A 240204-nucleotide genomic window follows, 5' to 3' on the forward strand; every position below is an offset into this window, starting at 1 on the left:
CAATCAGAATTGTCTAAGTCAAGGATGCAATGGAGGGGTGCAGCAGACCAATGCTGTCTAAGTGTGGCCACTTAGATGTGTGGAGATGTATGTTGGTTAATTTTATATCAACTTGACACAAGCTAAGAGTCGTTTAAGAAGAGGGACTCAATTGAGAAAATTCTCCCATAAAACTGGCCTGTAGCCAAGTCTATAGTGCATTTTCTTGACTAATGACTGATGTGGGTGAGCTCAGCTCCCTTGGGGTTGTTCCTTCCAAAGGAAGGTAGTCCTTGATGGTATAAGAAACCTGTGCAAGACATGGAGAGAAAGCCAGTAAGCAGCATTCATTCATGGCTTCTACTTAGGTTCCTGCCTCTAGGTTCCTACCTGAGTTCCCTCAGTGATGGAGTGTGAACTGAGAGCTGAAAGCTGAACCCTTTCCTCCACTACTTGTCTTTGGTCACGGTGTTTTATCACAGCAATTGAAACCCCAACAAAGGCAACATATGAATGGACAGCTTCATCAGACAATCCATCAGTGTCCTCAGTGAAGTGGAGAACACAGGCAGGAAGAGCAATTCTTTCAGGCTGCTGATGAGGATGCAGAAAACATCCTAATGAAGTCAACTCTCCAGTTTGCAACAGACCCTGCCCACAGTTGTTCTGAGCATAGGAAAAGGGCTTTTTTTCCATACGCAAAACAGAAGAATGCATCCAAAAAAGGCATGGGGATGAAGTACCCCCTGCTGGCTCCATGTCATACTTGTTTGTCCCAACATCTGGAGGGAATAGGTAGGCAAGGTTATGCCATTCCAAGAAGACTTAGTAGTGCTCAAGAAGTCCAGGAGATGCTAGAGAAGGGAAAAGAATGCTGGAGAGCAACTGAGAGACAAACTGATTCATTGAGCATCTGTTCATGGTATGTACATATCACTCACAACACACACACACACACACACACACACACACACACACACACACACACACACACACACACGTAAATGATACAGATCCCCAGGTATGCAGTAAAGAACTACCCCAAGTAAGATAAGCAAGTGGCCACTGGAAACCTTTATTTTGCAATTCACACAACTGAAACCAGCATGAGGATCTTAAAGGGGTCCAGGCCCTGTCTCAAAAGCAAATTCATACCCTGGAACTCTTCTTCAGCAGTACCTTGTCCATTGAGGGCGCAGACACAAGCCACTGCCAACCCCCTGTGTGACTCCTTTTGGTTCTGGTAGCTTGAAGCACCAAGGATGCTACCCCCAGGGTAGTTCTGAACTCCAGATGTGCACCTTGTGTCCAGAGGTCAATGCATTCGTCCAGGCTGCAAATTCTTCCTCTTTCTGCTTCAAGTCTCTCCTGGGAGGTGGGGTTCCAAACTTACTTTTCCCTGGGCCATCTCTAGGCACACTGAGAAAAGAAGCTCATGGGCTCCAATCCTTTAAAGTTTCCTTTCCAAGAAAGAGGTAAATTCAGCAAGTGTGTGGGCAGGGCTGCATAGCACCGAGGGTTCCTCAGAATTGACTGCCACACTTCTGATACTGCTGACAGGGGAGCTGAGCCAGGAAACCACTTCCTGTCCACAAGGATGCTTCCCCCAGAACCATTAGCATTTGAAATAACAAACAATAACAATAATATTAATAATAATCTGACTGACAGCATCTGTTGGTTTTAATAACTGTGAGGTCTCTGAGGAAGGGAAGAGAGAATTGAGGGTAGGCAGTCAAGGAGGCAAGAGTATGAGGGAGGGAAACAGGATGAAAAGGTGGGAGGAAGAGGGAGGAGAGAAAAAAAAGGATCTGAAATGTTCAAGGCTTCTGGCTTCCCACTGAGCTCCGAGTTCAAGTTTCAGAAATCCATCGTAGTGTTTTGATGTTCTAGAATCTTCTATGGGCCCTTCACATTACTTGGCCGGGCAGCAAGGCTGGCGAAGTATGCACACTGGGAGGGGTCACACTGGCCAGGAGGGCCGGGAGGGCCTGGGGGACCAGGATGTCCAGCTGGTCCTGTCTCTCCTTGAGGGCCAGGGCTTCCTGGGAGTCCATCTTTAGCATAGCCAGGTTCCCCAGGTTGACCTAGACCAAGAAGCAAAACAAACAGAAGGCATTCACATTCGGAAGCAGGTTTATATCCAGGAGTGAAAGATCCTGTGATCTTTGTGACTACATGATATGAAGTAGGATTCAACATGTACTCAGAGAGAATAGCCTCTGCCTGATGCTGTAGGCTGAGAGAGAGAATAGCCCACGTGAGCATCAGGTAGAACAGCAGCGGGGGAGCATCTTCACTGTCTGAGCTGGAGAAGGAATCCAGACACCATGGAGGGGAAGCAGACACTCTTTAGTGGTCTTTCGGGGTGCAAGCTTTCCACTCCAGTCAGATGAGAAAGCAGGGCCCTCTGCTCTTATATGGCACATCTGAATTCTGAGTGGGATGCCAAAATAGTGAGCCTCAGCCCACTGTACCTTACAGGGACACCTGGTGACCCTGTATAATTCAACATTCAAACTGTCTGAGATCTGCTATCTTTTTTCAGTCTTATCTACATGCTAGACTTGAACCAGGTACTTGAACTATATTATTTTATTATACCACATGAATCCAGGATATACATGACTGGTCATTATAGAGTCCAAAATCTCTCTTTAGACTGAGAGAATATTACCTATAAATAAACTTCAATGCCTGCACTTACCGAGTACTATGGTGTCATATGTAATTAATCTAGCTCCCTCTTTTGCCTCAACAAGAAAAAGCTTGGTGCTAGATGTGGTGGCCAACTTGGGTATGTCACATTTTCCTTCACTTCTTAGCACTCTGTCAAAGTATTTTATAATAAAGTAAACAAGCCGCGAACCTTTCCACTGTGAGTGTCTTTAGAATTCAGGAACTCTGCTGATGGTCCAGCAGGAGTTACTTAATGCACAACCCTGCTTGTGAGAAGTCCTTGTTTCCGCAGTGCTAATCATGCCTTCTACTGGGATGCCCTGAGAATGGCCCCTGACTCATCCTCACACTGGTGTAACCTACCGGACATTCCACACACGGCCCCTTCTGTTCCCTTTCCTACAAGTACGCCCATTTCAGCATAGTATTTCTACTACATTCTATCTGAAACTCGGCAGGATATAAACAAGATTTATGTCAAACCATCATCTCTAATAAAAATCAGACCACATGTCCAACTGTAGCAAATCTGGAAAATCACAGAAGAATAAAACTAAAGTTAAATTAAAAATAGGTCAAATGTTCTTAAGTGATTCAGAGTAAGCATAAAAGTTAAGAGTTAAGTTTAAAAAGCAGAATCCTCAGGGCTGGGGTAGGGGGAGAGTTTGATGGTAGAACATGCATGAGGCCTACGTTCAATTTCTAGCACTGCCTCCCAAACACACACACACACACACACACACACACACACACACACACACACACACACAAAATATACACACACATGCACATGACTGCTTGTGAGGTAGAATTTGACAACCTAGAGTTGAGGGTCTTCTATACTCATACCCCCTTTCCAAGGTAACAGCTCCTGTCCCCTCAGGAGCTCTCCCAGGATAGCCAGACATCAGGCATGGTGGTTGACCAGTTGCCATTTTCCCCATTATTTCTAGATTTCAGAAGTCAAAGTCCCAAGACCCCACAACCCCTCAGCCTTAGGAGGCTCACCTTTGGCTGAACCTTTGGTTAAGGATCCCTGGCATATTCTGAGAAAGGCTAATGGGGCATGAATGGATGTGGAGTTTAAGAAGATGAATATCACCTTGACAGTGCAGTCTTAACACTTCAGGTGAGTTGAAGTGTAGAAGTAAATTCCTAAAGAGAGATGTATCCCAACATGCCTAGGCTCATTTAGCATATGCTGATCCCTCTCTCCCCTCAGACCATTTCTCATATTTGGTCATTTATTATTTTTAATTGGAACATACTAATTCTGTATGTTGCATGACTTGTTTTTTGAGGAATACTGATTTATATTTTATGTACATTCTGTTTTTCTTGCATGTATGTATGTGTACCATGTGCTTCCATCCTGGTGGATACCAGGAAACGGCAGTAAATCCCCTGGAACTGGAGTCACAGATATTGTGAGCTGCCCTGTGAGTGCTGGGAATCAAACCCAGTTCCTCCACAAGAGCAGACAGGGCTCCTAATCCCTGAGCCAAATGTTCAGGCCCCCAATGTGATTTCTTTTCAGGACATGGGTACAATATGTAATGAACAAATCCAAAACAAACAAATCCACACACAATTAGCTTCTATACCATCCCAAATATTTGTCATATTTTTATGTTGGAAACACCAGTATCTTTTCTTCTGGTTATTTTGAAACAATAATTAAGTGATTGAGACTTCTGACTTAGGAGGTATACCTTGAGGACTTGAGAAATATTTCATGAAACAATGAGTGCTCATGTTTCTCCTTAGAGTGGCCCAGCTCCTTTTCTTCCCACAAGCAAGGGTACCGCTGTGTGCCCCCTGCCTCTATGGTTGATGTCCACCCAGCCTGAGACCCTGAACCTTCATACCTGGTATTCCAGGGGGACCCATCTCTCCTCGGAGGCCAATTCCAGGTGTGCCAGGGTCACCTTTGACTCCTCTTTCACCTGACGGGAAGAATATGTACACCTTGAGTGGTGCAGACTCATGATGAGAGTGGAGACAGGGAGTTGCAACCCACAGGGCACAGATGCAACCCAGTATCACAGAAGCGTTCCGCTCACACCAGCCTGTCTGCCTGTCTGTCCAATCCACTCTGGTAAAATACCCCAGCTCTCTCATGTACACACACACACACACACACACACACACACACACACACACACACAGACAGACAGGCATATTTTTCAGACTCAAAATATGTACATGCAAACACTAAAGGAAGCAGATACTTTCTCCTGAACACATCCTCAGATACACTTCTTTATACAAACACATTCACTCAAGCACCTATCTATCCAGTTACATACATATTTACACATTCACACAACCTGAGGTAAATCCAAAGTTCACAGATCTACACCGACATATTCACTAAACCACAGGCAACTAAGTTCCCACACCCACAACACACACACACATATCAATCAGTCTTTATGTGTGCCCTTATTATTGGTGTCCTCACTCACACACATCAGTCTGCATGTGTGCTTGTTATTGGTGTCTTCACTCACACACACATCAGTCTGTGTGTGTGCGCATATTATTGGTGTACACACACACACACACACACACACACACACACACACCAGTCTGCATGTGTGCCCTTATTATTGGTGCCCTCACCCACACAAACACCAGTCTGCATGTGTGCCCTTATTATTGGTGTCCTTGCCAGTGTACTCAAAGCTTTTCATCCAAACCTTCATGAAGAAGGAACTGGGTTGATAAACACATGAATTCAACATGTACCACATGTGTGCCTAGTACCTGAGAAGGACAGAGGCTAGCACTGGATACCCCAGAACTTCAGTTGTGAGCAGCCATGTTGTTATTGGGAACTGAACCCATGTCCTCTCCAAGAGCAGCAAAAGCTCCTAACCACTGAGCCATCTTTCCAGCTCCTCGTCTTCACTGTTTTAACTGTTACATTGTCAGTATTCTGCCACGAACCAATGTAGTCTATAAATTATGCATTCTATGGATATTTATTTTGTGCTGTTTGTTGAATGAACTAATATCAATAGTCACGAACACACTATTTGTTGAATGAACTAATATCAATAGTCACGAACACACAAACTTAACAAAAACTCTTTTAAATAGAATAAATACCACAGGGGATGAGTGGCTAAATAATTTTAAGGATATGAGAGATCAAAAGAGAAGATGGTAGTAGGTTCATCCATTTCCCTAGCCTAAGGTCAGTAAAATGAACCCAAAAGTCCACCACCAGGAGGGAGTGGCCCCCAGGCTGGGAAGTTTAGAGCCTTGTTCTTCCTCTCTGATCTTCCTATCTGCAAGGAAAGCATTCTGACCTTCTTGTCACCAGGCAACCTGGGACAGGCTCTTCCACTTGAGGGAGAGCCTCCCATTGTCCAGAGCTCCAGTGTTCAGATAGGTTAGACAGCCAGCCAGACAGTTAGTGCCCATTTTAGCTGTAGCTCAAAGTCATTTGGTTGGATTTTAAAGCTGACATTTAATATCCATTGCCTGAAGATTAAATGTCATATCATTCAGTCACAGTTCCAAACTGGGTGGGGGAAGAGGAAAACATTTGCACCACCCCTGTAACTTGAGCAAGGGAGATGGAGAGAAAGTAAGAGAAAACAGGTTCAATCTTCCTGGCATAATTTCTCGAAACTGTCAAGTATGAAAATCTTGAATGTATAAAAAAAATTACACGATGCCAAAATTCAGTGTTGCTGAGCTGATGGGAAGGAAAACAAGATGAATAATGCAGGCTCTGCTGGGTATGTGCCACATACAAAGTCCCCACTCAGCCCTCAGTTTCTGAAATGCTGTCCACTCACCTTTGGGGCCCATTGGTCCAGAGGGTCCTTCTAGACCCCCTTGGCCAGGCCGGCCTGGCTCACCTATGGGGCCTGTCCTGCCTGGAAGCCCATCTTTTCCAGGGGGTCCTGGGGGCCCAGGTCTGCCTTGAGAGGATTTTATGTGTGCGGGAGGCATCTGGGCCACGAGGTAGGCAAGTTTGGCTGTGGAATAGGAAAATCAGAGATGTTTATGAAGAATGGATTGAGGATGAGGGGCAGAGTGGCAGCTCACTACAAGCTGGAAATAAGGAACAAAACCAACTGGGAGTAAGGACAAGGGACAGCTCCTGTACACACACTTCTGTGGGAGCACTGCAGCATACACGGTAGGAGTGATAATTAATAGCAGTATTAACAATGCAATAGCATTGGCTCTGGTGGTAGCCGCATTATTGATGTTTGTGATGACAGCAGCAGTAATGGTCACTGTGACTGTCAGTTGGGGAAACTGAGGCCTGGGATGTTCAAGTGGCTTACACAAAGCTATTTGTTGACTTTTATCTTTTGGGTGTCAGGTCCCTCATCTATAACTAAAGAGACAAATGAGCTGTTAATTGGAGATGCTTATACATCTGTGATACAAGCAATACAGAATTAATTTAAAACCCAGAGCTCCAACTAGGTGGGCTCATTTTCCTGATGGACAAGTATCCAGTGCTCACCTAGCAGTTGCCAAGAACCACCTTAGTTTGTATAGTCAGGGAGAACTGGATCCAAATGCCAGTCCAATGGGTGGAGTGACTAGGATAACAACTGCCATTTTGGTTGGTAAGTGTGGTGATATGTTATTCGTGCACCCCAATAAAACTTATCTGGGGATCAGAGAACAAAGCCAGCCACCAAATTAGACATAGAGGTCAGGCCTGGTGGCATACACCTTTAATCCTATCACTCGAGAGGCAGAGATCCCTCTGGATCTCTGTGAGTTCAAAGCTACACTGGGAACAGAGCCAGGCGTGATGGCACACTTTTAATCCCAGCACTTGAGATCTCAAGTCTTTGCTTGGGAAGGACACATGCCTTTAATCCCAGGGAAGTGATGGCAGGAAGCAGAAAGGTATATAAGGTATATAAGGCATGAGGACCAGGAACTAGAAGCTTTTTAGCAGCAGTTCAGCTGAGATCCATTCAGGTGAGGACTCAGAGGCTTTCAATCTGAGGAAACAGGATCAGCTGAGGAGTTGGCCAGGTGAGGTTGGTTTTGGCTTGTTCTGTTTCTCCGATCTTTCAGCGTTCACCCCAAAACCTGGCTCCAGATATTTTATTATAAGACCTTTTAAGATTCGTGTTATAGGTAAGAGTAAGGAAGAGGTGGGACTTCTCACTGACTCCCTCTGCCACTGCACCCTTACAAGGCACTAGGGCTCTACGGAGTCCACCTCAGTGATCTTGGCCATTGACTGAAATTCTCAGAGTCTCAATTTTCTTATTTTTAGTGGAAGCTGATGTTTTCTCCTCCAAGGCTGTTTGGAAAAAGGGACTCGTCCCAGCAGATGTTCCCAGATCCACTTAAAACCAGGCACTGGCACTGCACTAGAGCAGAGGCCATCCCATCACTAACAGCTCTAACACTCAAGAGGTAGAACGTGGCACTTTAGCGGTCAGTCCTTGGACCTGCCCTGCCCAGTGGGGCTTACACTCTCTCCAGCCTATCTCCTGCCTTCCCTCATCTCCCTCATCCGTAGCCCATCCATGTTCAGCTAGACTCCAGAGGGGCAAGGGAGAGTCACAGCAGATGGTGATATGTGCTATCATCATTTACTAGGAGTCACCTTCACTAGAGGTGACAAGGCAGAAGCTACAGGCCCATTTGAGGGAGGCTCTGAAGAGTCAGGCCTCAGTTTAAGGAAGGCTGGGCCTTCAAGGAACCTCTCAAGCCTGGGGCTCCACATTAGCCGGCCCCCAGGGTGCTGTCCTGGTACTTAATGAAAGCAGCAGTTGCTTGGGGATCTTACCCTGGGAGCTGCAATGAAGTCCAGCTACTTACCTTCTAGCTGCTTCCCAAGCTCTTCCTGAATGAGGCGCCGCAGGGTGTCAATGGATGGAGACTCGCCCTAGGATGGAGGTGTGGTAGTTGAATGAAAATGGCCCCCTTTAGGCCCATGGGCACTCTTAGTAGGTGTGACCTTGGAGTCAGTGAGGCCTTGTTGGAGGGAAACTGTCACTGGGGGAAGGTTTGGAGGTCTCTGCCCTTCCTGCTGCCTGATGATCCAGATGTACAACTCTCAGCTACCTCTCCAGTGCCATATCTGCCTGTGGACCACCATGCTTCCCGCCATGATTAAACTTCTGAACTATAAGCCACCCCCAATTAAATGTTTTCCTTCTTCACAGTTTCCCTGATCATGGTGTCTATTCACAGCAATAAAACACTAAGACAGGGGAGAAGCTTGTCTTCCCAGGAACTCTCATCAAAGACCCCAGTGTCACCCTCCAAACCAAGAAGCTGGTGAGCAGCACAGATATGGGCAATCATACTCTCTGTCTACCCCATTCCGCATCTGCAGCCCATTCCTTTCCTCTCTGCCATCCAGACCATGCCATACCATCAGCATAGCAGCCTTAGACCTTAGGCTTTCAGATCTATAATGTCCGTCCCTCAAGACCTTCATTTATTCTTCAGGTTATTTCCTCCTAGTACAAACCATTATGCTCATAACACCAGCCCCACATTGGGTCTAGACAATATGGCCTCAAAAGCTTGCCCGCCTCCAGAACATAGCTTATAAGCAGCCTGCTGTACAAGCTCATGTTTAACTCTCCTGATTGGTATCTTGTCCCTATACCCCCCAGGGCCAGATATGTCCTGTTCAAGTCTATACTGGCCACATGTAAATGAATGATCCATGGAAGCTGAGGAATTTATCTACAAGAAAGGCTGAACGCTCACATTATGACAACAGTTCTCAAAAGGGTCTAGGAAAGGATTCTCTATACCCTATTAGGATCCACCCCTTCCTGTGTGACTCCTGTAGGGTAGTGCTCCCCTCAAGAGTGGGGCCCCCTGTGCATCTATCAGGCCAACAAGTTGCATGGAATAGACTCCATTCCCTTGCTCTCTTTCTCTTATCTGGCCAGAAACCTCAGATGTAAAAGCCTCAGATGGTCCATTGCTCCCACGCAGCACAGGACACACAGAGCTTAGCAAGCTTCACAAGGGTTTTGGATGCCAACTGAGACTTTTTGATTTCCCCTGGATTTATCTAAGAGGGCAGACTCTGGGCACCAAGATTCTTAGAGTCACCACAACCAGAAGCAAGTGAAACCATGGAGTGTCAGCTCTGGCAGGGACAGGGAGTGACCATCTGTGCTTAGAGAACATAAAATTTTCCAGATGACTAAGTTTGGTGCTTAGGAGAAGAGGCAGTCACAGGGACTGGACAACAAACCCCATCAAGAGTTCAGCTCTTGTCATCTAGCTGCCAACCCGTGTCTGTGATCCAAGAGAGGCTAAAACAAGAGCTCTGCCACTAGAATGACCTATGTGAGAAGACAGTAACCAGGGTCTCTGCTGACACTCAGTGGCAAGGACAGCACAGAGAAGAAGGTCAAGGCCTGCCACAAATTGATGGTAAGCCATCTACAATGCAGGTTGGACCACTGAGATCCCATCTTCTCAATTACCTCTGCCAAGACCAAAGGGATTTACAGCCTAATAAATGAAGCCTTGCAATTCATCATCCCTGGGGTGGAGGGCACAACAGAGGAGAGAATCTCTTTCTGAGCACCCCTTAAGTTACGTGCATTGCATCACTTCATCCTAACAAGTCTAAAGAGCATTTTCTAAATAGGATAGGCTCAGAGAGAGGGAGTACCCTGGCCCCTGCCATGTAGCCAGTCCCCAGAAGCCTGGTACCCACATGCCGTATACCTTGAAGGTTACAGATTCTGCTTTCCCTCCATTCTCATAGAATCTGTGTCTGAAATGTGATCATCATCCTTACCCGAAGACCTGGAAATCCTGGCTGGCCAGGTGGCCCTGGAGGCCCAGGAGGACCACTTTCCCCTGGTTGTCCTTGGGGACCCATCAGGCCAGTATGACCCTTGTGGCCTGGGATTCCAGGGTCTCCAGGCTGTCCCTTCCCGCCTGGTAATCCTTTGTCACCTTTGGTTCCAGGGTCTCCCTAAATAGGAGAGAAGAATATCAGCAAATGGGTATGTGCTTGAAAATGGCCTGGATACACAAGCTGCAGCTCAAGACACCACCATCTTCCTGCTGGGGCTCTGGCATTGGTAGAGAGCGGGGGATCTCAGTACTGAATGAGTCATGGAACACTCCAGTAAGAAGGGCCCAGAATTACCTCATCCATAGTCCTGATTGTACAAAACAGAGCAAGGGAGCCCAGAGATAGAATCCTATCTTACACAGTATGTGTGCAAGTCAGAAGGAGAACTTTTATTTTCAAACCCACACCAAAGACACTAACAACAGGGCTGACACCATACGAGCAGCAAGGCATACTGGCATTCTCATACCACAGAACACACTACAGTTGTCAGCACTGGGGCTGCTCATCAGGGACTACATGGACCAACCACCAGGTATCATTATTATATGAAAAGTTCAAACTGTAGAACAGTATCCACAGTATGCAAGAGTTGGAGAAGCATAAAAATATCCACAAATTTTCTTTGTGGGCCTAAAACATTGAAAAAGGCTCCATAAGTAGGTAATTGCAAGGATGACAGGGAAGGAACTAAAGAGATAACTCTGTAGTCTGCCTCACAAGTGTGAGACTCTGAATTTGGAACTCAAGTACCCACACAAAAACCAAGTGTGACTGCTTCTATCTGGGGCCATAGATAGACAGGCAGAACTCTGGGGCTGACTAACCAGCCAGCCAAGCAATTTGCTAATATCTGGATTCGATAAGAGAACCTATAATCTCAAACAATGGAGAGTGATTGAGAAAGACAGCCAATGCCAACCCCTGGTCTGAACACACACATGTACACATTCACAAATGCATTCACCTACATACCACATATGCCATATACATATGCCATATATATCATACACCACACATACACACAAGTGTAACAAGGAAAAGGATAGAAACACAGCTGTCATTTTACACAAATTTTAAAAAGGAAGAATTTTCAATGAACTTAGCGGCATAGGCTTGTCATGATAACCACTCAGGAGACCAAGGTGGAAAGATTGCAAGATCAAGGCCAGTGAGGCTGCAATTGTGTTCAAAGCCAGACCGGACAACTTAGTGAGACTATTAAGTCACAAACTACAATGTCAAAGGACATAATTCAGCTATAAAGTACTTCCTTAGCATGCATAAGGCCCTACATTCAATCTGTATTACCACAGCACTTGCGCACGAACACACACACACACACACACACACACACACACACACACACACACACACACTCTCTCTCTCTCTCTCTCTCTCTCTCTCTCTCTCACACACACACACACACACACACACACACACACACACACAAATTTCCTAGTCCCAGGCCAAACTGCAATATGAATCCCTGGAGAAGGCTGCCTAGCTGTGGAAACTGAGACCATGCTGTCATTACACTCCTGAGTGGATTTGGCTTCTGTCAATAGGAGGGAAAGTCTATTAGCTCAGCAGTCTCTCTTTTCCAGCCTTCCCTCAGCTCCAGCGGGTCCATGGAAGATTGGCAGGCTCACAGTATGGTGCACTGCCTGGGCCCCTTTTCCCCACTCAGTGAATCAGATCCTAAAGTTCTGGGTCAGTGATTTGGGGCACAGCAACCTCAGGGCACACAGTCCAGTCATTGCTCTTCTGTACTACTGTGTGTGTGGACAGCAAGCTTCTGTGGCTAGTTAGGTCTGAACACACAGTAGTCTTATTAAGGCCATCAGAGGACAATGGAGCCACAACTACTGTGATATATCACAGAAAGGGAGGGGCAGGAGAAACAAGGAGAATCAAGATGGAACCACACATGTGGTGTTGCCACAGGCAGGTCAGGAGCCTCTGAGAAGTATCAGAGCATGCTCACAGTTCTGAAATGCCATTATTGTGCATGCTAAAACAAGGAATGACAGAAACATGGTATGGAGAAGGTGTGATGTGCTGGAGTCAGGGAGGATAAAGGTGAAGGCACATGTATGTTTGGAACACCCTCATCTGTGTACCCAGACCCCAGAATGAAAGACAGGTATACAGAAAAGAGAGCTTTGAGGCAAGGTGGGAGGGATACCTGAGATACACTGCATTCACTCTTGTAATTTCTGTGTTTTAACCAGGCCCCTGCATGGCTTTCAATTTTTCAACAATAACCAAAGTATCAATGACTTTTTACATTATAATTTAGGCAAACCCAAGGGAGTTGCTCCAGTCTTTCAGGTCTGATGCACTTCATGGGGTCTTGAAATCCACTGGATGATCTTGGATTCAGGGGTCTGGAATACCCTGTTTCTGAGTTACCTGGATGCCAGGTACCATCACACATGTGGCACAGCTTTTCTATCTAACAACCCTTTTATCTCTATCAATTTGCTATGAAAAGATATGATCCTCTATTGTATTTATTTGCATTTTATGTGCCATGGTGTTTTGTCTGTATGCATGTCTGTGTGAGGGTATCAGGGTACCAAATCTTCTGGAGCTGGAGTTACAGACAATTGTGAGCTGCCACATGGTTGCTGGGAATTGAACTCAGGCTGTCTGGAAGAGCAGTCAGTGCTCTTAACTGCTGAGTCATCTCTCCAGGCCCCAATTCCCTATTTTAAACATTCCCAGGATGAAGAACTGAGGAATCTAAGGGCTCGGTGACAAGGTTCCATGGAACCATGTACCAGAGGACGGACAAGATCCCTAGCTATTGATTGTGTATGAAGAACAGCTTCCTGTCTGGGGGGTGAATGCCCTGGCTCTGACCCAGGACTCAGGCTCAAACTCCTTGGCAATCGCTCTCAAGACCCTGGAGTGGCACTCTCAGGAGAAAATCATCTCAGTGCCAGGCAAGTACACGGTTCCAATATTCAAGATCAAACAGCCACAGAACAGGGGCACAAGTCATCAGAAGGAGAGACAGGAGAGGAAGGGAAGAATGCCAGAGACCACTTCCATTTTTCTCTTCCCAAACTGCAGGGAAAAGCCTGCCAGCTCACTACCCATCCAACTTGTGAAGAAAGCTGAGATAAATTCTTTGCAGGACCACGGAAAACAAGCATGGGCGGGCGAGGGGGTAGGGGAAGAGTCGGGTACCATCCATGTAGTACAACATCCTGACAGCTGACCAGACACAGGACTGTGGGCAAACTATCCCTGCAGAGCCCTGAATGGAGCAAGAGCCCGCCGCGAGTGTGAGCATGAACATGAGAACGCTCCCTGCCCCCACCCTAGTACTTCCGCAAGAAAAAAAAAAAAAAAAAAAAAAAAAAATGACTCTTCCCTGTTGGTTTTTGGAGAAATGAAATGTAAAGAAAGGCTTTCAGAGTGTAGCGCCAAGGCGACTCATTATGGGAAAATCTGTTCCCTTGTCACCTCCAGTGACAAATCTGGCTCACAGCAAATCGGCACTCAGGGAGCCAGGCACATCCTGCACGCGCCTTCACACATGGTGAGCATGGAATCTGTCAGAGTCTCCCAACACTTGCCTTGCATTGATAATTACGGTCATGATTTTATTCCTCAAAATAACAACCAAAAAGAAACAAGAGAGAAGACTGACTATGGAACTATTGGGGGAAAAGAGCCCTACTGCTCAAAGGGCTTGAGCTGGTTCATGGAAAGTCACTGCAGGGGATGGCAGTTCAGCTGGGCTGCTTATGAACTGTCCTGAATAAATTCCAGCTTTGCGACTGGAGGAAGGTCACCTTGAGCATGCTCAGATGGCTGCACAACCCCCACTTACCCTCTCTCCTTTCAATCCCGGCTCTCCAGGCTTCCCAGGAGCACCCTGCAATGGGATAACAGGACAGGAGTCACTTCACCGCAGCCTTCTGTGCCTCCATCTTTGCCTTTCTTGGTTTTTCTACACAGCCCTTGTTGGGGGGAAGGGAGACTGGAGAAGAAAAGCCCACCCCACCCTCCCCAGAACTCCTACCAGGTCAGTCTAGATAGGCAACTAAACCTCTTCCTCTTCATTCTATTACTCCTGATCCTGTCCATTCTTGATCTGGGACAACATGAGCCAATGGTGTGGCTTCTTTGATGTCTTCTACTTCTCTTGAGAAAAACCCAACCCACCTTGGAACACCCCTGGCGCCTTCCCCAAACTGGCCTTTGGATGAACTAACATCACCTCTGATGTTCTGGCTCACTCCTCTGCAGCCAAACATAGTAACCTTGGGTTCCCAAAGCAGAGAGCCTGATGGTCTGCAGTTTCACAGCCTCTGCCTACCATCTGCCCTGGACCCTTCATCCTAGATGACCTGGCCTGGCCTCACACTTCCCTATCCAGAAAGCTCTCTCTTCTCACCCAACCTATGAAAAAATCTATTGCTATGTTCTCACAGCCCTCTCGGGGTATGGGGATAGTCACATGAGGAATAAAAGACATCCCCACACTTCTTACTGCTGAGACACTGCTTTCCTTTCAGCCTATGCTACTGCCATCCTCTCCACATGGGATATCATTTCCTTCCCTCCCTCCATTCCTCCTCCTTTCTCTTTCTCCCTTTCTTCCCTTCAATCCCTCCTTCCTTTTCCTCTCCTCCAGACTCTTGGCATCCCTTCTGCAAAGCTTTGGCTGTGATCTCTGACCAACATCTACCCTCAGACAGAGGTCACCTTCCTTCCTGTTGCCTCCTAGCTTTCTTCTTCCCAGATGTGGGAACACAGACATACTTGTTTGCTCATCCATAGACAGCAAAAGTTTGGTAAGCAGGGCCTATGCTTATTTATTAAACGAGGGCATCATATTTCTACCCCAAAACCTACCCTTGTGGTGATATTTTGTTTGTGCTCTAACAAGTAAAGCTTGCCTGAAGATCAGAGGGCAGAGCTAGCCACTAGAGGCCAGACAGTGGTGGCACACACCTTTAATACTAGCACTTGGGAGGAGGAAGCAGGAAGATCAGGAGTTCAAGGCCACCCTGGGCTACACAAAATTTACTCTGCCTAAAAGAGAAACAGAGCCACATGGTGGTGGTGGCTCACACCTTTAATCCCAGAACTAGGGATGTGGAGACAGGAATATAAGGCAGATGGAGACATGATCTCAGTCCATTCAGTCTGGGGATTCACAGAGAGAGAATCTCCCTCCTGCCTTCAGCCTGAGGATTCAGTAGTAGAAAGAAGTCTCTCTAGTGTGGCTCCTTTACTGATCTTTCATCATTTACCCCAATATCTGGCTCCAGGTTTTTATTATTAAAACCAATTAGGATTCACACTGCATACCCTGAACTTGCAGGTGTTCAAAATATGCCAATACCAAGGTTTGCCACTGCAACAATCAGTACAGCCTAGCTTGGCATAGATGATAGACACAGTATACATTCAGAATGCACACATGATCTGGAGAGATGGCTTAAAAGTTAAGGGCATGTACTCAATTTTGCAGAAAATTGAGCTCAGTTCCAAGCATCCTTTCAGAGGGCTCACAGCAACCTGTCACTCCAGCTCTGGGGGATCTGATATCTTCTTCTGGCCTTCAAGGGTACTCACCTGCATATATCCACCCAAAGACACACACAGATAACACATAATTAAAAGTCAAATAAATCTGTGTTTTAAAAAGGGCCCTTTGTGTATAGCCCACCAAAAAGGAGGAAATCGCATTTGAAAGAGAATGTGGATCAGGTTAAAGGAAAATTTGCTAGGCCTGGTTAGCCCAAATTTTATTCTGGGGAACAATGAAAAGGTAGAGAGAATTCACATATGTAGCATCTCAACTGAAACCTCACAGAGTTGAGGCAACCCTGAGAAACGGGAGCTGGGATTATTACCTCCAACTCAAGCCAGTAAGCAAGAGCAGGGACTGGTCAATAAGTGAGGACAAACTATGTCTGGGCCAAAGCACAGGGTACTCTGATTTGGAATATTTTATTCAGCCTCAAAGAAGGCAATCACTTCTAACAGTGGCGCCAAAACACACAGTGACAAAGGTATTCTCTTTCAGGGCAAGAGTGCAGGCTTTGATATACACATGAGCAATTTCCCTGAAAGTCTTTTCTCCATTTCTGTTCATCCACTCCTTCATCGTGGAACACTTAGTGTCTTCTCTGGGACAGAGCAGAGCATGTGACCAGTAGAGCAGGTCAACAAGTGCATCCCTCTGGTGGTCCAGAGAAGTCTACAGAAATCCACAGAAGTTCACAGGAGAAGGAAATGGGATAGTAGAAGAAGGCATTTTGGAAAAAAAAAATGGGGGGGGGGGAGCCTGAAAACTAATTTAGTATTTCAGGAACAGACAAAAGTGGATGGAGCTGATAGGAGGAAGAAAAATGGGAAGGACCAGGGCACCTCAGGGGCCATTTGCACTGCAAGGGGAGAGTACAAGTGTCATTTGAGCTGTAGAGTGACATGAAATATCACTGTCCCACAGATCTCCAGCTGTTGTAGAAGGTCATGGCTGGACAAAGGAAACCATTAGGGAGACAACAGCAATGGTCTCTGTAGAAAAGGACTCGGGATTGGACAGGCTCCACGGACAGAATTGAGAAGCATTCTCACAAAGACAAAGATGGAAGGATTTGTTGACAAGGATACTAAAGGAGGGTGGCTAAGGAGATAGAGTCATCTACCTGGTGTCCCTGGTGGCTGTATAACCTGAGATTTTGTGAAGTTAAAATGTAAGCCCCCGGTCCCCAAGAGTACACTGAAGCTGGTGGAGGGGTTTTGATAAGCTCAGGAATTACTTCTCAGTCTTATCACCTCTCTGTGGTTTCCACAGGAAAGGGCTACCAAGTGGGAGGGTAGGGTTGGGTAATACTTGCCTCCTTGCCTGGAGCTCCTAACTCTCCTGCTTCTCCCTTTAAAAAAAAAAAACACACAAAAAAAAAAAACCATGAGGTCAGGAATGCTCAACAGCATCAGCTTAGTACACGTCAATCTTCATGACAGACATTTCATACATCATGTTCCAGAAAAGAAAACAATCAGTGGTCCAAATAGTCTACCTGACAAGGCCATCCCACATGCAGCCTTCTGGTCAGTTTATGCAGGAGAAGGTAGAGAATTGCCCTAGCATGTGAACAAACTCTGCTTCTGGGCTCTTTGTCAATGGGGTCGATGTATCTGTACTAAGCATATCTTTAAGAAGATAATTTCACCAGTTGTCTAGAGTGAGGGAGGCCACTCTTATCAACAGGGGACAATGTGTTAAATAAGATGGTGGGTTCTGACTTTAAATTGATTCTTCTATTGATTGGCTTTCTAACCTTAGATGACCCCCTTGCTAATCCCTTAAGTTCACTATGCTTCAGTTTACTCATCTATAAAGTAAGAGGAGTCATGTCATCTATGTCATAGGTTACAGTGTTACTTATTTCCATTCTGCAGAAAGTATATAATTGGCTGCTGAGTGGCAGCCAAATTATAAACCAGGACTGGAAAAAGGAACAGTTGAGCAAATGCACGTGACTAGAGAAACCATCCATACACATCTTGGAACAGAAGTAGAAAACAATGGACAGGATACCATGAGGAAAGGATGGATCCAGCTGGCCCTGTGGTCACACAGAAAGGGCAGAATCAAACTGGAGGGTATATGCAGGTCTATGGGAGCATATCCATCTTGAAATGTCACATACAACTTTTATCCATCCATCAGTGCAGGCCAGAGTCTGCAGCACATTCCAATGACTTCAGTGTGGCTATGAATGAGTCCTCAATATCTTTTTAACAGCTTCAATATACACTACAAGGTCAAGTCAGGGGACCCAGAATAAAACTTCAGATAGGTACAGATATGTATACTGTGACCTTGAGTCAATCACCTATACGTTCTGACCCTGTGACCCAAACTTGTTCATCTTCACAATCATTATAGGCATCCTTCAAGTTCCAGGGCCATCATTGCCAGCACTATCTACCACAAGCACCAACAAATACCATCACAATCACCTGCATTTATTGATCACTACAATGGGCTGGACACTGCCACAATCCTTTATGTGGACTATAGCATTTAATGAGTGATTCTGTCATACCACTAGATTAAGGCAATAGCCACATAATGAGATTTTACACCACGTTCCTAAGGTCTCATAATTAGAGCAGTGGATCCCATGGAAATGTCAATTATGAGCCTCAACTGTCTCCTAAATCATGAGGCACTCTGACTCCACACTATCCCATCATGACATGAAAAAATAGTGGCCCTTAACACATGAGTTGGCAGGGACAGTAGTGAAACTCCAGGTCACCTCTAGATCTAGGCACCTTGGCCCCATTAGGTTCTCTGCTTACCGGAGGCCCGCGGGGACCTAGAAAACCTGGAAGTCCTGGGCTGCCATTTTCTCCTTTGTTTCCCTTCTGGCCCTGTGAAGGAAAAACAGGGAATTAATTATTCAAGGTCAAGTAAGAGTCCACCAGATACAGAAACTTGATGATATTCCCAATCTGTGGAACCCTGACACCCCCATTCCTTCCCTGCATTGGAGAAAGGATGGGTCATCAAGAAACTTGTGAAACTTGTCATCATCAAAGAGGGTCAGGGAAGAAAGATGAGATGAGGTGAAATCTCCACAGACAGAGGCTAGCCTTTCCATTCAAGTGGTGTCATCTTATGGAAGGGATTCTTAGAAGCAATGCCTAGATCTAGATGTGTGCAGCCTCTCTAAAGTGGTCACAGCTTTCCGTGATGCTCCCAAGGCTCAAGGTGTGATGGTTGCAACATTTGCAGTCCGATGCTTTAGTTTTTCACCAAGTGCCCACAAATGGGTTGGCTCCTCTGGGGCTAGCTCCTCCCCTGCATGGGCCTATTCCTCAGGATCCACCCCTACCCTATCTACTGTGTCTCAGTAGGACTGACAGATCCTACATAGAAGCTCCTGGTGAAGATGACTGGAATTGTCAGAATGATAGACACTCCCTGTTGTTATCTATCCCTGGACCAGCATGGTGACTACCTGCTGTGACTAGTCATCCTGGGATTTTGTAGGTTTCTGGTCACCATGGTTTCTACAGTCCTAGCAATTATATGGAAAGCATTGTCTAACACACTGTTCTGGCCAATTTTTAAATGACCTTTTATACTTTCAAGTGTCTCCTGAATAGATCTCAATATAAGCAAATAAAAATATAGCAGGCTTGACAAGAAGGAAATTCATACCTACACTTGAACGTATAAATCCATAAAGAACCATCTGCCCTATTATGTCTCCCCACTGACCTGGCATGAACCTCAAAACCAGAATCTAGTCAGTGTCCAGGAGTCTACCTGCCATACTCTTTCCACTACCTACCACTGAACTTACTTGCTCTCCACCCATGACTCCCCTCTCTGTTTCAGGCTGCATAACCCCTGTCACCTGACATGAACAAGGTTGCTTGGTGTGACCCTGCCCTGTATTTTAGTCATTAGACACTCACTGTGAACCTTACTACACAATTTTGACATTGAATATTTGGAGGTATCCATGATTTAGACCATGATTGAGTGAGGTAGTTAAATGTATGGTAATCTTGTCAAGAGCTAAATACTCTGATTCTCTGGCTTCAGGACTATTTGTTCCATTTAAATAAGGACTCACTCTCCAGTGTTTTCAGGGATAGAGAACAAACAACCTGTGACATTAGACCCTTCTTGCCCCAACACCATCAGGAAGCTGGGGAGGAGCACTCACTGGGGCTCCTGGACGGCCAGGGTCTCCTGGGGCTCCAGGTGATCCACTGCTACCCTGGTGGGAGAAACAGAAATGTTTATTCCTGCCAGCAATCTGTGCCAGGGCATCACCAAGCAGGGCACTGGAGCACATGTGGCTGCAGGTAGATGACTTCATTACACAGGCTGTTCTCACTCCGGCTGGTATGGCTCTCTGAAAAACCACTTCATTTTGCAGAGGATGTCTTTCAACATGTAAAAGGAACCTATGATATTTAATTCATAACATTATTATGGAGTGAAATGAGTCCGTGGGCATGGAAAGGCCTAGCTCACTGACTGGAGCCCACTGCACTGCCCAGTAAATAAGGAGGACCAGCTTCATTCAGTCTTCCATTCATCCTTCAACTCACACAGGCTGGGTTATGAACAACAGCCATGTCATACAACCCAACTCAGAAATAGTTGCTTACATTATAAGGCGTGTCAGAAAGCAGCTCTGCCTTCTCTTCCCCTTGCAAACTGCCTCCCCCAGAGCATGATCACAAATGCAGTGACTACATTAAAGCACAGAGGTATCAGGGGACTAGGGTAAACACTGGCTTGTTCTGTCATGCAGCTGGAGATTGAAAGAATTCCAGGTTCTAGGATTGACTGTCTCAAATCTACTATTCTCTAACTTGACAGTCATTTTGAGCATATTTATAATCTTGGCAAATACTTCTCAGTAAGATTTCTCATAGTGGCATTCACTTGTGATGCCAGCCATTCTGAGAGTAGTGGCGGGGGGTCAGGAATTCAAAGTCATCCTCGGCTGCACAGTGAGTTAGAAGTCTGCCTCAGCTATATGAGACCATTTGTCAAAGTTAACACATACAGAAAGATCCATTATAGAGTAAATATCAGGAAGCTGAAGAATTCTCCTAGCTACCCCGTTTTACTCCCAAATAAATCCCTATTGCCTAAAATGCACAGCTCAACTTCCCAAGGCTCAACACTTTCTGCCCACCAGACTTCCTACAGGGATGCTCTCTCTGCTCAGCTCACATCCCTGCCATCAGTCTGTGGCTTGTGGCTCTTATATCTCCACCATCAAGTGAGTGACAGACACTGGAGCTCTCTGTTTATTGAAAAGACCAAGAACATCACAGTGATCTATTCAGTGTTAATCCTGAAAATGCAAGATTTGAATGATGTCTTGCAACTGTAAATTGTGTACTCATGAAGGTGTCAACATCCCCAAAATTTGATAGAGTCAACAACCTTCAGCTGACCCCAGCCAGGACCTCTTATATTACGTACCAGTCCCTCTTATAAATCATTCCCTTCTCACACCAAATGAAAATGTTGTTACCATTTTCCATGTGCAGAAACTGAGGCACAGAAATGCTAAGCCACACACCTGAGAGAGAAGTGGAAAAGCTGAGTTCTGAGCATAATCAGTACTGAGCCCACCCTGTACTGTACTGCCCTCATTACAGATGTGTTTGTAGATCAGTAACCAGAAAGACAGTCTCTGCCTTTTGCCTAAAATGTGCCCATGGGACCACGGGTATTCAAACACCTCATCTCAGCAGATGCACCCAGAAAAATTGCAGCATAGATAACCTTATTTCATAAGCAAGACACAGAGCAAGTCCAAGCTCTGCCTGGGATCTGTGCTAGTAAGTGCAGAATGGAAGCCCTGAGCATTATTTCTGATTGGCAGGCGCACTCAGACCTTCTAGTCAGAGCTGTCTGCTGCCCCTCCCTATACTCCTTCCACCCACCAACCCATCTGTGTCTCTCTAAAAATATGTAATTTGGCTCATCCCTATGGAAATGATATCTCTCCTGCTTCTTGCTCTAGTCCTCTCTCTGCCTCTGCAGAAGGAGGGGGACCACCAGACATTAGTACATTGGAAGGAGGAAGACCACCAGACATTAGCACATGGTGCCAACACTAGTTTTGGTGGTCACCTGTTTTAGTTCCCTGTGAACTTTGGCCTTTTGATGTTAGGACCTGGTCCTCCCTTAGCCACAGAACTACAGTCTGTCTCTCTTCTCTCTGCTCTCTCTCTCCCTCTCTTCCTCCCTTCTTCCCTCCCTCCATATCTATCTATCTATCTATCTATCTATCTATCTATCTATCTATCTATCTATCTACCTGTCTGTCTGTCTATCTATCTATCTATCTATCTATCTATCTATCTATCTATCTATCTATCTATCTATCTATCTACCTGTCTGTCTGTCTATCTATCTGTCTATCTATCTATCTATCTATCTATCTATCTATCTATCTATCTATCTATCTATCTATCTATCTACCTGTCTGTCTATCTATCTGTCTATCTATCTATCTATCTATCTATCTACCTGTCTGTCTATCTATCTATCTATCTATCTATCTATCTATCTATCTATCTACCTGTCTGTCTATCTATCTGTCTATCTATCTATCTATCTATTTATCTATCTACCTGTCTGTCTGTCTATCTATCTATCTATCTATCTATCTATCTATCTATCTATCTATCTACCTGTCTGTCTATCTATCTGTCTGTCTATCTATCTATCTATCTATCTATCTATCTATCTATCTATCTACCTGTCTGTCTATCTATCTGTCTATCTATCTATCTATCTATCTATCTATCTATCTATCTATCTATCATCTACCAACAAGGAGCCTATCTATCTATCTATCTATCTATCAATCTATCATCTACCAACAAGGAGCCCCTCTGGGTACTATGCTGTCCATAGTAGTCACCTTTCCAAACTTCTGGTCTCCAAACTCCTGTTTCAAGCCCTTTCATCCAGGACAACTTTTCCTGCAAGACAATCTAGTCCATAGACATTTAAGGTAGGGTCTTAAACTTCAGACTCTTGGCCCAGACTGTTTGAACCCAAAGGCTGACATCAATTGCTGATGAGCTGTGTGATCTTGGGAAAACTATAAGCATCTCTACACCTTCATCCCTTGCCTTTGCACAGGCAGATTCATAATGTAGTTTCATAACTCAGAAGTCTTAGGAGGAAACCAAATGAATGATATCTGTGCTTTGCACAGTAAACACTCCCATCTTTCTTTGAAGCCAGTGGCTGTGAGGTAGTCATCATATGAGCTTTACCCATGCCTGTGTGAGTGTAGATTTTAAAGAAAGCAAAGTGAAGAATTTGTAGATGTACATATCTACAATGACCACAATGTGAATGAAATGGATCTGCAAATATGATCATGCACAAGAAAGGTACACACACACAACACTGACAGATCATGTGTCCAAAAGTGGCCCCAGAAGCATGCAGCAGAGCTTAAAAGTTCACATTTCTGAGTAACATCATATCCATCCCATTGTCACAGCATAGTACATCACTTAGACATTAGCAACTGCATTGAGCAAACAAGCTATAGCAACAGGTATAAAAATGCTACAAGCTAAAGTGATCCATGAAACACTATACTTGCCAATAACAATAAATCACTGCACTAGTTTGCGTATTTCAAATGATATACCTTTCATCTTTTAGAGTACACTCGTACTTACTAGAAGCAAAGTTTACTGTTCATAGTATGCTAAGTTACATGCACGGCTGCCTCTCATGGGTCTCCAAGGCTTTTCTCTTTATACAATACTGGGCATCCTGATACCTACTTTCTACCTTTGCTCATACTCTATGGATTTGCCTAGGTAAATGAATGGAAATAGGTAAACCCCAAATATTTACCAATATGGAATATGGTGTGTTAAATTCACATGTTGAAATGCTAATACCTAGGCCCTTGGAATTTGAATTTGAATTTGTTAACAGAATCATCAAAAATATAATCAGTTAAGTGAGTTTATGGTATAATAGTTTTAGACCCTTAATTCAATAGGACCAATGCCTGTATGTAAGGGGAATTTGGGATACATATGTACATGTACACACACACACACACACACACACACACACACACACACACACACACACCCCATATATACAGGAGGAATATTCCATGAAGACAGAAGCATAGATGGAGTGAAACCTCTCTAAGCCAAGGGATGTAATTATAGTCAGTCATTTCTAATACTGCTGCTGTGAGGATCAGCCTTCAGCAGCTCAGATATTGAGGGGGATCCATAGAGTCAGCAAACTATTTACTCAACTTGATTTTTCTATCTGAGGGAGTAAAATTAATTCTTTAGGGCCAGCAGAAAAAAAAAAGGAGGGGAAACACTAATGACTACACACACACACACACACACACCTCCAACATGTCAGGACCTCACCTAGGGTGCTGATGAATGGAAAGCCTTCAGCAGGTCAGAGAAACAGAAGAGGAAATGCAGAGCAGGCGAACTACTGGACACACAGACAGACGCACAGGACGTTCCCGAAGGCTAAAGCTTAGTTCTTTATTAGTCTTTCTCTTGCTTGCTCTACACTATTCCTTTTCTGTCCTTCTACCTTGATGTTTCCCTCTGTCTCTTCTTAATTTTTCCCTTATAACTAACTTTATTTTTCCTTTACAGTTTATATGCTCCAGAAAAATCTTTGAAGCTGTATAAAAATTACAATGTGGTTACATTCCGTATTTCAAATGAGTGATTACAATGAATACAAGTTTTTTTTTTTTTTTTTTTAAAAAGCGTGTTTTCCATATCCCTTACATGGTTAAGTATTTTACATATTACAGATGAAAAACAAGTTGCCCCAAGAACCCACATACACTCATACCCAAGTAAATTGTTATAGATTAACAAGTGTAAGCAAGCAAGCTATTTTTCTCAGTTAGTTCTTTTACTGGTAGGCTGCATTTTGCCATTATAAAGAAAGGATCAATCATTTTACTATTCACCTCAAAAGGCAATCTTATAAAAAAAAAACTTAAAAGAATCACATATCTAAACTTTTATACATGAAAAACTGTCAGCTCTACTTTACTCAGGGTGTATACCCACCCATCAACAGACAAAAATATATATATATATATATATGTGAAAACCAAGGGCAGAAATGAGTACAAGAAATTTGATCATCAACCTATCCTAGCAAGAAAAGTACATAAGCCAGCAATAGCCACACTGCCACTGTTCCTGTTTGTGGACCTCAACAAGTCCCCTGTTCAACTATTAAAAGTGTATCTTTATAAACTTTAAACTGTTCCCCCAAGATTTTCCACCTCAAATCTATTAACCAAAACATCTTATCCTAACCTTACTAACAATTTACATGTCTAAATTCTAAGGGTAGTGGTTGCATCATTAATCTGCTCCAGAAGCAATGCTTGGAAAAAGTCAGTCACTGTTATTGTAAGTACCAGTAACACTACCCAGTAAGGTGTTAGAAAACCCTGAGAGTTTTTATACAACCCATAGATAATGATGGATGTGGTGCCCATGAAGGCAACAATCAGAGCTGTGCGCAATAACAGCATGAGATCCTTAGGACACACAATCCTTGGGGCCTTGCCTCTCCAAGGCTCACTCAGGTATGGCTTTGCCAACCACCCAGCCATGTTCCATGAGTGCCAATGTTGCCTGTTGGTCCCTTCACATAGCCCTGAATACCCTAGGAAGCTGAACATGCAGGCATGCTCTCCCTTGTGGCTGGTACCTTCATTGATTATGGCCTCCATAATCAAATGTGAATATTAATGTATAGAAGCTACTAGTTGTGGTATGTACAGGAAACTCATGTGTGGTACATAAAACTAGGTAATGGCCCCAAACTGGAAGTATGGCAGCTCATGGGGTCCCTGTGGGTAGACTGTCAATGGGTTGTCCTAGGGCATATGTAGGAAAGCACTTGGGGCAAAGGGCAGTGGCTGTTTAGCATCCTCTAGGACATAGCATCATTTTAAAATAATGCATGTATCCATGCCAGGGTGAGACACCATGGTAACAGCTCTGCAGAACTATACAGCAAGTTAATGTCAAAAGAAAACTCACCGGTGGGCCCCTTGGTCCTCTGGGACCCTGTGGTCCTACAGGTCCAGTGTCACCCTGGAACAGAGAGGGGTAATAAAATCACTGAGCCACATGAGAAGATGACAAAGCTCTAATTTGGACCAGATTTTTACCAGCAGACCCAGGAAGCCAGCACTGTGTCCAAACACTTCCTTTTGAGTGCCAAGGACTTCAGACATGTACAAGTTTGTTTCCCTCAGATGAGGAGATACTTTTCAGTTCATATTTATAAATGAGTACGTTTATTTCCCGGCATAGGCATAGTTTACCTGTTTCCCCAGTAGTTTAAGGTAGTCAAATCTCGAACCAAGAAAGTCAAAATGATAAATTCCCTGGTCAATAACCTAGAACCATTCCTGCCTGAGTCACCACAGTATGAAACCTACCACGCAACAGTACCACCAGCCCACACTGCGTCTCAAGTAGGCTCAATGGCTAGATTGGTTCCATAAGTATGTCTCAGTTAGGGTTACTATTGCTGTGTGATGAAACACCATAACCAAGAACAACCCAGAGAGGAAAGAGTTTATTTTACTCTTCTTTATCACAGTTCATCATCTATGCTAGGCAGTCAGGGCAGAAACTGATGCAGAGGACATTAAGAAGTCCTGCTTGATAGTGCGCTCCTCATGGCTTCCTCGGCCTGCTTTCTTCTAAAAGCCAGGACCACGAAACCAAGGGTGGTATCACCCACAATGGGCTTGGCCCTCACACACCGGTCACTAATTAAGAAAATGAACAACAGGCTTGTCTACAATCCAATCTTAGGGAGGCATTTTCTCAGTTGGGGTTCCCTCCTCTTTTGGATGATTCCAGCTTGTGTCAAGTTGACATAAAACTAACCAGGACAAACTGCTGGAAGAAAACGGGGAACTAGAATGACTTTCCCATGTGATTCCTTCTAGATCTTTCAAAGCAGATCCACCAAACAGTCAATATGCTACAGCATCAAGAGAAACAATGCTAAGTAGGTCCCCATGGAGGTCATGAAAGATATAAAGGTCTAGAAAGAGACCATTTGGGACCTCAGCACTCTGTCTCCATGCTTCCAACAAGTTTCCTATTACTAGGAGAACAATCTAGATACCCACATTCAGAAGACCTGGCAAAATGTCATGTACAACAGGTAGTTCAGTCATGGAGGGTAAGCTACAAATATTGACTCTAGGGTGGCTTCTTCTACCTGGGTCTCTTCATGACAGTATTCTCATTTGTACCTTCCAGAGGAAACCTCTACTTTCTCTGTCCTGATTTCAAGACCAAATAAAAGTGAGAGACATCTGAGCTGTCGAAAGTGAGATACAGCCCAAGAGGCGATAGCAGCAGCAGCAACAGTTGCTGCTGTTGCTGCTGCTGCTGATGGTGGTCTCTGTGATGGTGGTGATGGTGTCAGTGGTAGTGATAATGAAAGTGCTAGAATTAGTGATGGCTTAATGACGGTCGTGGTGATAATAGTGATGGCATTAGTCACAGCAATGGCAGCAATGATGAGGGATGTGTTGCAGTGATGTTGTTGATAATGGTGGTAACCATAGAGATGGCAATGGTGGTGCTGGTGAAGGCAAACATGTTGATGTCAAATGATAGTAAGGAGTTTGAGGGATTCAGAATTGCTATGAGCACCAAAATGATCAAGAGATGGAGAAACAATTGTGGGGAAAACATGAAATGCCTCCCAACTCGTGTAGGATAGATCCAGTGGGCCCACCATTAGTCACTAGACAAATCAAACGAACCCAGAAAGGCCTCCATAAACTGTGAAATAAATGCTGACCCCAAGAATGGAAGAAGCTCAAGTCTCAATGAAAAGCAATTATGTCAAGTCCTTCACATAACTGCCACCTGCCACTGTGGTAGGGTCCCTAGATGCCCCTCCCTTGTTCTCTCAACCACTGAAGGGCAAGGCAACCCAACTTACATCTTTTCCTGGTGATCCTTCCCTTCCAGGGGGGCCAATAGTCCCAGGTTCTCCCTAGGAACAAAAAAATACTGTTAGGGACAGGGCTGATTTAGATTTAGGCCATCTCAAACACATGGTATCTAAGGGTGTGGGAGAGATCCAAAGCCCCAGAGGGATGTCAGACAGAAGTGTCCCCCACAGAGTATGGCAGCCTCTGCAGCAGAACTGGATCCCAGGAGAGTAAGTGGACCTTTAAGTGCCTCGCAACAGGGAAGGCAGGAAGAAAACAAGATGATGGGTCAGGTAAACCTATTTGAGCCCCCTGTTACCTGCTTCTCACTGGCTTCTCTCTATAGGATAGCTCTGTCCTGGTTATCCACAACACTCAAGGAATCTGACCACTGACCTTACAGTCTCTTCAGTTTGGAGCATTTTGAAAAGACAGGTGTTAGATAATAAAAAAAGGTTCTAGGGGCTACCCACCTGGGATAAGGCCTATGTGTTAACATACATCCTCTATGGCCCGGGAAAGTTACCCATGACCTCTGACCTGAATTTGCTCCTCTGTAAACGAAGCCTAATACCATGGCTTGCTTCACAGGGCTTAGGGGACATGTGAACAGCCCACATAATACAGGCAACCTGAGTTCAGGTTCCTTTGGCTAATTTGGCTGCATGTCACTGTGGGCCCAGAAGAACCATTTATAAGATTCAAATCAAAAGATGGGATGGTGCCACCCATTGTGACACCATGCTAGTATGTCTACTGTTCTTTCCTAAGTAGAACACCAAGATGGTGTCCGGCAAACCCTGGAATCCTCTCCCTGGTGAGTGTCATCTCAGAGTCACCTACTTACCCTCAGACCAGGTGGGCCAGGATCACCTGTGTGTCCCTTGAAGCCCTGGAATAAATATGAGGAAGTTATGACTCTACCAAAGAATAGGCTGGGGGAGCACAAAGGCAGAGCACTGTAAAGATGTCCTGCATCATCCCTTCTTCCTGTCATGTTTACCCTGTTGCCTCTCACTTGCCACCAGTTTCAGGGTGTCATGAGTGGGTAGAAGAAAAGCAGGGAGGGGAGGCAAGAAACAGGGAAGAGAGCAGGTCTTTTCTATAAGGCCCCACTTTGCATGGTGATAGAACCATTAAAAGCACTCATACCATGGTCTTGAAGCCCTGAAACATGGGTTCTGTTTACCCTGTTTGATAAAGAAACCCAAGTTCAGTCCTGTGTATCACTCAGATAGTGAAGAGGTTCTGTGATTCTCACACGGGCCCATCTGATATAGAGGATACCTCTCCATGACCATTCTCAATACAAGAAGGACAGGGAGTCCATGGATTCAAATCACCACCTAGCTGCATCCACCAGGCTCTACTTTGATTTCATCTCCTGACAACACAAGCAAATGAAGACACAACCAGGGAGCAGAAAGCCCTAGGGCGAGGCCTGTGGGAGCCCATTTTCAGGTTCCCAGTGGCTTTACCCAGCAGGTCTGCATAGAGAGGATGATTGGACCACAGGCCTAAGTGCAGATGTCTGAGTTGGTCTCCATTTGGCTGTGCTGGGGAGGGGGGGGGAGGTCTTTTGCTCCACCCCTTGGCATTCCTATAAATACCCTAGGGCAAAGATAGTCAGGGCCCAATGGACTAGGTTCCAGGCCCCCTCGAGGCTATCCTGTATTTTCTATCTTTATCTCCCTTCTCTAATCTTTCTATGTAATACTTCCAGCTGCTCCTACTCAAGAGCACTCTGGGAAAATGTGGGGGTGGGGGTGGGTAGCCCCTCCATAGAGGCCATCCAAGAAGAACTCCATCTTAAAAGGCCCTTCAGGGTATTAAAGTCACAACTGAGAAATGCACTGCACATCTGCACCCACCATGGCTGACCAGAATATACAATCTCCTATCCTCTAGAAGATGAGACAGTAGGATGAGGTAGCAGAATGTGGTCCCTCTAGAACCCAGTAGGGGCAGTAGACAGGAAGCCCCAGTCTAAATATATGAGGATTTCTTCATCCAAATCTTGGCTTATAATAGGGGTTCAATGATGGTCTGTCTAGCAACTACACTGTAAGCTGTTAGAACATTGTGTCCATTGATGGGGAAAGATGAAGTAGGGGAGGCTCTGAGGGGGATGGAGTCACCTGAGAATTAGATTCAGTTTCAACCACTCTATGCCACACCTCAGAAAGGATATCTGTCTCTGGATCCCTAATATCACTATGTGTAAGATAACGGAAATACTGTGATGCCTAGCTCTCTCTTTCCAGCTGCAAATGCCCTCTGTGCCCCTGCATCTGATGCACCAGGGCTAATCATGGGCTGGCAGTAAATCAAGTCTCTGCTCTCCTCTGCCAAAGTGGGACTGAAGTGCTTCACTTCTCTTTGCTAGGGTTCAGTTTCCATGAATGATCATGAGGGTGAGCCCCATTTCTTTAGGGCTGCTGTCCGGGATGAATAAAGCAAAGCTCTTCAATTATTCAGAACTTGGCAAGGTTCTGGAACCATCTTTAAAGGACTGAATCCCACAGCCAGCTAGCTCCAAAGATGGGTCTCTAACTTGCTCTTGTTCCATAAACTCAAGACAAAAGCCCCAAGTAGGGGTGTCCCACACTGCCAGGCACTGAGCTGAGAGCTTTATAGGTATCCTACTCTCCTTTAACATGTGTAGCCACTGCATAGGTGTGACAACTACTATCATCTCCATTACATAGATGAGGAATCAGATCCAGAAGTGCCCTCTTTGATCAATAAATGACAAAGGAAAGGACCCAGGTATATCTTTATCCAAACTCAAAGCCAACCAGAGGAACCTGGTCCTCTTTCACCAGCTTAGGTCTCTACACTGCACCCCTACCTTGAGATTCCCAGTGCAGAAGTGGATCCAACTCCTAAGTCAGAACCCAGCAAATGGGTCCCTCTAGCTAACAGGGAGTGCCTCTTATCCCTTGAATCCAGGAGCCACCTGGTAAAACTGGGCTATTATTCACCAGAATCACTTAGTGAAAGAGAATAGACTGTGAGCCACAGTATGCAACCATCTGCCATATTTAAGATGCTTTAAGAAAGGATTTAATGGGACCATCAACTTAAAGTATGTTTTGGAAAAACAAACAAACAAAAAACAAAAAACAAACAAACAAACAAACAAACAAACAAAACAGCCAGCCACAGATTCATGGTTGTAGTCTGCATAGGCCAAAGCATTCATCTCTCTGCCTGGGTTCCTCCTGCTGCATGCAGGAGAAGCAGGGGCATTGGGGAAAAGGAACAATTGATTTTCATGTTTTGTTTCCTCCTTAATGAATAGTTGCCAGATGATTTATTGATTTTTCAAAAGAAAAATAACACAAAGGAAACAGAGGTGGTGTTCTGATCCGTTACCTCTGGACAGATAATTGGATTTCAGGATTTTCATTAAACATCATTTTTTTAAATAAAAAAATTGTATTAAAAATTCAACAGCATGAAGAGGGAAAGCATTTAAAAACTAAAACCTTAAAAATATTTTTATTATTACAGAAAATAACCTGTGTTTAGTGCAATAATTAGATGCAGATTTAAATATAACCATATAACCATAGATGTTAGGCATAAAGAAAGGGACTAGGGAGAGGGAAGGATCTCCTGAGAAACAGAAAATAGAATAAATACATAGTTATGAATTAATGGAGTGGGGTTGGGGCTACTGGGGTGGAAGTATTGAGGGGAGGGGGGAAGGAAGGAAATATGGGGAGGGACAGAAGAGTCATATGGAAACCACTCCAGTAGATGCTTCTTAAAATACATGTATATGAAAAAAAAATCTAATTGGAATTACCAAATAATGGAGGAGACAAAGCCCCAACTAGATGTCTCTTGCCACCAAATGAAATTTTCAGTGCCAGGAATGGGTTACATCTAATTGAATTCTTGGCCGAAGAGATTTCAAGGACACCCACAATGAACCCAGATTGCCTAAGTTATGGGTTTGTCTCCACAAACTGATGATAAGACCTACTGTTGAAGAGGTCTAGACAACCACACACCTACATAACTCATTCAACATGGAAAAGATGAGTTAGTGCCTACTCTAAGCCCTCACCCCTAGTGTTCATGATACTGGAAGGTGCTGTGTACACTACCAGAGGAAAAGGCATTCTGTCTAAAGTGGTGTCCAGCCTGCATGATAAGCTGGTGCCAAAATGGAACAATAGTTGTGGGAGTAGCCAACCACTATCTGATTGTAGTTAGGTGCACTCCATGAGATCAATCCCATGCATGTGACTGCTCAGGTAGCCAAGAACCTGAGACTAAATAGGCCACAGGACCAGGGGCAAACCAAACCCTATTGCTCTGCTAAAGGGGCATAGCAATACAATGATTCCTAATGACATTCTTCTATACTTGTAGATCAGACGCTTGCTCAGCCACCATCAGAGAAACTTCCTCCTGTAGCAAATGGGAACAAATACAGAGACCCATAGACAGTGAGAGACCTTGAAACATTTCAGTTCTAAATGGGATGTCCTCATTAAATACTTCCCCACATGGGCTCAAGGAACTTAGCAGAAGAGGCAGTGGAAAGATTGTAAGAGCCAGAGGGTACGGAGAACACCATGGAAACAAGGCCTTCTAGACACAACAGGGCTGACGCACATATGAACTCACGGAGACCATGGCAGCATCTACATGGCCTCCAGGGGTCTAAGCCACATGGGGTCCCAGTGCTAAGATGGGAAGTGGACACAAGCTCCATCTCTAACCCAGAAGCTATCTCCAGCTGAAAACCTCTTGCAAAGGAAAAATTAGTTTTCTCCAATGGAATCATAGTGGGCATACACCACATTTCAGGGTACACCCATGCCCAGCAGTAGATAGCCAACACAAAACAACATCAATAATTTTTTTGGAGGGTTTTTTTCCCTCATAATGCTTTCTGGGCATTTTTTTTTAAACCTACAGGTCTTTTGCTTATAGTTTCTGATTTTGTGTTTTTATGGGATTTCTGTGTGTGCAAGTGTGTGTCCCTGCCTTTAAGTGTTTCTGTTGTCTCTCTCTCTCTCTCTACCCCCCTCCCTCCTTCCCTTCCTCCCTCCTGATTGTTTTGTCATATTGTGGTTGGTTGGTTTGTGGCTTTTTAAGTTGCTTGTTTGTTTTCTAGTGAGAGAGAAAAAAAGGATGTGGGTTTGGGTGGATGGAGAGATGGAGGGGATCTGGGAAAGGGGGAACAGTGACCAGAATTTATTATATTAAAATAATCTATTTTCCATTTAAAAAGGAAAAATGAATAGAAAGGCTGTAATTCACTCAAGAAATAATAAATGTGGTAACACAGTACATGCTGACGGTCCTTCCTTCTGTTGGGGAGGCAGAAGCAGGTCACTTTCCTTTGTACACCACGCTCGCCTTTCTTTCTAATGTCGCCATCACAACAGTGTACCGTTAGAATGGATTTCCACAACTGGAAAAGGGTTAGTTAGGGCACTGAAGGAAAGGGCAGGAGATGTTCTTCCAGTGACCAAGTGCAAGCATGCCCAGGGCCCTAGGCCCTCCATCCCCAGCAATGCAAAACTCAGCATAGTGCTGTGTGCCTATAATCCCAGCAAGCAGAAGGGAGAAGCAATATCAGAACTTGAAGGTCATCCTCAGTAACATAATGAGTTCAAGACCAGCCTGGGTTACATGCAACCATGTCTCCAAACACAAGTTAAAAAAAAAAAAAAAACACTAAAGTCAAAACAAACAAAAACCCAGGAACAAACAAAATACCCTGTTTTTTTCTTCAATTATTCAGAGTAGAGAACACTCATGTTGGGAAAATGAGGGAAAGAATGAAGCAACTTTAAAAGGCTAACTAGCCTGAGATGACCTGTGATCTAGGGATAGACAGAAGCTAGAGCAGCCTGCAGAGGAAGCAGAACTGGTTACACAAGCACCGGAGTGTTGGGAGACAAACTTTGGGAACTCAGAAGGCCTGCACACATTCATTCCTGGGGACAGTGGCACAAGACCAGATTGACACTTACCTGTGGACCTCTGGCTCCCTCTGCTCCTGCTAGGCCTGGCTCTCCTGCCTTTCCCTGAATTGAGGAAGAAAAGAAGAAGCTCAGGCTCCCATCTTTAGGATCTTTAGATGTTCGGCTGCCTGTCCTTCATACTATTGCATTCCCACACGTCACTGGCCAAGCAGGCTATCAGCCTTTGTGCCAGCATTCCTAATGTATTTCCTCTAGTCCAGCCTCCACAGCACATTCAGGCCTGGTGTATTCCTAGTTTTCTGCTGTGATGATAGTTCAAGCCTTATCCCCCAGTTAACCATTCATAAGGATGCTTCACTGTCAGAGTGCCCTGCCCAGATGAAAAACTATAAAACCATCTTAGTTATTAATGACTTGATTCGCAAGAGCACTATGAACTACTACATTTTTCCAATGGCCACACTGAATATCAGAGCAGTTTTATTTTTACCAGACTTCTAACGATAAAGCTAAATAATATCTCAGCTTCCTGTCACCCAGGCAGAGGCTCTGCTCAAGCCACCAGGGGCACCACTCATAGGGGCCTGTGATCTGATTTACACAGCCCTTTCCATACCCTATGTTCTCAGATACAAAGGAATACAAGGATACAGTTGCTACACAAAATTGCTGCCTACAGTTTGGTATAACCCCAGACGGAACCAAGCCATGAAGAAAGGCAACTGAGGTCCAGATAAATGTCTCAGAGGTAGGGGAGAGGAAGAGGTGAAAGGTTGCTGTTTGATGGGCAGCTGGGCCAGTTCTGGATCTCTCTTCATTGTACCTTGAGAACATGGCCCTCCTAAAAATAATCTGCACCTCGTTTTACAGAGTGAATTTTTAGGACTTATGTGAAGTGAGTTCACATTACAAGAGAAGGGAGAGAGAATGGAACATTCCTAAATTTAGAGGGAAATTTTGGACAGAAGTTGGGGAGCAAAGGTTGGCTTTCAAGTTATCTTTCTTATGGCTTTCTGGCCCAACTTATCTAAGTCTAGCTGTGTGGTGTTGGGTGTCATTTCATCCAGCATCTGTTTCTGTAGTTTTAACTTTCAGATGGTCCTCCCTTATAGGTCTTGGCCTTGACCCATAATCAAGATGCCTGTCATTACTAGTCCAGTTACTAGCAGACAAACAGCAAGTATCAAAGGAGAGTTATTCCTGCATTAGACATAACTAAAGTGTTTTTGGAATTATGATGCATCCTCACTGAGAACCAATGGAAGATACCCCTTAGGAAAACCACAGGGGCAGAGGAACACACAGTGAGGGTTGTAATTGGAAGGATAACTGAAACTCTGTGCTTCATCCTAAACAACAATTGGATGCTCAACTACATTAAAACACTTAACAATTTGAAATGTTGTCTATCTGTCTATCTACACATTGAAATGTTCATTCATCCACTGAGTTATTATCTACCACTTATCTGTCCATCAGTCTATTTCTCCATGTACTCCCCTCACATGAGAATGGATCAAAGTGGAGAAGAGCCATGTACTAACTGCTGCCATTCGCTACCCTCCTACCCCAGCCTCAGACATAAGGGCACCTGCTGCAGTGGAAAATAGAGATGTTCTCAGTGTGCTCCTTACAGTTTCTCGGGAGACCCAAGGGAGCCTGGATCCTAGCTGTTTCTAGAGGTACCACTCAACAGCCTGTCTTTTATGACCTCCCTTCCCCATGGTCCATTTGTTCCCTCACTCTGTGAGGCTCCACTGGGTAGAATACCCTTCTGGAATCAGAGTCTCTACCTCAAGATCTCAGGGGATCTTAGACTCTGCCCATCCAATGCCAACTTCCTCCTAACACAGCTCAGAGTCATAAACTATCAGAATGACTCTGCAGTGAAATTCCACAGCAAGCCAGGACGACTCTGGGATACATAATTCAAGTTATCAGAGTCCCACTATCTTTGCGGGATCACTGAGTCTGACCTGGTCCATGAGAACCAGCTACCTCCTGTGTGATCCTTGATGGCCTGGAGCAGGACTGGTCTTGTATCTTAATGACAGACCCCAGAGCAGGTATTCAATAAACTGATGGAAGAAAGACTAGTGACCCTACACTATAGGGACAATACTCATTCAGCACAAAGGTAGTTCCTGACTCTGAGATCTGAGCACTGAGCTCTGGGTCAGCCTCAGAGACACGATTCCCAGAGACTTCACTCACCAGCTGGAGAACCTTGGTCCAGCTCTTAGCCTCTGTGTATCCTGTTTCCTCATCTGGGGACAATAAGTGCATACATAACCCTGGGCTTTTCTGAGGTGGAAATGGAGTGAAGGGCTAGCTGCTCCTGGCCCCACATATTCCCAAGAATGCCTCTCTGTCCCTCATGCACCCCCTCCCAATCCCTCCACCATCTGTCTACCCTTTGCCTCTTTGGGCAACTCCACAGAGCACCCCACTTTGTTCTCCCTGGCAAGGCTCTTTCTTTTCCCCTCAGCAGTGAGCTTGGGCTGTTGCAACCGGCAAACAGTATAAAGTGATGAAGAAGGTGCTTCGGGCAAGCTGTGTAAGATTCGGAATGAGTCATAATAGTTTACAGCCGAGCAAATTAAACAGACCATGAACCTTGCTAGAAAAACTTTTATGTAATCCCATTTAGTGGCTGTAAAGGCTCCACAGTTCCAACCTCACCAGCAGTTAAAGTAGGGCAGTTGCAAAGAGGACCTCCGTAAAATAATTAAGAGTTAGATAAACCTGGTGCACTGTGCGTTCCTCACCTCATTTGATCTCCAAATTCTAGCAAGTTAGTACATTACCCTCCATCTAATTGAAGACGACAGAAGCTCAGGGAGGTTATTTGACTCACTCAAGGTCACATAGCTTATGAGGAGGGACGCCAGCCTCCAACACCACTTTGTTACTATTGTTACTGCTGGGGCTGGGCATAAAAAGAATTGCATTTCTTCCATTAAATTTAGTTCTATCAATAAGTAGTACACAGAGATTGCTTTAAAATATTGAAAGAGGGACTGGAGAGATGGCTTAGCTGCTAAAAGTCCTTGCTGTTCTTCTGAAAGATCAGAGTTTTGCTACCACCACCCATATCAGGTGCTAGTTCCTGGGGATCGGATGCCCTTGTATGCCCTGCCCTCTGGCACTGCACAGTCACAGTACACATAAACAAACGCAGAAGATAAACATCCATCCATTAATTAAACTGGCTAATTTAAAAGAGAGAAATCAGCCCAATGAGATGTCTGGCAGGTAAAGGTACTTGCCACTAAGCCTGACAACCTAAATTAGATCTCTGGGACCCATATGTTAGAAGGAGAGAACTAATTTCTGCAAGCTGACTTCTGACCTTTGCCTGTGTGCTTCACAAACATACACAAATCAACAAGCAAATGCAATTTAAAAAACTTTTTAAAGCAAAGTAACTAAAATATCATAGGGCATAAAGTCACCTGCCTATTCCCTTCATGCAGAACAGTCCTTCCATGGGTGGAGCCTTCACTCTTCTCAGAGCTGCCCCATGTTCTAGTAGATGCACTCCTGTTATGTAAGCAGGCAGACATGGGGAGAACCCTGGCCTCTCTCTCCCTATCCCTGCTGCCTTTTATATCTCGCCCCACCATGTGTGTGATTTGCTAGAGTATTGTTCTGATTTATGGTGCATTGCTTCCCTTTGCTGCAGTGGACCCAGGGCCCCACATGACAGGAGAACACTCCACTGAGCCACACCACAGCTCTAGATTTTTGAAGACAAAAGTAATGCCAGAAACTCTGGAGCCATCATCATCATCATCATTTCAAAACCCTGAATTGGGCAAGAGAGTTCCCTGACCCCTGGGAATAGACTTTGAGCTCATAGTTAAGTCATGAAGCTATGGGACCACCAAGATAACCTTAGGAGTACCATGTCTGTCCACCTCACTGGAGGCTCCTAATGAATGTCATTACATAAAAAATAAAAGCAGCAACAAACACCTGCAGCCAGATTTAAAACATGAAGCTGGGAAGCAGCTCGCAAAACCAGGAGCCAGTGAAGCTCACTTTGCCCCCAAATTCTCTTCCATACCCACAGGGCTGAGGCTATGTGGGCAGTAAAGTACAGTGTGGAAGGATGGGAGACCTGAACTCAGAATTTCTGGGCTGTTTATCAGACTATTACATGACTTTAGGCTGGTCAACTTGCAACCTAAATAGTTTCTTATTTCAGTTGCAAAGCAGGGCTGTTTTCCTTGCAGGACTATGAGAAGTAAGGGAAATGATATATGGGTCATGACTGTGTGTCTGGATCAAAGTAGCCCTTCAACATCTCAGAAGAGCTGTTGAGAATGGACAGATCTGACAATGTGGTGACACATTGTGTACCCTAATAAACTTACCTGGGGATTGGAAGATAGAGCCAGCCACTGGATTAGACATAGAGGCCAGACAGTGGTAGCACACACCCTTAATCCTATCACTGGGAGGCAGAGATCCATTTGGATCTCTGGGTTCAAGACCACACTGGAAACAGAGGCAGGCAGTGGTGGCACACACCTTTACTCCCAGTACTGGGAAGCACACACACCTTTAATCCCAGGAAGTGACTGGGAGGGCAGAGAAAGTTATATAAGGTACGAGAAAACAGGAACTAAAGCATTTCAGCTGATCCTTTCAGGTGAGAACTCAGAGGCTTCCAATCTGAGGCTGAGGAGTTAGTGAGGTGAGGTTGGCTGTGGCTTGTTCTACTTCTCTGATCTTTCAGCTTTTACCTTGATATCTGGCTCCGGTTTTTTTTTTATTATTATTATTATAAGACCTTTTAAGATTCATGTTATATTTGACATGAGGGTAAGTGTAGAGTCCCTTACCGGTTCTCCAGGGGGACCCGGCTTTCCATCTCTGCCCTGTTTGCCTTCTTCTCCCTGAAAGATAAACTCAAATTGCTTAGTGAGTCAAGGAAGGTTAGTGAGAAGGAAGGACAACCACAAAGGCAACCATGTGCATCTCTCTGTGCAACAGCAGCAGCAGCAGCAGCAGCAGCAGCAGCTTTGTGTTCTGTTAGCAGTACATGGGCATCTCCCCCAACTCTTGGAGTCTGGATGAGGATTTCTGAGTCAGAACCTGACATCATAGAAAAGCAGACCTTTTGCAATTGCATTGTGAATCTTTTTATTTATCTACAAAGCACCCATTTTGTTCCTCACCCAGAGGGGGGGCTTTTTAATGAGTAAGTTGACTAGGGTATAGGTGATGGGAGAAAGAAGAAATCACACAGAGAAACACTTATCAATAGTCCTGAGGCATTATGGGGTACAGGGAATGAAGGCTGGTGTTGCTTGGCTCTAGAAAGTCCAGTGATGCTTTATACATCTCTCCACAAAACCAAGCTATGAGTCTCTCTCTAGTCCCTGTACCCCAGATTATCTCAGCTTTAGATGAGGATACTGTAACCTTGACATTTGTTTGATAGCTAAGTACACACTCAGGCTCTCAGAAGACAGCAAAGACAAGACAGAAGAGCGTGCAATCCCAGGCCATCTGAATTCAAAAGGAAGTAGCAAAGCTGAGAAAAAAAAGAAGAATTCAGTCAAGTGAGGAGTGAATTTTACTTGCACCCCTGAGGCATAGGTACTTGGCCTCTTGGTGCCTTTTAACCTAAGAATACATACTAAATATGCCCAGCATTGAGTCACAGGCTCCCGCTCCCAATGCTCAGCAAAACACTGGCACTGTCCAGTGAGTCAGCCACTTACAGACAGCTGCCAAGGCAAGTGTGCATTTTCTCCACTAGTGCCCTTAGCCTGTAGTGTCTGGGCATGGAGGATGCTGCTGAAAGCAGTGATCAGAATGTACTGCCTATCTGGATGCTGTCTCATTGCTTGCTTCATTGGCTCCTGTCATTTTTTATGTATGCTGTTCCCAGCATTATTGCGTGAACTTCAAATAAACCAACTTATGGACCCATCTTCTCTGCAGTTAAAAGCTCCAGGAACATCAAGGAAGAACGAGCAGAAAGACAATATCAGCCAGAGAATCAGGAAGTCGGCTGTGAAATTGTACCTCCTAGAAATGACCGGAAAGCCTCACCAATGATACCACAACAATACAGCAGCCTAAACAAGAGCCGGTAACACCAATGCACATACTAATGTAGAAGGAAGAAATCTCAGGCTACCGCTACCAGACAAAAAACTACAGGAAACCCAGGAATGCTGGAAGAGAGAGAATTAGTCATCCCCAGGGATGATGCCCCCAACTGACTATCCATACCAAATGGCCTTAAAATCATATACACACAAGCCAAGCAACACTAAATGTACTCAGAAGGTTGTATTCACATATACATGTAAATATATAATTATTTATACATTTATATATAACATTATATATATATATGTATACATATAGCTATATAATAATTAAATAAAAAGAGGCCATTAATTTGAAAATGAGTTTGTGGAAGACATGTAGAAGGAAGAGAAGGGATGGGGAAATGATGTAATTTATATTTTAATTAAAAATATGCGAAGATTAAAAAGTTCAATTGTTCCTCCCTCCACACAGAGGCTATGGGGAGGGGAGTTCAGAGAGCTGTACAACCAGTTTGATAGAGGCCATGGGAAGGAAGGACACCAGCAAACTCAGGCTAGAGAAGACAATGTCTGAGGACTTCAGATGTGACCCTCTGACCCTGAATGTAGTGACTTGAGAGTGTTCTTGGCCTCCTGTGTAATCTGAGAAATAAACAGGACTTCACAAGACAGGAAAGCTGCCTTTTGGGAGTTGCTTGAATGGGCAATTCCTAACCTTTGCTTCTTCACTTTAAATTAATAGACATGCATTTGAGTCTGTACTGCAGGGTTAAGATTTTATAAAATACCACACATGCAGAGAGTTTTATGCAGCAAGAATGGCAAGGAGATGGCCCTCAATAAATGAAGAGACTCATTGTTTCACTTCCTGGTGTTGGTCCTCAGATATTAGTCAGCTTCCTGATTCTTGTGACCCTCATGGCAACTAACAGAAGCAGAAGTAAATTCTGCCTATCAGTAATACATTCATTCATTCATACATACATACATACATACATACATACATACATACATAGTCATGTCTGTCTGCAGCTGCTTCTACCTGTCACATCTTCTTCCTTACCCCATTAAATCTTCTTTGCATACATACAAGGTTCAGACCTTGACTGAACTCTCCTGTACCCTTCTCAGGAAGCTCCAGGAGTCTCATTGGTCCAGCTTGGGTGCCCATCCCTGAATCCCTATAGTCTTTATGGTCTCAAAGATAACTCAGTACATCTTGTTCTCTATCAATGCTTCTCGCTCTTTGATTTGTCTTTTCATGAAAATTCAGTCTACTGTGGAACTGGGACTTGGCATGTACAGTTCAGAGGCTTTCTGTCATTCATGTGTCACTCACTTGGCTTGTCCCACCATTTAGCCTGGATTGAGAATGTACTAACTTGGGACAGAGAAGGAAGAGACGTCCAAGGCTACATCCTAAATTTTGTGATAGCGCTTTCAAAAGCTGGTATTAAGTTTGGGTTTCATTTTTTAATTTTAATTTCATTTTTATTAATGTGTGTGTGTGCTTACCACATGTGTATGCATGACCACACAGGCCAGGAAAAGGCATTGAATCCCCTAGAACTACAGATGATTGTGAACTTCCCAATGTGAATATTGGCACCTGAACTCATGTTCTCTAGAAGGACAGCAAGCACTCTTAAAGAATTAAGACATCTCTCCAGCCTCTGGTTTTAAGTCTAGTTCAAGTTCATACCTAACTCTGCTTGGAGGTCACAGGAATATCTCAAGAGTACATGATGTCTAACAGTGTGGTTTAGTAATGAGAGGGATACACTCATGTGTGGAAGGTACTGTGTACACAGCACACTATGGGGAACTTGACGCACCTGGAAGTCATAGTGGTTCTTGCTGTCCGGGTACAAAGCAAAGGAGGAGGAACTACTTGAGAGAGGAAGGAAAAGTAGCTGGAATGATTGGGCAACTAGGGAGGGAGGTAAGAGAAATGGATAAGAATGAGCTGGAGAGGAAAGAAGGCTGGGTAACATGGGCTAAGGAGAAACAATAACTTTAATCCGCCCTTTGTACATAATCCACAGGGAGGAGGGCCCACAGCTAAGCACAGATGGAAGCCAATCTTGGTATAATGGTGACAGCAAGCACTAGAAAGACAGTGGTATGATTAGGGCTACACTGAAGGGGAAGAGGGAGAGGGGAGGATAAGTAGAGAAAGCAAGGAAAGTAAGACCTTTAACCTCTGTGTTAAAGGCCAGAAAGGAGAAGAGTGAGACAGAGGACTGGACAGATGGAAGAAAACAGCCTGATTCTAGCTATGGCTTCCTTCCTCTAGTCTCATACTAATGATAAGGGGTGGGTGCAAAACCTGCACTGGAGATTTTCTTTACTTGGCTTTACCACTGATAGAATCAAATCACTACAGGTTCCTTAACTTCTAGGGTTACAATGGCTTACCTGATAGCTGCCTAGGAGAGGGCTCTTCCATTGGGGGTCATGACTGTTATACAGGTGGATAGGAAGGGACCTCAGAGAGCTATTAACCTACTCCCACATTTCTTTTATTACCCTTTGCTGTGTGGGGACCCACGGGTGAACACAAGTAGATGCCCTCATTAGAGGAGCTGAAACCCGTAATATAATTCCCAATTATGCTTCCTTATTATGTTCTCCACTCTAGTGTACAGGAACTTCCTAACTAGAGATACTGAATGATAATAAAAGAGGGAGTATGACCAGAGCCAGAGTAGAGATTCATAAACAAAGAAAAAAGAGACTAGAGACTAAGAGTTGACCCTGGCTGAGAAGGAAGCAGGAATGGATGCCTGAGCTGGGATTAGGATTAAGACCAAAGGCTTCAACCAAGTGGGGGCTGCAACTGCCTAGCCTGTTCAACATACTAGGTCTGATCAGAATCAGTGAATAGTAACAACGTGTGTCTGTGTGTGTACTTGCACACACATGCATGATTTCATATATATAATAAATCCAAAGAGAAGACAAACTGAATTAGAGTATAGAACGTGACTCGGTGGTAGAATATTTGCTTAGTGTATATGAAACCCTAGAATCCATTCCCAGTACCTAGGGGTTGAGGAGTATCACCTAATAAAGAACAGTGATCAGGGGTCATTTTGGGCAGACAAAAATGTATGCAATTGGGGCAGGGGAGTCTATATTGTGTCCTAGGAGACAAAAGAATATCAGTGAGGCTGGAATAAAAGAATGCATGATGGAGAGCAGGATGGGGATGCTGTGGGGGCGTTAATCACAAGAGCTCATTCTCACAAGATAAGATCTTCCCAGACAGACAATTAGTGTAAGCTGGAGATCTCAACCCTACTGAGGTGTATATTAAATTGCAGAGCTGAGAACAAACATTTGTGTGAGGTCATTCCGGCATGTATAAAAAGTCATTGGCTATAACTACAGTATAATAATTAAACTCCACTCTAGGGCATCATCCCAAAGAAACTGGATTACTGCTCCACATGTGAAGCTGCCCACTGTATGTTTCTAAATGAAATAATTGGTTTTATGAGGCAACAGAGGAGCATCACATTTAATGCAGTATCCATTACATATATAACAGCAGTACTGTAAATAAAAAATTATGTTTGTGTATGTATGTATATATATAAAACTATAGGAGGAGAAAGAAAATGAGAATTATTTAAAGCAGTACAAAACCCCAATTTTTAGCCTAAGAGGAGGCTAAGACATTTAAGACATGCTCCACACAAGCTTAGATATCCTTTGTAATAACCAGGTATAAGATTTTTTTCTTATAACCTTCTAAAATACCATAAAATCCACTAATGGCCACATCTTGCTATTATGATGCATTTTTTGAGGGAAGAGGGAAATTTTTTAAGACAGCATCTCATGTACCTTAAGCTAGCCTTCAACCCTGCCTCACCTCCTTAGCACTAGGATTATAGGTATGCACCACCACATCTGGCTGGGATACATTTCAGTTTGCTAACTTTCTGATGAGAAACCAGACCCTTTAAAGTGATACTTACTTGGAGTCCTGGAATGCCTGATGGGCCTTGGGGACCAGGAGGGCCTTCTTTACCCTGAAAGAGCCAAGACATAAAAACATCATGAAATCTTTAGTCAACTTCTCTGGAAAGAAATCTCACAGGGGGCTGTCCTGTGAGCTAGGAGGAGTTGATTAAAAGCTAGGGTGTACCTGCAGCCTCCTTGCTTCACAGGCTATGCCCCATCAAGGACTGTGATAGCGTCAACAAAGCATGCTCACACAGTGCTGGCACAGAGAGACCCACTCTACATTACAGAGACCTGGGGAATCTACCTGGGGCATTGGAGTTCACAAGACTTGGCTCCAGATCCAACTCAGCATTTGTTCCTTCCCACAGAACCATCTAGAACTATGGTCTTCACCTACAGAGCCCGGCACAAGTGAAAGCCTGGTCAGAAGGCCTGTGTGATCTATGGTCTCATTATTTTCATTGTGTATTTTTCCCAGAGATTCCCAAACCTCTAACCAGAAATAGCCACAAGTCAGTATTCCCTCCATGAAAAAAATGTATGGTATTTTGAATGTCTGTATTGCCAAATTGCATCAATTGGTATTTCATTTCCCATTTTATTCATGAAGGCCTATAGCTGCCACCAGGGCTTCAGCCTCTGTTCTAATCACACTGCTCAGCTTCCTAAGACCCCATGTCTCTGCCATGAGTATGTAGGGCTCTTGACAACTTTCCAATCTCTGCCAGTGCCTTTGCAAGACAAGATTCTGATGCCTCTAATCACATAAAATGGGATAGTCTAAAGCAGTGGTTCTCAACCTTCCTAATGCTGCGACCCTTTAATGCAGTTCCTTATGCTGTGGTGACCCCCAACCATAGAATTATTATTGTTGCTACTTCCCAACTGCAATTTTGCTACTGTTATGAATGACAATGTAAATATCTTTGCTTTCTGATGGTCTTAGGCAACTCTTGTGAAAGGGACATTCGACCCCCAAAGGCTTATGACCCACAAGTTGAGAACCTCTGTTCTAAAGGGTTATGATTTTACCATCAAAATATAAGTGAAAACAAGCAAAAGTGTGTATTTATTCTACATTTATATAGATTTTTTTCAATGGCCCCATCAGCAAACTAAAACACGGTTCCTTTATTAAGCACTATTTGTACTGTATGTAAACTGCATGACTGTGTTTTAGTCAAATCTAAACCATGAAGAAGATAGCAACACATGCTTACAATACAGAGGGATTGCTGTAAAGATACTTGAGTTTGGTGCAGGAAGGATCATGCTTTATTTTTATCACTGTTAAAAGCTTCTGCAATGTATTCACATTTTTCATATGCATGGAAAAAAGTTACTAAAATAATATAGAGAAGGTGCCTTTGGGTTGATTTCAATTTGCTGCAAGACATTTAGGACAATCTGGACATACTGCCTCTCAGATCTATGCGGAATAACTGATCCAGTGAAATACAGCATCTCTCCTCCATTACAGAATCTACCACCACATATGCAAATAGTGTAGATATATACTATCAAATATTGCATTAACACTGGGGAACTTTAAATACTGATAATGGAACATTCTGGATACCTCTCTAAATGCTCCTTGTTCCAAGAACTTTCAAATAGAAAAACAGTGATTCCAGAACAGGGTCAACAATTTCTAGTCCTCTGTCTGTTCTTGCAAATAAAGTTTTATTAGCAGAACTTCATACCCTATCAGTATATGTATGGTCTATGGCTCATGCTGCCTTACTGAAGCTCAGTCCAGTAGCTCCAACAGAGAATTGTGTGTCACAAAGTATGAAATGTCTCCTATTTGTTTCTTCATAGATAAAGTTTGCTAAGCTTTGAGCTAAACCATTCACTTGATTTTCAGGTGAGGGAGGCTAGTTCAGGAGAGGACTCTGCCTCTTGACATCCCAGCCATCATAAACACTTCTCTAGTATTTACAAAGCAGTTCACTTGACTGAGAGCAGGAGTCAGACACTCTCTAACTAGCCTCCAGCAACAAATTCCAGCACACAGAGCCAGCTCTGCCAATCTTCCCGAACACCCTGGCCCAGTCTGCACACAGCATCTCCCCAATCTCTCTTAAGAGTTGAATGCTCACAAGGTGACACAGGACTTTCCCCCTTAAGTTTGCTTGTACCAATCACTTGCTGTGGAATTAACACATTTAAATATTTATTAAGCAACTAATTGAAATCAGGCAGAAAATAGAAAATAACGATTTTTTTAAATCAATTCAGCTTTGAAAATTCGAGCTCCTTGCCATGTAAATAAAAGATCAACAAAAACTCTGACAATCTAAAATTCTCCATTTATGTTGCTTCAGAGGAGCTATGTCCTCAAACCACTTTTAGTAACAAGGAGTGGCTATTTAGACATCGGGTTCTATAAGAATAATTATAAGAGGTGCCATTTGGGGACTCAATGTCATACTGTGGCCCTTCATGTCATATCAAAATAATGGTGGATGGTTTGTATGTTTTAATTCAAAACAATGAGAATACTCAGGATTTCATGAACTGTGTGTAACCATATTACCCAGTCAACATCATTTCACCTAAGAAAACTTTGCCCATTCCCGAATTTAATATTTATAGTAATTTATCAGCACTATGGGCAGCTCCAACTGCTCCCATAGCTTACCAAGGGGTCCCATGATAGAATCAAAGTTTTATTTAATAGAGTTTAATTTGTAGCAATGTAATGATTTTACAACTGGGCTCAGTATCTTATTCTCCTCAGGCAAACAGTCCATTAGTTTTATTGGGAAAATCTTTTATGGTCTGAGAATCAATAAAAAGCTGCCTGTGGTGCTTTCTACCCTGGGATTTATGCATGGGTTGCTTCAAACGGATTGACCGCGGGATGATCCTACAAAGGGCTGTGGGGCTGCCAGCTATTCAATCTCAGCGCTCCATGGTGAGCTGGGGTGAAATAGTCGAAAGAACACCAAAGTGATGTCTTCACATTGACTGAAGTCCCAAGCTGAACATTAATTTCCTGTATGCCTTTGTCTGCTGGGCACCACTTTTCCATGCTGGCAAAGAGTGATGTGCTGTTGCTAACTACACCCTCAGGGTCCTTCTGCACAGAAGCTTGCCAGAGACACAAGAGCAGGAGCCCAACCTCATGCTTTGTGACAAAGCTGCTGGGTTTCCTTAACCAGCTGTTGGCTCTGACTCTTCTGTTAAATGTTGACTGCTTTTCCAGTTTCACTTTCCTTATTCATAAAATGGGTAGGACAATTCTAGGCTTCTCTGAATTACAAGGGTGAAATGGCTGGAGAGAAGCCAGAAGGATAAGTGGTGCTTGGATGTATATCTTTAAATGCTATGCATGTATTCAGCCAGCACGATGCCCCACCCTATCCCCAAGCTGTATTTCAGCTTTTGCTTTATGGCGCTGAATCCAGATGTGGTTCTAGCAGCTTGATGAAAATAAAAGAATTCTAAGTTTTGAGATTAAAAAGCACTGAGTTCAACAGCAAACAACAGCAGCTGTGATTTTGGGGATCTTGAGCAATGACCGTCCTTTCCAACTGGTACCTTCCTCTGTTATCAGTTGTGATAAAAGAGCTGTTGCCAGCCTGAAACACAGCTGAGCATACCACAGCACAGGTTGGGCATCTCCATCACCTGTGGTTACTCAGAACCACACTCAGACACTACACTGACAAGGAGAGATGGAATGGACATTTAGAGCTTGTTTTCACTGGGGAATCACAGGTCACCAGACCACTCTATTTCATTTTAATGGTAAAGTAATCAGACACCTAGCAGAAGGCAATTTGCCCTGCATTTTCCCTACAAGAAATCATGGCAGTGAACAAAGACTCAGGAATATGGAGGCTCTCAATATGAGAGGACAGGAACAGAGCTGGCCAACATGGGGCTCTAAAAAGTCCTAATGGTCAGCATAAGGATGATTCTGTCTCCCACAGAACTTACCGGGGGCCCTTGAAGTCCTGGTGGTCCTGCAGGGCCTGCATTTCCATCTGCTCCCTACAAAGACAAGGCAGAAGACCAGTTTCAGAGCAGCTGGAATGAGGCTGGGGGAGCAACCACAGTTCAGGAAGGGGCGAAGCATTGATCAACCCGTCATCCCTAAGACAACAGAAAATCTTCACACTTGCAAAAAAGATAGTAGAAGAGTTCCAGAGAAGTGAGTAGGTAGTGCAGGATGAGCCCCAGACATGAGTCTATACCACTGCTTTGAGGGCTTCTGCCTACAGCCTTGTCCCATGTCCACAGGCTCACCTCGGGCATCAATTTCTAAGAGATATTCTTGATACCTGCAAGATTGAGAAGTTCAAGCACTGGCCCTTCACAAACTGTAGTAATGTCTTTCCCCCTTTTGTAGCTATTTTTTACTGTAGCATGTATCAATATCTGATACCCCAGTGTTCAATAACTTCAAATTCATTTATTGCCTATATTCCTCTTTTCCAACCTGTCCTACATCACAACTTCCACGAGTTCTTCTCTTCCTGGGAACTTAAGAAGCTCCTGCAGTATACTGGATACTTAGTCAATATTTTTGAATAATCAGATGGGCGTAGGGGGCAGAATGAGCTAGGAGATGAAGGGAGCAATTCTTTAGGAGAATTTAGGCATTTGCCTCTTGCTAGCGTTCATAAACTGCGTGTGATCCAAGCTCGGTTTCTGCGTCTCTGAACGTATGGAAACTGCCTCTATCCTAAGGAGATGGGGAATGTTTGAGACGGGCTGGAAGAAGTGCTGGGTACAGGGCAGGGGGGCTGGCTCAGACAGAACCTCAGAATTCTGGGTGTGCATCCTGCCTCTTCACAGAGTAGCTCTGCAACCTAGTGCAAGTGACGTTACCCCTCCACATCCGAGTTCCTTTGTGAAATGCTGACAAAGAGAGCAACCACCACATATGGGTTGTTGAATGGGTTGAAAAGGGCAGCACACATAAAGAACTGGCCATCACCAAAAACACCCCAAGGACGTTCTCTGCACAAAGGGCCATCTAATACCAAATGTCTATCTTCCATCCAAGCCACAGCAGTTATTGACTAACCCATGGAAGCATGCACAAACAAGTTCTCACAGAACTTTATTGAAAACTATTCAGAGGCTTTTGATTGATTTATATGTACCAATTCAATGTTGTTGGTGGGTTTTTCCCCCCTTAGGTGCTAGCCATATTATAGCAACAGAGAAATAACCATATTATAGCCTTGCACTTCAACGAAGCTTGACGCTGTAAATTATGACTGATTTTCTATGGATTGCAAGTTCTTAGAATGCTGTTTGATTTGCCTACATCTCTTAAGCTAGATAAGAAACCAAATAATGTTCATGAACTATAGGGACACCAGTAATAGTTAAAGAAATAGCATGAAGTTCTTGGTGAAATTACACATTTAGTCCAAAGCTAAGTGAAGTTTTGTTTTTTTTTTTAATCTCAAATCTGTTTTGTTTTTCTACAAAAATTTAGCAAAAGTTTCTTTCCCCACACCCTGGACTTCATGAAGTTGGAATCAAAAGCATAATAGGAAAGTGGTAGAAGTTTTATTTGGTGGAGGCACACTGGCTGAGAGTAGAAAGTAAATGCTGGAAGAGCTCTGAGGGCTTGGAGCCCAGACCATGGGATACCCTGGATGGGACCTGCCAAGCAGTAAGCACTTCTGCACAAATGGCCAAGCTGGTTGCTTCTCTGCTCTCCAGTTGCTTCTGTGGGACCAGCCACTGAGCCTATGGGCTGACTCCACCTAAGCTCCAGCACAGCAGCACAAAGCATAAAACAGATGCTCAGTAAGCATTTACATAAGCTGAAAGCATTCCTCAACCGGAAACAGACCCACTGGCTTCTGACTGTGACTGCCTGTGTGTCTCAGACCTTTAGCATGAGCATTCAAAGACAGGACCTGGGCTTTATAGGTATCAAGGAGCTCTAAGTTAGTAGCCATTTCTGGTGGGAAGGTACTAGAACCATGTACCCATTTTGGAACTCTCAGGATGAAGGAAAGAAGGTTTAAGGCTGGGTCCATCCCCTGTGATTCTCAGCTGATGGGGTGCACTTGAAAGTTGAAGCTACCATGACAAGAAATAATTCACCAATGAACTGATTTTTAATAAAGCCACCTGTCTCTCATGTGATCTTTTTTGATTAATGCTAATGGCATTCCTCAATATCCACTAGAGTCCCACCTTTGTCAGGATTTGATCTGCCTGATTTCTGGATCTAACAATAAAATAGGTATGCTGGTTAGGTTGTGGTTTGGGGTGTGTGTGTGTGTGTGTGTGTGTGTGTGTGTGTGTGTGTATGTGTGTGTGTTTCTTTCTCTCTCTCTCTCTCTTTCTTTTCTTGTCAACTTGGCACAGCTAAAGTTTTCTGGGGAAAAAGAGGAACCTCAACTGATAAAATGTCTCCATTAGATGGGACTCTATGCATATCTATGGAACATTTTCTTGATTAATGATTGATATTAGAGGGCCAGCCCACTTATGGCAGTACCATCCCTGGGAAGGTGGTCCTAGGTGCTACAAGGAAGCAGCTTAAGTAAGTTTTAGAGAGTAAGCCAGTAAGCAGAGTTCTTCTATGTCCTCTGCTTCAGTTCCTGCCTTGAGTTCCTGCCCTGACTTCTCTCAGTGATGGGATGCGTGAACCAAATAAATTCTTTATCCCCATGTTGCTTCTCGTCATGGTGTTTTATCACAGCAATAGAAAGCTTACTGGGACAATATGCAAATATAATGCAACATGATTTACTAAGGAAAATTATAAACCTTGAAAGAATTTTAAAATTCTATGCAGTTCAATGACAACAAATGAATCAGTCTCTTATGATTTCCCCCACAAAAGCACATAGCAGAACAAGATCAGGTAGGAATTGAGGCTGGGGAATTTAAAAAAAGCTGTTGACATCAGAGATACTATGAGTGGGGAGATGATATCCAAGATTTAAAGTGAACTTTTCATCTTTGAAATGACTGATTTTATTGTGAACTTGATGTAGAGGTTTACTACGAAAGGCCAATTGCTGTTTCATGCTCTTACATGATTTCATTGAACAAATACTTTTTAAAATTTGATTTTTTTAATCAATTAACACAACTAGAAGTCAGTGAGTTGGTATTTAAAAAGACAAAGCAGGGACAGAAGAGATGGTCCAATGGCTAAGAACATTTTCTGCTCTTGCAGAGGACATGGGTTTGGTTCATCGCACCCACATAGCATCTTATAATTATCTGTCACTCCAGTTTGAGGAGCTCTGATGCCCTCTTCCTGGACTCTGCAGGCATCTCCATGCACATACATGTACACATGCATACACATATACACAAACATACACATACACTCACACACACAGTCTATAAAAAGCAAAAACAAACAAACAAACAAACAAATCAAGCTTAATTTTTAAACTTTAACTTTAAAATCCAAACTGACTCGTTTTTACAAAATTTATTTTAAAATTCTGGTTTCTGTTAGGCCCAGGTTCCTTTTCAGTAGGCTTTGAGTCATGTGAAGTGGCCTTGTTTGCAAAGTCTGAGAGACAGAGTTTTATAAAGAATCCATGAAAATCTCTGGGGTCCTGGGCCCAGCAGGAACAGTAATTGCCACTGCTGGTTGTCATGGCTACCTTCCATGAATCTAAGAGCTGCAACTGCAGTTAGCTCCAAGCAGAGAAACAACATGACTAATTTGTAGGAACAGAAAAATGCCAAGGCCCTGTGTCAATGTCATGGCTACAGTTTCTACAAGAGCAAGGAAATTCTTTGCTTAAGTGGCACAAAAAATTGGATGGTAGGATTAGTAGACATTTATAGTTATCAAAATGCCAGAGAATAACAATAAGTGCTTAAAAAGAATAATAGTGAACAATAATTTATAACTGCTAGTTATTGATTCCAGAAAACTGGGGAGGATCTAGGTTTCTATGGGCATCTTCAAGTTCAATGTAAAGGAGTTCTTTACTCAAGATACTACTTTGTAATACTGGCTTCATCACTGCTTACCAGAGACCCTCAGGCCTAAGATCACCCTGAGTAGCCCATCTTTCAAGGCTACTCAAATCCCTCAATATTCATTCCATTCACTTCTTTCTTACCCCTGGACACTTTAAGGGTAAGCCCATCCCTTCAAATAAGATAGGGCTAGTGTGATGCAATCTCCATGGCGAATGGATACATGCCTTGAATGCCAAAACCAAGAAACAAAGGTCATTAGAGAGTCTACTTACTGGTGGCCCAGGATTCCCTGGTGGGCCCATGAAGCCAGGAACTCCAGGGTGACCCTAGTAAATACACAGAAGATAATTATTCAAAAGTGATTCCTTAAAAAAGCTTTCAACTTGAAACAACAACAGTTTTCAATTGAAACAAGGTAGTTTCCACAACCAATCCAGAGTCTCCCTCTTAAGCTGAGTGACAAGTCTGGTTGAAAGACTCTAAGCACAAAGGGTCTCTTCATCATGTACCTTTAGTGACTTCATAGGTTAAGAAAAGTTAATCATAATATTTATAAAAATGAGTATGTCTTGAAAGAGGATTTGCTTCAAAATAATCTGGGGTGGGGAAAAGGCATATGGAAGTAGCTGAGGATATAGATCAAAACAAAATGGACTATATCTTATATCTACATGGAACCTGAAAAATGATTTATATTATACTCCCAACCTTCCAGATATGCATGCAATGTCCCATTAAAGAATGAATGAACGAATGAATGAATCAATCAATCAATCAATATATAAATAAATAAATGTGGGTATGTACATTTATACAGAGTTGTCACCTTTACAGGGCTTGGTTCTGGGATATCTTCCCAAGGAAACCAGAATTCAGGGGTGCTCAAGTCCTTTATACAGAATGACCTATGAGTCCTACACACCTGTTCACATACTTTTAACTATCTCTGGACAACCTGTACTACTTACTGCAATGAAATACTAAAGGAAGAGCTGTTATCGCATTATTTAATAAGAAGGACAAAAGCCTAAAAACATTTTCAGTCACGGTTGGTTTATTCTATGGCTAGCAAGGCCAAGGATGTAAAGTGGTGTGTGTGTGTGTGTGTGTGTGTGTGTGTGTGTGTGTGTGTGTGTGTGAGAGAGAGAGAGAGAGAGAGAGAGAGAGAGAGAGAGAGAGAGAGAGATGCATGTACAGACCAAAGAACAAGGTCCAGTAATGTCCCTCAGGGGTCAAATAAAAGGGACTGTATCTTATATTTAAATGGAACCTGAAATTTTTTTTAATACTCCCAACTTTGCAGATATGCATACTAACTTTTTTTTGATAGGTAGTTTCTCATTGCCCTGGCATTTGCCAAGCAGGCTAGGCTTACTGGCCAGCAAACCCCAAGGATCACGTGTTTGCACTATCCCAGTGCTGGTATTACAACTGCAGGTCACCACAACAGCTTTCTGTTTGTTTGTTTGTTGTTTGTTTTTAACATGGGCCTTGGGGAATCAAGCTCATCCCTCATGCTTTCAAGATAAGTATTTACTGTTACCCATCAAGCTCTATACCTATAGTGTGTGCTTTCTCTGTTTCTATCTGTGTGTGTGTGTGTGTGTGTGTGTGTGTGTGTGTGTGTATCCATGTGCGTGTATGCGTGTGTTCCTCCTTAACAGAATAAGCTTGGAGTAATTTAGCTATGACAACAACACTATGACAATATTACAGGAATAATCTATTTTCACATCTGGAGTTTCCTATGAGTTATAGAATGAGCCATTCATTTTTTTTTATAATGTAGAATTTAATCTTTCTCTCTCCTATGTCTCCAAACCTGCAATTGGAAAACACAAATAATACTCATTACAATGCACAGAGTATTTGTTGCTGACATGCTGTCCTCGGTATGATAACCCAGATACATTTTGTTTTTCTAAATACAGGGGAGAAAACCTTAAGCACAGCTCTCCTTTGCCTGCTTGAGGATCACTGGCTCGGTGGCTCACCCTCCACCCACTTGTATCAATATGCCCTGAGGTCAGGATGCACTCATTTTGTATCTCAGATTCTGGAGCAGTGCCCGACATGGAATTAGTTACTGTGAGCACTGGAGTGAGATGCAGAGCATGTGAAAGCAGAAAGGGGAGAGCTAGTAGAGACTGGGAAGGAGAAGGAAGGGAAAATGATGGCTGTGGAGACAATACACAGGTCACTTAGTAATCACGAAAGCTGCCCAAGCAAGGCTGTACGGAATCAGCCAGTGCCACCGGTTTGGGGGACAGTGGGGAAGCAGTATTTCAGAATCATATGGGGAAAGAGCACTTCCGTATTGGTGCCAGCCTCCGACACATTAGTAGAAGGGTCCAACAAGTCTGAACTGGCTCAAGAAGTGCCGTGAAGCATTTCAAACAGCACCATGTGTGTAAAAAGAAGTGCTCAAGAAATGGAGGGAGGGATAAAGGGTTGCTTCCTGGAGAATGAAAATACCAGTGAGGAAGAAGCAATCATGGGGAGAGAGGGGAGAAAATGAAAAGGTGAAGGCTCCTCGGACAACTGGGAGATGGATCAGGATGAGAGGAAGCAGAGCAGTCATGATGGAAAGCAGGAAATCAAGACCTCAACATTCCTCTGCAGGCTCAGAAGAGGCAAGGGTGGCATCAGAAGCAGTGGGTGGACGCAGCTGAGAGCAAGGCCTTTCTTACAACCAATGCAAGCTTCTTTACGATAGAAACCGGCTTTACCTGATCGCCTTTCTGCCCCACCTCACCCTCTGCGCCACGCTCTCCTTGGTTTCCCTTGGAAAGAAAACAGAAAAGACAAGTCAGGTCACAAGACATTTCACTAGAGCTTGTATACTGCAAGTATACAAGTACGCCTCGGTGCTTTCGCTCACTCTTCAAATTCTTAGCAGATTATTGCTGCACACCAACCAGGGTGACAGCAGACGTATGCAAGCCCTGATTGAAAGACTGCTGGTGACATTGTTTAGTTGCATTTCCGATCCCTTGGGGAAGCATAAGGAAACAGGGCTGGGAGGAAGGCAGGATTGAGTTCTCTGAGCCTGGTACATCACTCCTGAACCTGAACATAGTGATGGATGGCGGATATCACTAGGAGAGTGGATGATGGTCCTAGATTGTATCTGTAACCACAGTGAGAGGTGGACAAGAAGGTCCAGGCTGAGGGAAAGAGAAAGTATGAGGTCTTCCACAAAGGTGAGACAGAGGAAGAAGGGAGGGTCAGTGGGTCTTGAAGAGCAGGTGTGTGAGGAAGGTAGAGACCAGGGAACACTGCACACTGAACTCTGTGATCACTTTCTCCACATACATGTTCCATAGGCCTCTAGTACTGACTGTGGAACCTGAAAGAACCACTCAAACACTCAGTAGTACTTTTCTTCACAAATTACCAACAATGACAAAAAAAAACTAACAATAACCACCTCAGAGAATGCCCAGATTAAACTGTTGGATGACGCACGGAAGCACTTCACATAGAGAGGGTACTATTATAACCATTTGTTACAATTATCATTTTCTTATTTGGCACTTTGATCCTCACTTTATCTTTTGCTGCCTGTCACTGGGAAGAGGGCTTGGACCCTCCCTAATGTCTACATGAGAATGGTGATAATGATGCATCTGTTAAGGAGCTACAGTGAAAACTATAAGTGACCTAAAAATCCGTGAAGTTCACAGGCCAGTGATAGGCTCAGTGAGAGTACTTAGTGACCATCTGCATCATCCTCACCACTGTCAGGACCATCACCATGGTCAGCAGCATCACTATAATCCTAATCATCACCTCCATCACCATCCCCATCTCACTACAATCATCACTACCATCACTATCACTATGGTTACCATCATCAGCACCACTGTCAACATGATCATCACCATCCCCTTTTCATCACTAGCATCACAACCATCACCATGGTGACCACCAGCACCACCACCAACACCACCACCAGCACCAGTACCTAACAATCATCACCCCATCCCTACCCCCTTCTTATCACCATTATTATCACCATAGTCACCACAACACTTAGAGTATGCAACCTATGGGAAGTATTTTTATAGACTCAAGTTAAAAGTTATGATTCAAATTTTCAAAATTTTAACTGTCACCTCTCCTGGTTCTGTGGGTAGTTTTCAAATTATTTTGAGATTATAATATTTCTCCCTTTCATTCCCCCCACTTCAAACTCTCCTTCTCTCCTTCAAATCCATGGCCTCTTTTATCATTAATAGTTATTACATGTATATATGTAATATATATGCCTAAATATCCCTAAATATTACTTACTCAGTCCATATAATGTTATTTGTATATATGTTTTTCAGGGCTGGCCATTTGGCACTGGACAACTAATTGGTGTGCTCTTCCCAAGGGAAGGCCACCTCTTCTGTTCCTAGCATTTCTTAGCTGTCTATAATTCTTTGTATAGGGTTGAGGCCTTGTCGGCTTTTTCTCATCCACTTTGGCATGTATGTTGGTATCATCCTTGTTCAGCTCATGTTTGGGCAGTCATGTTGGTATTTTTGTTTTGTTTTGTTCCTTGAGACAGAATTGCATAAAGCTCAAACTGACCTCAAACTCACTATGTAGCTGAGGCAAGCCTTGAACTCCTAATTCTCCAGCCTCCACTAATGTTCGGGTTACAGAAATGGCCACTTCATCCAGTTTACTTGTTAAGTCTTTTGATTTGTTTTTTTTTTCTGTGTTTTTTGTCTTAGTTTGATTTTGATATAAGTTCTTGAACTATAGCCCAGGCTATCCTGGCACTATGTAGCTGAAATTGGCCTCAAACTTACAGCAATGCTCCTGCATTTGCCTTATGAGTACTAGAAATACAAGTGTGAGCCACCAGATGTGGCTTTTTTTAATAGGACAGGCTCTGTATCCAAGACAGCCCTGGGACTCATTATGTAGCATAGGCTGGGCTCAAACTTGTACCATTATTCTTGCCTCAGCCTTCCAAGTGCTAAGATCACAGAAGGGAGCCACCACACCAAGTATACTTACTGTATCAACAACTGTATTAAAGTAAACTTTAGTACAGCATCTCTTTGGTTCCTTTAAAATAATCTACTGGGCTATGAAGAGTCCTTGGCAGTGAATCAGTCTAGTACTGGTTTCATTCCTTCCCCCTCATCTCTGCATTTAAGCAGGTCATACCTCTCCCTAGATCTCAATCTGTCCATCCAGAATGACTAGGGATGGGAGCAGGTCAACGTGTGAGAATGGAGAGAGTCTAGAGCCACAGTTTCTCATGAGGTATGAAGTCCAGTCCTCTTCCCATCCAGTCCACTCTAGTACACAGTGGCTCACTGATGTCATGCTAATGACAGTCTTTCTCACAGTCCCCAGGCTGTGCTATGAGAGTTAGATGAATTGACCCTTATAAAGTGCTAGGGGCCATTGTTTAGAGGAAGGCATAGGAAAAACACTCATTCCAATATCTTTGCATGCTATTATATCTAGTGTTGCTTGGTGTCTAAAGTTGGCATTCTGTCTGCAGCCACTGCAAAATCAAAGAAGTGTCCTAGAGCTTGCATGCTGCTTCAGTGACATTCAGGACAACTGGCCGTAAAGGTAAATGGATCTCTTTTAAATCCCAGTCCTCAGCCCAGCTGTAGAGTGGTTTCAACGTGCAGCTGGCAACAATAAAAATGCCAGCATCTCAGAATCCTCACAGTTGTCCCTGACTCTGTGCCCACTACAGCCCAGGAGCTGTGCAAACACAGCCACCTCCAAACATGACTCACTTCCTTGCAGGAAGGGGTCTGACATTTATGGATACCCTGCCTTGCTGGGCACAGTGTCAGAGCTTTCCACAAAAGATCCTGTTCCATGCAGCTTTTTGTCTGTAGGCTGAGCTCATGGCTAAGTGTGTAACATGTCTAAGACACCTGATTTTTTAGCACTGAAACTGCTTTTGACCTTGATCTTTGCAGACTGATAAGAAATCTGGGCTGAGAACTGTGGCACCTGCTATAATTCCCATACTTGGACAAGGAAGGCAGGGGGTTAAGAAGTTACAGATAATTAGCATTTACATAGTGAGTTCCAGACTAGGCTAGGCAACATGAGACCCTACCTCATTAAAAAAAATAAATCAGTCAATAAGCAGGTCCAAGCACCACCTGCGGTCACAGAACACCAGTAAGCTCTGGGATCTTAGCTAGGTCAATCTGTCTGATTATCAAATATCCAAGCAGCAGCCTCTCCCCAACCAAGTTACTCTCCTGACTCTTTTCTGAGGCCATGATGCTTGGTTTAGGTGGTTTCTGGCATCCTAAGATTTGATTGATGGTGGAGAAAGCAGAGCAACCCCATTAACAGCAGATGGAGCACATGGTTGTTCACTGAAAGCACCACATTCTAAAGACAGTTCTAAATCCCATCTTCCCACGGTCTTTCTCCTTACAAAGCTACAGGACCATTTCATCCATCCAGTTCTCTTTAGATATTTATTGAGCAACCTTTCCAAAGGCTTCATTTTTGTTTCTCAATTCAACCCTAAAGAAAGTACTCCAGGCAACTAAGGAGTGAGGAGAGTGGGATAAATAGTCTACCCCAGGGAAGAGCACACCAATTGCTTGTCTATACCAAGTGGTCAGCCCTGAAAACATATATATGAGTAAGATTATACAGACCAAGCAGGTTATACTTAGGAATATATATGTATATACATAGATGCATGCAGAAAAATCAATCACAAAAGAGGAGATGAATTTCAATGACAGTAAGGAGGGACATATGGGGGACTTGAAGGGAGGAAATGGAGGAAGGAAGAAATGTTGTAATTATAATCTCAAATTTAAAAAGAAGATTTAAAAAAATAAGTAGGATTGGGTACATTTTGCCTGATATGTTTTAAAGAGCTAATTACAGAACAGCAATAAACTTGATTCCATAGTAAAAAAATAAATAAATAAATAATAAAATATTATATCACTCCACAATACAGTTTTCTTAAAATACCTGTGTATTGGTTATTTTTGTATAGTTATGAACAAATACCTGAGAGAAAGAGATGAATTATTTATTTTGGCTCACATTTTCAGAGGTATTAGTCATCATGGTAGAAGCAGCATGCAAGAGCAAAAAAGTCTGTATCAGGGAAGTCTTGAAGCAGAGAACAGAGAATGGGGGCACAGGAGGGATCTGGGGCAAGGCATACTCCAAGGGCCTGATGACCCACTTTCCATTGCTGTGTTTTATCTCAGCTATAAAACTAATATACAAATCTTCTATTTATTGCCAGGAACTAATTATGTCTTTCTCAGAACCTAGTAATCATCTCTTTGGAATTTAATAAACATGGGGAAAAAACTCTCCCTTTCCCTGTTCCTGCTGGAAGGCAGGAACTAACATTGGCAGAAGTCTAGACCACAGGCACAAAACTCCCCCCTGTGACAGAGACTGGAGATGCTTGTATGTACCCTTGGTTCTACAACAAGTAAGCCAGGGAGCTTATTGATGACTACCCAAGTACCTAGCACATATGGAATAAATGTGGTTGACAAATGGGGTCACCATATCCTCTATCTTAGCAGCAGTTAGCACTCCCTGAGATATGTATACATGCTGAGGTCAACCATACAGATTGGCTCCCTAAGACTGAAGTTTCTCTAATCCCCAGTCTCCTACTGAGCATGTGGTAAGCACTGCATTCTGGATCAGTGTTTGGGTGCTGATAAGATTGTTTCTTTTTCTACATTTGAGGAGAAGTTTCTTAAGCTGGAAAAAGACTTTGATTTGCTTTTATAAAAATTATGAATTAATATAAGCATTAATTTTCAAACCGTGGTACCATTTTATTTATATTTCCACTATTTACAGTCTGCCTTTGTGCTATCCTTTGTAAGTCAAATCTGCTGGATCAATCTCCTCATGGGATCTGTAAGCTGTGGAGAAGGCATGAACTCCTTAAGCAAATAAGGCTTTGCTCCTCTCGCATGAGGCCCAGCAGTTTCCTACCTAGAATGCCCCCACACACACCATCCCCACCATATGCATGGCAAATCCTGCCTAATCCCTCTGTACAACTAAAATCCACCTCCTCAGGGGGGCATCATGGGTCACCCCTTATCCCATGACACTGGTTTCTTTAAAGTTATCTGCTCTTCTCCAGATTCCTGTTGTGTTTGTTATCAAGTCCAATGACCTAAGAGCCATAAGGACCACCATCAGTCATGTGTATTAAATGCTTCCTACATGCCAGACTTTATAAATGTTCTTTTGTTTGGTTCCTAGACATTCCTTGACACTTACATTTTACAAAGAGAGTTATAATCAGGTTTGGGCTACTGAAACTCATGAGCAAACCATCTGTCCAGGCAGAATCTTTAAATAGCCGACTGAAGAGTAGGAGAAGTTGACTAAATGTCCAATTACTGTAATTAGTGAGTCAATTCATTCAGGTAGCAGAAGGCAGGGGAGTTTGGAGAGGTACCAGCTTCTAAAGCCAAGCCTATAACTGCCAATATAAGGGTCTCCAGCCACACTGCCTTCTCTGTGTGCCCCCACCAGACGGTTGGTTTCTTCCCTGCATCAAAAGAATGGCCTATATCTCATCTCTCCCTGTACCACCTGACTTGGAAGAAAGATGTTAAAGGGAGCATGTGATAGGCCCCAGGACTGAGCACCTGTGGATGGAAGATTTGCCTGCTCATAAAGAAATCATGGAGCGAATGGCCCTGCTGACTTCTGACAGATGGGGTTGCTGGGTACTATCTGTCAATAAGAACAGCAATAAGCATTACCTCTGCCTCCACAAAATTATTTGGAACTTCCCAAAGAGGATGTCTGCTCTCTGGGATATCTCCAGGTCCATTTTAGGGTCCCATTAGACCCATGGACTGGTTGAGAATACGCAATGAGCAGGGAATAAAATGCTTTGCAGAGGCAGCTGTTAAACAATCACCATGACCAATGCCAAGAAGCTCCTGTAGCTGAATGAAGAAACACGTGCTCCCAAGATGTCACCATGACTGCCACCTTACTCCCTGTTCCTCCCCTACAAGGACATGGAGCACAACAGCACCCAGTCTCTGGTCTCTGGCCCAGAGTTTTGAAACTCAGGATGGAACTCTAAAGCTGTCCATGGTGCTGAGCTCTGCATTGCCCTGCCTCAGCTTCTGCAAGACAGCCTAACACAGAGGCAGGCAGGATGAATCACAGGAGGCTGCTGGCCAGATACTGAGTCACAGCAGCAAACCAAGAGCCAGGCAGGCGGTCTTGGCAATGCAGGGAGACCCGTGAACACTCAAGGTCTTCAGTGGCCAAAGGACGCTTAAAGTGGCTATTGCTTCTCTGTCATGGGGAGCATTTTCTGCTGAATAAATTCATCTTTGTGTCCGTAAATCTTGCAAAGCTGTTGTTTGATGGGTGAGAATGAACAGAGAAGAAACAAGTCTGTTTTCTGGAAAGAGGCATGGGGAAACTGAAGTTCAAAAAAAGTAGCTTGATTTCAAAACTAATAACCAAGACACCAACCTGTGGGCTTTCAAAAGAGGCACCAATGCCTCTGTGACTCATTTATTAACACTCCATGGTGACAAGGACAGGCAACCCCAAGGGTCTTACTTTCAGCCTAGAATGAAGGAACACTGGTCTCCACTGGAAGCCGTTCTGGGTGCTGGTGCTGGTGTTGATATTAGTTAGAAATATGATGGCCTGTGTACTTGTAGGTCAACTTCAGCTATACTAGCTGTAGGCTTGGTTCCTCGCGTCTTGTATTGCTAAACTCTAGCTTCCTCATCTCTAAGATGAGAAAAGGTCCCCCTTGCAGGATCATGTTTAGTTCTGCAGGAGGCCACATCATCTAGGCAATAGCCTGGACCTTTAGGACATTGCTACTGTGGGGGCTCTCCTTGAACACCAAAGACTTTTCAAGATCACTAACCAGAAACCAACAGGAGGAGCAAGGGCCTTGGCTTTTAGATGCAGCACCAAGCTTTGTTCTTTTTCTGGGGAGAGCTCTTTCAAAATATTTAAAGAATGTCCTCCCTTACAGTAAGTCATGAGAGAACAAGAATGGAGACTTCCATCCTAAAAGATCAGTGCTTGCTGCCAGGTTGAAATGACAGAGAAATCATCTCTTCTCAATGCAGGAAGTGCACTGGTTTAATTGATTTGCTTTTGTCTCTCTGGATAAAGGCTCCTTCTTGTCAGGAACTAAGGCCATCAGCCAGCATAATGGCAGCAAAGGTCAACTAAGGAAAAGCTGAAGGCGCTGCACAGAATTCTCCAGGGGAATAGCTGAGCCTTCCCTGCAGGATCAGAGAAGGAGATTCACATACAATGGCTAGTGGGACATTCAGTGATGCTACACTTTCTCAGTATTGCTCAATATATAAAAGTGCCCTTGGCAAAATCTCCTGGTCTGTACAATGGGAACTAATAATGGCAGTTTTTGAAACCAAACTCTTAACAGCATCAAAACCATCTAAATCTTGACAAAGTATATGGATCACAAATGCTAGCCATCTCAAGCTGCCAGGCAGGGCCCGGGAGACCTAGATTTTCTCATCATGATCCAACTAAGGTCTGGTTTTGGTCAGAGTGCTTGTTTTTACTTGCTTGATTTATTGCTTTGTGATCGTAGTAAGTATGAAGCTGTTGGGAGTACTGGCTGCTCTTGCAGAGGACCTGGGTTCAGCTTGTAGCAGCTTACAACTATCTGTAACTCTAGGTCCAGAGGATCCAACAACCTCTTCTAGCCTACCCAGGCATTTCACACATGTAGTGTATACACTTACATTCCAACAAAATAAACATGGATAAACCTAAAATAAATCAACACCATGTGAAAGGGATGGGTCTAGATTAAGGCAAGGCAAGCATTCACCTTTGAATATTTTTCACATTTATTTATTTTGAGGGGGTCACACACCACAGTGAATGTTTGCTCGTCAGAGGACAGCTTTCAGAAGTTGGTTCTCTCCTTCTACCAGATGCATTCTGGGGATCAAACCCAGGTTATTAGGTCTGGAAACAAGTGACTTTTACCCAGTGGGCCATCTAAATAGCCCAAACACTTTGCTAAAAAAAATTTTTTTTAGTAACCAAGATTAAAGTGCAACCCAAGAAATATTTTTAAAAATCTAAAATAAATTAAGAGAAACCAAAATGAACAGAATTTCAAAATGTAACCAGGCAGGGGTTCTGACCACCTGGAACTAGCAGAAAGTGGGTGAGGACAGTCAGTGAAGTGGGGTTTAGTCCTGCCTTTGTTTAAATTTTGATTTTTTTTTTGTTACTTTTGAATCTACTATATTCATTTCAAGTTTCCCAAAGGTATTACATGAAAGTATTTTCTTCTACCTTGGTTACTGATATTTCTGGCTAACTCTTAGATTTTCTACCTACCATCTTTTTCGGCCCCTCCACAGGCTGTGACTCCAGGGACTTAAAGAATAATAAACTGGGAGTCTTCAAGCTGCCAGATGCTGATGACAGCATTTTGCCTTTGGCTGTCAAGATGACATTCCCCAGTTTATTAAAACAGCAAGGCAGAAAAGTTAAGAAACTCTAAGATGGCAGGCTGAGAGTCCAAACCCATGTCTCCCTCCTGACCTCAAATCCCTACTCCTACTACCCACACTATTTGAAGAGTGGCACTCCACTCAGGCAGGACACGGGAAGAGACACACAGAACCAATCCTCCTTAACCATTGGCCTTGAGGCCATAGGACACCAGAGAGTACTCACCAGTGAGTACCAAGGGGAATGAGGGTGGAAGGTGAGCCTACCTCTCTGTTCCTATCCCAGCTCTGTGCATTCTCTTCTTATAGCTGAGTACTGACCCTGACAACCCCTGTGATTCCAGGCCAGGAACACCTGTTCTGACAGCCAGAGAGCATTTCCCTGTCTGCTTTTTGGTTGAGACCATACCTTCCTTCTCTGTGGTGGCCTTCCCCACTCTATCTTTGTGGCTTCACACAGCTGACTTTAAATGTGTGTCTCATGTTCCCATGGGGGTAGCAGAGCCCAATCACACCTACGGAGCACTTTCCTCACTGCTTTATCAATGATCACCTTTATCATTGAACACCCATTATTTTATGCATCCTACAACTCAGTGCTGACACTCCTCTGAATGCTGTCTTATTCCATGCAGTGAAGTTGAGGTGGCTGATACCAAATTCATTATTAGAAGTACCACACATTCCAGAGCCCTTCATGGTCATAGTGTGCATACCAGGTATTTGTAAGTGAGAAACTGAGGCTCAGTGAGCTATATTGAGTTTCCCATGTCACTAGAACATCAGATACACAACCTGAGACCTGACTTCCCAGATGTTAAGGCTATTAGGCATTATTTACCTCAAACTTAGATGAAGCAGTGAAGTAAGAAAATATAGGATGTTTACTGGGATTCACTGACCTGTGGTCCAGCTACTCCTGGAGGCCCTGGGAGGCCTTGGGGCCCAGTATCTCCCTGGAACAGAGGCAAAAGGACAAAGAAAACCAAGAAAATAGTAAATCCAAAGAGGTGCTCAAATTGAAGTCATCATCAGGCATCAGCCTTACAATGCAGCCAGGCTTTCTAACACGTGGACAAAGGGTCTAGGCAAGCAATGGGATCAAACGTGGCCATGAAATCACAGGCCTAACCACCACTAATACATCTAGCTAGTGACAGTGTGGTATCCAGGTTCCAAGGTAGCCTGATATCTCCTGCCTCCCATGTTCACATGAATCATAATCGGTCTCTGTGGCCAGCAGAATAGGGTAGGAATTAATAGTGTACTTTTCTGCAATCAGGAAAATGAAAAATATGAGAAGCTCCCACCTTGGGTGTTTTTTATTATTATTAAGAATTTTTTTATTCATTTTACATACTATTCAAAGATCCCCCTCTTCCCTCCTCCCGCTCCTCCAGCCTCTGCCTCCCCCAACTCACCCCCCATTCCCTCCTACAAGAAGGTAAGACCTCCCATGAGGAGTCAGCAGATCCTGGTACATTCAGTTGAGGCAGGTCCAAGCCCTTCCCCCTGCCTCAAAGCTGCAAGAGGCGTCCAAAAAAAAGCTCATGCACCAGGGATGGATCCTGATCCTATTGCCAGGGGGTCCCTTAAGCAGATCAAGCTACACAACTGTCTCGCCTATGCAAAGGGCCCAGTCTGGTTCCATGCAGGCTCCAGCTGTTGATCTAAAGGTCATGAGTTCCCACTAGTTTGGTTTGGTTGTCTCTGTAGGATTCCCCATAATGATCTTGATGCCCCTTGCTCATAGAATCCTCTTCTCTCTCATTGACTAGACTTCTGGGAGCTCCACCTTGTACTGCCTCCTTCATCTTCGCTCCTTGCCAAACCACTCATTCTAGGAAAACCAGCTTCTTAGTCCTGATCTCACTAGACAGCTCTATGGCACATTCATGTGGGAAGAGAGGGATGGACGAGGACAGTGTAGAGACCAGCACTGAGCTGAAAGCAATGGAAAGACCTTGCCTGTCTGTCATACAGAACTTAAATTATAGTTCAGGGATTGAGGACCACCACACAGGAGACCTGATACAGAACTGAACAACATGGCCACATACACCTATTGCTTTGAGCAAAAGTATAATGAAATATCCAGTGTACTCAAGGTGGGTGATGAAGTTGGGATCATGGAGTGCCTCACGGTGTACGTCCATGTGCTTTGTATGTACATATACATACATGACTATACACAGTAGGCACTTTGGGATGGCTGTTCTTGCCTTATAAAACCTAGAACAACAGATGTTCAACTCTGAAGAGGGGCTTCCCAGAGGGCAGGATGGGGATCACAGATATCCACCAGCTCCTCCAGAAGGAACAGAGCAGAGTGGGTCTGAACTTCAGAAGGGCTTGAGTTGTAACTGCTGTTGCTAGTGGTTTTCAACCCCCAGTATGCATATCCCTTTGCTGGCACTATGATGAAGGGGTCTGTTGTGGGAAGTCCTGAAAGGATTTATCTAAAATGTTCCCTCAGTGATTTGGAACAGTCACCCTGAGAGCCACCTGCTGGCAGCACCCCAAAGTGAGGGCTCCTGAGAGTAACCATAACATGCTCAACTTAAACCAGAGGCTGCCTTTTTTTTCTTTCTTCTTCCTTCCTTCCTTCCTTCTTTCTCTCCCTGTCTTCATTTCTTCCTTTATTCATTTGTTTCTTTATTTTGGTTTTAAAACTAATTGTTTGGTATGCAGAGTTACGGACTTTGTTGTGGTATGTTCACATCTTTATGTTGTTATACTTTATTCTTATTTACCCATGTGCTGCCCTTCGCTGCCCTCATATCACTGGTCCCCTGTCTCCTGCAACAACCCTGTTTCCATGTCGCATATATTCTATTACGGTCTCCTATCCCTACCCCATCCCTTTAGAACACTTTCTCTTATCTCCTTTCTTCTTGCAGGCCTACAGACTAAATTGAAAAGTTCCTTGTGTTATTAAAAATAAGCCAGGGGAAGAAAGCTCTGTAAGAATCCAACATGCCCACTTCACAGCCTATAAGATGTTGCATGAGAAATGTCACAAACAAACCCATTTACTTTGATGACTTGATAGCTTGGGGAACTGGATCAAGGGCAAGTATTCTTACTTAAGGTGATTCTAGGATTCGTTTTCTGACCCTAGTTCCAGAGTATCTAAAGAGATGTCTGGGTTCCTGTCATACATGCACAAGCCAAATGCACCTACATGTGTGATCTCTTCAGAGAAACAGACAGTGAGTGTTTAAGGTACAGGAGAGATAATAAAGACTATACCTCAGATCTGTGTTTCTATCTGTCCCATATAAGTATGGAACTTATTATTAATTAGGAACTTGACTCCTTTTTTTTTTTTTTTTTGGTTTTTCAAGACAGGGTTTCTCTGTGTAGCTTTGCGCCTTTCCTGGAACTCACTTGGTAGCCCAGGCTGGCCTTGAACTCACAGAGATCCTCCTGGCTCTGCCTCCTGAGTGCTGGGATTAAAGGCGTGCACCACCACTGCCTGGCATGACTCTTCTTTTTTATAATAAGAAAAGAGATACCACCACCACCCCTGCCGCCCCTGCAAACCCATTTCCTGAGCATGCACTTTGGATAATGTCATTTTGAGTTCTCACATTGAAACATACACAAATGATTTTCAAAGCTAAATGGTTTTTTTTTTTTTTTTTTTTGGTCAGATTTTGACCCCATGAGTGTCTTTATCTCGAGGGTCATCTCTGGAATACAATCAGCAAGGAAGTGACTCTAACATCTGATTTCTGTAGAATGCTAACACAATCCACATTCCCAAGTTTCATAGCTTCCTCCCATCACACAGAGGGAAAACATTCTCTCAACTCCAGATAAAGCCAATCAGCTGACACAGTGTCACAGTTACCAGGTGAATATATGGCAAGTGTGTGTGTGTATATATATATATATATATATATATATATATATATATATATATATATATATATACATGGTATTGTTGAGCACTCTTTTTAAAGGGCTTACTGTGGCTTTTCTTGAGAAAATGCCTACAATATGCCTACAATGGCTTGCTTGGCTATATGAAGTGAGAATTCTCCTTCCTTAGCCATCTCTTAACATATTGCCTGTAGTGTGCCACATATTCTGGTTGGATGCTTATTCAATATCAAAACTGTTTTTTTCCTCTTTTCTGCATTTGTGGAATAGTTTTCACTGCTAGAGTGAGATTTTGCTCTCAATTTTATCCTTCTACTCTAGGAGAAACTACCTATACCCAAGCCAGCCCTTGAACCCCATGAAAACTGACCTCAAGCTTTTGATTTTGGGTCTCTCCAGTGTCTACATATTGACTAACATACAGAATACACATTTTTGTGGAGTAGGGGAGTGATAGATGGCCTCACTATGTGTCTGGGCTGGCCTGTAACTTATACAGTCCAGGATAGCTTCGAACTTGTGATCCTCCTCTTCAACCTCACAAGTACTGAAGTTACAGGTGTGTGCCACTGTGTCTTAGCACACATTTAATGGAGTATCAAAAATAGGTAGTGATGAAGTGAATATATGGATAAAAGGGTGAGAACAGCAGATTACACTCTATATTAGAAGAATACATTTGGACTTTATCCTGAAGAAAGGAATCTTTACGTACACACTACTTATGGGTGGTTTATGCTGGGTTAACCTTAATTCTAGGTGTCACAAGATGTCTTAGGATGTATGTAAAACCCAGTGGGCTTGGTGTGTCTCTGCCCTGCCACTAAAAGATGATAACAGAGAGGAAAATCTCAGAAACTAAACCCAGAAGAACACAACTAAATTTGGATTGATTGATTGCCTCTGATCTGGTTCTCTATAAAAATGCTAAAGAGAAAGAAAATCTGGAAGGCAGAGTTTGCCCCGAGTTCCCAGACTGCTGGCTCTAAAGAAGGCACCATTTCTTCACCTCCTGGGCTTTGTCTATGTGACAGGCAAACATGGGTGTGAAGGTCCACTGTGGCAACTAGACATACTAGATAACTCACTATCAAAAAGATGGAATGGCAAGAGGTAGTGAGAAGACCCATCAAAGGAGCATGGATGTTGAGATATCACCACACACTGGAATGCCACAGGCAGTATTTCCATAAAATGGCAAAGATCTGCAGATATCCAGTTTGCACTCCCCTGTGTTCTAAACAGTCCCCAAGCCTGAATCCTTCTAGAGAAACGAGGGCCATGCTGGGATCTAGTGGAATTCTTCATTGCAGGAATAGAGCCTCGGTTCCCCTTTTCCTTACCTTTTTGCCTTCTGTCCCTTCTCTTCCTGGCTTTCCTGGGAGCCCTTTGTCCCCTTTGAAACCTGGAAGACCTGGGAGGCCTGGGGCACCAGGAGGGCAGTCATTGCACACGTCCTTAGAGAAGAAAAAGAAATTTGGTAAGTAATATAGCTACTTACAAGACAAAGTGGCCCCAGGTCCTACCCCTTTGGGTGATATTTGGTTATAAATGCCAACAAAATGGAAAAACAAATTAATGGATTGTCTTTGTGTCCAAATTTATTTAAGCACAAATGCATCTGGATTGTTACCCAATTTTTCTTGAGTTCTAGCCAGTCACCTGGCTGGAAGTATGGCCCGAGAAAATGATGTCAAAATGCATATAAAGATGCCTGTGGGCATGAACAAAAACATTAAGAGTGCACATTGAAGGCAAACATTTAGTGTTACTGGAAATAGAATGCTATGCCCTGAGGACAGAGTCAAACAAAGCTGGGAAGGACAGTCTCTGTGGTGTGCCTTCCTAAGGAAGGAGAACAAAGTGGGCCACAGGCACCTAGCACAGTGTGTACTGGCGGGGACACAAAGCCTTGCTCTGCCGTGCTTAGCACTGTTCTTTTCCCTGGACAGGCATTTAATAAATGTTCCTAGGAGCTCAGCTTTGTTCTTCAAGACAGGCAAATGCTGTTCCAGGAGTAAATGTAAGCTTTCAGACCCGTCTGTGTCACCTCTAGATCTGAAAAGTTCACAGCATGCTAAGTACCAAGTCAGTAGACTACGCTGGAGTCACCTCCAACACTCCTCTCTTGGATCACCTCCTCCTCCTAAGCTCCTCTATCCATTCTCCCATCTTCCCTACCTCCTCTTATAGTAAAATTAAATAAGAAAGCATGAAGAAACACTAAGAAAATGGTGAGACCAGGTAGACAATGCCCAGGACATTCAGGCATTGTTATTGACCCACTATTCATTCAGAGAAAGCACTCTTGTAAAGATACTTGCAAAGCCTCTGGTCTGCTGCATGCTGTGCTGATCTTTGAGATCACTGCCTGCATGAACTTGAAGATTGGTAGGCATTAACCAATGAATGCAAAGTAAATGCACTAGCTAAGGTCCACTGAGGGCTCTGCATGGAAGGGTGAATAAAAACATGTGGCCACTTGGTGGGTTCATACTCAGTGACCTACAGTCTAAAGGAATTCCACATTCACCTGGGTTGATCTCTAATTTCAGCATGTAGTTTTTCTATTATAAAAGCAAGCTCTCCTTTCTCTTGCTTCTCTCCTATGCAACCTTCAACTATACTTTATGCATCTTCTACTCTAAGCTTCCCTGATGGCATCTGGACAGGGAAAGCTCACCATGATCCCATGGACTTGTCTCCTGGGTAGTCCAACTGTAACTCCATTCTCTCCCCACAAAGTAGAGAGTGGAACAGTCTTGATCCTCACAGGGCCAGTTCATAACACATGGTCTTTCATGGTGTTGACTTTAATAAATGAAACAAAAGACCCAGCCAACTGCCTAACAATGAACCTACTAATCAACCACTTGACTTTTTTGTGTCTTGTTCCATCATCTTTCAGCATGCTGTTTGAGAAACTGACTACATGGAAGGAGTAATTGTTAGAGCATACGCAGCAAGGGTGAGTGGGATAAAATGGGGCACACTACATGTTTCGAAGTTTCAGTCTTTCTTTTAAAATTAGAAGAGCAGAGAAGAACTTTCTATTATAGTACTTTTAAATGAGATGCATCAATGGACCACGGCAACAATGGATGGATATACAGATGGATGGCTATAGGTGTCTGTTGGCAGATGGATATAAGGGTAGGTGGATGACTGGAAGATATAGGTAGGTGGGTGGATAGACGGCTGGTGGATGATACTAAAATGAGTAAGTGTATAGGTGGATGGAGAGAGGGAGGGAGAAAGGGAGGGAGGGAAGTGGGAGGGATATGTAAGTGAGAATGAAACTAGCCTGATGACCACAAGATTTCAAGCCACCAAGACTTTTTCTGGACTTGGAAATAGAAAATCCTTACCACTTTTTGTTCCCAGAAAAGCTTTCAACTCAGGTCTTTCCTAATTGTAGGCTATGCGAGATTGTTCCCTGAAGATCAGAGCTATCTGTAGTCCCAGCTGTTCCAGTATGAAGTCTAGACTCAACCTACTGGACCAGTCTATAATATCAGTCAGCACAAACTGGGGGGAGCACCACCTATAGTCCTGCTGATGCTCTCCTTGGCTGTTGACACCCTGGAATGCCAATTTCTCTAGATTCTACAATCTAGAGGGGTCAAGAACATCAGAAGAACATGGCCCACAGAACCAACTAAGCGGGGCTCATAAGGGCTCAAGACTGAAGCAGCAGTCGTGGAGCCTGCAAGGGTCTGTGCTAGGCCCTCTGTATACAGGATATAATTGTTTAGCTTGGGTTTTTTGTGAGATTCATAACAGTGAGAGTGGGAGATGTCTCTGACTCTTTTGGTTGCTCTTAGGACCCTTTTCCTCCTATTGGGCTGTCTTGTACAGACTTGAGATGAGGTTTTGTGCCTAGTCTTATTGCATCTTGTTATGCCATGTTCAGTTGATATCTCTGGGAGGCCTACTCTTTTCTGAAGGGAAATGGAGGAGCAATGGATCTGAGGGAGGGGAGGGAACTCAAAGGACTGGAGGGAGAGGAGGCTGTGGTTGGGATGTATTGTATGAGAAAAGAATAAGAAAAAAAGAATCCATATATATATATATATATATATATATATATATATATATATATTTTAAACAAATCAAAAAAGAAAGAATGGAAAATGTCCAACACCTCATAAGGCACAGAATGAAAGCACAATATAGTCTAGTCACTATATATTCATGTGCTTTATTATTTTACAGCCTAAATCTGATGTCTATAAATGGAGCAAGATCTCCTATTCTATAAAAAGGAAGTCAGTAATGGAACACTGCCCAAGAATTTAGGGGAAGAGGTAGATAAGTAAGATTTATAAAGAGTCATTTCATGAGGACACCCTGATGTTGGCCCCCCAGAGCACAGATCTCACTATAGAAGTCCATCTCATAGGGCGGATCTCAGATAAACCTACCTAGACAGTGTCCAATCCACCATGATGAGAGATATGGGCTGTTCTAAAATGCTTAGGTGCAGCAGTAATTTTGTAATGAAAGATGACTTCTGAGTCTCCAGTCACCTGGACTAGATTACCAGACATTAACCTATAGCATCACAGTGGCAGTAGGCTCCAAAATCAGAAAGCTAAAGATGGCCAGCTCCAGCCAAATCCAGTAGGGTAGGCTGGAGTCTACAGTTTTCCATCACAGCGCAGCTGCCCTGATCACAAGTGCTCACATTTCTCTGAGTTTTTGGATGCCCAGATGAACACAAGTACATCCTTCAGAGCAGCTGGGGAATCAACACTGGATTAATGTCTGTCTCGGTGCTCTCTCTGGCATTGAGGTGTGAGGTTTGACCCTTAACAGCTGCATCCTCTCCTGTGTCATTGGCATACCCATCAGAATATCTTAAAGTTTAAATCCTGAGAAGTGGGAGCTGATACAAATCCAGGTCCTCACAGAACCTGAAAGCCATGAAGAATTATCTAAGCTAATAAAAGCCTTTATTAAAGAAGAAATCAAATCAACAAACAACTATTTTTTGTAATCTCCTTGATGGTTAAAAAAAATACTGTCAATAAAAATCTATAAAGATTAGTCTGCTCTTCATATTTTAATAAAGTTTGATTTTTCCATTAATACATCTCAATGTATAAGAAGATTAAAAGCCTCAAGCTTATAAGGTTATTTGGGGGGTTTTGTCTTGTTTTTTGTTTTTCCATTTGGGTTCATACATTAACCAGGGACCTTCTGCTATCATCCAGTGGCTTTTAGAATACAGGAAGATGAGGCCTAAGTCATGTGAAATACAGCACTGTGACAAAAGCTTGGAGCAGAGCCAGCCAAGAGGACTCCTCTCCCACCACCATGACCACAGTGTTTCTTTCTGAATAGGAATCCAAAGGTGCTATAGCCCTGAACAACACTTCACCAGTCAAAACTCAAGGCCCTGAAGCAAAGCACCTGGGCACCTCCACGATCCAGCTTCCAGGTGTAACTTAGGCCAGATCCCACTTTATTCTGGTCCACCTATGATAAGCACTTTGTACCTCTCAGAAAAAAGAAAAAAAAAATCCTTCTGGAAAGCAGGTAAGTACCCCATCAAGTTAGGACTGTGAAGGCTGCAGGGCCTAGCATCTGTCCTTACTTCCATGGGCCTGTGCTTCTATTCTTGAACCAGCAGGATCCAGAAACCAACTGTTTGGCTCTGCCTCCTGCCATTTTCCAAACGGAAGACATTCTTATATAAGCCAAGTCCAGTCTTTGACTATGAACATTAGATTCCGTTTCTGAGACAATTTATTCTATCCATTGACCTTAATTATATGTCTAGTTTCATATGTGCAAAGCAGTAACATGAATCATACCTACCTTGTTGAATCAAAAATTGAATAAACAACATTCATCAGGCATTTCAACATTATCCTGTGCAGAACTTTCTGCTCCATGTATGTACTGTCCCATAAGGTATCTCCCAACTGCATGGGGGCACTAGGTACTTGTAAAGTGTCTAGTATGGCCATGGACCTTAATTTTATTGATAGATGCATGTGGGTGCTGGGTGCTGCACTGATTAGTCTTCTAGAGGACTTAGTCAGATTTCCAGCATCTACATGGTGGCTCACAATCATCTATAACTCCAGTTCCAGGGGATCCTCTTCTGTGGGCACTGCATGTACACAGTGCACATTAATATATGCAAGCAAAATACCCATACACATAAAACAAAAATAAGTAAATCTTTGATATATGTGGTTACTTGCTGCCATATTGGATCATATAGATTTAGCAGACACTGGTCACATAACGGTTTCATAACAGATATTGCTGGGGCTGTACTTAACACTATAGGGTATTTATTCAGAGGGGAAGAGAAGAGGGTTTTGAGGTCTATACTCCCCCAGCACAATTTTCAACACACATGCATGTTTACCTTTACTAAGAGATTTATGTCCTCTGGAGACAGCAGTGAAGCAGGGCCCTGTCAAAGCAAAAATAAATAAGTGCAGACATACACACAGACATGCAGTATCTTCCATGCATCTTCAGAGAGTGAATGGCCTTCAAGAGTATAAGCTGTAACTCACAACAGATTTGAGGAGTCATGGGATGCAGGTCTATCAGAGTCCCAAGCCTGGGAATCACCAAAGGAGACTGTGCCAAAGCAGCGGCCACTCAGGCTGCCTAGCTATGAACATATCCAAAGGACTTCAGGTCTTCCTGTCCCCAATCTCATGTTGTTCCCTTCTGTTCTCCCTCCCTCCCCTCATCAAAGCATGATAGGTCATATAGACAGTATGGAAAGCAAAGGGATGGACTGCCTACAATTCACCTGTCACGAATCTCCCAGATGGCCAATAGCTGTTGCTGCTAATCATTAATGGCCTAGTATGAATGTAAACCAGTATCTTCTGCTCTTATTGGTGAAAGAGCATTTTAAAAACCATCCTTTATTCTGGGATGAAAGTCTCTGGTTCTCGAAAGGGAATCTGAGACATGTATGAAGGTACGTGTGCAAGATGCTACCACCAGACTCACAAACGCACTGAGTTGGAATATGCCCTATGATAACAATAGCCAACCTGTGGCACAGGACAGGAGAGCTCAGAATGCACTGGGCACAAGGAACATGGGGTAAATGGAAAGGAAGACAATTCTTCTAGGAAAGAAAGACCCATAAGTATTCACTAGGGATTGGAACTCTGCTACAAGCTGCAGATTATGCAATGGGAAGATGCAGATTGTGCAGTAGGAAGAGGCACATAGGGTCAACTCCCCAAAGATAGGCATGGACTCCATTCCATATCATGGGACACTTGGGCCACCATCATCTATAGCAGTGACTCAAAGAGCGGAAGGCCTAGACAATTTTTCAGGAAATTTCCATTTTTCCCTAGTTCAGATGCTTTGTCTCATCCTATAACTGACAAGCCATCTGACTGTTTTGCAGAATTAACCACTGCAGTATCTACAGGGGGTTGAGGTTGTTTCCTGTGCTGAGAAGTTCAACAATTCAATCAACTCTCTGGGCAACTGTAAGGTTTCTGAGAGACACTGGGTCTAGAATTCCCAGATTTGGGAGAGAGGGGGATAGAGTCACTAGCCTGACAAGCAGAACCTATTTAGCATGCATTTGCTAAAGACACATCAGAGTGAGACACTCCCTTCTCCCCAGTTGTCAGAGTGAGACACTCTGGAGAAAAATCTGACCTTCTAATAGCAATTTATTAACCTTTTAATTTAAAAGGGGAAAGTTTTGGTTTGAGGTCTTAGACTCTAAGAATGTCATGAGTTTTGAGAAGGGAAGTAGGGGGTCTCGTATAGCCCACAGTGAGACATTCTTAGACAGCTGGCATTGTACTGTCTGTGATGTCATCACACTATCATTGGCGCTCCTTTAATATCTGGCATGAGCCCTTTGAGTATGATGGGCATTATTCACAGTGAGACAGAGAGCAAGAGGTGAATACAGTCAGCATCAAGGCTTCTTGATGACTTCACTGGGGTCATGCACATATCACTTTCCTGTTACCCTCAGAAGAGGTCTGAGGAAAGTCATTTGGGCTTTGTATGGTAGTGGTAACCTTATGCCACAGGACACAAGATGCATAGCAGGGTGTCACGGCTGCCTTGCAGAAGTTGATCACATGCCAGAGGTTAGGCCCAATGGCCTTAGGTAACACATAGTGGGATGTGTTAGGACAGAGAAGACACAATCTATACCCACCTAGAGTCTACTTGCTCATGGCCAGCCTCTGCTGCTGGGAATATTGGTTAGAACTTTTGGAGAAGTCATACTGCCAGTGATTGACATGGAGGTGCAGAGGTCAGGCCTTGCCTGCAGGTAAGACAGCTCTATAGGCCTCTCACTATACATTTCCATGCGGGATCTGGACAGTCAGATAAAGATGGAGCTCTCTGTTCTATGGTGACTGTGAGACACAACTGCCTACATTGTCTATTGTATTCTGTCAGTGTATCTTTGCAGGATGGCATCAAGGACTAGTATGTGGCAGATGGGATTTAAACTTTCAATGCCTCTGGCCTGAGACTCTCTCTTTTACCTGCTTCACTGTGGCCTTGCCCTTTGATGATGACACAGCACGCAAACAACTTATTTGGCTGCTATCCAGCTGCATCCATGGAGGAAAAGAGGTATTTCCACAGTTCCCAATGAAACTCATACTCATCCCCCTGGTTATCTTCAGTGAAAAGTGTCACAGCCCCAGAAACAGAACAAGACCCCACTCTTGCTCTCTGCTGTGGCCACCAGCTCTAACAAGGTAAGGAGGATTGTATGGGTCCACAATGTTCTCTGTACGTTAGGTACTTGTCTGAAACCACGCCATGCTTGCAAAGAGGACAATCAACCCTTCAGACCCAACATGAGATGAAGCTTCAGTTCCGGTGAGCAACTTGATTCCAACAGCAGACTGTGGGGTGAGTCTTGAGGTCTGAGATACTTGTCTGATGGCCACTTTCTCTTGGACCCTGATTAGCATCTTCTAATGGTCTGCCTCCCTGGGACCTGTCTCTCCCACCCCCAGACATGCTCAGCCTCAAGAGTCCTTCCCTGGAGGGTCTATAAATGACCTGCTCACCTGGCTAAACCTCTGTGACTTCTTTGTCATTGCCAATTCTGGGGTTGTCCCAGAAGATGAGGGTACTGTATCTCAGAGACACATGTTGCACCTCCAATTGGCTTGTGCTCAAGCTAAGCACCTGTCACCATCTCCTCAAGCTCTTCAGAGAGTCTCCCATTCTCATGTGAAACAAAATAACTGCTCCTGGCTGTCTAAACAGTACCAATAGGCAACCCAGGCAAAAGATAGGAAATGGGCAAGTTTCTACCCTAGTTCCACACTCTATCTTCTGTCTTGTTTCATTACATCTCAGGGCTGGCCTGCTTGCTAACCCATGGCTGAACTCAACCAAAGGGAGGCATTGCCAGGGGCTTGGAAGGTAAGAGGATGTCCACCTGCCTCAGGCAAGCTAGGCTTTCTGGCAGTGGCTTTGAATCCACAGCCCTGATCCCACATTCTAGCCAGCACCTAGCTCTGCACAGTGATGACATGGCTCCCCACCATAGCTTATCCCTCATCACACTGCACCCAGAATCACTTCCCTCTGCCCAGTTTGTCCCCTTGTTAAAGCCTCTTGAACTGCCTCAACTGTGCTTTATTTGACTGACAGTCAGCATTCATCCAGACCCGGCAGGTGACATACTGGTTTCCCAGGAGGCCCTCTTTCTCCTGGATTTCCTGGTGCACCCTAAGAGAGAAAAGAAAGCAAGCCATGACTGTGGTGATAAGGTCATCCCGTCTACTCTACACACCCCTCAATCAACCTCTGTCTCTGCTAACTGTGACTTGGCTGGGAAGGAATTCCCCCAACTCTGAAGATGGGCTCTGGCTGACCTTCCAGGTGACAGTAGTATATAGGGCAAATTAAACCTTCCTCAAAATCCCCTCCAGAACCCCAAACTAAAACCACCTTGTGCACATTGTGCCCGTGCAAACACAATCACATACAATCCAGTCTTAATCTTTTATTCCAAATATGAGGGGTAGGAGTAGCCTGGAGAAGAAAATATTTTCATTGATGACTGGCTATAAGAATGTAAGAATGACAGGGGAGCAGTTAAATATGAATTTTGGAAAACAAGAACTAGAGAGATGCTGTGGGGATGTTTTTCTGTATGCTATGCATGTGTTGCTCTGATTGGTTGATAAATAAAGCTGTATTGGCCTATGGCAAGGCAGCTTAGAGGCAGGCAGGAAATACAAGCAGATAGACAGGAAGAAGAAGGGCAGAAGAGACACCATCCCACCATCCAGGGAGCAGCATGTAATGGCACACAGGTAAAGCCACGGAACATGTGGCAACATATAGATTAATAGAAATGGGCTGAGTTTAGTTATGAGAGCTAGCTAGTAAGAAGCCCAAGCCACAGGCCATATAATTCACAAATAAATATTAAGCCTCTAAATCATTATTTTTGTAAGTGGCTGCAGGACTGAGGGTGAGAGAGATTTGTCTGGACAACACAGGGCTAGGCGGGACACAGAAAACTTCTGACTACTGGAGGGGTTTTCTTTTCAGGAGCAGAACCCAAGGGAAGGGAAGAGGGCTGTATGGTCCCTGCCTAATGGGGACTAAGGAAGCAGAAGCAAGGGAAGGCAGATAAGCAGTGAATACTACTGCTTATTGGAGCCATGCATCTTGGGCCTCTAAAACCTCCTTGCAGCCACTGGTTCATTTTGCCAGTGAGTGTGAATTGAATGCCTCTGGTGCCTGGCATGCTACTGAGTATCCAGGACCTACAGACGCTGAAGACTTGGGAGTTCAAAGATATCGGATCGAAGGCCAAGAGAGGAAGATAAAAGGTGACTGCCGTTGTCATCCTAAAAGGGTTTTGTCCCAAGGGGCCTCAGCTGAGCCTCTGTAATTCCCTTGAGGAGAGAGGGCCAGAAGAGGGCCAGGAGGAAGTGCATGGAAGAATCAGACCTCATTGGAGACCCAGGAGTATACAGGGTTCTGAAAACTTCATAAAAAAAATACTTAAGAAAGAAAATCTGAATAATGCAAAAAGACACAATAGACAGAAAATAAAAAATACATAAACAGACACCCTGGGGCTTCACAGAAATCCCTGACTGAGCAAGGACTTGGTGCTGGGCATGTGGACAAAGGAGGCCAGGAGATGGCAGATGAGCTCACAGGGGTGACTCTACACACTCTCTAAGCCAGTGGCTTTTCTCTTTACTTACATCCTGGCCAGCTGGTCCCTGGGGGCCGGGGAATCCAGGTAAACCTCGAGATCCCTGATGAAAAAGAAGAAAAGACAGGATCCAACTGTGGGAAGACGGAACTCATCTTTGTCTGGTTGTGACTATACAAATGACCTGCTATGGGGAGCCATCCTTGGTGTGAACTATCAACCTAACAGAATGTAAAATCAGCCCAGAGATGGGCCTCTGGACATGCCTGTGGGGATGATCACAATTACACTAAGTGATGAGTGTCCCCTGACTGTGGGAGCAGCTGTTGTCTGCTTCTTGTGCTTTGACTTCCCTGCTAATACAGACTGCACCTTGAACAGAGCTAAAGTCAGACCTTTCTTCCTTAAGGTGCTTCCTTCAAGGTCTGTTACCACAGCAGCATGGACAGAAATTCAACCATAATGCATAGGTCAAAAGCACTCTGCTCCTACCCTACAGAGCAGAACCTGCTCTGAGGACATCTGTGCTCTGTGCACAGATACAATGCTCAGGGAAATGCTCTCTAGGAACCTAACCTGAGCCCCATGCACTGGCCCCTTGTTGGTGTGGATGACACCACTCCTGTGGAGGACCAGGCCTGAGTACCCACCCAGAAGGCACCTCCCATGCGCCTTGATGACAGCCCCCTGAGCTTCTAATTGGTTACACAAGTTTCCTTGCACAAGGCCCAGCAAAATGCTTGGCTCATGCATGACCCTGATCACTTCTTATAAGCTCACTCTCATTATGTTAACATTTTCTTGGTGACATCAGAGAGTGGCACAGGCAACGGATCTCATTTCTTTACATTTACAGGTGGAAATCAGCCCTTCTCAGGGCATTGGCTGAACGCATACCATCTGCTCTGCAGGAGTTGACCTGCCTCCTCTGGAGTCCACAGACCTCTCCTCAAACCTAACCTTCATCCAGAATCCCACCTTCCTCAGTTTTACTTAGCATAATTTACTTTGAAATCTCATGGTCATGAACCTCAGGTGTTCGGAGCCTGTTTCCTCTAGCAAAATGGGCACAAGATTTCCTGCCCGCCTTAATCAGAAATCATGTATGTACATTACTTTAAAATATGTGTCACAGGGCCAAAGGCTAGGCATCAGCCCAGCTCATGAAGTGATTTAAAAGCAGAAGACACCACAACAAACATTCAGTGAATGCTTTAAAATGGCCACCAACAATGGTGGCTGTTCCTGAGAACAATGCACCCTGGGAGCTCTTCTGTTGCATTAGCATACAAATGGGCCCAACAAATTTCCACAATGGCTCACAGGTATTGCTGCCTCCATACTACAAATCAAGAGAAATCCACTCCTGTGTTCTTGGCTCTGTGGCTGTAAAGCCAGAGCTCAAAAAACCTTTCTTCTAGCCATTTATTAAATTCCCTAACCTGAGGCTCCACTTCTGAAGTGGAGATGCTAAGCAGTGAAGCCACTCTCAATGTGCCCAACTATGAAACAGTTGTGCTGGATTAAATGAACCCACCTCTCCCTTTCTCCTCATATGTCCCATAAGCCCATGCACATATTTTGGAGAGTCTGTCTAGTGCAAAGAATTTCTAGTAACTTTTGATTGCCTCTAATTTAGAATTGGGTTGACAGTCCTCCACTTAAAGCATACTATACCGGGGGTCCTTTGTCGCCTGGTTGTCCTGAAGGGCCCTAAGAAAAGAACAAACAGATTAGCAAACAAAATAGGAATGCTCATTTCAACATTTAAACATGCTATGATCACTTAAAACAAAACAAAAAAACAAAACAAAACAAAACAAAACAAAATAAAAAACTAGGGCCTCAGGTAGCCCAGGCTGGCCTCAATACTATGTAACCAAGGATAACCTTTAACTCTTGATCCTTTTGCCTCTACCTCCCAAGTTCTGGGACTAGAGACATGTACCACCAAGCTCTGTTCTGTAAAGTTTATTCCTAAGCCAGATTTCTTCTATCCTTAAACAAGTGCCACCCACCCACCATCCACTGTTATTCCCACATGCTTCCTTAGTCCTGGTCCACCACTTCCCCATACCTCTAGTGTGCCCAAGGTTTACCATATTTCACACCCTTCCTGCTTAGGCTAGATTTTAATTTATCAATGAGCAGCTCTCAGTTTCCCAGGACCAGATCAGCCGGTGCCCTGAGTCTCTGCTAACCAGACTGATGTTTCCATATGGAAGGCTGACAGGTCTTTGTGTCTGGACTCACCCTGTCATAATTGGGAAGGCCTTGCACAGTGGAGTTAGTTATGTCTCTGTCCTCAGCTCAGTATGTCCTGTATCTTGCTGCATGTAGCAACTCCCAGGAGAACATGGTAAGTATTCTCAAGAGGGAGAAGAGCTTTCCCACAAAGGCATTTGCCCCTGCATTGTGATGAAGTAGCCAGATCTCCTATTGTTTATGACCCTGGGCGGCCAGATGGCAGATGAGCATCCTTTCAAGTGCATAGTGGAGCATAAGGGAAGCAGATATCTACAGATAGTAGAGAAGCAGAGCCTTCAGGGCAGTAGATCTGTTGGGGCTGTAGTTTTAGAAGATTTAGGGGGAGGAAATGAGGACAAGGGCTCTTTAGATTAAGATGTTTGACACATACATACACACCAAACAAAAGCAAAACAATAGCAACAATTTGGACATTTAGTAGATCATAACAAAAACCCAAACATTTATGTGATTTTTTTCCCTTTTTTCTGAAGAAAGTATCACAAGCTTTGTATGATAGTGTCTCCACCACAACACTACATACACTCTGCTATTGAGTAGAGCATCAGCAAATGATCCCTAGAGACACAAGCATTTCCATTTTCTACATGCACTGTAAACTGGGATATGATCATTAGTGAGCAAGCAATTCTCTATGCATAAGTAATCCAGCTAATAAAAGCTGTTGGGTTGGGAACAGCATCACTTAGCCATTGATAATTTCTTATTATCCATCTCTCAAACTTTTACAGCAATCAGTAACGACTGAATCCTTATCCACACACAAGGAAGACTAGCTAAAGGCATACAGAGGTGTGTGAAGAAGGGGACCTTCCATTTTTGTTCTTCATGACAGGAGAAGCACCAGATGCTATACACACACACACACACACACACACACACACACACACACACACACACGGGGGGGGGGGGGGGGGGGGGGGGACAAGCTTCACTTTAGCTCCAGGAGGATGCCTGCACACTAGATACCCTCATCATCCCTTTGGCACAGACAAAGAACCTGAAGTTGAAATGCAGTAAGTAACTTGGCTGAAGTCAAACAAACAGGCTCAGAAGTTACCCCTGCTGCATTGGCTCAGAGGCCACTGATTCCTCTATCATAAGGCATCATGAATCTGTACTTTGTTCATCCCGGGTAGTTTCCGATGGGGCTGTAATGTATCACTGAAAGAACTGTAATGAGGGCAGCTTGTCCCTGGCATGAGGAATGTCGCCATTTCGTTTTTAGTGTCACACTTTGTTTTCAAATTAAATTCCAAATTTAAAACATTGAACTTGCTCATGAAGCCAGGTTCCAAATTACTTTCTTATGCTACTTTGATGGATGGACTTTGCAGTCAAAGACGTTCATTTCAAATCTCAGCTTTATCAAGTATCAGCTGTCTGACTTTAAGAAAATTATTTTACCTTTCTGAGTTTGTTTGTTTGTTTGTTTTTTAATTGTAATACAAAGCTAGGTGGTCACTTTTCCTCGTGTTATTAAAAATAAAAGAAAACAGTTGAAAAGCCACCTGATGTCTGTACCATAAAAAGCATGCCCACAGCCATTCTGTATACTTTTCAAGGTGTTTTTGTGCAGCCGATAAAAGTTAATATAGAAACCCACAACGAAGAAAAGTACAAAGAAAAAAGTGGAAGGCTCAACCACTAATGGGACACCCAAGACTCGTGGGCCATCACAGAAGAAGGGACAAAAAGACAGTAAGAGCCAGAGGGAAGACCAGAGGTCAGCAGTGTCTTCTGGATAGGACACGACCACTGTGCTCATGAACCCACAGCAGCCACGGCTGCCCGCATAAGATCAACCCAGTGAACACGCCAATATGGAGGGAGTAGAAGGCCACGACCACCCTGCCCCCAGCTGAAGAACTATGGACAGTCGGTGGCTTCTGAGAGAAGGAAAGTCAGTATTCTTCAAGGGTGTGGCTCATGGGAGATCAATGACACTCCAAGGGAGAGTCCCACACCTGAGTATATGGGTTTCACAACTGGAATTACAAAAAAAAAAAAAAAGTTTAAAAAGAGGACATGGATTGGAGGTTGGCTTAGAGATGTATCTGGCAGGAGTAAGGAGGAGGGATAGGGGATGAATATGATCAAAATACCTTGTATAGATGTATTAAATTTTTTAAACACCAGTTAAAATGTTTTAGGTGTCATGGAAGAGGGTGGCCTTGTCATTTCCTTCCTACTTCTGACGTCTAAGCATCTCCTTGTATGCTATGGTTTGAGTGTGAAACAGTCCCAGGAGGGCACATCTCTCAACAGTTGGTTCTGAGAAGAGGATGCTGTCTGAGCAAGATATGAAACACGAGGGAGGTGAAGCCTACGTGGAGGGAGTGGGTAGTTGCTGTAAGAGTATGCTCTTTTGAGAATAAGCTAAAACAGTTCGAGCACCAAAAAGGTATATTAAAACACCAAATGCATTTAAATCCTCGAGTTCAAGCATTCTTTAAACATATTCAAACAAGTCTCATGAGTATTCTGTATAGAGACATCTAGAGAAAGTATTCAATGAGGAAGACCCAGCATTTCCATTCACAGTAGGTATAGAAGCTGTGTAGACCAGTTAATTGTAGAGGAGGGAGCTTTCCTTTACAAAGAAATAGTCCAGCTAATAAAAACAGATGAACCAACTGACGAAACTACCATAAAACCAATTTTCAGTCCTTGATGTGTTAATTGATTGGACTTTGGACATCAAAGGGTGTGAACATCACAGAAAGAAACCCACCAGACATCCTCGGTATCTCCTGATGTGCAACAGGCCATCTGTGCAGTCTTGCCAAAAACATCAAACCTGAGTCTGATCAAGCTCTCTGGACCTGGATACTGACTAATGAGAACCACAGGGGTGGCGGTTCCTGCTAAACCACCACATTAGCAAATCCTATTAGCAAACCGAAAACAACCCCATGGACCAAAATAAGAATAAGCCCTATTTCCTCTATAAACAAGTAACAAAATGAAAAGGGGGGGTCTACAAATTAGCCAGAGATCTCTTTGAAGATGGAGCAAGTGCTGTTTGTTCACCTGGCTCTTGATTCAGACAGAAGGCAGCTGACCAGGGCACTGGTCAGACAATCAAGAGATGAGCAGCAGGGGCAGCATATTTGGTACTGTGCTTTCCATGTGTGATGATGAAGTTGTACTAACATTTTAAAAGTTCTTATTTGCCATACATACAGTCTAAAAATAAGCAGGGGATAAAAGTATGTATTCCTGGGCATGATTCAAAATAGGAGGATCAAGAGGATGATAAAAGGAAAATAGGGATCACGAACTGAGAGATCCTGGTTGTTTTAGGGTTTATGTTGCTGTGATTAAAAAAACAAACAAACAAACAAAAAAAACAAAAAACTACCAGGCTATCAAGAGTACTGGAAAACATCGAGCTGAACAAGAAGAGCATGTATTCCCATGTGCCTGAGTGCCAGGTCACCACATACTATTATGTGGGCTTTGCGTATTTCATGATGCTTTGCTACCAGGATGCTATCCGGGTCTTTGCCAACATCCTCCTGTACATCCACAGGACCAAGAGTATGTCCCAGAGGACCACGTACAAGTATGAAATGATTAACAAGCAGAATGAGCAGATGCATGCTCTGTTGGCCATTGCTCTCACCATGTACCCCATGTGGATTGATGAGAGCATCCATCTCCAGCTTCGGGAGAAGTAGAGGACAAGATGCTGTGCATGCAGAAGGGTGACCCCCAGGTCTACGGGGAACTGTTTAGCTATGCCTGTCCTAAGTTCCTGTCTCCTGTGGTGCCCAACTATGACAACGTCCATCCTAACTACCACAAAGAGCCCTTCCTGCAGCAGCTGAAGGTGTTTTCTGATGAAGTGCATCAGCAGGCCCAGCTGTCCACCATCTGCAGCTTCCTCAAGCTCTACACCACCATGCCTGTGGCCAAGCTGGCCAGCTTCCTGGACCTCACAGAGCAGGAGTTCCGCATCCAACTGCTTGTCTTTAAGCACAAGATGAAGAACCTGGTGTGGACCAGTGGCATCTCTGCCCTGGATGGGGAATTCCAGTCAGCCTCGGAGGTAGACTTCTATATTGATAAGGACATGATCCATATTGCAGACACCAACGTCGCCAGGTGCTATGGGGATTTCTTTATCTGGCAGATCCACAAATTTGAAGAGCTTAATCGAACCCTGAAGAAGATGGGACAGAGGCCCTGAGGATGCTCACGAGGAGTCAAGAACCTGTTTGGATACAGATGGGAAGCATTCTTGTCACCAAAAAGCCTTACCTAAGTCAGCCATCAGCTGAGTTGAAACTTGTTCAAATCAAGGACTGGATGTTTTAGGGCGCTCTCAGTAAAGGGTGTTTGTTGGGAAAATTTAAAAAAAGATAAAAAAAAAAAAAAAACCACCATAACCAAAAGCAGTATAGGGAGGGGTGTTTCAGCTTACAGTTCCAATTCAAGGCAACAGTCCATTAATGAGAGAAGCCATGAAAGGGACTCAAGGCAGAAACACAGAGGCGGGAGCTGATCCAGAGACCATGAAGGAGTGCTGCTTACTGGCTTGCTCCTCACAATTTTCTCAGCCTGCTTTCATATAGTACCCAGGACCACCAGTCTTGGGGTGGCACCACCCACAGTGAGCTGAGCCTTCCTACATCAATCATCCATCAAGAAAATGTACCACAGGCTTGTCCATGGGCTGATCTAGTAGGGGGACATTTTCTCAAATGAGGTTCCTTCTTCCAAAATAACTTGAGTTTGTGTCAAGTTGACATAAAAACTAGCCAGCACAGTAGCCATATGGCTACATGGAGTGGTGGTGGCGGGATCATTATACTGTTCTGCCTACTGTTGGTACATCTAGCATTCCATATCATTATCAGAGAGAGACAGACAGAGAGGAGGGGATTAGTTCTCTTCTGTGCAAAGCCTGGCACTCTTTCCTTGCAAAGCATCTCCTCTGCAAGGACAGACACCCTGTATCTCTTCTCTGCAAAGCTCCTTGCTCTTAAACTTTCCTCACCTGTATTCCTGAGTAGGGTCCCCAGCTTTTCTGTGGTAGATTTCATTGGGTCTTAGTATCTCTTAACCCTGACGTACTAAGTTCTGATCAGGTGTCACGGGAGTGGCGTGCTTCATACTTTTCCTGTTCCTGTTTCTGTGAATCTGTCCTCAGCATGTAAGACACATCATAGGCATACAGGAACAAAAGTTCTGGAGAATAAAACCTCACTTTACTTCCTCATATGTCTATGGCAAGAGGAAAAAAGCTGATCATCTTTGTGAAGATGGGACAGAGTGCAACACAATAGCAGAGATAAAGGGAAGGTGTGCACCATGTGCCAGACCCTTGGGACTCGATATTGTCAGTTTCCATCAGCCACACCTGTCAACAAACACCAGCATAGCAATGTGTGCATGCATTACCAAGTGCATTAGTATTTGTGCATGTGTGCCTGCATGATATATATCTGTATGTCTGTGGTGTGTATGCAACTTAAAGACAGAGACTATGTTCCAACAGTGCATTGTTAGGCAATTTTGTCATTGTGTATACATCATAAAGTGTCCTTATAAGAACTAAGATGGCTATGGCATCACTAAACAAAATAGTCTTAGGGGACTTTATTATATACATCGTACTTCATTGGTTGGAGTATCCTTATGTAGAGGGGGTACCAGTCAAAGAAAGTTTGTCAGACTTTCTGCACAGAAGAGAACTAGAGCCAGTTTCAAAGGAAACTGAAGTCTGGAGAGCATTGGATGTCTCCCAACACGCAAAAAGTGATTCGGGTCTAGGTTTCAGAAAGACAGCTGTAGGCTTGCATTCTGGGGAGAGTACAGGGAACAGAAGAGAGAGGCAGAGGCCTGGAGCAAGAGAGACCAGCGGACACTCAGGAGCAGAGGGAGATAAAATGAAGACAGAGCCAGCCGCACATGGAAGCAAGGAGTGCCAGGCGGGTCCTTGGCAAGGGTGGGGGCTATTGAAGAAGCAGTGACAACAGGAACAGCAGCCAAGGCCTTTCTCATCAGGACCAAGAGCTCTGCCTTGTGATGACATTAGTGTGTACAACCAGAACTAGCCTGGAGAGCTAAGGTCCCAGAATGTCATGAAGCAAGCAGGTACCCCAGACCAGCAAAACAGCAGAGGCTGAGGACAGTGCCTCCTTCCAGAGGAAAGAGCAACTTCTTTCAAGTGGATCCCATGCCTCTCATGAGTAGTGGCAGGGCCAGGTGTCTCGAGCATCATTTTTCTCATCCTTAGTGTGAGACTGTAACCATGGTCACCTCATAGACTAAAAGTACATCGGAGAAGATATGCCCAGAGCCTGGTCTACTTAACCGTGTCTTAGGAAGCATTGGTGACAACAGATGTTTGTTTCCATTTATAAGGGAGAACTACTGAATTTATGGCAGAAACATCTTTTTTTAAATCATCCCTTCCCCCAAAGAAGGTTCTTGATGTTTACATTATCCCATAGAAACTAAAGGAATACACAAAGCATACTTGTGTGGTGCATTCAAAATGCTTCCTTGCCTGAAATCAGTTGGCTCTGGGCTTCCTGTCACTCTCTTAAGCTATCAAGCCATTGGAGGGCTGTAAGGATGCCTCAGTGCATGTACACATTAAGCATCTTGACTGGTCCAGGCATCCTATAGCTAGTTTCTGGATATTTCAGGCTTTGAAGGCTCAGAAGTACTGAAGAGGAATTCAATGACACCACAGAAGCAAAGGTAGGGTGCTAGACATCATCACCAATAGCATCAGGCCACATTCTCCCAGTTCAGCTGATGGTGTTGCTGAAATTGCTGGCACTTGGTCTACAGGGAAACTGATGATTGGAATAGGAAAGAGTCTAGGATTATGTGGCTGTCAGTGGGAGCCTTGTCCTTACAAAGCTCCTGGTATCAACCCCATGAGCACTTTGATCTCACCAAAGCCTGAAAGAGCTCATGATTTAGCTCTTAAATCTTACCAAAGGAAGATCAGAGACGACTTGAAGATGAAAGGAGGATTTTGTTTGTGAATTCTGGCAACAGAAAATTAAAACCTCAAGCAACTGCACAACCTTACTGCCTCCTATCTGCTGATGGGTTAACCTAGCAGGATCAACATACCAGCCCCTGGCTCCCTTCTAGTGGGTAGCAAAGCCTATGAATGATAAAGGCTTGAGGAACAAGCTCCAGAGGAGGCAGGAGGCAGAGGACAACTCACAACAGAATCTACCCCATGCTCTAGGGGTTCTTTATCCCAAGGTCTGGCTGACAGTTCCTGGGAGCAGCTCACAAGCTATGGTATTGGTACATCAAGTCTCCAGCTCCCTTGTTCTTTTTGCAGGCATCTCTGAGAGTGTTCCATGTAGTCAGGAGTCAAAAGAGCAAGACTCAACTGCCCACAGTGCCCATCTGCTCGATAACAAACTCTGCCTGGGCTCTCTTCCTATCTCTACTCACTTTGTTACCCTCTAAGAGTGAATTTCTGAGATCATCTCTCAGATAAACTCATACCTGGGATACCTACCTTAACTCTAAAGGATAATACATCTCCTCCCCTATGAGTGGGGTGGGGGATACGATCCTTTGCACTCCAATATAAAACAGAGACATTGGGCTGCTGAGCAAAGATTCATATTCCCCAAAAACTTGACATACCCCTTCCTCACCTCTATTGCATGCCTTCTATTCACAAATCCTTGAACCTCCCATGCAGCTCCTCTGGCCATCACCAGCCTAGGCTGCTGGCCAATGAGATTTATGGCAATGCAATAAGGTTTCATCCACCAGGAAGCTTTTAATAAGCCCAAGTGGTAGGAATACACTAAAGAGTTGATTTACAACCTTTTGGCTGCAGCCAGAAAATTATTTTTCCTGTGGAATCAGCTAGGCAGGAAGATATTTCATGGTGAATTCAGCTAGTTAGATTTGGGGTGAATTGTGCCACCTCTGTTGCGGGGCTATCTAAATGAGCTTGATGCAGTATATCCTTGGAGAATAGACAGGACACATGGAGACAATCATATCCTAGGCATTCAGCATGGACTGTCTAAAGATGAGCTTGATGAGGTGGACAGGACACAAGGGACAACCACATCCCAGGCACACAGCCTTAGGTATTTTCTGTTCTAAGGATCAACGCTATCAGGAATCAAACTCCTAACTTTAGGGCAAAGTGCCATTCTGAGAGGAAGCCTCCAGGAATAAGAAGTCTGGGCTACTGTTTATCTGTTGTCCTAGTACCTACACACTAAAATTAAAAAAAGAAATCCAAGAAAAAGAAATAAAATCAATGTAATGGAGAGTGTTGATTGTCAGAAATTCTAGCTGACATTTTCTGTGAGAGAGAACAAACAAGACAGGGATTTCACAGGGGAATTCATTTGTTCCTGCCACAGTGTTTATGGATCTTTAGGAAGACCAAGAGCCCCCCTGTAATTCTGCCACCTTGAAGGAGTCCCCATTGCTGGTAGGAGGGAGAAGTAGATGGTCTTCTCCAGTGGGGGGGGGAGGGCACCCAGGTCTGTTGGAAAGAAGAACAAAGAACCATGTGTGAAGAGAGAGGCCTAAACTGACTCAGATGTGTGAAGACCACAGACGAAAGCAAAGGGGACTTTTATTTTATGCGATATTATAGATAATAAATTAAATCTCTCTTCTTTTTCTTGGGGAGTTATATATGAAGAATTATGTTACTTGGTCTATGAATCACAGCAATGACCAACACAGCAAGACAAGGATGCAACAGTGTCACTTACATCTTAGGGATAAACAAATGCTGTCTAATTGGACTTAAGGGCTGCTCAACAGGAGAGAATTTATGCCTGGTACTATAAATGTAGCCAACTACCCTCAGTGGTAAGGCCATGTGCCCTGGAAAACCTACTACTGCCACTATCCTAAGCCAGTATAATTTTAACTACATTTAAATATTTATTCTTATACCCATAGATAAATGTAACCCTCATCAGAAAATACCTTTTTGCAGCAAAGACCATTCTAGAAATGTACAACTAGTCAAAATGTAGCAAACAACTGGCCATGGGTTGCCCAACCTCAAGTGATATATCAACAACACAACTCTTTTTTTGTTTGATTTTTTGGTTGGTTGGTTGGTTTTTCAAGACAGGGTTTCTCTGTGTAGTTTTGATGCCTGTCCTGGACCTCATTCTGTAGACCAGGCTGGCGTTGAACTCATAGAGATCTGCCTGGGTCTGCCCCTTCCGAGTGCTGGGATTAAAGGCGTGGACCACTACCACCCGGCTTAACAACTCAACTCTTTACACCAAAGGCTCAGAGAACATTATGGAAGATGGGGGAGGAAAGACTGTAAGAGTCTAAGGACCAAGATGTCTGCTGGAAGAGTGTGTCTTCTGTATATGACAGGGAATTTGCATCCAGGAAATCTCAACAACATTGTAGATAGGGGAAATCTTATAAATCCCACCCCTAAATGAAGAGACATAAGTAATTAATAGTTCTCTAATACCAAGTAGACAGCTCTTAGTTAGCCTTAAGCACATAAATACACAAGCAACACTTCATGAATTCAGTAGGCTGTATTTACAAACACATACACACACACACACACACACACACACACACACACCCCAATGGTAAAGAGAAGAGATGGTGATTATGATAAGGAGTTTGAGATGGATACAGGAGTTGGGGGGGGGGGGGATGTGAATACAGAACTCTATATGAAATTCTCCATAAAACTGTGAAAAGAACAGTATTACTTGAGATCTCTGTGGTTGTGGTCTGCATTTCTCAAGTGTGGAAAAAGCAGAGACCAGGCTATGTGCTCTTTTGGTTTCTATCCAGATTATGTTTAGCAGGGGTGAAGTTAGACTAGGCCCATGGCTTTAAATAATAGTTATATGTAAATAGTTTAGCTATTCCAAGGCTTTAGCTGAGTATTTGAGTTTCTCTCAAGTAATAGTAAGACATGGCTGGCTGTCAAGGAAAAAAAATGCAGTTGAGGCTGAATCAATTCTGCCTTTAGCAAAGATGAGAGCAGATGGAAAAATAGAAGGCCTCAGATTGGAAGCTGTCCTTAAGTTCTGAAAGCTATCATTCAGTGACAGGGAGAAGAAAAGACACACTTCTGTGATGGTGAGAAGACACAGAACATGATTCTATTCTCAAGAAAAGAAATTCAGTTCTTCACTGAAAACAATTCTAAACTTCAACACCATGTGTCCTATGCTTTGGACAAAGTGTGTCTTTCCACAGGGGATGTCTCGCTGAGGACAAAGAGAGTGAGCCTCCACTTGGCTGAAGACCTAGATGAGCCTAAATAACTCAGAGATAACACAGCTACAAGCTCTATGGGTTTGAGAAGCCTGTACCTACTACATGATGTAAACTACTCCTTAAAACCAACAATATGAGGACCATTTGTGAATGCTGTTTTGGAGCCATGAGATATGTTCTCACCTTTACCAATTAGAGGAATCAGAATAATTAGCTTATTTTGTTTTTTTGTTGTGTTTTGCTTGGGGCCTAAGAAATACAAAACCACAATGTTTTCCCAGATCACACTCCTTCCCCAGCTTAGTTTTATTAGCTATGATTTTATTACTCATAGTTTGGTCCATGGGTCTGTTTTTTTTTTCTTTAAAATCATTGGGTGAAATCACAGCAGCAGTAACTACCGTACAATGCTGAGCGCATCAACACAGTGTCATGAAAAAGGGCGGGACTAACAAGACCCCACCCAACCCTGAGAAGCTGTAGACACTTGCTGTGGATGGAAGTCAGACTCCTCAGTGGTAGTCACTTGTAGAGTGCCCTTGCTCAAGTAAATAAGCCCACAACTGTGTTCACACAGGCAACCCTAATTGAATTCAGTTGGCAATAAGCCAAGAGACACAAAAATAGGAAGACAACTTGGTGGGAAGAAGGCCTTCAATAGGAGGAGGAAGGAAAAAAAGATAATAGTGGGGAATAAGACCCAAGTGTGTGTGTATATATATATATATATATATATATATATATATATATATATATATGTGTGTGTGTGTGTGTGTGTGTGTGTGTGTGTGTATGTATGTGTGTATATATATATATCATATGTGTGTAATGGAATTATGAAAGAACTAATACAAAATTAGTGAGATTTGTTGTTGTCCTTGTTTTGAATCAGACCCCGTGCATGGGTCCAAAGATTGTATTCTTCTTATTCCCACTAGAAGTACAATAAGTTTTGCACCAACTGCAGCCATGTATACAAACCCTGCATTTAATGGACCCAAGGATTCACAGCCCACTACCATACCAGCTGAAACAGGACTGTCTCTTCAGGAACCTATGCTGTAGACTCCCAAGGGAGCCAGCAGGGATCTGCAGTGTGAATGTGACCTGAAAAGAAGGATGTTAGCTGAATAAGGACTCACGGGTGGACCAGCAACCCCGATGCCTGGGTCACCACGGCTGCCAGGAGAGCCAGGGATGCCAGGTGTTCCTCGGTCACCCTAAGAAGAAAAGCACAATAAATAGGTCAGCAATGGCAAGATCAGGAACAATGTACAGGAATAATTATGCTTCTCACAGAATCCTGACTACTGATCCAGCATCTCCTCTCCCACCTACCCTTCATAGTCCATTCCATGATGTACTAAAGGAGCCCATCCTTCCTCTTTCCAGGATAATGGAAATACCCATCTTCCAGAAATCATAAGGCCTTGGATATCCGGATGTTTACAGCAGAAAGAAAGAATCTATTGATACCAATCTACACAGGCAATCTCTGAAGTCTCCAGAAGGAAGATGGGGCCCCAACAACAACAACAACTCTACCCAATCCAGAATGATGCCATGGTAATCATCATCATACTACACTTCTTGCCAGAATTTCAGACAATCTTACCCATTACTCTAAGAGTTGCTGCAGAATCTACAGTTAATTTAACTGAGATTTAACTATCTGAGCTTTCTCACAATACCCAACAGAGATACCATCGCCCCCTAAACAGCAGGAAGCAATTCTAAGAACACGACGCCCCTTATCCCTTAGGTTTCATATTTCTCAGGGTTATGGATAATGGTTCTAGGGTTGGGGGTGGAAGAAATGGTTAAACTCAGTACTCTCCTTAAGGAAAGACAATATGTCTCAAAAAAAAAAAGGGAAAAGAAGAAATGGAGTGGATACGTATAAGATATTATGGTAGACTATCATATACATTAGTAAACAAATTTAGTAATATAACAGCCTTTGCACTGTTATGAATTCTTATATGTTGATACAAATATGAGCTTTTTATATTCCTATTTAAGATAATTTGTATATTGATACAAATGCAGAACTATGTTTGTTATATTGTACACATATTTTTACTCTTATTTGAAATATTTGTATATTGATACAAATGTGAATTTATGTCTGTCATACTGTATGTATGTTCTACTTCTGTTTAAGATATTCTGTATACTGATATATATTTAGGATTATTATCATATTGCATATTGCACTATACATTCCTACCTCTGTTAAAGATATTTTGTGTATTGTCACAATTGGAAGTCATTGTCCTTTTACTGTACATTTGCTTACAGACTGTTTGCCTTATTTATAGGAAGCCTTAGTCCTTAGGTTGTTTAGGTAGATGAGACTTACAGAGTTATTGTCACCTATGCTCGTCATCTCTATAATTATGTTAGTTAGGTTATCCAGATTTATAAACACATAGGCCAGATGGACAGGTAATCTTCAAACACTTCATGGACCTAGAGAATATGGCATTTAAATAATTTAGAATTCTGTTGACGTGAGACACAATTGCTCCTGGCAGCACCAATTTGATCCCGAGAGAATGTTGGGCTTCTAAGACATTTCCATTTGGAAGTTTGTCTTCTTGGCACAAAATGGCCTACTGGGCAAAGAACTGCCCTTGCCTCAACTGCTGACAGTACAAATGCTGTCCTTTCTGGACAAGCGGGACACAAGGAAAGCGACCACCATACTTTGCCAAGACAGGGTAAGATGGTCTTTCAGAATTCCTGCTTCTGAAAATGGTCTGTCAGATACTCTAGGCCTGTAGCCAATTTGAATACACCAACAATACTGAGAAACATTAGGTGACTGTCCAGGCTGCTAGCTGTCTCTGTCTACTCTTGCAAGACTTCCGAAAGTTGCTTGCATCCTTCTCCCATTTCTCAGGTATTATTATATTCCTTCTCAGGTCTTTGATAAGGTTGGAGATTAACAGTTATAGTTACAACTTAGTATATATACATATATAATATCTTAGATAGAATATATTAAGTATTAGACTCAGGTTCTTTAGGATAGTACACCTTTTGGAATGATCCTTGTAACATGCCACCTACCCATGCCCTAGACTTCCCTGGATTTTACTATGTGTTTTTTGCTTGATATTGTTTGCACTTATTGTAATTCCAACTTATCTAAGTCATTATCCCTCATTACTCCTGGACAATATTTGATAACCATCTCTTTGTATATAGTCTTGTATTAGGTTAGAACTTTCTTATTTAGACAAAAGGGGGAGATGTAGTGGATAGCCATCCCAGCATTGGCCTGGAAGTTCCAACCCCCATTGAGGCTTCAGTAATGATCACACCCACAAGGCGGGCAGAGGAGGGAGCGGAAGACCGAGGATCAAGGGGAGGTCGCTCTCTTGGTTCGGGGACGCTGGACGCAGGAGGCAGACCGAGCAGAGTTCTCCAGAGAACACCAACGGACTATGCTATACCTTTGCCAGACCCTGCAACCTACCCCTTCATTTGTAAGTTACCCTACAAAATAAACCTCCCTTTTAACTACGTGGAGTGGCCTTAATAATTTCACCAATAGTCCAGCACCACATGAACCAGTGCCCTAGGATTGTGATAATGTACCTCTCAAAGTTACCCCAATTTGAACATGATGCTAACTGTGACAAGAACACTAAGTCTACTCCCCATGTTTGGACCACCTAGCTATGGTGTTTCCCCCATGCCGATCATACCTCCATCCCAACCACACACGCACCCACATTTCAACTCAGATCCCACATCATCAGTAAATAAACACATCAATGTTTCAACATTTTCCCAATACCTACACTTCATGAAGAGCCTCAAAGATAACTCAAATAAGACCTTAACTTTAAGCAGTGTGGTTAAAAGTATAGATTGGGGTACTGGAGGGTCAACTTAAAATTGTGGCTTCAGCACTTATGAACTGTTAACTTAAGACCATGACAAGTGCCCCGAGCATGTCTCTTCACCATCCAAGTGGCACACAGGAGGAGCAGCGGAGCCAGCATGGTAGTTCAATGGGTTCAGCACAAAGGGAACATGCTGTGATCCTGCCACTCAGTCCACACAACCCACCTACTGCCTTTGCTGCTATTCTCACCACGTGTCATTCTGGACTTGACAAGATAAATAATAGAGAAGAGGGATGAAAAAGACTTGGCCATTTCCCGTAGAAGGAAGCTGAGGCTCCAGGTTCTGGTTCTGGTGTTTTAATTCCCTCAGTGGCAGACAAAGAACTGTCTCCGACTAAGCCTGACTGGTGCTGACATAGACAATTCCAGTCTTACATCACCACATTTTGTACAAACATTCAGATTTGGGGTGCCTAGTTGCTAATGAGTTTGTTTGCTGTGCCTCCCCAGCCCTACAGGCAATGTTAGGAGATTCAGTTTGCATAGGACTCTTTCTCACAACCCGGATTCAATATACACATTACCAGAGGCTCTGCTGACTCCCCATGGGAGACCTTGCCTTCTTGTGGGAGGGAATGGGGAGTAGAATGGGAAGGGAGGCTGGAGGGGTGGGAGGAGGAAAGATGGGGATCTGTGATTGGTATGTAAAAATGAATAAAAAATTCTTAATAAAAAAAAAACACATTACCACCTTATATAAAAGATTGTCTACCTATCCCTCCAGTCTGAAAATGCAACATCAGGTGTCCTTGCTTGGACCACTTAATATCCCTGGGATGAGTCAACCAGCCCAGAAGCTAGTCACAAAGAGCCAAAGAGATTACTTTCAGAAAGCTGACTCTAGGAAACACTGATTTATTAACATCTACGTTTTTAAGCATCTAAAGTAGACTGTTAATAAACAGGCTATCGTTTTGTCCATGGTGGCTACTGGAAACCCTTATATTTAGGTTTAAGAAAGTAATTCTGGTCCTTGTGCAGGTAATCATCACTGCCAAGAGTTCATGGGTACAACAGTCATGTCATATCCAAACAATATTTCACAGAACTCTTTCTCATGTGCCAAGCCCTGCACTCTTTCCTCCTGCTCCTCTGTGTTTCCTGAGCCTCACGGATGAGAGGATGTTAGAGATGCATCTTCTAGAGCTGATACTCACATTCATCTATTCCCAGCATGTTGAGTCTCTGCACTAACAGCTGCCCATGGCATAAAAAAAAAAAAAAAAAAAAAGCTTCTCTGACCACAGCTGGCAGGTTGCCCGTTCCCTGTGGATAGCCCTACTTACATACAGGAAGCCATAGCTACAGTCAGTTGGTTTTTGTTGTTGTTGTTGTTGTTGTTGTTTTGTTTTGTTTTTTGTTTTCAAAAAAGGAACACATGAAGTTGGGCGTGAGATGTACTAGAGAGCCCAGGGAAATCTGGAGAGGGGGTAAATGGAAGGATGGCTATGGTAGAGATAAATTGGGTACGTGTATGAAATTTTCAAAGAATAAGTAAAAGACATTATTCAAAAATAAAGAAGAAAAGCCATGCTTCTAAGATAATTTGTTTTTCCTGCTCCTGTGATGACTACAGTTAGATTTTCATTCAGCTAACACTCATTGTGTGTCCATGTAAGCCAAGATCTAGGCTCCAACTCCCACCAGCAATTCAGTCACGACACCTGCTTACTGTAAGTACTCAGTGCTAAGTCCTCAAGTGGAGTATCAATCATGAAGCTGAAAGGAAGGAAGCTTACAAAGTCCTTACACAAAAACATAAAAACCCAAACCCAAATCCCTCACTAAGCCCCCTTAATAACCTGCTATTTCTCTTCCTTGTCCTTCCAAGCCCAACGTTGCTATGCCACCCATTGTTAACAATCCCTGAGAAACAGGTCAGCCATTGCCCCACCCTCAACTATTCCACTAGATCTTTCCTAATTTCTCTTCAAATTCCTACTTAGTACATTCCATTTCTCTGGGGTGCTATAATATGGCTAGGCCTGGGAATCGTAACATGCTTTGGATCTAGAAACTCTAAGAAGTATAAGGAAGGGGGTCAAGAAGATAAATACAGAAACAAGTGTGAACCTGCCCCATGACTCATCTGCCAGCAGCTCTTTACAAGAGTGAAGAGGGCCAGGTAGGAATATCTCAGGCATTGCTGAACGACTCTTGGTCTGGCCCCAGCATAATGTCATGCTCCTACCTTGGGAAGGCCTCATGGTGTCTCTACACCTTAAGACCTTCGTCAAAAAAATATTAAGATTCTACCGAGTTCCACTGCAGCTTGTGTATAATCACTTAGATGGAAAGTGACTATGAAGCTGAGAGACATACCAAGTACTGCAGTTATACCGGCACCATTTTATTGAGGGCTAGCAGAGAGAAAAATCAGATGGACACATAAAGGTCATTAAGTCCATCCATTTTGTACCTTGGTTTTGCTGTGAAGTGATGGACACAGACCTCCCTGCTGTTGCTAGCCTCTTGTTCCCCTCCCAAGACCACATTCCATGTTCATTAGTAACCCCAACACTCGATTGGTAAGTTACCCTAGGAATCTATATTCTTCCGCATTGTTGTTTATACCCCCTTTGTTGTGGTTTGGATGAGAAATGCCCTACACTGGCTCATGGATTTAAACATTCGGTCCCCAGTTGGTCGCACTGTTTGGGAAGGTTACAGAAACTTTAGGAATTATAGCATTCCTGGAGGAAGTACCTCACTAGGGTGGGGGTGGGGCTGAGGTTTTATAGATGGTCCCCACTTCCTGTTTTCACTCCTTCCCCACTCCCCCCACCACCTCTGCTTCTGGCTTCATTCATATAGATAAAATCTAATCTCTCTGCTTCCAGCCGGGTTTATCCCCCCCCACCTCTGCTTCCTTGAGCCTATTGTGATGCTTTCTATGTCTGGATAAAGTGTGATCACTCTGCTTCCTGTCAGGCTAACCTCACATTCTGGATGTCATGCCTTCTCCATAATGGACTCAACCCACTCTGGAACTGCAAGTCAAAATAAATTCTATCTTCTGTGGCTTGCTTTTTGTCATACTATTCAGTCACAATCAACAGCAAAGTAACAGACACACCCCTGCCTCATGCACACGTCATTGCCTCTGAGAGCATGCTTAAATTTCCATGCCCCAGGCATGGAACAACACTGATCCAGCCACTGCCTGGGTCCAGTCATTCCTTTGCCACAGAGCTGTCTCAGCCTGTGCTCCCTGTCTGTCTGTCTGTCTGTCTGTCAGATTTCAAGAATTTGCACATACCTTTATTAATCTTCACATTAACCTCCTACTTTTCATGTGTCCATCTCACCTCTGACTTCTCTGTAAACAGCATGAAAATAGACTTCCTATTCATTTGCCTATTCAACAAAATTTACCACCACACATCTCAAATGAGTCAGACCCAATGTAGAGTAGATATCTATGTATCTCTGCACCCAAGTGTCTGGTTTAAGGCCTGATACTGGCTTTAATGCCCTCTGCCTGGATACCAGAACAAGCAATGCACAGCTGCATTGTGTCAGCCACTGAATTCTGCCTCCTCCAAAATAAGCTCCTCTCCTATACCTCAGAAGAAAGAATAAGTTAGCAAGGCCTCTCTGACCCAACTTAGCAGCAGTGAGTCTATGATTGATTTTTCTGCACAGTGGCCAGGTCTGGCCCCATCTGTGTCTATAGCCTATTGTGGATGCTAAAAATTCCCTCAAGAAAGCATTTCCTAGCTTAATGAACAGACACACTTTTAGAAAATGGCCCCCAACGGACAGAAAAATAAACCTAGCTCTCTATCATCAAGCACAAGAGGACCAGTGGGTAGGAAGGGACAGAGACCAAGAGTGAGCATATGGGAGTCACACTCCAAGGGGAATGTGTGAAGAACTTTGGGGTTCTGCAGAGAGATGGAAGTTACAGAACAGTGGCTATGTGCCATAAGATCATTCCTCTCTCAAGGAGCCCGTTAGTGTCAAACATTTGTTACTCCTTCAAACAGAAAAGTAAGAGTCTCAGAAAGCCAAACCCATTTGCTTTCCAATTGTCTATCCTGTAGATAGCTGAGCTGAAATTCAAAATAAGTTCTCTATGAAGCCCAAACATGTTCACTTTGCAGGAAACAAATGTCACTCACTGAGTTGCATGGAACTGAGCACCAACAAGGAGGCATTGAGATGTGCAGAGGGAAACTTCTAGATTGCTTCCTCCCATGATCCAATGAGGCATGTCCTCTCAACACCTGAGACAAGGCTGAAGACTGCTCTCCATTATTTTTCCTCCCCTTCTCCCTTTCGTTGCTTCCTCTACACCCCCCCTCCACAATCCAAAATCCATCCTCCAAATAAAGACATCCTTGAATTTCGACTTACTTCCTAAATTCCTCAACAGTGGGAACCTCTAAACCCCAAACACAGTAACTTACACATCTGTACATCATCCACAGTGTGATGAGTGAATATTCAAGGGAAAAGGTGGGTCCAGGGACAGCATGACTTACCCTGAGCCCCTATGATGTTGAAATTGCTCAGCTGCACTGGGTCAGGAGTCCAAGCCTCCCTTCTACATTCACTGATGTTTTCACTGGTTCCCACATGACTTTTCCCAACAGTGTGTGTATAGATCAGATATAGGCTACCTAGGTGAACCACTTCCTGTTGCAACAGGAAAGTTGAAACTACAGGATAACAGTGTTTTAAGCTCTATACTAGGGAGCTATTTCTTATAGAGATGGGAACATGCCCCTTCCCCCCCCACACACACACTTTTCTTGGAAGAAAGAAAAAAATATATTTTATGGCTCTATTGTTAAGATCCTAAGATACAACTGTGGGATAAAAGGAATTTAAAGTGTCTCCTACTGTTAGATAAAGGTTATATTTAATGATGGTGGAAAATGAGACAAATCAAGCCATTTACTTCTCTGCCACTTCTGACACCCTGTTTTTGCTACTAAAAGGTTACCAGTGTCCTATGAGTCCCAAAGGTCCTTCTCAAGAGAGAAGGGTCAGAATGCTTGGGCACTGAAGGAGAATCTGGACAGGACTCACCAATGACAGACAGACTCCCTTATGCAATCCTGATACTACCCCTACCCCAGAAAATATGCAGTACACATACATTTATTCCTATCATATAGATAATTCCCCCATTTAGGGAAATGTTTGATCATAGGCAATGCAATCAAATTAACATACTACAAACAAATTAGTATACTACAATCTCACTTAATGAAAGTTTAGGATAGTTACAGAGACAGCCTGCTTGAATAGGGAGAAAATTACGAAGCCGAGACCTATGCTTTGCTCCTGTCAACATCTATGGAATCTCAAACTTCCTTATGCTAGGTATTAGTTTGGTGAGCTTTTCACATACAATTTTAAATTCAATTCACTCTGTTGTAATTGGATGTTTCTCTCCCATCTACCTGTTCCCAAATACCTGGCAGCCACTTCCCAAATACCTGGCAGCTGCTTCCCAAATAATTGACTGGGAGGTCATAAATGCTTGGCCAATAGCTCAGGCTTGTTACTAACTAGCTCTTACACTTAAATTAACCCATCATTCTTATCTATGTTTAGCTACATGGCTTGGTACCTTTTCTCAGTACAACATTCTCATCTTGCTTCTCTGTGTTTACTGGTGACTCTCTGAATCTGTCCTTTTCCTTTCCATCATCCTTAGTTTGGTCACCCTGCCTATACTTCCTGCCTGGCTACTGGCCAAAGAGTGTTTTAAACCAGTTAGAGTGACAAATCTTTACAGTGTACAACAGGATTATTCCACAGCACTCTGTAGTTATATAACTGAGATCCCAAAGTAAAATCAAAGGAACAAACAGGGCAATGGTCTCTTGTCAGATGGGTGGACTCAAGGGCTGGGAACAAAACTTCCAGTCACAGTAGCATATATGGAAGCTTAAAATGACATCTGGGATGGGAAGCAGTGTACTTCACACAGTGCTGGCTAGCTCAGGGTGACTTGGAGGACAACAAAAACCATAATGTGGAAGATACATAGGAATATGCTCTCCATGTTTTTTTAGGATGTTTTTGTTCATTGAGAGACACCTTTATTCTATAGCCCAGGCTGGCCTAGACCCAACCTAGTCTAGCCTCAGATCCTAAATTCTCTTAATCCTATCTTTACCTCTTAAACCTTGGGATTACAGGCATGTACCACCACTCCTGGCAAGAAGGACTTTTTAAAGAAATGGTTTTTATAAATAGGTACAAGTGCTAAGAAGTGATTTTATAATAACATCTTTATGTAATTTAAATATGCATGTCCCATTAAAGCCAAATATCCAAGCATCCCATTCTGACATCAATGAGTGACTCCGGCCCACATCTTCTCAAGCCCATGTATCCAAGTTGATGTCATGATTCTCCTTGTGTGTGGGTATGGCTATAGTTAAATTTACTGCATGCCCTGCCTCAGTGTCCCTCCCTGCTCAACCCTGCCAAGGCCTACAGCAGCACTTCTTCCCACACCAGCTGCCACATGCAACTTCAAATGAGGACAAGTATACCTCACTCTCCAAGTAGCCACTCACAAACAAACCAGGTTAAGAGCTTCCCTGAACATGCTTAGAGCTCACACCCCCCACTCCAACATCTGCCTGCCTTTGCAGTTTCCACCTCCATATATCCCTTGAGCCATGAGCCATCAGAGGCCTGGGAATGTACCAGGACCACTATTATGTCCTACAGTCCATCCACTCTATAGATGTGTCACGATGGAAATGATAAAGCTAGTCATCCAGGCAAGATTGAATATATGAATGAGGGATTCAGTGTCGAGAGACCTTGGGGCAATCCCCTGCTAGTTCAGGGGGATACTGCCTTTCAGGCCCATGGTTGCTGATGAATTGAGGTAGAATTGGGCTGGTATTCATCCATTTCCTTCTTCCTCTTTGGTGCCCAACTAGGTGACATTCTCTGGCATTCCTTGTCATGAATGTCACGAGAATTTAGTGGGTGGACATAATAACCAATTTCCAGTGTTGGCTCATAAAATTCTCCCTGCAGGTCCTTCCCTCTCTCCCCCTACCCACCATGCATGCCAAGGTGTGGGGAAATAGAGAAGTGCTGGGATAGTGCTAGACCGTTTAGACCAGGACCACCCCCCCTTAACACCACACACACACACACACACACACACCAGACTCCTAGACTTCCCATTAGAATTACGTTGAAGTTTGGGGATCATCTACTACCAAAATCTCACCAGTAACAAGAGAAGACTTAGAACACAGCCTGGCCAGGTGAAAGGGAGCAGCTCTCCAAAGCTCATTTAACTAGCCTTTACGAGGCACTGCTGTGGACATTACTTCACCACCTCAAGAATCTCAGATGAGAAATGTGGGCGTGGCTGAGGTGACCAGAGATGCATATAATAAAAATGTCCACACTCCCTAAATGTCCATCTCCAATTTACTTGGTCAAGCACTTACCTTGGTTCCCAAGGGACCAGGTAAACCAGGCGGTCCACGAAGTCCCTGTTGAAATGAACAACAGGGGACCATGAGAACTGCATCACTCAATCACTCACCCTGTACCAGGCTGCCTGCCCTCTGCTGGAGCAGAAGCCTGAGGGCAGCTACCGAGGGAACTCTCACTGCAATGTGACTACACTCAGTCAGTCATAGGTCCTGGGTGTTACTTCTGACTCTTCCATTCCCTGCCCCTATCTGGACAAAAGCAAGCCTCTCTACCTCTTAGTGTATTTTTCCTCTTCAGATCTTCATGCTAAGGACTCCCAAAGGAAACAGCAAGATCAAGCTTCAAAGCCATGCTCACCTGAGCCCATGACCCCAAAGCGTAGTCTCTTTCTTCTTATCACACTTACAGAGACCTGGGCCAGCCTATGGGAGGGGCTTCTATTTCCTGCTAGTGAGCTTGGCCCATGTGAATACACTTGAAATCCAGGTCTATTTGTGGCCAGAGGAGCCCCGTGTGGACCAAGAAACCCTAGTGTATGTGTACCATGACCACTGGGTAATTTGAAACTTATTTGCATGACTGGCTTCCCTGGATCCTGAGCATGCAGCCAGAGCTCCATGTGCTCAGGGCTGGCTGAGAGCAATTGCCTATCTGTGGTTTCGCTTCCAAGGATCTAGTTTCCTGCGGTCAACCACAGGCTGAAAGCATTAAGTCAAAGATTTCAGCAATAATTCACAAGTTAGTGAAAACCGTCATGGAAGTACAGTGTTCCACATTTTCTACTTTATTGTTATTATGAAGCATGCTGGTTGGCAGGCCTGTGTCCCTGGGTCAAGGGACACCCCAAGACTTACAGCACCCCTTCCCAGTTCATCCACTATGGCTCACTTTCTAAAATGAGTCTTTGCTTTTGCCCTTTTTAAAAAATTTTCCACTGCTAGCCTGGCTTCCCAAAGCTCAAAGCATGTCAGCCTGCCACTTACCGGCTCCCCGTCCTTCCCTTTACCAGGTGGCCCAGGGAGGCCAGGAGCACCAGGATCGCCCCGTGGACCAGCTGGCCCCGGGCTGCCTTCCTCCCCTGCTGTTCCCTGGGGAGAAAAAGAAGACACTGATGAGCATCTGTAGTATGCAGAACTCAGCTTTCCAAATGGCAAGTGAGCCTGAGCCTTTGTGGAGGCTTTCTGGAGCCTGGATGACTTTAAAATACTTGTCCCGGCCAGGCGGTGATGGCGCACGCATTTAATCCCAGTACTCAGGAGGCAGAGGCAGGTGGATCTCTGTGAGTTCAAGGCCAGCCTGGGCTACAGAGCGAGATCCAGGAAAGGCACCAAAACGTACAAAGAAACCCTCTCAAATAAATAAATACATACATAAATAAAAATATGTGTCCCTCTGTGGCATCAGAAGACAGACTGCTCAGTGACTATCAAAAGTTCAGTTCTGTCCCCCGACATGAAGGCATGCTGAAGTCCTTTGCTGGGCAGAGCCCCCACCAACCTTCACCCTGCCTGTCCCTATCCCTTCTCTGATGGAGAAGTGCAGAAAACCAGGCAAGGTTGCAAGTGGATGATGGAGAGGGTCTCTTCAAGCCTAGAAAGCAGCTTTCTCAGCCCACCCCAGGACAGTCACAGGACATGCTAAAGAGCAGACTGCGATTTCAGGAAATTTTGCCCTTTAGCAGAAATCTGGACCCTTCCAGTCCTGGGCCTGGCTCAAATTTCATGCTGTTTCTTATCAGTGAAGAGGTATTTGGCTCCCCCTAGAGGTCAAATGGGACAACAGAAAATAGGGATTTATCCATCTTTAAGTTAGGTGCTCTCTTGTTTCTGCAACTTAACTTGGTGTTATCTTTTTTTTTTAAGCACCAGCAGTATATTGTAGCATACATTTTTAATTCCAGCACTTGGTAATTAGAAGCAGAGGAACTATTGCAAGTTATACACCAGTCTGGTTGACATAGAAAACTCCAGGCATTCAGGACTACATAGTGAGTTCAAGACGAGCATGAGCCAGAAAGTGAGACCCTATCTAAACTACAAGCCATATTTGAGCAACTGTGTAGACTTCTGCCGATGAGATATCTGAAGAAAGGGCACCTGGCTTATAAAGGGAACAAGACACATCATCATGTCCTTGTCACACATTTTCTTCCAAGGCCATGCCTCTGTCCCCAGTCCTTGGAGTGATGTTCACAAGCCTGGACCCAATGTCTGCCATTGCCATCTTCACTTTACAACTGAGCAAACTCAGGTGCTGCGACGTGAGTGCCCTTTGCTAGGGTGGTTGTTTCCCAGCCTTGGTCCTGCTGACACGGAGGATGGCTGAACTGTGTATGTCGTGGAGTTTGGCTCATGTGTGTTGTGATAGTTCAGGCAGAATCCTGTTCTGTATATGCTATGCCAGTTGCAGCCCCTCCCCCTTGTGGGAGAACAACCAAATGTCAGGAGGAAGTGGGACTGTCCCTACTGATAATCACTGTTGTCACCCTAGTCCAGAGCCACACAACTAGGACATGGAACCAGCCCTTAATGAGTCTGAACCTCTATATCTCCCTTGGGCACCCATGAGCACTGTGGGTTTTCCAAGCGCGGACTCTGCATAGCCAACACATAAGAATGTGCAGCTGGGCTGCAGAGGGTGCCTCGCTCCTCCCCAGACTGTAGGCAATTTCTGATGGTTGAAATTAGGATGTTGTTTCCTTCTTCTAATAAACAAAATACTTTCCCAGGCTTGGGAAGGGTTCCCTGGCAACCATGGTGTTTGGTGAATGATGGGAAGCTACTTCAGGTATTAATTCTGCCCCTTTCCTGTAGATGACTGGATACGATGCTCTCTAAAAGCCCAAGGCAGGGATGGGCAAAGGAAAAAGGGTTGGCTGATGTTGACTATGTACGCATGCGGGAAAGGAAAGACTATACAGGAAAAAGCCATTCCAACTACTTCTCCCATGACTCAGTCTCCTCCTGCCTCCATCTCCTTCTGCATAAAATTGGGTCAAGGATGGTACCCACCCAATAGGCTTGCTATGTGGATGAAATAACGTATTGTGCATTAAGACTCTAAATGGCATGCAACTGTCCTCTGAGTCACAGCTACCTGGGAAGGTTTTAGAGTCCAAAGAGGGACATACAGTGAGATTCAGTTCTGCTGCTCACCAGCAGCAGATATGGGACTATAAAGTCCCTGGGAGCTTCTGTTGGCATCTGTAAAGGGGGCATTACTCTACCCCAGGGTGGGAAGTATGAGATGTCACATTCCCCTATCTCCCTCACACAATCTCTTCTTGTGCCTGGGCCCTAGGCCAGCCCTGAGCAATGTGAGCTCCTCAACTACTGCCCAAGTGAAGCCTTCAACAACAGAATGTCTTTCTGCAGTCTGCATTGATCTTACCTTCTCCCCACGCTCCCCATCTTTCCCAGGGGCACCTCTGACGCCAGGGGGACCCTGAAAAAAAGGAGGGTTGTTCACATGGTCAGTTTTTGAAGGATATTAGCCCCCATGGGTATGTCCCCAGGCTTCCTTTCTCTTCTTCTCACATGTTTCCCATCCTGTCTTAAACTCACTAATGCCCATCTCCTGGCCATGGGGCTTGTACATCAGAACTCTGAGAATAGATATGGTCTGCCCAATGCTTGCCCCTCATACCTTTAGTCTTTGAGTAGACAGACCAGGTGAGGGTAGATACCAAAAAGGTTTCAGTAAATCCCCAAAACCTGACTTGGTGTCAGAGACCTACCCTTCCAGTGTCTGTGAGGTTTTCCCCAACACCTCAAGGATTCTGTGGACACACCAGGGTGGGCATACAGTCATGAGAAAGAAAACAGCCAGCCAGTCACTGAGCAACTGGAGCTGAGTCATGCTGAGGTCTCTGGAGCCCACCTAGAACACCCTGTAGAGCAACCTCACCTTAGGGCAAAGTATGAGGCTACTGGGGGTAGGGAGATGGGTCAGTGGTTAAGAGCTTTGCCTTCTCTACCAGAGGACCTGAGTTCAAATCCCAACACCTAAAAAGTAGCTCACAACTACGCATTCCATTTCCAGGATACCTGAAGCCCTTTTCTGGCCTCCATAACCACCAGCACACAGTGGTACACAGTGTGTTGAAGGCAAACACCTAAACACATACAAAGCATTTTTTTTATATATATTTAAAGAGGTGGCTGTTTCTTCTCCCACCACCCTGAAGCTACTTCAGGTATCAATTCTGCCCCTTTCCTGTAGATGACTGGATACGATGCTCTTCAAAAGCCCAAGGCAGGGATGGGCAAAGGAAAAAGGGTTGGCTGATGTTGACTATGTACGCATGCGGGAAAGGAAAGACTATACAGGAAAGAGCCATTCCAACTACTTCTCCCATGACTCAGTCTCCTCCTCCTCCATCTCCTTCTGCATAAAATTGGGTGAAGGATGGTACCCACCCAACAGGCTTGCTATGTGGATGAAATAACGTATTGTGCATTAAGACTCTAAATGCCATGCAACTGTCCTCTGAGTCACAGCTACCTGGGAAGGTTTTAGAGAGCAAACCTGGCCTAATCTATTGCAGAAGACAAAGCCTCTGTAGCCTGTGACCAGATGCCACTGTGTATTTTACTGAAAATCATGAAAGGCTAAATCAATGCTTATGTTGAATCATAAAACTAGCCCATTAAGAGACATCTTGGAGCTCCATCTGGGAGAGGGAGGGGAGGAATCTCAGAAACTGATGTGGGACCCAAAAGATAAGCTTACCTAACCCTATCTCATTTTTTCAGATGAAAGATTTTAGGAACAGCTGACCAAGGTCTTAGTATCACTTTTGGGAAAAGCTAGGTTAGAACCTGGATCTCTAACAGCCATCGGGACCTCTGACTCCTTTGGGGTCACTTATTTCTTGATGTTGATCCCAACATCAGTGAAATGTCCAACATCAGCCTCTCTGTCATCAGTCCAAGTCCATCTATCACCTATGGAGCTGGAGTGCTACCTAGAACCTTGGGTTGGTAATGTTCTGGGTTGCCCTCCTTAGTACCCTGATGTACCCTCCTGTGGAGCATTCCTGCCCACACCTCTGTGTGGATGGGAAGGAGGGTAAGGTAGTGAAGCATGACAGACACTGAAGGTTCACGACCCACACTGACCCTCTTGCTCTCTTCATAACACTCACCAAACTTCCTGGAGGGCCACTGAGACCGGGAGGTCCTGCAGGTCCTGGAGCACCCTAATCAGAGATGGAGCAATTGAGAAAAGCCAAATGTATTGGCTACAAACAACTGACCCCAGCCAGACTCCCCATACATGTCTCATATGACTCAGTTCACCTTGAACTGCCGGAACAACCTTCAAATTGACACTCATAGATGTTACAACCTACCCCGCACTGAGACTATAGTATCTCCACTCTCCAGACTCAAGTGAATTGGCTTGGTGGTGGAGTGAACAAGAGACAGGAAGACTCTCATAGTTCCTCAAGGCCGGGTTATGATGGGGGAGTTGCTGAGGAGCAGGGTAGGGAAAATGGCAGGAGGAAGGCAGAGAAGAAAGCCACCCAGCATGCTTAAGATGTTTAGGTGACCGTCATCCTTGATCCTATACATAAGGAATTGTTATGAGTTGAGTTATCAAGAAAAGGCACCTGGAACTGAGGTGTTAAAGGACATTGGGCAAATCTTGCAGGACACACAGATAATAAAGGATAGGGTTGAGCAGTGGCTGACCATGAGATGGACAGAAAGGGACTTTTGGAGGGTGGATAGAGAGGGCTTGTGATGAGCTACTGGGTCGCAGGTGATCACGGGTCTCTATGCGTCTAAGAAGGCTGCTATAAGACAGCATCATGCTGAAGATGCTGGCACCATTCCCAGAGCAAGAGCATCTGGGGAGGGAGTGGAGGAGGAAGTGGGAATCCATGTGTGTGAGCCTGTTTGCACATTACATGTGTGTGCTTGACCGGATGACGGGTGACTGGTTTCTGAAGTGGACATCAATTAGACCTTGACGACTGGGTCGTGACTCAGACGGGGTGTGGCTGAGCTCATTTCGGAGGGTCAGTGCCATAGAAGGGGAACTAAGGGATACACAAAGTACTAGACATTGCTTAGGTTCTTGGTGTTATCTACTATCACAGGCCCTGTGTGTCGGTCAGAAATCACAGGGCACACTCCTAGCCTCCTTACCCAAACTGCTTCCATTCTACCCAGGCTGAGCACAGGGCAGGTTGTCTTTGATACAGGAAACACCCACATCTGCACCTTCTGTATCATCCACACATCACTCTTCATGGCTGACCCCATCTCCTCTAAGCCCCAGTCACAGATGACCTGATCATATAATGATGTTCTGGCCAGTACATTTGGTCTCTGTAGCCCTAGGACCAGAATGCACACTGGATGCTCCTTTTGCTAACTGGCCACCACTCCTGGGAGGCCAGTCAGGTACCTGCAGGGAAGTGTGTATCTGTATGATTACTTAGCTACTGCTTTGTGTTTGAGGGTCTCTGTGTGTGTGAGAGAGAGACACACACAGAAACATGGAGACAAGCATAGAGAAAACAGAGGAAGGGTACAGAGACACACAGAAAGAGAGAGAAACAGAGAGAATGTGTGTAACTTGGATTTCTATCCTTAGAGTATGTATATGTGGACCTGAACCCAGACACAATGCTCAGAATGGCAAACATCTGGGAGTGGTCCTCTTGGTGCACTGAAGATTTCTCTTACTGATACAGCATGATATGTATCTGCTACACATATACAGCATGGGCTTGCACTGGGACTGTGTCTGCATAGCATCCTTGTATGTACAGGAGGGAATTTGTCTCAGGGCTGGACATGTGGACAAAGTCCAGGCCTGAGAAGAACACTGTACAGAACAGAACAGCTTCCATTTTGCTTCAAGATCAAATGCTACCTTGAACACGTCTGGACAGCCCCACAAGTGTTCTTTCTTAGTCACATCCCAGTTAGTCCAGAACTATGAGCCAGGGAAAAGATGCTCATCTGCCTCACCCCCTTCTAAGATGTCCTCAGAAGTAAGGCAGGGCAGAAGGACTCACGGGGTTTCCAGCTGCTCCAGGAGCTCCATGTGCACCATCATGTCCCTTGGCGCCCTGTGCAGGAAAAAAAAAAAAAAAAAAAAAAAAAGAGGTAGGTCAGAGGCCTGCCATCTTGTGTATTGCTAGCCTGCTGCCCAAACCTGACTTACCAGAACAAAGACAGAAAAGAAAACAGGTGCAGAAAAGCCACCATTCCCTGGCCCAGCACTTCCCCTAAAATCATCTATCTATCATCCTTGACCTATTATGTAAAAGTAAATGAGGTACAGAGTTAGACAGCCATGACCGCGGGGGTTTTAAACAACTAATAGGTTCTTATAAACCATATAGGGCCCCTTCCCCCATCCCCAAAATAACTAAACAATTGTCAGGAAACATCTTCTCAGCCCAAACCATACTAGAAAAATAAAATATAATTGCTAATATGTCCTGGGCATCTTCTAAACCCACTTGCCCATCAATGGCTGGGGAGGAGAAGCCAGTTCCCTGCGTCTGAAAATGCACTGGTCCTCGAGAGAAACCCTGCTTCCTGGGCAACCTGTCTCCAGAACACTGAGTCTAAGGGAGCTCCCCTCAGCCACAGCTTACTTTTAGTGGAAGGGCAGGGACAACCAGCACCCCAGAGGCTGGTCCAGGTAGTTGCTTTGGGGGGCAACTTTGCAAGATGCTGAGACCCTTTGTTCTGGAGACTGCCACAAACCATGTCTCCAATACCCCCCCCCCCCACACACACACACCCTCGTAAGAATTCACAAAATGTCAAGTCAGAAGACTGGCGCATAAGGCAGGAAGGAATACATGACCAGAGGCAGCATGGGCCAGGAACTAAGAGGTGCACAAAGAGCTCTCTTACCGGAGGTCCAGTGGGTCCGCGAGGGCCCAATTCTCCAGGATGACCCTGGGGTCCCTGCAATGAAAGAAAACCATGCTCTTGAACTAGCTCAGCACTCTTGTTCTGAGCAGATGGGGCTGTGTGTGGGGATGTGCAATAGTTGTAATCTGAAATCCACAGAAGCCCTAACACTGAAGTTCTGAGGACTAAAACAGGATATATTCAGTTCACTAATCCTCCAGTGTGCAATGTGGCCAGTGGGGTTCAGACCTAGAGCCAGCTAGGCCTGGACTCTTGGTCTTCAGGGAACTTGGGGAATGGTAAGCAGTATCTGGGGTATAGATACTCACCAGAGCTCCAGGTTCACCAGGGTCACCCTTTTCTCCTTTCGGCCCTTGCTCTCCCTGTTGGTTAGAAGCACATGGTACAGGTGACTCGAGAATGACCCCATCTAATGCTTCCAGCACATTGCCCCTCCCCTTAGCATTGACACAGGATCCCCCCCCCCCCCGCCATGGTGACTACATCCAAAGCTGTTCCTGTTGGCTGGATCTGGGGCTCTTCTCTCTGTTTCCTGTGCCTCAGAGTGATCCTAACTTACTGTTCAGATCTGAACAGTAAGAGTCTCTTCTTCAGGGAAAGAGAACCCCAAACTGCCCACATCCTCCTATTAGGCATCCTCAGGGTCCAGTGCCTCCTCCATGAAGTCTGTTAAGGTTTCAACTGTAGACTTGAGTGGTCTGACCATTGTCCCCTCCCACTCAGGGCTGAGTGACACAGAAGAGCTCATCCATGAATGCAAGGCAGAGCGAGGTCTTTCAAAGTCAATCTCTTCCTTGAGGGAGATGTGGAGAGAGATTTGCTGAGCAGATTCAGTTCTTGACAAACAGAAAAGGGAGGAAGTCTTTGCCTCAAAATGCAGAAATTTCCTTTAGATGTAATCTCCTTGCTTTGAGTCTAAGAGTGACTACTGACTTCCTCAAAAGTACACATTCTGAAAGAAGGAAGCCCCGCTGAGATTCAAAGTGGGGGACAGGCAGCACACTCACCCCCCTCTCCCCTTAGTTGCTCTTCCAGTGGAATATTCTAGAAATTGTCTCTATGGAGCATCTATTGACTAGCTTTAATCCCCCAGGCTCAGGTGCATCCAACAGGGGGAAATGGGAAGGTTCAGAAGCAGGCATCCAATTAATAGATGGCAGAGGTGTGCAGGGAGGGAGGCAGTGAGGTGGGCAGCCTGCCTGTATATGGGAGATGAGCCTTGAAACACCAAGGCAGATGAAGACATCACTAAAGGCAGCTGCTATGGCTGACAGACATCTCCTGACAACCCCTGAAACTGAGCTGCATGGAGATGGGCCCCCTGCACTTCCTTCCCTGTCTCAAGTTCAAAGCTTAACGTCCTTCCTTATTCTTCAAAAACTTCAGCATCGGACTCAGTGTCCCCCGGTTCCATGCCTTTCTATCATATACAAGATCTTTGTCTTTGAAGTTGCATCAACTTATTGAAGAAAGGGAGACTGTATGTCTTTCTACTCCACCCTCTTAGCTGTCCTGTGTTGTGAAACACAGAACATATCATAATGGGAGAAGAACCACAAAAGGAGAGGAGCCAGACATGGTAGCCTTTCATCCAAGCACTCAGGAGGCAGAGGCAGGAGGATCTCTGCATTTGAAGCTACCCTGGTCTCCACAGTGAGTCACAGATCAACCAAGGTTACAGGGTGAGACTGTATTTAAAAAAAGGAGGATGGTGTGGGGTGGTGGTGGTGGTGGTGGTGGTGTCATCAAAATAACATATCCTGGCCTCAGTATTGTCAGTTGCATAAAGAGATTCTGAAAATAGTTATTTTCCAGAGGACTTCATGGAAGAAGGAGGAAACGGGCCTTTAGTCCGCAGGCTGTGGAGCTGATTTCCACCTTTCTGTTGAGTGTCTCAGTGTCTGCAGGAAGCCACTAAAACTAAAACTCTCCAAGCAGCCTGAATGGAATATTCTGGAAATTGTCTCTATGGAGCAACCAACTTCTGGGGATTGAGGGTTTGAAGTGTTCCCATTGCTGGTCTCTTCACTGTCAACACTGACAGAGAATGTTCTGGCAGCTCAGATATCCTTCCTCTCAAAGCAATCAGCAGCCTTAGCTCTTGACCACTGAGTTATGTTCCTAGAATGTCTACCTGCCATCAGAACCAGGTTCTTGTAATAATTTATCCCTACATCTTCTGGAACAAGTTCTAGAAACCCTGATGTTACCTACCCAGCATGAATGGCTGAGAATCGAATCCAGAAAACTCCAACTGCCATGGTCACCCCTCACCCCCCACCCCACAGCATCAGCAGATGTGCTGAGACACCAGGCTACATCCAGGGCTCACTGGCACTTACTGGCATTCTCGGGTGTGGTGTGAACATTGATGGCTGAAAAGGAAACCACACAGGTTAGAAAGTTCAGAATCTAAGGCGCCTTCCATTTCATTTTTAAGATCCTGCTGCCTCTAAGAGATTTGCTGAGCCAAAGAGCACAGACTTGAAGTGCCTTTTTTTATATCTGCCTTTTCTGGGAGGGGTGTTAGTATTTTTTATACATTCTTCAAAATATGTATGTATGTGTGCCATGTATCTTGATAATATCCATTCCCCACTCCCTCCCTCCAACTATCCCCAAACGCCACCATTGTATGTCCCTCCCTCCCAGCTTCATGTCCTCTTCTTTTAAATGGCATACTGAGTATTAGTGCTGCCCATATGTACATAGTATGGAGTTGTCCACTAGGGTATGGGCAACCTACTAGATGTTTTATGTAAATTACTATATCATCAGCAAATATGGATAATTTGACTGCTTTTCCTATTTGTACACCTTAATCTCCCTCCTCTAGGAACCTATATGTTCTCTATGAGGCCTGAGACCTGCCAGTGGTTGGCCCAGAGCCTAAGCCTGAGAAACAAAATGAGTAGGCCAAGAAAACGAAGATCCACCATAAAAGGTAAAACATAGCTTCCTCTCTTTCCCTTCAAGTCTCCAGTTACAGACTCCTCCCAGCTCAACCAATGTATTTCACACATTAGAGCCCACGTGAATGTTTATGAGCAACTATGAAGATGTGGAAAGACATCATTTTGTGCAAGAAGCAGATGAATAGTAAACCTGAGTACATTATTGGTAGTAGATCACATGTACCAAGGGATGATCACCAGCCGGTGACAGGTGGAGATCTGCCTCCACTGGGCTTTAAGTCAGAGACATGAGCTTCCTGAAGGCATCTGAACAAGAAGACCATGGAGGGTCAGAAACTGACATCCATGCTTTCAATCCTTCAACAGCCAATGATTCACAAACTGGTTTTTCCTGCTTAGCTTGTTCAATTTAGTGTGTTTATCCATAAAATTTCAAGACCACAGAGTATGTGTATGTGTGTATGGGTGAGCATGAGTGTATTTGTATGCATGTGTGTACATGGATGTGTGTGTGTGTGTGTGTGTGTGTGTGTGTGTGTGTGTGTGTTTATATGTCTATGGGGTTGTGCAAATGTGTGTATGCGAGGATATGTGTGCCTATGTGTGTAGTGGATAGCCATCCCAGCATTGGCCTGGAAGTTCCAACCCCCATTGAGGCTTCGGTAATGGTCACACCCACAAGGCAGGGCGGAGGAGGAAGCAGAAGACCAAAGATCAGGAGGAGGTCTCTCGCTTGGTTCCGGGACCCTGACGCTGGAGGTAGACCGAGCAGAGTTCTCCAGAGAACACCGCCAGACTGTGCTATACCTTTGCCAGACCCTGCAACCTACCCCTTCATTTTAACTACATGGAGTGGCCGTAATAATTTCACCAATATCTAACCATCCTCTGCAACCAGCCCAGCAAGCTCAGTCGGTAGAGCATGAGACTGTTAATCTCAGGGTCGTGGGTTCGTGCCCCACGTTGGGCGCCAGATATTGGTGAAATTATTAAGGCCACTCCACATAGTGGCCTTAATAATAGTTAAAAGGGAGGTTTATTTTGTGGGGTAACTTACAAATGAAGGGGTAGATTGCAGGGTCTGGCAAAGGTATAGCGCAGTCTGGCGGTGTTCTCTGGAGAACTCTGCTCGGTCTACCTCTAGCTTCCAGGGTACTGGAACCAAGCAAGAGACCTCCTCCTGATCCTTGGTCTTCAGCTTCCTCCTCTGCCCTGCCTTGTGGGTGTGACCATTACCAAAGCCTCAATGGGGGTTGGAACTTCCAGGCCAATGCTGGGATGGCTATCCACTACATCTGTGTTTGTTGTATAAAATTGGATTTTGTCATATGTATATTCCTACATTATAATCATGTAGATATTTTGTAATTTGTCATCATTATAAGCAATACTACAATATACACAAAGTTTTTAGATAAATGTAGCCATCCTGGCAGGAGAGAACATATTCTAAAGAAAGACAATGGTGCTTGCCCTATGAACAAACCCCTCAAGAAATTTTATTTTCTCCAGGACACTGGTGCTGGTAGAAGGAAAAGGCTAAAACCTGGTTCCAGCCAGAGGGGTATTCTGTCTCCAGGCCTGCCAGGACTTGCGAATGGAGCCACATGCAATGTCTCTGTCAACTGCCCAAACAGAATCACAAAAAGCAAAAGCAATATTGAAATAAAAAATAATTCCAAAACCAGGCCCATTGCAGAATTATTGGGAATCAGGTAACTGATAACTAAAGTGGCCATCTTATATTTATTAATATAAACTAAAGATCCCAGACAAAAGCTACACCTTATGCTAAATATGCTACCAGGTTCTGATCAGAACTTTGTGATCATGGGAAGATGAAATGTTGCCAATACAGAACCATATTATCTTTTGCTATCTTTCCTCCATTCACAGCCATTCATATTCACTGCTGTACCTGACCTAAATCTCTACCCACTATTAGGTAAGAATCTATTGGAATATATTAACAGACCACCAAATGAAAAGCTAAGAATGTCATCAGATAGCCTTGAAAATCCCTAGACAATGAAAATGTCTGTGGAAGATGGGAGAGGAATCTTGGGTTATGAGACTGAGGTCCTACCCTGAGCAAATGGCTTCTCTTCTCCAAATCTCAGCTTCCCTGTATGTATGGATGGATATATACTCTCAGTGTCTATGATATATTCTGATGAACAGTAATTGTGCTTTTGTTGAATAAAGTGAATAAAACAAGGAAGAGCTTCCTAGCTAATGGTGAACTTATCACCATTATCAGAGGATATCAATAACTAAGTGGTGAGGGGTGTGTGTGTTGTATGTGCATGCACACACACACAAGGATGGGTGTAGAGGAAATCTCATTGCCTTGGGAATTCAGAGGAGGGGATAAGATTAGAGTCAGAGTAACTTACACTTCCAGGTAAGCCAGGGGGCCCTGCTGGACCAGCCTCACCCTAGAAGAAATGAAAAAAGCATGATCTTAATCCTGTCAATTCTGCTTATGGCAGGAAAAGGTCTATAATAACACATCCCCCCCAGAAAACAACCATTCTCCCTGCACAGACTTTAGGGCCTGGAGGGATAGGCAGACAGATACACATATACACTCTAAATTATAAAATATCTCAGATATGTATTTTAAAGTATCTAGACTGACCTGTGTATCTGCAGGTTATCTAAGTACTATGTATCATTCTAGAATTTTGAAATATAGTGAGGATACTGAATTTGTTTCCACTGTTACCATTAAAGCCAGTGTTTGACCTGTTATAGCAAATGCTCCCACACATGTGCTTTAGCTCAGAGGCCACACTGAAGTCTAGTTCCCTTGGAGACACCCCAAGAGCTGCCAGAGCCCCTCCAAAGAGGCAGGTTGCTCTCTTATGCATCTATCCCTACATATACCAGGGTTGTTACCATAACAGCACAAGTTTGGGAGATGATTCAGTTGAACTTGAAACCCAATTCTACCATATCCATAAGCACTAAAAAGGTAGGATTCCTTTGTTTGTTCCTTCTGTTACAAAGCACATTCTAACTTATGGATCTCATCTTTGTGAACTGATTAATCTCTGTAGGTAGGTCCACAAAGTATTTATATTTTCAGTTTTTCATGTATACAAAATGATAGGTTTCAGAATGACATTTTCATATATTTATATTATATATATGATGCACTCTGCTCCTGCACCCCATCCTCCTGATAGTCCCCTTCCTTATCCAAATAGCCCTCCTTTACTTTAATGTCATATATATTCACGTTGTCTCATATATCATACACGTACACATTCTATAAAATCTAGATGCCACGTATGAGAGAAAGCATGTGGTATTTGTCTTTCTAAGTCTGATTTATTATTGTTAGTGTGATTTCCTCTGTGTTGTAAAAATAAAGACCCTGAGACCCAAAAGCCTCAGTCCTGCTGCACAAACACAGGCAAGCAGCCAGCCAAGCAGCTGGTTTCACACTCAGAACCCAACTTTTCACTTGGACTGACATGGGAGAAATTCCAGGAGTACCTTTCCCAGAGTCATGGGATGACTGACTTCTCTGCCTCCTTCCTGACAGGGCAAGTCTATGTTCTAGAGCTCTGGAGATGATCATGCCTACCCTATCACCCTGCCATTAGCAAAGCCAGGGCATCTAAACCCAATGTTTCCTTGTGTGGGGTGTGGACAAGCACACAAACTGGTGCAAATGGAGAGAGACACAGGAAGAGGTGTCTAAAGCAGAGGACACAGGATGCCTTGGTAGCAGTCTCCTTGCCCATCCCCAGAGCTGTACAGGAAGAATGATGGCCAGTAGAGTGGGTTGCGGGAGGGAGACTCTCCCACTTTGAGTGAGAGGCTTGACTTCAGAAAAGCCATAGGTTTGAGATGACTTTGACATTGATAGGTCTGGATTCCAATCCTGTTTCTCTGTGTGTTTTCAGCTCTCAGTCGCCCTTGACAAGCAAGAATTACTATCCCCAGTTCCAAGATGCTAAGTATAGGGCAAAAGGACCAGGAAAAGGAATGTATCAATGGAAGGCAAGGCTGAAGCAGGGACTTTCAAAGCCCAGTCAGAGGGGGTGCAGTGTTGCCTTAGTGTCTTAATTTACATTTAGTACCCAAATCTCTAGGGAACATAACATGACCCAGATTCTTTAGCAGCCTACACGCAATTCTGCCAAAACCATTACAGCTCTGTAGTCTCCCTAAGCCTCTGTATTCTGGAAAGAAGTATCTCTAATAGAAATTGCATTTCTGAGAACCCAAGTTTGAACATAAGTTCCTGGAAAGAAGTGGCATCTTCTCTAGAACCTTCCATGGCTGATTGACTGATTAGGACATCAAATTAGGACTCTGTGAAAGTTGGAATGTTGCAGGCGTCATCCCGTTCCCACCGTGTCTGATCTAACAATCCGTGGCTGTCAGGGAAACCTTTTAAAATGTATTAACACAGCACTAGCATCAACTAACCCAAAAGCTAAAAGTGTCATCATGTAACATCTGCAGCCTATAACAGAAGTTTCCTCCACTCTGCTGCAACCTGCTCATCTGGTGCTTCCACTCATGTATCTGGAAAGCATCTTCACATATGACCTCCTTTGTTCTGTTTCTAGGAAACCTTTATGAAATCACTACCTTGTGGGAAACACAGTATTTGGGGTCATGGGTGCTCGTACGTCACACCAGGACAAACTATCTCTCTTTCATTTGAAGTGAGAGCTCTTTCTTGGACATTAAGAAATCAGCAGACTTGGGGAGCCTCACCCAGGGCCATGCTGTCAACATGGCTGGAGTCAAGGAACGGGAAAGGAAGAAGGTAGGCTGAAAATGAAGTGTGGAAAGTGCAATGTCAGAGCAGACACCTTTCAGGGGGAAGGAGACTAGAGGCCTCTGAGCATCACTGACCCCTGGACCCAAGAAATCAGCTCCATACATCATCACTCTGTGAGTCTACTGGGAGGAAGTTGGTCAGATATCAGCGGGATTGGAAGTCAGTGTGGATGAATGAACCTCCTTCTCTCAAGATCAGCAGCCTGTGACACTAGGAACTAAATCTGAAGGACTTTGACAACTGGTCAGAGTGAGCTCTGGGTCCTACTCTGGTCCTGGGTGGAGAAATGACATTCTAAACTGCCCCAAAGATCATAAGATCACTATCTAGCCAGAGGCTTTCTTGGGGGAGGAGAAAGAATGTCAGTGTTGACAGATCCTTAAGACAGAGTAACAATGCTTCTGAGTGTCAGGGTTACTCGGAAACATGCTTTGAAGCAATACAAATACATCCTGTAAAACCCACTCTCTGTCCTCTCTCTCTCTCCCCTCTGGAAATCAGCTGGGAAAGTTTGTGGTGAGGATGAAAGCAGGCAGCTCCTACCTTTTCACCTTGGGCACCTTTCAGCCCAGGAAGTCCCAGTTCACCTTTTTCTCCCTAAAATAAAAAATAGAATTCAAAAGTCTTAGAACCCAAAGTAGTGCTAACCACTGCCTGTCTAGGTAAGGGCACTTTGGCCTTGGGCAATGGGGATGTGCATTCACACCTGTTCCTCATCCCTCATCTCTGTCCTTTCCTCATTGCCACAGTAAAGCCTGACTCCAAGCAGGCTCTTGAAGCAGCTGACTCATGACTTCGGTGTATCACATCCCCCATTTCCTTTGAAGATGCCCCGCTCTTCCCAGAGGTGTCTTCCCAACAGTCCTTTCATCTCTGCTTAAGGGAATCTAGACTCTGATCTCTTTTTATTTCTCCTCCTTCAACACCGAGAATTATTCTATTCTCCCAGTCATAATCACCACATCATCCCAAAGGTCTTAGACTCCAGAAGTGGCCCTCTCTCCTTGGGCACAATCACAGTGCCCAGTAGCCCTGCTGGGAAGAGACAGTCACACTTACCTGGTCTCCTTTCTCCCCACGCACTCCTGGGAAGCCCGGAGAACCTGGAAGGCCAACTTCCCCCTATAAGAACAAAACAGGTAGGTACCAGTGGGAGGTTCTCCCTGTGAAAGAGGCCCTGGGTCACATGCTTTACATCCCCTCATAAATTTCGAGCTTAGGGATGTGGAAAGTAGAGCCTTGCACAAAAGGAAATTCTAGAGAATCTGTTTTAGGGTACCCCAAGCTCCTTCCTGCTTGGGTCATTTCTTCTCTCAGGAACCATCGTCCTACCTCTCTGGGTATCTGACTTCTCCATCCTTTTAGGATTCAGCCACAATGTCAGCCCTTCCTTCACCATCCTTCATGACATCCCTGGCCCCCTCTTTAGGGTGGCATGTCTCCCTCACTACCCTGTTCAACTGTTCTTGTATCTTCTCAGTTCCTACCTGGGCTCTAATGCTCAAGACACCTACTGAGGCATAGGCCACGCTGAAACCTACTAATCAAACAAGTGAAGGCATGAAATAACTGTGGTGAACTTTCAAAAGACAAGATTCTTCTTGAAAGTTGAAAATGTTTATCTAAGATGCAATGTATAATGATGATTCATTAATTAAAAGAATGAGTTGAACAAATAAAAATATGAGCAGACTAACCTTCTCACCGGGTAGACCTGCAAGGCCCCGTTCCCCAACTTCACCCTGTAGACAGAGTAGCAAACTTCCATCATCTTCTATGCACACCTTCAAACATGGTTGTCATTCCTCAGTTAGGCCCACACAACCACAGTACCTGCAAGCCACCACTCTGTGCTCTCTGAAAAGGAACATTAAGTCCCAGAGAACCTGAGGCATGAAGCCAAAGTATTCATTATTTCTACAGAGAGGCATTCCAAGCTCCCTCATCTTGCCTTTTGCTTCCTTTCAAACAAACAACTCCTGGTGTGTCCAGAGCTCATGCACACTGTGTCTGCTCTTCGTGAACCTAAGCACTTGCAATTCAAACCAACAGGGAGCCCATACCTAGGACTCATGGACCCACTCCAACTCCAGGTCTCAGGGACACATCAGGGAGCCTGAGACCCCACTCTTGGCTCACAAATGAAGGAGAAGCTGGGGCAGAATATGTCCCTATGACTCAGAGATCCTGGTTATTGTTCAATCTTTTCATAAAAGCAGGAAGTCCCCTGTGCTCGGAAGCAGGGAAGAGTTGAATTTCTCCCTCTCCCAAATGTCTTACAATGGGGGAGCATCCTGGGAGACTTTGTCTGTTAAGTAACCCAGGCTTCTAGGAGAAAGCATGCCCTGAAGAAGATCACACCAGTTCCTGTCCCTTGTCAACTCTGTTCTCATCCATGACGTTTCTGCTGTGGTCTGAATTCTCTCCCTAAAAAAATGTATGTTAAGTCATACTGTTCAGTGAGTTACTATGGGGTGGGGGGAGCTTTGGAAGGTGATCAGTCATGATGGTAGATTCCTCATGAATGGGATTAGTGCCTTTACAAAAAAAAAAAAAAAAAAAAAAAAAAAGGCTTGGGTGAACCCACTGGTCTCTTCTGAAACAGACTACTATCCTGTAAGAGTCCATTCTATCCTGTACCTCTGGTGCCACCATAGCATCTACAGATATAAGGATCATCTGCAAAGCAGAAAGTGTCTGGCAGCCTCCAAACCTACCCACCCACACCTGGACCTTGAACTTCCCAGCCTCCAGAACTGTGAGCAATAAATTCCTATTGTCATAAGTCACCTAGCCTGAAGTAGTTTGTCACAGCATACCAAAGGGTTGAGACATATCTCCCACTAGCATTGTGCAGGCAGGCTGACATGAGAGAAGTGACCAGAAAGGTCCCATCCCAAGGCTATCTGTCAGCTGCTGTGTCAGCAGGCCCTTGTAAGAACCAGGGGCATGGCAGGTTTGTTTCTAACTATGTGTCTTAAAAATCACCAATTCTTTCAAAGAAAATATATGCTTACTATCTGTCACACTATTTAATAAAAGCCTCAGTATACATATCCATAGGAAATGTGGTTTTCTGATGAGTAGACACATGAATGAAAGATTGAACCAGTTGGTGATGTAGATTTTTCCTGGAGCTGGGCCAAGGCAACTAACTGGTAGTGAAGGCTTCTCGGAGAGGAAGGCAAAGAAAAGATTGTGGAAAAGGAGGAGGGAGATATAGAAGAGAGAAAGGAAGACCAGGAAGGCAGTGGGGATGAGGAAAACCAATGAGTGTTTAGTGTACACATGCATCTCAGCCCGGAGCTCTGGTTCCATGAAATAATCCAACATACGGAGTTAGCACACTCTGGAATCCTCTATGCATCCTCCAGTACCCATCAATACCCCCACATTTACAGCACATCTCGTAAAAACTGCCCTAAACAGAGCTGTGCCAATTGTCCACCACTCAAGTTTTCAGTGGATTCAGCTGGGATGGACTCATCTGCCATGTGAACTGCTTCCTGGGTGGAGCTGAGGAAGAATAAGCGACACAGTGTGGCTGGAAACTCTGAATGCCACTCAAGTGCACACTGAATTCGATCAGTGGCCATCAACAAGGTGACCTGATAGGCTTTCCCCTGGCTCACTCCCTGTCAGTACCAGCTAATTTGTACACTCCAGGCCATTCTGTACTCCACTTGGCTGAATTATTAAACCCCTCCATTCTGTTCCTGACTGTGGGCTGGAAGGGAACACTATAGAGCTGGGAGAGAGCCAGCCACTGTGTTTAAACAGCACACACTGTGGAGCAGATGGAGGGTAGAGGGGCAGTTCTCCTAACACAGTCTGGCTGGCTACAATGTCCCTCAGAACTAAACGTTGGCATTATGTGAAGGTGCACATCAGGGTATAGCTCTCCCCTCTTCTGTGTTAACTATTCTGAGTCCTAACTGGGCTGGGATTTTGAGCTGAGCGCTTTGGGAAGCAAGATCCTGCAGCCCATCAGGAGAGTCCACAGTGAGGAACTCAAGCAAGGATTGAAAGCCATTGCCCCAAGGCACTGGACTGTCTACTTTCACAGCAGTATCCTGCCAATCACCGGCTAAGTAGCCTGCTTCCCTAGCCAAGCCTCATGCTGCCCCATCTGCTGGCAGCCCAGTGGGTGAAGAACTTGCAGACTGCCCCAGCTGGACTTCTCTGCCACTGTGTTTATGGAGGGGCCCAGACACCAGAGGTCATGGGAGGAAAAACTAAGAGAAGACAGACAGAAATACCGCAAGGAAGACAAGGAGGAAGTAACTGTGCCTGTCTCCTTGCTCACTCCTTAGCCAGACAAACCCGTCAGTGGATGTAATGTCTTTTTCCCAGGTCTGCAGCATTGCTTGAGGTCTCCCCCATGCAGCAAGTCTTTCCAGCAGGACCATTCCATCCCCTAGCACCTTTCCCCAGGAGGTGACCTTGGTTCTGCTGTGTCCAGACTGGGGATCACAATGAAGCCCCATGGATCTGCCAAGCCAGCCAACTTGCTCTTTTACAATCATCTTCATACTTCTATTAAGGGCCCCAGTGACACACCCAGATGAGGAAAGTTACCCATACAGTCACACAACCCCAACTGAAGGCACAGATATAACATGAATGGGGAGAGTCATACCCGAGGTCCAGGCATTCCAGGCACGCCGCTCTCCCCAGGGTCCCCTGGTGCTCCCTGTGGAAAGACAGTGCAGAGTCAACACAAAAGGAACCTAATGTGGTTGAAGACACCCACTGCGGGCTGTGGATGGGTCGGGAACAGGCGGTTTTGAACTCTGTTCTTTCTGGCACTCTAAATGGAGGGCACCTTCTGTATCCCATACTCCCCAGCTCTGTGACTTAAAACGTTAAGACTGAATGGCATTCTTTCCCTTCTGAGAAATTTAGACTACAGAAAGAGTGATGATACCCTTTGATTTGAAAATAGGAAGGACTTGGTTAGCCAGGGAGAGGAGTAAATATTTACATAAATGACCTTAAATGGTGGTGTTCCAGGGATTCTAAATCAACATATTACAGAGAAGATACTGTACCATTCACAATAGTTAAATTACGGAATTGTTATGACAAGCCGAGATGCTTGTCACCAGATGAATGGAAACAGGAAAATGTGAAAAGATGTATGTGTGTGTGTGTGTGTGTGTGTGTGTGTGTCAACTTTATTCAGCCATAAAGAAAAATGAAATTATGCCATTGCTGAAAAACAGATGTAACGTCAGACCACCGTATTAAATAAAATAGGCCAGATTAAGAAAGAAAAAGTTGTTTTCTCTCATTTGTGGTTCCTAGATTTTCTAGACACATCAAATCATGGGTGTGGATATGGGAAGAAAGCAGACAGGCTGGAGGAAGGGATGGGAGGAATGAGGAGGAGGGGGGGGACTGACCCTTTGACCAGGTACACCTGAATAAAAATGACTTTCTGAAACCATTACTCTGTCCAACAAAGATAAGCAACTAAATGACAGCAAATGTGTCCATATCCACACTTACTCTACATCTTGTTATGAAAACAAATCTGAGTCTATTTCAATGAACTTCACCAAAAGAGTAAAAATTTTCTTCTACAGCTTCCCCTCAAGGGCAGTGGACAGGCACAACTGACCAGACATACAGTTACAATTTTAAAATAAAGTTTGTTTGTTTGGGGGCCTGGAGGAGCGGCTCTGTGGCAAAGAGCACTTGTTGCTCTGGCAGAGGACCTCCTCGGTAGGTTCCCAGAACCCATGTGGCAGCCCATAGCTCCAGTTCCAGGAGACCAGGGACCAACACCCTCTTCTGACCCATGAGGCACCCCACACACATGGTACATAGGCGCACATGCAGACAAAACACTCATTCACATAGATGTTTATATTCTTTTTAAAAAATGAAAGATCATTCACTTGAAGTGATAAATTTAAAGTATAGATTTGATTTCCTACTTCCTAGAATCTAATCTTGACTCTGCCCGCCAAAGGTCTGTTGGAATGATCCCCACTGAAGACTTGTATAAAAACTGAAGTCTCCCATGACTGATTTCTCTCCAGATTGACTTTAATACTTTCAGATCCTTCCTGGGTTGCCCTGTTACATCTGACCCTGTAAACCCAGCCATTTCAACTCAGCCTTGGTCCAAAGCGCAGGTGAGCAATTCATTTCAGAGCTCAACTACCAGGAATCTCCTTTGCTCTTTGGTTTTTTTATTCTCAAACTCATGCCACCCTGTGAGTACCTACCTTGGAGCCAGGCAGGCCTGGTGGTCCATCCAGCCCATCCTTCCCAGGTGGTCCCTGGAGCAAAGGAGGAAAGAAACCACATGAAAACAAAGGATGGTTTAGGGAAGACTTGTGGGGGATTGCTTAAAACCAGGAGGTGACTCTGCAGCTAGACTGGGGTGCAAGGCCCCACCCACTCTCCAGCTGTCTCTTTTCTCAAGAAGCACCCACATCTGCCAGCTAGGCTTTCCCCATATTTTGCCAGAACTACACAGGTACTACCCTCTGGTCCACACCCTGCCTCATTACTATACATGCAGATAAGTGAGGTGGAAGGAAAAGATTCTATTCCTAATCTTGGTTTCTAAGAGGTCCCCGGGGACAAGGCAGCACCATCCACACTGATCCTGCACTCTGGTCCTGAATTTCTTGGTTTTATGTCTCTTTCTTCCGACCAAGATCTTCCCTCAAAGAAGCCAATCCCAAGCCTCTATCATGGTAGCCTCCATTCTGGCTGGCATTCTAGCTGAGGAGTTTCATGCTGTATCTTCTGATTCAAGGTGTTTACTCCCCCTAACCATAAGATGCTATCCCAGCTGTGGGGGCAGATGAGGAGACAAGGAATCCCAAGGCGCAGTGGCATCTTTGGAGTCACAGAGGCTCCTGGATATAACTGTGAGGTCCCCCCCTCCCCACCCCAAAAGATGTGTTTTCATTTCCAGAGTCTTAGGTCATGCATCTTCAGTACATATACTCCACCATGAGGACAGATGGAAAACGAGTTCCCTCACAGACCACTCCAGGGTTATTTCTTAGTATCTATTAGTACTATTAAGTCAACTTCTTGTTTGTTTTTGATCTTTGGGAAAAGAAAAATCTCACTATGTAGCCCTAGCTTGCCTGGTACTCTTTATGTAGTCCAGCCTAGCCTTGAACTCAGAGTAACCCTGTCTCAGACTACTGCATGCTGGAATTATAAGTATGCACTACATGTCTACCTTAAATTATCATGGCTTTTAAAAAATGGTTCTACTTGCTCTTCTAAATAAAAATTTTCTGCCATCTAATTAAAGAATCCTCTATCTGTGTGTCCCCAGCTTTGGAAGGTGGCAGTTAGCAAAAGAAAAGTACCCCCCCCAGAGTAGGTCTGCAGAGCATCATGGCTACAGGAGAAGGGGTCACTAACAGCAATGGAATCACGACAATGAACCAGAAAGATAAAAGTCCAAAGCCAGAGCTCAGCCACAGCCTCATCTTGATAAAACCATAATATCTTTTCTAAAAATGCTGTCCCCACAGTCCCTTCCCTCTTCTGATGGTCCATGCCCATTTGAACACTTTGTTTTCTGTTCTATTCACGTTAGAGTCTAGCTATATTGCTCAGAATAACTTAGAACTCGGTGACTCTGCTGTCTCAACCGCTCCAGTCCTGGAATTACAAACAAATGCCATCGTGCCCAGACTGATAAGCACACTTTCAAATCAACTCACTGCCCCTTGTATCCTCTCTGGTGACACTGCAGTTGAATGTGCTTAAGTAATGTCTCTTAAGGACCTGTGCATTAACCAGGTGTCCCTGCAGGTCACATTCATTCACCTGAGCATGAAATCACACTCATCCATTCACACTGGCTTGGTGGCTGATGCCTTTGGGAGAGCAGAGTTTCAGTTGCTGGGGTGGCATCCACCTCTGGGCCTATCTCCCTTGTCTTATAGCTATGTCCACAAAGGGCTCTGTGACCCACATAGAATAGAGAGAGCTGCTGTGTGCTGCATATTCTGCAGCATCCAGAGTCTCCCTCCAAGCCCTGGCCTTTTTACCCAGCAACACCACAAGGAGCTTGTGGTAAATAAATCCCTCAGAGTAGGCTCCTCGGGTTTTAGGGCACTGGGTCAGTGCAGTACCTAGATTTGGGGAGAGAGACTGTTCTTAAGCCACTCCACTGGTGGGTCTAAAGTATCTTGCACCCAAGTATCAAGGTATGATTTCGCTGCATAGCTTTCCTGTAACATTAAAGCCAGCTGATTTCCTAGGGCTTAGAAGAAACTAGAAGGCTCTTAAAAATGCCAGGGTCTTTTCCTGTATAAGTGGGAAACATGGTCAGGAAATATAAGGATGGGGTAGTGACCCTTTTGGGTAGCCCTTAAGAACAAGTTGCTACATCTTAGTGGAGGGACTTGTGGATATGTCTTTGGAAACAAGAACAAGGGTAGCCAGGGCTGGTGGGAGGCAGTCCCAGGAGACAGCAGGAGAGACAGGAGAACCAGCCTGTGCTGGTCTCATGCTCCATGCTAAAGGAAGAGGGTGTCACCAGCTCTAGGAGAGAGAGAATCTCAGAGTTAGGGACAAATGTCTGCCTATTCCTGACATGGGACAATGTAAGGGGGCAGGCAGAAGATGAGATAAAACAACTCACCATGTGACCAGAGGGCCCAGGTTTTCCTGGGAAGCCCAGCTCTCCGGGTAAACCCTGAAAGGGAAAATATAAAAAAACTGTTGGTCTATTTGAGACTAGAGTCTTGTCTCGATGTCATCCCTGACACAGGATCGGGCCTCACTGGCCCTAAAGAGAGTACCTCAGGGTGTCTACCACCCTCCCTGCCAGCCACTGTAACCACAGAATTGTCCTATATTCACAATTGGTGAGTGACTTCACAGCTTGTCTGTTCTGCAGCTGAAATTACTGTCCTGTCCACCCATGGCCAAATGCTTGTCAGGACTCAGATCCCTCTGCCCACTGCAGGATCTACTTTGCCCAGTACCTGCTATGGGGACAGTTTCCCAGCTGGTTCTTAAAGGATGAGAGTGAAGGATGTTAACAAATACTTCCCTTGGTATTCTGTTTTCTGAGGTCAGACCACAAACAGCTATGTACACTTGAATAGCGGACCAGCATAAGATACCCCCTATGCCATGTCAAAGGGAAGTATCACATGTTAGGTTGGCTTGTATGTCACTTATCAACACGATCCATAAGCCTGAGAGGCATCTGCGTCCAGGGTCTTCCTGTCTGTGGCTTTATCCTGGACTTGGGCAGAAAAGGGCCTTTCCCTGCCCTTGAAAATGCTATCCAAGGTCTTTTTTGAGAGAAAGTCAAGCCAGGCTTACCGGGGGGCCTCCAGGTCCAGAGAGCCCTGGAACACCGGGTGGTCCAGGTGGGCCCTGTATAGAGAGAGGGTGTGGTTATAAAAGTACAAAGAGAAACTACCTGGGACAAACTGCTGTTTGAGAAAGAAAAGGGTAGGTGGTGTGGCAGTGTGGGAGGACTTCAGTTTCATCAGCCTCGCCAAATGTCAAGCAGAAAGAAAACAATGATAAAGGGGAAAATGTGAAGCAAAATTTGCAAATTACTAATAAATGTCCTATGTGTATGTATGGTGGGACATTAGTTTATTGATGCAAAGATGTGCTGCATTCTTTTACACTGCATTTGTTGCATCTGTGAAGCTGTGTTACTTGGCCTGTCTAAAACACCTTGAATGGCTAAAAGCTCGGCAGGAGAGAGAAATGGGTAGAGCTGCCAGGCAGAGAGAAGAGGGAGGAGCAAGAAATGGAAGAGGAGAGGAGGACACTAAGGGCCGGCCACTCAGCCACACAGCCACGGAGTAAGAAGGGAAGAAAAACACAGGGAATAAAGAAAGGTAAAAAGCCCAGAGGCAAAACATAGAAGAAGTGAAACAGGTTCATTTAAGTTAGAAAACCTAGCTAGAAACAAGCCAAGCTAAGGCCAGGCATTTGTAAGTAAGAATAAGTCTCCATGTATTTATTTGGGAGCTGGGTGGCTGGCCCACAAAAGAGTAAAAAGAACCAACTAAATGTACACTGGTTAGTTTGGGGCAATTTAGCACAAACAAGGGTTATCTGGGAAGAGGGAACATCAACTGAAGAACTGCCTCCCTCAGGCTGGTCTGTGGGGACATTATCTTGATGGCTGATTGATGTGAGGGAGGCCCAACCCACTGTGAGCAATGTCACATATATATAGCAGGTGAGCCTGGGCTATGTATGAAAGATAGCTGAGCAAATCAGTGAAAAACAAGCCAGTAAGCAGCTCCATGGACTTAGCTTCAGTTTCTGCCTTGAGATTCCGCCTCACTGGCTTCGCTCAATGATGGACTATAACACATAAGACAATAAACCCTTTCCTCTACACCTTATTTTTGGACAGTGTATTATCACAACAATAAGAAAACAAACTAGAAGAAACCAGATTTATGACCTAGTACGCTGTACGGTTAAATTATTGGAACATTTAAGGAGACTATATATCTATATATACACATACATAAGACTCTCCCAGAGTACTCTTAAGTCACCAAACACATCCCAGAGCTGATGTCAGTGTCAGCACCACAGAGCAGACTGTAAGTCTTTGGCCATCGTCTGCTGATTTCCTGGGTTCATCTAGACCTCTCCCCTGCACACCCCTACTCCATGAAGACCAGTCTGGCCAGGAGTAGGGATGTGCATTGTAGTTGGCTTTGTACAATGGCCAACAGCTCCATAAGAGGACAGGGTGTTCCCACAGCAGACTTTGAGATGCCAGTGCAAAGAGCTGAGATTTTACCTTAGGAGTAACTGGGGGGGGGGGGGGTGCATCTAAAAAGACATATGTTAGCCACATATATTTTTAGATTTTCAGATGGCATATGGAGGTCACCAAGGGCAGAGACATGTGCTGGGTCACAAGTCAGGGGCTAGTGGTCATTATGGAATGATGGGGCCGTGAGAGGGAGTGGGATCATTATGATTATCTGTAGGTTCATGATAGTCCTGCCAAGGGACTGCTTTCCTCAGAACATTTAGGCACATGGCAGACGAACACTCTGCAGGGGCTCCTGTTCTGGGTTCTGGTGGCAGCATGTCCTTGCTTTTTTGGCCTGGCATTTTGTATTCTTCCAGAAGTATTTACAGCCACGCACGCATGCATGCATGCACGCACTAAGTCATGCACTTGCCTAGGTCACACTCTGGATGAGCCCCTCTCTGGATGTGTCCTCTCCACCTCTCCTCTTCATAAGCCCCTCTCTTCTGAGATAGCTCCTGTTGCCTGGGTCTCCTCTGTGGCCAAGGTCAGGGTAACTTCTAGTCTTAACCTTCGGATCCTCAGGCATCATATATTCTTGTTTCCTCTGCATCTCACAGAGAAACTAACCCAGGTCCTGACAAGGAGCAGGCACTCAGAAAATGAAAATGTCACCTGAAAAGAATACTTTTAAGGGGCCGTTTGCATCCAGAGAACAATAATACAACATGGCCTCTGGAGGGCGACAAAAGCCAAAGAATGGCATATTGGTCAGAGTCACGAACTGTTCCATTTACAGACTCTGGGTGGCTCCCGTGAGTCAAACGAGCGTACACAAAAGCATTGACCAAACAGGGCGTTGGGGCAGCATTTGTGCTGTCTGAGATGTTTGTATTGAGTCAGGGCAACTGGAAAGGTAGCTGTCATTTCCACAGCAAGCTAGGAAGTGCCTTCAGCAGGAACTAAGCTGTCCTGGTAGGACAAGGGCTGGTGAGGGAAAGCATCCAGGGTGGCTGCCCACCGCACCCCATCATCCAGTCCAGAGCACCGTGCCATGAGTTGCTCTTGATCAACTCTGTTCCCCTCTCTGCAAATGAAAGGACCTGCAGAAACTATCAGGCCCATGAACGCACATGCACCATCACTGCGGAGGTTCACACTGGCCTCCCAGCATCCAACAACAGAGCTTAACAGAGGGCTTACTTAGACAGACAGTATTCAGCTGGCCATGGGTACATTTCTTTCTTCCCTCCTTACATATCTGGCCATGCATATGGCTCTGAAATATTTTGTGCCTTCTAAAACACTTCCCTCAGCAATCGGGCCTCCTGGCCAGCCCATGGAGGCTACTCCTCTGCCCTCCTTCCCCTCCCCGGCTCCTTTCTGCAAACATCCCTGCTGCTGTTGGTGGTGCTCTGGCTCCCAGCATTCCAGAGCTGATGATCTCTGGTGACTCCCTAGTCAAAATGAAACCTTTAGTGTTTGACAACAAAGAAATAAGCCCAGAGAGTTAAAGGACCTTGCTACACGTCACACAGCTATCTTCTCCAGGGGGAAGAGAGGTATAAGCCTCCTGAAGGGATTCAGAGCCTCCCGAACTAGAGGTCATACACATAGGCACAAGAGCTCCCCGTTTTGACTCCCATTTAGGATCAGGTGCTGAAGGTCAGGGACAGGTGTGATGCCAAGTGGTCCTGATGCCTCTGGTACAGCATCATTTCACCACACAACCAACTCTATATAGAGCCACCTCCAGTCTAGCCCCATCCCTGTCGCTGTATGCATTAACAGAACAGAGAGGAGGCACAAGATGCATGGTAGACAGAGGAAAGAAGGCAGAAGCCTGCAACCGCCGGAGCGGAGCACCCCATTTGGCATTTACACAGTCCAGATTTTGAACACCTGCTCTACCTTGTTTTAGCCACCACCCTAATCAAGTGAGGCAGACCTTTCCAACCCAAGCTGCAAAGGGGGAGTTAAATCAACTGGAGTCCACAGAACTGGTGTGGGAAGAGAGCAAAGCACTATGGTCCAAAGCACTTCCCAGCGCTATACTCCAGTCTGGCCTGCCAAAGTCCTGCTAAAGAATCCAGCCTCATGCCCTTCTTGTAGCCTCATTCTGTGGCTGAAGGAGAATCTAGGGTAGAAATACATCTTTGGGAACTCTGGGTCCAAACCTTCAGCACCCTGCCATGCACTCTGCCATGCACACAGTAGGGACTTTGCAAAGGTTTGAGGCTGTAAGCACAGAAAAACTAGGGACATCCTTGTGAATTAAACCCACCACTGCAACAGCCGTGCGGAGGAAGAAAGAGGCTGAAAGCAGCTGGAAACAGTTGTTAGAAAGCTTGGAAACTGTTCCCAGGAGGCATCACACAGCCTCCAGCATCCATTTCAATTTACATAGAGCATCTTGCAAGTCTAGTTCGGGGGTGGAGAGGGGTGGTATGAGGCAATGCAAAGCAGCATTCAGCCTGCCCCAGGGACGTGTTCTGCTGGCCTTCACTGTCTTCCGACAGTAGAGATGTTTACAGGTGACAGTAGATTTGCATGAACAGCTGTCTTGCCTCTGGATCCTCTTTCTACTCAGCCTCCCGTTGTATTTCTTTTTTTTTCCCCATGGCTACCTAACTGACATATGGGTTCTCAGAGGGCAAGGAAGCCCCTTATTCTCCCTACTTGCCCTCTCAAAAGAAATACCTTTAGAAACCAGGATGTTCCACCATCTTTTCCCTTTGTTACATTGAAGGTGTGAGTGTCCTGAGAAAGGAATGTGGCTAACAGAAGATGGAGGCTGAGATGCAAGACCCTTCCATGTCTGCAGCTTCCCTAGACGCTGCAGTCAAGAAACTCATCTTCTCTGGGCCAAGAGAAAAAGCAGGCTGGAATTTGTGTGAAAATTTAAAGCTTGAACCTGGGGAGATAGCTTGGTAGTTTAGTGCCTGCTTGACATGCACAGTTCCACATCGCTGCAAAACAAAAAGATAAGATGTCTAGGGCTTTGGATACCCTAGATAAAATACTAGATGGCCTCGTGCTACCTCAATGGACTTCACCTTCAGAACCTTTATCTCCCAAAATACAGCATAAGGGTTATACATCATTATCTGTGGACTCGTGTGTGTGTGTGTGTGTGTGTGTGTGTGTGTGTGTGTGTGTGTGATATTTTTTCTTTTAAACATTAATGAAAACATCCAGCCAAATTAATCAGACTATTAACAAGCAACACATTAGCCAATAGATATAAATGTTGACAAAATGCATGCCTGTTTGTATTATCATTAATGAAAACAACAAAGCAATTACTTTCCATATTAATTAACTAATCAGTTCACTAATTATTAATGAAGCAACATTTAATCCCTATACAGTGACTAAACAGCTATCTGATGTAATTAGTAGATACAATGATGACACATAAATAGCCAATTAATCTAATTATTATTAATAAAGAAATAGCAAATAATTACTTCTACCACAGTAGTTCCAACTGTGGTACACTTAGGAAGTAGGAGAGAATTAGAAGGCACATGAAAATTGCCTGCATGAATTAATACAGCAATCAAGTTAATTCCATCCATGTGCAGCTGGGACACTTTTAAGAGAAAGGTACTTATAATTTGTCTTTTCCCCCATGATGTAACTGTGATCACTGCCCATCACAGGGAGTTTCTGCAGAATCCTACAAACCCACCCAGCTCTCGAACCAGCCTGTCCTCTGGCTGTGTCTCCTCCCATCTAGGGGTTTTCGTTCCTTACACAGTACAAGGTATCATCACCTTTGCACAAGCATATGGATGTGGTCAGGTCCCACACAGACTTCTATTTTCCTTATGGGAGAAGATTCCTGCATGGATGTGTGTGCTGGACTCTTGAGAGTCTGCTGTTTTCTGAGGCATGCCAACATGAGATTGTCCCAGACAGCATGCTACCAACTCACTAAATTCAAGAGCAACTTCGTAGGCACTGCCAACGAACTTGGGTTTACACTGCTTTCTTTCAACATTGGCAATGTTTAATGTTCCCATTCCCTAAAAGCACCTGTGAGGCTATGGGATAATTAAAATGTGGCATACAATTCCATCACTGTAGGTGGTATACAAGGAGATCATGTAGTACTGGGGTGCAGCCCTAACTCAGTGGGTCAATTCTATGCTCCTACTCAGGTTTTTGGTTGAAGACTGTCTGATTAGAAAGCAAAATTCTACCATTCGTTGAAATTTTAAGGTTAATGTTTAAAAAGCTTCACACCTGTTCACAATTTAGGAATGAAAAGACAGACACCACTTTTGGTGTAACAAAAACTGGCTCAAATATTTGTAAATAAAATTAACAAGGGAACTGTTCAAACTCGCACATTTAAAAGTGTAATACAGGACTGCAAGATGGCTCCGTGGTTAAGAGTGCTTTCTGCTCAGAGGACCTGAGTTTGGATCCCAACACTCACAATCACCTGTAACTCCAACTCCAAAGGTTCTGACACCCTCTTCTGGCCTACAGGGGTACACATATGTATACACACACACACACACACACACACACACACACACACACACACACAGAGAGAGAGAGAGAAAGAGAGAGAGAGAGAGAGAGAGAGAGAGAGAGAGAGACTAAAAGTATAGCAGTGTCGTAAATTTATGAATGAAGTAGTTATTTGAGTTGTCTGAGTCAACATGGTTATGCATTCTTTATCTACTTGGGTAGCAATCTGTACCATTATACATAGTTTACAATATATGGAAAACTTTTAGCTATAAACATGTAGTGCAAAGAAAGTAATCAAAAAAACTGAAGAAAAAATTCCAGCAAATGAAATAAAGTCCCAAAGAGTTTCTTGGAAGATAACAACTTCCCTGGGGTTTCTCACATTTTCACACCACATGGTGGACTCTGCCACAAGCCACTCAACTCATGGAGGCCAGGGGCACATCTGACTCAGGAGAAGGCACACTCTGCTGGAACACAGTTAACAAAGACTAGATGTAGTGATATGTGAATTCTCCAGCAGTATTTGACAATAGCAGAAGCTAGCACATATATCTGCCTTCCCTCCACCCTGGCTTTCCCTTCAGGACTTGGCCTCCTACCGTGGAATCAACTCTGACTCTGCAGGTCTGTGCAGGAGCTCTCTCAGGGCTCCCAAGAGCCAATCCTCAACCCACAGCACCACTCTCGTCTTCTCTATTGATTATTGTCAACTGATGATTTGACATCAGGAGGCTTTGGGGATATACAAGGGACTGCCCCTCCCAGACTATGCTAATCCCTAAACATAGCCAACTAGGTTCCTGAGGACAAGATTTTGTAGTGCAAACCAACCAATCCCTGGTTCAGGCCTCCATCCACTGCCTTTCATCAGGTTCTTGAAGTCTGGACCTTTATAATATCCCTGGGCCAAATTGCCATAGGACCAGGCCCCAGTAAATAGAGGGACACCCCATCACCCAGAAAGTGCTGAAACATTTCCAATAGTCCAGTCTTTAGCTGCTCCACAGCCTTTCTCATTGTGCCTTCACTGAAAACCACAATAAGGCTCTTAGCCATGCCTGCCCTGGATCACTCTAGGACTCCCCTGCACAGCTTCAGACATATGGCACTCCATGTTATGAGGAGTGTGAGGAACTGCCTTACCTGTGGCTATCATTTCTCATTGTTTGGTCTGGCACGTCTGGATAACAAGAGAAACAAGAGTGGCAGGAAAAAAAATCTCTCTGCCTAAGTCTCTTCCTGTCCCACTAGCATGAGGGTCTTTAAGTGACAGATTCTGGCTATTCGAGTTGTACATCTCCAGGGCGAAGTTGGTATACAGCAGGTACTTAGAAGTACAGGCTAGGTTAGGAATCAGTGAACCAAAGGGGAAAATGAACATGGAAAAAATGGTGACCAGCCCAGGAATGGTGGGAGACAGGTGTCAGGAAGACAAAGTGGGAATGGCAGAGAAGCAGAAAATCTTGCCTTCTAGTAGGCATGGCTGGCTTAAAGGAGGCCTTATGTCTGACATCAGAGACCCACCCAGTGTAGCAGGCAGTACATACTATAAGCACCATAATCCCTTCTGACCCAACCCACGACAAAAGGAAGTACTTTAAGTTCTGTAACACATCCACTCACTATGCAGTACCTACTGTAAACCCCACATGGCCTGGATCTGAGCACAATTCCTGTGTGAATCAGGACGCAGCGTGCTTGGCAAAGCCACCATGAGAAAGCTGGCGATGTGTGCCTGTGTCACTCAGCTCAGCACCTGGCATCCAGTGAAGCTCTGCCAGATGAAAATGGCCTCGATGTTAGACGTGAACACAGGAAGAAAGGAGACCATTTTTCCAGGTAGCAAACAGAGGTACAGGAGAAAAAAAAGTTACAGCTGAAAATAATTTTGTAGAGCTACATTGATATTGTTTTGCTTTGTTTTTTAATCTTTGAGATTAGGTCTCACCATGTTGCTCAAGCTAGCCTTGAACTCCTGGGCACAACAATCTTTCCTTCTTCCATAGCAGGTAGGTCTGTGGGTATATACACTAGAGGAACTGTTGGTGAATACTACTCTGTCCCACTTGGCCTCCTTACCTCATCCCATCTTACCTTACTACTCTTTATGAGTCAGTGACTCACTCAATAGCCTAGGCTGGCTGAACTCACCCTGCAGCTCAGCTTTTACAAAGAAGGGATGGAAGGAGGAGTATGATCTAGTGACTGTTGCAAAATATTTGTTTGCACAGTAAAGATGTGTCTCTGCCTAAGGTGCCTTATGACTGGTTTAATGAAGAGCTAAATAGCCAACAGCTACACAGGAGAGATAGGCAGGACTTCTGGGCAGAGAGAGGAAACTCGAGATGAATCTGGATGCATGGGAGGCTCCAGCCAGACACAGAAGAGTCAGACACATAGAATGGATAGAGGTAAAAGCCACATGGCAGAATGTAGATTAATAAGAAGAGGAGTTAAGTTATAAGAGCGAGTTAAAAACAAGCCTAAGCTAAAGGCCAAGCTTTCATAATTAGTAAGAAGTCTCCTTGTCATTATTTGGGAGCTGACTTGCGGAACAGAAAAGGACTTATTACATATGGTATCTAATGTGGGGACACATATTTCCACATAAGAACTAAGAATGCTTTTAAAAAAAAAGTTCCAAACATGCAAACACAGAGCCAGACACAGGCAGGCCATGGAATACAGAGATGCAACTCCTGGCTACTGCCTACAGACTTGAGCCAGCCAGTGTCATGTGTAGAGTTGGATGGCAGGTTTAAGGCTTGGCTCATGTGCTTTAGAGAAGACTACAGGCACTCAGGAAAATGGTCCAGACCAAGAAAACCTCTAGACAGATACAGTTAAAAAAATGAGTATAGACAGGCATAGAAAGAAAGAGTTTAAAATAATAAAGTCTTAAAAGAAAGAGTAAAGTAATATAAAAAGAATAAGCCACATAATGACAGGAAATACACAAGACACCCAGATCCTGAGTGGTGGTTTGTTAACTTGGAATTTTTAAAATGCTGATGAGCAAATGGCAGCTGCTGAAAGACACTGGATTGTGAAAGAAACTGCTGAATTAAACCAGCCTATAGACTTTAGGGATGTCTTGGCATCAGAATGGAAGTCAGAAAATAAACTGCATTTGGGAGAGAGTTTATGCCTTTGTTTTCAAAGGAAACAAAATGCTATGGATTCCTTTGAAGTTAATAGAGATCAGATTTGACCCGGGGGGGGGGGGGGAACCTCCTGAGGATCTTGAATACAAACATAAGGGAGGAATACAGAAAAGACTACAGGACAGACGATGTATATGCTGATCCTGCTTCATGGGAGCAGTTCTGAGACTGGATGATACACAATAAATCTTCTTGGCTACAGAATCCTCATGACTTATTATTACATGCCATCCTTTCATATTGCATGGATAGAGGTTTGGGATTCAGACCAAACAGACATATAAAGTTGACAGATGCCTTTTATCTACTCAAAGAGGAAACAGAAAAACATCTTTTGTTGACTTCTAAACACCATATATTCCATACTTGTGTTGATGCAGATATATATGTTACCTTTAAAGGTTTGTGTGTCTTCAGAACAAAAGGAATAGACATCATTGAAGACAAGCAGCCCAGGTAATTCAACCTCGCAGAATACCTCTGTTGCAGTTTCCTCAAAATTGTGCATTATAAACAACTTCAAAGCTGTTAGCTGAGATGGTCCAGCTTCACAGACTATTCCAGTCAGAACTTCAGATAAGCCCTACAATTTCCCATCACAGAGAGACTGTACAACAAATGATACAGCTAGATCTCCCAAGACCTGACCATTATCTCAATTTTCTCAGTGTCCCTGAGGATGTCTTCTCCAGCAACAGGAAGTAATTTTAAGAACACAATGCCCATATTCCCAAGAGGTGGGGCGGGTAGGTTTTGGTCATTCAATGGCTGTTTGTCATTGTTTAGGAGGGTTGGTTACAAGTTGTTATTGGTCATGGTGAGGGAGGAAATTAAGCAAAGGAGGTTATATTCAAGGATCTTTTTCTAAAAAGAAAAAGGGGAATATAGGAATGGTAGGATAAAAGGGTAAATTATTGAATCTACTTTTAAACTAACAAAGCACCTATTGGTCTTAAATATTTTGCATTGGTATGCATTTTTGTACATTGATACAAATTTAAGGTTATTTTTGATATACTGTTTTTTCTACTCTTATTTAAGGTATTAGACATATGCATTGCATTTAACTGTGTAATATAAACTTCTAGTCCTTGAAAGTTATTATTACTATTTAGGATAATTGAGAAATACAGGTTAGTAGTTAGTCATCTAATAATCAAATTTGTAGCCATGTTAGGTATGTTTTCAAAGTCAAACAGAGATATTTTAGATAGACAGATGGTCTTAAAACACTTCAGAGATCTACAGAATATAGCATTTAAGATGTTTTAATAATATATGGCTTTTCATGACAGTGAGATACATCTGCTCCTGGCAGAACCAATTTACTTCAAAAAAGGATGGTGGGCATCAAAGAACCTCCATATGTAGTTGGGTTTCTTTAGGGCAAAAAACTGCCCTTGCCTTGACTTCTAACAGTATGATGTCCAAATTGGACAAGCAAGACACAAAAGAAAGCAACTGCTGAACTTTGACAAGACAAGGTAGAACAGTCCTTCAAAATTCCTGCTTCACAGAAGTGTCTGTCAGATATTCTAGGCCTGTAGGCTGAAGATGGATGCCCCATCATTTCAGGGGAACCTTGGATGAGTGTCCAGGCAGCCAGCTGTTTCTGTCCTTTCTATAGTTTTGAAAGCTGTTTGCTCTGTACTTCCTATTTATTCTGGTAATATTATATACTTCTCAGGTCTCTGATGAGGTTAAAGACTGGATACTGGATAGCTATAGTTACAGTTTTCCATAGTTTTGATAGAAAGTAAATCAGGCACAAAACTTTGGACTCACCAAGATAGGATAGATAATGAAGTAATTTCTACAATTTGGCAAATGCAAATGGACTAGACATTGTGAATGTAATTCTTACCTTATAATTGCTCTTATTGTATAAAGTTTTACTATATAAAATTAAAACCTTTCCTTTTTTATTTAGACAAAAAAAGGTACATGTTGTGGGATAATTGTACACTTCGTAAAGATATATGGCTGTGATTGATGCAATAAAAAGCTGAACAGTGGCCAACAGCTAAGCAAGGGGTATAGATGGGACTTCTGGAAAGAAAGAGGAAGAGGAGGAGGAATTAAGGTGTGTGGAGACATCAGGAAATGCAGAGCAAATAGGATGTGCAGGAGGAGAGGTATCAGCCATGTGCCACATGGCAGAACATAGCTTAAAATAAATGGGTTAAGTTGCAAGACCTAATTAGGAACAAGTGTAAGCTATAGGCTAAACTTTTGTAATTAATAAGAAGTCTCCATGTCATTATTTGGGAGTTGGTAGGACAGAGAAAGACTCATTACAAGTGACAACCCCTTTTAGCTTTCTATTTATGTGTTTGCCTTAATAACATTTTTATTTTATTAGTGTATATTCACTGTATGTAACAAAGGGCTTCAAACTCTAACTTTTGTTCAATTATATCATGTCTTTGAGTATATTCACCCCCATCTCCCCTTCCTTCTCCTGTCCTGTTCACTCTAGTCCCTTTCCTCTTCCCAAGTAACTCTACTTCTACTTTCATGTTGTATGTGTATATGTGTGTGTGCGTGTGTGCGTGTGCGTGTGCGTGTGTGTGTGTGTGTGTGTGTGTGTGTGTGTGTCCCAGTATATGCATGTCCCAGTGTGTGCATGCATACACATACAACATGTGATCGGGGCTCCAGATGAGAAAGAAAAGAGTCTAGCTTACTTTTTCTGTCCTTTTGTTATTTGGAATTTTTCATTTGTTAGCTTTTTTATATATCAGAAAACGGATGCAACTGGGAATTCTTCGATGGTGACTACCAAGATGCTGGCTGTGAGTTAAGAACTGCTGCCAGGTCACTGAGTCAGAAAAAACAGCATTGTGATGGGGGGACTGACAGGAAGTCCTTACCTGTGGTCCTAGTGCTCCTGGGGTTCCTGGTGGACCCACTTCGCCTTTCTTCCCCTGAATACAGAAGAGAAGCCAGTGTTAATAGTGAAACATCATCCTGTAGAGCCCTAGAGCCTGGGGAATAGTGTCTCTCAAGGAAATCCTTTCTTGATGACTCAAGCTCCCCTGCTTAATGGGTTGCATCCCCAGGAGTGCCCAACAGAGGCGCAGTGTGGGATCAACAAAGGGGGCACATGCTTAGGGTCCAGGAGGCCAGCTGGTTCCTAGCTCTGTAAGTAACATTAAAGATAGCACATGGCCCAAAATTCCCAAGGCAGATCAAACAAGAGTATTGGTTTTGTGTGTAGAGTTTGTTGTTGATATGTATGCATATCTATGCATATATTTGAAAATATTTTTCGTAAGATATATTTTGATTACATTATCCCCTTCCCCAACTCCTCCCAGATCCTCCTCATCTCCCTGCACACCAAACTCCATGACTTCACAACACCCTGGGTCCCTTTCCTAAGCTACCTGATGGTGCTTAGTCTCTCCAGAGAAATGTCTGAACAAGTGTGAATCTCTCCCCTTATCTCTCCTCTCTCACTCCTCTCCCCCACACTCCATTCTTCAGAACTATTGGTACCTACTGTCTTCATGAGCCTTGCATTGTAACAGAACTTCCCTGAACTGCATCCTACAGCAAGATGTGCTGAGTGCCTCGGCCTCCCCTTGATAGAGTCACACAGTGTGCCCTCCTCTATTCATACAGATAGTCACCACCCATGGATGGGCAGGCCACTGAGTGTGTTTGCACCCTTCTGGGTGATAATCTGTGCAGCGAGGATACAATGCATCACTGATGAGATCATGGGGGCAGCCACCCTCATTAGACTCCATCAAACCAGCTGGGAAGTGTATTGTTGCATTTAATTTACACAATGAGCTTCACAATCTGGGTGACAGAAAATGGTCTCTTCTGCCTTACTCCCTTGTTCCTGGAATGTTGTCTGATTAAATAAAGGGACTAGTTAGAAAGGAAAAGAATTCTGTAAAACCCACATTGCTCAAGACAGGTTTGGTAGGAAACTCTGCCTAGTTTCTCCACCTATGTATTCCAATTTAATCTGTTCATCAAGAGGCCCCTGTGCAGATGTTCAGAGGCCCAGCCTATCAAGTCTGGACCCCAGAGCCTGCTTGTGATACAGATGGGAAGGCACAGGCCAGGGTTCCATCCAGTTACAGTTGAGAACATGCTTAGGCTTAAGACAGCTCTCCAAACATCACTGCACGTGGCTGCTTAGGTGAAAAGGACTTTAAAATGTTAGCTCTCTCAATGTCTCTGGCCCTCTGCTCTCTGTTCCCTTCTCCCCAGTGACTCCTGCTCATCCCCATGATCCTGAACCCCATCTTGTACACACATAGCAGGCTTGGTCTTTCCCTGCACCCAGCCCCAGTACTTTCGATTTGTTTCTTGTCTTCTTCTCCCCCTTAATCCCTCCTAAGCTCCCTTTCCTTTTTCCTTTCTTCTTCCCATCCCCCTCCCTCTTTTCTCTCCTTCCTGTCATCCTTTCTTCAATCTCTTCTTTTTCTTCCTTCTCTTCATCTTCCTCCTGTATCACATGAGCACTTAGGACTCAGGAAAACTCCCCTGAGGAGGGGTGCTGAGGTAATGTTGGAAGAAAAGGAGCCTTCCTGAGGAGCAAACCAAGGGCAAAGAACGAAGAAATGCAGATGTGTCCTCAGGAAGCACATGAGAATGGGATATCCTCACTCACACTGTGGGAAACTGAGGCACATGAATGTGGGGGGAGGCAAAGGAGGTCAGCACAGAGTCCCAAAGGGTATGTGTGTCCCAGACTAGGCCGAGTCCAGGGCTGAAAACAATCACATCTGGTTTACCATGTGCAGACTCTGGAGCACACACGCAATCAAGTGGGGCTTGGAGACAGAATAAGGCTGGTCAGGCCACACCTGCATGCTCAGCACACACCGTGCCATCCAAGCATCAGTTCACCCTTGGACGACTGCAGTACCCCAGACAGATATCTCCCTTCACACATTTTCCCCTCTAAGATGCCAGGGTTATATTTATAAAACATCCATTGCTTTCCTTCTGCCCAAACATCACAGTGTTTCTTAACTCAGACCAAAATTTCAACGCCCCCCCACCTGCCAGCCTGTCCTTCAAGACTCCATTCCTGCACCTTTTTCTCACTTCTTTCTACCCTCTTCCACCTCCAAGCATGATGGCTCCCCGCCTCTATCTTGATTTGGCCAAGTAATCACAAACCAAATGCCTTTCTCTCAAGTCTACCTCCTGCCTGGAGAGCTGCTTCTCCAGAGGCCTGTTTGGTCTCTGCTCAATGGTCCTCTCCCCTGACCGTCTCCTTGGAAACCTCATGCAAACAGCACTCTCTCTGCCTGCTGTAGCCCCTCACCCTGCTGGACCTCCCTCAGTGTGTGTTACCACCAATACCCCATTGATGTCCTGTTTATTTACTGTCTCTCTGTCCTACTGGGACACACATCATTAGGAAGCAGGTACTGGTTCTCATTTTATTTGATATTCTACCTGCTCAATGCACACTTGTGGGCTGTATAGATAAGTCGCCTTTGAGGTGGGTATGAGTCACAGCAAAGACCATAGCAATGGGGAGGTCTGTGTGGGTCAGAGGTAGATGATATTAGAAAGATAGGAAGAGTCTATGTGGTAATGTATGGTCTTCTGGAGTGTGATTTTTCTGGCCAAAGCCCCTTGATCCACACCTGGCCCTAAAGCACTTGGCCTGCAGGTTACATGGGATCCATGCCAAAATGAGTTTCTGGACACTTGTCCGATAAAATTCAAAATGTGGTCACAGATGCCTTTAGAAGCAAGCCATGCCCTAGAGGCACCCAGTCTCACCTTGCATTTGGTCCTGCTCCAGTGACAGCAGACATTAAGAGGCTGACCATAAACAGAACCATTTCCTGCTCCTCTTCCTCAGGAAATGGAAAACAGACCCCTTTAGTGTTCTACCTGGACAGACGCCCCTCCTCTTTCCCCAGGTTATTTCACAGAAAGTTACCGGTTATTTACAAGGTGAATTCAGGACCAATCCAGCGTCATCCCTCTGGTGGTAGGAATGAAACACTGAATGGATCCTGGGAGGAGTCAAAGAGGAGAGTAAAGGATGTGAAAGCCTGGCTGTTGACTGAACAGAGTAACTCAGATGGATGCCTGCCCACCTGTGCAGAACAGGGGAACAAGAGCATGAGCTCCCCTCACAGACAGGAGGCTGTGGGGTCTATAGATGAATTTCTAAGTGGTCTTATTAAATAAAAGACATGGAGCCAAATACAGGAGTGAAAGCTTTAGATCAGGGAAATAGTAAGAGCCACCAGCCATTCTACCTCACCAACTCTGCAGCTTCCAAATGCCATGACTTCCTGTCTGCCCAGGCTTTTATTGCCTTGCTCTTCTGCCCTCTCATCGGCTCTCTTAGCCCAGCTACCTCACTTCCTCTTCCTACAGAGCTCTGTCACTTTCTGTCTGTCTGCACAGACCTCCAGGTCTCTATGGTTGGTACTGGGATTAAAGGGGTGTGTCACCACGCTTGGCTCTGTTCCCTAGTGTGGCCTTGAACACACAGAGACCCTGGCTGCTATGTGATAGGATTAAGGGCGTGTGCTATCACTGCCTGACTTTGGTGTTTACTTGCTTGCTATTCCCTCTGATCTCCAGGCAAACTTACAAATAAAATGTCACCACAGGGGTCTCTGCTTCTTCAGCAGGCCAAGATCTTACACGCTACTCAAAGGATGACATTCCCTGGGATGCAATGATAAGGAGCTATGTAACAGCCATGGGTCCAGGAAGTGCCCCCTTGCCAGGACGTGAAATACAACACTCTGGAAGGGCAGACACACGTACTAGTTTGAATGAGAAATTCCCCACATAGACTCTGCTCTTTGAACACTCGGTGCCCAGTTGGTGGCGCTGTCTAAAGAAATGGAGTGGGTATGGAGGCCAGCGTTGCATATTTATAGTCTCACTCCACTTCCTGTCCTCTTCTCCGACGCAGATTTTCAGTTGAAGACACCAGCACCAAGCTTGCTGTTGCTTCCACCATTCCTGCCATTTGTTCCAATGCTTCCCCACCACGACGGACTCTCAAAGCTCTGGAATCGTAAGCCCAAGTAAACTCTTCTATAAGTGTCCGTGGTTATGTTTTATCACAGCACCATCAGAAAACTAACACAAGACATGATGGCAGGCAGGAGGGTCACGGCAAGGAAAGAGAACTGCAAAGAACTCTACCCACTAAAGCAAACACAACTAACATTAGGTTTTCAGTATGGAGGGAGAACCCTAGGGTGTGACAAGAGACCAGAGAAGGCCATGAAAATGTGTCCTCAAACTAGCATCGTGAGGCTGCCTCTCTCCTGAAAAGAGCAGAATCTTCATCATCTATGTGGGGGCATCAGCCAGAGAAACACCAGGGTAGCCATGTTCTGGCTGGCTGTGTTCCCTGAGGACATGCCTTCAACATCCTAGCACCCAGAGCCACCGGGTGCCTCTTGATGCTTTCTCTTTCTCTCTCTCTTCTCTCTTCTCTTCTCTTCTCTTCTCTTCTCTTCTCTTCTCTTCTCTTCTCTCTTCTCTCTTCTCTCTTTCTCTCTCTCTTCTCTCTTCTCTTCTCTTCTCTTCTCCTCTCCTCTCCTCTCCTCTCCTCCTCTCCTCTCCTCTTCTCCTCCCCTCCCCTCTCCCCTCTCCCCTTCCCTTCCCTTCCCTCTCATCCCCTCCCTTCCCCTCCCCTCCTCCTCCTCCTCCTCCTCCTCTTCTCCTCCTCCTCCTCCTCCTCCTTCTTCTTCTTTCTCTCTCTCTCTCTCTCTCTCTCTCTCTCTCTCTCTCTCTCTCTCTCTCTCTCCCCTGAAGTCACAGCTCCTGAGATCATCCCCTCCAGAACTTGCTGGGCCACTTATGTAGCAGGTCAACCATGCTAAGGGCTGAGTCTAAGCTTCCCACCTCTAAAACAGTCACAGGATGAACACCATATATAAGACACCTGGGAGCTGTTTGGCCTGAAGATCCCTCACCCCAAATATCCTACCCTCTCTTTCAACAGCATCCAGCATTAAAACTCCCATACCTGAAAGACAGTTCTAACACCCCTTTTAGGACTTCTGACCTTTGAGATCATGGTCGCATTTCTGCCTCTGCAATACTTCCTCCCCATTTCAACCAATCAAAATCACATCCTGGGGCAATGGCACCTCTTCCAGGAAGGCCAACAATAATAAGAAGTATGGGCAAAAATGGGGAAAACACATGTGAGATAGACATTCCCTTGTATCACTCACAAATGAGTGAGTTAGAATCTCGAGGGCTGGACACAAAGCCGCCAACAGCTGTGTTAGCATCAGCTAAAGTCAGTGAGCAGCTGTTATGCACTTCCTGAATTGGACAGGTTCTTCTGTAATAAAGAGTTATTTTGCTAGCAGTAGGTCTGCTTCCTGAATTTTTAATTTTCTTCTCTTTCAAACTGCGGCCCAGCACAATATCTGGATAAGTATTCATAATTTCTCACAAGGGCAGATTTTTCAAGTGATTCTGGATGCTAAAATGTTGAGCAAAACTGCTATTTCCAGGGCCTGTCTGCCCATGGAGAGAGGAGAGGCCTATAAATTCTGAACAGCAAACTTTCCTAGCCAGGATGTGTTAACACAGCCACAGGCAGGGCCATTAGCACGCAGGAGGCTTGGCTATGCCTGTCAGCTAATGTGTGCCTTATGGTTTTGCTCAGCCCCTCTTCTCCATTCCTCCAAATGTCAAGAATGATCATTTTCTACTGTTTGGATCTGAAACCTGGTGTTCAGGGACTACTTATAATGTCCTAACAAAAGCCTGGCTCCAGGCCCTGGAATGAATCACATAGTAGCCTGTGGCCCAAACACAGTGCTCCCATCTGCTCCAGCAGGAAGTTTTAACAACAGAGAATGGAAGGAATGCCACCCAAACTGCCATTGACAAAAGTCTGGCCATGTTTCTCTCTGAAACCTGTCAGAAGTCAGAGCTGGTGCACAACAGTGTTTGGCAATCATGAGACCTCAGTGCTGAGGGAAACAGATTAAAGTGATACACATCTGGGGTACACATCTGGATGTGCCTGGTCGGTTAGGAAGAGCCCTGGATCTCTGCAAGACACTCATAGTTGGGAAAAAAGCTCCTGGCTTTTATCTCTGGGATGTGGAATACTCAAAGTTCTAAAGCTGGGAAGGGTGTGGAGCCAGGCAAACCTGGTTCTAACCAATCCCACCTTAGAGTCTGGGTAGCACTGGGGACTCTCACCCATTTCTTCAGGTCTGGGATCTATTGTTGGTCAACTGAGACTAAGCTACTATACTCCATGACACCTAGAGAAAACTAAATGACAAGCAGGAAAACAAAATTCACAAAGCTGGGATGGGGAGGTGGCTCAGTGAGTAAAGTGTTTGGCACAAAAGGATGAAGGCCCAAATTTGGAGCATCTGAAAGCCTAGCACTAAGGGAAGAAGACAGAATTCTGGAACTCATGGACCTTCCAATCTAGCTAACCCAACTGATAAGACCTTGTATCAAATAGTAGTATAGACACAGGGGGGAAAATGTCTGATATTGACCTCTGTCCTCCACAAACATGCATATATGCACTCACACATATATAAACTAATATACACACATGCAGAGAAAAAATGGAAAAGTTGTAGACCTGCCCTGCAGGGATGGCCAACTATTTGCTCCCACCTCCTACTGGCTCTATACCTGCAAAGATGTACTCTATTGGAAGAGTGTGCCCTCCTGACACTGATATATGTAGGAAAGCACATGAGCAATAGAAGGGATCTCTGTCTTGAGAAGGGGAGAAGAAAATCTGAGAGGACAATATCTTCAGTTCTCCTTAACTGATGAGAGGAAACCAGAGGATGGTGAAATAATCAAAAGGCCAAAAAGATTGCTGTGCTTTTGAGCGAAGAGCAGAGAACAAAGATCAGGAGGCGCTCGGGAAGGGCACTGAGTTCTGACTGCTAGTTCCCAGGACCCCCTTCCTCACGATTCAATACTCCAGATTTTACACTTAGTCAAAATTTTGATATATTTTTGTTTTATCAAGACAAGCAGAACAAAAAATATTTAGGCTATACCATTAAGGACCCAGCAGCAAAGAGCTAGGTGACAACCACATTCTTTCCACTCATCCTGGGCATCCCCTGTCAAAGGTAACCAGATGCCAGTTCTTGGCCCTGCCCTTCTCCACACCACACAGTCATGTGTGTGTCCAGAGACCTGATTCCATATTTGATTCATTTCCTCTGGCACACAAATTATCCAAGACAATCACCAATGTCACCATATACCACTGTATATTCCCTCATGATTCTATATATTGGATAAGTATTTCACATGCATCAAATTTGTGTTTTATGCCTGTGAAATACTAATACTTCAGATGCAAAACCAAGAAGAAAAGTTCTAACTGTCATGCTTTTACAGCCTAGTGGTGAGAAGACAGGTTCCCAACAAGAAGAGTATGAACAAAGTCTTCTTTAGAACATGGACACAGGCGGATGTGACAAGTGTCTAGGAGTGGACAATATGAATGACAGACCTTTTGGCATGAGTGAGTTTCCTGGAAGCCTGGAATATGCAAGTGCTAGACTAGCCTTAGGCTAGCTCTGCTTCCCCTGGAACATTCCAGATCAGATACCACTGCTCATGCCCTCACCCCAGCTGACAGTAGTTCCTGCCGCCTCCTCCTTATCTCCTAGGTCAGGCAAACAGGAGGAGACTTAAGCAAATCACACCATTGCTCGCTCCACCCTGGGCAAGTATTCCTTATTTACTGTGCTTTAACAAGGGCTGGGCATCTCTGAAGCTTAGGTACCAATTCTCTGCCTTCACTAACATCAGCTTTGTCTGAAATGAATGCATTCACCTTACCAAAAATTATGCTGTCTGCCTGTGGCTAACCTCTAAAGCAACTGGCCCAGATTCCTTCCCCTACCTGATGATTTAGTCTGTGTCTGCATTCACATGCCTCTATGCCTGGTTTTATTTGCTCTCTTTTTTCACATAGCCTGAGTGTGTGTGCATCTTGATGTTCAGGAGTAAGTACTTCTTGGTGATGTTTCAATTGAAATTGATGAGGAGGAAATGACAGGTCACAAGCGAAGGGAAACAAAGATATAATTTCTGAGTAAGTCATTCTGTCTTGGGTTTTTCTGACACAGCCAGGGACTCTAATGGCACAGGAAGCTGCTTCCAAGCTCACAGCATCTCAATTAGCTGCTTCTTTCTTCCATGTTTTTGCAGGCACTGAACTCAAACACAGCAGGGAATGGTGAATAGCCCCAGACTATCGGAGGAGCAGAGGCTCCTGAATACCTCCAATCACCACTTGTAACTGACTAGAGGCAACAGGGCAAGAGACACAGCCCTCAGCTCTCCCAATGCACCCTGGAGCAATGTCTTCCCCATTGCTTCCCTCTGCTCTACAAGAGCCCATCAGGACCCAACTTCTGCCTCTTGCCGCCCCCCCCCCCCCCAATCTCCTCACTGCCCAGACTGGTTGAATTGGGCCAGGTTGGGACCTCAGCAACCTCTATTGCCTCCCTGTCTCCAGCTCTGGCCTGAGCTGCCATTTTTATCTTTTCATTATCAGGGAGCTCCTGAATGATGATCTCCCTCCTTTCTGTAATTGACTCCAAACCCAAATGGATGTGTTTAGAATGCGAGTCTGGGTCTCCACCATGATATCCAATATCACAGTGAGCAAATGCAGCCAGGCACAGAGAGGACAAACCATGCTGAGCACTGGGGTAAATATTTGATGAAATTTCAAACAGATTGGGGCTGGATAATGGTATTATGGTTTGGTTTTTCTTAAAATCCTTTATCTTTGGGAGACAGTGTGCTGAAATATTCATATACAAATTATGGGACTAAGAATTGCTTCCAACTAACCCAGTGGTGGATAGAGTTGACTGTAGATATAAATAAAACAGACTTTTCAATGACTTCATAAATGTTAAAATGGATATTGGGGATACAGAGGTTCACTTGGCTATTCTTTCAACTTTTGCATAATTTTTCCCATAACAGAACATGGTGAAGGCAGCCAATTGCCCCACATTTCAGATACAATGAAAGCCACAGTCCTACAATGGCCTCCAAGGCTAAATGCTAATTGCTCTGAGGTTCCCTTACTTAAGTCCCCTGCTAGACCCGTGATGGTCCTAACAATGCCTTGACTAGATAAGCCCCTGCCCTAGGCCCTCAGCTGAGATTGCCCCCTCTGCCTGGTGTGTGCTTTCCACAGCCATCAGCCTGGGCAGCTACCTCACTGCCTGAGAGCCTGCTCAAGTTCGTCATTCTCTTGGGGGGCCTTTCAGCATCGCCTGCTTCAATGCTAACTACTGTATCTGCCTCTCCAGCCTGCCAGACCACCACCAGCATGCCCAGTCAATGATGAAAACAACAATGTGTTGAAAGGATGAACTTAAAGTAGAAGCAAAGGAGGAAAAGATAAGGCTAGGGTAGGAGAAGAGCAAGAAGATCAAAAGGAGCAAGGACAAGGAAGGAAAGGATGTGGGAAGGGGGAATGGGAGGTGTAAAGTCCCAGGTACAGTTTCAGTAGGGCTGGAATAAGAAGCCATACCGGGGCTCTTTGGGGAGATAACTGATGCATGCCCAAACTAGAGGATTACAAATGACACTACTGGATAGGACCAATGCAGAGAAACCACAGTAATCCCCTTTGTGGAACACTTTCTATGTCCCATGAGCATCTTCAGCATCCCTTTAACTACAAAGCTGCCCCAGACAGCACCCACTCCCACATCACCCCCTGAAGGCTAAGCAGCCTTGTCTAAGCTGAGCTTCCCTTGCCTCTGAGTATCTCATAGTCCTTATCCTTATCTCTGGAGATGTGACAAAGCTTCTTCACCTTAGGTGACTTTGAGCATCAGCCTGGAGAGCCCTATGTCTTTCTGGCAGATCCTGTGGCAGATAGCAGAACATCTGTGCATCAAAAGAGCTCAAAATAAAGTTTGTGGACATATGGTACATTGAAAGACTGAGCAAAAAGTAAGACAAGTTTTGCAGAAGAGTGTACAGTCCTGGGCGCCATTGAGTAAACTGTCTTCTGTAAGAATCTGGCCTTTATTTATAGACATTATTGCCAGGTCTGGCACATAGCTGGAGCTTGCCACGTCTCATCCCACACCACCCACAGCTCTACCCTAGCCCCTCAATCCTTTTTGATTCCCTTGAACCTCCTTGTTCTGTTCATCAAATCTCAAAAAGCTGATATACCCACTCTGTTCTCAAGTCCCCGGAGCTGTGTTAAGTAAGACCTAAGCCAAGCCCATGTTTCATCCATGGTTAACGTGGTTCACAGAGTTAAAGAGCCTCATGGCCTGATAACAGCCGATTTTGGAAGCACACACAGTAGGTTCCAGGCAATCTTGGCTAATAAAGCAAGCCCCTACAAGGTGCCCCTTCTCCTCTTGGTGAGTAAACTAAAGATGTGAAAACAAACAAACAAACAAACTGTTCATAGTCATCTTTACGTAAAGAGTTCTATGTACCATCTATGTCGGGGAAAGTGGCACCTGCTGAAGGTCAATGCCAATGAAGCAAAGGGCTCATAAACATTAACTATAGAACATGCAAAGACATTGCCTTCTCTTAAGATTGTGTGTGGACGTGCTCAGAGAATAAAGTCCCAACACTGGGACAATCTGCTTCCCATTCTGAGCATCCTTTCTCACAGCAATTCAGCCATTATAAGGCTTCACCACTATAGTACAAAAGCAAGAGGCTTGCAAAGACCAGTTGGCATACAAGAGTCACAGAGCCTAGAGGTCAAACCTATATACTTGTTTCAAAGCCTAGGATCCTTCTACTACAAGGGAGAGAAAGCAATATGGTAACTACTTCATTTGGCTGACAGGGGGAATTGACATGGGCTGAGGCTGAGTATGCTGAATGTGAAAGTGACTCTCTTGTCTCCCACCCATGGCACCTTGGAGACATCTTTCCACGTCTCTCCTGGCCTTTACAAGGAGCTTCTCTCAGAATCCTAGAGGTTCAAGATGGCTAAATTCAACAGAATTGTTTTAGAGGTCACCAGTGCACAAAGACAGGTAGAGTTTGTTGAGTGGCAAGAGTCACTCGTGATTTCAGAAAGGAAGATGTGAAGTGTTGTGGGCCCAACTCCCTCAGTCAATCCACAGCATGTATGCAAAACCATCCTACAAAGGAGCTACAAAATCTTCAGGCTAAATGGGACATTAAGTTGGTTAGGGGCTGCTTCCATCAGATGCTAGGACCCCTACCCACCCCTGGATCAGAGGCTCCATGGCCCCTGTATAAAAAAATCTGCAGAGTAGAGAAGCTCACTGTGCCAGGAGCTGCCGGTTTGACCACTGTATTCAATTACCCTATGGAGAGCTCCATGTGGGACTATAAAAGTAAGCACAAGCTTCAGAGGTAGAGTCCAGTGGGTGGGTAGGTACTCTACTAGGAACTGGGGACACAGAGCTGAACCTGAGTCCTGGTCCAGTTTCCCAGCAGAGTATCCAGCTTATGTATGCTGTGGCCCTTCTAGAAACCAAAGTATGTGACACTATGCCAGGTACACAAAATTTTACAGAAGAAGGCAGTTACTAAATTAAATTAAAGATAATTACATCAAATATACTAAAGTGAGATGAAGTATTCAATAATAATGTAGATATTTAAATTAAAGTTGTTAACGTGTTGGCATATTGCTACCTGTGTCTCTATTTTCTCTTAGGCTTTTCTCAAAATTGAACTCCCACATCATCTCCTGTGAGAAGCTTTGGCCATCACAAGCCTGGGGCACTGGCTTACAGCTGAGTATGGCCCTCTATTTGGCTCATTTCTGGTAGGAATTCTGCACAGGGGTGTGTGTCCCTATGTACCAAACTCACAGCCAATCACAGACTAGTCTCCTTGTCTCCAAGGCCCACGTCAAGGCAGAGAACAAAATGGATTCTAAACCAGATTAATGAACTGAGCCCAATCTTTCAGTTTTCAATATTCACTGCAAGCTCCTGGGGCAGAGGCTGAAGTTGAGTCCTCTGTTGGATGTCAGGCAATTGAGACCATGCAATTGAAGCCAGTATGGGTGAGCAGGACACCAGAAAGGGAACATGGTTTACTTACTCGGAGACCTTGAGGCCCAGGGGGTCCATCTCTGCCTTCTGGACCAATCAAACCCTTTAAGAGGAGAAAAAGGAAAAGGAGGGAGAGAATGTTAAGTGTGGGGTTCCATGGCATGGCATATGCTCTGCCTTCTCCTTCTCATTGGAAAGGGATATGTCACTGCATCCAATGGGAAATTATGGGGTCAGAGGAGAAGCAGCAATCTATGATCTACAATCTACTCTATAACATGGAATTGGGTTTTTTAAACCAAGAAGACATGGGCAATGTCACACATACAGCTGAAGAGCACAGGAGGAACCACATGGTTAACTCAGTAGTTAGCATGAGGCACTCAGAGACGAATCATCTAAAACCTAAATGTCTAACTCTTAAGTCTGTACCCAGTCTTTTCATTCTGCTGCCTCAGAAGGAACCAGCTTGGGTTTTCTGACTCTCAGGAAACAATAAGCAAAGTACAAAAGTTATTACAAACAGAACCTGGAAATATGGCTCCACCGTTAAGAGCACTTGTTGCTCTTCTAAAAGCCCTAGGTTCAGATCCCATAACCCACATGGTGGCTTGCAACCACCCCTAACACAAGTTCAAACAGCTCTGACTCCTTCTTCTGATCTCCACAGGCACCAGGCATACATGTGGTACACTTACATACATGCAGGCTAAACACTCATACACATAAAGGAAAAATAAATAAATCTTAAAACAATAAAGTTGTCACATATAAAATTATCTAGGCAAAGTACACGTCAATTACAGAAAGAATGTTGATGGCTATAAATGCTGTGTGACCTCTGGCACGGGGTCAACAGACATTGCCAAATCTTGATCATGTCTTCTCTAAAGTGGAGATGATGTACTCATCTGCTGAGCATTTGAAAGGACCACATAAAGAGTGGACCCTTGGCCTCGGTGCATCACTATAATTATAAAGAACAAGTGGAAAAGCATGATGGACAGGCATAGCTCCCTCAGCATGTTTTGGTAAAATGTGTCTAGAAACTTTCATTGTCTTAAATAATCAGCATCACATAGGCATAGTCCCTCTGGAAAAATGTTGAACTCTTTGGTAACCAGACTATATACAGAGCTATGGTCTTTCTTTTCTATAACACAGTGTAAGTGGAAAACAATGAGTGCATCCATGGCATGGTAGGAATACATGTAGGAATCTCCTTTGTAAGTAGAAATCAGCTGAGCTCAGGGCACACTAAGAGAAGAGACCCCCACAGGAGTTACTCTGTTTTAAGCATGGAAAAAAAAAAAAAAACACCTGGCATTGAGCAGACCCAGTGGTGACTTAGCCATGCACTGGTAATATCAGTAGAGTCTGCCTCATCCTAGAGAAGGGAGGAAGGATGCCAGCATTTGGATGCAGAGTATCAGATGTGGAGTATCATATGCTGTTTCCAATTAGGGAACAGGATATATTTTCCTCTCCCTGCGTTTGCTGAACAGACTCAAAATCTTTCCATTCTCTGCAGAAGTCACCAAAGCCAGCTTCCCAGTTTTGTTCAATTCCATGACTATTTGAGAAGCAGGTGCTCTGTGGATGGCTCGGAAGTAGGTGCTGCTGGGGATTCAAAAGGAGGCAAGAGATGCAGATTGAGATCCATTCTGGGTTTAGGAAATCTCCAAGAACACTACTTTCCACATCAATCCATTTAACCCTCGCAGCATAATTATGTAAGGGATGATGGCAATGAAAAATTTTCAAATTAGAGATGAGTCAGTTGAGAATTAGAGTCATCAGGTACTGTGAGCAAAGATACAAATCTACATTTTGGAAGGACACAATAGGCTGTGTGGTCCAGGCCTTTGGCTTCTAATTGTAAGTGCCTTTCATGGCCACTCTACTTTGTAACCACTCTAGCCAAGTCCCACTCTAATGTTCTCTTGAGTGTCCATTGGCAGGAGCATCTCTCTGTAAGTATTCATTAATATCCCATCATGTGATAAAACTTATGGATTTCAGTATAGGAAAAAATCAGTCCTGGCCTTAAGAAGTTTAGTCCTAGTATAGCAATAAAATAACTCCTAATGGCATGTTTCTATAAACATTGATCAGATCATTGCTCAACCTTCACCAGAGAAGCTTACTGAAATAGATGGGCATTGACACAGAGATCCACAACTGGACAATACAGAGAGTGAAAGGCTTTGGATCACTAAATGGAATGTCTTCATCAAACCCCTTTCCCCAAGACTCCGAGATCTATGTAGAAGAGGAAGCAGAAAGACTGTGAGAGCCAGAGGTAGTGGATAACTCCAGAGCAACTGTCTTCCAGACAAAACAGGACTGATGCACTTATGAACTCACAGAGCTGTGAACCCACGCAGAAGAGCTGTGCAGGTTCAAACAGGCTAAAACCCCAGCACTGAGAAAGGAAGCAGACACAAAGTCCACTCTACCCAAGAGTCTGTTTGGAATAGATACCTTGTGGGAAAGGTAAAACTGGTTTTCTCCACTGTAGTGCCATCTGGTCTACCAACAACCCTCCAGGGTAGGCCCTATGCCCAGTAGTCGGCAAACACAAAAGAGACTTCACAGTTTGGGGGGAGGTGTGTGTGTGTGTGTGTGTGTGTGTGTGTGTGTGTGTGTGCACGTGCATGCGCACGCGCGCGCACACTTTGTTATTTTTTTCTTACTGGTTTTGTTTTATTTTTAGTAGGCTTGTCTTTTTTCAACTTTTGTTACTGAGAGAGAGAGAGAGAGAGAGAGAGAGATTGATTGATTGATTAGGTGAGTACTGGGGAGAAGTTGGAGGAAGTGAAAGAACATGACCAGAATATATTTATGAAAACAAAGGAAACAAAAATGAAGGAAGATTATAGTGATATTTTATTTGTACTGAAATGTGATTTTATTTGTATGTTAATAAAGTTGCCTTGAGGTCAGAGCAAGCCGGAGCAGAAGCTGGGCAGTAGTGGTGCACGCCTTTAATCCCAGCACTTGGGAGGCAGAGCTAGGTAGATCTCTGTGTGTTCAAGGACACAGCCAGCATGGCGGACACACACCTTTAATCTCAATACCAACCATAGAAGACCTGGAGGTCTATACAAACAGGCAGTGACGAGGAGGTCATGTGGCTGGGTTTACAACCAATGAGAAAACACCACAGAAAGTCTATAAAAAAGATAAGACACACAGAAGTAGGTCTCTTGCGGAGAGGAAGGACAGCAGAAGCAGTGAAGGGTAAGTTTTTCTGCTCTTGCTCTGACCTCGTGATTTTTAACTCTGCAACTGGCTCTGTGTTTCTTATTTAACAAGACGGTTACATCTACAGAAGATAGTAAAATATACAAGTAGACAGATAAATGTGATTCTAAAAATACATTTTCTGAAAAAAATTAAGCAAAAAAAAATTTTAAGAGTTTAGTCCTAGAATCCTGTTCCCTTTTAACCAAAGGGTTTCCCTTCACCTGGGTGCTTTCTGAGCTCTGACTAACGTAATTTCATTATCAAAACCTTTTATTGTATGAAGTCCTACTCTACAGTGACAGGAGTGTAGAGCATGGACGACATCTTCAGTAATCTCAGACAGTTCTTCCAACAGCAATTCTGACTCCAGAGAAGTAACTTAGGAAAGCTTCACAACCTTCTCCATTATACACTTCAAGATGAAAAGCACCTCAGCTGGATAGACACCCAGTTCAATTTTTTGTTTTGCTTCTTAATAGCTTTTCCAGCCAGTCCACCACCACCACACCAATTCCTTCACTGCTGAAGATGAGCAACGACTGTATAGAAATCCATTCTTTTCCAATAGTGGATCTAGAGAGTATGTTTACATACACACAGAACCTACATCTCTCAAAGACTACAGTCATGCTAGATAGACAGCTGTGAGCAGATGAGCCTTGGAATGGTAGGGCAGAAGACAGCTCTATTGATCCCAAAGTTTTGCTATTAAGTTGTTCTAATTACATTGTAATCAAACACTATCTAGGTCTGGTTTATTTTCCACCCCTTGTCATGGTGTCCTAATGATGAACAGGCTCTAAAGCTCAATGTGAATCAATTTATTGATGCAGCAGCTTCATTTCCCTCAAAGGAATCAGAATCATGTTGCCTGCAAATGAAACTTTAACACACACACACACACACACACACATACACACACACACGGGGTTCACTACTTTCAATGCCCCCATGCAGCTCACCGCATTTTTATTAATTATCCTTAGATTCTTAACTTCCTCCATCAATGATCACAGGGATCCTTCCAGGTCCTCCTCCCAAATGGTGATTTTCCACATCATTAGGTTCTTAACAGAGGCAGAAATCAATGGCTGTACTCACAGAACCTCTGAACCATCAAGGCTAATCTGAGAGGTGGGGAAAAGTAACTACGCATGAAGCGTGGTTCAACTGGCATTTCAGTGTTGCATCTGAACAGAAACTGATCATGGCCTGTTTGGGGACAGGGGACTCTGAATGCAGGCTGTACAGTATCTATACTTGTTAATGCGTCAGCAGTGATGCCACCTGTCCACAGCTCATCATCTAGTGAAGGATGGCAAGAGCCACAGCACGTACCCTGAGTGATAGCAGAGCTTCTGAAATAATTTCCTGTTCAGCAACAGGAAAGAGTATACATCTCCAGATTTATAGGTGTTGAGGTACACCCTGCCATGGGGGAGGAGTGACTTACCGGTGCTCCTGGAGGTCCAGGTAGGCCTTGGTGACCTCTTGGTCCAGGGGCTCCCTGAAAAGACAAGTAAACAGACATCAGTAACCACTCTCCTCTCTACATCAAGACCACTACCACCCATGGCCTTTCATTGACAAGAACTTCCTCCCCAAGCTCCCAGAAGTCATCAAAGGCATGGGTGCAGGCATTTGATTTCCAGCTGAAAGTCAACTGGACACATACCTGAAAGAATTCCTGAGCCCAACCCCAAAGATGAGGCCTCTCTTCTGCTACAGCCTAAATCCCCTCACAGGACAGACCTGTTTTCCATACCTGCTCTCCCTTCAGGCCCTCTCTCTGCACCTGAGAGACAAACAGGAGTTAGCAAAAGTGTCATCATCCCCTCAACAGTAATCAGGTACTCTCATTCCACCCCCGCTATCCACCCCACATGCCGCAATGTGGTGGCTTACGTTCTTCTCAAATCTGATTCAGTGCTGGGTGTTGAATGCTCTTGTGATGAAAGATTTTAACGGCACACATGAAGCATATGTAATAGTGGGTTTCATTATGGCCTTTTAGTGCTTGTACATAGTATTTTCTGACTACATTCCTCCCTCAGCAACCACTACTGCCTATAGACTCTTATCCAAGTTCTCTTATCATCAGCTGAATTTTGCTTTATGCATAGAAGTCTGTACTCTTCCAGCAACCCAATTCCACGAGTTTATGAGTGCACAGGCCTCACCCTCAGTAACTCACCACAGAGCCCGGCACGCCAGGAGGTCCCGGAGGCCCCACATCTCCCTGCAGAGAAACAGACATTAGATCAAGTTACTGCTGCACATTCTTCTATTGCCCTTTCTCAGGTCCTGGCTTATCCCAAACACCACATGGATCTTCCCTGTCTTCCATCACACATATGACCATCATGCTTGGACTCCCCCCTACCTCGGAGTATTCTAGAAACTTCTGCATCTGATTCTCATCTTACTCTCAAGCTCAGAGGCTACTGGAGGGCACAGGTCTTTTTATTTTTCTCTTTGTGTCCATTCAGACCAGTGTCTGGCTGGTTGTTGTGTGAGATTTGCCACATCTACACACTGTTTCAGAAATAGCACTGGACCACCATTCGAGGGATACCAGATGTAGCAGGCTGTGTTAGATACAGAAACCGCAGGCATTACTACCTTTGCAGTGGCCCTTGTGCTAAATTCATTGCTTGGCACATGGTCAGCACTTATCAAACATCTACCAAAAAAGTACTAAGAAAATGCTGAGGATTCCCATTCATCTTCATTGCTGTTATACAGTCGTTCTAAATCTTCCGCTTCTTCATGTGTGTGTCACCTGGGCTATGTTGGCTCTGGTTCTATCAGGTTCCCCAGGGCATGAACACCACCATAGCTCTACATGAGACACGTCTATTAACTGTGGCAATACAAAACTCTTCATTCCATGACTCCCATACTCAAAAGCCAAGGCCATGACACTGCATTTAGCTAACACCCCTAACTGGAACACTTTTCTCTTACCTACAGCCCTGCTCAAGCAGTCCAAAGCATTACTGAATGAGTGAGTGAATGAATGAATGAATGAGATGCTGAACAGGGATGAAAGCCTACTAAATCTCAAGACGATGTAGGAATAATTAGTGACTGGGCATGTTTGCCATTGTCTACTGCATTTACGGGTATGTTACACCGAAAAACACATCCCCTATCTGCTCTCCCTTCAGAATTTCCCCTCGAGTCCAAAACCAACACAGGTGCTTCTTGCCTGCCCCACCCAACTGTATTCTATCCCTTCCTGAAACATGAAGAAAAAAAAATCAGCACTTTTTTGTGTACATCACCAAGTGAACTTCTAAAATCCCCAACTGCTCTTTGATCTGTTTTGTGCATGTGTGCAGATGTTTGTGTGTTTCCATCTGTGTGCATGAAGGAGCATACAGGCACCTGTGTGTGTATGCCTCTGTCACTCTGTACTGTATTTATTGAGGTAGGATCTCTAGCTGAACCCAGAGTTCATTAATAATTTAGTTAGCATACTTGGCTGATTTGTCCTGAGACCCCCTATCTCTAACTCCCTATCAAGTGTTAAGATTACCAACAGAGCACGACACCAGCCTAATTTTTGTTTTAAATGGGGCTGCAGAGTTTTATCCACTCAGTCATCTTTGCAGCCCAACTGCTTTTTCCTGTGCCAAGAGGCTTATATAAAATGCCATAGGAAACCTGCAACTTTATAAGCAAATTTAAAAAGTAAAATTTATAAAATCTAAAAGTACTTGAGTGACAGATTTCCTTACTGTGCATTCACTTTGGTCTCTCATTGTAATAACTGAGTTCTGCCTAAGAGGTATCCTTATTTTCCCTGGGTTACCACTACATGAAAACACACACACACACACACACACACACACACACACACACACACACACACACACACACACACACACACACACGCACATGCCCACACTGTGCATACTAAAGCATTCTATAACCAACCTTCCCAGGCACCTTCAAAACAAGTACTCATGAACATACATGTCCCATGCACTCAGGCTCTAGCTCTGATTCCTCTGCCTTTCTTCTTTGGGCAATCAACTTCTCCAAGCTGCTTCTATTCACTCTACACTTCCACGGGTTGTATTAATATTTTGGTAACATATAAATTGGTCTTAGCTTGACTTAGTTAGCATTTCCATTCCTGAGATGAAAGACCATGACCAAAAGCAGCTTGAGAGGAAAATGATTTATTCCACTTACTCTTCACATCACAGTCCATTATCAAAAGGAAATCAAGGCAGGAACCTGGAGTTAGGAACTGATGCAGAGGCCATGGAGGAGTAATTCTTACTGGCTCATTCCTCATGGCCTCCTCAGCCCTTTTTCTAATAGTACTCAGGACCACTCTAGAGGTTGGTATGACCCATAGTGACCTGCGCCCTCATATCCATCATCAAGTAAGAAAATGCACCATAGGCTTGCCCATAGGCCAATCTGATGCTACATTTTCTCACCTGAGCTTCCCTCTTCATAAGTGACCCACGCTTGTGTCAGGGTGACATGAAACTACAGTATAGCACACAGCTATCCTGTAATTTTGTGAGGATGCCCCACACACATTTGAACAGGCGAAATTATAAACGGCTGAATAATGAATCTCTGGGGCTCATCGTGACAAGACATAGCTTGTCATTAATATCACTAAACAAAAGCAAGTGCCAATAATAGTCATGAAATAAATCAATACATGTTTTAATCATTTGCAGATCATAGTGAGATAAAAAATCTCAGTCTATTCAATTTTCATTGAGTAAATTAGTATCTTGGTATTCATCCATCACAATTTTGTAAACATAACCAATAGTTATTGGGCAATTTCTATCAGCGATGCCATTCTGCAAGGACCTAATGTAGATGAAGTCTTTCTCTGGGTTAATGTTTGTGTTATCTTTGAGATGAAGAAACTAACGCACAGAAACTTAAATTGTTCAAGGTCAAAAATTCAATACCTAATAGATTCAGCTATTTTCTAGCGCCATATTTGTCAGCTATATGGAATAATCAATTTTTTTACTGATTGATTTAGCTACTGGGGTAACTAACCTCCAGAATGACCCCCACATTTCAGTATTTATGCACAGAGCAGGGACCTTCACAGTATGGTATTCCAGAAGTGCCCAATAGCAAGAATAGAAGGATGCCATGTGACCTTCACATTGCGATTCTAAGAAGGGCTGTGGGTTCTAGGGGGTAATTTGTCACTTCCCTTTACTCAGGCCATGTACTCTGGAAAACAATATACACTATGAACAGCACTATGTATCCAAAAAGCACTGAGCCCTCCAATGACCACATAAATAACTATGGGAGAAGGTTCTACAGGCATGGGGGACTCTTGACATCACCACAGCCTACTTTAGGAGAGACTCTGAGCTGGAACAACCCGGTCACATATATCTGAGACCTTGAATGATTGCTGTTAAGCTACTGGGGTCTTGGATAATTTGTTACATAGCAATGGATAACGGATATACTGGAGATAATCTACTACAATTTTCAAAACAACACAACACAGATGCTCTCACATATATAACAGTACATCATTGGATGGTCACGTGGATAGATTTAAAAACAGATTTAATGAAGCAGTGGGGATTGTAGGAGCCAAAGGGGTCAGGGATATCACAAGACACACAGCCCACAGAATCAAGTAACCAGGGCTCACAGAGACTTAAACAACAATCAGGGAGCCGGCATGAGTCTGAGCTAGGTCCTCTGCATACACGTGTGTGTAGCCTGGTGTTCTTGTGGGACTCCTAACAGTAGGAACGGGGGTTGTCTCTGCCTTTCTTGCCTGTTTATGGGACCCTTTTTCCTCCTACTGGGTTGCCGGGTCCAGCCTTGGTATGTGCCTAGTCTTACTGTAACTTACTATGTAATGTTTGGTTGATATCCCAGGAGACCTGCCCTTTTCTGAAGGGAAACAGAAGAGGAGTGGGTCTGGAGGAGGGAGGAGTTAGGGGGAGGGACTGGGAGGAGTGGAAGGAGGGAAAACTATGGTCCAGATATAATATATGAGAGAAGAATGAATGAATGAATGAATGAATAAATAAATAAATAAATAAATAAATAAATGGATTTAATAAAATCTATCGTGAAATCTTAGGCAAGATATCTTTGGTTTCTGTCTTTTATCTGTAAAAAGAAGGACTTCAGAAGACTGTCCCTCTGGTTCCTATGGCTTTCTTAATGATTGTGAGACAGTAAAGGTCTATAAAGTCTTCTATTTTCATTCTCATAATGAGATGAGAGGCACCAGACCATTTGAGTCCAGCTGATTTATAATTATGTCAATGAATGCCCCAAGTAATGTGATGATCTGTGAACCTGACCTTCCAGCTTGGCGTTTGCCATAAGAAGCAGTAACTCAGCCGGGCAGTGGTGGCACACGCCTTTAATCACAGCACTTGGGAGGCAGAAGCAGGTGGATCTCTTTGAGTTTGAGGCTAGCCTGGGCTACAAAATGAGTTCCAGGAAAGGCGCAAAGCTACACAGAGAAACCCTGTCTCGAAAACAACAACAACAAAAGCAGTAACTCAGCATTTTCCCACAGAAGGGAAGAGAAACTAAATCTTCAAATGCAACAAAAATATTCAGAATGCAGGCAACAGAGAGACATAAGCATGTGCAGGAGCACAGGCATGCTTACACACACACACACACACACACACACACACACACACACACACCGGGTTTGTGCAACAAGCATTATTAGGTCTCACTGACTTTAACAAGTAACTTATTTTAAGATTTTACATCCCTGCAGGCTGCTGGAGTGTATTGAAATCCTAACACTGGAATAACACAGCAACTCAAATCTCAGTTCTAAAATCACCCAGCAGGGGAGAAAAGTTCACTCAGCTAGAAATGAAGTCCAGGTTGACCAAGAGAGAAACAACATTCTCCAGCCCTGTCCCTCAGAGGCTACTTTCTATTGACTGATTCATTGATTGATTTGCAATGCACACTGCATACCCCATGGACTTCTGCCCAGCATTCAAAGAAATCCCTTCTTGTACTTTAACTGTCTGCAGGGAACTGGACTGTCCCAAGATGGCCACCATCTGCCTCCTGCTAGAATCACTTTGAAAAGCAGAGATGCAAGGTTGTTCTGATTCCATGGTGTCATGACACTGTATCTTGGCCCACCCCATAGCCTTTCCACCCACCTCTGTCTGGGCCTGTTTCACTTCTTTTAAGTTCCTCTAGGATCTAGTAAGAATAGCCTCCATGATCCTCCCATAGGAATCTACCTTCCCATCCTCCTGCTGTGAAACCAAATCCACACCCACTCCCTTCACTTTTGCTTTATTTTTTGTTTGTTTGTTTGTTTGTTTGTTTTTCCAGACAGGGTTTCTCTGTGTAGTTTTTGGTGCCTGTCCTGGATCTGGCTCTGTAGACCAGGCTGCCTTGAACTCACAGAGATCCACCTGGCTCTGCCTCCCTAGTGCTGGGATTAAAGGCGTGGGCCACCACTGCTGCCTGGCCACTTTTGCTTCCTGACTGGAACACTCAGCAAGGTTATCTATCCCCTTTGCACTCATCTTCATTTTCCAAAGTCTCATCCTGGAAAGAACCCTACTTGCAATCCTTTGGGTTGAGATGCTAAGTTCTAAGCACCACATTTATTAAGCTAAGCCCTTCCTGAGGGTCCTCTAACACAGAGGACCAGTGTGAAGGGATATGGCAGCTAGCATGATTATTAGAAGCCCATTTCCAGGGATGACAGAAAACATTTGTAAGATTCTTAGGAAGACAGAAATGCAGGAAGCGTAGGAAGTACAAACAAGTCTTTAAGATTATTTTTTTAATGGATTCACAGCACTTCTTAGTTCAAGCAGCATTTTAAGTAGTAAAAGATTTGAATATATCTAGATATCATGTAATGGTTTTAGTTGAGATTTATTTTTAATGGGTATTTATTCTTAAGGCAGGAAAACAATTCAAATGCAATACGCAGAACTGACTTGGAAGTTTCTGAGGCCCAGTGAGCCTCCTCTGTGTGCACCCTCTTCCCAGAGCTCAGTGTGCCCCTTCTCTGGGTTCTGGCTTGCTTACCTTCTCTCCCTGGGGTCCTGCCACACCAGGAGGTCCTGGTCTTCCCTGGATGAAAGAAAGCAAAGGTGGATTATGGAAGACCCCCTGGGAAGCACAGAGATGAGTGGAGAAGGGGATGTTCAGGAGAGTGCAGCTTGAATGGTGGAGTGGGGGGGGGGGGGGGGGCGGCGGCTAGGCATTGGTTTGGAATCATGCTGGTATTGCAACTGGACACCACAGTCTGAGAGATCAGCACAAAGCCACCTTTTGCCTAAAGATGAGAGTGCCAGAGAGAGGACCTCACAAAGGGCAAAAGCACAGCCACCCAGATCTGCCTTGGGCCAGAGGGCAGAGTCCATTGGAAATGCTTAGAGGTCTCGGGCCTTGGTGGTCTTAAAATCAGAAAAGGATGAGAGTCTGCCCAGATTCAGGCCAGGAATAGGAAACTGCCATGGAAATCTAAGACCCAGAGAGGTAGCCTATGAGATGCCAAAGGCATAGGGCTACTGTTCTTCAGGTCTTCAACAGTGCCTCATCTCCCCTAATTCAATTTGCATTTATTATCCTATCTACAGGAAGACAGAAGGCCTGGCCATCTTCTATACTATTGTGTCCCATAGGCCCAGGCAAGAGTGAGCATGAAAACCTGCTACAAGGGAATGGAGGAGAGATCAGGACCTGCCCCTTATGCTTGTGTGTTATGCTCCTTGGGAAATGAAAGGACTTGCAAGAGAGTTGGACAAGCCACGGGCACCCAGCAGGAGTAGAATGCAAGGGGAATTTATTGTAATCCATGGGAATGAGGTCCTCACTACCCAGCACTCTCACTTCCTCTGTTCTTAGTGGAAGTCCAACTAAGCCACCAGTCTCCAGTTTCCAGTTTCTGCTTCCAGAGCCTAAGCCACAGATGCACTTCCTCATGAACGATTCTGTCTATGGTGGCACAGTCCACATTTCTTCATGGACTTCACAATTCCATCTCCTTTATCTATATCAAATATATCCCACTGTGCACAGCCCCCATCTTCTTCATCTGCACCAATGCATCCCACTGCACTAAACTCATTCTTCTTGTTGAGCATTTAGGCTGCTTCTAAGTGTTTCCTGTAGAGATGTGCTGCAGGAACTACCCCTGTATGCTCACCCCTCTGAGCATGCACATTACCTGTGGGCTTTACACTATGACAATATAGCCTATTACCCAAGGTATAATGAATAAAGCAATGTGTCTGCTGGAAACTCTGTAGTGTTGGGGCTTGCCGAATCAATACAGTTGAGGTCTGGGCCTTGCCCTACCCCCACTGAGCAGGAAAGAAGCTGAGGTTGGTGCCAAGGGGCACTGGATCCTGAGGCAAAGAACATGGTCCGTCAGCCCCAGCACCCACCTACCTGCTCTCCCGTCTCTCCAGGCTTCCCAGGGAATCCATCTAGGCCTCGCTCCCCCTGGTAAAGAAGGAAAATGAAGAAACTAAGAATGAATGAATAGCCATAAAGAAACAGCTGGCTATACACCCTATGGTTACTGTCACAGAATGGAAGGGCAGCCTAGACCTAAGTGTCCAAACATGCCCAATTCTCCTCTCCATCATGTTCTTCCATATACAGACTTAAGCACATCATACAGTACAGCTCTAGAGTAGAAGTTATTGGGGTCAGAGAGCAGAGATGAAACACTAGAGAAACTATAAATCTATCTCTGTTTCCCTGTGACCTGGGGGTATCACAGTCTCCCCATCACATGAATCTTTATGTGAGTGAAAGAAATAGATATGTAGTATTTGTAACACAGTTAGTAAAATGTCAGGTACACTGTGTGTGTTATCCACTCATCCAGCAAATATGAACACCCATGAGGCTCCCTACCCTTGGAATGGACAAAGAACTAACCAGCATCCACCCATCAATCTAAACACCCATTCCATCTGCTCACATTCATGCGCAGTTGGTTTGAATCTTCTATTCAATGTAGAACTTTGGTCAAGCATCCTTTCTGTACTTCCTGGGAATAATAATCCCTCTCTCAAGACACCAATGAATCAGTGAGATGGACCAGCCTTCTCTCTGCTGCATGCTAGCTTGCTTTAGCTGAAGTCAATGGAAACCAGTGTGTTCCCTGAGTGAGCTAATGTCTAGTGTCCTGAGCCGGAGTCATCATCCAGAAGGGCTGCAGAAGCTCAGGTGAGGGAGAAAGGCAGACAGTTCACTGGGGTCACTCGTGCTAATATTAGGATATTCTTGGGGTGCCTCAGCTGGCATGGCCTCTTTCTTTCTCATGGCTCAGCTCCAATTCACTTCCTTGACGTCTTGAGCTAATTCAATGCCCTATTCTGCTCCAGGGTGGACTCATTTCTCTCTGCTTCATCTCCCCTAATTCAATTTGCATTTATTATCCTATCTACAGGAAGACATAAGGCCCAGCCATCCTCTACATGATTGTGTCCCCTAGGCCCAGCCTAGAACCTCATGGTATAGCTCTAGGTAACATTAACTGAGTTGCAGAAACCCTTGAAAGTTATTCTGGATTCTTCCATTTCCCTGGGGGCTTTATTTTCCGAATTGTTCTCCGTTTCTTTCACTTTTTTTGTTTCGTTTCTTTTGTTTTGTTTTGGTGCCTCCTTCCAGAAGCTGCTTTTGGACATGTGAGTGAAGATTCATGTCTGTCACTGACTTGTCTGAGGAGCTCAACTCTGTTGGCTACAGCCTACCTACCTCTGTGAATGCAGGGCAGGTGGGGCTTCCTCTAGGAGAAGGCTGCTCTGCTCCTATTCCCTCTGAGGACTGCTAGCTAACTGAGGAATGCTCCACTCTGGGGCTGGGGGTGGGGCAAGCATTGATGCTTCTCCTGCCCATATCAAGTATGAGATAGGGCAGAGTTCCCCAACAGAGCCTCCCAAGTGCTACATCCCAGTTAATCACGCACAGCTATCCTAGCACCCTCTCCTCCCGGAACCTACTGGCTTGAACTTGGAGATTGTCCTAACAGCCAGCTCTCTTACCATGCAAGTTGTAATTTCCTTTCATCTGCACCTGTGCAAATGTAACCACCATGGGTGTTTTCTATTTTCCAGAAATGATTTAGTATGTCTTGAACATTGATTTCTACTCTACTATATGGTAATTCTTTCAGAAAGCCCCCTAATCACAGGAGGCTTGGGCCATGGAGAAAAGTGATATCTGTATATTTTCTCTCTGCCCAAGGGTTCTGCACCTATTATTATGCATTAACTCCTTCCTATCCCTTGTGATGTTGGCCAGCTTGAGCACAGGTGAATGAGAAAACCAAGGCTGAGTTAAGAAGCTATGTGATCAAACTGATTGTGTATATGCAAGTGAAAACAATCCTCGGGCATCTTGACCCAAAATCCTCAGCCTATTTCCACTATCCCAAGGCCTTCCCCAGCACAACATGCTGGGATCCCTTTGGCTGGCTAGGCTCAGTGAGTTTTAAGTCTTAATGTCTATGATGCCTCATTCCTCTTCTCTATCTAGGGTTATGCCTGTATCCAAAGCCACTAAGATGGAACCATAAAAAATTAGCAGAAACTCCTGATTTCCAGTGCAGAATGCTCTCCCTGCTAAGTTTCACCTGGTACTTGGGCCCTACCCAGAGTTCAGAGCAAAGGTGGGCCTGAGAGCCAGACACAATTTTTTAAGTTCTGATTCAAAGCAGAAGGCTCTGCCTATACCCTGGTCCTCCATTTCTTATGTCTTCACATCCGAGGCTCAAATTGAGTCAAGTCCAGAGCCCAGAGTTTTCCCAGATGTAGCTCAAGCATGGACAGATCAAAGATGAGGCAGACCTGGCTGGACACCTGGACCTTGTCAGCTCAGTAGTCTGCATCGTGTCTCAACAACAGATGCACCAGGCAGCAGACAGGCATGAAAACAGAGGAGCAGGAATGAGAGCATGGATGAGGGGAAGAGGGAGGGAGCTGACAGATGGGAGATAAGAGAGCCAGGCAGTGAGGCAGAGAGCAGGTCAAAGACAAGAAAGAAATGGGGGAGATACAGAGGCAGCAGGCAATGGCAAGAGAGCCTAGAGGGGAGTCACAGAGAGAAAGAGACGGAGGAAGGTGGGGCCAATGAGGCAGAGACGGACAGAACGTACATAGGTAAGAAACAGGGTGAGAGAAATGCAGGCCAAGAGACAGATGGACAAGAGAGAGAGAAACAAAGTGTATGTGAGGGAGGGGGCGGAGCAGACATGAACAAAACAGAGAGGCTGAGACAGAAATCCAGGCTAAATACAGGAAAGAGAAGATGGGAGGGGAGATGAGGGGAGGAGAAGGAAAGGCAGGGAGGAAGGAAGGAGGATGGGAAGGAGTGGGGTGGGGGGACAAGAAAGACAGACAGACCAGATATGTTGGGTGAAATGGAAGGTACAAAAATAACACACTAAAAACAGTAGCCTTCAGGCTGGAGAGTTAACTCAGCAGTTAAGAACACTAGCTATTCTTGAGGAGGACCCAAGCTTACTTCCCGGTAGCTACATGGCAGCTCACAACTGCTTGTAGCTCTAGTTCTAAAGAATTTGAACCCTTTTCTGGATTCTAAAGGAGCTAGACATGTACATGGTACACTACATAGCTACAAGCAGGCACTCATAAGATAAAAGTAAATCCTTTAAAATATCCCTAGCCTTCCCACAGCAAAGACAAAGAGGAATTATGGGCCATAGACCAGCATATTTTATGTGGCTCTGTGACATGAACTGGGTACCTATGAGAAAATCTGTAGGATTGTGTCAGCATCTAGGCTGTGGATACACCCGGAAGGGAAGATTGGAAAGTAATTTTCACTACATTCCAAGTGGACTGAAAGAAAACCAAATTACTTCATGAAAAATATCTCACGCATGCCTGAAGAAACACATGCTGTAGGAAGCGAGAATGGGGTGCAGCCTGCTAGGGTGTCAAAACCCACCTGAGGGAAGGGGGCAAGTTCCAGCTCGAAGAAGACTTGGATCTTGTCCAAATCTTAGGACACTGCAGCATGGGCTGGGAAAGAGGGCTGTGAGAGGGAGGGGGCAGGATTTGCAGCCCTTGGCTTCCAGAGGAACACTGAACTTACATAGCATTACACAGATTGAAGGAGCAAATGAGAACTAAGGAAGTATATACAGTTCCATGTAAGATATGAGTCCCTGGTACCACTAGGCCTTTTTAGCACCAAGCTTCTGCCCATCGGTGCAGTTTGTTTTCATGGCATGAAATGAGCTAGCACATGCCCACCTGCCACACACATGTGCACATATAAACACACATACATGTGCATGCGTGTACACACACACACACACACACACACACACTAGTGAAGAGGCCCAGCATTCTCTCTCTCCAGTGTTCTCTCTCTGTCCTAACAGCTTGAGGTATCTGGGATACCTTTTCCCTCCAGAGGGAAATGTCCCAAAGATGAGCATTGTCCCATTGCAGGTCCAGCTGTCTGAGCTGTCCTAGCAGCCCAAGGGTCACCTGACTCCCCAAACAGTCAGGATACTTTTCCCCACGGAGTTGCAACACTCGCCTACAGAAGTGGTATTAATCAGCCAGTATGAACTTTAAATACCTTTTCTCCCGGAGCTCCCCTTTGACCTCGTTCTCCTTGGAGACCCTGGGGAGAAAAAGAGCAAGGACACACCTCACAATGTGGCCTCCCTGTGCTCGCTAATTCTCTGGAGGCCCCAGGAAAAACTTCATTGCACACAGGTCCATGGCATGGTGGAGAAGATCCCGTCTTGCTCTATCATCCAACTACAATCACCAGGAAGCCTGGATTCCCACCTCAACCTGGACCTTGAACCCAGTCGCTTCCAGGTGTGCTCCTGGGATTGTTTCCCTGGCCCGGGCTGTAGGTCCTCAAAGCTATATACAGGAACACATCTCAGCTCCCCTGATCAAAGGAAGACCCCTGCATCAGCTCCACAGCCACCTGTAGCCTATTATTCTGTTATCATTGCCAATGCCAGGCAGGAGCTCCAACATGGACTTGGAAGCTCTAGTCCCCTTTATCAGCCTCTGCTCTACCTACTCCAGGGATAAAGCAGAGACCTGTGTCCACCTGCCTCCCTCTAGAGCAGTACCTAGACCCTGTACTGTGAACCCACACACCCCTGGGGTCCCTCCTCCTCCTCTTCTTTCATGGAGGAGATCCTCATAGTATGCAGAAAAAGTGTGAAGCATAGAAGATACTTCCCAGACTGATACTGACTGCAGGGATAACATATAACATCTTTGATCTACAGAAGAGCATATGGACCAAAGCCTTGAGATGCTCATTTATGGAAAAGGAATCTGCAGGACCACCCTGTTCCAAAGGGTGAGAGGACACAATAGCATCCTAGTTGCGTCTAACTACATGGCCATGCATACTGACACCAGAGTGTCTTGAATATCCACAAGGCAATGCAGCTGTTGTGTTTAATAATATTTATACAGTTTCTTTAATTTGTAGATAACCTCAAATTCCTTTTACTGAGACTCAAAAATAATGGTTTAATAACCAAGAAGAAGCCATTGTGCTCATTATATGCCATAACTGAATGCCGTTCATCTCTTTAAACAAAGGACACTCTGATCCCTGTCCAGCATCTAGTCCTAGTGTGGGAGCTGGGGATTCTCTAGACTCCACCTTCCTTCTGGGAGGAGATGACTGCACATGAGTAAAAATGGCTTCCACAAGTGTCAGACACTCCAAGGCTCTGCCCTGCTTCACTAAGGAAAGGGACCCCAGGAATGTGCATTTAAACTTGTTACTCTGGTGACTCATGAGTTTCACAGTATTTAAGAACTTCTACTCTAAGAGAAAAGTTTTCCTTTAACATCCAACCAGCAAGTGATAATGGTACAGACTGAGGTGAAAGGCAGGATGGAGAACCATCTCCTGACACCTGCAGAGAGGAACAGAGCCAGCTCCCAGACAAGTGTCTTTACTTACTGGAGTTCCAACTTGCCCTGCAGGTCCTGGCAGTCCAGGAGGTCCCTGAGGCCCCTGCAGAAGAGAGTCCACAAGGAAAGATGGGATGAAAAAAAAGACGAACACTTCTCAGCCAATGTTCTTTCTAGAAGGACACGCTGCTTCTTATGTTAGTGTGCTACCCACACTGCCTGTACAGGGGGTCTCTAGTAGATACTCCTTGACCTCTGCTTCATCATCCTTGGCTGTTCCTCCCACCTGATGCCTGGTGAAGCCCCAATCACAGGAAGGCATGCTGAACTTCAAGGAAAGGCTAATAGCATGACCTCTGAGTCATTAGGAGCCCTCAGCCCCTCTTCCACTTGCCCCAAGTCCCCCAGCCTTGTCATGGTCTGACCCAGACAGGTTGGTGGCTTCTGAACCTGTGAAGCCGACTGCTGTGGCTGAAGTTTTCAAGTAGCCACATGGTTTGTGCAGCCTGGGCAAGTCCTGTCAAAGGGTCTACCAGACTTCTGAGCACAGCCTGGCTTAAGCAGAAAGTTTCACAGTCTGAGGACAACACATTTGTACCTATCTATGAGAAATCTACTAGAATAAAAATAAATGGTCATTTCTTCTGTCAAAGCTATCCCAACTTTTATAAGCGCGCGCACACACACACACACACACACACACACACACACACACACCTACATGCTTTAGTGCTTCACTGATTTTAGTTGAACACAAAGAAAATAAGAAAGGATGCCCAAGGCCGTAAGTCTGTGAAAGCTATATACATTACAATGGCAGCTAAATCACAGGCTACAAGGCACCAATTGAAGAGGACGAGCAAGCTCTATCTGGATTAGTGTGGAATGATCCCTCAAGTCTCTCCTGCTGTAGAGCATAATAAATTTCTCAACCGTATGACCCATTTTTGTCAGAATTCAGGAGGAATTATACTTGTGTAGACAGACACCCAACTGTATGAAGTTACATGAGAAAGAAGCAGAAACCCACCCAAGCATTTCATGGATATCTAAAGCAACTGGTTTGTGCCCCTGAGAACTGTCTGTACCCTGAGAACATAAGCAGCTCTCAACAATACGTACCCGCATGCCCACCTCTCCAGGCAGCCCTGGCTCTCCCAGCTCTCCTGGTTCCCCCTGTACAAAATCATCACATGGTCACAGTCAGCACGATGATGTAGGCAGGCCCAGGCATCCCAAAGTGGCTGCAATATGCCTGGGGTGTCCATTCCCCATAGCCCAGAATTCATCAGAAGTAAGGTATCCGCCAGTGATGAAGAGCTCAAATGGTAAAATCAGAACTTACTCTCATGCCTTTATTGCCATCTCTTCCGGGTGGTCCAGGTGGGCCCATGGATCCCTAAAAGGAGAGAAAGAGAACACCAAATGGTACAGGATAAAGACAGCAAAGAGGTAGTGAGAAAGCATCAAGCAGGAGGAGGAGGCTGGACCAAGAAAACCATGAGTGTTCCTGTAGCCTCAAACATGCTCTGTTTACCACAGTTCTCCATGCCATCTTTGCCTGTAGAACCTTGTCATAGGCATACAAAGAGACAGCAGTGACACAGAGCACGGTGGGCAACACCTCCTGGGAGCCTCAAGAAGAAACCTGAGTCACATACAGAATACATAAAGGTGTTTGCTGGTGAATGGTGGCTATGCCCAGGCCACTGTGGCCTTCCTTTCTTTCACTATGGGCTCAGAAGAGTTTAAGGGTCAATCACACATGTGGAACAGAAAGGGGAAGCTAAGATAGCATTTGATCAGTAACTCATATCCATCCAAGATTTGGGGAAGGAAGAGACATTTAATTGATTTCCTGGTCCGTTTGTACATCCTTTCTAGTACAATAAGGCACTTGTCTAACTGGGGAAGTTCCGCAAAAGGAAGGATTGCTCTGAGTGAACAATATTTCTGTGGTCAGTCATTTGCTAGGACACGGGCCTCTGTGGGGTCCTTTTGGGTCAGACTGTCATAATCATCTTCCCTTGGGAGGGCCGCCATGGTAAGGTATCCTTGGTTTCCATTTACCCATCAGCAAACTGGGAAAAAAGCACCTTGTTTGGCTCTCCAGGGATAGAAAGGGCTCATCACTTCAGGTAGAGGTGAATCCTGAAGAAACTGAGCAGTGACTGAATGTAAATACTTACTGGCATAATTAGGTCTGTCAGGGAAGAGTCAACAGTGATAATAGAGCCACATTTTTTGAGCCATAACAATTATGATTAAAGAAACAGTGAAGATGCTGTAACCCTGACTTCACCATTATTGCATGTTTACCATGAGCCTAGCACTAGGTGCTCTGTAGTCATCTCTAAATGCAACTCATCCCCACAATCAACATTTATCCGCATTTCACTTAGCTCAGATGTGGGAGGCCAGCTGGGAGACTGGCTCCCACGTTTACCCCAGAGTACTCTTGAGGAGTGAGGGATAAGAGATTTAGATAGAAGGATAGAGGGGACAGAAACAGATAGAACACAGGACAGCCTTGGGAGGGCCTGGATCCTTATCCACTGGTCCCTCCTGTCTCTTCTAAAGGGCTATTTATAGAAATGCCAAGAGGTGGAGCAAAGACCTCTCTCTAGCTCAGCCAAGTGTAGACCCTTCCAATCACCTAATAACCATGCACATGGTCAACCAATCCTTTAGTCAGCTCTGCTGGGTAAAGCAAGCTCAGATCTCACTAGGAAACTATTGTGGGCCTCCACACTCATAAAATGAAAGCACAGGAAGGTGAACTGCTTTGCCTAAAGCCACAACGTTTACTGTAGAAAGCTTGACTGGGGGCCCTAGATAATGCCTTTTCACCTCTGCCACAGCTTCAGGACACACATCAGTCCAGTGATGCTTTATGATCCTATAAAGAGAGACCAAATGCCGTCATCATGGAGCATAGAGTGGTCTCTCAGGACCACTCAGAAGCCCACATGGCAAGATTAGACAAGTTGGAGGAGTCAATGCCTGAGTATGCCATCATAGCTCCCCTCTCCAGGGACCATGCTCTCCTCCTTCAGTCTCAGCAAATCCAACTGCACTAGAAATTATTGCAGTCTCTTTATATCATGGGAGGGAGAACATCAGCACATGGCCAAGATTCCCAAACAGTGGTCAAGTACAGGGAAAGATCAAACCCCATATGCTCTACCTGTCTCCAAAGCCCATGTTCCAGATCCCTTTTCTCACTGCTCATCAACCCAGCCTCCTTAACTCTATATCCTTCTATCCTAAAAAGTTAAGTTCAAAGTTTTCCAAAAGAGAAACATCCCAAAAGAACTACTTCCTCTGAGGAATTTTCCCCTAGAGAGTGTCACTCAGAATAAGGTATATCTGGGTACTTGGTACAGAGTTCTCCGGACACATCGGTGACCCACTTGAAATAGCACGTTCTTTGGAAGGCCAGTCTGTCTTCTGGCTCCTATAGGTTTGGCTATCCTGCAGCTGGAAGCAGGGAGGAGGTGTCAGATGGGCTCCTGCCTTGAGAATGAAAGTAAGGACAGCAGGGCACAATTGGTCCAAGGGGCGTCTAATAAAGGGGGTCAGGGGTGTGACCAGTGACAATGTCAAAGAGAACTCTGGGGGGTTCCGGAACTTTGCCTGTCCCCACAGTTGTCTCTTTGCTAGCTTGTCGGTTCTCTTGCAGGGACACCAAGAGGAGGCTTTCGCAGTCTGGACCCTACATTATCTGGGAACTCCGAGATAAGGAAGCAAGAGGACATGGCACCAGTTCCTGACATGGCCCAAGGGCTCTGCAGATGTTCCCTGGGTACCAATCCTTTCTAGATCCCTCTGGCTTTGAAGGGAAGGTTATGATGGACCCCTGTTCCAAAATGAGGGTTGGCCATATGGCCCACCTGAGCACAGTGAACAGCCCAGCATAGCGGAAAGAGAATGGTCTCAAGAACTGGCACACTGCAGCTTTCAGCTCCCCCACATCTCCTAGTCTTGATGGCCTGAGGCAGGCTAGTGACAAGCTCTGATGTAACATTGGAGAATCAACACCTAGCATGAGAAGCGGGACTGTCCAAGGCCATGGAAAGCTTAGTTTTAGATGACTATCTAACAGAACTGACCCCATAATGATTTGATACAAGCATGGGCTACCCCTTTGTATAATAAATACTGAAGGATGATTTTCTAAGTCAGACAATGTAACAACTCCCCTGCCCAACTCTCCTCTCCTCTCTCTCTGTCTCAATCTCTTATATAAATGTGTACATTATAAATTCTATTTTTTTCAAATTAAAATATATAATTTTTCCTTTTCCCTTTCCTCTCTCCAACCTGTCCTGTGTACACCACGTCCCTCACCTTGCTCTCTCTCTCAAATTTACGGCCTCTGTTTCTTTGTTACATGAATGGGTATATATGTATCCGTGTGTGTGTGTGTGTGTGTGTGTGTGTGTGTGTGTGTGTGTATTCCTAAAAACCTGCCCAATACACACACACACACACACACACACACACACACACACACACACACACACTTTCAGGATGCTGATCAATTGGGATGCTTTTCTCTGAGGACAACACTTTCTCCCACTCTCAGAATTCCTCAGTTCTTTGCTCAGGGTTGGGGCCCAGTAAGATTTCTCCCTTCCATATTAGCATGTCTACTAGGTTTGTCCTTGTTTAGGCCTTGCTCAGGCAGCCAATATGGTCAGACTTCATGGGTGCAGCTTCTCTGACATTTCTAGGAGTGCAATCTCACAGCAAACATATAGGTAGCACTAACTACATGTGGGTAGCACTTATTGGACTCAGTTGGTTAAAATGAAATGAAGAATGAATGAATGAATGAATGAATGAATGAATAATGAATGAATGTGGAAGAAGATGTAATAGGGTTCTGGGAGAAGTGGATGTGAACTACATATACTACATGCATATACAAGATTTTCAAAGGGTAAATTAAAATTTACCCCATCCCTGGTCTTTGGTTGTAGCATCAGTACTGAACTAAAATGTTTCCTCCTGTGCCTTGACTTCATCCACTGCAGAAGACATGATACAGGGAGGAATCTTGTTTCTGGTCCAAGAGTGGCCAGGAAATGCTTTCAAGACAGGGAACTTCAAACCAAGCAAGGTGCTGCTGTCATTCCGTTTATGAAGGGCAACTGATTACTTGGTCTGTTAGAAAAATTGCAAATTGATAATGCACATGCATCCTTTGCAAGAAAACAGTGAAGGCTGCTGGGAGGGGTATCTTCCCAATTCCGTGCCTGAAATTCTGGCTCAAGTTTTTAGTTTTGATTCCAAGTCCAGACTTTGACTCCTCTGCCCCATGTGACTGTCTCCAGGATTCCATTGGGAGACCCACAGAAGACAACATCTAGCAGGACATTACTCATATACCTACACCCACTTGTCGGTATCCAGAGCTTTGGGGAATTTTCAGTACTTCATTGACCAAATGTAATTACTCAACAGCAGATGTCTCTTGCTCTCTTGGAGAGCTGACTGCCATGGCTCATTTCTAGGTGTCCTCAGCTGGAGGAACTGTGCCAATGTGATTCTTCATCTATTTGGCAGCAAGCATGCCAAACAGACCCTCCAAGAAAAGTATCGGGAACTTTCTAGACAGTGGCCCTCAAAGTGAGAGGATCCTGGGCCAGCAGTAGCAGTATTGCTGGAACTTTATTAGACAGACATGTTCCCTCACCCATGGCAGTCTTAATGAATGAGATACTCCAGGATCTAGCCAGTTGATTTAACAGATCTTCCAGGTTGTTCATTCGCTGGCTCAAGTGTGAGAAGCACTTCTCAGCACAGACAAATACAGACTATGGAGCCAGACAACATGATCTCAAACCCAACCTTGACCACATACACTGGTAAAATCACCAGTTCCCAGATCCACTGTAAAAAGAATGTCCAGCTCTAAAGTTAAGCTAAAGAGCAGGGCAAGACTCCTGGGAGGTAGTGAGTCTTCTAAACTCTTGATGCTGCTATTACTCTTAGATGCCATGTGAATTTTAGGTGAACTGAAAAAAAGGACTGGACCTCTACACTGGCACCTGTGAGATACTTTCAGTGAACACTCCCTCAGATTCCTGTGGTCTTAGAGGCCACAGAACTCCTCCTGGAGGGGAGGACACAGGAGAGCTCTGACATTCTGCAGCTGCTAACCTCTGGGGATAAGAACTTATTAGCCATGAGGGTGCAAAAGATGTCATTTGGTATTAAAAACGGAGTACTCCTGGTGTTAAGAGTAATTATACATAATACATGAACTCTTTCCACAAATGTGAGTCATTTATTTTAGTTATTAGTTCATCTAATCCTAGCAAAAACCCATATGGTTCTAGTATTACTATATTTGCCAAACCACAGAGGTGGAAAGCCAGGATTGCAGAGGTGAAGTCATGGTCCCTGGCCATGCAGCTGCTAAGTGGCTGAGCTAAGGTCTGGACCAGTAAACTAGCGCCTAGGGTCCTCCCACTTAGCCTTCCTTGATACAGTCTAGCAATCCAACATTAACCTCCCCCATGTAGGCTCTCAACCTCTGGTTTGAAGCATTTGGGCTCGTGATTTGACAGGCACCTGTGGGTCAGATGAAGGGAAGAAGAAAATTGATGACTTCCCCTATTCCATTTCAGCCCTGGGCTCTGAGGTGCTTCAAAAACCAAGTATCTTCCAAGGTGTCCTTCAGCACCACAAACAGTTCCTAAAGAGCCTGCTTATTCTTTCAGTATTGCCCTCAACCTCCAAGGCTGTGAAGATTACAAACAACCAAACTAATTTCCCCCTAAATCCTTTAATTTTTGTAAAAGCAGGAGAAACTTAGCCATAGTTACCCAACTCAATAACAATATAATGCACATTAATGAGCAGGCACAAGCAAGGAGCTTGGGGTGCTGAACCAGACAGCTAAGAACAGAGCAAGAAGCAGACAATGATGTACAAAGGTTCAAAGCCGATATGTGTAAACACAAATGTCATTTGTATCTTCCTGGTCAAAAGCTCGACAATGAAATCTTTATATAAAACAAGCTGATTTACATACAGAACAGTTTTGAGGGTCGAGAATTCCTAGATACCAACATTAGATTCAGAAAGGGACAGAATGGCCATGTATGTATGAGAGATCCCCAGCCTCAGTACAGTCACTGACCAACTCTATGATCTTGGACACAGTCTATCCTTCTTCAGAATGTTTGAAAACTAAACACTGGATTGTATTAAAAGGCTAATCAAGTGCTGATGCCATGAGTTTGACCACTGACTCCAAACAAAGTCCAATCAGCACTCTAGACAAAACCGTCAGCATTGGTCAATGGATCTACATAGATACCACAGCTGACACCTTCTGCTTCCAAAAAGAAACTGCAAACTAAAGGTGTAATCATTAGTCCTTTCTATAGCCCATGATTCTCCTTTCTCAGGCACCCCTTGTCTCCACCCAGGTGGAGAACATAGAAACAACAATAGGCTGTTTCAAACTGTCCTGCATGATGCAGGTCCAAGATCAATACACGAGTAGATTCACTGTCTGGTGAGGGCCACCCATTGGTCCCTGGAGGACAGTTTCTTGCTTAGGCATGTGTAAGGGGAAGAGGGTCTCCCTCGGGGCCCTCTCATAAGGACACTGATTCCACTCATAAAGCTTCTATTCTTACAACTTCATCACATTCCAAATACCAAAATTCTAATACTACTGCTGGCAGATGGGGATTTTGAAATGTGAGATTTTGAGGAAGCACATATCCAAACATAATGCCTCTGGTATGACTAAGTAATGCATGATTTTGGAAAATCATCTCTGGCCACCATTCTAGAAGGGAGGCACCCAGATCATCCACACATGGCAGGGCTCTTTTCATTTCCCATTCCACTCAGCAGCCTTTCTTCTCCCGTGAACTCTTCTCATTTTGAAGTTTCAAAGAGGGCCTGCTGCTACATGACTCTGAGGGTGACTGCATCTGGCTACAAGGGCCCACTCTTACAATGTGGATGGCTCAAGGTGGGTGTGGCATGTTGGTATCAGAGAAGTAACAGTATGAGCACAGACCTACATATCACCTGTATGGTCCCCTTTAATCAGAGCAGGGTCAAGTGAGAACACCCTTTTAGATACTGGCTGTCCTATTAGCCACACCATGATAATAATAATGGTCTTGGTCAGAGGATGAGAATTGTATTGTGTGTACACACACGTACGTACACACACGCACGCGCGCACACACACACACACACACACACACACACACACACACACATACATTGCATTCAGAGCCTCAGGCATGCTAGGCAAGTTCACTAATCTCTTTCCCCAATAAATATTTTTTGAGCAGAGTCTATCAAAGTTACTCAAGCTGGTTTGAACCTGACTTAGCTTTCCAAGCAGCTGTGATTCCTTGCCTGCATGCCCAAGACTGACTTGTGATATTTCTTTTTCTCTAGACACCTATCCTAGCCTCTGCCCACCCCCCTTTACTCATAAGGGAAACTACTGCAGTAATCACTCTTCCCACCCTCCATAACTTGGGTTACATATATTTTTACAGAATGTTTTGAAAAGTGGCGAAATACTCTATTTCTGGCCATTTGTTATTATCCTAGTCATGATCTTGCAGTGTAGGAGTCAATTAAATTATTCATGTGCATAGCCACATTTTCATGCTGTGTCCCCCCACATCATCATTTGTTCCTGGTTACATGTATCAACTATTCATATATGTTTCTCTTATAGAGTCCATGTGGGTATGTAAACATGCATTTCATGATGCTTCTGAGAGTAACCCAAGAAGGGAAAGTGCTAAATAAAGATAGGCTCTCCCTAAACAACTCTTCCATATTTTCATAGATCAGATCCTGTGCGACATAATCAGGCCTATTCAAGGAGCTGACAGGACCCCATCCCAAGGCACAGCAGCATGAAATCTGTCCCCATAAGAGCCAGTGTTCCATTAACGTCAGTGACATACATGCATGCCATGAAGTCTCTAGGATGCCTCTCCAGGGCAACTGCATCAGTTTGAGCACGTTCGTAACAAACTCAGAGTCACTAGTAATGTGTCGGGTGTTGCATTAAGGAAAGGAAAATCACTTCCCCTTAGCATGATTTAACTGAGAGCAAGCGAGCCCATCTTTGACTCCTCTACGTCTCTCTCCCCATGTCTCCTGTCATTCCCTGTGGGTTGTATGAATCTGAATCTCTGCCAGCCTGAATGCTGGCTCGTGAATCTGTCTGTGTGCATCCCTAGCAAAGGGCTTGGCTTCCCACAGAAAGCAACACTGGGGTAGGAACGATACACTGTAGCAAAATCTTAAACATTGTCTTACAAGGGATGAAGTTACTGGCTCCAACTAGCCCCCAAGTGACCTAGACAAACAGCAAACTAGTGCTCTCAGCAATGTCTGTATGTTGTCTTCACCACTATGGATATTCATTTTATATGGTTTATGTCTAGCTGTTTGCTGTTTCCCACATTTATTACCATAACGTGCACACACAAATGAACTACTCTAGGTTAGGAGTATAGAGGGAAAGGAGTGTCCAACTTAAGATTACAGCTATGTATTAGTTTAGGTTGTAAAACTGAGTCCATGGGAAATCCAAAGCAAGTAAAGTGATGTTCTCTTAAAGGCAGGCTACACAAACACACTGATCACAAAACAGGATGTCCTGCCTGGTGGTGCTCAGTTTCTCTGGCTCTGTCTCCATTCTGCTGAGTAGCAGAAGCTACTCGCTGCCCTAAGCACAGCAAGCCAGCTTCATCTGAAGCAAGCCCTCCTCCTGCTCTACGTGCTACTGGGGTGCCCAGTCTTAAGTGATCTCAAGGTGTATTAAGTTAGGCTGTGAAGTCCAGCAAAAGCTCCAGATCCTACTGGGGTATCCTGCTCAGGCCTCTACTTCTCAAACACTGCTCCAGTGCACTATTCTGTGGGTCCCCAAGACATTCGGTCCCTGCTTCCCACTTCTCTCAACCACCGTTTCCTGTCTCTATCTCCTCTCTCTTCCTGCTGTATCTGCATTTGCTTCTATCACCCAACTGGAGTGACACCTAGAATCCAGGCCTGCAGCCAGGGCCCTTCTTCTCTCCCACTCAAATCCACAGAAGGTAACACAGCTACACACACCTCCCACCTACCATGCCTGAGCCCCTGGAGAAAGACAATAAACGCAGGCTCACCTTCTCACCCTTTTCTCCTTGAAAGAAGGGTCCTCTCCCCTAGAGAAGGAAAGCAGAAGGCATAGGTTTACTGAGGGGCATCTATGTAGTGTGGCATCACCCCAGGATTCAAGCAATTGGATACTATCTCATAAACTATGCCTGGGCACCTCTGAAAGAGATGATGCTGTTATTCACTGAATGTGGATGTTCATGAGCATCCTCTCATTTAATTTTCCAATAATTTATCATTATAGATACTTGTTTTCATATCAGCCTTATTGGGATATAATTTACATACTATATAATTCACCCATTTAAAGCATCTAATTAGTAATTTTAATTTCCTTAGAGTTATACAACAATAATCACAATCAATTTTAGAATATCTTCACTATTTGCAAAAGAGCCCAGCCCACTAGCAGCTGCTCCCCATTTCCCATTCCCAGCCCTAAACAAACACTAATCTGTTTTCTATTGTAAGTATAAGGTATAATAATGTTCCCCTTAATGACTACCTCCTCTCACTCAGCAAAGTCTTCTAAAGGCTCATCCATGATGTACCCCATAGCATAACTTCCTTTGCTGTACACTAGTATGGGAATGTACCAACCCAGCACACTTTATTTTCTCATCCTTTATATAATGGCCAGTGGGTTGTTACTACTTTATTATTAAAAGATTAGCACTCTGAATGTTTATACTTGTTTTCTGTGTGAATACATGCTTGGGTTTCTTTGGGGAGGGACTGTATTGCACAGTAACTCCATTTTTAGGCTTTCAAGAACTACAAGACTGTTCACCCAAAGGCTGCACGATTCCTCAGCATCAATGTGGGAAGATTCCCATTTTGCTTCATTTCTGACTGCTCTAGCTTTCTTTGGGAGTGAAATATGCAAGGCTGTACCTATTGCTGTGAAAGTGTCGATTTCTCCTTTAAATTCTATCAATTGTATGTCATGCATCTTGAGGCTCTGTTGTTGGTTGCTTGTGTTTATTGTTATATACCTTAAATTAACCTTAAAGAACTGACCCTTCTATCCTCAAGTATCCTTTTTTATGAACTGTTATATTCTAAAGTCCATTTTGGCTGATAATAGTATGATCTTTGCTATTTTTTTCTAATTTCAAAATGTATATTTTCAATCCTCCTTTCTCATTGTGTGTGTGTGTGTGTGTTTGTGTGTGTGTGTGTGTGTGTGTGTGTGATATTTGTGTCTGTGTGTCTCTGTGTGTATGTGTGTGTGAGTGTTCATGCAAGCACACTTGCTGCAGATAGGACTCAGGGTCTTGTGTCTGCTCTACTACTGAACCACATTCCCAGTCCCCTATTTGTATTCTTGAATGTAAAGTATATCTCCTCTAGACAGGACAGTATTAAGACATTTATATACCCTGTCTGAAAGTCTGTTTTTAGTTGGTCATTTTAATACATTTGTCAATAATGCAATTATTGACAAAAGAAGGTTTATATCCATTAGAATAAGGATGTGAGAAGGCCAAAGTGAAGAGAACACTTACAAAATGGCCAGTTTCAGGCATCACAGGGGTACCACTTTGGAAGAACAGAATTCTGGGGATAGACAGAGTGAGGTACAAGGCTAAAGAATACTATGACCATGTCTAGCAGGTAGTTCTTCCTGGTGGAAAAGAGAGGTGCTTTGTCCTATGGCTTGGATTCACTCAGTGCCTGCATTCACCAGACCTTCAGCCCACACTTGCTGATCAATATGATCAGGCTGGGGTGCATGGGGGAGCCCTGGGCCTCCCACACCAGCCATGTGGCCCAGTAATATAGAAAAGCAACATCTTACTTACAGTGTCTCCTTTCTCTCCCTTGGGCCCTGGAGCACCCATCAGTCCAATAGGTCCTGAATCTCCCTGAAGGGTTAAAAGCAAACTAAACATTAGGTCACATCCCTCCCAATAGCTCTCGTGGACTTCTGTACTCATAGGCTGCCCACAGCCAAACTTGCCCCTGTTCCCTAGAACTGAAGTCATCCTGGGTGACTGCATCATGAGGTCACCTCTCCCACCTTGGAAGAGAAAGAAGAACCTAAGTCCTGTTTTCCTCATATTTCTTGAATTTGTTCATAAATCACTGAACCCTGCCAGACCCAGGTATTTGAGTACCGAGCCTTTGTATGAATGTTGAAACATTCCTTTATGCTATCAACCCAGTGCTGAGAAGGTGTGCACTAATACCATGGCGTTTAAATTCCAAACCACGACAGACACAGTAAGAATGAGAAACAAGAGAGAGGCCAAGGTTGGGGAGGAGAGAGGAGGTGGTACAGAGAGGACTGTAGTGTTCAGATATGATAAAAAGAACTCTGCACATACAAGAATACAGAAGCAGGGGGAATGAAGAGGTGCAGCTGTCCCCATTTCTCTACCATCACCCTCAGCCCCAGACAAGGTATTAGCTGTGCAAAAGTGAAGACCCCCCCCCCATGCAGTGACCATTATTGTTGGGGCATCCTACCCATCAATGTTTGAAGACCAAATAGTGATGGAGAAGGCAGCATGCTGGGGAATGAGGGAGAAGTAGGAGGCAGCTTGTGACCAAAGACAGAGTACTGTATGGGAGCACCTTGCTTTATGCAACCAGTGAGTTTGCAAACTTTGCATACAAGAAATTTATACAGTGTACACAATTTAGATAACTCCTAAAGGTCAAGTCTTAAATGCTTCTTGAATTTAATCAAGTTGTAAGGATTGATGCAGCATTAACTATCTTTGGAGAATAGAGCCTCTTTGGAGCATACTTGTGGACTTGGGCAACACTGTCCTTCTTTTTATAAACGTTTAGGCTAAGAGGTACAGCTCTGGACAGGGAAGAGTCTTGCAGCTAGAACCTCATGCCACTTGCTCTTATTGTAGTATCTTAACAAGATCCAAGGCAACTCTGAAGTTGGTGAGACTGTGATCTAACACACCCCTGCTGTGCTTCCATGGAGGTTAAAGCAAAGAACACTATGCTGAGCAGGTACTGACCTTCTGACCAGGGAGTCCCACAGGGCCAGCAAAACCCCTTTCACCCTGCAGGAAAGAAGACAAGAAGAAACAATAAAGGTGACATATTAATTCTCTCTGTCTCTCATATGAGCTAACTGACCACTCCATGCGCTCTAAAACTAGTCATATGCTAAGCCAGGTTGGTCAGAGAGTTGAGCAGGAAACTGCTGACTTCAGCTGAGAGTCCTGTTCTTCAACTGCAAACCTGCATGGGTAACTTCCACCACAACCTCCCAGTACAGACACTGGAGGGTCAAAGCTATAAACACACCCAGGAACAGAAAGGTGAAAAGAACATGTTCTCATTCATACATGGGAGCTAAAGGCGTCACACAAATCAGAAAATACAATAAGGATTCCAGGCTGGGAAGTCGGGGAATGGAGAGGGCACAGGTCAGAAGAGTCAAGTTTCATTCAGATGGAAATAAATTACAGGTATCTGAAGTGACTGATGTGATCTTTATCTTGATCTACCATTTCAAAAGCAAGAAGCACATTAGAGCATCAGTTTTTACCTTGTAAATAAATGATACGATTGATCAATACACAATATAAATGAACAAAAACAAAGTAATTTTATGGGCTCCTATTTTATCTGAATTTATAACTTAGAAAGAAAATTGTGATTTCTATTATTATCAATTTGTGTAATGATTTTTTTTTTAACTAAAATACAAAGTGTGACGTGTCTAAAGCAATTTCTAGACACAGGCTGCATTCCGATTTTAAAATGTGTGAAAGATCTTGTTGGTGTATTTATACATGATCTGTGTGCTGTGGCCACCTGTAATATTGCCAAGCTGAGAACATTGACTCAATTCTTGTGTTACATAAATAAAGATATCACCATATTACTGGGCCATTTGCACCTGATTCCATCCCTAACAAGAATATTTTCACTCTTGTTCTAGTTTACATTTCTGTTGCTATAATAAACACTCTGATTTAAAAAAAAAAAACTTGGAGAGGAAAATGTTTATTTCACATTGCACTTTCAGGTCACAGTCCATCAATGTGAGAAGTCAGGGAAAGAACACAAGCCAGGAACCTGAAGCCAGGAACTGAAGCAGAGACCATGAAAAGATGCAGCTTGCTCCTTCTGGCTTACTCAGCTTTGTTCTTTAAATATATATACACATATATATTTTTTTTCACAAGTATTTTGCCTGCAAGTGTGTCTATGTACCTACAGAAGCCAGAAGAGAGCATCAGCCACCCTAGGATTGGAGTTACAGATAGTTGTGAGCCAACATAAGGATGCTGAGAATCATACTTCCTCTGAAAGACCAGCCAGTGATCTTAAACACTGAGCTACCTCTCCAGCCCTTTACTTCCTTTGTTATAAAGTCCAGACCCAACTGCCTAGGGATGATGCAACCTGTAGTGGGCTGGACCCTCCCACATCAACCATAAATCAACATCAATCATCAGTCAAGACATTGTCACACATACATGCTCACAGGCCAATCTGACAGGGGCTATTCCTCAACTGAGGTCCCTCTTTCAAAATGACAATAAAGACTAACTGGTACAAGTATATTCATGGGTGCCCATTTACTTCAGAGCAATCATAGGTGTCCTCAGCATATGCCAATTAGTATAATACTTATATGAACTTAGGACCTCCCACAGTGCCCGTCAGAATGCATTAGACACTGTTCATGTCCATCACCATGACTGAATACAGAGATGTAAACAGGGACCCCAAAGGATAGTTGACATCACTGATTAACTGAAATGAAAGACTTGAACAGCTGGAAACAAAGTGCCTATAGCCAGAGCTCTGCCCCATGAAGACGACTGTGATTTCCTAGGCCTCGTGCTGAGTTTTCATAAACACACAGATGCAGGAAGAAGAGGTATCTCCTCCATGTGGCCTATTTTCCATGCAGAGTGAGTAGGTCTTCTGGTTCACCTGTTCCTGTGAAGATACTTAGCTCCCTAGAATGGTCCAGGTCTCAGAGTTCTCTCTCCCTAACCAGACAGTAGAGTATGACTTGCAAGGACCATATCCTGCTTGTCTTAAGAATCTCAGTGTGCAACACAGTGTAATGGACATCACAGGTGATTACGGTCTATGGCCAAACACTAGGACTGATGACTTGAAAAAAGGTTATCAGGTGATGGCACACAGAGTATGAGGCCAAGACTGCAAAGACTGAAAAGTTCAATTGGTAGAACCTCATTCTGCAAAGGGGACAAGAGGATGTATGCCTTTCTCCCTCACCCCCATCTGTCCATCTTCCTATCCATCCATCATTTTAGACTCTATCTACCCATCAAGTCAACCCCTATATAAGGAGTCCAAATGTGAAGCAGCTCCCAAAACACAGACACTATTCAGTCTCTGTTAACTGGAACTTAGGAATGTTCTGAAGACAAATCAAAGAAACATTATCAGCCCAGTGTGGCCATGACTGTAGTATACTGAAGCCTCCGGAGGAAAATAAAAGACTTTTCTTAGAAAAGAATATTGTGGAATATTATTTTAGTTAGGCAAAGATGTGTTCCATTTGTCTATGCCACAGAATATTACCTTAACTATGTGATGGTGTGTTGTATTCATCTTTGCTGCCTTTGTTAAAGATGTAAAGACATGCTTCATTTGGTAGTGATGTACTTACTTAATTATGTAAAGATGTGCTGCATTTGTTTCAGCTGACCTGCCTTAAGACACCTGATTTGTCTAATAAAAAAGCTGAATGGCCAATAGCTAGGCAGGAGAGGGACAGGCAGGGCTGGTGAGGCAGAGAGAATAAGTAGGAGGAGAAATCTAAGCATGGGAGAGAGAAGGAGGAGAAGAAAACCAGGGAGAAAGAGAAGGACATGCCTGGGGCCAGAAGCCAGGCAGCCCCCAGCCAGCCACACACAAGAAGCAAGAAAGTAGGATACACAAGAAAAAGAGAGAGAGAGGAAGGGAGGGAGAGAGAAAGGGAGGGGAGAGAGGGAGGGGAGAGAGGGAGAGAGGGGAAGAGAGGGGGGAAGGAAGGAAGGAAGGAAGGAGAAAAGGAAAGAAAGGAAAGGAAAATAAAAAGGAAAGGAAAGAAAGGTAAAAAGCCCAGAGGCAAAACATAGATAAACAGATTAAAATAAGAGCTAAAATAAGGCCAAGCATTCATAACTGAGAGAAGTCTCAGTGTCTTGATTTGGGAGCTGGTCGGTGGCCCAAAAGACGAAGCCTGCTACAAAAGAAGGCTCTGGATAGTTATCAAATGGGGGTGAATGACAGGGGAAAAAAGGAAGCATGAAGGTTCACAGAGTTAAACAAATGCAACATGAAAGACTGCAACACATCTTTGCATCATCAAACAAATGTTCCACAGCATAAATGAATGTAAAAAATCTTAAAATAAAATTCTACATCCTAATTGCTGTGGGATGTTCTGTATGTCAAATGTGTTGCTCTGATTGGTTAAAATAAATAAAGTGCTGATTGGCCAGTAGCCAGGCAGGAAGGATAGGGTAGGCGGGACAAGGAGAAGAGAATTCTGGGAAGTGAAGGCTGGAGCGGGGAGACAACGCCAGCTGCCGCCATGACAAGAAAGATGTAAGGTACTGGTAAGCCACGAGCCAAGTGGCAAAGTATAGATTAATAGAAATGGACTAAATATAAGAGTAAGAGCTAGACAATGATAGGTCTGAGCTAATGGCCAAGCAGTTTAAATAATACAAATGTCTGTGTGTTTTTTTATAAGTGGGCTACTGGACTGCTGGGGCTTAGTGAGACCTGGAGAGAAGCTCTCCAACTACACCTAATGTCACCTACAGCCTGACAAAAGCCCAAGCTTAGGGTATAACTAGCCGCTGGCAAGTTGACCCAGTATATGCCAACTTCACGTGATGAGAAGCTCCTTAGTGACCCATGTCTTCCCAAGAGCCTGGCTCTCTACGTAGATAAGAAGGGATGGAAGGTGTGAAGAGTAACAGTGAGGCAGAAAAGAGGGGAAGAGTATGCTGGCCAGATGTTCTATTGCTCCTCAGATATCCAAAGTGTCTGATGCAGCTCCTTCAACTCTTATTTCACTGGGGTCTGGGTGTCCCTAGTACTGGGCAGAGCCTCACAGTGCTCACATGTGCTGGCACCATGTGGGTGGGGACAACCATAATTGGTAGACTAAGGCACTGGGAGTACCAGTCTTCACAGAGACGGTCCCCAGACAGTTCTCCTTGACAACCTTGTTCCTACTACTCATAATAGAAAGTGTGTGTACATGCTTATGTGCATGTATGTTTATGTGAGTGTGTGTGTGTGTGTGTGTGTGTGTGTGTGTGTGTGTGTGTGTGTGTAAGGCCACTACTGGCCTATAGGAAAAAAGCAAATAAATGAAAGCCTTGGGTATAAACCAAAAATTTAATGTGTCCAGCAAATCGAGGTATGGATGTTCACAAGCATGAAGCACTTCCTAGAATTTAAGATGATGTCCAAAGATTTATTAACATACACCCATACACCCACACTCTTTCCAACACACACACACACACACACACACACATACACACACACACACACACACACTCACACACAATGACACATATTCAGATTAGTGAGTGTGGTTAGCCAAAGGAAACAGGAAGAATGGCGATGCCTAAATGACAGCCAGAGAGGTTCCAGTAACACCTTATCAGCTGCAGAAAAACATGAATTAGATCAAAGCCTGAGAACCTCCCTTCCCACCATGCACAAAAGTAAAGCAACAGGCATTCCAAGGAACATGATATGATGGTGATCCTGGACTGACAGGCCAGGTATGCTACTTCACCCCACTGTCAGAGTGTTCCTGCCAACCAGCCTTGCCTGCTGCACTCAGCTCTGATGCTACAGGCTGGGGACTGAGGGCAGGCTGTGGAACTGGGTGGGGACCAACTACCTTTTCTCCAGCTGGGCATGAGCAGTTGATGGTCTTCAAGAACCCAATCTGTTCACTACCAGGAGTGGGCAGCTGTGGAGGCGCAGGCGGAGACTCTGTCACCACAGTCACCTGACACTGGAAAGAAGGGTCAAGGGGTCAGTGTCTGACTGCCTCCTGGTGAGGACCATGATACCTGGGACTGAAGGAATTGGACAGGCAAAAGGGAACCCAGAAGCCCCCAAGGACACGTGAGTGGACAAGACACAGCTAACAGCAGATTCCAACTCTCCTGAGGCCTTCGAGTGAATTGGCTAGGCAGCCAAACTCTATAGACACTGGCCAGCTTGGCAACCTACAGGAACCACTTAGCCACCTAGGCCTCAGTGTTCACCATGTAGGATGTAGACAAGGGGGTTTCCTTTATCAGCTTCTGAGACGGACTTAATGAGACTGCTTAGGGAAGCTTCTATCTTACAGTCTCATACCTACACACTTCATGACCTTATTACTCCTCTGCTTCCTGCCCTCCCTAAAATCTCTTAGCTTCTATTGCCCCTTTCCTTCCTTCTTTCCTTCCTTCCTTCCTTCCTTCCTTCCTTCCTTCCATCCTTCCTTCCTTCCTTCCTCCCTTCCTTCCTTTCTTCCTCCTTCCCTCCCTCCCTCCTTTCCTTCCTTCCTTTCTTCTTTCCTTTCTTCTCTCTCTCCTACTTATATCCAGGTGCCTCTAGATCCCCAGCCCCTGCATATTATAGACATGCTAAGAAGAACACACTGATGGAGCCCTTACTGTGTCCCTGGGCCTGGGCCATCAGGCACTTAACATGGAGCTCACCCTTCAACCCTGGGAAGCAGGTTCCATCTCAATCCCATCTTTCAAGCATAACTTGGAACTAGGGTTTGGTAGAGAAACAGGGAGGAAATAGGATGTGAGGAGTGAGTGATAAGGCCTGAGGGGTGCAGACCCTGTGTTCAAAGGCCTAGTGGGTCCAACCCTCAGCTCTGGGGCCATTAGTGTCCTGACCACCATCTTGCCCCCTATCCCAAAGCACTGTAGCTTCCCTCCTCTGAGCACTGAATGAATCAGTCCATTGTGATATCGGGGGAAACCCTCCAATCTCTGCCTTCCACACTTCCCCAAAGCTGGGTCACAGCACTTGGCTGGAAGCTTTGGGGTCACCCTGACTGAAGCTCTGTTTAACTTGGTTTTCCCAAACTCATGCTCTGTGTAAATGGTTAAAAGTAAAACATGAACCCAGAATCCCCACACACACTAATGGCCGGCCAATGCTACCCTATCATCAACTGTTAATTCCCAAACCCTGAACACTCAAGCCCCAGACATCATACACATCTCTAGCCCACTCTGAATGTCTGCTCACCGGACCCGTCGGGATATCACAGCAGGTCTCCAGTTCCGCATGCCTCGAGTCACAGTAGATCACAATCCGCTGCAGGTCAAACTGGAAAGGAACACGAGGAGAGAAGGAATAACTGGAATCTCTGTGGTATGAGACAGCCACTTGCTCTTGGGATCCTTCCCACCCTGGGCTGCACTGCTGGGCTCATGGGTAGGCTCTGCATTGTCTGTGTACCCAAATGCCATCTAGAGAAGTCCCCTTGCATGGGAGCCTCGAGGAAAGAGGTGAGCCCATGCTTGCTTCCACCATACAGAGATTGTGGGCTTAGCCTCAGCCACACACACAGGCATACCTGCTCCAATCCAGGTCACCATGGCTGCAGGCAACACAGTACATTGATAATAGGACAGGTTCCAGACCAAAAGCTCAACATGTCCCTAATTCTCACCCTGTTGGGACATCATCTCCATACAGTAGCTTACATGAACTTTTGAGATAAATATCTACTGTTCATTCCACCTTTAATACCCTCTACTTAGACTTAGAAACTGAAAACATAAAGATCTTCATATGTAAGAATAATAGTGAAATACACACACACACACACACACACACACACACACACACACACACACACACAACTTCTCCACACCCTGGCCTGTGCACATGGCAGCAAACTGTAAAGTGACTGCAGACCTGGAATCTGCTTTCTGGGCCCCAGGTTCATACAGTCAGAGACTGGTCTGCAGAAACCAGAACCAGAACTGCCTTGAGCTCTGGCTGAGGATGTCACACAGTAAATACAATTCAGCAAACTCAGGCTGCTGCCCAGGCTCAGTCCACCCACAGTCCACTCTGATTTCCAATCAGCTCCCTTTTCTGGACTGATCTGGACCTCTCCACACACTAAACTCTTTCCCACACATCCTGCCCTCACAGTCCCACTGCCCAGGAAGACTCCTCCCTCCCACTGTTCACAGGCAGGTTGCTCTCAGCTTCTACCTTCCTCTTGCTAGCCGGGCTCAGGCTCATTCCTCTCAACATCCATCTCACAACAGTATCTGCCATGCAGCTCCACTGTGTATTTCCTTCTCTCTCCAGAACCTATTTCCTCTGCTACAACAAAATCTCTGTGGGACAAGACTCTGTTCTCTCTTGTCCCCATTTCTAGGGCAGCCCCTTGACACAAGACAAATGTGGCCCAGGCAGATCATCAATGGATGAAAGAATGTTTAACAAACAGAACCGGTAGGTGAGGGGCTCTGCCTGTGTTGGGCTGGGGTGCCTTCTGCATCTACCACGTGCTCCTCAAAGCACAGCGCATCATGCCACCTGGTTCTCTTCAGAAGGACAAGAGCAGACCTACGCATGGCTATTTCATTTCCTGTTGAGACACCAATCCAGACCAGGAGAAAGTGTCAGAATGCATATTCTTGATTTGGAGCAAGACTGGTCTTTAGGAGACAGCCTGCTTTCTATATTAACAGGGATCCACTGACCACAAGTGGGCCATCAGACAGGGCTAGGGAGCTGAGGTTGGGAGGGGCCCCAAATTCCCACCACTGCCTTTGATTCTTGATATTCCAGGAACCTTAACTCTCCCCACCCACTGTCTCCCCAAGTCCCAGAATCTCTACCCAGTCTATCCTTCTGGGCCTCATTCCTGTCTGAGAGCCATACTCCGGTTCAATCTATAGCAGCTGTGGGCTGAACTATCTCCTGGGTCAACTCCCACCATATCCCACACACAGGCACTCATCTAATGGCTCTTTGTTAGCTTTTGTGCAGAAACAGATTAGGAAGAGCTGAGAGCATAACCTGGGACCTGCCAGGCTGAGTCTAAGGTTCAGACCAACTCAGCTGTCTGTCATGAAGTCACTTCAATTCTCTGATCCTCCATTTGTCCTTCAATGATATGGTCTCACAGAGCTACAGAGGGTACTGAGGGGCTCATAGGATATAGTGCCTGTCTCATATCAAACCAAGATAAGCTGAGGCCTCTTGCTAATGTATCTAAGGCCTCAAACCACATGGCCACAAGTATCCTAGCCCATGAAGTGAGAAGGATATAAAATATACTGACTCTCCCTCTAAGCTTTTGACCTAGAAACATAGCTAGGGATGAATGTCAGAAGCCTCAGATTCTTGGGGTTTGAGACCAATAAACTTCTCTCACTGACAGAGGGGAAATAAGGAATGAGAGCTCTTCCCACTTAAGGAACCGGTCCATGTTCCCACATCCACAGTGTTGGATAAACAGGGACGCTTCCTGGCTGAGTGTGATGGCCAAATTTAAGAGTCAGGGTAGGACTCAGACCTAGTACCAAATGAACAAGACTGAGCTGAAAGAGACACCACCCTCCTTGTGGATTTACAACATGGAGCAGCTCCTTCCATTCTGTGCCTGACTGACTTTGCCTCCTCCGTGGGACTAAGTGGTGTCAAAGCACTGCTATGAGTTGCCCAGAGTTTACAGTAATCATACAGGGGGGGGGGGAGCACTCACAGGCCACCAGAATTTGTAATAGATGCACAAACCAAAGCAGAAGGGCAACACACACTGCCCCACACTGGAGCACTGAGCTCTCTCTGGTTCTACTTAAGAACTGGATCATGGCTATACATAGGACTGGCTGGTCTCACAGCAGTGAACAGCCTGATAATGCTCATGGAGGGTAAACCCTACCAAGGAGTAAGATCACCTGTGTTTGCATTTCTCAGAACCACTTCAAGCAACTGAGCCAGATGTGGGGCCAGTGGGAACTGGCCAAAAGTCAAAGTGCACAGAAGAGTGGATCCCTGGGTTCCTCAGCCCATAGACACTCTCTTGAGACTCTGGAGAGAGACAGAGGCCTGAAGAAAACAGGCAGGAAAGGGAAAGAGAAGCCTGGGGCCTCTGGAAAGAGACAGAGAAAGAGCTTCTGAGTCAGGGTTCTCCAGGAGACACCAGCCTTGGAGCCTCATGGGTCTGAGTAACTACCAACTCCCCAGTACTCGCTCACTATCTCAGCAGTTGACTTTTCAACAACCTCAGTGCATTCCAGCTCCACACCCACTTGCTACCCAACCAAGACCCCTGCCTCTTGGCTCCAAACCATTGGACTGCCTCCTTCCCAAGCATTCTCCTTCATCTTCCTATGGACCCCCCTCTCTGCAACAAACAGACATTGCTCAGGCACAGCACTTGCCCACATTGGCTTTATGGACAAGTGTCACCTGCAGGGTGATTTCCAGGATATATCCAGAAAGCCTTGGATGTGTTTAATATCTCTTCCACCTCGTGCTTCAAGCTTCTACCCTCAGACAATGCTGCTCCCAATAGATACATTCTACCTTGTAGCCTTTATCCTCTATGCATAAATTCACTTCCTCTAGGAAGCCACCCCACACACCTCTCTCAGTTCCCTCCTCACAGCTACCATGCTTGTTTAGTTTAGACACCCATCCTCTAGGTTCCATGACACATGATGCCAATGTCTACTGTGGCATTTACTTAACCAGACGGAATGATTTAGGTGAGTCTTCCTTCCATGGAAACCCTGGGTTTGTCAAATTCACATATCTTTTTTACTAGTCAGGCTCAGCATAACTGGGTGCCTGCAGTATATCAGATGGGCAAGCATATACAGAAGACAGACAAGCAGCAGCCACCACAATGGAGCTTGTGTTGCCCCAAGAAGCTAATAAAGCATACAGTAAGCACCAAATAAGTGTTCTGATGGCTGATGCTGCTCTGCAGCTTTGATGCTGCTAACTAATGTGGCCTGGAAGGACCAGGTTGCCATGTAAAGGATACAGGATTTAAAGCCTGTGAGCCCTCTCCATGTGTGCCCATCCCAGGATTGTTTGGCACCACCTGCATATGATTTGTGGTTCTGTGTGTATTTGACCCAACACATCAAAGTACCATTGTCCCTTGGTACCCTAGAAGCCCTCCCCATAACAAAACCTAATGACGTTGAGCCCTTTATTTTAAAGATGTCTAGTGTTTGCATGTCAATCTCATGCTCCCTTATAGGCACCTGTATCACCAATGCCCAGCAGACAATCTAGCAAACGGAAGGATTTCAATGTATACAAAGGATGGATCAATGAATGAGTGAATGAATGAGGAATTTAGACTCCAATTCCGAGTCAAGTGTCCTCCCTCCTCAGAAAGTCCCTGGTGATGATTGATAAATTGATGAAAAATTAGAACTACAGATATGGGGGACACTAAGGCACCAAGATTCCAGGGTCCACTCTGATGTCCCTGGCACTGACTACAAGATTCCCTCAAGTACTCACGTCAATGGGCACACTGTCGTAGAGACGCTTGCCAATCACAGTCTTGCCCTGGATGTCGATGTTCTCCCTCTCCTCGATGGGCAGTGTCTGAACCAGCACACAGTCAATGTAGAGGGACACATTCTGGGCCTGGATGCTTAGAGCCAACTTGTGCCAGTCACGGTCAAAGAGGTCATCAACCCGGGGACCTCGGAAGACCACCCTGACTGCATCCTTCATGGCACCCACAGCGTTGTACTCAACCGCCTTGTTCTCACCATCCAGCCGGATAGAAACCTAAGGAGACAGGCAAAAGAATGCTTGAAGACCTACTACATCCCCTGAACATAATGGGGCAAAGCCGGGACAGAGGGGACAAGATCGAGTCAGTCCTAACAATGCTGACACATCCAACTGTGACTCTCACACCAGGATGCTCAGGTATCTTTCTGGGCTTTGAGTCTTCATAAGCATGATGACATCAGTAGTCAATTTACAGGCTGCTCAAACCTGGGCAGTAATTAAGACTGACTATACTCATCCACAGGGCACAGGTCATATACTAAGTGTGTGAAGAGGCTACTGGGGCTTCTATGAGACTTCAAATAACCAGTGGAGAGGGACTGAGGCATGACACCAACCAGAAATCCTAATTCCAGGGTCTCTTAAGACCCTGCCCTACCTAATGTAGATGTCAAGTGCCAGTCTGCAACCAGATGAGTGACCCCTCCTGTCTCTCATCTAGAAGATTCAATTGAAGCTCTATGAGAATGAAGACTCTTAACTGGTGAGGGCCTTAACTATCTGGGCCACTTATGTACACTCAACCCTTTGCATAATCTCCCAGCACAGAGAAAACACCCAGGTTGTCTAACCTTTTGGCTCTTCTGGGCTATATTGTCATCTTCAAAGTTCATGCTCAAGAACCAGGCAATCAAGTTATAAAAAAAAAAATCTCACGCAAAATAATCTCATAATGTTTTAAATACATTTACAATTTTATGCTGGGCTACATTCATAGTGATCTGTGGCTGCACACAGGACAGCTCTGCAAGAAAGGTCACTTCTGTTTGCTTCTGGTGGATGAACAGTTATGTTCTTGCCCATGCTCTCACTTCTTCATTCCCCCCAAGGATGCTTGCTGAACATGCTGTGTGTGACATGCAAGCCAGGTGTCAGGGATGCAGCAGTGAACGCTTGGAGACTTGGGCAGTGCATGAACATAGGGGCATCTACTAAGATTAGTCTTCATCTGTCCTGACTCAGCCCCGCCCCCTTACTGCCACTTCCTGCAGTTGTTAATCCAGGGTTGCATCAGCATCCCTTTGCTGGTTCTCACTCCTCTTCCCCACATCCCCAATCTTAACTCCAGCCACTTCATTATTATTATTATTATTATTATTATTATTATTATTATATGATTATTATTATTATCATTATTATTAGTTCAGCAGGTTAAATGCTGCCTGATCAACCCAAACCAGAAAGTAGTTTCGAGGCTTTGTGACTTTGGGTTATTTAACCTCTCTGCACTGTTTCTGCATTTGCAAAATGGTATTGAAAGTGGCACTTAACATCATAGCTTGCTGAGGGTAAAATAAGTAAGTATACATGTAAGCAATTTACATAGTATGACTATACCAGGCTCTGCTCTAAATCTTAATTGCAATAACTTGAACAGGTAAGGTCACAGACAGAAACCAAAGTCTTTTCTAATGCTCCTGGTTTGCTTCCTATTACTCTGCTAAAGACCATGAACCAAAGCAACCTGGAGAAAGGGTTTATTTCATCTTACAACTCCCGAGTCCTAGATCATCACTGAGGGAAGTCAGGACTGGAACCTGGAGTTAAGAACTGAAGCAGAAGCCATGGAGGAGTGCCACCCCCCGGCTGTCTTCCTGGTTTGCTCCGCTTGCTTTCTTATATGACCCAGGGCCACCTGCCTGGGGTGGCATTGGTCACAGTAGGCGAGGTCCTCCCATATGACTCATTTATCACAAACCGCCTAAAGGTCGATCTTACAGAAGTATTTTCTCAGCTGAGTTTCCCTCTCCCCAGATGACCCAAGCTTGTGTCAAGTTGACAAAAATTAACCATTGCACCAATACATGCATATCTTTGGAGACTAACATGCTTCTCATTTGTCCAGACATTTTGATTGATTTGTACTTACTCGCCTTTACAGTTATAGATCAACATATGAAGTTATCTTGTTTAGTAACTGTGCACACCTGTACACCTGTTTACTTAAAGTCCACTATCCCATCCTTTTAAACAGATGCTTGGTCTTCTCCTTTGTTAATCCCTGTAATACCAGAGCATGTGGCACATGGGTGGCATTCAAGAAAAAGGTGCTGAATGAATGAATAAATAAATCAATGGAAAAGCAAGAGTGCCTGAGAATGAATTAAGGTGCCTGTACAATGCAGAGAATTGGCCAGAGTATTCCAAACACCGCCCTTGTCTTCTAGGTTCTCCTTCCGGCTCAAACTCCCTTCAACACAACCAAAGGGTCCCTCATATTTCTTTTAATTGGCTCACCTGCATATATATTACAGGTGTCTGAACAGCCAAAAACAATGAGCTCCTCTATGTCTAATACAGCACATACAGTGTAATTGTTTCATGATTTAACACAGTCCTCCATTTCTCAAGTCTCACAGACCTCAGTCCTGGCCCTGACCATCTCCGGAACTCCCTGTAGACTTGGCTTTCCCAGAAAGTTTGTCGCAAGCAAGCAAGAAAGCTAACCAAGGCCCAAGTCCTGTGACCACCCACAGTAACTGGTGACCTCCCGGAATCCACTTCATCTCTCAGAGGCATCAGCAAATTATAGTAGCTCCATTTTCCAGCTCTATCTGAACCCTGGTTACTCCGGCAGGAGGGCAACAGCAGACCTGGCAGACAGGGAGCAAAGAGCTCTGCAAATGCCATGAAAGAAGGGACCCAGACAGTGGGGGTGTTATGGGCTCATCCCGGAAGAATGTCATGGCAGGTGCCGAGTCCCACCCTGCCAGACCAGAGAAATTGGAGAAGCAAATCTATGGGTAACAGGCAGTAGTGGTGGACGGGAACACAGAGCTGACAGAAGCCTGTGAATGCTTTCAAGTCTCCCACACATAGGAAACTGGATCCCTCCATGGTTAACCCTGAAAATGAGTTTACACCTCAGTGGGACCACAGATGTGATGGGAGAGTTATTCAACAGGACTAGAAGACCCAGACTGGTGTAGAACAAAAGCACAGACTTGGGGCCCTTAACCGTGTGGGTTCAAATCTTAACTTCTGCTTTTACTATCTGTGCAAACAAACTCAGGTCAATTCCTGAGCCACTATTTCTATTTCTTACTCTGAATTAGGCATAGTAGAACCAACCTATATGCAGGATAATGAAGATGACTCAGTGCATTAAGAATTGTGAGCCATTTGAATTATACTAAGAGCAGGTTTGTGTCAGTGAACAGTGAAGAACCACGTTAAGGCCTTCTATGATCACAAGGGGAGTCCATCCCATCCTATTCTGTTCTGTCCTATTCTTTTTTTGGTGGGGAGTGAGTTTCAAGACAGGATTTCTCCCACGTAGTTTTGGTGCCTGTCCTGGATCTCGCTCTGTAGCCCAGGCTGGCCTAGAATACACAGAGATCCTCCTGGCTCTGCCTCCCGAGTGCTGGGATTAAAGACATGTGCCACCACCACCCAGCTCTGTCCTATTTTAATTCTTATTCTTCTTTGACTCTTGTACTCTATTCTATCCCATTCTACTCTGTTAGAATAGACTAAAAGTAGTGGCTGAAAGTCCTGGCCATTGTCTATTTTTCCTCATGATGGTCTTAGCACCTCAACTGTATCATCTCATTTACTTATTTTAAGAGAAGAGGGGTAAAGGAAGAGAGAGAGAACAGAAGAGAAGAGCTTAAGAAGGAGGTGGTCCATGAGAGGGGTGCAGAGGTGGCTGCTGCTGGTTGTCTGGGACCACAGTTCATGACTGATGGAGTCCAATTACTTGGCAAGCTTTTGTTTTATTTTAGCTGCATATTGAGAGTTTCTCCCAGCTGAAAGTGAGAATGTCTACATGTGCACATTTCCAATGAGAGGACAAGGTTTGGGGCTCAGGCCTTTCAGCACCAATAACAAGTGGATTTGGGCTGGATGAAGAATGGAGGGTGGTATTGCTTTCCTTTTAGACCAAAGCTCTTGTGTTGATGACCTTGGCTTTGTGATCTGTCCTTCGTCACTGGGTGACATGCCATTGAGGAATGGTCAAACTGAAAGCCAATACTCTAAAGGTGGGTAAAGACAAGTAACTTCACACATAAGAAAATTTAAAATGACAACCTTCATATACATCAGACTCTGCTGGATGCTTTGCAAATGTGATTCCATTAACACCTGACTCTTCCACCCACAATCCTTGGTAATTATTCCATTTTCCACTTTCAAGCTAAGGAAACTAAGACCCACAGGCCATCCTATCCTATGGCTTACACCAAGAAAAGAGGCGATACAACATTTGGCCAGGTCCACCTGACCCGGAACCAGTTTCTTCCACTACTTTATGAGGTCACCAATAGAGAAGGTGCTATAAGACAACAGAGCATGTGGTCACATCTCTGTTTAGGCACAAAGTCTCAGAGGGAGGGAAGAGGAGCTAGACCTACAGGTTCTTTGGGGTTCTGTGCACTGGACCCTGCTTCTGTCTAGCCCAGAACTGAGCATCTTGCCAAAACCACAGTGGTCAAAACTATTTCCTGGGAGCAGGACACAGCACTTGCCCCAAAGACAGGCATCACTATCCATACCTGTGGGATGCCATACTGGTCGATGACCTGCCAGATGTACCAGTCTTCTTTCCGAGATGTTTTCCGGAAACGGAAGGTTGTGACAAAGGCATACTCATCGGGCAGACCTTGGGGGAATACATCCCTGAGAACAGAGAGACAGACAGACAGTAAGAGGATTAGTGAGGAGAGTGGGGAGCTGGCAGAGGAAGCTTCCATGTCTGCTCAGCTACTACGTCTTGGCAGTATGACCCCCAAGGATGCCCATCATCTACTGGCTCCCCACCCTCCCAGTTACTGACGGTCAATAAGTGCTAAGTGACCCTCCTCCAGGAATGGTTGCAGTGGAGACTTCCAATCTTCACCTCTCCTGTCCGGTTCCCATATTTATTTTACCAGGGATCCTATATACCAAGTAGCTATAGTCTCAGTGTACATCTTCATAAAATCCATGTGCTAAAATCCTAATGCTTAGGTGATAGAGTTATGAGGTCTTGAGTGTAGAACCCTTGAACAGATTGGTGCCCTTGTAAGAGAGGTCCCTCCGCACTCAGTATTTCTGTCACATGGTGTTACCATGAGAAGACTCCATCAGTGAAGACCTGACCTTAGACAACAAGCCTCTAGCTCTTCAAGAAGCTTCTGCCACTTATGAACCATGCAGACGATAGAGCATTGCCACTAAGACACAGGACATCCTCTTAGAAATTCAGTTAGTATGGAGGCCCAAAAGCCAATCACTCTGTGCCTGCCCAGGGCGTCCTTGGACTACCCCGCCTTCCACCTTCACCCATGTCATGGATAGAGACACCCACACTTCCTCTTGACCCTTAGTATAGCCCTGCAAAACAATTGTTCTTCCTTTCTTCCCCCTCCCTTTCTCTACCAACAGAGTTCTGCAAATAGTAACTTAACACACTTGCTCTCTTCATCAGCTCTCACCACTACATATCCATGAATGTAGATTCAAAGCACCTGGTCTTGGCCCCACAGATCTCCACAGTTTCCTTCCAGGGATCCCTGTGAGAAAGTCTGATAATCTATTGTCCATCAGCTCTACCACAAAGCCCCCAGTACAGCAGACTTCCTACAGATGCTAGGGAATAAAGAACCCTGAAAGCTGTCAAATGCCGTCTTTGGGTAAAACCCTTTCTTTCCCCAGACCAGGCTAGTTTTCTCAGAGGACACTGAGAGGGGTAACCTCCCATTGCAATGGAGGACCCCACACCGCGAACCACCACTCCCTCTGGATGGCAGTGACATTCCTCCTACCCCAGTTGTGAAAACAATGGGGCCTCTAGACAACACCAGACCTTGTCAACTCCCCCTGGTGGATACCTATGTTCTACCTAGGATATCCATACTATCAAAACAAAGTTCAGCCAACTTTTATAAGGTTTCTTCAATAAATTGCATACATGTTCTTAATAAAATAATCTAAGACTTGATTTTAAAATGAGTACTTTGAGAAACCTAATATAAGGAGGACTTCATTTCACTCCACCCTGGAAAGAACTTGGGAAGGAGTGTTTTCATCTTTGCATTGTCGGTCAGGACCCCTGGACTCTTTGGGGTTAATTCAAGGAGATTTAGCAGACAGAGTTCACACCCAGAGGGTCTGGTCTCCCCATAGTTTTTCTCTTAACCACGAGCCAACTGTTCTTTCCCTCTGTAGAATTTGGCCAGGAAGGAGCCAAAGTCTACCCTGGGGGTGGAAGACTGCCTCTGGGAACACACATAGCATGGATTTTGCTGCTGGAGGAGATGGAGGCTGTCTGGCCAGACATCCAGGAAAGGAAGTGGGAAGGCATCTGGGTTCCTGGTTCTTAGATTTGCAGATGCTCAGGGATCCATCATGTAGCTACAGAACTCCTGAGCTTAGACTGGGTCCTCACTGACTCTCCTCTGACAGATGCAGGCTGAGAGGTGACCCAGGTGTTCAATATCATCTCTCTGGACTACAACATCACTGAGGATCATATAGAAACAGGGGGCAAAGAGCCTGTCACCTTCAGCACCTAGGCTTCCCTTGGGAGTCAGGCAGTCCTTTAACCACCAAGCATGTAGAAAGAGACAAGATGTCACCACCTAAGACACTTTACTTTTTTGTTCATTTCATTCATAAATCTGTCTATTGTTTTCTTTCTAAACACACTTTACTCTTATTATTTTAAATTATCTCAACAGACATATGCAAGCGAGTGCATCCAAACAAAAGGGGTGTGTGTGTGTGTGTGTGTGATATGTGTGAGCATGCACACACACATACACAGAGAGAGAGAAACAGACAGGCAAAGTCAGAGCAATGCATATATATATATATATATATATATATATATATATATATATATATATATACACACATATAGTCTGGGGTGGAGGAATCTGTTTAATCAAGGGTGAGATATCCAATGAATGATTCTTTTCATAAATAATGTAGCAGGTATGAAATTATAGTGAAAAGGACAAGGCTTTGGACTTCAAGTATCTGACCAGGAGACCAGCTTCTGTTTCCTGTTATCAGTGAGATTTTAACAAGTGACTGCCTTCCTTAGAGTCTCACATGTTGTACCAGATAAATGAGAGTAATGCCTGCCCTGCTCACCTCATGTTATTACAGCGAGAATCAAATGAAGGAAGAGGTGTAAAAATGCCCTTGACATGTTAAAGAAATGAGTAATGTTGAAAGTGACATCTTTTTGCATTATGAATAAAATTAACTTGCAAATGAAATCATGTATCTTTATTAAGATGAATACATTTCAAAGGATTAGAAAGTGAAGGGAAACTATCCTTTCTTGAGATGTCTGAGTTGTGAAGCTATGCTGTATGAAATGGAACACACACAGTAATCCCCACTCAGGAAAATGCCAGTGTCACAGGGCTAATCTCAGAAGCTGTGCCCAGTCCTCTAGTTCTCTAAAGATGTTCTGCTGATTGACAGGTGTCCCAGGAGAACAAGACATCTCTGGCAATGGGAAGGGTCCTCTGTGAGGCATCTGCCACATTTGTGTAACATTCTCCCTTTTGTTCTTCATTAAATTTTCTTCTATGGTTAAATTACATATGATGCTTTTCTGTTTCTGAGTAGCGTTGCTGGTGAATTCATAAGAAAGCATGAAGTATGAGTGGAGTTTGGAGCCTGACTATCTTTGCATTTCCCTAAAAGAGCCTGGGATCAGGTGATTCACATCACCCCAAGCATCTCTGCACCATTGCAGAAGAAGATGCTCAGTACCTAGGAGGTCAGAGTGCAGTCTCTGTTCCACAGGTGAAAAGATGGAGCTCAGAGGGGAGTCATGTGCCTCGTTCTCCTTTACTCTCAGGGAATGCAGGTTCAGAGCCATGGGTGAGATGATGCTACTGTCTAATGCAGAGTTGGCTCTCGGAGAATGCTGAGTGAACTCAATGCTGTGTTCCAGTCTGTGTTCATGGCTCACCACGGGTAGCTGAAATCTGACTTCTCTCACTGTGGTTGAATTTGTGCTGTCAGGAGAGAGTCACCAATGCTATAGGCAGTGATTAGCTCAGTGATGGAACTCTAACGAAGCAGCAAAGACAGTTTTGCCAAGGACCAACTGCATAGTTTGATTCAATGGACTCATATTCACCATGCTCAATCAATGCAGGAGTGTGCTGTGAGGGAAGGTTTGTCTTAGGGTAGAGGTTTCCCAAGAGTAGCAGCTAAAGCCCGGCAGTTGAACTATACTCGAAGGAGGAGCAGAGCAGCTACCCAGGCTAGAGAGAGAGACACAGCAAAGGCCTGGCAGTATAAGGAAGTGCCTGGAATTCTCTAAACACACAGCATGCAACAAAGGAGGCTTGGGTCAAACTATGAGACACTTAAGGTGATTCCAAATGCCAGTCTGCCCTTTTTGGCCTCTGAGTGTAAGAAACCATAAAGGCAATTAAGGAGTTACAAGATGGAGTAGGGATCTCATGATGCAAGACCATCCTAGTTTTCAAACCATCTGTCTATCTCTAGTGAGCATAGAGCACTCATTGTGGGATCATGTTTAGGCCATCACTGGATACACAGCAGGATCAGACACTGGACAAATACAGGCAACATAGCTTCTCAACATTACAAAGCAGGGATACTCATAGCAGGTGGAAACAGAAGAAAAAGAAGGCATTTTGTAATGTATAAACAAGGCACCCAGTCAACATGGGAACTGGATCTTCACTGACAAAAAACATTACATGATTCTAGGAGATAGACACCTGCTAGGTGTGGCCACGGCTGGTCCATAGGAGGTAATATGTGGCTATAAACATAAAATGGTTGTTCTTTAATGAGCTGAAAGAAAATTGGGGGTTGGGGATTTAGCTCAGTGGCAGAGCACTTGCCTAGCAAGTGCAAGGCCCTGGGTTCAATCCTCAGTTCAAAAAAAAAAAAAAAAAGAAAAAAGAAAAGAAAATTGCATCCATAAATGGATGATTAATGTCAAATGAACAGATGAGCACAAAATGAAGAGAAAATCATTAGCACAATGAGCATGGAACTGCAAAGAACAAGCTAAGTTGTGTCACCTTAACCAGGCACTCTACCAAGTGTGTTTCAGCTCAGCTCAGTGCTGAGTGAGCAGCTGTGGCTGGCTGCACCCTGCCCCCCAGAGCATGCAGATGTTCTGGAAGGAGAAAGGACCACTCACTCAGTTCTCTGCACCACAGGGAAGGAACCCATCCGTACATAGGAACTCTGTGCTCCATTTTCTCTCTTCCCCAAGATTTCCTTCACACTGAACAAATCCATCAGGTCAAAACCTGTGCAGACAGAAGAGTTGGGAGTGAGTTTAGCAGAGGAAGAGTATGAGAGACACATGAACACTGTCTTAATTAGGGTTTCTATTGCTGTGAAGAGACATCATGACCACAGCAGCTCTTGTAAAGGAAAACAGTTAATTGTGTCGTCTCATTTACAGTTCAGAGCTTTAGTCCATTATCATCATGGCAGGAAGCAAAGCAGCACACAGGTAGACATGGTGCTAGAGAAGAAGCTGATAGTTCTTACATCTTGACTTTCAGGCAACAGGAAGTGGTCTGAGACACTGAGTAGGGCTTGAGCATATATGAGACCTCAAAGCCCACCTCCACAGTGACATACTTCCTCTACCAAGGCTGGATCTACTCTAACAAAGCCACACCTCCTAATAGTGACACTTCCTTTAGGGGTCATTTTCTTTCAAATCACCACAAACAGCTAGTTCATTCTCTTCCAAGGCAGCCTACCCACCCTGTCTCAAGGGGTGGGGACTTAGATATCTAAGAACACATATTGGGAAGACCAGAGCAGCTAAGCCTCAAGTCCAGTGCCAGGATAAGGCACTGGGGAATGCAGACACTGGCCACCACACTGGAATGTGAGAACCAAGAGCATTCTGGATAGTGGTTAAGTACAACAAGACAAATGAAGGTGTTTTGGTTTCCCCTACTGTGGGGACTTCTGTGTTCCAGAAGCGAAAATGTACATGGGGATCCTTTAGGATATAGGTTCTCAACCTTCTTAACAGTTCCTCCATGTCATGGTGAGCCCAACCTTAAAATTATTTTCACTGCTATTTCATAACTGTAATTTTGCTACTGTTGTGAATTGTAATGTAAATACTTTTGGAGATGGAAATTTGCCAAAGAGGTCATGAGAACCGCTGCTTTAGGACCGTCCACAACTTAAGGCTTTCCTTCCTGCAGCCGCACGGTTGCCTTTCCCTCGGATCTTGCTGGGATTGCTGACTGGGCCTTTGGAACCTCGTGATTTTAAAGAGAGAAACATGAGAGAGACATAAGCCAACTGCCTTTGCAGTGTGTGCATTAGTCAACGGTGAGTATTTCAGCTTGCCTTGACTTCCCTTAAAAGACGACTGAGAGCCATTTGTGTCCGCACAAAGTAAAAGAATTGTCATGGCCGGGGGCTTTAAACTGGGGGAGTAGTGAGCACGAAGATGGAAGTTTAATCCTTCTCAGACACATATTTATGGGAATCTGGCACTTTTTATGACCAGCAGAGGTCTCTGGTTGTTGCTCAGAGGACAGCGAAGATGCCTAGATGCCCAGCAGATGAGTCTGTTCCAACTATGACACCATGACACGGGACCCTGAGTGTGCTACCATTCAGTAGCAATCCTCACCACCACCCGAAGTGCATCCTTCCATAGAAAGATGCTCCACCCAAGATGCCTGGGCCGATATGGAGAGTTGGAAAGCCCTGCAGCCTAGGCCCATCAAGCCTCCAGAGAGCAACACCTGTTCTAGAGGCTGAAAGCGTGATGGAATTTGGACGTGGGAGCCCATGGCACTGTATGCCTCACTTTGAGCTTTAACTGAAAAAGCATGGAAGACCATACCAAATGCTGCTTAAATATTAGATGTTCTGCATAACCCTTAGCCCTGGGTGACAGTGTGAGCACTTCCTATCCCATAATAAGCTCTGACGAAAACTAGCAGGTGGGTCTTCCCAACACGGGTCTCCTGGGAAAATGATTGACTCCCTTTCTCTCTAGACATCAGTTCCCCCCACTCTATAAGCTGCGTGGAGGTTGAAATTGGTCACCTTACATACTTTTCATGCCTATAAGTATTTAGCATGTATGTATCATGGTGTAGCTTGCCTTCCACTGTGCTTCCTGTGTAACAGTGAATTCAAATGTCCAGGGTACATGCAGCAAAGGAGTCCTCAGCTCAGTGAGCACAGCTGGAGAGACAAGCTGACAGGGTAGAATGAATCACTCCCCTGTGCGCCAAGTTAAGGGAAGGATTGCTACCAGCATTTACTGTGTTTAATGAAGCCAAAGCACCCTCTGTTAGTATTCTGACCCGCCCCTTGGGGACCCTTCAGGCATCTCCTGATGCCACTTTACATTCCATTTAAGAAGAAAACTTCTCTCCCATTTTGCTCTTTCTCTGAGGCCCCTCCCCCTCCCATTCCCCCCTCCCTTTCCCCCCTCCCCTCCCCCCCCTCCCCTCCATGAGGGGTATACCCTGGCTCCCTTTCCCACCACCACTCTTTCCTTTCTATCTTTCTATTATAATAAACTCATTTCCTGTAGATGCAGTGCCTGGGTGTGAATGACTGTTCACATGCTGCAGTGTGACACCCTCTCCATTGGCCCAACATGTTTCCCTGCGCCCAGGGGACACCTTGGCCCGGCTAGCCAGGGCCTCCCGCCTGCCATATCATTACACCCTCTGCCCACATAGACTCTGAAGAAGCAATCTAACTCTGTTGAGCCTGTTTCCTTAAATATAAAAAGAAGGGGGACAATATCTTATTGGTCTGAGATGACATTTCAATCTGATAATGTCGTAAGGTTCTTGAAGGTAGCTGGAGCCCAGTAATCACTCAAGAGGATACCAAGAGCTCTCTCTGGAGTCTAAGGAGATAATCTGTAGCATTGTGTACTCCTACGAGTTCCCTGACACAGGGGTCTTGAACCTCAGAAACAGTACCACCACTATCCCCCTGACTAGGCAGGACCAGGCTCCAAGAAATGACCAAGGCAGAGAGCACAGAGCAGCCACCTCCCCCAGCAAGGAGGAGTCCCTAAGAAATCCATGAGCTGCAGGAAAGCTAATGGCAAGGAACTGAGGGAGGTAAGCTCTTCTGCATTTCGAGTGGCCAGGGGGTGATGCACTCACTCCTCAGTCTACTTGGAGTAGGAACTGGCTGTTCTAGTGACTATAATCTGAATTCATCTATGGGAAGAAGTACCCAGCATGCCCCTCAGGGACTAGAGAAAAAACAGTCCCTACCTACTTAAAGGAAGCATTCTCCTTATCTCTGGCAAAAAGGACCTCTGGTCCTTCCATTAACATATGCCTGTGGTGACTATTAGCATATCAAGGTCTATGCTAGCATCTAAACTCCTTCAATCCCTACTCACAAGCACCTGTTATACACTTCAAAGTCCTGCCCCCAGGTTACAGGCTCCCCTCCTCCCAGGTACCTGCTCCCTTAAAACCCTGGAAAAGCACCCCCACACCCACCCCATCCCTTCTCTCTGCTTTCCCAGAGACGGCCTAGGCAGTGTGGAATACAATTTTCCCTTTTTATCCACGAATCGGCTATTTTGTTTTTGGTTTTGTTTATTTAAACTGGGCCCATTTCATTCAAAAACTTCAAACAGCAAGCATTTAACTAGGTGATAACAAATGCTACTATTAGGCTTCAAATCCGGGACAAATAGCTGAGGTGCCTACTTAACATATCAAAGCAGACCTGGCCTCCAGATTCTCCCAGCATCCCTCAGTTACAGGGCCCTAAGGCTTGCATCCCCAGCCCCCTACCTTAAACTCTCCAGCCCAGTAGGCTGGGCTTCTCTTCCCTATAAAATCCAGACATTTTGGTTACCCTTGGCTCTCTTTGTACCTTTGAGCCTCCAGGCTGCTGCACCTGGCTCCCCTCTCTCTCTTCCCCCCTTCCCCTGCCATCTCCTCACATGGCACAGTTCATGTACAATCTGGACTCTCCCAGAGGTCCTTGCTTCTGGCTAGGCTCTCCCATATATCTATAATAAATCTCCTCCATCATACCTAGGAGCAGTCATGTTTCTTTCTGGGATAGAACCAGGGACTGAATGTAAATAAATAAGTAAGTAAGTAAGTAAGTAAGTAAGTAAGTAAGTAAGTAAGTAAGTAAATAAGTAAGTAAGTAAGTAAGTAAGTAAGTAAGTAAGTAAGGAGAGAGAGAGAGAGAGAGAGAGAGAGAGAGAGAGAGAGAGAGAAAGAGGTTTGAAACCTAACAGGCACTGATTTACTGAAATAAGTCAGGGCTGGGAGGAAACTGGAAAGCTTTCGGTGGTAAGGTGACTGTGAGGACAGACATCCTGAGATGAAGCAGCAGTCCTTGAATGCAAAGTTTCCAAGGCTGAGCAGTACCTCACTACCACTCAGTTGACCACATGGAGGGAGACCTGGGCCACTGCTCAGGAAAGTTGTATGGCACTTTCAGTGACCAAGCACTGGCAGAGAAGGTATTAGAACTGAGGGCAATCATAGACATTCTTCAGATCTCTTGTCCAGATGGGGAAACTGAGTTTCAGAGAAAACAGAAATTTGATCTGCAGCCACCTGGCTGGCAGGCAGCAGGCTAGTCTAAGATATATGTCCCAATACTTCCTGTCTATTCTTATTTTCATCCTCACTTTCCCAGGCCAAATGAGCCCTAAAAGGAGACAGTTATTTAAGGGAATGCCTGACGATAAGGTCTTTCAGAGCTGCATTTATTTTTCAAAATGAAGAAAGCTTCTCTAATGTCTCAATTACGATAAAATTGACAAGCTGGATAATCTATAACACCCTCTTTATCTGCAACGTAGCTGGGACACTTTCTCAAGCCCCATACCTATTAAATCACATTGCAGAGGAAGCAGGGTATCTATGCACACACAGCAGATGCCTGTGTGTGTAGATGTCCCCCCATACTCCCACCCTGCACTAAGACTCATCTCCTGGGAGCCCCAGAGAGGCCAGGGAAGGTGCCAGGACTTCACTGGCTGTGAATGGATGCAAGAGGATTCATAACAGAGAATCTCACAACTGGCCAAGCACCCAAAGCGTTCATCAGAGGGTTCCTCCCCATATACGACAGATTAGAGCCCATGTTCAAAGGTCTGCATAGTCACAAAAATAAGCACACACATACAGGCACGAGACAGCATGCACACACACACAAGCACGTGAAGGTACATGTATACACACATCACACCTTCTGAATCCCTCAGCAAGAAACAGAAAAGAGGGGCTGGAGAGAGGGCTCAGCAGTTAAGAGCACTGGCTGCTCTTCCACAGGTCCTGCGTTCAATTCCCAGCAACTAAATAGTGGCTCATAACTATCTATAATGAGATCTGTTGCCCTCTTCTGGCCTTGCAGACAAACATGCAGACAGAACACTGTATACATAATAAATAAATAAATCTTAAAAAAAGAAACAGAAAAGCAAAACTGTACTACTCTTTAGTCTACCGGACCCAAAAAAAAAAAAAAAAAAAAAAAATCTGTGGACTCAACTGATTGACAGATCCTGTGCTAGATTCTTTTGTTTCGCTGTCTTCTGTCCTGTTCTCTCCTCTCGCCCACCACCCTTATCATCTCTTCAGCATAGTTATCTTTTTATCTTTTAGACACTCATCCAATCTCCTTCCACTCCTTCACATTTTCACACTTAAATTTAAGCTTCTTTTCTCTCATTCCGCTCATCCATCCATCCATCTATCCATCCATCTACCCATTCATCCATCCATCCATCCATCTACCCATTCATCCATCCATCCATCCATCCATCTGCCCATCCATCCATCCATCCATCCATCCATCCATCCATCCATCCATCCACCCACTCAAAATACATCTTCTACATGCCAGAGGTACCACTCCATATATCCCAAGGACCCAGGATGGGAAGACAGAGACAGGTCCTGTCTTCAAACAGCTCGTGTGCTTGCAAGGGACTTAAGTAATAATAGTAATGCCTTCAGATGGGAGTTCTTGAGATAGAGTAAAATGCCAGAAGAGCAGCTCTCTTCTGAACCTCAGATTCCCCACCTGTGCGGGGGACAATGTGCCTCTCCCCTGCTGTGCTAGTTAAATGAAGAAATGCATGGGCTCTCAGCAAGTGTGGCTGCTGCTGCTGCTATCAATGTCACCACTGTCTTGAACACTCCCAGCATGGGCATACACACTGAATAATGAATTGCTTGGGAGATGCTGTTCCCCCAGGCATGTGGCTCCACAAAGCCAAATGTAGACAAAGCAACCAGGTAAGAATAGACTTTGAAAAGGGACTTCAAAGGGAGCTGTCCTGCGCAGAACTGGGCAGGCACATTCCCATTCCCTTTGTGGGAATGGATAATGGATTGTCTGAGAGTATCACGGGGGAGTCGAGGGGGGGGGGGGGCGGTCACTGAGGCACCGAGTGGGCATGTCCAATTCAAATTGTGCAGTGGTTTCCCGTTCTGGGCAGAGCAGCTCAGCTACAGACATGCTCACTTCAAAGCACCTGAGTTTTCAAAGGGAAACAGGAAAAGTCACCTTCATCATGTCAGTAGGACAAAGCAGCTGAGACAAAGACCGCACCCCTGAGTACCCACTCTGTGCCCCATCAGCAAGAAGAGATGGATACCTCTGTCTGCTGTGGCTTCCTCCAAAAGTCCCAGACATTTAACTGGAGTTGCTTGATGGTCAAGATGGAGCAAAGGTGACTAAGGCCTGAAGCCTTCAGGCTACCACACTAGATCTTCCATGGAAACACTGAGAGTCAGGGTCTGCTGTGGACCTATGAGCTGCGCGGAAGAGCTTTGCACCAGCCTGATTCTGCACCACCATGGTGGGAGGTGTTTCCAGGAGCATCCGCTCCCCTGCATGTTCTTCCTGTTGAACACACAGGTATACCGGCCTTCTACTAGAGAAATCCTCAGTCTTAAAGATACAGATGATGCATTGATGCAGTCCACAGGGGCACACTGACAGGGCACACTTCCTGGGACTGGATGTGTCTGAACCATACCTAGTCCTGACCTCAGGTGCTGGCTGCCCAGGCTGGGAGATATGCACACAAGGCAGAAATTGAACCTGAGGATGATGGAGGAGGGAAGATAGAGAAAAGGACCTGGAACTAGGAGACAGACCGAGCCAGGAGACAGACCAAGCCAGGAGACAGACCTTGGTGAGGAAAGCAGAGGAGAAGCCAACAGTCCACATGCTCACTCCAAGTGCTAAGCAGGACTTGTGGTCACAGGAGAACTAATCAGAGCAATGGGGCCATCAACTCCCCACACTCCACAAGCTGCCATGGCCCTTCTGCCAGGCATTGTTGGAGATGGTCTTTTCACAGCCCTGGAATGCTTCTCTCTGCCCCAGGCCTTTAGTCACATGCCTGTTTCCCCACCTGCTGAGCTCCTCATCTGTTTATGACACTGATCTAATCCCCCTTCTCTCTGAAGCACCTCTATTTATTCATTCATCTGCTCAATTTGCCACCATTTGCTTGCTGATACACCAATGCCTGCTACACTCTTTGTCATGAAATTTTCAGGATGGCCCCAACCTGCCAAAAGGAAAACTGTATACAGACGCTCTCTCCTCACTGTTGAGGGATTACTGCCACCTGCACAGTTCAAACCATCCCACCAGGACATTGGTGACAGATGAGAATGATAGAAGAGTCGGGGGGGGGGGGAGCACCCTTAGATCTGCAAGCTGCATATGAAAGCAATCCTATGTGTTGGAGTCTCTCTTACCTGTGATTTCCTTGGATCCTCCATTAGTGTGTTTAAAGCGGTCTCCTTCTACCCGAACACTGGGGCACAGCACGTCTGAAAAAAAGCAAGAGGAAACAGACAGATGAGAAAACATGCCTACTATATCCCCATAGAGTGTGAGAGCGACAAGCCCTATTCTACCTACAGTAAAGGGGTAGAATACACAGAGGGGCCTGGTGGCCCTGTATTATTTAATTCTTCCACGAACCTGCATGGTTGTTAAGCACCAACTCTATAAATACCATATACTAAGGCAAGTCACGATCATAACCTTGTCCTCACCTCCAAGGAACTCACAGACACCAGGATGGTTGCATCTGCTTGCCTGCCCAAGAACAGTGAGGTTTTCCCAGGACATTCCTCTCAAAGGAACAATAACAAAATACAGAAATGATCAGTGGTATAAAGGCTAAAAGACTAATTAAACAAGAGGGATTGAATTGATATGGAAATGAAAGGGTAGGGTAGAGGAAGAGGGAATACAGGAATAGATAAATAACACTGAAGACCTCTCAAAAAGTCACTTGAAAACTTGTGTGTCTATGTACATATATATTCATTGCTAAAGATACTTGAATCATAGAACACGGAAATATCAAGCTGGCACTGATCTGGAAGCTTCATTCCTACTGGCTAACTTTCATAGTGCAGAAAAGTACCGTGCATGCTACCAGAGGAGAAAATGGAGCACCAATCTTACCAAGCTGTGAACCCTGTAAGCTACAATAATGACTGTTTTGGCAAGACATGTCCAGAGGTGCAATAATGGCATGAACCCCCTCTTTATGTAACCAACTGTGTTCTGTTTGGCTTTAATTCCACTCCACAAAATGAAACCCATACCTGGCACTATTATTGGTCTAAGAAACTTCTGAATCAACAGGTCACAGACTCTGGGAGAGAAGCTATTACTATTATTCTGTTAAATGAACATAGTATTAAACGTGATTCTAAATGACTTATAGTAATACCCACAGATTAATACATCTATCAACTCTTATCAGAGAAGCTTCTAGTTATAGTAATGAGCAGTTAACACAGAGGCCATCAACTGGCTAACATGCAGAGATGAAGACATGGGAAAACTAGATCGCACCCCTTCCTCCAAGACTCAGGGATCATTGCAAAAGAGAAGAAAGATTTTAGGATCCAGAGGTGGTGAATGACTCCAAGGAAGCAGTGTTTTCTAGACACAGCAGGGCAGCTAACTATATGAACCCAGAGCAGTGGCAACATGCACAAAACCTGTGTGAGTTCAAGCCAGACCAAATCTCCAGCATGGAGAGGGGAAGTGGGCATGAAGTCCTACCCCTAGCTGGGGTACTATTAGAAACAGACAGCAGGGAAAGATGGAGTCAGTTTTCCTTAAGAGGGTATCCCCTGGAGAGATGACTGTGCTCCAGTGAGAGGTTATATATCCAAGAATATATGGGTAGCACAAATTGGACTTGATAGGTGTTTTATTTTTTTTCTTTTTCAAGGAGCACATAAATTTGGCTTGGTGGGGAAGGCTGGTGGATCTGGAAGGAGTTCAGGGTGGTGGTGAATATGTTTAAAACATATTGTACAAATTATCAAGGAACTAATAATTTTTAAGAAATGATAAGATTGAGCCACACAGATAAGAGAACCGAAGGAGATATAGGCTGAGGAAAACCCATTTGAGGAGATATGAAATATGAAATATTTATATGAACTATATATGAAAATGATAGCTCAGTGAGCCATTCATCAAATGGGAATTGTGTGTCAGAGGGTGAGCCCCCAAGACACCTGCTCACCTCCCTGTGATCCAGCCCTGCCCAGGAAGCAATCTGGCTATTATGTATTATTATTTTAATCACCAGGCATTTTAACCATCCATTAATTTTATGTGCAGTAACTGATCACTTTTCCTATTTGGGGACATCAACATTTGAGTGCAGGACTGTTGGGGCACCCTTAGCTCACAACAGGAGGGGGAATGGGTAAGAGAGCCCTGCTTTCAAGGATGTATTTTAATGCATATTCCCTCTAAGGCACCACCAAGTCTGAAAACCACAGGGAAAGTGTTATTTTGGAAGCAGCACCAGGCTGTCTGTCTAGGACTAAATCTAAGGAAAGAATCAGGCATAGGGCAATATTTAGACAGCCCCACCCAACACAGGCTGCAGCTGTGGGGTGGTGAATGATTGCTTTAACTCTGGCACCCTCCCAGAAAGACAGGCTGGGGATGGTCAGTCAATGAAATGAGTCTACACTGTAAATGGAGTTGACCCAGATGGCTCTGTCCTAGATGGTGAGCAAAATCCTGGAGGCTGATGGCTGTGTCACTGAGTTACATCTATGCATAACCCACGGGAAGGAAGGACCTGGTTTGAAGACTCAGATGGAAGAGGCAATCTGGAGATCACAGACACAGAAAGATTGGGTATCTTGTTGGGGGAGACAGACTTGTTCACAATGCTTTGAGGAATCATTTCCCAAAGAACTACAGATTGCCAAAGGCCCTCAGCGCATGTCATTGCTAATCCTCCTCCATTCAAGAGGCTCACATGGCAATTCATAGCCCATCTGGATAAGTCAGCTCATATAGCTCACTAAATAACACCCCAGCCAGGCTTCCCAACAATGCTAGAGGCCTTGGGGGTCATCCATGTCATAGCTGAATCTGACAGGCACCCCCCCCATAGGCTCACATTTTCAACTCCATTTCCCCCACTGGTGGCACTGTTTTGAGGCGTCCTGGCAACTTTGGTGTATGAGCCCACCTAGCATAAATGACTGACTACCAGGGAGGGGAACCTGGAAGGTTATACCTGACCGCCATTGCTGTCTCTCCTTCCTAATGGCTGTGACATGGATAGCCATAAACTCATTGCCATAAACTCCACTGTGTCTTCCCCATTATGATGGACTAAAACCCTCTGAAACCATGAACTAAAATAAATACTTCCTTCTGAAATTGTTTCCCATGTCAGGCCCCAGTGACACAAAAGTAGCTAATATGGCCTGCTTTTAGGGAAATAGGTGTGGTACCCCAAGCCCAGCTCAGCCATCTTCCAGTTCCCTTTTACAAAGATACCTCTACATCTTGAGTCCTGGCCTGTTTATTTCCACATTCGCTATTTGTTCAACTGAAATACAGACTGACCTACCTCTAGATCTGTCCCAAACTCACACGTTGTTCAAAGGACACAGAAATGGGTAACAGAGCATACTGCCTTCAGCTGCTTTGTGGGCTGTGATGTTCCTACTCATTCCTACCCAGAGAAGGACCCCCTCCAGAAAGAGACCAAGTTCCAGAGCTAGTGGCACAATACTCAAGTCACTGTTGGGCGTGTATGCCCCCAGTCGGTGGCTGGATCTCAGTTCAAGTGTATATGCCCACTGTCTCCACTAAGTGTAGCCCAGGCCCATGATTTAATCCAAACAGAAACAAACCCTTGAACTAGGAGGAAAATGTTCACTGGTAGATGGTAGACTTCAAGATATCCTGTTCACCATGATTTTGATGAGTCAAAGAGATGATATCCTAAGCTGCAAGGCTCCTGGGATGGCGGGGGGGGGGGGGGGGTGGGGGGGTGGAGGGGGGGGTGACAGTCACTTTTAGTCATCAACATAACCCTCACCATTTACTTCTGTTGGCTACAGAAATGACAGCATTTTCAGCCCACAGGGAAAAAAAATCTGACTAATTGGTAATTGGTTATTTCACTACAGTTGAGTTTTTTGTTTGTTTGTTTGTTTGTTTGTTTTTTCACTTTGCAATCAAATGCATCCAAACTTGCAAAAACCCACATCTTGTGGCCTGCACCAAGATGCTGGGGCAGAGAACTCTTTGAAAGCTTGAGTTTCTGGATATTTGAGAAGTAGTAATGGGTTATGGAACCAATGCATTATTCCCCTGGGAGAGAAGCCACTGACAGAGCAGTGCCCCAATTACTGTCCCAATTACATGGATTTATCCAGTAACTACCAGGATCCACTTGAGCAAGAGTTCTGGAGCCAGAGCAGGGACAAGAGCTAAGGATTCAAAAAATCTACTTACTGTGTTCTTGGCTGGTTGCATTTCCTTCTTACAAACCTGAGAACAGAAGTAGATGACTGCAAAGTCCCCGCTCCCTCAGCACCGGTTCACTGACTACCAATATCCATCCACTGCATTTTAGGTTTAGAACAAGGGCCCCATGCTTCTCAGGAAAATGCTGGTACACTTGCATCTGTACACAGATCAGGCTTCATCATGCCAGGAGCTGGTCAGAGGAGGGGTAACACTAGACACCTACTTCAGTCTCTCTGGAAAAGCACTTGAACTTACTTGGCCTCAGTTTACCATACAGACCAAGAGTCTATTTTGCATATTATGGAATGGGGAACGTTTCTGACATCCAGCACTTTATGTTGGCACACCGATTGACCTCTCTGTGGGATGTACAGTCATACCCCTCTTTGGTTTTCACCCAAGTTTTTTCCAGTTTGAAAAAGAGGAAATTGGCAATTGTTAGGAGCCCACTGCATGCCCATTGCCTGGCCCAGAACTGAACACACTATCATCCTCAGAAGAATTTGTTCCTATTACACAAACACAACAACTGATATCTAAGAAAATTGGGGAAATTCACAAGGTCTGAGGGGCACCTGTATTCAAATTAAACACCACCTTGAATCTAGATCCCTATAGTGGAGATGAGAGGTCATAGGGGTAAATATCAGCAGGAACAACAGAGGCCAGGCATGCAGCCGGTGGCTGGGTAAGGATAAGACAGAGCAATTGCTGCTCATTCATCAGCTCATGGAAGGTGCTGCTGGGTGCAGCTGACCACAGGGACATGATGATGTCCCAAGTGGGCAAGGGAAAAGGGGGAGAAGGGGAGGGGTAACTCACTTGTAGACACATAGACCATTCCTTCACTGCTCCAGATGTGTCAGCAAAGGATCGTCTATGCTCGCCTGCTTCACAGAGGCAGCAGACAGTATACCATGTACAATGACTCCAGAGATAACATTAACAAGCATTCCATTCCTAATGGCTTCCCAGGGATGGGGTGGCCATATGTCTAAGTTCAATACTGGGCATGCTGTGTGGGCTGTTTGTGAGTTTCTTCACTACTCAATTGGGGGAAAGAATTATCTCCAGGACCAGAAGACATATGGAGATGGCTTGCTGTGCAGATGACACTGTTGGGAAGCATGTAAAATACATTAACAGATTTAATTACATTCTCGTTACAGCTTTATGAAGTGGATGCCCTTAATTACAGAAGCACAAAGAAGGCTATACAGAAGGCAAGAACTGCCCAAGGCTCACACTGCTAGCAGGTGGTAATTCAGCAGTCTCCCATATCTTGTCCTCAGCATGCTATGGCCTCTCTAGAGGCTGGGTCACCTGACCAGAGACTCTAGTCTGCCTCCAAAGCCTGCCTGTATAGCATCCAGATGGCTTGCTACCTTCTGAAATACCCTGTGGCTTTTGAACAGTTCTGACCTACAGAGGTATCTTCCCCAACCCTGCACCACCGGTAAGATTCATTTACTTACATGCACGGGGAAGACAAAGCTCAGAGAGATTAAGACATTTATCCAGAACCACACAGCCAGTAAGTGGTAGACATAGACACATGCTCAAGGAGTCTAACTTAAGCATGTGCACTTTTAACCATTATCCGTTTGATCCCTGCCTTGGAAAGCATTTTGGCGATAAAAGAAAAACAACCCGCAATCCAGCAACACCTACTGTCTCAAAGTCACACATGTGCCCTAATGTAACTCTCTGAACAGAGCTGCAGGAAACACATAATTATCAGTAATCTACACTCAAATCTGTTGTTAAAGGGGGAGATGCACAAATCACATCCAATGACCATTGCTGATCACATGACAAGATAACCCTCCCCCAGGGGTCACACACTGTGTTCTTATGCTCAGTTTCACCCCTGAAACCTGTTCTGGGACCTTTTGGAGATCCCTGGTCCTGGTCCTATCTTTCTTCCAAGGCCTGTCCTGACTAGTTTTATATCAACTTACATGAGCTAGAATTATCTGAAAAAGGGGGAACCTCAACTGAGAAAAGTGCTCCATAAGATCCAGCTATCAGGTGTTTTCTTAATTAATGATTGATGGGGGAAGGCCCAGCCCATGGTAGGTGGTCCCATCCCTGGGCTAGAGGCCCTTGGTTCTATAAGAAAGCAGGCTAAGCAAAGCCATGGAAGCAAGCCAGCATACAGCATCCCTCCATGGCTTCTGCATCAACTTCTGTCTCCAGGATCCTGCCCTGCTTGAGTTCCTGTCCTGACTTCCTTCAGTGGTGAACAATGCGGTGGGAGTATAATCTGAATAAACCCTTTCCTCTCCACGTTTCTTTGGTCGTGGTGTTTCATCACAGAAATAGTAACCCTACTAAGTGAGACAAGGCCAATATATATAAATGAGTACCTGCTGCCTCTGCAGAGGCCCTGGCTCCTCTGGCCGGGTCTACACCTCCCAGGACCTCCGGATTGGAGAGGTACAATCAGGGTGCTAAACTTCTGGAGAACATTTATGTAAACACAGGGCCATTATGCTAGGGTATGTGGCAGACACAGTAATACTAGGGAAAAAAATCCTGCTAGACCTACAGCCGGCCACACTCACTGGTCACACTGCCCCTGTCCTCCCGTTTCCCACCATCTCAGAAAAGAGCAGGTGCAGGGTGAAGGGAGAGGACACAGTTGCCCCTTCCATGATGGCAAGCTAGGCAGTGTCCTATTTGCAGACTGGAGAGAGAGATTAAATGATGCCAAGGCAGGGTCCTGCAGAGCCATCTCTCCTCCTACACCAATCACATACCTCTCGCTCAGAGCAAGCTGGGAGAACTGGTCACCACGGCTGAGAATAGGAAGCCCCAGCCCAGCCCTTATGTGCTGTGGAGTATTATTTTAACGAGACAAAGATGTGTTACGTGTGTTTTTGCTGAAGAGAATTACTTTAACAGTGTAACGGTGTGTTACTTTTGTTTATGCTGCTCTTGTTCAACGATGTAAGGGTGTGTGTTTAATTATGTAAAGACGTGTTGCATCCGTTTCATCTTGCCTGCCTGAGACACCTGATTGATCTGAATGGCCAGTAGCTAGACTGAGAAAGGACAGGCAGGGTTAGAATGCAGAGAGAATAAACAGGAGGAAAATCTAGGCTCAAAAAGAGGAATGGACCCAGGCGGTGGTGGCGCATGCCTTTAATCCCAGCACTTAGGAGGCAGAGCCAGGCGGATCTCTGTGAGTTCGAGGCCAGCATGTTCTATGGAACAAGATCCAGGACAGACACCAAAACCACACAGAGAAACCCTGTCTCGAAAACACACACACACACACACACACACACACACACACACACACACACTCACACACAAAGCCTGGTACACTTATGTGTCTATTTCCAAAGTTAGAAGGATCAAAATCCTCCTCCATCTGGGCCTCCTTAAAGGGCTAGTAGGACAGGGCATGACATCTGGCATCTAACAAGTTCTACTCATTCATGTATTCATTCCTTCAGCCAGGACATACTTTCCACGTGTCCAACACAGTCGCTACAGCTTGTGGAGAGAACACAAGCAACATGTGACTGCAGTCAGGTGCTCCCTCCCCATTGGTGCCTACCTGCTAAGGGAAGCTATAGAGAATACCACAAACAAGCCAACTGGCCAGCTAGATCGCCCTCCCTACAGAGGAAATACACCTATGTGATGACAGAGCGATGAATGAGCTTCTAGGATGGGCACTGGACCTCTGAGTGACACCTGAGCTGAAAGTCATGGAGAACAGCCAGGAAAGAGGCTGGCGAAGCAGGTTAACTGCAGAGCCCCAGCAGCCGAAGGGCTGTGGCTGATGGGCACAGTTTGACAGTGGCCGTGGGAAACAAGAGCCACCTTGGAACAAGTGGCAAAAGTCGGGGAGAAGGATCGCCCCTTATAGCCCAAAGCAGGGTTTGGAATGCCAGGCAATAAAGAGACCTCTGCCCAGGAGGACAAGGACATGTGTGTTAGAAGCTGGGTAGCAGGTGACTTTCTGCTCCTGAAGGGAGCGCCCTGTGAGTGTGGCGCTCACTGTGGAGTGTTGCCATCCAAGGAAGTCTGAAAGGGACACTCATCATCTGAAGTTTCCGGTGTTTCAGGGCACAGGCTCATTTCCTTCCACAGGAATGTCCCTTGGCCCAGAACCAGTAGGTGTCACCAGAGACTGTGACTATGATTCCCTGAGATGGGTAGGCAATAGAAGCATAGCAGAACGCAGTGGGGGCGTGGGTAGGGGTCAGTAGAGCTCAGGACAGCCCCGGGTAACACATTCCAGTCAGCAAGGCAGTGACTACCACCCCTCAGTGCCTAGGAGATGACACTCTACTCAGAAGCAAAGTGTTTTCTTTATTCCACATCTTTAATGCCGGGTATATCTGTCACCGATATGAGCAAAAATAATGGGCCAAATGACAAGTTCTCTATCCACAAGAGGTATGTCCAGCAAAGAAGATGAACTGTCATGAGTAGGTTACTAGGGCAAGGGTAAGACACTGGAGAGGTAGCAGGTAGCTGGAGAGCCAGAGATGTCTCAACCAAGACAGCATGGAAGGAAGGAGAGGAAGGCAGAAAAGAGAAGAGGAACTCACCGGAAGTGCAGGCAAGGGTCTGGAAGTGGAAAATATTCACACACCATGGCTTGGAGATGGCCAACCAAGGAAAAAATAAGGACAGAAGATGAGGCCAAACAGTCCTTTAAGAAGGGATATCATGATTTGACAGGGCAGGAATATAAACAGCGATCAGCCAAAGAGGCTGCCCTGTTGCCAGGTAAGTGGCAGCAATGGTTGGTCTCTACAGTATGGGGTGATTAAGGTAATTAATGTGGGAAGAACTAGCCCACTGTGGATGACACTATTCCCTAGGCAGGAGTCCTGAACTATATGAAAAGAGAAAGTAAGCAAGAAAATGAGTATGTATGTTTACATTCTGTCTCTGCTCTTGATAGTGGGTGTGATATGACCAGCTGTCTCAAACTCTCCCTGGGTCTTCCCTTCAATTATTGATTGTAACCTGGAATCATGAGTGGAAATCAGACCTTTCTCCCCACAAGTTGCTTTTTATTGGGATAGTTTATTAGTAAAACGAGAACAGCTGGAGTAGAGGTGATAAGAGTGGCCAGAATCTATTCTCACTTAAAACAGTCTGGTAGATTTGATGGCAGATTAAATGCCAATGATTGTCTGGGGAAAAGGATCTGTTACCCAGACCTCACCTCCAAAGACAGGTTACATTTGACATGAGTTATTAATATACAAAAGGCATCTAAATCTATACACAAGGTTTCAAGATCAAAGCCCAGGCCCTGTCTAGTTAGCAGTCATATGGACACACACACACACACACACACACACACACCACAACACAGGTAAGCTCAGAGGTTAAATGTATTTTCCAAGACCTTCTTTAAACTATGTCTGTAAATCATATTGTCGTGATGGGGCCAGGTCTCTACATCAGTGTGGAGCAAAGTCAGGCTAAGCCTGGTTCCAGCAAATGAGCAGAGGTCGGACACAAAATCACTCAGCTCTGCAACAAGACAAACATTCACCCATGTGGCCCCTCTAGGCCTTAGATAGCTCTCTTCATTCCCAACCTGACCCTAGGTTGGAACTCACCTCCTGTTCCCCAGATTTAAGGAATCCAAGACATAGATGACATCCACTGTACTGGTTAGCCTTAACTGTTAATCTGAGACACAATCTAGAGTCATCTTAGAGAAGAAACCCTGATTGAGATGTTGCCCAGTGGGTTCATCTACGGGAGACTACCTTGATTATTAATTGATGTAGGAGGACTCAGCCTACTGTGGGTAGCACCAGCAGTGTTCCTTGGTGGTTCCTGCTCTGAGTTCCTGCTTTTGAGTTCCTGCCCTGACTTCCCTCAGTGATGGATTGTGATCTGGAAGTGTAAGCCAAATAAACCCTTTCCTCCGCCACATGCTTTTTGGTCCATGTTTTTATCACAGAAACAGAAATTAAACTAGAACTTCCACAATAGCATATACATAACAAGTAGGTGCTGAGCAGGGCAAGCTGTGCAGAGCCTGCTCTGTGGAGGGTCAGAAGACCCTGCATGCCTAACTGTCTGTGACAGCATGAACCTCATCATTACCTTCCACCACCCTGGTCTTTCAAGCTCTCGTGTGTTTGTCAGATTGTGGTGCATAAAACCCTTTGTAAATCAACAAGCAGGCATGTTGTCAGCGAGTTGCCACACTCATACATCAAGTAAGGCTGATTTCAGGTTTCAAGAAAATATGAGTCACAAGTATACACAGATTTTTAATAAAGTTATTTTTTCTGAACAACTACTTACAAGACTCTTGCGGGATATGGGGCCAGGAGAAAAGGTCTTCACTACCCTAAGCATACTTCCGTGTTCCATGGATGGTTTCTTGTAGACATCATGAGTGTGTGAGTGTGTATGAGTGTGTGTGTGTGTGTGTGTGTGAGTGTGTGTGTGTGTGTGTGTGTTCCTATGACTACATGTGTATATCTGTATGTCTTGCCTGTGTGTCTGTATAACTAATGTGTGTGTTTATGCCTGCAGTTGTAATTAAATTCAATGAAACCCAAGCCAACGTTAATTCAAAAGGCAAAAACAAAATGGGCACATTTTACAGTAAAATAAGTCACTGGAACCATCCAGTGTGGACTACTGTTGTCTCCAGTCTTCCAGCAAGTACAACATGAATCAGGAGCATAGCAATTAGTCAGCCACATTTCCTGGAAATCCCTGAGACCCTGTGTAACCTCCTGTCCCCATTTGTTCTCTGTCAGTTGAGCTAAAAAACATTTTAGGGTGGGAGCGGGTATGGAAAATGCAAAATGCCCATGAGTTTAATTATATAGATGTGTATTTATATACATAGGCTAATTTATATATAGATTCTGTGTGTTCGCTTTTTATATAGAAATACTTAGTGCAATGTCAGTTTACTGTGGCCACTGTAAGTTACCTCAAAAGTAAAACCATGGTTTGTTATTCAGTCAGCTCTCCATGGGCTGGAATGCTTTGACAGGACATGACCCCAGTAACTGGGATTGTCATACCTGGGAGGACACAGCTCACTTTACCAGGATGGCACCAGCACCAGACTGATAGGGCTGACGCAGACCCTATAGCTGGGTATGGCAAATGTGGGCACAGTGAATATCTTAGCTCACATCATCTTTTAGTCCCACAGAGGCATTCTGAGGCCTGAGAGGGTATAAGGATATTTTAGGAATCTATGGGTTCCACAGAGCAGTGATAGGCAGAGGAGAAGCTGCATTTGGCACATGGAGTGACTAGCTTATTATCATGATGTTGATGGAAACACAGAATGAAAGAAAAGAATCCCTTCAATGAGAACTACACGTCACACTCGGGCCCCAAGGGAATGGAAGCCCCAAGAAACATCCTGTAAAGATCACTGAGAAGCTGGTGGCAATGACTTCAGATCCATCACTTAAGACTATGTTACCGTGGGCTTCGCAGGTCACCCCGTCCACCATAGTCGGCTTGCTGCTTCCAACAAAGCAGTCAGACTGCCTAGAGGTGACATCTGTAGATGACACATCAGGATTCCAAAGATCAAACATTTACACATGGATGCCTTCCCTGGCATCCCACCACAGTGGACCAAGAATGGCCTTCCCATCCTTTGTGGGCCGGTTCCTTCCCAAAACTCACAAAGAAGATCTTGGGATTGTGCCCGGTGTTACTGTTGTTTTCTTTGATGATGATCGTAAAAGTTGAGAAATAAAATATACTTGACTTGATCACAATATCACTAGACTCGAACACATATAACTAGCCATTTTTATTTACTCACAATAAGTATTAATGTATGTACTTAGAGCCCCTGCTCAGGGCTACCAGAATGCCACCCCCTGGAATGAACTCACTGGATCTCTGCACCCTCTATAAGGTGGAATATGTGACATCATCCTGAGCAGCAGACAGAAGGAGGTTACATAGGTCAGAGAGAGGGAAGGGAGCTGGGAAACCAGTCCAGCCACCAGTTCCAGGTACTATGATTTGGCCAGCATGTTCCTCTGCATCTGCTTAACACTGGGTCATGCACTTTGACCCTGGCTAAGAAGCCACCTGCAGGAGGGACAGATGGCTTGCCAAGCAAAGGCTCTTGCTGCCAAGCGTAATTACCTGAGTTCGATACCTAGGCTGCACACAGTTGAAGACATCTGACCCTTACAAATTGTCCTCTGGCCTCTACATGACCTCCCACACTAGGTAACCAAATGTAAAACTTTAAAAAAGTAAAACAGCCCACAGGAATAAATTCATAAGCACATGCGAGTACATCATGAGACAGTCTAACCAGCAAAGGACGAAAGCAAAATAAATGGTCATGTGGAATGGAAGGAGAGAGGATGGGTGCATTCCTGACACCAGAGAAGACACCTTTGTTCTGGAAAATGAGAAAGAGCTGCCCCCTCTAGCTTAGCAATAACTGGATGGCAGACCATGCCAGCTGTATGAGCAGGGACAAGCGTCGGCCAAGGACATGGAGAAGGCAGGCTTGGATGTGGCTAGGCAGAGCTAGGGGAAGTCTTTCCTAAGCACGTATATTAAAAGGCTAATTCATTAACAGTAAATGAAGGGCGGTTTTCAGTTTTTCGTCCATTCAGTCACTTCCTAATAAAATTTCCTGGCCTACAACCAGAGTTAATTAGCTAGATTACCGTTTCTGATGGGCAGCAAGGCCGTGCCAAACTTCCCTGAAAGGAACTCACAGTGACCTTCAGAGAGGGTGGGACCTGGGCCAGCTGCCTCTTGTGGCCCATGTGGTCCTCAGTGCCAAGCCACAGGCCCAACGTGGCACTCCAAACCCACAGCTGAGTTGCCGCCCATTTCTCTCCAGCCTCTGGATCCACCCAGGGAGAAGAAATGGGTGGGTCTCTCTGTGGTCACATGTATATTCCCAGATGTGCAGTGTGTATGTTTGAGATGCATATGTGGAATGTAAGAGGTGTGTGTGTGTGTGTGTGTGTGTGTGTGTGTGTGTGTGTGTGCACATATGCAGATAAGGAGTGTGAATATTCTAAGTGAGGTGTGAATGTGGGATATGTATGTGAGATGTAGATGGTGTGTGTATGGAATAGGATCTCTTAGTGTCAGCAAACTGGATGGCGAATGTGTGCCAGCTCCATATGCAGACCTCAGAGAGTAAGCAGACAGCATTGTCATCCACCAATCAAAATGCAGGGTAGGGTCTCTCCAATGAGGACCCCAGATACACATTTAAGTGACAGACTTATTCTCCTCCTCACATGGACAGGCCTCTCCCATCCCACCCCTAGTCATGTTGGTAATGGTCAATAGTTATATTGATCAACCAGTGATCAAAGTTGTACTGGAAATGACAGTGAACGAAAAGAGCAAAAAAGGAAGAGGATGGCCATGAATCATGAGGGTTAGATGACCGTGGAAGCAGGGAGAAAACCCCCTTCTCCAAATCCAAAGCAGCACCTCAGTTCAACAGGAAAATCAAGGACCAAAATTGTCCCTTGTCTACAGGGACAGAGGAGAGAGGACTAGCACAGCCTGTCCTCAGAATAGAAGTAGGTGGAGGCTTCTTCCACAGAAGCTGACTTGCATTCCAGAGACCCATCCACATAGGAGATAAGCTATATAAAGATTGTTCTGTGGCCACCACAGAGTCCACCAGGATAGAAAGAGCTCTTAATTACAGCCAAGGCTCTGGGTTAAGCCTGTCCACAGCCTCCACCCCACACACTGCAGGAAGTTGACACTGAGACTGGGTTCCCTGAGAACCTTACCCAGGCCACAGAGAACAAGGAGTTGGTACTGTGAGATGGAGGCACTTCTCTTGATGTGCCTAAAGTCAAGGGGACAGTAAGGCCCAGAACTATGGGCAGCCTTGACAGCCTTCTGGTTGTCTATGCTGCCCTTGCTCCCTTCAGTACCTATGCCATCCGCAAATGGGAGAATATGGGCTTTGAAAGCAACCAGACCCCCATTCAGCTTCACCAACATCAACACCACCTCCATTCAGCATCATCTCCACTCAGTATCACCTCCATTCTGCACCACAAACATCAACATTATCATCATTCAAATCATCAACATCAGTACGGTAACCATTCAGCATCACTCCATTCAGTACCATCCCATTCAGTATCCCCTCCATTTACATCATTAGTCAATATGAAGTTCCTGTTCAGAATAGTTCCCATTCAATTCAGGCTGCAATGTCACTCACAGACATCTTCCATATGCAGAGGCTATTTCTGATGTTTGGATTCTGTGGTGTGCTTTGATTTGATCTTCCCAGCCAGATGTTTCCAATATGTTATTGTTAGCTTTCTTAAAATTTTGTTTTGCTTTGTTTATACTTGAAGTGATTGGAAGGGGATTTTGTTTCAATTGTCACCAGAACAGACCAGGCCCTCCTCATCTCACAGCTGTGTTTACAAAAATGCCTTCTCCCTGGGTGGCTGAGCGTTAACTTAAATCTCAGTTCTTCTTAGGCATTTGGAGAATCCTGGCTACGGAGGGCCATGTGATTTTCTTGTGGGCATCACAGTGAGCATGTGTTGTTCTGGACTGAGTCGCATCTGTCTCCTGCTTCTCATGATACCTTCTTCTACTCACCTCAGCTTCCCTTTGGTATAAAATCCCCTCCCTTGAAGGAGGAGAGTTAGTGATTCTTTACTCCCAAATATTAAACAAGATCGTTTAAGACTCAAATGTTCAGCCTATTTCCTCTCCAGGGCTAGAAACTAGACCGAATGCCAGGCCTAGAAAACAGCCTCCTCTCTTAAGTCTGCAGGCTCGGGGGTTCTACAGAGCAATGACAGGCTTGTGCTGGTGTCCTCTCCACCCCCACATATCCACTCATCCCTGTACCTGCTCCCAGTCCCAGCAGACACAGTGACCAATGATGGTATCACCTGGAGTCTTTGGGTGACTGATGTCCACAAGGCCAGGACAAGGGAGGCAGCAGCTAGGGTAGAGAGGAATAGGGACTTCTTTTCTGTTCTTTTTAGCTACAGTCTAGGAAATAGCTGAGTGTTTCCTGGTGCACACCTCTGCTTGGCCCCCAGCAGTTCATTCATTCATTCACCCACTCATGCATCCTTGGATCCCACTATTATTCAAACAGAACTCTTATCAGAATGCCTTCAGTCAAACCCATTTTCTCCTTCTCACAGCAGCCAGCATCACCCTGTAGACAGATGCCTATGAATGGAAAGAGAGGAGCAAGACCTAGATTCACTCTATGAAGCTATCTGACCTTTGACCTTCCAAAGTACAAACCCATACAAGTAATGGCATATGGGTTGAACAGATTATATTTATATATTTAGGGATAGGTATACACCTACACACACACACACACACACACACACACACACACACACACAGATGCAATAATAAAAAAAAGAGGTTACGAATTTGATAGAAAGTAAGGGGGTACACTGTCAGAGATCATAGGGAGAAGAAAGAGAGGGAAATTGTAACATCAAAAATATTTAAAACAATTTTTAAAAGGAATACAGATCAAGAACCAGCAGGCTTTGTGAAGTTCCAGATACAGGACAGTGTTTTGCAGGGCACTGTGTCTCAGGGTAGACTAGGCCCTCATCCTACCACCCCAGCATGAGATGCAGGGATGCTCTGCCTACCCCCAGACAAAAGCTGTAAGAACAGAGCCAAGAACAGGTCAGAAACTAGAAGAACCATCATGGCCAGTGGAGAGGCATAACTCTACCAAGTGAATTTCAAAGCATGCAACAGAACAGGGGAGATCTAGACTAGGTGGGGTCAAGATATAACACGGCCTGTTTCTAGTGGTGAGGCACACCAACAGATGTTTACTGTAGGTCTTGTTCAGAGATGTGTGTGCAAGGCACCCTGGGAATAAGTGCCATGATCTGAAGAATACTTTGAATAGGGTCAGCTTCATTAACTATGCCATCAAAATACCAAGATTACATCATTATAAGTAAATGTCAGAGCTGGAGAGGTGGCCTGGTAGTTAAGAGATCTTGCTCTGCAATCTTGAGGACCAGAGTTATGACCCCGACACCCACACACCAAACCCCTATAAGCCCAGCTCTGCAGGAAACAGAAGAAAAGGATCACCAGGGTCTTTTGGCTTCCAGCCTAGTCCAAGGTTCAGATGAAAACCTTTTCAAAGGAACAGGGAGAAAGTGACAGAGGAAACCAGCTAACACTCTCCTCTGGCCTCTGCACATGCAGAGGTTGGTACATCCACACACTCACATACCTACATAGACAAATGTGAATAAGCACACACACACACACACCATTAGAAATGTCACAGGGCTCTGGATATAGATCAGTTGGGTAATAGGACTGCCTGCCTAAAAAAAATATAATCTAAATCTTGTGTCCAATTTACAGCATGATTTTGAAGTGCACATGTTAATTGTTTTGTTATATGTAATTTTACTATGTAAAAGTTAAAACCTTCCTTGAAAAAAAAAAAAAGAAAAGGGGAAGTGCTGTGGATATCGCTCTGTACAAATAAAATGCTGTTTGGCCAGTGGCTAGGCAGGAAGTATAGGCGGGACAAGAGAGAAGAGAATTCTGGGAAGTAGAAGGCTGGGGGAGACACCGCCAGCCGCCGCCATGAAAAGCAACATGTAAAGACACTGGTAAGCCGCAAGCCATGTGGCAAAGTATAGACTAACAGAAATGGGTTAATTTAAGATAGAAGAAATAGATAACAAAAAGCCTGCCACAGCCATACAGTTTGTAAGCAATGTAAGTTTCTATGTGCTTTGTTGGTTGGGTCTGAGCGACTGTGGAACTGGCGGGTAAGAGAGATTTGTCCTGACTGGGCCAGACAGGAAAACTCTAACTACATGCACAGCGATGGGAGGGAGTGCTAATGCTAATGTCTGCTAATTTATTTTAAAAAAATAACCCTGTGTATTGATACTTGGAGAATTTTGTGTATGTATGCAATGTGTTTTGATCTTATCCATGCTCTACGACCTTGTTTCCACTCCCCACAGAACCTGCCAATACAACCTGTCTGCCTCCTGAGAAAATATCCACAACTAAACATACTAAATAAAAACCAAATGGCTTTCTTCTTTAAGCCATTGGAGTAGGGTTTTCTGTCACCTGTGCTCTGAAGCATTTCCCCCAATTCAGAGGCAAGGTTGGTGATGGTGAGCCCTGACCAATAGTCACAGTTGGAGGAGGCCAACCTGTACAGGACAGAGTCTGCTCCCAGCCCTGCTGTCCTATGAACATGAACAGCATGTCTCAGGAGCTCACCTGTCAGGGTTTTTCTGCCATTCCCAGAACAGTACTTACAAGTCCAGACTCAGCCTTGCCAAGATCTAGAACCAGCAAGAAGCATATTGGTAAAGTGGGAAAATGTCAGTGGTCAATACCAGATGCCTCTGGCTTCCCAAAAGCATTCTGGGATGACAGATGGAGCTCTTACCCCCGAGTCTGCGTGCTGGATTTCTGCCCCTCTGCCAGGGCTAGGACACTGCTCTCTAGCTCTTCTCAGCCCACACTTCTGACCAGCATTAACCTACATCAACCCCTTAGACCAGCCCCACCCACTCTGTCTACTCTGGCATAGTTCCCTCTCCAACCCACCTCTACTGCTAAGGATGGCTTGTCTTCAGTTCCGCCTACTAGGATCTTAGCAGCCGAGAAAAGGAATGAACACTTGGGTTGTAAAGAGTGTTAAATAAAGTCGATTGTTAAGTCCATGGTCAATGCCTTGTTTGCATACCAGAAAATGGGTTATCTTCACTTAGCCCTCTGGACATCACTGTTCTCATCTGTCAAACGGAACTAGTCATCAGTGCTGAGCTCTCCCAAACTCATTCTCTGCATGGCTACAGCTTTCTTGTAAAGGGACAATACCTTTTTTCCCCTGCTGCTCACACAATATTTCTCTCTCTGCCCAGATCTGATCACGCCCAAGCCTTGGATAACACCCTACAGTGTCTCGCCTTCATTCCAGAATCTTCTTTACTCAGACTCCTAAAATCTGCAAAAGTCAGCAAGCTCACTGTCCTCTGTGACTGTGGTATACAGGTGTATTAGAGTTCCCAGGCAGGTCAAAGCATCCCTAGATCCCACCACATCTCATCTGTCAATCCCACACATTCACAATCATCCTGAGCACACTACTTCCAGAGACCACCCCCCTCGGCCTACATTCTCAGCAATGCCTCCCCAACACATGAGGCCCCAGCCTGGCTTCATGTGTCTCTGCACAGCTCATGTGTCTTTACTGACTTGGAGATAAGGATCCACTACCACAGGGGTTACTGGTCCAGAAATCAGCACACAGCCCCACAAATGCAGATCATTTGTGCCTATTTCATTTTAACAGCAGGTTAATAAACAACATAGATTGTCATACTGTGGTAAGAAAACCTACAGTCACACCAGTTTCTGGAATAATCTGTCTTTCCCACACTGGGTTTCAGGCCACAGCTATCCTGGGGATCTGCTCCCTCTAAACCATACTCAGCTGTCCCACTATGGGCCCTATCCACTCCCCCTAAGTCCCTAAGGCTACTTATACTGCTGACAGATGACCCGTTTGGATTTCCCTCCAGGGATGGCTCATTCCCCTGCAGTAATCAGCAAGAGAGTCAGAAACTCTGGTCCCAGGACCTCCTCCCCCAACCAGCCTCAAAACAAAGCCCTTGCTGTACCTGGAGGGGGAAATCACACAGTGATCCACTGACATCCAAGGACCAATATCACCACAATGAAGAGGGAAGAGGTGAAAACCACAGACAGGCTGGAAAATCTCTGCTCTTCCCATTGTGGTTGAGGGGCTGTCCTCAGAATGACCCCTCTAAAGTCCTGGAGGTCAGACTTCAAGGTCAGCCCTGGAGCCAGGATCTGTGTGTCTGCTGTTGCCCAATGCTCATACCCTTCAACACTCAACCCCATAACCTGCCACACTCAACAAATTCCAGGCAAACAAGTCGAGAGACCAAGGTCTTCTAGGATGTCTGCAGGTCATCAGCCCCTGGGCGTACAGATGATTCGGTGCTGCTGGGCAGAATACCAAGAGTCAACCTGCCACCATTTTTTTCTTTCCTGGTCACTCACTGTAACTCTCCGGCAGAGCCTGCTATTAGGCTCTGCCTCTAACTTTCTTTTTTAACGTTGGAGATTTTATTCTTTCAATTTCTAAAAACTAGAAACTTCTTTACCGTAAGGAGCTTACAAATTAAGAACATCACACAGCTAGATTAAGGTAGCCCAAAAGCACTTGTAGAGTCCCAAACTCTATACATCTCAATGAACTTCTATATAGTTAGAACACCCAGATTCTGCTTCTAACTTCAGGAGCTCTGGGTGGTCAGCAGACCAGAGATGAAAAGGACCAGGGTCACTTCAATTCCCCAAGTCCTTTCCACCTCTGCCCACCACCGCCTCTACTCAAGGGGGAGACACCAAACAGATGCTTGGATGACAGACAGCCTCTGCTGGGTGTGGATTGTACCTCGGCCCCTTGCTTTGCTAGCTCCAGAGAATGTAGTTTCACTTGTCCTGTCTCTGCTTCTTGCCTATCCATGCCTCCTCTGAGCTTGGCACATTGCCAGTCTCTGCCCACAGAAATTTTCTGCGGCCAGTATAGGTGGCAGGTGGGGGTGGCCTCGGAAGGTGACAAAGCTCCACAGGGAAGCAGGGCCACTCACTTTCACAAAGCCGACGCCTCAGCTTGCCACGGATCTTGTCAATGGCGTTGAAGTCAGAAACATGGAAGACATGCGCGGACTTGGGTTCTGAAGCGATCTCATCCAGCTCCTCCTTCAGGGCGGCGCCCACACCAACTGCGAAAATGCGAATGCCCGCTGCATGGGCAGCTGCTGCAGCATCCAGCACCAGGTCCTGGCTACGGCCATCCGTCAGTAGGATGGCCACCTGCTTGAAGGCACGGTTCCCAGGCCGGCCACCTGCCTGGGCAGAGAAGCTGCGGCTGGTGATGTAACGCAGCGCATCACCCGTGTTCGTGTTGCCCCCGTGGTAAGTGATGCGCCGAGCAGCAGCCTTCACCTCCTCGCGGGAGCTGTAGTGGCCCAGTTCAAAGGCTGTAGTGGGCCGGTCACTGTAGCGCACGACCCCAACACGGGTGTGATCAGGGCCCACCTCAAAGGTGTCTACCAGGTTGGCCACCCACTGGCGGACCTTCTCGAAGTCCTCCTTGCCCACACTGGAAGAGGTGTCCAAGAGGAAGACCAGGTCGTACTGCACGCTTTTGCAGCCTGCATGGGAGAGAAAAAGGGTGACCAGGAGGAATGGGTGTTGGGAAACCTGCAGATTTAGTTCCCTTTTTCCAAACTCCTCACCCTCAGACTTGACTCTGGTGCCTGCCTGCCTTCTTACTGACATCTCACAGCAGGATCTGTATGGCTTTACAGAGTTACAGTGAGGACTAACTGAGGATGTGTGATACCGCATTGAAATGGTTTGTGTCCATGGGACACTACTAGGTGTCAAGATCTCCACTTTAACTTTGGTTAAAAAGTGATATCATCAGCCGAGTGGTGGTGGCACATGCCTTTAATCCCAGCACTCATGGGTGGGGGGATTGGAGGGGGGCAGAGGCAGGCGGATCTCTGTGAGTTCAAGGCCAGCCTGGGCTACAGAGTGAGTTCCAGGAAAGGTGCAAAGCTACAAAGAGAAACCCTGTCTCAAAAACAAACAAACAAAAAAGTGATATCATTTTATTTATTTATTTATTTTGTGTGTGTGTGTGTGTGTGTGTGTGTGTGTGTGCGTGTGTGTGCAGTATACACATGTCTGTGTACACAGAGGCCAAAGGAAGACTTTGGGTGTCTTCCTCTATAGTGATCTCTTGGTCCTCCAAGGCAGGGTCTCTCATTGATCCTGGTGATTTCTGGGTTTGGGCTTGACTGCCTGCCCACTGAACTCCTGTGATCTTTCTGTCTCCCTCCAGCTCAGTGCTTGGGGTACAGCACATGTTCTATCATGGACTCAGCTTTTATATGGGTATTGCCAATGTGCCAGGCCTGATGATCTAAGGTCTGCTTCCCCACACCTAACTGAATGCTAGAAGCAAGTTTCAGGTGGATTTCCAAGTTTCCTATGGATTTCCATGGCTGCATAGAGTCTACTGCATGGAGTATTTTACCATTAGAAAGCATATCAAATGTATAATATTTATGTATATTAAATATGCCTATATAGAGAAGTTCTATAATGCTCCACATGCATATATTTTATAAAAATAAATTTTACATAAGCATGATGCTTTTGATTAAACAAAATAAAGCATTAATATAATTATCTTCCTCATTAAGGAAGCCCTTAATAAGGTGTCTACCCATCCATTTCACAGTTAGGTTGTTTGAGAAATGGTGTTTTCTAAGCTTAATTGGGGTTTCCTACAGTGCGTTGCAGGAGCCATCACAGTGGGAGCAGAAGGGAAGCAGCTCACCAGTGAGGATGTGCCTCCCAACAGAGTCTAACGGAGTTCGGGTACTGTGCTTAGAGGGAGAGATTTTCCAGTCCTGCCCCCCATCTGTGTGTGTGTGTGTGTGTGTGTGTGTGTGTGTGTGTGTGTACAATTCTGGATGTATGCCTAAGGAAACTCAAGGTATACAGAGCTATGAAAGAGCTATTAATTTTTCTATTTTATTGGTTTCGCTTTTATATTTGTAAATCAGTAAAAAGCAAATCACAGAAACACACACACACACACACACACACACACACACACACACACACTTCACAGTGTGGCCTGAGCCTATGCTTTACGTGAATCTCCTACACTTACACCTCCCTCCAGTTTTCCAAGTCCAAGCCACAATCTATAGAGAATTGAGCCAAACTCTCTCAGCCCTCCTCACCTGTCTTCACACACACTCAGTCAGTCATGAACCAATTCCCAGGATCCCACCTTCACTTGCACGCAAACATGAATGGTGACCATCCTATCCCCAAATGTCCCACCTGCACGCTGGGCCTGGCAGCCACTATCCCCTCTCCACAGCAGTAGCATCCACAGAAGGCAGGCTGAAGGACTCCCTCTGGAAACAGCCATGGCTTTCCTGCTCTTGGGGACAGGCGTATCTTGGTCAGAGAGAGAGATGCTTCAGGATCTAGTGGAGCATTTCCTGTGTGGAAAAAGATACACCCTGAGAAGCACGCCAGAGCTGAAGGCTCAGGAGAAATGGAGGAATTCCACATGCAGGAGCCAGCCCATCTCCAGCCCACAGCTTTACCTCTCCCCAGAGCCAACAGTGTAACCTCTCCCCAGAGCCCACAGTGTAATCTCTCCCCAGAGCCCACAGTGTAACCTCTCCCCAGAGCCCACAGCTTCACCTCTCCCCAGAGCCAACAGTGTAACCTCTCCCTAGAGCCAACAGTGTAATCTCTCCCCAGAGCCAACAGTGTAACCTCCCCCGCAGAGCCAACAGCTTCACCTCTTCCCAGAGCCAACAGTGTAACCTCTCCCTAGAGCCAACAGTGTAACCTCCCCCCAGAGCCAACAGTGTAACCTCTCCCCAGAGCCAAGAATGTAACCTCTCCCCAGAGCCAACAGTGTAACCTCTCCCTATAGCCAACAGTGTAACCTCTCCCCAGAGCCCACAGCTTCACCTCTCCCTAGAGCCAACAGTGTAACCTCCCCCCAGAGCCAACAGTGTAACCTCTCCCCAGAGCAACAATGTAACCTCTCCCCAGAGGCAACAGTGTAACCTCTCCCCAGAGCCCACAGTGTAACCTCTCCCCAGAGCCAACAGTGTAACCTCCTAAAGAATGAAGGCAAAATATCTGACATGTTCCTTTCCTGGTTCATCCATTTGCCTCTCCCATCCAACTAGTATACCGAGGAACAGCCACGCTCCCAGCAAGGCAGGGGCTGCAGAGAGGAGTAATGAGCTCTTGACCCTGGTGACCCACAGCTGAGCCCTTCCTAGAGCCCTTCATTTGTACCATCCCAGTTCCCTAATTAGCATGACTCACACAGCCACCATGATCTACCACCCCTGACCTCACCAGCCCAGCAGGCTGGAGATGGTGGCTGCAGACTTTCAAGCTGTTTTCCACAAATACCATGTCTGCAGCAGACCTTCTCCTATGGGGAAGGTTCCCTCTCCAAAACCCCGCACTTACCAAGAGCCCTGGAGGAACTCAGCCCAGATGCTGCTCTTCCCCCTGGCATGGCTCTCCATATGGCTGAGGGCCACCCTCAGCAGTGTCCAGTGAACAGCGAACTTCCTTCCTTTTATCAACAGGCTGTTACTCATCCATTTGCCTCCCCGCCCCACCTACCATCATATCATTGCTTGGGAGCTGACTCACTGGGGCATGCATGAATTTACGTACATGAATTTACTGGTTATGCATGCCCAACCAGTACCTAGGATTGGAGTAGCAAATAAGAATCTTCTGAAGGACCCATCCACCAAACTTGAACAGCTGAGATGGAAGCAAGATTTTCTTAATGTTTCAAATAATGGGCGAATACATTTGCAGAGTCTGGTAAACAATAACTTATCAAGCAGGTGGCAAAAGAACGAATTGAGGGCAAATGGACGTATGCTACCGTTATTTTCAAGGTACTGGCATGACTCAGGCATTTCTATCACAATTTGCGTGACCAAAAGAGAGGTCCATGAAACTACACCTAGGGACTGAGCATGCTGCAGCTCACACTGCCACCAACACCCCTTCGTCGTGTGTGTGTGTGTGTGTGTGTGTGTGTGTCTGTCTGTCTGTCTGTCTGTCTGTCTGTCTCCTGCCTCTCACTCTTGCACACATACAAAGACACAATACATGCTGAATATACATTTGATAAAAAACCTAAGCCTCGTGATCCACATGAGAAGAGCCACACCCATCTCTCGCCTCATGCAATTCACCTTCAACCACACAGAGTTACTTGTGGTCCTAGGACACCCCCTGCCACCCTGTGCTTCGAAGGTTGCATCAGCCACCCTAGGATGCTATCTCCAGCTTGGCTTAAGAGCTGGAAAACCTGTAGGATTTCAATAGCTTCTCACATCTTGCAGGTAGCTGTGGTCACCCTCACTGAATAGATGAATAAGTAATCCCGAGAAGGAGCTTGCAAAGGCCAGCTGTACTCCTAGCAATGATGGAGTCAGGACCATGTAGCCTGAAACCAGCAGGCATGTCATTCCGAGAGTCACCCCCATGGATACTGAGTCCAGGCATTCCTGAGTCTAGTCTGTGAAACTCCAGCCCTTTGGTAGGGATGGGGACAAGCCAGGGACAACCAACGACTAAGGGATTCTGTTCAGGACCTGTATCTCCCCACAATTCATTCAAGGGAGATGGGTCATCTGAATTCTGTTCACAGACTGACCCCTCTTGCCACATGTCTTGTAACCCTCTAGAGGGCTGAAGGCTTATGCTTGGACGGCTCCCCCAACCCTGCACCTCCCTGTGAAATTAGAGGCAATCTGAAGCTGGCTATACCCCTATTTGAAGTTTAAGCAGGTTTGTTTTCATAGAGTCTGACAATGAGCCATGCTGCAACCAGCTACCCATGAGTGTGGCCCCCTGGTGTCACGGGAACTCTTTAAGGGTGGGGAAGGGGTCTTAATGGATTCTGTAGCCCTGGTGACAAGTACAAAACCTAGCAAAAAGCAACACAGTGAATGCTGATAGATGAGGGGAAAGAGGGGAGAGAGGGAGGGAAGGAGAGAGGGAGGGAAGAGGAGGGAGGGAGGGAGGGAAGGAAGAATGCAAAGAGAGTTAATACTCAGCTGCCACAGGGGAAAAGCTGAGCTCAGAGACTGGACTGTTTGCTTGGGGACAGGATCATCCAGGCCATTCTCTCCAGACACAGCAGCACCCAGACCTCATCTTTAGTTCCCGAATAGAACAGTAAAGCTATCCCCACTGTCTGTCACTGACAGTATGGGGTACTACTTGCCTGTTCCCATGAGTGAGCTGCTTTCCACTCTTCCATTTTATTTAATCCACAGGCCTAGTCTCTGTGCTGGTACCATGATCTCCCTACACTATACAAGTGAAAAGCTACAGCACGGAGGGATGACAGCCTCATGGATGTCAGTGGCAGTGCCCAGAATTGAACCCTGAAGTCAAAGCCTATTTATTGGCCAGGCCCCAGGGCACCCCATATCCTCCCTTTCATGCCAGGGATGTGTTTCTGCCAACATTATATATCAAGCAGTCCTGTCTACTCCACATTCCTCATACGCTCTTAACTCTTTCTAATGCTTGTTTAAGATAATACTGAGTAAACTTCGGTACCGAAGTCTTGCTTATGTACAACCCTTTTCCTGGGGTGTGAGTGTAGGGAAATGCCTAGAGAGCCCTATGCATTTTATAAAGACCCTGACACGAGTTCCCAAATTATTCTACAGAAGAGCACCAGTTTCCTCTGCCTCCACAACACGCGAACCTCCTCACCACATAGTCAGCAGCAGCATTAAGTGGGTTGTCCCTTGGTGGATCCATCTTTTCTAGCTCAAATGGGATACATGGTTTCTTGTTTTCTATGCTTATCTTTGGTCCACGAGGTTTGTTATTCAAATGTTTTGCCCATTCTGCATATTCAAATGTCCATTTTGCCTTTTATTTGAAGTGTGTGTGTGTGTGTGTGTGTGTGTGTGTGTGTGTACATGCTGTGGTGTACATGAGTATTAAATTTTGTCTGGGGGTGTGCTCAGTCATGCATGCAGCTGAAAAAGGTCTTTTATCTATCTATCCATCTATCTATCTATCTATCTATCTATCTATCTATCTATCTATCTATTTAGAGGCAGAGTCTCTCAGTCAATGTGCTTTCCCTGGTCTGTCTGTCTATCTGTCTGTCTATCTATCTATCTATCTATCTATCTATCCATCCATCCATCCATCCATCCATCCATCCATCCATCATTCTATCCATGTGTGTATTTAGAGGCAGAGTCTCTCAGTGAATGTGCTTTCCCTGGTTTCAGCTAGACTCGCTCTCAAGTTCCTGCTATTTTTGCTCCACCCCAGTGCTGCAGTCAGAGATACATGCCACTGTATACAGCTTTGCTGTGGGTTCCTGAAGTCTGAACTCAGTTCCTCATGTTTGCACAGACAACACTTTACCCACTGAGCCATATCCCCAGCTTGTAAATGTAAGTTTTAAAAAACCATATATTTGCAAGTGTAAAGCCAACATCTGAACAAAGAAGTATGTTTACAGATTTGTTTGCATTGATTTGTTCATTTAATAAATATTCCTCACTCCATCACATGCCTAAGACAGGTAGGCAAAGGGCGATGAGCCACCCTGCACAGGTCCTCATTGACTTCTGGGGTCTAAGATGCATTACATGCCAGGTCAGGGAAGCAGCCATCCAGCACAGGAAGAAGGAAGCCCAGGGAGTTATGGGAGCAAAGGCAGATGGCTAGATATGTAGTTATCACCTGGACATTTGGGAAAAGGTCAGGCTTCCTGAGATTTTTTTTTTCTGAGTGGAGTTTGGAAAACTGAGAATTCAAACCCATGAATACAAAGCAGGTAACAACTTTAGACAAAACATCATTTGCCAGGCCCCACAGGGTAGCAGGGTACTTAGAAAAGTTCCTCTTAGGGCAAAAGAATGAGCTTTATAACCAGATCTCTACCACCTTCAGGCAATGTGGCACACTTCTCAAGGCATGATGGCAACCTCTCAAGTTCCTGGGCTATAAAGGGCCCGAATAAAGACATGCAGAAAACATCAGGAGGCAGATGGAGGATCAAAAGGAAAGGTGCTCTACCTAAAGAACAAGCAGGGCAGCCATAGCTCTGGGCTCAGGAGTCTGGGGGCCCAAGAAGGAAAGAAGATGGGAATAAACAAGTCTGTTGGTTGCTCAACTCTTCCATCCATCAATGCCTTGTGAATGCAGGGTTTGTCTGTCATTTCCCTGCTGCTGACCAGGACCTAGGACAGTTCCAAGCAATGCTGTCCACCTCAGGAATACTAGCTTTATGGATAAATGATCAAAGGCCAGCATCAATGCCTACCCATCATCTTATTATCTTGTAGTGGCTAGGAGTCCTTTGTTATATGAGTAGTAATGTCATCAGAGAGCTATGAACTTAAATGGCTAGCCACCATCTAGACACTCTCTGATTCTGGTATGATCTCCTGTGTCCTCTCAAGGCAGGCAGGCTCTGTCACTTCCATGAGGGTTAGGAAGAGACTGGGATGGAGTAAAGTCACCTCTTTCCCAGATCTCTAAGTTGATGAGAGCTGAGAGGACAGACTGGGATTTGAACACAGGCCTCTTCTGGACTGACCCACACACTATCATCTCCATAGATGTTAGCATAGATGCTCCACAGAAAATCCAATAACAGCAACCTCTGAGTGGCTACTTTGGGGGAAATAAGAAAGATAATGGACAGGTAGATAAAGCAGCAGTATATACCCTGATTCAATATTTTTCATGGCTCAAGAAATTTTATTATTTCCCTGACTGAGAAAACCAGGCACCATTATATTCTTCAACTGTTCAGAACTCTTACTGCATACCTTCCCCCAAAGCACACAGGAGAAAAATACAGGGACATATCTTTATGAACAAAGCTATGGAGCAAAGAATACGCAGGCTGATTGGTATGAGTTGCTGAGGTATCAAATGCCATGACCAAATGCAATTTATATCAGGAACAGGATTTAACAAAGAACAACAAACTGACATAATTATCATATCAATAAAGGGAAGGAAAACACATGTGACTCCCATTGGCACACACAAAAAGCATGTGACATAAGCCAATATCTTTTTAACATATAAGACATCCATTTCATTAATTAAGACCACAATGGCATTCCTCAAGATAATAAAGGCCAAATAGGAACACCCACAGCCAACATCATACTTAACAGTAAAATATTAAATGATTTTCCTTTAAGGTCAAAAAACAATACAATCCCCACTACACAACTGACACAACTGTATTCAACACTTTGCCAGAATAATCTGCACGAAAAAAAGATAATAACAAAGGCCATCTGACCTGGAAAATTAGATGTCAAAGTCCCTGTATCTGGAGACGATATGATCTTATCTACACAAAATATTAGAGTGTCCACAAGACTGTTAGAACAAATAACTCCACCAGAGTCACAAAATAAAAAATTGGCACTCACATATTGTCTGTGTTTCTGTGTGCTGGCAATGAACCATCCAAAAATGAGTGTTATAAGTCACATGCATACTAACATCAAGAAAGATAAAATACTTAGAACAACTGTAACCAAGGGATTATAGGAATTGTAAACCTAAAACTAAAATACTAAAAAAGAAATTAAGGCTTGAGTCAGTGTGGAGGGATTCATGTCATCATTTAAGAGATCAACAGCTCTATTTGGGGTGATGAAAAAGTTCTCAAGAACTGTTTTGATGAATGGTGGCCACAGTTCCACAACATGTAGATCTAATCAGCGATGTTTAACTGTGCACTCAAAATTGCTAAGAAAATTATGTTATAGGTATGTACATCCTCTATATAGCATATGCATATATACAAAAACAAAATAAAAATAAAAATGTACTCGTTCCCTATATCCTTCACTAAGCTTCAAAAAAGGCATTGATAAAGAGACAGAAAAAAATGAATGCTGTCCTTTATGGACAAGCAGGACACAAGGAAAGCGACCACTGTACTCTGCCAAGACAAGGTAAGATGGTCTTTCAGAATTCCTACTTCTGAAAATGGTCTGTCATATACTCTAGGCCAATTTGAATGCACCAATGATGCTGAGAAACATTAGGTGACTGTCCAGGCTGCCAGCTGTCTCTGTCTACTCTTGCAAGACTCCCGAAAGTAAGAATTGCTAGGCGGAAGCCCTCTGTTCCCTTTTGCCCTCACTGATATTTTAGGTCTGTATCAGTTTTGTGTTGCTGCTATAACAAATCGACCTATGCCTAGTGCATCAAAGTGACTTTTGTTCAAGTTCTGAAGGTCAGATATCAATGCTATCTGTATTCCCCTAGAATCCCTTCTCTTGAATTTTCAGCTTCTAGAAGCCACCTGCATTCCTTAGCTTATGGTTTCTTCATCTTCAGAGCCACTGGTGACTAGTTATGTCTTTCTTTGACTGCTCTATGCCTGGTTCTGAGCTGCCTTCTTTCATCTAAAAAGACCCTCATGAAGACAAGGAAAGCAATCAGAAAAAAAATAATATCCATATTAAAGCATGTATTGGTGAAATTATTAAGGCCACTTCACGTAGTTAAAAGGTTTATTTGGGGGTAACTTACAAATGAAGGGATAGGTAGGTTGCAGGGTCTGGCAAAGGTATGGCACAGTCCGACAGTGTTCACTTGAGAACTCTCCTCCGTCTACCTCCTGTGTCCAGGGTTCTGGAACCAAGAAATCCCTCGCATCTCGATCTTGTATCTTCAGTGTCCTCTCTGAGCCCCACTTTGTAGGTGTGACCATTACCAAAGCCTCAGTGGGGGTTGGAACTTCCAGGCCAAGGCTGGAATGTCTACCCACTACATCTCCCCATTTTGTGTAAGTAAGAAGGTTCTAACCTAATACAAGACTATATACAAGGAAATGGTTATCAAATATTGTCCAGGAGTAATGAGGGATAATGACCTAGATAAGATGGAACTACAATCAGTGTAAACAATATTAAGCAAAAAACACATACTAAAATCCAGGGAAGTCTAGAGTGTGGGTAGGTGGCATGTTACAAAGATCATTCCAAAAGGTGTCCTATCCTAAGGAACATGAGTCTAATACTTAATATAGTCTATCTAAGATTTTATATATATATATATATATATATATATATATACTAAGTTGTAACTATAACTATAACTGCTAGTCTTCAACTTCATCAAAGACCTGAGAAGGAATATAATAATACCTGAGAAATGGGAGAAGGATGCAAAGCA

The 240204-nt window shown here is 44.8% G+C and overlaps 1 protein-coding gene, 1 non-coding gene and 1 pseudogene across 3 annotated transcripts; 2 read left to right on the plus strand and 1 right to left on the minus strand.

Moving 5' to 3' along the window:
* Positions 1-1075: 1075 nt before the first annotated feature.
* On the minus strand, positions 1076-232448 carry Col22a1 (collagen type XXII alpha 1 chain). 2 transcript variants are annotated; one of them, XM_036209012.1, is made up of 63 exons: positions 232288-232448; positions 230010-230576; positions 210270-210344; positions 202691-202802; positions 198057-198180; positions 193279-193554; positions 189013-189093; positions 187652-187768; positions 182763-182807; positions 181584-181646; positions 179787-179825; positions 170957-171010; positions 170734-170787; positions 169661-169714; positions 168293-168337; positions 164117-164170; positions 162749-162793; positions 156882-156926; positions 156453-156482; positions 156141-156194; positions 151488-151541; positions 139292-139345; positions 127347-127400; positions 126655-126708; positions 124259-124312; positions 122662-122715; positions 119720-119764; positions 119082-119144; positions 118566-118619; positions 115612-115653; positions 112643-112675; positions 110609-110662; positions 110280-110333; positions 109427-109480; positions 107540-107593; positions 105784-105837; positions 103377-103481; positions 102405-102449; positions 92185-92262; positions 80216-80251; positions 78588-78641; positions 77044-77088; positions 73751-73798; positions 68709-68822; positions 64380-64433; positions 54721-54774; positions 52264-52317; positions 48002-48055; positions 44065-44118; positions 38855-38908; positions 34053-34106; positions 28898-28942; positions 28059-28112; positions 26123-26176; positions 20224-20277; positions 18845-18916; positions 17371-17406; positions 14346-14390; positions 10436-10615; positions 8479-8545; positions 6471-6653; positions 4527-4604; positions 1076-2066 (listed from the first exon to the last, which is right to left on the minus strand). In XM_036209012.1, the coding sequence occupies exons 1-63, from the start codon at positions 232376-232378 to the stop codon at positions 1879-1881; spliced, it is 4815 nt and encodes a 1604-aa protein (XP_036064905.1). In that variant the 5' UTR covers positions 232379-232448; the 3' UTR covers positions 1076-1878. The 2 variants fall into 2 exon arrangements, with proteins under 2 accessions (XP_036064905.1, XP_036064906.1); XM_036209013.1 differs by lacking the exons at positions 1076-2066; positions 4527-4604; positions 6471-6653; ... (2 more) ...; positions 14346-14390; positions 17371-17406 and adding an exon at positions 18166-18293.
* Positions 81916-85025, plus strand: LOC118597050 (annotated as a pseudogene).
* Trnan-guu lies at positions 114113-114185 on the plus strand. Its single transcript has one exon. It is a non-coding gene; the product is annotated as a tRNA-Asn (tRNA).
* Positions 232449-240204: the final 7756 nt, after the last annotated feature.

This window comes from Onychomys torridus, chromosome 16 (assembly GCF_903995425.1).
Source record: "Onychomys torridus chromosome 16, mOncTor1.1, whole genome shotgun sequence".
Classification (NCBI taxonomy): domain Eukaryota; kingdom Metazoa; phylum Chordata; class Mammalia; order Rodentia; family Cricetidae; genus Onychomys; species Onychomys torridus.

What these genes read in the sequence shown, in the direction of transcription:
- Col22a1 (XM_036209012.1), bottom strand. Translation starts at nt 232,378, where the DNA reads ATGGCTGTTTCCAGAGGGAGTCCTTCAGCCTGCCTTCTGTGGATGCTA. An exon ending in ATGGGGAGCGTGGGGAGAAG is followed by an intron (nt 103,482 to 105,783) that starts GTAAGATCAATG and finishes TTTTCTCCCCAG; the next exon opens with GGAACAGCAGGGGAGGAAGG. An exon ending in CAGGCGACAAAGGACCCCCG is followed by an intron (nt 78,642 to 80,215) that starts GTATAGTATGCT and finishes CTTTTTCATCAG; the next exon opens with GGATCTCGAGGTTTACCTGG.